Source organism: Phyllostomus discolor, chromosome 14 (genome assembly GCF_004126475.2).
Source record: "Phyllostomus discolor isolate MPI-MPIP mPhyDis1 chromosome 14, mPhyDis1.pri.v3, whole genome shotgun sequence".
In the NCBI taxonomy this organism is placed as follows: Eukaryota; Metazoa; Chordata; class Mammalia; order Chiroptera; family Phyllostomidae; genus Phyllostomus; species Phyllostomus discolor.
In genome coordinates, this window is record NC_040916.2 from 28767530 (window position 1) to 29045089 (window position 277560).

The window sequence follows — 277560 nt, forward strand, 5'->3', positions numbered from 1 at the left end:
TTGTTGCCTTTGACTTTTTTCCTCCTGGAAAGTGCCAGGCAAGTCAAGTTCTGCTGAAACTAATCCGATGAGCACTGTTGCGGGGCGATCAGGGGCACGCAAAGGTCAGCTGGGACCGGCAACCCTGTGACACGGAGCTCCGCAGAGGACGGAATTTGAAATCTGTAATCCACAGAATTAACATGTTGGTTGTTTTTGTATACTGTGAAACTTGGATGTTTATTTATATGGTTCAATTCTATTAAAGCGCTCATGCTAAGATCAAACAGACTATTTTCACATTGTTTAGACGAGGAGACTCCCGTCAGGCCGAACAGGCATTTACGTGTCCTAGCGAAATTCCAGGAGGTGGACCGCGGGAGAAAACCAGGAGGAGAGGACGTGGCTGGGGTTCCCTAGAGGTCGGGAGCGAGAGGGCAGACCTGGGAAGCGTGCGCCGTGGGAAGGAGGTGTGCGGGGACAGCAGGCGGGTGGGCGCCGGAGGGAGACAGACGGCAGAGGTGTGAGCCACCGACGAGGTGCCCCACGCAGGGGAGCAGAGCATCAAAGGCCTGTGTGACAAGGCGGGAGAGAGCCGGTCCCACGCCAGAGGGGGTTCCTTTCCGGGGCAGAAAAAGGTCGTGGGAACCTCCTGTTTTCCCGGGATTTGCGAAGAGGCACCCTGAACCCGGCAGGCGGGAATCCAGGCTCCTGGCGGTCCCCACACCCCGGGGGCTCGGTTCTGCCGCTCGCCACACAGCAAGTCCAGTCCGGTCCAGCCACGGGTGGACCCGGGCTCGCCAAGCAGACGGAGGGGAGAGGCCTGCTGGCCCCATGACTGACGTTCTCTTCCCCGGCCTGTGCTTCCCTCCCTCCGCCTCTGAGGGTTTGGTTTCCGTCAGGAGATTTGGCGCCCAACTGCCACTGCTGCTGGCTCGGCGCGTCCTGGGTCACGGCCCTGCTGCCCCCGGGGAGGATTTCTCAGCATTGGCCACCCTCCTCCTCCTCCTCCTCCTCCTCCTCCTCACACTTCGATCTCACACTGTTGCCGTTTCTCTCCCCGCTCCCTTCCTGCTGGCCTCCCGGGAGTCCCTCCTGTCCCCAGACTTGTAATTCCTCCCTTGCCATCATCCACTCACGGCCCTGGAGACCTGCAGCCTCAACTCCTCAAACCCCTGAACCCTCCAAGAGTCACCACATGCACCCCCACCCAGACCCAGTTCCCAAGCCGGCGGTCTCCCCCATCCCTTCTGCAGGCACAAACACCCCCCACCATCCCCACCCCAGGGAACCTTTAAAAACACGCCCGGGCAGAGCCGGTTGCCCGCCACGGTCCCGGCCCCCATGCGTGAAGCCCTGCACCTTCCCTGCCGCCCCGAACCTCACCCCTAGGTGGTGCTGAAGAGCCGGCACAAATGCGTGTGCGGGGGCGGTACCTCGAACTGTGAGTAACCAATACTTCAGGTTTCCCTGTGCTCTCAAAGTTTTGTGAGAGAGGACAAATAATACATCTTGAAGTACTTGCCTTAAGTCTTATCTGCACCGTGATTTCCCAACAAATAAAATGTGGGGTTAGAGAAAGAACCAACAAGGAAATGAACACACGTGATTGAAACGGTCTGGTGTGTTAGGATGAGGGCTATTGGCAGTGTTTCCCGTTTCTCAAATTCACTTGGAAGCGCAATAAAAAGAAAAATAGGTACAGTAATGTATTTTAAAAGATGTAGCATGCGGTCCTTTTTGTTAAGGAGAAAAATATTTTAAAAGTGTCTCTGGAAGGATGAGAGGAAACATTAATCTGGGTTCTCGCGAGAGGGACGAGAGATGAACGTAAATAAATGTATCTCTCAGAAGAGAGCCTCACCCCACCTCTGGCCACCGAGGGCGCCCTCAGATACATCCCCAGGTGCTATGCGCTCACCTGTGCACTTCCAAAGCCGGAGGGCCAACGGTCCGCCGAGAGTGACCGTCACAAGGCCACAAAGCCTGTCCCCCGTCTGCGGGTAAAAGAACATAAGAAGTCACAGAGACAAAAGTAAGGAACAGCAAACTCTAAAAACCAGGCACTTACGCATAAGAAGTGAATAGATGCCAACTAACTAGTAGTTAGGGGAAAAGCCCTCACACGGGAGGGAAGTAGCAGGTGGGAATTGCTGGATTTGCGGTGGAAAGCCTGGCTGAGACGGTCCAGGGCTGGGCGGTGACTCAGCCGGCGTCCAGCGCTCCCGGCCGCTCCAGCCCACCGGGGCGGTACAGTGTGTGCTCAGGCCTGTTCCCCTCCCCTCCTGCGGGGAAGGCTTACAACCCGTCTCATCAATAACAACGCTGTTCACGTGACTCGCTCCAGCCAGTGCGTTCTGAGCCAGCAGGACAAGTGCCGTTTTTAGCCAGAAACTCTCCAATGTTGTCTGTTTGTCCTCTGCCATCAGACTGGCCGTGTCCTAGACTGAAGCTGATCCACCTTCCTGGGCCCCGGGTGAGGATGACATGGCCCCGAGCAGCTGACCATGGGACATGCAGCACGAAGCAGGTTGCTGCAAGCCATTGAGATTGGGGGGCTATTTGTTACTGCAGGATAACCTAGCCCATACTGACTGATACAAGAATTAGTAGCAGGGGTCAAGTGCAACTGGAAGGGAAGCACACCCCTGCCCTGAAATGTGTAGTGCTCACTTCAGGACTGGTCGTGGAGCAAAGAAAAACCATTTTGGAGGCTGGAAGGATGTGTATTAGTGCAACATTTGGTGTAACTTTTGCCTAGTGCAATTTGGAGAGCAGAAAATATACCTAATGAGTTTCTTGCTTCAGGTCAAGTGGTTGGAACATTGAGTGTCAGTGTCTTTGTTGCTGCATTTGTCCAGAGTCTCCAAAGGTGCATGGGGTCAGGGAACCGTCGGCCGATTTCAGATTGTCTAGACTTACAGGTTTGGAAGAAGAAGGTCTGGTGGCTCATTCGCAGCCTGATGACGACACTGTGGGGATGACGTCGCCAAGGGGGAACCGGGCGCTCGGTCTTCTCCAATAGCTCTCGTCGCCAACACACTGCCATGGAAAAGGCAGCCCTCTCCCAAAGGAAGACATCTACACTTTTTAAGAAGGTGGATGTTACAGTCTAACTCAAGGAAATATTTTGACCTACATTCCAGTGTTTAAAAATTAATTGTACGTGAAGCAAAGTTCAATTTTGTGTCCTCACAGACGCATCTTGAATCCATTTCTACCAAGTAGAATGCAAGAACAAACCATCCAAGAAATTTTAAAGGGAAGTTAAAAATTAAATTGGGAGACCACGTCACATGATCTGACCTGCATAGTAATTCAGGGTTAGAAATACTTCACGTGACATTTGACTTGTGAAGTGGTTGATTATTTATCGCAGGGTCCGGAGTCCTTCAGAAAGGACTCGGGGAGAAGTCTTTAACCCAGAGAGGCGGCACTTACACGCCCTCCCCCTGCGTAATAACGTCTTCGGCAGCCGGACTGCAAGTCCCAAAGTGCCGGTGGAACACACCTCTGCTCCCTTTGTCTTCCCACCTGAGCCAAGTGTCATCCCGTGCACCTGAAGGAGGTGTGGGACTGGCGGGCCGTCCGTGCGTGGCAGGCAGCGGCTCTGAACCCCGCCCCCCACCCGATTCCTCCCAATTCTCGATTCCGGGCAGGGCCCTGCCAAGCTCCGCCCTCCAGGTGCGGCTCCTGGAGGTGTAAGGACCCAACCCAAAGCCAAACCGGGCTCTCCGCAGCGGGGGGGTTGAAAACCCGGCGCAGTGGGAGCTGAAGCCGGGGAGCCCGACAGAACCGGATCTCGTTTTGCCCGGAACGCAGTCTGATGCCCGCGCTCGCAGGGGGAGAGTGTGGCTGCGGGCGGGCGGTGGACCGGCCGCGGGGTCGAGGCCCGGCCTCCGCACGTGGGACACGCGGAGCCGCGCTGCCGCTGCGAGAGCGGGAGGGTGTTTCCAACACTGGAAAACCAGCCAACGCAGAGACACTGTGCGTGGCCCCCACGGTGTCCGCGTGGGGGCTCCAAACTCACGATGTCTCTTTTCCAAACACAGTTACAGAGTGGTCCACACGGCATGGCAGCATGTACAAGGGGGGAGCCAAAAAGAAACCCGAAAAACCAGGAATTTCTTTACGAAAAAACTGTGTATTTATTCTTACGTGTTTGAACTGCAGTCACCTTCAAAGTGTCTCCGTCTGATGCAACACACCCATCAAGACGTTTCATCCACTGCTCAAAAGTTTTTGAACTCAGTCATTTTGACGCCTTTTAGCGCTTCTGGTTTTTGTTTCGCCTCTTCCCCATCAGGAAAACATTTCCCTTTGGGGAGTTTTTTTCATCTAGGGAAACAAACGAAAGCTCCTCAGGGGTGAGATGGAGCGGGTAGGGAGGGTGGGGCACCGGGGTCCTGCGGTCTTGGGTCCAAAACTGCTGGACACTCGGCGTGGGGTGGGCAGGTGTGCTGGGAAACCACCCATCATGAAATGGCCAAACATGTTGAAAGAGTTTTCCAAAAAAAAATTCACTGAAGCCAAACGCAGCCTCTCACAACAGTGCCAGCTGGTCCACTGACACAGATGGGTTTCCGGAACACTCGCCCGGCAGGGGAAGCCTAGACTACAAGGGGCCTGCCCTGCAGAAGACAATTCTGGGTTTTTGGGGTCCCCCCTCATATACAAATCTACAAATAACCCAGAGCATTATTTTATATAGTTTGTGAACACACCTGCACAGTAAACATAGAAAAGCAGGGAGAAATCTCACTAAATTTATGTGAGGTGTTTTAGTCGCCGTTGCTTCTGTGAGAGGGGAAAGGACAAAAGACCAGGGGAAGCTAGAGCACGAAGTTCAAGTTCGCCTGCAACAGCATAGTTCATGCATTTCAAAGATGGACAAATGAACAAAATTTCAAAAGGAAAAACAGAAAAAAACCACACTAGTACTAAACTGCCGTGTTTGATTATAATATTCTCCCTTTTTAAAATCACCTTTTCAAACACCTAAAGTCAGTCAAGACACCACGAAACACAGCAAAAGCCACACACAGATGTCTGAAAGGGAAAGCCAAAAATTAATGAAGGGAAACCTCATTGCAGATGAAGTCCAGCGGCCAGAGGGGCCCCCCACCACACGCACGGAGGATTAGAGTAGGCCATCACCCAGCTGGACAGGCAGAGGCACCTCCCACGCAACAGCCCCTCCTCCCCATCCTGCAGGAGGAGGGGCCTTCCGTCCTCACCCAGCGGCTCAGCTGTGAGCAACCACGACCCTGAGCCCTGCTTTCCTCCAGGGGCCTTTCCTGCAAAACCACGCCCCCTCCACCACGCCCCTCCCCCTCACCTCCCCACCTGGCTGCTGACCAACTTCCTCACCTTTGCTTGTTGGACTTACCTGTAGTTTTTGCTATCACATGCTTGTCCCGAATTGCAATTCACAGCTATTCCCCAAAAACTCGGTGTGCTGGTAAAACTACGGGCTCTCGTGTCGCCCAGGACAACAGGCCGCACCTGAGGAGAACGCCCGAGAGCTCCCATTAGCAGAGAAGTGGGTGCAGCTGCAGAGGGGTTGACTTCACGTTCCCAAGGCACACATTTCTGGAAATTTCCCCCCAGGTCAATGGTTCAAAGATTCGCACTAGTGAGGAGCAATCAAGCCCCGGGCGGCAGAGAATTCCCGGGGTCTGCCGCCTCTAAGGGTCCCTTCTGGGTAGCAGCTGACCCAGGTCCCGCGTTTTCTCGTACTGGCGGAAAACAATGTGTGAAAGTGAAGTATGAGCCCGTGTCTCTAACAAGGTGGACAGGAGATAGCATGAATGTATACACAGAGAGAGAGAGAGACACATATAAAATGTAGAGGACTACCCTTTCACATGACACTTGTCTGCAGCTGGAATTACTACTTTCTCCGGGTTTATTCCTAAGAAATTAAACTTCCAAAGCAAAGGTTGTACATTTCCCATCAGCCGCGATCAAGACCTTGGTTTTTAATCTGAACAAAGCCATGCCACATGGAGGGTTTTGAGGCGAAGGGTGGTCGAATGCACGGCGCAACTGGGGCGCCCCAGGGGCGGTCCCGGCAGCAGGCTGGAGGCTGGGCGTCAGACCGGCGCTGGCACAGAAGGAGGGCAGGCCCAGATGGAAGCTGGAGCCACGTGGAAGGGGGTGTGGCCCAGAGAGAGCCGAGGTCCTAGGGAGAAGTGGCCAGAACAGTGTGCCCAGCTAGACTGGTTGGGGAACGAGAGAGAGAAATTCGGGATAACTGCATCCGAGGAGCTGGGAAAGCATTTGGATGGAGCATGTTCGGGAGGGGAACTCGGTTTGGTTTTGGATAAACAGTTTTTTGGGAATAGCTGTGAATTGGGTTTTACTTACTTACCAGTGGGTCAGTTGACTTCTAGTGGGACAAAGTATAACGATGCGTCTTAAACTCGGCCGCAGCTTCAGTTTGGCAAAATGCTGTTATTACTCTATTATGTCTTGACTTTCTTTAGGTTGAAAATACAAGATGTGGCTTCGACACAATTTTTCCATCCATTGAACCAGCGATCTCCATACACACCATTTATGACACGATTTCATTTTCCTCCATTGATTGCCACAACATTGTTTCCTAACGATTTGATTCTTTTGGGTGTTTTCCCATTGTTCCTTGCATGTTTCTGCCTATTCCGTCTTCAGTACAAGGGTGTCCTCAACAAACTATCGAGGCCACATAATGTAAGTATCTGTCGAGGCCTCCGCTCCCTCCCAAATGAATCCTGGTAGAATTTGTTTACACATTCAGCTGGGGTTTTTTGTTTTTGTTTTTGTTTTTTCACCAGCTGTACTCATTTTCTAGTCCCGCAAACGTACCACTGCAAACCGAATGGCCCGAGACGACACCCTTAGAAGGCGGAGCTGGCGCCCGGTTTCCGAGGGCCGGAGCTCCCGGGTGGCGCGGCGGGCTCGGCCGGTTCCTCTCCTCTGGGCCTCCCAAGGCGGCACCCCGCCGGTCGTCCGGGCTGCATTCTCGTCGGAGGCTGGACTGGGGGAACCCAGCGCGCTGCTGGGCCTTAGCTGGTGTGTTAAACCGAGACCGTGCAGACCTGGACCAGCAGCGGAGTGAGGGGCCCCGGGCCGCCCCCACGGGGTCAGCAGGGCCCTCAAGCTCCCACGTGAATGTGCGAAAGTGAGCGCTCGGGGGTCGTTTTCCTCGAAGCTGGGGTCGCTTTCACTCAGAGGAAGTCAAGTCACAAGAGGTGTTACGTCCAGATCCCAGAGACCCCAGAGACGGGCGGGCGTGGGGGTGGGCCGGGGCAGCGCCCTGTCGCAGGAAGGGGAGAAGGGAAGGGGGAAGGAGGCAGCTGGCGGCGCATGCGCAGGGCCCTTGGCGAGCAGGGGCGTTGCTGATGCCCAGAGCCCCCCTCCAAGGAGCCCCCCTCCCCGGGGGCAGCTGCACCTCCTCGCAGGGAAGGAAGTCGGGGTGCCTGTCACGGTCAGAAATTACTGGCCGTGGGATGGTTTGAAGATGCCCACTCCTCCCCCGAAGATTCAAGGCAAAGGTGAGGGCGAAGTTAAAAACTAAATTTTAACTTGGACTCCGTGAGGTCAGAGACTCGGTGAAGGATTTACAGGGCCCGCGCGGGCAGCGCAGGGAGCCGGCGTTGCCAGAGCTCAGGGGAGAGCGCCCGCGGGCCAGGGAGGAGTCGCTGTCCGTGCGTCCGTCCGTCCGTCCGCTTCAGGTCCGTCCGCCTCCCCGTGCTGCTCGCTGAGTGAGCGGGCCCTCGGGGAGAGCTCTCAGCCAGGGGGGGTAGCAATCTGGGGGCATTTCGCTTAAAAAATCTGCTTTCACAGGTCTTCCACGAGGGAAAAAAAGTGTATGTTTAGGGATGAGAGTGAGAGGGTTGTGCGGGCGCACACGAGGGGGGTGTGTGCTGTCCGGTGCGTGTGAGTCTGGGGGGGGGGGGGGCTGCTGCGCCTGCAGTGTGTGTGTGGGGGGGGGGCACGAACCAGTGTGTGTGTGTGTGTGTGTGTGTGTGTGTGCTGTAAGAGCCAGCGGCCCCAGGACACGTTCCAGTGAGTGACAACAGCAGCGGAAACTGCTCACTGAGACACACCCTGAGTCCAGTCCTCAGAGTTGTGTGTGTCTGCTGAGCATCTGGCGTCCTGCAAGCTGACGTGGTCACGACTCAAGGTGCCCACCGGTGAGCGCGTGGCCAGCGCCAGCAGGCGCCGAGCTCCATGAAAGGACCGAGTCGGCTCCAGCTTCGTTCCTCAGAGTCACTGCTCGGCTGAGCCCCCTGCCCGACCCCACAGCGGCCCCTCTGCCCAGGGCCGGGGCACGGTGGACAGTGCAGTGACCCTCCCCGTGAGGTGAGGTGAGGTGAGGTGAGCAGACCTTGTAGCTCTAGGAGTACACAAGAGAAAAAGGAATTTATTTTACCTTCGTCCTCCCCGATGATCTTCCTTCCTGTTGGCACATCCTTCTGCCTAAAACTGCCTCCGAGACTCCCTGGTGGCCGTGATGTCCTTGTTTTTGGTCTTGAATAAAGTTACTTTTCACTCTTGAGAGCTATTCTCACTGGACGTAGAATCGTGGGTTGGCGGGGTTGGTGTTTGTTGTCTGTACTTTTCAGGTTTTCTGTATACATTTAATCAACAACGAAAAAACTGTGAGTCCAGTGTCAAGGGCAGCCCGTGAAGGAGCCGCGAGGGCCCTGGCCTTGGATGCACCGTCTAAACCAGAGGGGAGGCCGGGGCGGTCCCCGCTGGGGACCTGCTGACGAGGCCCGTTTGCTCCCACACAGGACGGAAGACAGACCTTCCGGGAAGAGGAGCAGGAGCCAGACCGCCGCGGAGCACATGGACCACCCGTCTCCTTCCAGGAAAGGTAGGAGCCTCCCTGCCCCTCATACCGGCTTTCGCCTTCTTAAACACAACACGTCACAGGTCTCAGGCATGCTCAGGAGAGGAGGGGAGGAAACCAGCCCTGCGTGGGTGTCCACTAGAAAGTCTCAAATAAAAAACTCCACGCACGCTGGCTGCCCACACCTCTGCCAGCGACTGCTGCCCACTGTCTGCTCACCAGTGGGCGGAGAACATTGGAGCAGGTGTGCTGGCTTGCCCCGCTGCAGGGGTGCCGAGATGGGACTGGGGCGGGAGGGGGCCCGAGTCTGCATCCTCGGACATCCACAGCTGCACGTTCCCCAAACCTTTTTTCTAGAACCACCTTCCCTCTTGAGCGGGGCAGGGGAGAGCAGTGAGGGGCCAGCACTGGCGGCCTGGAGCCTTGTCCCCGTGGTGAGGCACAGCCTCCCAGAAGCAGAGGAGCTGGGCAACGGGCTGTGGGCCTCTTCATTTCCATACGGGTCAGGGGCCTCGTACATTTGACGTTTCTTCTTGTATCAGCGGTGATGGTTGTAGATCGTCCACTTCACCTGTGTTCCAGCTTCTTTTTTTTCTTTTCTTTTTTTTAAAGATTTTATTTACTTATTTTTAGAGAGGGAAGGGAGGGAGAGAGAGAGAGAGAAACATCCATGTGCGGTTGCTGGGGGCCGTGGCCTGCAACCCAGGCATGTGCCCTGACTGGGAATCGAACCTGTAACACTTTGGTTCACAGCCCGTGCTCAATCCACTGAGCTACGCCAGCCAGGGCTGTGTTCCAGCTTCTGTGTGAACATTAAGACGTGTCGACATCTGAAGCCGACAAACATAAGAAATCACGTTGATGTGTGTCAGTACCATTGACGTCTGCTCTTAGGCCCCACATGCGCCAACTTTTAGGCTCTTGAGGTTTGTTCCTTGTCAGTTTCCCAAGTCTTCACGGGCTCTTCTTTTCTGGTAACACACCGAGGGCTGGTCGCGCCTTTCGCTCCAACTGTCCCTGAGTCCCGAGCACTTAGCAGCTTGCCTCCTGGGCCCCGCCGTAGCTCGGGGTCTACGGAGAAGTCGTTTTCTTGAGATTCGTCCAGACCGTTGGTGAGCCCATCAGTGCCTCCCTCCTTTTCATTTCTGAGTGACACCCATGACGGTGATATGCCCCAGGGCGCTCATTTACGCCAGTCAGCTATTTTGAGTAAAGCTGCTGCAAACATCTCATCACAAGTCCCTTTGCAAACATGTTTTTATTTCCCTTGGTAAATCGCCATTTGTTGAGAAGACGTGACTCCCCTCCCCGAACTGCATTAGTGCGTTTATGCAAAAGCCTTCTTGCTCCTCTGCTTCTGGACCCCCACGTCCTCCCGCCCACGCCTGTGTCGGGCCCTACACCAGCGCCGCCCCGGCTGCGGCCGGGCACTGCCCGCGGTGCGTCCCACCCTGCGGGTGCGGTTCCTCTCTGCCCTGTGCACACACCAGCTCCCCTCCCAAGCTACATACGCGTGGAGGACAAAGCCGTTTACTTGAGTGGAGGTCTTTGTTGTTATTGAAGGCACTTAGTTCCGAGAGCAACCAGGGTATTTTTAAACGGTGTCTTTAACATGTACAGGAGCCAAAGTCCTTGGAGGACTGGCTTACTTTTCCGGGACTTTCTAGATGGGATTATATTTCAGGGGGTGTAGGACTATCACACCAGTCACACGTCTTCCTATCGTACATCATAATTTCTCAAAGGCCGTTAAGGACCATCAGATTTCAAAACGATACCCAGGGTTCCCAATTCCTGAGCCGCCCTTCCTCAGGTTAAAAGTATGGTGGGCTCCGTTGTTCCCCGCGCCGTGGTAACCGCCCGGCTTCCCTCGTGCCCCCCAGGTCTGGGCCTCTGCTCGCTGCGCTGCGGCCTGGCCCTGCTGCTGCACTTCTGCAACGTGGCCTTGCTGTGCCAGCGCTCCTGCCTCAGCCTCACGATGGTCGCCATGGTGAACAGCTCAGCGCTGCAGGCCGTGCCCAACGCCTCGGCCTCGGAGCCCCTGGAGCGCGTAAAGGTAGATCAAAAATGTCACCCTCACCCTTGGGGCATTTACAGTCCCAAGCTGCTAGGTAATCTGGGCGCACAAGCCTGACTGTGGTTGACGGGACCATCACAGGGACCGCGGTCACTGGAGCAGACGCCTGGACACGGGCGCCGGCACGTTCGGGAAGGGCTCTGCTCTGTGAACCCGCCGGGGCGACAAAGGAGAAAAACCTGGAGGCAGGGCCTCTTCAGGTCCGGAGTCTGGACTAGAGAGAAAAGGGAAAGTGTTTTAAACCACACGTGGAGGGTCAAGACACACCTGGACACACGGCACGTTTACACATTTTATCGATTTTACCGCTGGAAGGTGCTGAGTGGTTGGTTACCGGTCAGGAGACACAGCGCAGGGAAAAACGGCAATGATGGGAAAAAATATAAATTTTTGACTCACTCTTCCCATGTTCCTTTACGAATGCACGGGCAAATACGAACATGCTTAGTTCTATCCCTGTTTACACAGAATAACACTTTACGTGCAGGGTATTGTGCGCTGACTTTTTCATGCGTTCACTGGGACCAGGGTCGGGCGCGACACACGCACAGGAAATCCCAGACGAGGAGTTTGAAATGAGTCTGACTGGTATGTGAAGGGCGCCAATGGAGAACATCGGCAACACAGAACACCAGGCAGGGAGTGCCGGCAGAGAGATGAAAAGCGAAAGGAAGAGCAAAAAAGATGGAGTACAAACGAAGGCGACCGTCACCAATGAGCACCACCTTGATGCGCTCCCAGGGAGTCGCAACACAGCCGGGGAAAGGGTCAGTGAGCTCGGGGCCGGTCCACGGGCGTGTCCCGAGCTGAGCTAAAGAGAACAAAACCAAAACGTAACAGAGCATCCCAGAACGCACCAACTTCCACAGCTGCAAACCCACCTCCAGCAAGGTGACCCACAACGCGGGGGGAACTCACCCCTTGGAGGTCCTCTCTGGGGCGTCCCACAGGACACCCCGACTGAAGACCAGCCCCTGAGAGACAAGCCAGCAGAGCGCCAAGCTTTGAGAGCCCACGTGGCTCCTGTACCCGCGCCCCCTGCGGCTGTGGCGAACGGAGGAGCCGTCCTGGAAGGAAGGGCTGTCCCCTGTGGTCCCTGGCCACAGGACCCCGTCCACAAGCAGCCGTTTCGAAAGGGCACACGCTTGCTGTAAAAGATGGTTTGCGTACACCAAAGCAGCCTCGCAAGAAACGTGACAGGGACTCCTTTAGACTGAAAAGAAACAGCCCTTGTTAGTAAAAGAAAAACATACAAAAGTCTAATCCTTACTGGTGAAGGTGAATATATGGCAAACTTCAGAATAATATAGTGTGTAAAGATGATGAATTAATTACTTATAAACCTAGTATGAGAGTTATGAGACAAAAGCAGTCAAAGCGACCAACTGCAGTAATTTGCTGAGGGATACACAAGATAAGGAGAGGTAAACTGTGCCCTGGCTGGGTGGCTCAGTTGGTTAAAGTGTCGTTTTGTACACCAAAAGGTTGCAAGTTCAATCCCTGGTCAGGGTGTGTATGGGAGATAACCAATCCATGTCTCTCTCTCCCTCTTCCTCTCTCTAAAAAAATCAATAAAAACATATCCTCCAGTGAGCATTAAAAGAAAAAAAGATGTAAATTGTTACATCAAAAACATAAAACGGGGGTGACATAAAAAATGTAGTGCCTAAGAATGCATCAGACTTCGCCTGTTATCAACTTCAAATAGATTATTGTAACTGTAAGTTGCTATGTGTAAGGCTCGCGGTCACCACAGAGCCAAAACCTACCGCAGATGTCCGAAAGGCCAAGAGCTAGGAATCTAAGCGCGCCACTAGGAGAAAATGACCAAATCACAAAGGAAGGGAGCAAGAGAAGAAGACACAGAGTGACTACCACACGGGCAGACAGCAAGTAACCAAATGGCAATAAGTGAACCCCTATCGATAATTACTTTAAACACAGTGGACGGAATTCTCCAGTGAAAAGATGGAGAACGGCGGGACGCTCTAGGAACTCAAGCCCCATCTCCGGGCAGCCTGCAGGGGCGCCCTGCAGACGGAAGGACGCACGTGGGGTGCAAGCGAGGGAATGAGAAGATACTGCATGTGCACAGAAGCCTAAAGAAGGTGGAGGAGGTGATACTTATTTCAGACAAAGTAGACTTTAAAACAGGGACTGTAATGGGAAACAAAAAAGCCATTACATAATGACAAAGGGGTCATATCCAACAAGAGGATATGAGTAAATTTTTATGCCCCCAACATAGGAGCACCTAAGTATATAAAGCCAATATTAATAGAACCAAAGACAGTAACAGATAGTGATCCAGTAATACGAAAGGACTTTAATACCCCTTTGTGTCGACGGATAGATCATCCAGACAATTCATAAGGAAACATTGGCCTTAAAATGACATATTAGATCAAATAAACTTAACAGATAGTTACAGAACATTTCATCCAAACAACGGAATTCACAAAAGTACACGGAACATTGTTTGAGACAGGGCATAGGTTAGACCACAAAACAAATCTTAATAAATTTTAAAAAAACTAAAGTCATATCAAGTATCTTTTCCAACCATAATAGTATGAACCTAGAAATCAATTACAAGAAGAAAACTGGAAAATTCACAAATCTGTAGAGATTTAACAGCATACTACTGAACAACCAATGGGTCAAAGGAGAAATCAAAAGACAAGTTAAAAAAAAATATCTTGAGCCAAGTTAAAATGGAAATACAACATATGAAAACTTACTGGATGCGGCCAAAGCAGAGGTTAAGGGGGAAGTTCCTAGACATAAATGGCTTTTTTAAGTAACAAATAAAATCAGATAATCTCGGATGAACAAACTGACTTTGCACACAAGGAGCCGGGAAAGGAAAGCAGAGCGCAGAGGCAGCAGCAGAAAGAAAGTGATGAAGACCGCAGCGGAAGTGGACGAAACAGAGACCACAAAGACAACAGAAGAGATCAATGAAACTGAGCGCTGGTTCTTCAAAAAGATACACAAAATCGACAAACTTTTAGCTACTAAAGGGGTTGAGTCAGGAGTTGAAAACCTCCCAACAAACAAAGCTGAGGACCCGATGGCTTCACTGAGGCATTCTACCAAACACGTGAAGAGTTAACGCAGACCATTCTCAAGCTCTTCTGAAAAGTGAAAGGGGAGCACTTCCAAACTCGGCTTACAAGGCCAGCATTACCCCGACACCAAAGCCTGACACGGAACCACATGAAAACAAAATCACGGGCTAACACGCCTGATAGCAACAGGTGTAAAAATCCCCAATAAAATATCAGCAAACTGAATTCAGCAACACATTAAAAGGATCATACACCATGATTAAGTGGGTTTATTTCAGGGATAGAAGGATGGTTCAACACCCACAAAGCAATCAATGGATATTCCACATCAACAAAAAGAAGGATAAAAAAAATCATATAGTCATCTCAATAGATACAGAAAAATCGTTTCACAAAATTTAACATCCCTTTATAACAGAAACTCTCCAAGTGGGAGTACAGGAGATGTGCCAGCATAATAAAGGCCAGTATCATCCCCACAGCTCACGTAGTGCTAAACGGTAGAAGGCTGAATGTTTTTCTTCTAAGACCAGAAACAAGACGAGGATGTCCACTCTCAGAACCCTTACTCAGCAGAGTACTGGGCACCCTGGCAAGAGCAATTAGGTAAGAAAAAGAAACAAAGGGCACCCAACTTGGAAAGGAAGAAGTAAAACTCGCACTAGTTGCAGACGGCATGGTACACATTAGAAGTAGAAAACTCCAAAGACTCCATCAAAAAAACTGTTAGAACTAATAAGCATTCATTACAGTTACAGAACACAAATCAACACACAAAACTCTGTTGCATTTCTATACACTAGCAATAAACTAGCAAAAAGAGAAATCAAGAAACAATTCCATTTATACTTGCATCAGAAAGAACAAAATACATAGGAATACATTTAACCAGGGTGAAACACAAGAGTACTAAGAACTATAAGATACTGATAAAAGAAATTGAAGAGGACACAAACAAATGGGAAGATATCCCATATTCATGGATTGAAAGAATTAATATTGTCGAAGTGTTCATAGTACCCAAAGCAATCAAAACCTTCAACGCAATCCCTATCAAAATTTCAACGGCATTTTACACAGTCGACCAAGCAAGCCTAAAATCTGCATGGAACCAGAAAAGACCTCAAATAGCCAAATAACCTTGGGGAAAAAAAGGGCTAAGCTGGAGGCATCACACTTCCTGATTTCTAACAATATTACAAAACTATTGTAATCCAAACAGTGTGGTACTGGCATAAAAACAGATCCATAGATCAATGGAACAGAACAGAGGGCCCAGAAATGAACCCACGTACATGTGGACAATTAATTTATGAGAAAGAAGCCAACAATATACAATGATGAAAGGACAGTCTCTTCAGTAAATGGTGCTGGGAAAACTGGACACCCACGTGCAAAAGGAGGCAATCAGACCCCGATCTTGTACCATACGCAGGAACAAAACCACATAGATCAGAGATTTGATATAAGACTGAAACCATAAAACTTTTAGAAGAAGACAAAGGCAGCTCATTGTAATTAGTCTCAGCTATGATTTTTTATAGCTATCGACAGTACTGTATACTGAAAGTTGATAAGAGTAAATGTTTCAAGTTGTCATCACACAGAAAGAAATTTCTGTAGCTACACGTGGTGACAGATGTTAACTAGCCGTGTCGTGGTCGTTTCACAACATATGCAAGTATCAAACCAGTATTCTGTAGACCGGACCCTAATGTAATGGTGCACACCAATTCCGCCCGGGGGAAAAAGGAGAGAAGACCTGTGCTGTGACAGGCGCTGGGGGTCGGACCGCGCCTCTGACCCCAAGCACCTGACGTTCCAGTTGAGCGCACCAGTGACAACACGCAGTTGCGCACAGAAAGCCGCGCTACCGAGGACTGAGGGCGGTCCCCTGAGGGAGCCTCCCTCACACAGGTCGGCTGGCAGACGCGGTGCCCCGCGTCCCGGAACGTGCGGGTGATGAGACGCCTCTGCTTTTCTCTCAGAGTCCCGTGTACGACTGGAGCCCCCGAACCCAGGGCATCATCTTGAGCGCCATCATGTACGGTATGCCCGCCGCCCAAATCCCCATGGGCTACCTCTCCGGGGTGTACCCCATAAAGGTGGTGACTGGCTTGGCGCTGCTCCTGAGCTCCGTCTGCAACCTGCTGGTTCCGCTGGCCGCGGAAGGCGGAGAGTCCTTGGTCATCGCCTGCCGGGTCGTCCAGGGGTTCAGCCAGGTAGGACGGTCGTGCGAAAACTGGCCAGGCTCTCCTCTCGCAGGAAGCGCCAGGGGGCAAAGGTCGTGGTTGTCGTCCTTGCAGGGGACGGTGATAGTGGCTCAGTACACGGTGTGGGTCAGGTGGGCCCCTCCTTTGGAACGAAGCCGCCTTACCTCTGTGAGCCTGTCAGGTAATGACGTCGGGTCTCCACCCCACAGTCGTCTTGTGCGTGGGGTCACGACCTGCCCAGAGCCCTAAGAAATGTGCGTTTTGAGTCATCGGGACCTCAGGAACTTCGACCCCAGGCTCCTTCCTTTTGGTGTGGAAACTGTCCAGAGTGGGGGCGGGGCTTGCTGGTCTCACGCGCCAGAAGAGAAGAGGAGAGGGCACGTACTTCCTTCTCCTCTGATCAGCGTCACACCCAACACCCTCGTTCTACTGGCCGCCGCCGCTGCCTCCAGACGCCCGCCCTCACCCGCCTGCCCTTTGTGCCTCTGACCAGGAAACATGCTGGGCCCCTGCCTCTCCCTGCTGGTCACCGGCTTCATCTCCCAGGCCCTGGGCTGGCCGGCGGTCTTCTACATATTTGGTGAGTCTCGCTCTGTGAAGTCCCATCCTTGTGCAGAATTGAAAAACAAATATTAAAAATAAAAACCACATATAGTGACTCACGTGAAGTCAATGCTGTGTAAACTTATGAAGGTCACGAAGGCAAGAGTCGACACTCATTGACTTCCCACCACAAGCAAAGCACTGCACGCAGAGCGCCCGATGCGCCACTGAGCGGATGGCCGCCGTCCTCCAGCTCGGAGCTGCGGGCTCTCGGCCTCGGCCCTCAGGGCCTGGCTGACCGCACCCCCTCCTCCCCGCACGCATGATTCGCAGTGTCCTCATCCCACACCCGTGTCCCAGCGATCTCCAAGCCAGCCTCCTCCCCGCCCATCTCTCCTCTCCACAGTGCCAGCCCTTCAGGTCTCTGACTTATGTACTGGTTTCACTCTGCGTCTCGTCCATTGGAGAGGACACTCCAAGCCCTGGCTGGCGTAGCTCAGTGGATTGAGCAAGGACTGCGAACCAAAGTGTCGCAGGTTCGGTTCCCAGTCAGGGTACATGCCTGGGTTGCAGGCCATGACCCCCAGCAACCACACATTGATGTTTCTCTCTCTCTCTCTTTCTCCCTCCATTCCCTCTCTATAAATAAATAAATAAAATCTTAAAAAAAAAAAAAAGGACACTCCAGAAGACAGGGTGTCTGTGCTCTAGTCACTGCTGTGTTCCCAGCGCCTAGAACCATGTCCGCTACCTGACGGGCATTTGATCCATAAACTCATTTTGCAAAGACTGACTGATGAACACTACATGCCCCGCCCCCCGCCATCCTAGTGGGGGATGCCTAGAATCAGCTCACTGATGTGAAACAACTCAAAAACAACCAATAATTTGGCGAAGTCTTATAGGACTTGACCCATCCTTAGGCCTGGCCTGCATCTTGGGAGCGTGGCTAAAGCCCAGCTCTGGAAGCCAGGTGATGGGCAAGCCCCGTGTGGGCTCAGCTGCGCCCCCTCGCCGTGGAGCGGTGGCAGTGGGCAGAGACGGGACTTAAGGGCCTGATGGTCATGAGCAGGGGGTACAGGGCGAGGAGGTCAGGGGAGGCCAGAGGGTGTCCCCTCCCCACGCCCCCACCCCCACCTGTAAACATCTTTCTGTGGGGAGAGGCGGCTGTGGATGCAGGAGACCACCCACAGTGTGAGGCCTGCCTCGAAGTTCCAGAAAAGGAGGAGGAAGTCCCGGTTCTCACACGGATCATCGAAAATGCCAGTTTGGGCCCAAGACCCCCACAGAGACAGCAGCTCCAGTTCTCCCTCCTCCCGCTTCCACAGGCGCTGGCGGCTGCGCCCTCAGCCTGCTCTGGTTCCTGCTGTTCTACGACGACCCCGAGCAGCACCCGTGCATCAGCCTCAGCGAGAAGGAGTTCATCGCGTCCTCCGTCGTGCAGGTGACACGCAGGTGCCCCACACCCGGGGTCTGGGCCTCGGGGCGCGGGCTCCGGCTCGTGCTGGTGCCTGAGCGAGAGACGGCTCCTCCCCCAGGTCAGCTCCAGCGGGAAGTCGGTGCCCATCAAGGCCATGCTCAAGTCCCTCCCAGTCTGGGCCATTTCCTTCTGCTGTTTTGCTTTTTCCTGGACAAACAGCATCATGTTCATGTACATGCCAACATTCCTCAGAGCCAGGCTCCGCATTGACATAAGGGAGGTAAGCACCCCTTCCGCGCCCCTCTGCACCCGATGCCTCGCGCATCCCTCCGTCTCCTGTGGCTCTGGCTCCAGCTCTCGCCCACCCGCCGGCTTCGCTGACACGCTTTGCCTGGAGCCTCACTGTTCCCAGCCGTGTTCACCTGTTCCCACGGATCCGCCCCTCCCACTCCTGTGTGATCGCCCTGTGTATTACTTCAGCCTCAACAGCTTGGGTCCCTAAGTGGACTGGGACCCCTCCCTGAATGCCACCCCCCAGCACACACCAGTCCTCCCCCAGGGGGGTACACCCTCCCCTGTGATGTGGAGCCAGGACTCAGGTCCGGCTGTGAAAGCACTGGCAGTCCCAACAACTGTCTGACCTGGAGAGTCACGGAGGCCTAGCACCTTCTGTTGTTGGAGGTCGTAACAGCCAGGACGAAAACTCGGGTAGAAGCGAGTGTGGGCTTGCACTTCGGGGCCTTCTGTAGGGAGCCCGCGCGGCCACCCAGCCTGCGGCCAGCAGCACAGCGAGGTCCCGCTCTCTGTTTTATCTCCCACGAGACCGTGCCATTGTTGCGAGGCTCCACAGGGGCTGGCCCCGAGGCCGCCCCACCTGGTGGTTCCCCACGGTTCTGACCACCCGTCTCAGGTTCCCAGGACCGGCGCCCCCCATCCTGTGCACAGTCTTCCTGTGACGCCGCACCCAGCACTGCCGGGTTCCACGGCACCAGAAATAAAAAAACAGACGGATGGTGACAACGGCTTCTGACCTCGCAACTGTCTTCTCCTCCTCTCGGGGAGCTGGGCCCCAGCAGAACGGTGGGGTGCCTGCTGACGGCCTCGGGCGCGCAGCACACCGTTCAGACGCCAAGCTGCAGGGCAGCGCCGGCCGTGGCGCGCGCATGCTCACACCACTTCCTCCGCAGAATGGACTGCTGTCGGCCCTGCCCTACCTGCTGTCTTGGGTCCTCGGGAACCTGGCGGGGTACTTGGCCGACTTCTTCCTGGCCAGGAAGATTCTCAGCTTGATCGCCATCCGGAAACTCTTCACCACTCTGGGTGAGTCACCAACAGCCACGACCGGCCGAGCCCCATGGGGTGGGGTGGGGTGGGGTGCCCCCGGCTGCGCCTGACCGGTCCCGACGCCCGCAGGGCTCCTCCTGCCCGCCCTCTTCGCAGTGAGCCTGCTCCACCCCGGCGCCAGCCGTGTCACCGTCGTCACCTGCCTGACGCTCACAAGCGCCACAGCCGGCTTCTGCGTGGCCGGCATGATCATCAATCCCTTGGATATCGCTCCCAGGTAGGACGTAAACGTCTCCTTCCTTGCCGTGTCCGAGCTCGCAAGCGTGTTGTTGTAAGATTCCGACGGTCTCGGAGCTGGTGGCGGCCGGCTTGCCATCGCTCAGACTGTGTGTCAGCGTCAGCCACTCCGTTCCTACGGGCACCGCAGGCAGGTGCCCAGGTCCCCGCGCCTCCCAACCGCCCCGCCGTTGGGAGTCTTTATTTCACAGCCGAGGAAGCTGACCCTCAGACACTTAATTGTCAGCCTAAGATCTCACCACTGATTTGGGAACTCATCCAGGATTTTAATCCAGACCTGGTTGGCAAAAACCTTTGGCTCTTTTTTTAAGTTATGCCTTTCTCTTTTTTTAGCTCTAATAAGGGGGACCAGTGGGAGCAGCCTGCTCCCTGCACAGCCGCGGGGAGCATGGCCCACATTGCTCTATGGGACTGTCACGCCTTAGCGAACACAGACCCCATAGCAGCAGAGTTCTCCCCAGCTGTGTGGGGCGGTGGCCCTGGGTAGAGACGCAAAGTCAGCGGAGAATAACCCACGTGGTCCCAACGCTATAATCTCACCCGTCAGATCCACACAAGGCGAGCGCCAGGGTCCCAAGGCCCGGCATCTGTTGGATTTACTCAGTTCCAAGACCCTCCCAAAAAATGCCTGCAGGTGATCTGCTTACTTGGAATTGTATAAAGACATAAAAGGATTATTTGACAGAGAATGTACGAGCCAACAGAGCAATGCACATTGTTAAACACAGGTGCGCTAAGAATGTAGACACCAACAGATAAAGGAAATTATAAGGAGCTACCATTTACGGAGTATTTTTGTGGGCCCGTCACCCCCCACGAGCGAGCAGGGAAATGAACTGACGTAACGTTACCTGGCTAGTAACAAGGGCTCGCCCTGAGACGTGCCTGCCTGCGAAGCTGACCCGCTGTAGACCCAGCCTCCTTGGGTCACTGGCTAGCGGGACATGAACCGTCAGCCAGCAACGGCTCAGGTGGCGCAGGAGCCGGCCGGAGCTGCCTCGTCCCCAGGGCTCAGGATCCACGACAGCCAGGCCGTCGCAGAGCCGGCGAGAACACGTTTGCTCACACGGGTCTGGGAAAAATTCCTCGTCCCTTGAACCAGTCCACCCTCCGTCTCTAAGGCGTGAGTGTGTTACTTACATCACAACGATAGACACCTGTACTGGTTAAGCTATTTTTTACTAATGGGGTGGAGACCAAACTTATTTAAGCAAGAACGCGGCTCTTCATGCACCTCCCCTGGGTATTACAGAGGATGCCCTCAGGGGCGAGTGTCCGAACGGACCGCCTAGGGAACTGGGGCCGCGGTCGGAATGAAGAGGGGGGCGGGGGATGGTCTGTCAGAGCAGGACGGAGAGCACAAGGGAGAAGCCCTGGGGGGGGGGAGAAGCCCTGGGGGGGGGGGGGGGGAGACGGCCGGTGTGGTTTTGTGAGGACACTGCTGGGGAAATGGACCCGGTGCGGGGCCGGGGATGGGGAGGGGGACCTGGGGCAGAGCGGCTGCCACCTCCTGGGGGCGGCAGGAGCAGAAAAGCGCAGCATCCGAGGGGCTTCGTGAGGCTGCCGGAAGCCGCCGTCCTCCCTCTCACAGTCCCACAGGGAGGCCCCCAAAGAGATCTCGGTGACCGTCTATTGTCTTTGGCTCCACCGGACTGAAGGTGGTTCAGGCAGCAGAGCCTTTGTCCGGTTCTGCTGGGCCGGGCCACGCCCAGGTGTCACTTGGGCAAACCTGACGGTCCCCTGCGCTGGCTGGGCACATTCCAGCCCGCTGCTCCCGCGGGCTGATGCAGCCGACAGTGCGCAGCTTTCGGGCCGACTGTCGCCCAGAACATGGTCCTGCATGCGTGCGGGCTGTTCGCATCCCCACATCGAACACCCGCTGCCCGGGGACGGGGGTCCCGAGGAGTCGGGGCAGGAAAGCTCTCACCTGGCCTTTCCCAGGCTTGTGGTTTTCAGAGGAGCCAGCGTGAGCCTCGGGACCCTGGGCACCAGGGCAGGTGCCGGCCTCTCTGACGGGGGAAGGAGAAAGCCGGTCTCTCCGTGCAAACAGGTCGGACCCTGGGCCGCAGCCACAGCAGAGCAGTGACTCGTGATCCGGAGGGAGCACCTCGTCTCTAAAGACGCCCCAGTTACAGAACACACAACAGGGTGGACGCGGAGAGGACCTGCCCTTGACTCTCCCAAGGGAACCGCTGCAAGCGGGGCGAGAGCAGGGGGCGGAGTGCCGCACGCGGAGGCACACGCCGCTCCAGGGGCCACCGCGCGGCCGACCGCTGCCCCCGCGGCACGAACAGGGGGAGCTGGGGGCCATCCGTCCGCTCACACGCACCAGCAAATACATGGATCGCCGATCACCTGCAGGTCTGCAGCCGACGAACTCTCCGTCAGCTGTCTCCCCTCCAGAATTAACGGAACGTGGAAACAGCTGCGGGCAAACCGAGACTCCACTGGCAACCGCTGAGCTGAGCACGGGAAAGGCTGACTGACGGGGACCCTTCCGGGCAGGAGCGAAGTGGCCTCGGGGGAGGGACCCAGGTCGAGGGACAGCTAAACACACGGAGCAGGAAAATCCGGGCCAAAGCAAATGGTTCCCCAATTCCCAAAATGAAAACGGCACCTTTTAGGGTGTACAATACATGTAAGTAAGGGGGCAGCAACATGTCAAAGAGGAGAAGGTATAAATGAACTCAAGTGTTCTCAAGTGCTTTCATTATGGGAGTTCGAAAACATAGTTATGCTAGACTAAGGTAAATCAAAAATGTATGTTTCTGTCTCTATGGTAAACACTGAAAGATGGTAAACTGTAAAGGGAATATTTTTTTAAAAATTAATGAAAAAGAAACCAAGAATGAATTTAAAAAGGAGTACAGACTAGATCAGAAAACTAGAATGATGATCATGTTAAGTCTAAAGGATCAGAAGAACATGAAATACAAGACAGACTAACTCTTCCGAATGTGACGCTGCTCTCTGCTGAACCGAAGGCAAGAGCGCGATGGCGCAGAGGAGCCGGCGAGCACGGGAGCACGGGAACACAGGAGCACGGGAGCACGGGTCAGAGTCCGCAGCCCTGGTGACAGCGCGCTGGCTGGGGCCCCGAGCCAACGGCCACCGATTTCAGATGACTGACATCATTCGGAATGTGTTTGTGTGTTGAAAGATAATTAAGTCTTAAAATCAATAACCATGTTTCTGTTTCAAGAAACTAGGGAAAGAGCAGCAAGTTAACCCCAAAGAAAGTAAAAGGAAAGAAACGATAAAGAATTAAGACAAAAATGACAAGTAAAATCAACAATGCCAGAAGTTGGTTCTTTGCAAATTAATAAAATTAATGAAATGAAGATTTATCAAGAGAAAAATCATCGATATCAGTAAAAAAAGGAGGCGGGGGCATTACTGTTGACCTGCCTGACAGGAGTGTCCAACCCATGGCCCGAGGGCCGCCTGTGGCCCAGGATGGCCATGAATGTAGCCCAAACAAAACTGTGAATTTACTTAAAACCTTTTGTTTTGCTCACCAGTTTTCATTAATGTTTATGTATTTACTGTGTGGCTCAAGACAACTCTTCCTCCAGTGTGGCCCAGAGACCCCAGAAGGTTGGACACCCCCCCCAACCCCCCCGCGCCCATTAGCAGGTAATAAAGAAAACGACACAGCGCCCTCTGTGGGGCGGAGACCCTCTGTCCCCGGGTGAGGCGAGTTCTTGGTCACTCCTTCTGCTCCCAAAGGGCACATCCTGGCGCGGTGTGGCTGGGGGCCGGCCCCTGCGCTATCTGCCCCTCTCCAGGGGCTCCTTGCCAAGGTTGCGGCCTGGCTTCTGGCCTCCCTGGGAGCCACCCTGGGTGCCGTGGCTCTGGGACTGGGAGCAGACCCGCTGAACGGAGTCCCTCAGTTCTATGTCCGCCCAAGGCACTTCCCAAGCCCCGCAGCCCACCGCCTCCTGCACCTCCCAGCGGTGTCTGCGGACTTCCTGTCTGTGCTGACGACAGCTGTCTCTCACGTTCTCAGGGTCACTGCATCGCTTCCCGCTGGAGCCACCCTCCCGGCCTCCGCAGTGCAGCCCCAGTCTTGTCTGAGATGTCAATGGAATGTAACTAGAAATGGGAAATTCAGAAAACCAAGTTATCTCTCTTAAACCTCATCCGAAATCAAATGAGGTTTAAGATTTAAAATACTTCCCATTTGTGTATTGTCCTTCTTTTTTGTACAGGTATTATGGATTTCTTAAAGGAGTCACAATGCTAATTGGAATGACAGGAGGCCTGACCTCTTCCACTCTGACGGGAATAATCCTTAACCAGGTAAGGGGCACCCGGGCGTGGGAACCGCCCGTCCCGGGAGAGCGGCAGCTGTAGCTGCTAACGGCCGGCCAGAAGGTTAGAGAGAACGCCCGAAAACCCCTCGGGCGTGGACCGGGGGTTGCCGTGGACATGCTGGCATCAGCCTGGAGTCCCTGAGGGCCTCACCTCGCACCACCAGCACCACGCAGCTCACGCAGGAACTTGGTTTATTCGGACGAAATCCAAGAGCAGGCACCTCGTCCAGGTGTCCTCCGCCCCCGATGTGGGCCAAGAAGAGAGCCCGAGTTTACCGTGGCCAGTGTCTCACCGAGTGGGCCGGCCAGCGTCAGGGCCCGTGTGCTGATGATGCCGGCGGGGCGGCACGTCACCATGGTGACCGCTGGGCTCCTGCTCCCAGGGGCGGCCTCCCTAGAGGGCGGCCTGAGCCCGTCAGCCTGTCCCCCCTCAGAACTCACTCGGATCTGCTGGGCAGGCTCCCCGGTGTCGTCAGGCGCCCTCACCGGTCTCCACCGGGGGAGCAAACCTGCCTGTCCCACCTGGGCGTCACGGGCACAGGGACACTGAACAGAGGCCTCTCTGAACATCTGACATGACCCAACGTTCACGGGAGCCCAGGTCAGACTCCCTTGGTTCCAGACGCCAAGGACCGAGTGTCACGTAGTGCACAGATGCCCGGGAGAAGCAAACAAAATGTTCCTAGAGAAACGCACCCTACACGTGTGCCCCGCCGTCTCCCTGTGCGTGAAAGCGTCAGTGAACATGAGTTAATCAAAAATCACAAAACAGTCAAAGAAACAGGGTTACTGTGAGAGACCAAAAATATCACAGAATCAGACTGTCGGAGACGCTGGAAATACCTGCATGGGTTAAAGAAGTAAAAGAAAACATTAGAAATATAAATAAGAACCGTAAGACTTGACCAAGAAAAATAAGAAACCTCCGACAATTAAAACACAAAACTGAAACTAAACGTTCAGACGAAACACAGCTGAACGAGAGAATCGGTGTAGTCTCTGCTCCCAGAGCGAAGGAGCAGGTAGCCTGGGCCGCTCCTCTCAGCCCGGAGCATTTAAAGGGCCGGAGAGAAACAGAGAGAGGCTTCTCCGACGGTGCAGACGACGAGAGCCGGTCGGAATGGGCTGGGCCGGGAGCCAGGTGCTGCCGCACACTGAAACGTCCTTGTGCACCGCCTGCCGTGTCCTAAGTTTGTAGATGAAAAACCGCAAGCCTCCACCAGCACGCATGTCATCGTGTCCTTTTCACACATGGAAAATTTTGTGAGCACGCTCGCAGCTCCCCGAGCCGAGAGACGCACCCTGATTGCCTCTTTAGAGGAAAACCCTGACTTTTTTGCTCTTCCTGTGTGTTTTCCCTTTGCTAAGGAACCTGCATTGAAACCTGTTTTAACTGTAACGTTTTAAATGCGGCCACACGACGACAAGCCCAATCCTTCATCATCACCACCTTACGCGCTCTTCCCGCAGGACCCGGAGTCGTCCTGGTTTAAAATCTTCCTGCTGATGGCAGCCATCAACGTGACCAGCCTGATTTTCTACCTCGTGTTCGCTAAGGCGGACGTTCAGGACTGGGCTAAGGAGCGGCAACAAACTCGCCTCTGAAGGTAAGAAGCCACGGGACCCGGGAGACTTTGAAACCAGGTGCCCAGGAGCAACCGGGTGGAGGCTCCGCCCCCGGCTGACGGCGGTGTCGCTGGGTGAGTGCGGAGCAGGGGAGCGTAGGTTTCGGGGAGAAGGGGGACCTACGGAGTCTGAAGGCGTTTCTGATGGAGGTGCACTGCCCCAGAGTGCTGGGGAGATCTCGGGGCTCGCCACAGAAACGTGGGAGCCTCGGCTCCCGCCCACTGGGAAGTGAGAGAGAGCCGGAGAGTGGGCAGGGAGGCGGGAGGGCCTTCGCTGAAGTGGGGGGCCGTTGGAGGACTCGGTGGCTCAGAGAAGTGGAAGGGGCGGGAATGAGGACTCCCAGCAGGTGCTCTCAAGGGGTCGGATTCTAGAAGGTGTGAGGGTTCACCACCCAACCTGGCGAGAGGCGCCCTCGAGTGGACCCCGACTAGAACTGCTTTCACTTGGAGGCCAGACACATGGGGTCCATTCGGGCCCCAGAGGGCTTCGGTCACTGTGCCTTTCTCGCTTCCCTGACTTCGTGGGGGGTAAGCGCGAGGAAAAACGTCTCCATGGAACTATTTCAGCTGATGCGTGAATGAGAACTGAGTGATGTAACTACCCACCTTTCGCAAACCCCAGTGAATTCCAGGACTGGATGCTGGGCCTCAGTGGCTGTTCACATCGCGAAGACTGGAAAGTGATACAAACCATGAATTGAGGCAGAAAGTTTCCCAATTAACCTTGTTTTCCGATGAACCTGTTAACTCAGAAATACCTTTTTCCCCATTAAACAATAACCACTTAGCCAAGGTATGAAAAGAAATCATGCGGCTCATGGCGGGAGGGAGATTTGATAACATCATTAAAAAACGAACCAGCTCAGCACTGCCAGTACTGAGAATTTCCGCAACGGCACACTGAACAATTCGCCGAGATGCCTTTATAATCAAGGTCACAGACTGGAAATGACAAACACCCGCATCTGGAATTAAACAGGTCCTGGTCTTCGTTAATAACCTTTGTGCGAGGGAACAGCACAGCGAGCCGCTGAAACGCCGGGGAGTTTCTCCCCATACTTCCCTGTAGAAGTACCCGCAGCCGACCTGGTCAGCGAGGACAGAAGAGGCTCCAACAAAATCACACCCCCCATTTCCACATACAGAGTGGGGAGCGGCACTGGTGTCCATCACGTTAATTCAGCCAGATCCTCCAAATTGTTTCTCTTTGACGTACTCGGCACTCAGTTATACTCAAGTTCCCTATCGTTATTTTTGTCTACCTGCAGGGAGTTATCATTCTGATGCCATGTTACAATTTTAACAGGGTCTTGACAAGTATATCTTAATTGGAAATTTAATTTTGATTTATGAGATGATCAGTCTTTTCCAGTTTATGAGTTTTCACTCCTGACAGGAGGGGCCCTGCACCTCACGCGACCCACCTGGAGACCGCCTGGTGGAAAGGTCACCTGCCCTCCGTTCTCTGCAGCGTCACTGGGAAGGCGCTTCCCCGGGGCCTCTCAGGAATCCCTGTGCAGCCACACGCGTGGGGACCGGCTCAGAGAGGCAGGCTTCCCACTGAGACAGGACCCGTCCACCTGCACGGCCCAGCACACCTGTCCCCGACCTCCTGCTCTGTGTGGCCAGGAAGGGGAACTGCTGACATCTCCAAGTAGCCTGTCTCCGCCCACACACCGAGCCTGGCCACTGACCACCTCAAAGACTGACCAGTCCCACGCGCAAGCCTTCTACTCCATACCTGTCACAGTGATCTAGTTCCGGGACTATGGGTCATTCTGACAGTGCCACACTGATCACTCCCCTGTGCACTTTAGATCAACTTCTTAAGTCACTAAGTGTTGTCACCTAGAAAACGTGAGGAATTTATACATATACATACTGATACCCTTGCCCAGGCATGAAAGATAATTCCTTAATGAGAATTTTACAGTCCCTTCCGAGTGCTGGAAATCAGACACGTTGTATGAGCAGCCCTAAACCTCGTACCAGCCAGGATTTCAGCGAGTTACTGGGACACCCTACTTCCAACTTGTTTTACATTCCTAACTGTAACTCTCAGCAAGAGTCAAAAACCCCACACCGCTAGCAGCTAGCAGGGGAGCTCCTGTGGCTCCTCCCACCAACCCATGCCCCTGTTCACAGGAACTCGCATCTTCCGTCAAAGCCCCCATTGAAAATTAAGAAGTTTTTCTGGAGCTGATAACTTTACTAACACAGATCCACAACCACAGGGTTGTTCCAGTTTTCATTTTGACCCGTGGCTCGAATGAGTCAGAGTAAAAATTAGCTAACCACTGACTGACCAAAACATTCATGACCTTGCTCGTGCATCTACGAACTTTGTGCAGGAGAAAAACCTCCCCAGGGCCCTCAAGTGTTCAAGATGGATCAGCCGGCGACAATGTTTCTTGGGACATCTAGTCACTCCTCTATGTGCGGTTCACAAGAAGCCCAGTGCTGGGTTCGGTTAGTTCTATTAAACCTCTTTTCCAGAATCAAAACATCCACTTTAGATGTAGACTCTATTTGGCCAAGACCCTCCCAGCACCTGCCTGGAAACCAAAGGGGTGCCACGCGCTCCATCTGTGGAAGGCTCCTCCCACCGCGGGTGCTGCATCTCACGAGACCCATGACCACACACAAGTCTGCTGGCTCCCTAGGGAAAGTTGCTCTAGGCCCTTTATCAACATAACAAGGTGTACGCAGAAACCAGTCCAGAAAACACTTAGAAAGGAAGCCAGTACGCGCCAATGAATCTCTACAAAGAAAATAGAACTACATTAAGCAACGTTTTTAGTCACCAACTCAATGGCAACAATAACTCCTAACTTGACACATAGTGAACAAAACAACACAGTGAAGATGTCCTTACCCACGACCAAACACAGGACGACAACAAAAGATAGCTGTGAGTCAATACTACCCGCTAAACCCTGGCCACACAAACTGTCCTGTACGGGCTTGGCTTGCCCTATACCGCGCATGCGGGATACCTTCCACGTTCCCACTAAACCACACCCACCTAACAAAACCAGCTACACCTGTGAGCCAACAGGGAGCGGACTTATATGGACACAAGTCCCCATCCCTGGCCCCTGATTGGTCTGCCTTCATGCAAATGAGGGTGCCAAATCCTTAAACTTTCATTGGTCCGAAAGGCTGTCCTGATTGGCTGGAACAGAGCCACTCTCATTGGCCAGAGCTGCACGGCTCTGAGAGGGGAAATCCTCAGTCCTATTGGTTGAAATAGGATTCCGGAGATTCCTTTATAAAAGCTGGTTCAGCCAGCAGAAATGTAGACACAATTCAGCCAAGTCTTATTTTTGTGAGAACGTCCTGTGTAGAAATGGCTGCTAGGCTAGTTTGTGGTTTGTTTTTCAGTTTGAACATTGTCACCCATTAAGAGCTCTTCTTAGTAGATCTGTTTTTTCAGGGGTCACTAGAGGGGGGCTAGAACTTGTTCAATTCTCTTTCTGTTTACCTGGTTGCAGTTTCTACTTTTAAATCTGCTTCTCAAACCCCAGGCCAGGTGGCAGGCTGCTCAGGACAGGCCCACACAGGGAGCGTGATGGCTCAGACACGGCTTTCCTCAGCCTTGCTTTTGGTTTGGTGTGGAGTGAATACTGAGTAACACGGAGTCAATTGCTGGATGATGGAACTTTCAAATTAGAAAAACTTCCTAAAGAATTGTTTTGTCAGTACCTATTTTTAAAAAATGGATAGAAAAAAGTATAATGGCCAGCCCTGGCCGTGTGGCTCAGTGGGTTGAGTGCCTGTCTGCAAACCAAAGGGTCACCAGTTCAACTCCCAGTCAGGGCACGTCTGGGGTGCAGGCTGGGTCCCCAGTAGGGGGCGCGCGAGAGGCAAACACACACTGATGTTTCTCTCCTTCCCTCCCTTCCCTTCTCTCTAAAAATAAGTAATCTTTTTAAAAATGACTTTTGTATATCGGCTAGCCCTAGGGACTCCTGAATGAGATGGAGAAACAGGAAAAACTTACCATGAAAGCCCAATAAGAATCCCCTCCTTACAGACCTCACTGTCTCCTCATCACATTCCCAGGCCTCCGCCCAAAAATCAGGATGTGGGTCGGCCAGAGGCCAGTGTGCCAGGCCTCCCAGAGACAACTGCAGAAGCAAGCCAAAGCCATCCCATCACCACAGATCCCCAAACATTGCCCGTAGCTCTCCAAGTGCTTGTAGGTATTATAAAAAGTCAGGGTATGAGAAACGGGGCTGTCCTACACACCTCCATATGCTAAAAGAAGTTACATGTATGTTTTGGGCTTTAAAAATAGGTATAAAAAATGAAGGTGTGTTTTTGTTCAAAAAGAAAGTTATAGAAGCTTTGAGGAAATGGAATCTCTGGAAAGGAATTTTATATATCATCAGGAATGGCTAATATTAAAATCAATTTAATTAAATTAATGAGTTTTAAATATCAGAAGCAAGCTGGTACAAAATTAAAATCTGGTTTTCTCTTTCTTAAAAGGTCAAATTAAATCAAAGTTGGAACGACAGAAGAAAAAAAAGAATTTTACCTAGTGTGGTCAGGTTGGCTAAAATTAAATTGTTATATGCATTTTAAAATTAAGCTTTAATATCAGTATACTTATGTAAAAATGGAACTTAGTTTTTCATTACTGGAAGGACAAAGCTTTCTTGGACTATCAGTGTGCTCTTAATGGAAGATTATAACTTTTTTTATGTTCACGTAACCTGCCCCCCAAAACACACAAAGAATTCTACATTTTGCGAATTTCCTGTGTTTATCAGATCTTTGGTTTTGTTCACAACTATGTCATTTTGTGTTTTTCCCTGCACATTCGTTCTTACTTTGATCACATCTGTGAGCACTGTCTCACCGTGGCCAACAGTCCCACTGGGTAAGTGTTTTATAACCTCTGTGCTGTTCTCCAGCCTCTGAAATATCTCCGAGGAGTTGCTCTTGCTCCACATAAGATAAATGTTACACTAATTAGGCTTATGTAGGTTACATTATATGGGAAGCCTTGGAAAAAAATGAGTAATTCTAAGCTTTCTTTATATTGTGTCTGTATGGGTACATATTATGTGTTTAGAAATTGTGTAACATTCTTAAAATTCTGATATGTCCTGATATAATGTTATCAGTTATAATGCCAACTGCCTCAAAATGTTATGCATCACAGAAATATGCAAATTTCCTTGTCAATGGTAATAAATTGTCATCAGATCTCAATCATGACCGTTTTTAACTTTTGTCATTTATTCGGTTCAAGTGTTGTGTTTAATGTTCCTGCAAAAGTAATTTATCTCCAGATAAATTCATGGAAATGAATCTAACGAGTATTCTAGAATACGAGTTTCTGGTAACTTCCTCCTCACACCGCTGACCTGGGTGAGAATTCACAGAAGCCTCATGGAAAAATGGACACACCCTCAACCTCACAAGAGCTCAAGATCAACGAGAATTAATTCCACAGGATTGAGTCAACTGAGGAAGATGACTATAATATCATGCCTTTGTTCTTTGAAACATCGCTGGTTCTTTCTGTTTTCCAAATATTAAAACAATCTGTCTTCTTTACCTATGACTTAACAGCAATTCGGCCGCGATGCTGGCCGAGACGGGGTGACTCTGTGGGCCATTTTCAGGGTTCCTGCCGTTTGACGAGTGTCAAACCTCCCAGTCCCTGCACACGAGATGCTTTTCCATTCACTTAAATCTTCTTTAATTTAACAGTATTTTGTGCTTTTCAGATTACAAACTTTGCTCACTAGGGAGAGTCCGCCAGCCCCACGACCTCAGGGGTCTCCCACCCGCTCACAGGCGGGTGACCATCTGGTCTTTTGCCCACTCCTGCACGTCTGCTCGGCTGAAGATGAGGAAGATGACCAGCCCGAGGAGGTTGATGGCTGCCGAGAGCAAGAAGGTATTTCTCCAGCCAGATTCTGCATCCTGCAGACAGGAACTACAGGTTACTGATGGCCTTCAAGCCCCTGTCCCTCCTGGCTCAGAAAGGCGGTGGCACCTGTCCTCTGGCCACCTCCCCAGCTCTGTCGCAGGCCATGTGGGCATCCGGGTCGTCCCTGGGACAGGCAGGTACGTCCAGTGTGCTGGCTTTCCCCTCTGCTGGGGTGTCTCACCAAGTCCTTCCCAGACCGCCCGATTTAAAACGGAATCCCACCCCTCTTGTGGGCCTTATTTCCTTCTCCTGCTTTATCCTTCTAACAGTTACCACCCCTCACTGGACCATCCACATTACGAATTTCATTCCTGTCCTATCAGCTTCTTTTCTACAATCCAGGCTTCAAAGGGCAGGAAGTTTTGTTACATTCACTGAGGGCGGCATTGATGCGTATTTGCAAAATGAGTGAATGAATGAATGACCAGGGAGACAAGGTCAGCTTGAGGGTTTCCCTTTTAAACAACCATCCCCTGACCGCCTGCTCCTTCGGAACTGCAGCTTCAAATGACAAAGGACGTGATGTCCAAAGAATACCGTTCCCTGTCAGTCTCCCTCTTCCCGACCTACTGGCGGAAAACCGCAGGGACCTTGAAGAGTGGGAATGTCCTCACGTCTCTCGTCACCCACAGACTCCGAGGAAGTGCTAAGGTGCCTGTTGAATTGGTTCTGACAGCTTGAAACGTGTCTCCCAGGACGGGAGGCTGTTCGAGCGTGAAGGCAGCGTGTAAGCGAGGCCGGTCTGGGGGTCTCTGCAGGGACGCGGTGGCCACACAGAAGGAGGCAGCTGCCCCTTCCCTCCGCCTTCACTCAGCCTCTAGCTCACTGGCTCTGTGTGCATTGGCTGGGCTCCTACACGGGGGACCACCTCTCTCCAGCCTCCTTGGAACCTTCCAGGTGTCAGGAAATCCCCCTCCCGCCCAAGCGAACCACAGCGGCCAGCCACTCTCCACGAGGGATGTGTGCTGTCGCTCCAGAACTCGTAAGACCCAGCGTTCTCCCTCACCCCACACCCCACACCCCAGACGTGAGGGTGCTCGGGCTTCAGAGCCTCAGGCTGAGCCTCCTGGAGGAGGGAACCAAGAGCCCCCTTGCTCTAGTTTCTGCCTGGCACCCTCTGGAGGCCGCCTTAGGGATACTTTCATTGGAGTGTCTGCTCACCTGGCTGATGAAAAATCCACAAACGGTGGGAGCGATGACTGCTGACAGATTAGTAAAGATCTGTGACAACCCCTTGAGAAAGCCAGAGTACCTGAGAGAGAGAGAGAGAGAGAGAGAGAGACACGGGTCCCAGTATAAACACAGGCTCCTCTCAGCTGACCCACTGAAGTCCTCTGCCTGTCTCCAGGGTGGCCTGGACTTGCGCTGACACACTTTATCACACCTGAGCGAGACAGACTAGCAGGTGTTTGCTGTCACCCCATGCAAGAGTCTGGGACCCCCAAGAAGTGAGCTGTTCTAAACAGTCAGTGCTATTTATACAAAGTATGTACACAGACGGTTTAAACTAGGTTGTATGTTCTCTTGGCTTCTGCTATGACATCTGACCTGGCAGCCTTCTTTGAGGGGGTACAAGATCCCTCCCTGGGTGAGATGTCGGCTCCCTGGAGATGAGAGGCCTCCCACACAGCTACTGGGTTCGGTAGTGGAGGATGGAGTGTGCCCGAGGACTGGGAGAGACCCCGAGCCACCCGGGAAGTCGTGGTCACCTCTGACGCTGACCTGCACCAGGGCTGAACGTTGCTCGTGCCACGCGGTGCCCTTCGGCCTACTGAACCCCAGAGGGGCGCGCCCTGCAGAGGGACCCCACCCCGGGGACGGCTGTGTCCCAGCACAGAGGCGTGGCCACGTGGCGCCTGCCGCCTCCTTTGCCTGGAAGGGCTACGTCCTCAACAGCTGACGAGCTTTGGGCCCTTGCAGGAGTCCCCTCGAAGTAAGCTGGTACCAACATGTCCTGTGACCTGACCCACCTGCCGCTGCCCGTGTGACCCGCGGTCAGAGCAGGTTTGGGAACGCCGGACCCGGACTGAGCTTCTACGAGTGACGCCGAGGCAAGGGGGTCCTTACCGAGGGGCAATGTCCATGAAGTTGACAAAGGCTCCTGCGTGGCAGAAGCTGCAGGGGACTAAACTCAGCATCAGGAAGGCGATGGTGACGCCGCGGCTGCCGCTGGCCCAGGACAAGAGCACGGTGAACAGGCTTGAGGCGAGGACCCCTGCGCAGGAAGACAGGCAGAGATGAGGGGCTGCCGAGCTTCCTCCCCGACCCTGGCGCCCGCGCCTGTCCTCACCGACGGCCGTGAACAGCCTCCTGATGACGAGGATGCGGAGGACCTTTCTGGAGAGCAGCGCGTCGGCCAGCACGCCGCCGAGGTTGGAGCAGACGAAGATGGCAGCCATCACCAGGGCCGACAGGAACCCGCTCTGAGGACCAGAGAGGGAGTGAGGCGCGTCCCCTCCCGCGCGCGACACAGACCCGCCGCGGGGGCCCTGGCTACGCCGCGGCCTTGCCTTTCCTCGTCGACACCCGCCTGCGACACAAACTCCCCGCCACCGGACGGGCCGGCATACTTCCCGAAGGAAAACGTGCACGCCGTCCGGTCTGGGAGAAAAACGAGGAATGGCTACCGCCCGTCCGCGCACAAAGTCCCCGGGAACCGGCCGCCCACGGAGGAGCGCCCAGCAGGCGCACACAGGCCACGCGCAGAGGAACAAGAAGGGAAGCAAGCGGCTCCGAAACGGATCGAAGCGCCCTCCGCGCCTGCGAGCGCAAACACCGCGAGACTTCTCTGTCCGCGGGCCGGACGGGCGAGCCCCGGCGTTTCCCCGCGGCCCACGGGGCGCTGGGGGCGCCGGGCGCGTGCGCCGTGCGCGGTGACGTAAACACGAACAGTCGTGCGGCACTGCCCCTCCCCCCCAGGCCCAGACGTGCAGACGGAAATAGTTGCGCCGACGAGGGACAAAGCTCGGAAACCACCCTCGCACGGCCGGTGACCTTTCCGCTGCTCCCTGGCGTGCGAGCACCCCGCGGTGTAGCGTGTCAAGAACAGCTGCGCGTGCACGTCCTCTTTTGTGTAAAGGAACAAAAGTTGGGAAAATAAAAGCACGCCCTTGTGTGGGCTGGCGTTCCCCTCAATGGCTGAAAGCATGAGGATTGAACAGAGAGCGTGCTCTCTCTGAGCAGCGGGCTGGGAGGCTGGGCAGATGGGGGGCGGGCATCGGAGGAAGACTCTTCACTCTTTGCCTTGCTGTGTAGCTGCTTTAAACGCTGAGCTCTGTCTGTCCTTGTCGAGTCAAGCTCTGAATTAAAAGGAAAGGAGACCAGTGGAAGGACCCAACAGTCCCCTGGGCTGAGCCGTTCATTTTACCGAGGAGAAGACCCCATGCCGTCTCGGGCATGGGTCGTCGTGAGGAGGAAGCACACGGAGCTCAAGGGACCTGGGTCTGGGCTTCCTGAGCCGGGGGCGCCGGGTGTCAACTTGTCTCTCTGATCGCTCTCCTGTCACCTCCTCCTTGTGTGGCCTCTGAATTTGGGGAGTCTGCCCAGCCTCCCCCCCACACCCATTCTGATGCCCTGGCCTGCAGCCTGCTCCTGGACCACCCCCCACCCTTGGGAAGGCGCCCGCCCACCTGGCCTTGGGCCTTCCGCCCAGTGCCTGCCGCCTTTGCCTGCATGTGTCTCAGACTCTGACCTCTGCCGAGGTCATTGTCTGAGCCAGCTGATGGGCTGTCACCAGGGGAGGCCAGTTAACATGAGAACACTGCTGTTTGAGTACAAAGGTGAGAATGTGGCAATGATTCGGTGATCAGCGAACTGTCGCTGGTGTTGTCTCTGCCACTTTTAAGACACCCACCTGCTCAGAGCCGAAAGGCGCCCGCCAGCCAGTTGCACAGAGCACGTGATTTGTGTGGAAGCCTCGGCCCGGCGAATCTCTGCACCCCACTCTCTCCACGTCAGACTGGAACCCCGGGGTTTTGAAAGAACACTCCCCATGTGTTTTTGCTATCAGTCCCATAGGGGATGACACACACTCCTTTACAGTGTGTGTCTGTGATTCTGTCACAGCCTGAATGTGTCCTGTTAGGTCTTTGTCCCTTGTGCCACCAGCAGAGTGTCCTATTTGCAAATGCTAATTGGGTTCAACATAGAATGTTTTCATGGGTCCCTCAAAAATCTGTGACATCTTTTGAATGTCCAGCTGACCTGGGACCACCCACCCCAATGCTCAGGAGGCCACACGGACATGAATCGGAATTCAAGCGAACCTAGTTGCCTTTGGTACTTGAAAGTTCGGGCCTAATGCCCTGATTTGGTGACAAGAAGAGAGAGAGGAGCCCTGGCCAGTGTGGGTGCTGCAAAGTGAAAGGTCACCAATTCGGTTCCCAGTCACATGCCTGGGTCGTGGGTTGGGTCCCTGGTCAGGGTGCACATGAGAGGCCAGCTGTCGATGCTTCTCTCCCTCTCCTTCCCCCTCCCTCCCTCCTCTAAAAATGTACATGACAAAGCCTTTGGAGAGAACAGGTGGGCTCTCGCGACTTACGTCCTTGAGGTCGACGGCAAGCACAGAGTGGAGGTAGGTCGGTAAGTACACCCCCATCATACTGAAATACCACCACATGGTGAAGTGACACACCAGAATGCTCCAGAGAGGAAGGGATTTCATCATCGCCTTAATGGGAAGAGACCGATATGGCACACATTCCTAAAAAAAAAACAAAAAACAAAAAAGCAAACCAGACATCAGTGTCCCCGCCAGAGACACTCTCCCTCCCAGACACCCACAGAGACTCGGGGAGGGGGCGCGGAGGGCACCGAGGCACCTGCTGAGCCAGCGAGTGCACGATGTAGTCCCTCTCTCGGGCACTGATGAACGGGTGGTGCTCAGGGTCGTCGTACACCAGAGGGAACCAGAGACACACGCAGGCGCAGCCGATCCCACCTGCAAGAGGTCCCGGTGGCACCAGACTCAGATCGGAGGTGGTCCCCAGGGTTGACAGGAGACTGGCCCCCCGACCCCTCCCTGCGGCTGCACCCTGAGCGGCTGGTCACAGGTGGAGGGCACGTCCCCACCACTTGACTTTGGCCTCGGTCGCATCCCTTGCGTTGGCCAATGACACGGGGGACGTTCAGAGTGTAGTGTGTTTGCCCCGTGTGATCGAAAGTGCCCTCGTGGTCAGAGTGCCAGTCAGCAGCCCCCTGCTGGGCAGGCTTCTGCCAAGTGCCCCCCCCCCCCATGCAGTGGTGTCTGTTTGTCCCACGTCTGTCTCCTGCACCGGAGAGCCAGCCGCAGCCCGATCGCCAGGATGGCATGCGGACATGGAGCGAGGCGCACTCCTTCCCCGGCAGAGGCCGGCCACCCGGGGCCAGGCAGCTTGTCAGGTTGTGAGAACAGCAGAACCCAAGCACCATCTTGCCACCAGGGAACTTAAAATCGCGAGGGAAGGGCCGGGTAGGAAAATGCGCATGGCGGCACCCTCAGTGAGGAAGATGTTCTCGTGGACCCACAGTGTTTAGTGACGCTGCAGCTCGCATGAACTGCTCGCTGCTTCCCAAAAGCACGTGCACGGTGAGTCCGCCCCTCTGCCTGAACCGCCTGCGTGCCCAGCCCTGCGGCCGTTTCCGTGACGGCGCCTCCGAGGGTCAGAGCGCTGCGGTCAGCCATCCGTCCACGTGCGCGGCACGGGGACACTTGATCTACAGGCGTGATCCGGGGATGAAAACCCCCAGCGGACCCAGGCCCCCTGAGATCAGGCACTTTGCGGACGGGCTTTCTGAGACAGTTTCAGAGTCAAGCAGACACAGTCACCAGCCGGAAGCCACTGGGGGGCCCAGTCCACGAGGGGGGGGCGTGGTGCGCGGCCTCCAGAGCCGGTCTCTGCGGGGTGTCCGGCCCTGAGCCTTGGGGGCCGCCCCTTCCTGCAGCCTCCGCTCTCTCTGCTCCACACAGCGCTTTCCCCGCAGTTAGGCCACGCCCCCACAGTTGTCTCCTGGGAGCAATCATAAGAGAAATGCAAAAGACTCTACCAAATAAATAAGCGTATCTAACAAGATGATCGTGCCATGGTAACGTTTTCAACAGCTCAGGAGGGAAATCCCCCCGGCACCCACTGTGGGTTCAGCTTGACACGGGCGGGTGGGTGACCAAGCCCCGAAGTCACCGCTCAGGCCGCGAGCCTGGGCCGTCGTGTTGCAACGTTCACAGCACGCCAGCTCTGCACCTGGTCACCTCCAGCCCCGTCGGGATGCGGTTCATCGCAGGTGGCTCATGGCACCGAAACGCTGTCCGGGCCTTGCTGCCAGAACACCCGGTTCTGAGGTGTGGGAAGCAGACACTCACCCGAGATGTAGAAGACGGAAGGCCACCCGAGGGTCTCACAGAGGAACCCGCCGGCAAGGAGGACAGAGAAGGCCCCCAGCGGTGTGCCTGCACACGGGGTGAGAAGGTCCCGGTCGGGCGTGGGCCCCCGCGTGCTCCCCACCGACTGACCGCGCCACGGTGCCGAGACGGCAGCTCCGGGCTGCGGCCTGCACTCTCCAGGGCCAGTCCTGCCTCTTCCCTCGGTCGCTGGGGACCGCGGGCACCCTGTTAGCCTGTCTGTGTCTCCATTTGCCTTACGGCTTTCAGGTAAATTAGCGCAGGCAGAGCACTCACAACAACCGTGCTGCCCAGTTAGCGGGCAGTTACGGTCGAGAAGGAGAGGTTAGGGCAGTGCTTCCGAGCCGGGACACAGAGGACTGGGGCGTGTGTGCTGCTTCTGGTGACAGGCCACCCCTGGGCACTCGTGGGCGGCACACACATGGGGACGGTAATGGTGTCGATACCTGAGATACTGAAGATGATGAGCTGGTTCCTTTCCAGCGGGGGAGCCCATTTCAGCCAGACCTCGTACTGACTTGTCACAACAATGATCTGAAAAGGAGGCGTTCCGCTCCTGGCTCTCTGACGCATTTCAGGGCCGAACCGCACCGGTACTTAGAGAATGAATACCTCGGTACCTGGGCCATGCCTTGGACAATCCGGAGGACGATGAGCAAGGCCACTCCGGCGTCGGCTGCGCATGGGGTGAGGAGGCTCAGGACGGAGGAGACGCACAGGGCAGTGCCGATCGAGTACTTGGCTGCAACGAGTCCAGCCAGGTAGCCACCGGGGAGCGAAGTCAAGAACGAGCCGTAGTTGAGCGCGCTGAGGATGACCCCCTGGATGTCCGGGTCCCAGTTGTACACGGGCTCCTAGGTGACAGAGAGACCGCCATTGTTAGTCATTGACTAGGGAGTTGAGATTTTTATTGTGAGGACTCGAGAGGCTAAAATAAAAAATAATAATAATAATAAAAAGACCCTTCTCTTCTCTTTTGCTCTCTCGGCAATTCCCCCAACCTCTCAGTTCCTGGTCACACAAGGAGCTGACCGGCTGACACGGAAGAGAGCCCATGGAGAACGAAAGCACCATAGGCAAGGACGTGAGCGAGCGGAGGAGCAAAGGGAAAGTCGACATCGATCCGTTCAACGTGTTGTGCGGCCACGGATGCACGTCTGCTGGCTGTGAGCTCTGTTCCCTCCGCTCTAGCTCAGTCCCGGGTCCCACTCACAGACACGACAGGAGGGGACAATCTCCTTAGCCACTTAGTACGTTCTTGTGACAAGCACTAGGAGCCTTTGTGGCCACACCGCCTGAGTCACAGCAAGGGCCCAGCATCGCGCCACACTCACCGCCGCCCGAGGCCCTGGGAGGGTTCCGTTGCAGGCGTCTCGGGCATCAGACGCGTTGGCCAGGCAGGGCGGGACAGAGCCGTTCACCATCGCGGGCATGGTGATGCTCAAGTTCACGTTTTGGACATACATGGTGAAATTACAAAATTGTATGATGAGGGCGAGCCCGTGTCGGACCGAACAAAAGCCTGAGACGAGAAGAAGACACAAAAGGTCTTAAAATCAGGGAGCTCTTCTCCCCTCCCTGCTTCCTGAGCCCGGGAGAGAGAGGACTAGAGTGCGCCGGTGAGGCTGCAGGGCAGCAAGAACGGACGGAGTGGCGTTCAGCAGGCGCCCGTGTGCCAGGCAGGCGGGGGCCCTTGCCGCCCGCAGAGCCAGTGCCCACGTGGAGACTGAAGTGTGGGAGCCTGGGTGGGGGTGGGGAGCCCCAGACAGGCATTTCCCAGGCAGGGCTGCAGGCTGCGCTGGTGAGTATGGGGACAGGAAGAGGTGGATTGGGAGAGGGTCGCGGCCAGGAGCAGTGGTGCACTGCCCACGGACCGAGCATGGGACAGAGAAGGCATGAAATGCAGCTCCCTCCCACGTGCCCTGCTGGCACGTGGCTTTCAGTGGCATCTACAACCAGGGGACGGTGCGGGTGAGCCTTTTTGGGGGTTGGCCGGAGCGGAGGCTTGAACGGGAGGCGAGGCGGGAGGACAAAAGTTCTTAAACCGCATCTGGACACTGTTGCCTGGGCTCGGACGGCATGTGCCAGTGACCCGTGGGAACTGTGCTGTTGTCCCTGGGGCTGAGCCAAGGGCAGCAGGGTGATGGCCAGAAGTGCACACAATGGTGGCCAGGCAGACCGCCCTGGCCTGAACCCTCGCCACGTGCCCCTGAGCCTGGCTGACTCCAGTGAGTCATCTAATGGCTCTCGGTGCCAGTCCTCGCTCCTGTGACATAGTGACAATGTTAGTGGCACCTTTGCCGAAGGGCTGTTGTGAGCAGGACAGAGGGTGAGAGGTAAGAATGGCAGCTGGCGCCTGCCCGGTGCGCACCACAAGCCAGGCATTGTCCTAAACGGTGTGTACGCCAAGACTGATTTCATCCCCGTGGAAACCATAAGACCTCGGCCCTGGGACTGCCACTTCATTTTCACAAACAGCGAAACTGAGGCCCAGAAAGTGAGTCACTTGCCCAGGGTCACACTGCTCAGAACCGAGTCAAGACCGCGGACTCCGACAGTGCGACGTCTCGTGGGAAACTTGGGCGCAGAACTGCCATTTGGAGAGAGAAGGAGCTAAGACAGGAGAGTCTGGCCAACGGCAGAGCCCGGTAGACTCCTAGACATTTCGCAATGAGTGTGACCCAAAGACACAGGGTCGGGCTTTTCCAGTTTGCAGATAAGACACTGAGGACATTCTCTCCAGCTCAGAAGGTCACCAGCTAACTGCCACGTGAGAGGTGGGATGCATGGGGCCCGGCTCTGCTGTGAGGGGTGGGGGAGGGGAACCCCGTTTCCCTTAAGACCTGCTCACTTCCCGCAGACACACAGGCTAAAATGCTCGCTCTTGCAAAGTGTTCCGTCTTGGTTTGTGTTGTCCTTCCAAAGGGCATTGTCTTATGAAAAGCTGACCTCCTGGAGAAAACTAACGCCTTAGATCAGAGAAAAGTCAAGCTGGATCACACATTTTCTACAGCGTCTGCTCTGACCTTTTTCCTCCAGCTATAGATAAGGTCTTCACACCTGCTTTATGTAACTTGCGGGTTTATTGCAAGAGGCGAAATAATGCTCAGTGAACATTCTCGAAAGCTATATAGAATTCCTGGCAATTGGTGGCCACAAGCAGATGCCGTGGGGTGTCCAGCCTTTTGGCGTCTCTGGGCCACACTGGAAGGAGCAGCGTTGTCTTGGGCCACACGTTAAATGCTTTGTGACATGTCATCACAAAAACAATGTCATGCTGTTTTAAGGACACTTACGATCTTGTGATGGGCCGCATTCACGGCCACCAAGGTCTGCAGGTTAGACACCCCTGTGAGGGTGCCGAGGGGACCGGCACCCAGTTCCACCCACCACCGGGGCGTGCGGGCTTTACCTTTGCTCGAGGCTGACGTCACGTGCCCGTCGGCGTCTCCGGAACGATCGCCCCCAGCGGCCATGGCGTCTGCCCCAGTGGACATCTGGCCCTTCCCTCCGGGGTCCAGACCTTACCTACTGAAAGAAAGAACGTGCAAGCACGTACAGACAAGGAAAGAACCCCGTGGCCTATGGGCCTGGCCCCTGACCTTTCCCCTCGCTGTGTCTCCGCCGGGGCCTCTGCCCGAAGGCGTCCCGCAGGGCCGCCAACAGCGCGCATGCTGCCTCCACCTGATCCCAGCCCCGGGCCTTCCTGCCTGCGAGCGGCTGACCCAGCTCTACACGCAGCCCCAAACCCGTCCTCCGCCCCAGCTCTGGCCGTGCGGCTCGGTCGACTAGGGCTTCGTCCCGCAAACCGGGAGAGTGCAGGTTCGGTCCCCAGTCAGCACACATACCTAGGTTGTGGGTTCGATCCCCGGTCCGAGTGCATACAAGAGGCAACTGATGGATGATTCTCTCTCACATTGATGTTCTCCTTCTCTCTCTCTCTTCTTCTCTCTCTATAACCAATTAAAAAAACACATATCGTCAGGTAAGATTTAAAAACAAAGTCCTCTGCCCCAGACTCTTCACTCGTTAATTACTTCCCAGAGCCATGGAGCGGGAGGGTCAGAGCCGTGCTGACCTTTCAGCCAGGACGGGACTCCTCCTCTGCCAGACCGGCCTTCGCCTTCACCACTCCGCAGGGATGTGATCAGGGTTTAAAAGTCCAGTTACAGATAACGCCTCCTCCCACCAGGCCCGGTCCGCTATGTCCTGTGAGCCTCAAGCTGCAGCTCGTCTAGTCTCGGTCCCACGCTGGGGCGACAGTCACCCTAGAAAGTATAGAAAGCAGGGTGTGAAACGGCTGCTTGGCCCACAGCCGCCTCAGGTAAGCAACTCCGGCCCTCCGCTGCTCCCCTTTCGGGTTATTGTTCCCTGGAGCTCTGGGCTCCTGTTTCCTTTAGGAAAAGGCCGCATCCTCTCTGGCTCTTCAGAAGTATTTCGGGAAAGAGGCGCTCCTTCCCCACCCCCACAGTCTCTGCCCCGAAGCCGCAAATGAGGCCGCTGTCCGTGGGGAAGGGACCCCATCCCAGCGGTGGGCACAGGGTGCAGGGGGCCGGGGGCGGAAGGCTGACCTGAGGGAGACGGAGAGCGGCGTCCTCATTCCTCCCGCAAACACCTCCCTGAGCTTCCTAAATTTTAAATCCCCAGGGGTAAATGATCACCCCAAACCTTTAGCCTCGTTGTTGCAAAATGGGTAGGCTTTATTGGCTCAGTGGTTTAACTTTAACTCCACTTTTTGGTTTCATTAACAGGTAGACCCAGCTCATTGCAACTTCCTCACCCTTCAGGCCCAGAAGAGGTCACTCACCTCCTCCCTGACCTCCCGTCCACGGCATCGGGGTCCCTTCCCGTGGGAGCCTGACGGGGCGCCCGCGCTGCTGACGGCCCTGCCTTCACCCCCTCCTGTGGCGCGGACTGCCCTCTCCACGGGGCGGAGACCTGACCCAGGCCAGTCACCGTGCGGGGCCGCTGAGGCTTTCTGGCTGCAGCTGTTTGTTTGCTCAAAGCCCTGAGTTTCCCGTGAGAACCGACACTTCGTGATTCCAGCCCTTTGTGGCGCGAAGCCTTTCGGAAGGCCCGTGCTTGCTCGCGTCTGCGTCCTCGCCTCTGAGCCCCTGCTGAGCCCGCTCACAGCACACAGAGCACGGCAGAGACGCCCCTGTCCTCTGCGCTGCCACACGCACTTCCCCGTCAGGCAGGTCCTCTGTCCGTGCCTGACAGCTGTCACCACGCACTCCTCAGGGTCCTGAGGGTCCTGCGCACTTGTCACACGCCGTTCAGGCCCGATCGCTCTTGTGCCTCATCAGCGGGTCTTTCTGAACCTCAGCTGCACCCTCATTTTCTCTGTAGCATCTCATGCGGGTGTACCCAGCACTCCATCCTTGAACTCCCTCCCCGCCTAGGCTCACTCCCGAGGCGGACCCATGTGGCTCCCTTTCCTCGCTTGCGCTTCCCCTGGGCTCCAGACTTCGGGTCCTCAGCCGCCCTCACCTGTGGCTGAGGCGGGACATCCAGCAGGTTCTCTGGGTGTAAATGCCGCACGGACTTCTCAGCCCTCCGCACTCACACCCATGTCCCAAACCGGTCTGGAAGGTCTCCACGATCTCCTTCAGTCTCAGGCAGGACCTGTCCCTGCTGCCGGCCCCCTCTTCTATTAAGAGATATTTTCACTCCTTAGTAGCCAGCTCCTCCCGTCTCCAGTTCCTTGAGTTAATAAGTCCTGATATGGAACTCTCCCTGTTCAGGTAACCCTGGTGCGTTGCTCTGGATCTAACTGCCTGGTACAGACGAAAGACTCGTCTCCCTGCGTATTACTGAATATCGGCCATTTGAATCGTAGTTCATCCTTGTGCACTAAGTATGCCACCATCTGCTGAAGTGGACTTCCAATAACTCAGGTAAGAGAGAGGCCACTCACTTGGCACAGTTTTGAGCCAAAGTCTCCTCCATTAGGTTTCATCGTATTATATTTTTATGTGAATAGAAATAAAATGTATTTCTGTGTAATTTATTTGTGGTTCAATTTTCTCTCCACGTTTCCCAGAATTTCTCTACCTGTTTTCTGGCGAGAGAAACCCTGGGCTGCCCTTCAAGAGAGGGAAGAAGAGAGAGCATGTGCTTAATCCAAAGATCACATGACTCCTGTTAACTGGATTACTCTGAAGTATCAAAGTATGTCATTTCCTCTAACCTTATGCTAATTTCCCTAAAGGTCTTTCGAGTTCTCTTTACCACAATAATACACATTTTCTGTGTTTTCCCAGATCTCTGTAGATTTTGTAGATGTGTGAGAAGTAATGGGTAGGTGTACCGATTGCATTGTTTTACCCCTAGCCTTAACAGTAATCTATCTGAAGTTCTGTTTTCAGTTCTTTCTTTAGCTGTGTTTCTGTATACAGGGCAACAAATCACTGCTTGGAGAATTCCTAGACTGACATTGCTGAATGCATCCCGAGATGTCATCAGATAGTGATGGTGAAACAGCTACAGCAAACATGTTTCCGCCTTAGACTGTAGAGTCTACTGGAGATGTCGGTATTGGCTTCGAGGAAATGTGTCCACTGATTCTGCTGTCCCGGCGCGTGCAGCGAAAGACTAAGGGGGCGTGAGAGAGCGCTCGCCCTCTCTGCCTCCCCTCAGCGCGCCTGCTCGGAGCTCCGTCCCGAAGTCTGGGCCACAGTCGCCTCAGAGCGCACTTTCCTGGGCTCCTGGGCCTTCTGTAACTTGTTTCCTTGGCCCATTTCTTCTACGGCTCACTCACTACCTCCGTCACTTTCTAAATAAACTTGCCCTTGTACTGATTTTTTTTTAAGCATGTTAGCCATGTCCTGGAGGCCTGACTGTACCGCAAGTTCCAGGAAAAGTGTTCAGAAGCACACGTTGCTCGAGATCATAGACAAATGCAGCTAGCTGAGCACCACGCAAGGACGGCTTTAACAGTAGCAGAGGTTACCACGTGTTTAGTGTCTGCTTGTCGCTTTAAAGATGCCACTGACTCACAGCCACAAGGAGTTTTGTGGACTCGCAGTTCTTCTTCGCGGGGAGATCGGTTCCGAAGGCTCCGGACGCGGTGACGTCAGGAAGTGCGTGAAGGGGACGACGTAAAATCACTAAGGCCTGCACAAAGAGCCAACCAATCAGCTTTGCGGTGACTCCTGACCCCTAACCCTCCATTTTTGCCTTTAAAAACCCTTGATCAGAAAGCACTGGGGAATTTAGGCTTTCCCCACCAGCTCCGCATTCCCCGGGCCCGGAGCGCGGCTCTGGCTTCCCCAGGGCAAGGCTCTGCCTTCAGCGTTCAGCTCTGCAGCGCACCGGGTGAGTGGACTTTCTGCTTTGAAACAACGGCGATATACAAATGCTTTGCTAAGCAGTTTTAAATTACAAAACAGGTAATAATTATTGTACATATGGCCTTTTAGCAAATTGTAAATATAAAACACAATTTTGGGGGGAGTTGGGTAGGGGGTTAGCACAAATGTTCCATTCAATTGGAAAAGAAACTAAAATAAAACTAGCTACAAAGTTTTCTTTCAAACTAGCTACAAAGTTTCTTTCAGAAAACTAAGGAAATTGGAAAACAGACTGGGTATCAGGGAATTAGTAACTTTCCTAGGTAAGATCATGGTATCACGATTCTTCAAGGGAATATCCCTTTTCAGAGGATGCAGACAGAAGTAAAATTTCACAATGTGTGCCAGATGGATGTTCATCATACTATTCTTTCAAACTTGTTTTAAAGTTTTAACAATAAATGGCTGAAAATTAATGGAATGACAAAACATTAACGGTAAGATTGTGGAGGGGATTTTGTTAATACTGACATTTTTGGGTGAAATATAAATGTATCTACTCTTACTTGACATTTCCATGCAAATTTTGTATGTTGCATAGAACCAATTATGTTTATTGGGGGAAAATAGACCACTACTAAGCCAATACTAAAGTGCCTGGTGTGAAAGACTGCATCAGCTCCCCATGGAATGGAGGACTTCAGGACGTTTTAATGGAAGACGATGAAGGGTGTAAATAAATTACTTATGTGCAGCGGGTGTGTTGTGCTGCCCTGAGCATGCTTCGTTCTTTTAGATTTTGTCACATCTCAAAAATAAAAAACTTGTTTTCAGAATCTGGAATGATTTCATTAGCCACAGATTGATTTTTTCTTTAAATGTCTAAGAGGATAGATTTAGAAACCTGATTTTTGAGTTTTTCCCATTTATCTTAGTCTGCAGTTTTCTAGGTTCAACTTAAGCAATTTGTATTTTTTTCTTAATTCATGTTTCATTAGTATTTTTTAATTTGCTAACATAAGTTATTAAAAATTATGTCCTTGTAATTCTAAAACATCAATTCTTTAGGTTTGGGTACTACTTTATGATCAGACTACTAAGGTAATTTTAAACTGCATGTTTGGGGGATTTTTGTACTTCTAAATGTACACTGTTGTTTTATATCGTACTTGGGGGATTTTGAGGATTTTTGTACAATACCGAAGTTGGCTGCTTTCTCATTTTTAAGCTGAGCCAAAAGCTGCAAACTTGCACACCTCCCCCCTTCTTTGTAATCCACTTTAGTCTAACTCTTCCCTCAGTAAAATCCAAACCCGAGGATGACATTCCACACTTCCATTTTGTGAATTGTCATGAAAACGCTAATGTGAACGTGCTCCTTTCCTCAAGAATGGCACTTCTGGGGCCACGAGGTGCCAGGACAACTGTCTGGTGTTAACACGACAAACCACTCAAACCAGGAACTACGCTCAACTTATTGCACTTTGAAGAGACCAGCTTCAGAAGCCTCACCGTCTGAACTAGATGAGTTTCAAGATTCCAGTTGGTTTAGGACCTGCGGTCAGCTTGCTCCTTTACCTAAGCTCTCTCTCGGAAGCAGTGAGTGGCTCTTAAAAGAGCCTTTGGGTTGATTCTTTCTTCCCGAGACTCAGGTTTTCCCTGGCTTTCACCACCTGGAACAGTGGCTTTTTAGCCTCTCTAGTGGTAGCTCTGGGTGTTCTTGCGCAGCAGCACGGCCTGGATGTTGGGCAGCACGCCGCCCTGCGCGATGGTCACACCTCCGAGCAGCTTGTTGAGCTCCTCGTCGTTGCGGATGGCCAGCTGCAGGTGGTGGGGGACGATGCGCGTCTTCCTGTTGTCGTGCGCCGCATTGCCCGCCAGCTCCAGGATCTCGGCCGTCAGGTACTCCAGCACGGCCGCCAGGTAGACGGGCGCGCCGGCGCCGACCCGCTCGGCGTAGTTGCCGTTGCGGAGCAGGCGGTGGATTCGACCAACCGGGAACTGAAGCTGAGCTCTAATTGAGCGAGAGTTAGTCTTGACTCGGGTCTTGCTTCGCCGCTCCGCGCCAGGCATGTTAGAAGATCCGTCTCCCATGACGGAAAAAGGTATTCTTGGGTAGCTCCAGAGCAGACTTATAGTCTGCCATAGGTTGTGAGTTGCCACTTGATTGGCTGGATGATGTACGGCTACCCAATCAAAAGGTACTTCTGGAATCACCTAATTTACATATACGTCATTACCTACTATCCAATCAAATGTTGGCTATCCAGTTTGACAGTTGAGCTCCTCCTATAAATAGCAGGCTTTTTTTGCCCCCGGCAGTTGTTTGCTGACAGATATATTTAGGTGAGTTCCTGTCATGCCGGAGCTGACTGCGAAGGGCCCCGCTACTTCTAAAAAGGGGTTTAAAAAAGCTGTAACTAAGACGCAGAAGAAGGAAGGGAAAAAACGCAAGAAGTCCCGCAAGGAGAGTTATTCAATTTACATCTATAAGGTGTTGAAGCAGGTGCATCCTGACACGGGCATCTCGGCCAAGGCTATGAGCATCATGAATTCTTTTGTCAACGACATCTTCGAACGCCTTGCAGCCGAGGCGTCGCGCCTGGCGCACTACAACAAGCGCTCGACCATCACGTCCTGGGATATCCAGACGGCCGTGCGCCTGATGCTGCCGGGGGAGCTGGCCAAGCACGCCGTGTCCGAGGGCACCAAGGCCGTTACCAAGTACACCACTTCCAAGTAAATTTATCCATCAGTTGAGCTTTAACCCAAAGGCTCTTTTAAGAGCCACTTAACATTTTTTAGAGGGCTCTAGGTCTTTAATGGGTTAGTCTATGTGGATGTACATTGTCACTCCTGCCAGATTAACCAGTAAGTATATCACTCGTTTTCAAATTCATTTTAACGTTTACATTCAAGCAAAATAGGTGATTTAACCATATTTCAACTCTGAACAAGTAATCCAGTGTGACTCAGTTATAATCATTTACTGTCAAAAGTACTTACAGGAGGTTTTATTTAGTAAGTTTACAAATGAGTTGGGTAAATATTGGAAGCACGGTTGTTGGTACAATGATTAGTGTCTGCCTAGAAGTCTACTGATGTGGCTCCGCCCGTCTGCCTTCCCACTGGCAGTGAGTTCTGTTCCTTTATAGCCTCACCAACATTTGGTCACATTTTGGAACTCAGCATTCCTGAAAGATGCATGAAACTGTTTTACTTTACATTTTCCTAATAAAGTCTTCATATGCTTATTTGCCACAGGTTTCTGCCTAGCAGTAATTTTGGTGCCTTCTTTTTAAGGTTGTTGAGTTCAGTCTTACTACTTTTTTTAATGTCTGCTTTCTGAGACATTAAAAATGTCCAGATGGTCCAGTAACAGGACACACACACCATTTTCAATGATGCATCATCATACAAGTTATACCATGACTCATAAGAAAATTTGAGAGGAGAGCCAGAGTTAGTTTACAACTGGTACATCATTAGCCAGTAGTTAGCCCAGATTGCAGGGTTTCAATGTTAGGGTCCACAACCTGAGCCTAAAGCCCTGAAACATAGAGGACTTCATCAGACCAAAATGCAAGGGCCTGAAATCCTTGCCGTTAAGCACAGCAAGGCTGGTCTACAGAACCAACTTCCATGTACAGCAGCACTGTCCCAGGAGAAGAGCCTGAATGTCCCTAAACCCTGCTTTCCTGAAATGCCAACATCTTTCCACAGCTCCAGGCTTCTTTCCGAGATGTACAAAGAAAAACACGCCTTCAGAGAAACGCGTGCTGCCCCTCATGGACAGTCATCCCCAGCAAACACACCCGTGTACACTGTCCCCAATCTGGGCCAGAGGGCTCCCTTTGGAGTATTGCTCCTGATATACAAGGCCTCTGGGTGCCCAGAAATATGCTGGTGCTCTTTAAGAATCCATTGACATGGAGCTTGGGGACATAAGACAACGTTTTACATACAGCCTGACCAACACAGGGAGCGACTGAGTAACTACACAGCTCTCTCAAGGAAACATAGGTGGCTCTTAAAAGAGCCTTTGCATTCCAAGACTCATCTGGTGGCTGAACTATTTACTTGGAGCTAGTGTACTTGGTGACGGCCTTGGTGCCCTCGGACACGGCGTGCTTGGCCAGCTCCCCGGGCAGCAGCAGGCGCACGGCCGTCTGGATCTCCCGCGACGTGATGGTCGAGCGCTTGTTGTAGTGCGCCAGGCGCGACGCCTCAGCTGCGACACGTTCGAAGATGTCAGTAACGAACGAGTTCATGATGCTCATGGCCTTGGCTGAGATGCCCGTGTCGGGGTGCACCTGCTTCAACACCTTATAAATGTAAATTGAGTAACTCTCCTTGCGAGTCTTCTTGCGCTTCTTCCCTTCTTTCTTCTGCGTCTTCACTACAGCTTTCTTAAAGCCCTTCTTGGAAGTAATAACACCCTTCGAAGTCAGCTCCGGCATGACGAACGCCACACGAAACACTACAACGGACAAAGGCCAGCAAACAGCAGGGGGTGGCAAAAAGCCTACTATTTATAGGATGGCGCTCAACTGCCTAGCTGGGCAGCCAACATCTGATTGGACAATAGGTAATGACGTGTATGTAAATAAGGCTATTTCATAAGTGAGTTTTGATTGGATAGGCATACAGCACCCAGCCAATCAGGTGGCATATCACAACCTACGGCACACTATAAATAGGCCCCCACAGCACATTCTTTGTGAGTTAGTCATTTTTGTAGCGCATTGGCCCTAAGCTATGTCGGGGCGTGGGAAGCAGGGAGGCAAGGCTCGTGCCAAGGCCAGATCGCGGTCGTTTAGAGCCCAGCTTCAGTTCCCAGTTGGTCGAATCCACCGCCTGCTTCGCAAGGGCAACTATGCCGAGCGCATCGGGGCTGGTGCACCTGTGTACCTGGCGGCCGTGCTGGAATACCTGACAGCCGAGATCCTGGAGTTGGCTGGAAACGCATCTCGTGACAACAAGAAGACGCGCATCATCCCGCGCCACCTGCAGCTGGCCATCCGCAACGATGAGGAGCTCAACAGGCTCCTGGGCGGTGTGACCATTGCGCAGGGTGGGGTCCTGCCCAATATCCAGCCTGTGTTGTTGCCCAAAAAGACGGAGAACCACCACAAGAGCAAGGGCAAGTAATAGCTCGCGGTACTGAAGCCAAACGGGAAACCTGAACATTTACACAAGAGAAAAACAAACCAAAGGCTCTTTTCAGAGCCACTCAAATTTGTGAAGGCTGTGTGCACAGTAAAAAGCCGTGTGTGTATGATTTTTTGGTGTAGCTGCTTGAAGAAATCATAGGATTCGGCAAACCTTTGGTGGTTATACCTGGGCCTTGGGGATTACAGTTGGAAGTGCCCCTGTACAAGTTCATGGGCCCTCGAGATGCTTGTGGGATCTGCCTTTGCACCTAGAGCCATGGTAGTAAGTTCATGTAGCCTAAGTTTAGTCCTTGTTGGACTCCTTGAGAGAAGGAACAAACTTTGTATTTATATGAACGGAAGGTCTAATGATCTAAATGGTAGAATTGGAACAGGCAGAAGGGAAACAGGTAGTCATGTAGCTTCCAGTTGAACGTGGCAGTCTACGGGACATCAGCCAGTCTAGCAAGGCTGCATGAATTTCTCAAGTGTCTAAAAAACGTGCAAACATGCTAGTGTAAGTAAGTCAATCTTAACGTTTCATAAATGGTCATTTGTGAAAATTTCATACCTGTGGCTTCACACACATGCTTAAAAAAGAATTTCCTTAAAACTTAAAGATATATTGTCAAGTATGGGTTTCGTACCTACCAGGTAGGATGGACAGATAATGGTATAATTCTCAGAGGCGCAAGGTGGCAGGTGCTTTCATCATAACTTTGAAATTATTAGGGAATTTAGATCATTTTCAGAAGTGGTACCTACAAAAAAAAGATAAAATAGTTTCAGTTCTTGTTTCTACTGCAAATACCAAGAGAAATGAGCAAATGAACATTCAGTTAAGCTGTCAAGTACAAAATTCATGTACAATAATGATTTCAGGTGATGCATGGCAACACACCCATATTTTAAAATATTCAATGCCTGACTCCAGTCAGGGGCACTGATCTTTTTCCCCTTAAATTGTCAAAATGACAACAGCCAACACAATAATAGCTGTCTGGTGTGAATGAATGGAAATTACACCCAATCTTTTTTGTCAGATCAGCAAAAAGTATATATTTTGTGTGCACGGCAGAATTTTAGTGATTAGGTTATGTGTGCCATGAGCATAGAAGGTGGAAAATCGCTTCTGTACAATATTGAACAGTTTACAGTATCTCAAAGAATCTCATTGGTTATCAAAAACAAACATTGCCAGGTATTTAAGATCTACACAGACATGTATAGGAGCAGGTGTGAAGAAAAGTATAAAGTCCTATAAGAAGATAAAGATGAAAATATACCACATAATATGTTCATTAGGGACAGTCGGGTTATGAAAGAGCCAATCACCTCTTGAACATATGTACATAAATATTAAGACCTGCAGTTGGGAAAAGCACAAAAATCTGAAAAAGAAGTTGAACACTGGGCAAAATTACATGTTTAGGCATTGCAACTATTTAAAGACATCACAATCTTTAAAGTGTGAAATTTTAAAATCAGAATAATGACATAAATAATTTTCCTAAACAGAAAAACTTCAAATATTTTATATACATGCTCCCCTGCCGAACAAGTGTAGCTTCCCTCCCCAGACTCACCAAAACACCGAGGAAAGGCAGGAGGAGAGGGAGGGAGTCACAGCAGAGATGCCTGGCAAATAGCCAGATGATCACCATTACCGTTTTCAACCTTCAAAGTTAAGCAACAAAGTTATTGCACAGCAAATGGGTTTATTTGGGGATAGCAGGAGACTTGCAATTCCCGACAACCAAAATACGGCAAAATGCAGGCAAGTCTGGAGAGCAAAGGAGAAGAGCATTCTTTTATACAGGAAAGGAGATGGCAGGGAGGGGCTGTTTGGAGGACAAAATGTCATTGGAGGGAAGCGAGCGTTGGAAGTGGTGGCAACTTTTCATTGGCTGTAGGCGAAGACAGCTTGCTGTCCGCAGGCGGAGAGGAAGTCCTTCTCCTGCTGGACTGTGCGGAGCTGCGGCAGTGCAGGGCTGAGAACTCTTCTTCATGGGCTCTCTACTCCAGGTCGCATGAAGGTTCGCTTATTCATTCCCACAGCAGCATCAAGTGGTGAGCGTTGTTAATGGCCTCTGCCCCTCATGGGCTGTACTGAGAAGGCGTTTTACTTCTCTGGTTGTCCAGCGTCCCGTAATCCCAGTCTCACCCTGAGAGAGTCAACGGGCAGGTCCGCCTGGGGAACACTCTACAAAGTATCTGACTCTGAGTCCTCAAAGCTATCAAAGCCATCAAAACCAAGGCAATTCTGAAAAACTGCTACAGGCCCAAGGTGGCTAAGGCATTAAATATACATCATAAAACACATGACATTATGACTAAATGTCACACCTTTTAAGTTGGATCCCAGAACAGAAAGAGAACATGAGGTAAGGTCCAATGCATTCCAAAGATTAGCATCCGGCTTACAGTAATGGAACAGTGCCGGCTCCTTAGTGGTGACAAGTGTGCAAAGTTGTCAATAAGAGAAACTGGGTAGGGAGTGTATGGGGATTTTTTTCTTCTTTTTGTATTGATGTTTTTTTTAGAAAGAGAGGACGGGAGAGAATAACATCAACTTGCTGTTCCACTTACGGATGCACTCACTGGTTGACTCTTGTACATGCCCTGACTGGGAATCAAACCCACAACTTTGGTGTATCAGGACGACGCTCTAACCAACTGAGCTGCTTGACCAGGGGAGCTCTCCATCTTTAAAACTTTTTTTTAAAGATTTTATTATTTATTTTTAGAGAGGGAAGGGAGGGAGAAAGAGAGAGAGACAGAAACATCAATGTGCAGTTGCTGAGGGTCATGGCCTGCAACCCAGGTATGTGCCCTGACTGGGAATCGAACCTGCGACACTTTGGTTCGCAGCCCGTGCTCAATCCACTGAGCTATGCCAGCCAGGACCATCTTTACAACTTTTGTATAAATCTAAAATTATTCCGAGTTAGAAAGTGTACTGGAACACAAATAAACTTTTTGTTTATATATCACATTAGACACTAAGCGAAAACCATTTTCCTTGGCAAAATAATAATAATAATAATGCTACCGCAACTACCGCAACTACTACTACTACTACTACTACTAATAATAATAAGGATCTGCCAGGAGGCCGGAAGCTTCCAGACTCTGCCCAGTGGCTGCCCTCACTCCTTGCCCCTTCTTCGCCCCCTCATCTGTGGTCTGAACTTCCCCTCTTTCCTTCGTGCAGAACTCCACAAACACGGTGAGTGGGATTTTCCAGGCTCGTCTTATTTTGGGGCTTCAGTTTGCGCTTCAATGTTTTTGCGTTTTTATAAAACTTACTTTTCTGCTGCTCTTCCCTTCCCTTGGGGGCACGAGTCCACTGGCCAGCGCTCCCCCCGCCGCCAGACCGACCTTTGGAAACCTCTGTCCTTTCTTCCTCTTCAGGACCGCTGGCTCTCCAGCTGTGCGACGTGTTCTTGTGCCGGGCGCTCCAGGGGCTCCCGTGAGGGCTGTCAGCCAACAGGGAGCCGTGTGACACGCTTGTGAACCCGAGCGCGTCGGCCAGTCAGGGTCAGGCTCCCACGGAAGCCGGGGCTTCCCCGGCAGGAGGGCAGCGGGCACAGAGAGCAGGAGGGGGAGGGGAGGACCCCGCAGCCCGGGCACATAAGCGGATCGGCCCTGCCTTGAGCAGGTCCCCTGGTCTTCGGATCTTAGGACGATCTCCGGAAGGCCGCCCTACGTGTCCAGATCAGGTAAAAGTATTAGGCAAAACGTGTGGAGAAGTTTTCTTGTCAGGAACAACTAGATACAATCTCATTTGTGTGTGTGCAGGACGGGGCGCACGGGGGTCCCAAGACAATGAAAAGGAAAGTATTAAGACCACGTTCAAGGGACTGGCCGAGTGAGTGATTTGGGTTGAACGGACTCGGGGGTGCCCAAACTGGAAATCAAAGAGGGGGGCTGGGCTGGTTCCTTAGGAGGCCACAGCTTTGGAAGGGTGGAAGATGCTCATCCCAGCCCATTGAAGAGGGAAGACGCTTTGTTCACGCATGCGCTCTGGACCCAAAGGTTTTCCTATTGAGAAGCTCCCACCGGTCACGTTCAACGCCCGCCGCTGAGCATGTGGGCGGGGCCTAATTGCAGGCTGCCCGGTCCTGCAGCCTCATTCGCCAGCGCGCCCTGTCCGTTCCACCGCCTGCGCAATCGGGGCTTTCACAACCGCTGTGGTCCCCGCCGCACAGCGGGGTGGCCCTCGGACCGCCCCTTGGCATCGCAGTGTCACTGTCGCCTTACCACCTGCCTGCCGGTGACCATGACGGTGGCGGGCACCATGCGCGGGGTGGCCAGTGCTGACTCAGAACGACACCGATTTATAACCGAGACCCAGAGAGTGTGTGCCGAGCGAGGATTTACACACACACACACACACACGCGCGCGCGCGCGGTTCCCTCTGCCGCGACCACGTGACCGACAAGGGTCTCTCAGCTCTTCCACCGTCTGCATTCACAGTTGTGTTTCCGTGTCTGGAGACAGTAGTCGCTACATTTTCGCAGACAAAAGAGAGCTGCCTTGTCATTTAATGGGAATGTGTCCGTCTCAAGACAGTGCCACCGAGCACGACAACGGGGAGCTCGAGGGCCTGGGGCTCACAGGCGAGGCCAGCCCTGCCGCAGAGCACAGAAGGACGCCGCTGGTCACTCTGGAGGGCTGGGAAGGCCAGAATTCTCCAGAATTGTTCTTTCAGCCCATCACAGACGTCAGAACACCTTGAACCGGAGACAGAGCTGCTCATATGAGCAGTTAGAGACGAGGCTGTTTCTAAACACGGACTCTGAAAGGTCCCGGCAACGCACACGCTCATTCTTTCCACTGTTCCTGCTTCGCACGCAGTTTGGATACGCTACACCACACAGCTAATGCTGCGGTAGGATAAACCCGGAGAAACACAGTACATCCTGGGGGTGGGGGAGTGCGGCACCGGGGAGCCACGTGTCTCCTGGTTTCATCAGTCGTCGGCCTGGGTAGATTCTCTCCTTTACCACACTCACGGGGCGCCTGAGAACTGGGCAGGGGAGCTGGATTCCAGGGGGCTCGTGCCCTCCCTCTCCTCCCCCCCACCACCCCGAGTTAGAGAGGCCGTTCATCTCTCCAACCATCAGAGAGAACATTTCGAAGGTCACGGCGCAAAAACAGCCACCAGAGCGCCTTTGTTTGAAGCTGCAGGTTTATTTCCAGGTGAAAATCTGCTTGCAGACGACGCGGGACCGCGGCGATGCACACAGCATGCAGACTCAGCAGAGACACACAGAAGCACACAGATCACAGGGCGGCTCCGCTGCCCACCCCTCCCCCCAGTCACTGCGGGAGGGCCAGCGGGTTCTCTGAGGTTTTGGGGGGGGGGGACAGGAAAGCCCGAGGTCGAAGGGGAAAGAGCTCAGACCCTGCATGGGGGCCTCTGGTGAGGCCGGAAAACACCAGGTCATTCGAAAGCGGGGTCCAGGGTCCTTTATAGCAAATGCCACACCACCTGGTAATACAGTTTGCTCGCGTGTCCCCAAGAGCAAAGCACAGACACGATTTCACCAGCGGGAGCACAGAGACATGAGAAGCACAAAGGGCCACGCAGCTGCGGGTCATGGGCCGGGTTTCAGCCCCAGACACAAAGCCAGCTCCGACTTCTGGATCTTCCCATCCCGGTTCACGTCGCAGTGACGCAAGAGCATCTCCCGGAACCTGTCCAGGTCTGCCCCACGGATGCTGGGCTGGGGGCGACAGAGCAACACGTCAGCAGGCAAGACCCCGGCAGCCCTTCAACACACCCCTCCCCCGGTCCCTCCCGCTCACGAGCCCCGGGCGGAGGGGGCACCTGCTCTGAGAGGGCTCCCTGGTGCCGGCCACCCCTGAGCATTGCTGCCTCCTCACCCCACCAAGGCAGCCAGAGGCCAAGTTCATTTCTTAGGTGTCCCTTCGGTCCAAAGAGCATCTCTTTCCACACCACCACTCTGCAGTCCTCCCAGAAAGCCTGACCTTCCAGCAACTGTACTGGCGGTGCTTTGCCTTGGGGCAGAGGGTGGTGGCCACAAGCTCTGTCCTGCTCCACTGATGACAGAAGACACTTTATGATGTCCCCGTGGGAGGCCCCTGGGCCTCCAGTCTCAACGGGGCTGTAATGAGTGACAGCCCAAAACATCACGTCGTTATGTTGTTGAGTGAGGGACACCGGATTTATTCCAAGGGGGTTCTGGGATGAGGTCCATCTCAGTGAGCAGATCCCTAGCAGAGCCGGGACACAAACTTGGGGGGTCAGCCGGCCCCAGAGCGCGTGCCTGCGTCACGACACTGAATCATTGCAGCCTTTCCGTAAAAACACCTGTTTCCTCCTCCACCCCGTGGGACAGCTTGAGGGGGCGTCTGGGATCATGGGCTGAGAAACGCTCACCCACCCCCTCGAGTCCTGGAAACGGGGTGCAGTCTGTCACGCAGGGCCGGCCTGCCTCCGAGACAGACAATGTCATCTCCGTGCTCTTGTCACACCCCCGTCCTGCCCGTCCCAGCTCGCCCACCACAATGACACTGGCATCCGAGCCCGCTCCCCACCGGCACCCCCATGTCCCCTCCCTGCCACGCCGAGGCCCTGCGCCACCTCGGGGCCCGGAGACAGAACTGCAGCTCTGACGGCGGCGAGTGCCTCTGTGGGAGCCTGCCTGGACTAGCTCTGCCCGCCAGAGCGGGTAGTTAACCAGCACCGCATTCTTCGCCGTGCCGACCTAGGGCGCGTTCTCCGTCTCCACGTGGCTAAGTAGTGGCCACATGGTGTCTGAAAGCACCAGGGTGACAGGGAGAGGCCGAGACCTCATGCCTCAGACCTCAGCCAGGTCCCTGCCCGCCAGCCTCCGCCTGTCTGGGAGAGGCAGTGACGCTCAAAGCCACTCCCGGCGCCAGCCTGCTGGAGTCCCCGCCCCCCACACCCGCCCTCGCGTATTGCACAGCACAGGGGAGCCAGGGGCAGGTGGGGCTCTCGCAGGGCCGGTTGTCTACAGCTCCAATCAGACGTCACCGGGACAGAGGCGCACGCAGGTCGCATGCGCGAACGGGAGGAGCTCCAGGAAGAGCCCCGGCCGTCTTCCCACCGTCTTCCTGTCCCCAGGTCCCACGGCGCAACCTGCTTCTGGGACCCGGGTCACTTCACCGCCTCCTGCCACTCACGATTCTTCTTAACAGGTGTTTATCCCCCAGGGGTGGCAGCAGAGGAAGCCACTAACAGCACCGTGAGAACGGATGCGCACACCAGGCTGCTCTTCTTCTTGGACGGACCAGCCGGGGTCAAAGGGAGTGGAGCGCTCTCTGGGGAGGGCGTGGAGGGGCGGGAGGGGCGGGAGGGGCGGGAGGGGCGGGGGAAGGATGCCGAAGGGGGACGCAGGAGCCCCGCTTGGCTCTGTGGTCGCCAGTCCGCCGCCTCCGACAGGGGGCGCCAGGCGCTGAGATGCGGGAGAACCCTCCGCGGGGAAGTCTACGCCGCGCTGAGGCCACCAACGGGAAACTGCGCACAAAGGTGCGCGCGACCGTGTGACGCTGACGCTGCATCGCGGACCTGGGAATCGGTCTAGATGGCTCGCGGGAGGGCGAGTTCCACCACGTTGTGACTGAAAACCACGGGGGAACTGCCACTCGGCCCCTAGAGAGGCGGCTGGCCCGGGGACGCACGTGCAGTGCGATCTCGGGGCCTCGCGGAAGTCACACCGAAAGGAACTCGCTCGGCAGTGGGTCGCTGGGGGGCAGACGTTATGTCCCCTGTTCTTTTTCTCCTCTCCGCTTTTAAAGTCCTCTGTAACGTGTGCGTCGTTTTTACGATTAAAACTAAACGATAACCTGTGTGGTAGGGGCCAGTAGGTCTTTGGAGGGACCCTTTAGGCTGAGAGTTGTCCCCTCCCTCGAGCCATCTGCTTGTCGACGACAGAGGCAAGCCGGTGAGGCACCGAGCGGGGAGAATGACTCCGGGAGCCCAGGGCCGGGCCCTGGTCACCCCCAGGCCGACCACCCGCTCGCCCCTGGCGCCCCCCTTTCTGGGCTTCCAGCACCACTGTGTTCACGTCTCCACTTCTCCTCGGCGGGTGCCGGGCATCGCCTGTCCTCCTTCCACTCCCTGGTTCGGGCTGCACCTGCCGTGTCTGCTTCTCACTGTGCTGCCGCCCACAGGAGCGCACACAACCTCGTGCAGAAACCACTGCGCCTGCGCCCTCAGGGGCTTGCTCCCTGTCTCAGACGGGGGACAGCCCTGGGCACCGCTTTCCCGAGCCGAGGCGAAGGGGTGTCCTGGGGACCTGACAGTCCTGTCACTGCCTGTCCAGCACGGGCCCCTGCGTGGCCGCACCCCAGTGAAAGGCCGTGAAAGCAGCCGGGTCCGGGGTTACGGTCGCCAGCGCCAGGGTCCCGGCCAGGCCCCGTCACCCAGAGCCGGAGCCGGCCCCGGTGGCCCTGGGCTTGCTCCGAGAGCTGCTTTTCAAATAAATCCCAGACACTGGTTTGCTTGTTTGTCCCGCGGCCCTTTCTTATAAGATAAAAAGAAAGGAAAAAGTCACAGGAGATAACGCTCCTTTATGAAGCCAAAAAATGTCAGTTTTACCCCATGGTCGCCCCTTGGCGGCGCGCTGCAAACTGACCTCGCGGGGGGGCGTCCCCGGCAGCTACTGCGCACACGTGTTGTAGCTCGACCAATCAGCGCCTGCGCCGCTCGGCACCCCAACCGCGGTCTCACGGGGCCCCGAATCCGGACGTCTCCAACGGGCTGCACCTGCACTGACAGGTGCCTTCTTTGCTCCAGAATGCCGCCGAGGCGGAGCGGTGGGGACGGCATTAGGTCCGGGAGCTGTGCAGCCCCGGGGCCGGGCACAAGGGCCATGGGCCCCTCCCCCCAACACACGCGCACCGGAGGCCGCGCGGCTCTGGAAAACGGGCGCGGCCTCCCAGGTGTGCTGCCCAAAGCAAATCAGAACTCCGGCGGGGCGCGCCTTCTGCTGCGCCGGCGGCGTCCCACTGACGAGTGCTCACGTCCCCTCAGAGGAGCCGTCCGGGCAGCAAGTGGACGAGGAGTAAGACGGGACTTTCCTCCAGCAAACGGTGCACAGTGCCGCCCATCCCCGTCTGCTCTCCCGCCAGGCAAACAAACTCCCGGGACAGTCCAGCCCGGGGCGGGCGCTGAGCGGAGCCAGGGACCCGTCAGGATGGGAGCAGCAAGAGCGAGATGCCCAAGCAGACACCTCTGTCACCCCCATTAGATGTCAGAAAGTGTCGTGCCCCTGCCTGCTCCACCAAGGCCTGACCTTCCTACAGATTTCTGCAAACATTGGCATCTGGCAAATATTCTGGGGCAAAACCCCGTAGTTGTGCCCAGGTGCTGAGCCGGGCCTGGGACCCGAACACAGCGAATGATTGATTGCTACTCCAACTCCTCGCCACTGGGCCAGTCAGGACAAAACCATCCAGCCTCAAACACCCCTGAGGACGTGAGAGTGCCAAAGGCAGCGGCTCCGCCGTCCCCTGGAAAAGCGGCCGGAGGGGGGACGGTGTGGAAAGTATCGGCCAAACAGGGCGGGCCGACCGGTCCACGCCCCCCGCCGGGCCTCCACGGTGGTGTCCTCCCTGCTCAGCCCAAGGCAGCTGTCGCCCGGGCCCCATCCAAGGGCCACAGCCAAGGCCACGCCCACACCCACGGCCACGCCCAGAGGGGCTCTGCAGACTCTCACCGAGGCTGTTGAAGCAGCTCCTCAGGGAAATAAAAGCAACTGGCATCCCAAGTGTGGGATTTACTACATGGAATTAACAGTTGTGGCGACTTTGATAACGAAGTCCAAGGGAAAGACTCGCTGCACCACACACTAGAGCAGATGTGCGTGCCGTGGCGCGTGCTCCGTGGGTGACACGGGCGGCCTCAGTGGTGGTGGCCAGAAGCCCCCCCCCCACCCGGGGGCTTCACGCACTGACACCACAAACGACCATAAGAGAGAAGGAGGCCATGGGGTTCCCGGGGGCTCAAGGCCGTGAGACAGGCCCCTCCCCAGACTGTCCGTCCAGCACCAAGCCCCAAGCCCCAGAATACACGGCAGAGTGGCCCGAAACGGCAGCCCCAGTGCCTGCGGGTCCGGGGGGCCCGGGGCGTCACCTGCACGAGCTCCATCATGTCCTTCACGAACCCGTCCACCTCGGGGCCTTCCAGGGCTCCGGTCCGGCTCTGGAAGACAGAACCTCCCGTCAGCCACTGGCTGGGGAGGGGGGTGCGCCCCCCTACGTCGAAGAGCCAGCGAGCGAATTAGGCAACTGGACCAAACCAGGATCCTTTGGTGACCACACACAGGCTCAGAATGGCACATTCCCACTTACCTTCCCTGCGTGGGGTGGGAGGGACCCACGCAGCTTAAAAGAGTTCATCGTAAACAGCGGCACCCCCGCCCCCACCCCAGGTCACCAGTGGGAAGCGGCAGCCCCTCGGCTCTTGCAAACCCACTAACACAGCACGTGTAGCCTCAGCCTGCTCCCCAAAGGCTCCGGTGCGCACGCGTGAACCACGCGTCACACTAGTCCTTTGAAAGGGAGGCTGACCGTATTCCAGTTTGCCCCACGGTGTACCAGTGACTCGGCCACTAGGGACATGCGTGTTCTAAACCAAGAGAAACTATGAACAGATTGAGTGAGCACATCAGAGTTATCATTTGGTCTGCATGTAAGACTTTTCTTTTTTCCACCCACTTTATGGGAATGTCTATAAAATATAAGACATGTGAAAATAGTGCAGTGTCTTCTCTAAAGTTCTGTTATGACAACCCATCTGTTCCTTTCAGCGTTTCTTCATCAGAATCTTGAACCCGTATTTAATAATCTGTTCCTTGGAGTGTCTACCAAACACTAACCTGGCACCTGCCACACGCCGGGCACTTCGGGGCCAGCTTTACAAACACGGAGCCCGGCACCCTTGTCACAGGCCGTGAGGCAGGGGTGACGAGCCTCGGGACCCCATTCTACCGCGCAGGGAAACGAGGTGCCGGCAGGCGAGGGGCCTGCCTGGGGTCTCGTGGCCGATAAGCCGTGACCCAAACCCCGGGAACGGCTCCCAGGGGCGACGCACAAACCCTTCGCTGCTCGGCCTCCTCCAGGCGCCTCTCTGCTGCCTCGGAACACGACTCGCAGGCCCCGGCCCGGGCGGTTCCTGGTCGGCCTGTCCTCGACCTTCCCCCCCTTTCTCCTTGTCTCCCTCCCTCCTCGCGTGACCGCGCCTTGTCCCCAAGGCAGTCAACCCTGATGCCATGCTCTGTGCTTTAGAACGATCGTTCCCCCACCTGCAGAAGAGCAAGTAACTCACCCTGTGAGAGAAGCAGTTTTTGCGTCAATAGGCCTGGCTTTGCCTCTCTTTCCTTGGGTTCAATGCAGTTTTTGCTTTGATTGCTTTTGTTTTGGAGCTTCCTAATCTCCACAGGGAGCAAGGAAGAGAAACCTTTCCTGGTTTGGATCCAAGGAGCACACACAAAAAGTGATTTTTTTGCCTTTTCGATGATAAATATTCCTTTGTCCATTTTCCCTTAGTTCTCAGAAGTTACACAGAGAAGCTGAGGGCACCCCGACATCCTGCCCGTGTGGGGTCCATGGGCAGGGTAGTCCCCCCCGCCCCGAGACGGCCGGCAGGCATAAGGGGCGCACTTACAACATCATAGTGAGCAAAGATTTTCTCAAAGTCCCTCCTCCTTTCCTCGGTGGAACTGGCCTGTGTGTGGGGAAGACAGCTGTCAGTCACTCCGGCGTGCGGACCTGCAGCCACACCTTCCCCAGGCGGGACAACGGGGCACACGACAGTCATGACCTTCAACCCCCGGATTCCACCTCCGAGCCTCCAGCCTCCCCGGGGCAGGTAGACTCCCCCCTGGCTTCTCCCCTGGGAGGGGCAGAAGGCAAGACGAACAGGGGCCTTCTTCCCCCTCCCCCCCAGATCTGTGCAGAGACACGCGGCCGTGAACCCGCCCGGGGGGACGCCGCTACTCACGTCCAGCTTAAACTGGAGGAGGAAGTTCTCCTGAAGGGCCAGGATCCTGAACGGAAAAGGACAAGGAAGTCGACACGAGGGCCTGTCAGCTCTCCATGCAGCAGAGCCGTGACGCCCGTGTGAGGGCAGGCAGGGGTTTCCGGGTGATTCCGCAGAACAGGACGGGTGCTTGGAAACTACGCATGTCGTACTATGCAAACAAGTCCAGTAACTAACTGGGAAAGGCTGCCGGAGCCCAGCCGTCATCCTAGGGAGAGGGTTACAACTTTGCCCTGGCGGAAAACGGCACCGAAACGCATTGGGGAAATTCTCTCCTCTGTAGCAGCAACAAGAAAACTGGCAAAAAAAAATGTCAGAATAACTTTTTTTTTAAACTTCAGAAATTGATGAGAGGTCTGAAGAAACCTGAGGAATGTTCCCTTGGGACAAATGGGGACATCTCGGAAGGAAGAGTGGGCTTTGTGGCCTTGCTCACGCCTCCGCCATCCCCCGATTTTTGAAAACCGGGGTCCCTCCCTCCCGGGGGACCCGCAGCTCCGCAGCTGCCGTGGCGGGAAAACAGGGCCAGGCTCTGTCGGGGCCCGAGTCCCAGAGAACTGACCCGGCGTGACCTCGCTCGTGGCCCCCGAGGAGGCCCCACGCCGAGGCACGCACTGAGAACACTCCCCCCACCCCCAGCTCCGTCTGCTTCCGACTCACGGTCCAGCAGACAGTGCCGCCCGGGCTGGCCCTGAGGACCCGGGGTCACAGACGGTCCCCACGAGGGCCTCATGCCCAGGCACCGGACCCCGGGATTTCAGCTCCGCGCATCCGCTCGGAATCCGTTTCCTCTTTGCCGACAAGCACAGGTGGACTGGGGGCCAGGTGGCCTCCACCACACCTGCTGACCCGCCGCCCTCACCCTGTGTCCCGGCACCGGACTCACAGACACGGGTCACCCCCACTGACACCCTCTCCTCCTCCACGTCTGGCCCGGCACTCGGCGGCCACAGCGGCCACGCCGACCAGAGTGCAGCTGGGGTTGGGCCAGGCGTCCCCGGCCGTCACCTGGCTGCCCCGCGCCCCCAGAGCCACCGGTGGGGCTCGGGGCCCTTCGTGCACGTGGGGGGGGGGGGGCTCTGCCCCCCCCCCCACCCCACGCTCCGCCTGTTCTGAGGACATCGGTGAGGCTCGACCTCGGCCTCTCTGCGGGAAGCGGGTGCCATCAGGCCCCCTCGGAGCCGCTTCAGGAGCTGTGACGCCGCCCGGAGCCCCTCACCTGGCCAGGTCGCTGAGATCCAGCCGGCCATCGTGGTTTTTGTCGAAGATCCGCATCTGGAACGCAGGAGTGGGGGGCGGGGGGCGGCTGTGACGGGAGCTCACCTCCGAAGTCCGCGCGGGGCTGTGCTGCCCTGCCATCTCGATCCCGTGTGCGTCTAAACCAACACCCGGGCCCAGTGACACAGGGCCCAGAACCGCTCTCGAAGGTAACGAGAGCAGACGGGGTGACTGCCGGACCAACAGACAGAAGCCCTGCTTGGGAGGAACGCCGCCGTAGCCACGTCTTCCGTCCACGGGTGTCCCTGTCCCCTTCCTGCCTCACAGACACCCTCACCCCCTCCCTCCCCGCCCCCCCTCCCCCCGCATCGGAACGCCGCTCCGGCTCCCGCCGGGACCCATGCGCCCCCATGGCTACTCTCCCTGGTCTCCCTTGGAGGGCCCGTCCCGTTTAGGTTGACACGCCCCAAGTCATGGGCCAAAGTGGCTGTGACTTCAGCCAACATCCTCCGGAACGTTCTCGGGCACGAGGTCCACAGACACACCCCCCCCCCCACCGCCCGAGTCCCTGGGCCCCGCACTGCCTGCCGCTCACCATGGTGTCCGTGTACTCCGCCAGCTTCCCCTCGGAGACGGCCTTCCTCTGGCGGAGCAAGAGGTCATGCAGGAAGTCCTGCAACATCAAGACAAGAGCCCCCGTTTCCCACAGCGAGCCTCGGAACCACAGAGCCCCCGGAGGCCTTAGTGAAGGGCCAGGGCCGGTCTGCTTGCCGGAGGGTTCCGCCAAGGGTCCCCCCATGGATGGGGGCAGGCTCAGGGGGCCCAGGACACAGCGCCGGGCGTGCAAACGGGGTCACACACCCTCAGCTGTGGGTCTTTCCCAGACAGCGATGCTGCCGGCACTTTCTAAACCTTCTACACAGGAACACGTTACAGGTTAGGGACAGGCTCAGACCTCGCTCCGTGGGTGCACGGGAATCGAACTCATAACACCCACGCACGCATCAGGCTCCTCCCGGGAAGCGGGCCCGCCCCTCGCGGTGCCGGGGCTGCGTCACTCACCCGGAGCTCAGCGGCCGAAATGAAGCCACTGCTGTCCGCGTCGTACTGGCGCCAGATCTGAAACGCACGGAAGCCGAGACCCCCCGGCCCCCCATAATTCGGGGTTGACTTTGCTGCCGTCTGCTGCGGCTCAGCCCCGAAAACCGTCCCGAGCTGGGGGCACGTGAGACCCTGCGCAGGGCGCTGGGTTTACTCACGAGAAATGGACCGGTGCCTCCAAGACCAGATAGAACTGGTTGTCAGCAGGCACAAACAAGGAGTTTCAGAGCCTGGCCATTAGCATCCTCCCAAGGCAGCGGCCCCTGGAGCTCCCCGGAGGCCTGGCCGGAGGGGCCCTGTCCACTCCCCGACCCTCACCGTCCTCGGCGTCCCTCCCGGCCTGTCCCAGCGCCCCCTGGTCCAGGCTGGAGCTGTTGGTCAGCCCCAGAGCCCCCCAGGCCAGCACCCCGAGGGAGCACACAGGGGTCCGGGCCGATGTCCCGGCCCCCAACAGGGGCCTCCTTGCCTGGTCCTGCCCCCCGTGGGCAGCGGGGGGACAGGCATCCCCAGCCGAGTGGGCGGCTGGTCCCCGGGCCCCCCCGTCCGTCGTCCTCCACGCTGTCCACTCACCTGCATGAACTCCACGCTGCTGTCCAGGGGGCTTTCCCGGCGGAAGAGCAGAAGGAAGTTCTCCTCCTCCGACAGGAACGCGCCGGCCAGCTAACCGAGCGGGAGGCGCGGGGGTCAGGGACGTGCCCAGGGAGCGGGGCTGGGTCTCAGCACACGCAGCACCCACCCCGCCACCACCCCCCCGCGCCCCGCAGTGCTGCCCAGGACGCTGGGAAAGCACAGCTTGGCTTCCTCGCTGGAGAAGGAGGGGCCGTCTGCACACCGTGCCTGACGGCCACTGCGAGGACCGATGGACCTGCACAGGGAAACCCTCCCAGGAAGGAGGGACAGTCGGGGGTGAGGGACCCGGGGTGACCTCGGGCCCCCGGCTCCGGCAGGAGCTCAGGGATGGGGGTGGGCTGGAGCGGAGACGCAGCTGCTGTCTGTCCGTCTGCTTTCAGGGATCCGCGGGGCGGGTCTTCCCCTCCCCCGCCCGGAGAAGATGCCGAGGTTCGCACTCGGGTATGGTGCGCTCTGCTTTGTGCAGAAGCTAAAACTGGCCGTACGTGTTCCTTACGTCAAGGCTGGCTCTGACCAGGACACGGCAAAGAAACCCACACGGGACCCAGTGGCTGCGAGGCCGCCGCCGCATCACTTCCCCAGTTATACCAGCGGGGCCCGTATCGACCGCCCGGCGGAAGGAGACGGTGGGGGAACCGCACGCTCTCCGGTCCTGAGCCAGTGGAACAGGTCAGGGGTCGGCTTCCGGAGTGTCCTGACCCACTGCCGGGCCAGCGCTCCGACCCCCGTCCGGCGCGAGGGGCCCACTCTCCCGCGAGGGACTGGCGGCCGCAGCCCAGGCCGGGACGCACCTGTTCCATCCGCACTCGGCCGTCTTCGGGGGCCCCGTGGGCAGCCCGGAACCGCTGCTGCGCCTCCTGCACGAGAGCGCCCACCGCCGCGTCCTGCGAGAGGCCGGAGAGAGCCGCGCTCGGCCCCGGGGCTCCCAGCGGCAGCTACGCCGGGCACACGGCCTGGCCACCACGTTCGTCCCCCCAGGACGGGGGTCACTCGGCCGTGGGAGGGGCCCCCCGTGCTGGTGACGGGGGGCTGAGAGGGAGGTCTCTGAGCAAACAGCCTCCAACCGGGGTCCGGGCTCCCTGAGACTCGCAGCGAGAGAGCCCCCGGGCAGCAGCGGGGAGCGGCTCCCAGGCCGGGGGCGGGAACCACAGGTGTGACCGTCGTTACGACCGTCGTTGCCCGTGTTCGGCTGTGACGCGGCTCTGTGGGTGCAGAACACACGGACCCTCCCCCCACCCCAAGCTCGGGGGCCTCCTTCCGCCGCCCAGGGAACAGCCCAGCTCGGTGGCCAGCAGTTCGCAGGGCTCATCCTGTCCCCTCCTGTGCCCGCGCTGAGCAGAGCGCAGTCAGAAGGGGAAGCAGTTCAAGAGGAAGCGGAGTGATGACGCGGCTGCTGAACTACCAGACATGCCGCCTCCCCCGCCTCGTGCAACCACTTGCACACTTCACCTCGTTCGTTGTCGGGGGGCCGCGGGGTCGTCACGGGGCAGGGGACCGCCGATCAATGCGGAGAAGGGGTTCTGAGTAGGGGTGGAGGCAGAGACCCTCCCCACCCAGCAGGGCCGGACCCCAAACCCCGGACTCGGTCAGTCGTGCAAATCCACTCCCCTAATGCGCCCACATGCCCCTGCAGCCGGGCTGCCACGCAGGACCCTGCCCCGAGCACGGAGGGGTGTGTGTGGGGGGGGGGGGGTCATGTATGTGCACCATACAGAACACGCATGATGCAAATCATTCAGCCAGGTGGGTGGGGGGTTGGCATTTTCTTGTTTTCCCCAAATACACCTGTCACGGGTCACCAGAGGGCACCAGCCCCATGCATGGGTCCCGGAACACCGTGGGCCTCGGCATCCACAGCGGTGAGCAGGGAGGCAGGGAGAGAAGGGACAGGAAGGGGAGAGAAACTGAAGAGAGAAACGCAGGTGAAGAGAGGCGAGACGGAGAGATGGGAAGCAGGGGCAACCGGCGGCACAGGAGACGGGGTGAGGACGAGCAGCGGGAGGGCTTGGGGAGACGAGAGGCTGGGGATACAAAGAAAGAAAGAGAAGGAAGGGGCGAGAGAGAGAGGGGGGAGACGGGGAGATGGGGGAGAAGCAGACAGAGGCCAGAGAGAGGCGGGGAGGCATGAGAGACAGAGTCGGCCAGGAAGCCCAGGCGGGGGGACAAGAGGCTGAGCACACGGCGCTGCGGAGCAGCCAGACAGGGGCGGGGAAGCAAGACGCTCACTCGAACAGAGAGACAGAACGTTCGTGAGAGACAGACAGGCCGGCAGGGAGACCCAGGGGTCTGCGCGGCTGTCGTGGGGGGGGGGGGGGGCTGGCCGCTGATTGCATTCTGAGCTGGCTGCCCCCCCACGCCCCCCTCCATACACACACCCAGTCCCCCGAGCTCCTCAGTGGTGGGGAGCCCCCGGTTCCCCTAACCGGGGTCCCACACGGAGTGCCATGCCCTCAGAGTTTTCCATGAAAACAATTACATCTGAGGGTAAGGTGTCCGCACATTTCCTTGTTGAAGTTCTTGTCTCTGGAGCCCTCCCCTTCCTGTGCATCCCCGGTGGGGCGCCACCAGGCACCCGGTGGCTCTGGGTGGTGGAGGGATCTCCAAACCCCGTCTACACCTCCAGGCCAGAGTTACGGCCAGTGAAGGACACGGGTCCCGGTAGGTTGGTTTACGCTCGTGCCTGGGCTCTGGGGAGGCGGCTCGTTTCCTGGTCCGTCATTCCCTGGGAAACCTGTAACCTCCGCCGATTAAGTGAGTAGCAGGAAAAATGATTTCAAACGACTTGTTTGTGGTTTGCCATCAAAGGAGAGCCAAATGCACTGAACACTCAGAACATCCAAGTGCTGAGCACCTGCTCCGCCTCCTGAGCACAGTGGAACACCTTATCGCCAGGTCGCCTCCATCCGCGGAGACAGAGCCAAGGAGACGCTGGTTCGGAGGACAGGCTGGGGGGGGGGGGGGGAGGGTGACAGCTGTTACCCAGAAAGCCAGCGACCGGCGCATCTAACGCTGCAGCTGCACCTCTCGTAAAGCCTGCCCAGGCCCCTCCGAGTTGCTAGGAGATGGAGAAGAACCACGCGAGTGCGAGGGGGGAATGAGGCCGGGGTGGATTAACGGGTGCAGATCGGTGTGAGACTCGGACGCCCCTTGTGCGTCCCCAAGAGACACGTAATCAGTGCTCCGTGGCACCGGTACTCACGCCAGCACCCAGCTCCACCAGCATCTGGTGGAAGAAGGCTTCCAGCTCCTTCTCGTCTAGGTAGCCGCTCTCTAAACACAAGCAGACGCGCACAAGTCGGTCACACACACAGGAAACCGCGGGGCGTCTGACATTTACCGAAGTTTGTTTGCGGTCGCACGGTTCACAAAACCCCCTCAGATTCCGGTGGTTTTGCTCTTCCAGTGACTACGCACCAACATCGACCCCCAGAAGACCTGGATCTGAGCAACAAACACACCTTCTAGAGACAATGCTTTGTGCTAATTCGTCTAAATATGACTGTTTAGAAAGGAAAAGCTTTCCTTTTACATTGAAAAGTCTGTACTTTAGAACTACAATTCCAACCCAGAAATAATCGTGAGTTCTAGAGTATGATCCAGCGCAAGGACCCGGGGAGCTCGGAAACACCCAACACGCGTGAGTTTGGGCTCTAGCTCCCGGGGTAAAAACACACGGCACAGACGTCGGTGGTGGCTAATTATTCATCGAGACGGAGCGGATGTCAGGGAGTTTCCTTTTCTTTTCAGGGGTCTGTTTTGTGGGGTGGGAGCAGCGTCTTGTTGAGAGTTGATCAAGCCCACCCTCCTCTGAGGGGGGGGTTATATGGCAGTCACGGTACAACTGAGCACGTCTAGGGGGGCGTGCGAGCCCCCGCCCTCAAATACACATAATTCTGCCGCTGGTGATGATGCGTGATGATGCGTGTGGTGTGTCACACGCCCGGAGGCCGAGGCCGGGAGATACTGGGGAGGGGCACAGCCCTCCTCCCACCCCCACCCCCACCTTCGGGAGCCTGCGTGAGTGCCCCGCGGCCGCGGCGCAGGGAGCCCGACGGGGGGGGGGGGGGGCGGGGGCTCGCCCCGTGCTACTCACCGCGCGCGTCGAAGCGCCGCCAGACCTGCCAGAAGGCTGCGGCGTCCCAGCCGCGCGGAGCGGGGCCGCGGGCGCCGCTGTCCATGGTGCTGACCCGGGGCGCGGGCGCCGCCGCAGCGCAGAACCGCCCGAGAGTTGCGCGGGAGCCTCCCCGCCGTCTTCCGACCCCGCGCCGGCCTTTCCCTCTCCGACGTGCTCTCAGCGCCCGCCGGTCCGCGGCTGGCGAGCAGGGCGGCGCCCGGTGTCACCCAGCAGTCCCCAGGCCCCGCGGAGCTCCCAGCAGCACGACAGCTGCTCGGCGCCCGCCCGCCCCGCGGTCCGCCCCGCCCCGCCCCCGGCCCGTCCCCCCGGCCCTCGCCCGGGCGGGAGCTCCCATCTGCCTGGGCGCTGGGGGCCGCCGTCTCGGGGGTCCATGGGCCATGCCCTTCACCCTTTAACTTGTCAGACTCACAGAAGACACCCCCTTCCATTTGACTCGCCTTCCAAACTTGTGTCTGAAGGGGGGGCAGGTTTCCAGAGAGAGACCCCCCCATTAAAGGGTTGGAAGTGGTTCAGTCGGGCCCTGTGCACCCGCTGATGCAGAAACGGGGAGTGTGGGAGGTGGGGCTCGGGGTGAGGGGCACCCACCTTCCTGTCCCCGAAGGAGGTAGGTCACGTCAGGGACCGTGCACTCCCTCACACAGAGGTTTCTTTTCTAGAAAGTCACCCACACCCTGACTCGGAGGAGATCCAGCAGGAAGGCGGCCAAAGGCCCCGGGGGGCAGCAGAAGTTATCCCGGTGACGGCCCGTGTCCCTGGAAGGTCCTCCCGCCCGGGACAGGGGCTGGGGGTGGGAGGACCCGAGACCCTCCCTGTCCCCCCACGACCCTCGGGGCACAGCAAACACGAAGCACCCCAGTGCACAGGAGACAGACGTGCAGCGTACGGGGGTGCGGCCCCTTCGCCGAGGCCGTGGCTGAGGCGGTCTGTGCTGCAGCGGCTCTTAAACACCCTCCCGGGGACGAGACCCCCGCCTGCGCCCCGCCTTCCAGCGTCCAGTCCTGCGGCTCGCATTTTGGCCGCTCGACTATTTGGATACGGCTTCTCTGAAGGACAGCCTGGAAAAGAAACAGACTTAGGGAACAAATGTCACTTTTTATTAACGCCTTACCATTTTCAAAAAAGAGGTTGGAACTCGTAGGCTACTCTGGTAAGTCTTGGCAGCTGAGGGCTGAAGCAAAGGGCCGACGTCACCCCCTCCTGCTGCCACCGCACCCGGCTTGCTCATTAGCATGCCTAACTGGTGGTTAGCTGCACCAGAAATGTCAGTGGCCTATAATCTGAGGCCTCGCTAATTAACCCTGATGCATGCATCACCCTCTGAGTCAGTCACAGCATCCACATCTTTTTGCCAAGGGGGGACGGTGTTCATGGCTGGGACGGTACACACGGCTTCCTTTGGCCTCGCCCCCCAGTAGTCGTGGGGCGCTCAAACGTGGGGACCCCCGGCGGACTCTCCGGCAGACCGCAGAACCAAAAGCGGTTGCCTTGCTCGAACGCCTCACTAGCCCCAAAGGGCAAGCAAAGGAACTCAACTAAACGAAACTGGGCAATGTTGATCCTAAGAAAACCCTGGAAACAGAGCTAACTTCTCTCTTTAACATGCATACCTTGTGTTGTTTCTTTAATAATCACACGAATCCTAAAGATCATTTAACTAATACAGATCAGAAGATGAGGAAGAGTGCCCCATAACTTCACCCCCAGGGACAACAAAGGACAGTAACCACTGGCGTGAGTCTGCCGTCACGGTCCCCACGCACGGAGGTGGGCGATGCCGCTCTGTCACTTCGCGTCACGTAGCGCGTGCACGAGCACCTCCTCACTTCACCGAAGTGATTTAACTGCGTCGTTCAAACTGACTCGTCCCTGCTCATCTGCCTTGTCTGCTTGACTCAAAAATCATGGGGAGGCGTGTTAAGATTCTGGCGATGGATTTTGTTTCTTCCTACAGTGATTTAAGTGTCTGTTTTGTGTCTTTTGAGGCTGTTATTAGGTGATTTATCATTGATTTATAACTCTTTTTCTTTGTGAGTGGGCCTTTTCATCACGGAAAAGAGAGACTTCTCTCCTGCAGTGTTTTTACCCGACACCAACGGGCCCGCCGGCATTCGGACGGCAGGGCGTCCCTGCCCCAGCTCGCTCTCCACTCTCATCCGTGACCTTGTTGGCTGCAGGTGCACAGGGTCGCCTCTGCCTGTCACCTGGACGGAGGAAGGAAAGCTGTCTCCTTGCGCCTGACCGGAGCTTGCGGGCCCGGAGCTGAGCCCACCGCACCCCCTCCTCTACAGCCTCCCAAGTGTCCCAGGCAGAACTCATTCCTTCTCATCACACCCACAGGCGCCGATGCCCTGCACCACACTCAGTGGGGTCACGTCCCGTTAGCTTGCGGAGGTCCCTGTAGCCCCTTCTGCTCCTGTGACGGCCATCGGAGGGGGCGGCTCCCACAGACATCCGTGACAGAGGAGCTGCATCTGCAGGATGCAGCCTCGTGTCTGCCACTCTCATGGCCCCTCCACAGAGGCCGCAAGCCACTCGGGCTGCAGTCCATGTCACCTGAGTGTGTGTGCCTGCGTGCAGGTGTGTGCCTGCATGTGTGTGAGCACGTGTGCATATGTCTGTGTGTGCCTGCATGTGTGCATGTGCCCACATAGCAGGTGTGTGCATGCCTGCATGCATGTGTGTGCCTGCATGTGTGTGAGCACGTGTGCATGTGCCGGGTGGGGATAACAGTCCTGTCCATGCCCCCCCCACGATTCCACGCTCCCCAGACGCCCACGCAGCTGGCAGCCCCCATCACCCACCACGGCTCTCGTCACCCCCAGCGTGCGACCCTGGATTCGAGGCCCCCACAGGCGCTGACCACACCCGCAAGGAGCCTCCAGACACGTCCCGCCTTCCTCCCAAGGGCCAGGGCAGGGGACGGAAGGAGCGTCCCGCCCAGGTTCGCTGTGGCTCGGTCTGCTGACCTGGGGACCAGGGTGGGTCTGGGTTTCGGACACAAAGACAGAGTTCTCACCAGAGGCCAAATTTAACAAAAAAAACAATACCGCACAGGTCCAAGTTGCACTTGTAAAATCATTTTATTGGTATAAATATACATATGAATAAAATAGCTTCAGCCTGTCACGTAAGGGAGTATCTGTGAAATGTCTTAAAAAGAGTAGTATTTTGATTTTTTTTACAGGTGTCAAAGTATTCTCTCTTAAAATCACACATTAAAAGCTAATATGCAGACAGAAGTTAAAGAAACCGAAAAACACAAATATCCGTAAACTCTCGTTACAGTCAAGTCTGTACATCAGTCTGGGCGCCGGGGAGACGCGGCCGCAGCCTCCCCCTCTGTCCTCGCCGCGGCGCCCACGGGGCACCCCTGTCCGCCCCGAGGCAGGAGACGCTCCCCGGGGGGAAGGCGGACACCGCACCCGAGACCTCACGTATATAATTTATACAGGCGGTTTATTAGTGTGCTGTTAATATAATTACAATGTGCAACTGCGTACGTCGAGGGTGAACCGCTCCCTCAGGGCCCCCGTGGCGGGACCCCTGTCACGGGGCACCGTCCTCGTGCGGCCCACGTCCTGCCGGGCAGACGGCCGCCCCCGCCCCCCACCCAAGGGAGACACAGTGGTGCCTGGTGACGCCCGTCGAAGGCCCACAAGGAACGCTTGGAAACGAAGCGCCAGGGCTGGGGGAGCCCCGACAGATGTGCTCTGATCACTAACAAACGGATCTCGTTCTGTTTAAAGAGGAGGAGGAGGAGGAGGAGGAGGAGAAAGGAAGGAGAAGGCAAAGAAAAAAGCGCCCAGTCGGAGGCGCCTGGGCGGGGGCGGGGCTGCACCCACGGGCGCGACCCTCACACGAAGATGAACTCCTTCTCGGCCTCCTCCCCGGAGTCGCTGGACTTGCTGCCGGGAAGGCCGTCTTTGCTGGGGGGCCACGGCTTCTGCTCCGGGGGCTCCGGGGGCTGCGGGCCCCAGCTCCTCCTCGAGGCTGAAACAGAGGGAGGGGAGGCGGTCGGCTCGCTGGCGCCCGGGGAGGGGCTGGGACCAGGACCCCGGGGGGGTGGGGGGGGGGGGCGGGAGGGGGTCAGCACGGACGTTCTCAGAGACGACTCAGCAACTACACTCCAGGGAAGACACTCAGAGGCTCCAGACAGAGATGGGAGACAAACCAGCGACAACAGCGGCACACGGAACGGGACGAGAAAACACTGAACACCACCGTCCGGAAGGGGGCGAGCCTCTCGGAGCAGCAGCCGGGACGGGGGCGTGAGGACCCCCGGCGGCGAGGATGGCGGGAAGCCAGGGGGCGCCAGGCAGTGGGTGCGCTCGGAAGCTGCCGGGCCAGGCAGCTGCTGCTGCCCCTGTCACCGCCACACCTGCACAGCAGAGGCACCGGGTGGGCAGCCCAGAGCAGGCCCCGCTGGGCAGCGAGGCCCCCCTGCCAGGCCCTGCAGACCGGCTAGGGCCGGCCCCGTCTGCTCGGGGACACAGCCAGGAGGGGCCCCAGCGGTCTCTGTCACGCTCTTCCGTGTCTCGGAAAACCTGCTTCGCACTCCACGAGGCGAATCGTCTCGTGAAAACGAATGAAACTGCCTACGTGGTCCCCTCGGAAGCAGCCCCAGGCAGGCGCACGGCCCGGGGGGGCCCGCTGTGGTTGCGTGGGGACAGGGAGGGGACTCTGGGACTCCGCCAGGCGCGGAGGCAGCGTCATCGTTGGAGCTGAGCCTCCCGTCCCACTGCTGCCGCTCCCCACGGCTGCCCCGGCGGTGGGGGCTCCTGGAGACCGAGACCGGGGCCGAAACGCCCCTCTCCCCGGGGCCCAGGCTCCTCCCCTGGGTCACAGCCACTAAACCCGGGGTGGCACGGGGGCCTCATCCTCGAGGCCCGCCTGTGCTGCAGTGCTCCTCACCAACCGGCCCCGACAGCGCTTGTGCTGACACTGCACCCGCACCCCCGAGAGCAGCTGCCTCCTCGCCCCCCAGTTCCAATGCCCATCCCCCTGGGACCGCAGACCTGGGGGAGCCGTGGGGCTCAGCCACTGCTCCCAAGCCCTCTGGTTTCCTCGCCCACCGGGCGGCAGCGCTCAGCTCTCCGGGGGGGGCGGGGGGCTGGCATTTAGAAATGCTGAACCCACTAACGAGAGTCCAGGAAGAGGAAGTTCAGGAACCTAATCATCAAAACGCAAACGTAATCAGGAACTTCTCCCGGCAATCTGGTTGGCTCGGCCAGATTCTGATCCCTAGACACCGAAAGTTTAAATGTGTAGGTGATCACATCAAACTGAAATTACCCCAAAAGCTGAAAAGGCCAAAGCTTTAAATCTCAGCATGAGAGTCCTTTTCTTTGACCATGATTTCTTTCTACCCAACACTTCGGGCAAATTCTCAGACAGGGGTACAAAAGGAACGAATAAATATTATTTTAAAGCATGAACGGGGCTAAAAAATTACATGTTTGAAACTTGTTTACAGGCCAGGTTCTGGGGCGAAGGTGAACACCCCTCTGCCGTCTGCCCTCTGCCCCAGAGCCAGGGCCACCTGAGAGCGGAGGGTCCGGGCGCAAACGGGGGGAGGGAGAGGAGGCTTGTGTCTGTTCCTCGGGGACCCTCCGCGGGAACCTGACCTCCCAACAGCACCCCCAGCGAAACCTGCCGCAAGACTGTATCCATTCCCTTTCCAAGGCCCAAGTAAGCTGTTCCTTGAAATCCAGGGACTCAGAAACAGGTGTCCCACATTCCAGTCTCGAGGGAAGGGGCGAGCACGGTCACGCGCGGCTCCTCGTCTTCCGAGCCGACCCACTCGCTCCGACCCTCGGATGGACAGATTCCATCCTTCCCGACAAACGACTCGACTTCCTGGAACTCCCAGGGCCCCTCATGCTGCGGGGCAGGGCACCGGGGCACTCTCTAAAGCAGGAGCAGCTCCTGCCGTCAAAAATGTCACTGTCACGGATAAAGGCCGAGATGGCCCTGGGTGACCTGCAGAGAATCCACCCGGGAACCTCCCTGCCAGAGGCAGGCCGGCCTTCGGTCCCCGCGCACGCGGCCCTGGCTCGGGGCCCTCCGGGGCGGGGACAGGAGGGCACGGCAGACACTAGCAGACAGCTGACTCGCGGCCGGGCCGGCTGCCGGGCCCGCGCCCCAGACCCGGTGCCGGCCCGAGAGCAAGGGGTTTAATTCGCCCAACAGCCACCGAGATGCGTAACGACATGTTCTTTCTAGAGGGCTGTCCGAGCAGGTCGCTGCGCGGTGACCCTCCCTGAAAATTCGTCCTAAACAGGTTCAGCGTCCTTGGTCAAACTCTCCCAGCCGGGAGTGCGACTGATGACGAGACTGGCCCCCTTCCTGGGTGGGGAAACCGAGGCGCGTGAGATCGGGGGCTGAGGTCACATGAATACCGGGTCACGTCTGGGAGCCGCGGCCCCCCATCCCCCAGCCTCCTGCCGTCCCATGAGTCCGGCTCCAGGGATGTCCTTTGTCAAGCCCGTGTCCAGCCCCTCAGCAGTGCGGACAGCCCGGAGGAGGGGTGCCAGCCACTCTCGCGTGGACGTGGGCTCGGCCAGGCTCCCATTTCATGGGCAGTCTAAACAGGTATGTCCACTCGAAACTTCAAAGTCTAGAAACGACTTGAACCATTTTTGAGATTCAGACTTTTTACTAATCCAGAGAAACCTTCCCCCAGGCAGCCTAATGTAATGCTTGACTTTACACAGAGCAAAGAAGAAAAAATCAGATTTTTTTCCCTACTCCACTCAATGCAAGTTAAAGGGCTGGAATGTCGCTGTACCTGTGCCTATAGGTGTATTTATTGCGACTTCACGTACCGTTAAAATTACGTGAGACACGAGCGAGCAGACAAACGATTTATTCTACAGAAAGTTCGTGTCCCCTGTACGGTGGAGATGATCGGCCCAGAGAGAGAGCCTCAGGCAAGGAAACCTGTCATTCCTGCAGGTGATTTAGATTTGCATATATGCAAATGTCTATGCTAATTTTCCAGCTTCTGAAACACACATATACACTCAGAAGTAGACACTCATCTGAAAATCAGAGTTTTTCTCAATTTTAAGCTCCAATGACATCCTTATTTTCCAGGAGAAAAAAAATATTGTGATGACCTTAAAACAATATTCAGTGGTCTGCCCTGAGTTTTAGGTTTCCTGTCCAGCACCAAAAACACCAACCGCCAACCGACTGTTTCTCATGAAGAACTCAGGCAGGAGTAGCAGAGCCCAGATCTGGGGGGAGAGTGGAGCAGAGCCCGGGCTCAGGGACTGCAAGGCAGAGCGAGCCGAGTATCTGTCGGCTGTGGGCTGGAGGACAGAGGCGGCAGGTAAGAAATAAAAGGGACCTCAGAGGGAAATGCCCCCCACCACCCCGCGCCACCAGGGTGCGTCACAGTGCACGAGACCAACGGCTCCCTTCACGACAGCAGGACGCACGCATGAGGACACCACAGCACACAGTCAAGGGGGGACGGGAAGTGACACGGGAGTCGACAGACGCAGTCACAAACACTTGTGGGAAAAGCGAGCACGTCACTCGGCAAGTCCACGTGAAAGGAGCCACACCAGGAAAACAAAACGATCACGAGACGGCAGGCAGCGTGCTTGGAGAGCGGTCGTCTCCGGGGGGGGCGGGGGGTCCCGGGCCCGTGACCGGGGAGAACGAGAACCCGCTTTGGGGGGCTCAAAGGAGAGGACACACACGGTTTAGTGGGGCCGCCCCGCCGCAGGCTACTGGTTAACCACAAACTACTCGGGAAGCAGACCGACCGCGAGGCGGTTCCCGGGGCGGAGGCGGGCGTGGAACTGGCACGAACAAACCCAAGGTAAAACGTTGTACGAAAAATCACGGTCATCGAGGCCCTTGGGAAAAGGACTTTTTTGGTTCCCGGCCACATCTCAAGAAATCAAGGCCAAAAAATAAACATAAAAAAGGCAAATCCAAGATGGTCCTGTGTCATCCCATCGAAACTGGAGGCAGCCCCGCGTGACGAGAAGTGTAACCCGGAGAAATCATGACGAAAACCGGAGACAGACGTAGGGCTTCTCGCCTTTCTGAGATTTGGGCTTCTCCCCGTCTCCCTCCCCGGAGGGCGGTCAGTGTGGGGCGGGTGGTCCCGGGGCAGGTGGTCCCGGGGCCTGTGTGTGGTGGGTGTGAGGTGCGGGCCGGGGCCTGTGAAAGAAGGAGCCCCGCGCTGCGACGAGGGCGCCCGGTCGTGAAGTGACGTGAGTCAACGGTTCAAGTGGACATTCCCAAAACCCAGAACCGTTCACGTGACCTTGGGCGTCCTTGTCACAGAGGGCCAACGCAGAGGCAGACCGTGCACACGATAGGTCTGCACGCGTCTCTGGTCCTCATCGGTCCTTCCTGAAAACAGCGTCAGGCTGGGTGGCGGGCCCACGGTCTCCAGAGGGCTGGGGTGCAACAGGTGTCCCCTCTATGACCGTCTGAGCCGATCCGTCTCGCCCCGGCACTAGAGGGAGGAGCAGGGGGAGCCACGACCTCGGCCACAAAAACCACCCTGCGTGGAGGTCACGATGTGACCACCACATGTCACGACGTGTGAACGGACAAGCCGCCTCGCTCCGAGGTACCTCGATCCTCCTAAGAAACCCTCCTGTGAGAGGTTCAAGTCAACTTTTTGCCCCAGAGGGAAGGACCATCCTGTTGCCATTTAGGAAAAACAAACAACCAGGCTCGGCCCCAGGTCAGGAGCCACCCCAGGGCCGCTGGGGTTTGTTGGTGCCAGTTCGCGGCTCGGGCGGCGGGCGCGGCGCGGCGGGCGGAGGCTCTGACCCTGTGTCGGCTGCGGCTTCCTGCGCCCCGCTGCGTCCAGCTCCTCTTCCGTGAGTGTGAAGGGCAGCTTGGAAGATCGTTTCCCGCGGCTGGAAGGCCGGTCACTGCTGTGATCCGAGTGCCTTTTGTAATACTCTCCTCTTTGCACCACTGAGGAAGAGGGACCCGTTTTACCCTTCACACCGGCGAAGACGCCGCCGTGTGGGCGCGGACGGGAAAAAGCGTGAACGTTACACCGAGAGAGCGGCTCGCCCACCCCCTTGGGTGGCAATCAGGGAGCCCACGGCGCCGGCTCCGAACAGAGGGACGTTGTCTGCGGGATTCGGCAGCCAACGTCTGGAAACAGCATGCACAGTGGGGGGAGCTCGGGGCTGCCCCCCGAGGCGCCGGCGGAAGGCCCCCCCGGGGTGGCGCTCACGACGGCGTGCCCCGAGGAGCGGGATTTACCTGTTTCAGAAATGAGGCGGGCCAGCTGGTCCACAGGGAGGCAGAGGACAGGAAGGAAGGAAGGAAGGAAGGAGGCAGCGTGAATAAAGTACAAGGAGACGGGCACGGCGCGTCAGGGACGCTTTTCAAAGGGAAAGGGAGCCAGGGCGGTCCTCCCTGGGCCAGTGCGGCGGGGAGGCTGCTGGCGGACGAGGGGAGGCCGAGAAGGGCCCAGCACTGTGGACGCGGCGCGCTGTCCCCAGCCTCACGGACCCCTGCGGTCCGACCGCAACCCGAGTGCAACCGGCAGCGCGATTCCATGGCCACTCATCCCGGATCCCGGGGGGGAGGGCGGTCTCCACGGTCTGTCTGCCTGGGGAGGCAGAGGCCCGGACCCCTCCTGATGTCTGCTGTCGGGGGAGCCAGAAGGGGAGCCCGCGTCTACCCCAGACGTGTGAGGGGCCACGCGCTCATTTTAACTTCCCGGGGGAACGACAGGGGACACCGTCTGGCAGCCAAGGGCAGCCGGCAGCACGTCCCCGACTTCCGTCAGCTACAGGGTCCCCACGCAGGCGCTCCCACGCACGAACCAGACGTGTTTTAACTGCACAGGAAACACCACGGTTCAAAAGTCTGAATCACCTTTTACTCAACCTTCCGACCTTCCTTCTGAACCTTCCTCTGAGGTTCCGCTGCTCTGGATGAGACTTCCCTCCTTACCCGCCCCCTTGTCCAGGCCTGGCCCCGTAAGGGAGGGCAGGGAGGGCAGGTGCGGGGGAGGGGCGTGGGGCCCAGCAGGGTCCTCAGGGACAGGCCCCGGCTCAGGTCACGCCGGCCGGCACCACCATCCAACGGCTGTGCGGTGACACCGCGCCCAGAGTGTATTCGCCGAGGGCGACACAAGTCTGAGCGCGGCCAGCCGCCTGCCACGCGACAGGAAGGGCTTTGTCAGCGCTGCTCAGCCCCACCTTCTCCTACTGACGGCCAACAGGCAGGCCCAGGTGCGCCTACCCAGTAAACCTGCGGGGCGGGGCGGGGGAAGCCAGCAGAGTCCTGTTTGTACTCATGGCTCCCGACTGCAAAGACAGTACTTGGGGACACTTCCTGTGGACGGGCCCAGGGCCCCCACCAGGGGAAGGGAACCAGCCGGAGGGAGGGAGGGGGGAGGAGAGGAGGGAGGGAGGAGGGGAGGGAGCAAGGGAGGGAGGGAGCAAGAGAGGGAGGAGGGGAGGGAGGGAGGGAGGAAGGGAGGGGGAAGAGGGAACACTGGCCCGTGGAGAAGACACCGGAGGCAAGGGTCCCAAGAACCCCGAGGAGTCAAACAAGGCTGAAATAGAACAAGGCCGCCCGCCCGCCCGCAGCAGAGCCGCCGCCTGGACCTGCTGGGGACGGAGGCTGCAGAACGTCTCCCTGGGAGGGGCTCGGGGACACGCTCACATGGCCCTTCGTGAGAGACAGAGCCCGAGGGACAACCGTGCACTGGACAGAATGACAGCGAAGAGACAGAGGGAGCTGGGGCCCCCCAGACACGCCTCCAGGGGTCCCCACGCCCGGCCTGTCTCTGGGAGACGTGTGTGACCCGGAGTGGCCTGGCTCCGCCCCCACCCCGCGGCCAAGGGAGCAAACTGGTGAGGTGGGGGCCCGAGAGCGTCCCTGCCGGCACTACACCGCTGAGCACACGCCACGACTGACCTGGTGACCGAGCGACACCACAAGCCACACGGCCACCTGGGCCTGGGCGGCTGCCCCGAGCCACAGCCACGGCCACTGACAACCAGGGGCAGCGTTTCCCGGGAACGGCGGGACCTGGAACCCCGCAGGTGGCACCAGGAACAACTGAGGCCGCCCTGGGCTGCAGGGAGCCAGGCGAGGGCACGGGGTGACGGCTACAGACACCGAGACCTCGGGCCGGGGTCCCCGGGGGTCTCCTGTTCCCTGTGGGCGTCCGGCACCCAGACCCTGTGTCCCCAGCAGCGCAGCCCCCAAGAAACTGCTCCGGCTCCAGCGTGGAGCCCAAGGGGTGCGACCTCAATGCCGAGCTGTTAGTGACCTTCTGGGCTAACCCCTTTGTCCTGAGGTGAGTCCCCCGGGGGGGGGGGGGGGCAGAGACAAACGTTTCCTACCTTCCTGGGAAAAGGTCCTCGGGCTGGGCTGGGGGCTCCCCTGGCCTTCCCGCTCCTTGTCCGAGGGGGCCTTCTTCAGCACGGGTGGCAGCAGAGCCACTTTGGGGGACCCGAGGCTGGGTGGCGAGTCGGGGGCGTCGTCTGCGGGGACAGACACACGAGCTGGTGCCTCGGGCGCGAGCCGCGCGTCTCTCGGCGCCAGGGACTGGCGGTGGTCAAGGGCATCGCAGAATCCTCCGGCCGGACGCCAGGCTCGTGCCCCCCCTTGGCCACTGACGACGAGCACCCGCCGACCGCAGCGGGGCGAGCCGAGCAGAGCCCACCCCGGCGGGTCGTCCTGGGGACACAGAGCCCCCCCAGGGGCCGTGTCTGGCCCCCAGGCGGCGAGGGGCCCGTGGTCCCTCCTGCCTCGGACGCCAAGGCTGTCCGGCTCCCACCACACGCGAGACGTGCAGCCCACTCCCTGCCTTCACCCGTCGTCCAACCCACAACCGTGGTTACGGCACACACCCATGTCTGTGCACACATGTAGACACATGTGCACACGGAGACCACGCAGGGCAACTGCGAAGCATGGACTTCGGCCGCCAGAAGGGCCCTGGGGTCCCCGGACAAGTGAGGCGATGAAGGGGCCCCGGGGCCGGAGGGGAGCCCTGCAGCCGGAACGCGTGTCCTCACCCCCCAGGCTGCGCTGCTCATCCCTGACGGACGGACGGATGGACGGAACTGCCCCGTCCTCTGCTCGGCTACCACACTCGCGTGTGCATGTGTGTGTGAGCATGCGAACACACACATGGCGGTGCATCATGTGTGCATCGAGTGTGCACACCTGTGTGTGTGGTGCGGCACACGGGTGGTGTGTGCATGTTCTCACATGTGTGCATGTGTGTGTGGTTGTGTGCATGTGTTCACGTGTTCCCAGGCATGTGTGTGCACAGCGGATGGCCTCTTCCGGGTGCCCCTCGGCGGGGCGGGCATCTGAGACGCCCGCTGACCTCCGAGCTCCACGGAACATCCCCGTGTTAACACAGCGTCCGCGTGCGAAGCACCGAGAACGCCCAGCACTGCGCACACACCCAGTGGCCCAGGCCTGCCACGCCCTGTCCTGCACCCCAAACCCGTCCCCGAGTACGGGGTGAGCACAGAGCAGCACACGCCCTCCCTCTCTGGGGCCCCACCCTCTGGCCGCTGCCCCCGGGGCTCTGTCCACCGTGGACAGGCCAGGACGCTCCCCAAGTCTCCCCCTGAGGCCGGCAGCCCCGCCTACGGGGATAGTCTGGGTCACCGGCCTAGGCGCCGGATAAACACAACCCCCACCGCCCCCTCCCCCCGTCACTCCCCCTGCCGGCCTCTGCCCTTTCTCAAGACCCCCGCAGGCCCTCCGAGCCCACCCACCCTGGGAAAAGCCCCCGGGGCCAGGGCCGCCCCCCGCACCAGCACGGCCTTACCGGCCCGCGAGACGGTCCTCGGCTTCTGCGGGATGGCCGGCCGGGCGGCCAGGCTGGGCCTGGGTGACTGCAGTGCGGGCTTGGGGTTGGAGGCGCTGCGGGCCCGGAAGCCCGCATCCACTCGGGGGTCCGCCTTGGCGTTCTTCTCTGGGGACCCCAAGCTGAAGCGTGTCTCCGGAAGGGCGGGCTGCAGTTTAGGCCCTGAGGGGACACGGGACACAAACCAGCTTCCCTTCAGGACTCAAAGGGGAGGGACCCGACCCCGGGGGGGGGGGGGGGGGGGAGGCTGGGCCCAGACGCCGTCTGGCCACGGTCAGCTGTCGGCACAGTCACGCTGCAGCAGGCGCGAGGCGGGCAGCCTGTGCTCCCGGCCTCCGACCACCATTCACTGTGCTGGTGACCAGCGCCACGCGGGCCGGCCTGCAGTCCCCGCGGTGTGCCTGGAACACGGTCCCCCCCCCCCCCCGCATGGCGGGGGCTGGGGCCCACCGGGACGGGGCCCAGCTGCAGGGCAACCGTCGGCAAGGGGTCCGCCCACAGGTCCCGGGTCAGGACAGCCCCCCCAAATCACGCCCCCCAGCCCACAGTCTGGGAGTTCTTCTCAATGAGCTCCCTCCCCTGGGGAGGGCTGCCCTGTCCGGGCACAAGGAAGGCCACAGTGGTGGGGGACGGGCCCCCCGAGGCCGGGGCAGGGGGAGGCGGGACAGCCGGACGCTGGGACAGCTGGGACAGCAGAGGCTGGCCCCTGCTCTGCCCACCCCTCTGCCTGCCCGTCAACCCTGTGCGGCCCCGCAGCAGCGGCAGGAGAGGGGTTTCCTGGGCCGGGGGCGCCCGGCCGACTCACCTGCCCCACCGCCGTCCAGCTGCTCCGAGCTCACGGCCAGGCTGGGGGGCTCCTGGGAGGGGGTGTCGTTCCCAAGCTTCTGAAATCCAAGCCCCCCCCCCCAACAAGAGTGCCCATTAACTCCAGGTTTAGAAAAGAAGGAAGCAGACAGCAGGTAACGAGAGCGGGGAAGGGCTCTTTAACTGCACGGCTGTCGGGGTGTCGGGGGCCCTGGGGACCCAGCTCTGAGGGGCACGTTCTGTCCCGTGTCCATGGTCAGGGCGCGCCCCCCCCCCCCGCCAGGATGCGCCCACAGGTGACAGACGCGTGGGACAGGGGAGGCCACTGGCCTCAGCGACATGCCCGTTTCCCTTGCTGAACTCCTGCGTGGGCTCAGCCGCCCCCGCCGCCCCCCGCCCGGGGGCTCTGCTGCTGTGAGTTCGGGGACCCACTCCAAGCTGGGCTCCCAAACTCCAGGCACAGCAGCAGCAAAACCTCGGCAACGCCAGTGCATGGAACCGGTGATGGGGGACCCAGAGCAGGCGGGGGCTCCGGTGCCACAGAGGCAGTGCCAGAGGCCCGGCCGTGGCGTTCCAGCGGCAGATAAACACAGGCAAACCGGCCGGGATTCGGCACACACTACACCTGGGCACGTGGCCCGGGAGGACCCGGGACGGAGAAGCCAGGCCAGCGCTGGGAGCACTCGGCCCGGCCGACGGCCCCAGGCCCGTCCCTGCCCTGTCTCAGCAGGTGGGTGACAGGTGGCACCCGCCCACTCTCAGCTCTGTCCCTCTAGGTGCACCACCCATGCTCACAGTGCTAACTTACAAAAAACACAGTCATGGGATTTTAGGGGACAGCATTACACAGCTAACTTTTGAAAGACTTTTTCTCACTCCTTTATTGTTCTAAGAGAGTGAATGCCCCTGGTTGACTGAAAGTTGAAACTCCTACTCAGGGTCTCGGCCATTGTCGTCGTTTCAAACAGACACCAGGTGGCGCTACGAGGCCGTCAGTGTGGACGGTGAACAGACACTGGACCAGAATCGTGTCACTTGAGTCTATTTCTGCCCCAAACCCAAAGCACCTGGAAAAAGCCCCCCAGCGTGGCTCCTTCTTCCACCCAAAGGCAGCTACTGGCCGGTGGAAACTGCGATTAAACAAACAAGCAGCGCATCGGTGAGCACAGCTCCCTCACTGTCCTGGAGAAAGTCCACGGGACAGATTCAAGTCTAAGCTTCTCCCCTAAGGACTCGGTCCCCCGCTTACTCCGAGTGTGACCAGTGCAGGCCATCACACTCAGAGTGTGCTCTCAGAACAGGGCGGTCAGGGCCCCCCGCCCCACGTCCGCTCTGCCCCTGAGGGAGCAGCGATCGGTGGCCGGACGTGGCCAGACTGTGACAGGGCGGATGGACAGCTGCACCGTCCGGCGGGGAGGCTGGACGTCGTGAGAATGTGCCCGGGTGTCTGGAGGTCTCCTGAACGGCCCTCCCCGCCCGGAAGGGTTCGCCATTTGCTCTCTGAAGACTGAGGGTGTGCTGGGCTGGGGGGCTGCACTCCACTGACCCCCATAAAAGGGGGTGCCAGCTCCCTTTCCCTGGGGAGCCCAGGTCCGCGAACTCAGAGGACCTCAGAGTAAACGGGGGCCGAGCGTGGGCACCCGACGGCCGGTGACCACATGGCCCTCCCAGCAGCCGCAGGGGAAACGAGCAGGAAGGGGGGGAAAGTCCCCCGACACCTTGAAAACGGGGTCAGGGAATAAACAAACAAACAAACAAACAAGTGACGCACTGAGTCAGACTCGGGGAGGCCCGGCGGTTTTTACCCCGCGAGGCGTCTCTTCGCAGGGGCAGACGGCCTGTCGGGGTCAGGGGGTCGGATGAGTTCCCGCGGGAACACCTGGACTGTCCCCTCTTTCGACTTTTAAGTCGGGCACGGAGCCGGGGCTCAGGCTGGGCGGGGGGTGAGCTGGGACGTGAGTAGGAAACGGGCCCACGTGTCTGCAGTCGGAACCCGGTGTCCGTGCTTTACCTCCGGTCGCCCCCAGTCCCCGGGGCGGGACGCTCAGAGCGCCCCCAGGTCTGGGGGTCCCCTGGGGCGGCCGCCCGTCACACGGCCCTGTCACTGGTGCCACCAACAACCAACGTGGGACACTGTGGCTCTCAGGAAGCACGTGGCCCGAATGCCATTTTTTTTTTTTAAGGAAAAACCCCTTGGCTTCTGGGCTTCACTTCACCGAAGTGCTACTTTGTGCGCCCGTCCCCACGGGGGGGGGGGGGGGGGCGCGTCCGAGGGCCTCACCTTGTGCACACAGGCCGCCCGGCGCTCCTGCTTGGCCTTCATCTCCGCCAGCAGCCCGCTGCCCATCACCTGCACCCCGTACCGCCGGCCGCCCTGGGGGCTGCCCCTGCCGTCCCCAGGCTCCGGCCGCCCCGCCTCCTCCGCCGCCGGGCTCTCGTCCGGGGCCTCGGGCGTCCTGGTCTCCTCCGCCCGCTCGGACCCGCCGTTGTGCTCGGCCGGCCGCGAGTCCCTCCGGGGCGTGTCCCCCGCCGGGCCCCGCATGGCGCCCTTGGGCGAGGACGGCTCCTCCGCCATCAGGACGGTCGGCGGCCGCTCGGGCTTGGACCGGGGTTTGATGAGGTTGAGGAAGCCGCTCCTCCGAGACTCCCGCCTCCTCTTCTCGTCGCCCCCCTCCCCGGGCTCCTGGGGCTCGGGGCCCCGCGCGGACGACCTCCTGTGGGCCAAAAGAAGGGACGCTGCGGGCCAGACCGGGACTCCGGTTCCCGCCAGAGTCAGCCCAAAGGTGGAGGCGGGGCTGCTGCTCGAGGGGCGGGCACCCCGAGGCCCCGGGAAGCCGGCGGGAGTCACTGCGCCCAGGAAGCGGAGCAGGAGTGGGGACAGCACCCCCGCCCCCCGGGGGGGGGCACTCAGGACCACGTGGGTGAGGACCAGCAGGGGTGGGTGGGCCGGAGCTCCAGACTCGGGGGCCACCGCCAGGTGGACCCTGGGGCCTGGCGATGCCCCCGCAAGCCCCTGAAGTCCTTCCCCGATGGTCGGGCCGCACCTGAAGTCCCGCCCTTGTCTGAGCGCGACCCAGAGGGCGGGCTGGTCCTGGCCTCTGACCACCCACCAGGAGGGGCAGCCGAGGGGAAAGGCGGGGAGCAGCCACGGGAGGGCCTCAGAGAATAAATGGCACTTCAGTTGGTGCCTAGGACTCTCCCCAGGCCAGTGGGCCACCCTCCCAGGCCAGAGACAAACGGCTGGGTCCCGAAGCTCAGATAGTTCGCTAGGCCCCCGCGCCACCCTGCCGAGGGGAGAAACGGCACCCCGACCCTCGGGGACTGGTGGCTCCTCCCTCCCAGCACCCCCCTGTCCCCCCGAGGCTTGTCGGGCAGTTTCAATGCCTTCCATACGGTGGCGTCGCAAAGGGCAGAAAACCTCAGACACGAACCCGGGTCAGGAGTGTTTGGGGGGTGGATCTGCCTCGACCGAGGGTCCCTCCCAGACCAGCTCCTCGGTCCTCAGCCCTGGCTCCCCCTGCGGACCCTCTCGGCCAGCAGGTGGGGGCCGGGCTGGGACTCGCCTCCCTAACAGGGCCCGGCTGACGGTGAGGCGGCTGGCCGGGAGGCCCCACTTGGCAAACCAGCAGAGCAGCAGGTCCCGTCGCAGACATGTGCCCGCAGGTGAAATACAGGGGCCTCCGGTGGTGACACGGTCTGACTGTCAGGTCCGCCAGCGGGGTGTGAATTGAAGCGCGTCAGGAGGGCCCGCTCCTACTCACATTCTGGTCACCTTCTTGGTGAAGAACTCGTCGACCCCTTCGTCCACTCGGCCCATGAGGCCGTTCTGCTCGCCGTCCGGGGCCGCGGGGGCGGCGGCACAGACCTGCAAACCAGACAGGGTGGCGCTGACGGGGAGGCGGGGACCCCGGGGGCAGCGGGCGCCGGTCCGAGGCACCGCCCTGTGGCACGGGGACCACAGGCTGAGAGACGGGCAGGAGCCGCGAGGTCTCGGGTGACGAGGGTGGAGCGGACCAGGGGCGCGGGAGGGGCGGGGGCCTGGGCGGGGTCTCGGCTGCTGGCGCCTCACAAGCAGCTCGGACCCAACAGGCTGTGAAGTGATGACTGTTTCTTTTCTTTGTTGTTTTAATCCTCCTCCGGGAATACGTTTTTTACGGATTTTAGAAAGAGAGGAAGGGAGAGAGACGGAGAGAAACATCCACTGGTCGGTCACCTCCTGTACACGCCCGACCGGGGATCGAACCTGCAACCTCCCGGTGTGCAGGCCGACACTCCCACCCACGGAGCCACCCGGCCAGGGCCCTGGGCTGTGTGGCCGTCACCGCGGTCGGCTCCGCAGACCTGAAGGTGCACCAGCGCTGCCCTGTGGCAACGAGAGGCCCAGAGATCTTTCTCTGACCCCTGAGACCCGGCAAGGAGGGTGCTTCCCTGCCAGCGCCGTGAAGGGGTGTCACTCTGAAACCCCAACTGGACCGACCGTCTGCACACGAAAAGGAGAAGGAGGACAGGCCCCTCTCACGGATGCACAGAGCTGAGAAAACCCCAAGGAGAACACCGGATGGCTGAAAGCACACGCAGCCCCGGCGTGGCCTGGAGCCCTCGGAGGCTGCGGGCCAAGGGCCAGCTCCGTGCGGGGGGCGGGGGGCCTGGGGGGACTGAGTCTGCTCCACCCTAGCGAATCCACACGTCAGCAGACAGATCACGGGTGACGTCACGTGGTCGCCGCTTCTAAAGAGGAGGGAGGAAGCCGGAGCAGCCGCTGCCTCCTCCTCGTCGGCTGCACAGGGGGCTGAGGGCCCGGGGGGAGCCTCTCGGAGCCACTCTGGGGGGGGGGGGCAGCGCGTTGAGAACCACAAACCCAGCGACATCCTGAGGCGGGGGCTCTCCCTGTGAACCCCGGGGTCCCGCGCCCCGGGCTCGGGAAGAGCTGGGTCTGTGCAGACCCCCGGCTGGACCCGCGCCCGGGACGCAGCCCCACTGGCCGGGAGACCCCCCTGCGCTCCTGCACCGGGCTCCGCCTCCCGCCCCTCCCTGCTCTCCCACTTTGCAAACACACAAAGAAGAGCGCACACCGTCCTCTTCCCCACCTCTGCCCCCTTTCACGTCTGAACAGGACCACGAGTGCCCCTCCACGCGGAACGGGCCACAGGGGAGCTGTGTATTCGGCAACCTTCCAGAACCTTCACCTTCGCCCGCCTGAGACGTGCTCTCCCCCACTCAGAAGGAACAGGGGAACTCCCCCCCCCCCCCCCGCCACACCATGTCTCACAGGCACCGAACTCCCAGGCTGGATGGGGGGTACAGGGCAGGGGGGCGAGCTAAGAGGGGATGCGGGTCTGCAGGGAAAGCTGGTCCCTGTTTGGGGGCTGCTGGCCCGAGGTGCTCGGGGACACACCAGTACAGGGCAGCTGAGTCTGGAGCCCGGCAGAAGGTGGGGGTCATCACCCAGGTGGGGGCTGAGGGTTGGATGGCAGCACCCAGACGCCTCACTGAAGGCCGAGCTGCAGGGGCGGGGGGGGGGGGGGCGGGGGACAAAAGCGTGTCAACTCCGAGGCTGTGGAGTCGCCGCTCAGGAAGGAGGAGCCGTCTCGTCTGGTGATGACTGACACCAGGGGAGATGCCACGTGTCCACGGGACCAGGCCGGGAGGGGCCGGGCCGGGCAGCTCCGGGTGGGCGGCTCAGAATGGAGAGTGCGTTCGGAGCAGGGATGGGGAGGAGACCATGGGCCAAACTGTTTTAAGAAGCCTGGCTACACAAGAGGAGGCTCGTGGACCAGGGACCCGTCCCCGGCTGCCGGGGACCCACAGCTCAGGTCCAGGCCAACGGCAAAGGCGCCAGAGCAGGTCGGCACGCGGGTCAGGGGGGCACAGGCAGCCGCCCCCAAGCCGGCTCACACACAGACTCCTGGCCAGAGAGTTTCGGCACTTTTACTCCCGGACGCTGTCACCCTGCACGGGGGCGGCCTGCTCGTCTCGGCCACGTGACGGGCGTTTTCCTGGGGACCCCCGAGGGCAGCCCGGCTCTGAAGAGGCGGAGACCGCGGTGCCGCCTTTTCCAAAACCCTCGAGCACCACGGGTTTGGGGGGGGGGCTCCTCTGCACGAACCTCGCACACAGGGTGCGCCCCCCTCAGCAGCACCCCCCCCACCCAGCGCAGGGCTCCCTGCCCCCTCAGCAGCCCCCCCACCCAGCGCAGGGCTCCCTGCCCCCCTCAGCAGCCCCCCCACCCAGCGCAGGGCTCCCTGCCCCCCTCAGCAGCCCCCCCACCCAGCGCAGGTCTCCCTGCCCCCTCAGCAGCCCCCCCACCCGGCGCAGGGCTCCCTGCCCCCCTCAGCAGCCCCCCCCACCCGGCGCAGGGCTCCCTGCCCCCCTCAGCAGCCCCCCCCACCCAGCGCAGGGCTCCCTGCCCCCCTCAGCAGCCCCCCCGCCCAGCGCAGGGCTCCCTGCCCCCCTCAGCAGCCCCCCCCACTCGCCCCCCCCGGCCCCCCACCTACCGCCGCCTGGGTGGGCTGCTGCTTCTTGTGACGCCGCGGCCGCAGCTTGGTGAAGTGCTCCAGCTTCCGGCCCTCCTCGGAGGGCAGCTCCGCGATGAAGCCCGAGCCCCGCTTCCCCGGCCGGCCGGGCGGGTCCTCCACGTGGATCGGCACGTCCTCCAGCGCCTTGTCCAGGTCAAACTCCATCTCTGCGAGAGAGCAGAGCCGCGGCCACGCTCACCACGCAGAGACGGGCCGCGGGTCCTGGGGGCGACCGGAGTCCCTCACGGAAGGGCCCGCGGCCCCCCGCTGGCCGCCCGGCGGTCTCAGCGGCGGCAGCAGGCCCAGAGCCCCCAGCAGCTGCGAGGCCCTGGGGTGCGGGGGGATGGGGGACGGCCAGACACTCACCGAAGGCCCTGGAAACCGGCCGCAGCATCCGGCTGTGGATCGTCTTCCTCTTGGACTTGGGGGTCATCTGGGACAGGACACAGGGGGCGCTGAGTCCGGTGTTCACCCGGAACGCGCCCCTCACACTTCGGGGACGTCCGGGACCCGCCGCCCCACCTCCTGGGATGACGGGGGGCACCCGGGGCAGCCTGATGGAGAGGACGGGACCCACGGGTCCTCGACACAGAGTGTTCTCCCCTCCCCCGCCCCCCAGCCGGCCGCCCCCCTGACCCAGGACCCGCTCTGTGCCGCCCGGGAGGGCGTCCAGACGCACACGGGGTCGGAGGCTGCGAGGCTGTGAAATCGGCCCCTGAAAACCGGGAACAACGATTCACTCAGCCTCAGCGGCCGACTCCGGCCTTGGCCGCCGAGGCCGTCTGCCGGGCCTGTTCCCCTTCCGGCGCCCAGACTTTCGCCTGCCCGCTGCGGGCCCAGAGCGTGAGGACTCGGCGGGGGGTGTGTGTGTGTGTGTGTGTGTGTGCGCTCTCGCTCCTCGGAGAGCTGTCCCCGGCCCCGCCAGGCCCTTACGACACGAGACCAGAACCGGAACCACGGCCAAACGGTCAGGAGGGCGCTTGTCCAGCGAGGGCGTCGTGCCCGCTGCTGGGCCCCCGCTCCCCTCCGCAGGGTCTCCCTTGGGTCACAGACCGAGGGGCTGCCGTCGGCAGCCACACAGACCCAAAGGAGGAAACCGAGTCACGGAGACGGTGGCGGTGCCCGGGACAGACGCAGGCAGGAGGGGCCGCGCCCCTCCCACCCCGCCAGCCGCCCGCAGACCCCGGCGGTGGGTCTCACCGACGTCTAGCCGGCCCGACGACACTGGAGACGGGTGTTTGTGTAAATGGGCGCAGCGTGCAAACGCTGGAAGGGCACACGCTAGTGCATGCTCATCGCCGTCCTCCCTGTCACGGGGTCTTCACACACCCGTGGGCCCTGCAGGTGTGCCCGGGGTGAGGTCACAGCCGCGTGGCACGGTTCCCTCATCACCCACTGCCTGCTTCCCGGTCTCCTCCTCCCGTGGGGCTTAAGCACGGCCACGGGGAGAAGAGGATGGACCTTCCTTCTCCCACAGCCTCCCTCCCCTCCCTGAGAACGGGTCCTTCCATGACACGGGCTTGCTCAGCCCCCTGGCTTGTCCCTGGGTCCCTGTGACGTGCAAACCGAATGCGAGGGGAAACGGCGGGTGGGGTGAGCTCGGTCACCCCCTCCCCCTCATGTCCACAGGGAGCCAGGGCCCTGGTTCTCCACAAGCCGGTTTGCAGCCCCCCCCACCCAGCCCGACCCTGCGGGGAGCCGCTGCCATCCAGGAGAACCTCCGGCCGCTCCGTCCTCCGTGGCACCGGAACTCTCTTCCCTTTTTGCACCAAAACGAAAGGGCGAGTTTTCCCAGCCTTGTCTGCATCCTCCTCCACCTTCCCCAACCTCTGGCTGTCCCCGCCTGCGTGTTGTCCGGTCGGGGACATCACGACGGGCCCGTCCCGGGGGGGGGCAGCACTGAAGTGGAGGCGGTCACCCCAGACGCCACCTCACAGGTCGGCCGGGCTCGTCCCCTTGTCCCCGCCCACCACTGCCTCCGGCCCGTGGACCGAGTGGCTTCACCTTCAAAAGTGCTCGCACTCGCAATGAGAAGTGATGTTTCAATTCACGGCTTCCGGGCCCCTGAGGAACAGTGTCACGCCCTTTCGAACGGGACTGTGGAGGGAAGAGCCCTAAACACGGCCCCTGTCTCCGTTCTGACCTCACAGACCACCGTGAGTGTGCGGGCGAGGGCGGGCGCTGGGACTGGAGCCCTCGGCCCTGACCCTCCTGAGCCCCGAGCCCCGAAACCTCACCCTTCCGATCCAGTTTCCCTGGCGGATCTAACACTGCCCCCCCCCCCCGGCTCCTCAGCAACGTGCCCCCCTGACCCCGCGGGAAGGACGAACGAACTCCAGAACCTCACACACAACGCAGCTGAAATTCCCCACCAGACCCACTTCTAACACGCACTTCCCAGACACACTGGTTTTTTAAAAATTGAGAGTTAAATTGTTTCTGTTGCCACAAAAACAGGACGGAGTAGTTTCCTCCTTCATTTACAAGTTCGCCCAGAGAATAATAAACACCGCCCCCCCCCAGCTGCACGCTCCAGAATCCTAATCACTGTTCCCTCCCCCGAGGTTACCCAAACAGGCTGGTTACAAACACCAGAGCCGCTGCAAAGCAGCCTAGTAGCCTTCCCGTAACGCGAGACGGGCTCGCGCTGCCCACGGCCTACGCCCTGGAAAACCAGCAGACCTGAAAGCCGAGGGTCCTCACACTTGTCCCCCCACACAATGGTGCAGGAAGGACCGTCCCCCTCCCAAAGGTTCACGCCCTCCCCAGCGGCCCCGCTTGACTCCAGCGCACGGCTGGGGCCCCGGACACCCACGGCCTGTGTCCTGGCTGACCCATCTCGGGAAGCCCAGTCCCGCGGGCACGTCGCTGCCTGTTGCGTCCAGGGCCTACGGGCGAGGGGCGGGGGCGGCAGGGCAGCGTCCTGGGACACGGCCAGGCGGCGCAGAAGCAAGCGGACAGCAGAGCACAGACCCGGCAGCGGAAACAGCGGAGCCACCGAATACTTACGCTTGAGCAGCAGAGGGTCTCCATGCAGCAAAAAGAAAGGGAGAGAGCGTGAATGCAAGAGGAAACAAGCAACAGCCTTACAAGGACGGGCGGGGGGAAGGGGGGGATGGGGGGGCAGGGGGCGGCATTCACAAGCACACAGAGCAGCCTCAGAGGCCTGGGGAGCCAAGGGAGGAGGCAGGAGCGCGGCCAGAGCGGGGCCAGTGCAGGGCCTTCAGGAGCCGAAGCTCAGCTGGATCGCAGCTCGGAACCGCAGCACCCCCAGACACGGCACCCGGTCGGCTGAACATGTGCACGGCGCCCTCGCCTGACCCAGTGGGGAGGCGGGGACCCCATGTGGGGGGTGGGGACCCCATGTGGGGGGGGGCAGGGACTGCGTGAGCTCCACAGGCGCAGGGCACGCAGAGAGCTTGCCGTGTGGACATCGGCCGACCCCGGGGGGCTCTGGACCCGGCAAGGGCGGGTCCTGGGTGCAAAGCGGGGGCGTCCCTGCCGTCATCTGCGCCCCCGCTGCACTTCCGGGTGCAGCAGCCTCGAACCCGCGCAGGTGCCCAGGCCTCGGGGAAGGACGTAGGGCCAGACCCCGCGCAGCCACCTGTCCGCCTGCTGCGCCTGCACCTTGGCGGGAGCCGGCACCTCACGCCAACCCCCAGGTTTACTAAACGGCCTGGTCGTCCCGAACGCTGTCAGGGCATCTGCTTCGTGTTCGGACACATCGGCTCCCCAGTCTGGGTGCGTTCACAGCACAGGCCCCGCCCCCGCCAGCACCGCGGCCCCCGAGTCTCCATCCCCGAGACCGGCGCCCGGCAGCAACGTCCCGAACGTCTCAGTCCCGGGACGTCCAGCTTCGTACTTTCTTAGGGGCCCTCCCTCAAACAGACCTCGTTCCACCGTCCGTGACACTAACTCGGAAGCAGCCTCGCCGCACGAGGGGAGGGAACGTTGAACCTGCGTCTTCAGACGCTCCTGGACCGTGGGAAACACGGTCTCTGCCCCTTGAAAACCCCCCCGAAAACCTCGCACCCCCCCGAAAACCTCCGCAGGGCGGGGCCCAGGGGCCACCCTGGGCGGCCCCGAGGGTCAGACCAGACCCCCTCCCCTCCCCTCCCCAGAGGCTCACCCGACCACGAGACAGGCCGGCTCCCGGGGGCCCGGCCAGCGCCCGGGCACGGGAAGGCGCGGAACCCTCCCAGCGGCTCAGCTTCTAGAAGGGCCCGTGGAAGCAAAACCACGGCAACCATGGACCCCACTTCCCAGCGGAGGTGAGGCCCCCGGCTGGTTGCTCGGTGCCCGCACAGAGAGCTGACCGACGTCCCCGTCAGGACGGGGGCGGGGACGGACAGAGAGTGAAGGGAGGTCACCCCATCTCCCGAGCTGGTGGCTCGGCTTCCGGGGACGGAATCCTGGACCTGCCGCTTCTGGCAGGGGTGGTCAGGGTGCTGGGGCTCTGGCCGGCGTCCTCGTCCCGTCAGACCTGGCTGGTCCGTGAAACACGTCGTCTGTCATCGAGAGCAAGGTCAGGAGTCCAAGGTGCTCGGCCCAGAGCTGGGGACAGCGCCCCCCGGTGGCCACCCGGCGCGTCACAGGCCAGTGGTGACTGGAGCACAGGTGACACCGTCCCCCTGTGGGTCCCCATCCCGCTGTGGGTCCCCCGTCGTGGGACGAGGCGAGAGCAGCTTCGTGAGGAAAGGGCAGCCGGCTCCGTCTCCTCCTCCTCTGCACCTGGAGCCCGAGCAGGGCCTGACGCGGGCCGGGGCCCAGAACCCGCCGTGAGGGAGGAGGGGCCCGCCCCGGGGTCAGGGTCAGACACCACCGCCCTCCACACGCGTGTTCTGAACGGGAGAAGCTGTCGTCTTCGCCACGCGGGGCGCTCGGGCACCGAGGTCACGTCCAAACACTGTCCTTCGCGTCACACGCGCCTGTTTCCACGAGAGGTTTCCCCGCTGTCCTCACGTCCCACCTCGTGTTGGACGGACAGAGACTTCTTCCCCGAGGGCCCTGGTCGCTCAGGGAGGTGTCCACCCTCTGCCCAGCACGCTCACCAGAAACACCTCACTCTTTCTGCCCCAGCTAGCCATTCTAAGCATCCTCAAGTTTACCAGAAATACAACAAATAAAAGGTGTGAGGACAGTGTAATGCATGCAAGCATGCTCTTCATGTAGACTCGTAATTATTAACGTTTCGTTTGGCAGCGTTACTTTATGGGAAATTCTCCGTTGCCAACTAATTTTGAATGACATCGGGACTTAGCAGTCTGAATTTGGAATTACTATTCAGAGATTAGTTCAGTTAATAACTGTTGGCACTTGAAAATGAGGTGATTGGTTTCAAAACAGCATTTGGTCAAGACGAATGAATGCTTGCTGAATTTTAACCTGTATTTTAAAAAATTTTAAATTTTTACATTGAGCCCTGGCTGGTATGGCTCACTGGGTTGAGCACAGGCCTGCAAACCAAAGGGTCACCAGTTCAATTCCCAGTCAGGGAACGTGCCTGGGTTGTGGGCCAGGTCCCCAGTAGGGGGCGCACGAGAGGCAGCCACACACTGATGTTTCTCTCCCTCTCTTTCTCCCTCCCTTCCCCTTTGTCTAAAAATAAATACATAAAATCTTTTAAAAAACATTTCTTTTACATTGAAATCTGCGTCTGAATTTGTTCAGGGAAAGCCACCGTTATTTTGTCCTCGGAGAAGGGCCTCCCGAGACGTGTCCTGTGAAAACTCGAGCCCCCCTCAATCCCTTCCCAGGAAATAGCAGCGAGTCCACAGCCACTTCCCTGCACGTGATTTCAAACCGCTCAGACGCCCACGACAACGCGGGAACGGCTCACCGCCAGCAGTGAGCCGGCGATGCGTGAGGAGCACACCCGCTGGACCCTGCACTTGTGCCATTTTTCAAACCCCATCCAGTGACAAATGCACCCCTGGGAGGAGCTAATCAGCGGAATGAGACCTGCGGCCTACGGACGGTGCCGGCTCCCGGCACACGCACGTTCCGGCGCGACACGCGGGTGCGTGTGCTGGAGTGATAAGACGCATCTGGGGAGCTGACTAATCACTGTCACCGGCCACACGGCACGCCGGGAGGCCGGGGCGCTCCCGGGAGGCCAGCAGCGGGCAGACTCGTCTCAAACAGCTGGAAACAGCGGAACCTGTCGCATTTCTTACCTGGGGGCTCCCGGCGGCGCTCAAAGACGGCCCAGGCTTGCACTGTGGTAGGACAGCTGCACACCCTTCATGCGAGATTCGTCTCCACACTGCTTTATCGGGTGGCAGCGAGGGGACATTCCACACAGAGCCATGAAGTCCAGTGGAATCCAACTCACAATTTCCCTCGGCTGTAGCAAAGAACACCCCAGGACGACCACATACCGTCCCCGGCAGGCTCAGCTCCCAGCCACCTGCACGCAGGTGACCCGGGCACCCTGGGCGAGCCACTTGAGTTTCCTGGGCCTCAGTTTCCTCCCTTGTGCAACAGAAGCTATTAATACCCCTAATCGCTCCTAGGTCGTTGCTATTCATAGACTCGGAAGAGCACCCGGCAGGTCAGACTCATAGAACGTGGACTGGATGCGTGAGAAGACGTTTAAGTTATTTGGGATGCCCAGGGAAAGGGTCCCGGGAATCTGGGCTGCGAACACACATTTTAGGTTACAATAAAATGACAGCATCTCCCAAAGCAGCACCCCGCTCTGCGTGTGGGGGCTCCTAATTCCACGTGGGAAAAGCAAGTCCGTGTGCACCCAAGTACCCACCTGCGCTTCTGAGCATTTCCTACACACGGAACAGTTAATCTCGTGTCCTCACTTCACACGCCACGTACTGTGTAAATGCTACCAAGGAAAGCTCATTGAGAAACCCAAAGCAAGCCCTGGCTGGTGTGGCTCAGTGGATTGAGCACCAGCCTGCGAACTAAAGGGTCACCTGGTTCGATTCCCAGTCAGGACACATGCCTGGGTTGCTGGCTGGGTCCCCAGTGGGGGGCTGCACGAGAGGCAGCCACACATTGATGTTTCTCACCCTCTCATTCTCCCTCCCTTCCCCTCTCCCTAAAAATAAATAAAATCTTAGAAAATATACATAACATCTTTAAAACAAACCAAAGCAAAGTAAGTATCTCTCCCTGAGAAACAGGCACCCCAAATGTTTTTTTAAGTGGCACCACGTGAGGATCACAGCGTGAAAGACTGGGCGGTGATGCCAGCCAGAAACACGGAGCCCACGCTGCCGAGATTATGACAGGCGGCCACGCGGGTGGTGGCACTATGCCTCTCCAAGTGACCGAGAGTGTGTGCCGCCGGCCGAGGGCCAGGCGCCCAAGGTGAGGACACGGACTCTCCCCAGGAGAGGGGCCCCGGCCATGGGTGGTCGATGCCGTCTCTGGGTGGCCCCGGCATCGACGGTCAGACGGGGAGCCACGGAAAACCACGGCGGCACAGAACCCACAGCCACGCACTTCTTTCTCAGAAACGTGCTTCTTCATTTCACTGACTGCAAACTTAGCTCCGGTCTCCTGCTATGTAACAGTTCGTCAGCCTCGTGGAAACAATGACGAAAGACGAAATTGGTTGGAATGGGGGGGAGCGACTTCATGATAAAAGCTGTGCTCATGGAAGAGTGTGTGTTTTCACGGGGAGCCCTGTCCTGTGTCTCTGTCACCTGCTCAGCCCCCGGGGTGCCGCCTGCCCCAGGGAGCCTCAGGCGCCCCTGGGAGGAGGGCCCCCCCAGCCCTCTCTACTCACAGAGGACGGCCCCAGTCTTCCCCTCACGTAAGACAACCACACGGATCACTCGAGCGAAAACCAGGTTTACACCATTTACAGCCCTTCTGAGCCCACACCCGCCCCCCGAGCCCACGTGAGGAGCAGGCCCAGTGAGACGCGGTCTGTGCCAGCTCCGGTTCGCACGGCGGCTGCTGCTGCTGCTGCTGTGCTCCGACCCGCATGCGACCGGGGCACTCTGCCCGGAGACCCCGAGTTCCTCTGAACCTCTTCCCTCAGATAATTTCCCACGACCTACCGTACTTTGCCGTGTATAATGCACATTTTTTTGGCCCAAACTTCCAAGGGAAAAATACGGATGCGCATTGTCCATGGGTACAATGATTACATGTCACGGAGATAACAACCCGTGTACAGTGCGTGCAAACCAGGGGTGCATGTCATACACGGCGACATACAGGTACTTTCTTCAGGGCTCGCCTCAGCGCTGTCGGAATAACTACTCTCCGACAACACCGAGTCCGACTTCTGAGGCCTCAGGGTGTAAGCACAGCCCTGGCTGGTGCGGCCCGGTGGATTGAGCGCCGGCCTGCGAACCAAGGGGTCGCTGGTTCGAATCCTGGTCAGGGCACATGCCTGGGTTGCGGGCCAGGCTCGGGGCACATTCACTGAAACGTTTAGTTTTCCTCTGGGGTGCGGGGTGCGGGGTGGGGGGTTCTCTTTAAAAAAGTTTCCCGAAATCACAAAGAAACCACTGGGCAGCGGCCTCCATGGGGACCTGAGCCCTCAGGTTCACCGCTGTACCCACGGCCTCAGCAGAGCCACGCCTCCCTGAACACACCGTCCCCGGGGGGGGTGGGGTTCCCTGGGTCCACGCGCACAGGGGGGACCTGGACAGACCGGGCGGCGCCCGGGGGGGAGGGGGCAGGAGGGGGGCCCAGGGCTGGCGGCGCCCGCGCCTCACCATGCAGGTGTCCAGATCCTCCAGCCGCTCCGCCTCCGTGAGCTCCTCGGCCGCGGGCGCCAGGCGCCGGGCGGGCTTCTCGTCGGCCGGCTCCACGTCCAGGGCCTCGGCCGCGGGGAGGGTCCTGCCCCGCCGGGCGAAGTGCTCGGTCTGCAGCAGGCGGGGGGGGGGGACACAGCTCAGATGCACCCTGGACACGGGACCCACAGGTGGCTGCGCTCCCACCTGGGGCGGCGCCCAACGGTGGGCTGGCTCCAGCCCGCGGCAGATCTGGGTCTGAGTGGGGCGCTGGAGGGGTCCCGCCTGCCTTCTAGACTTGAGAGGACTTGAGCCGAGTGTACGTTCCCGAAATGAACTCTTCTCAAAATGCTCACACTGTACGCCTCTCGGGGACGAAGCTGTCACCGTCCCCCCGTGCTGGTGTCCTCCAGCCTCGCCCGACAGCTCAACCCCCATCCGACTTTTTTCCCTGGAGAAACGCCACAACCCCCGTGGGAGATTCCACACCCACTTGCCAGCGTGCGAGACACGCAGCTCTCGCCGGTGTCCGGGGCCTGACCTCCGAGAAGTGTGAGGGCGCTGACCCCCTCCCCCAGCAGACACTGGGGCGCAGCCCCTGCCTCGGGGGAGAACCAGTCCCACTTTTCCTTTGGTCTCCGAACATTTCCCTCCCTGCGTGCCTCCAGGAGCGGTCCACTCTCAGACCACCAGCTGGGGGGGTGGGGGGGGACGGGCCTGGGGCGGGGCACCCAGCACAGCGCACGCAGAGCCTGTGCACCTGAACCCGTGCGATGGTGTTCACTGGTGCCCCCGTCAACTCCATAGAAAACACATAAAATAAAACAGGTGACGGAGACAAAAACATGAAAACAAACAAGTCGTATCCTTAGGTCTCCCCACCATCTCCCCCGCCATGCCGCTGGTCAGCGTCACGGAGGAGGTTTCTGGAAGCCGCCGCATCTGTGTTCCCCGGATCCCCCTGCAGAGCGTGGGAGACGCCCCCTCGAAGGGACGCGGGACGGGGAGGGGAGAGCTGGGGCCCTCACCCCGAAGCTGCCGCAGCGCAGAACGTGGAAGCCAGCCCGCCCGCCGCCCGGCCGGTGGCCCCCGTGTCCCGGCAGGCAGACAGAGACGGGACGCACCGCCCGAGGCGGGCACGGCACTCACCAGCGTGTGGTGGCTGTGCGAGAGCGCGTCCAGAATCTCGTCCACGATCCGGTCGGACAGGAAGGAGGCCACGGTCAGCTTCACCTCACTGTGGAGACACCCCGAGGGCGGGGAGGCGGTTTAGCTGGGGCGGCGGGCGCCCGTGGGTGAGGTCGGCGGGCGGGACGCGGGGACGTGAGAACAGCGATGAGGACCCCCCGAAGCGAGCCTTCGCCGCTGCCGCCATGAACACCCAGGCCGCGGGCTGCCTGTGCCAACGCACCTCTGCCCTCCCCGAGCTCGCGGCTCAGCAGCAGGAGTGGAAACATCTGGAAAAGGGCCGACGTAATGGGAGCCGCATGCCCGTGTGGTCGGGAACAATCCGCCCATTGACAGAAACGAAAACAAGCCAGGCCGCGGCCGGCGAGCGGGTCCCGTCTGGCGGCGAGGCCTCACTCACTGCTCTGGACGCAGATTCCCTGCCGGCGGGAAACCCCCCTGTGGACCCCCCCTTCCCCCCACCCCCGCACCTGAGACGCCGAGGCTGCCCCCACGCAGCACCTCCCCTCGAGCACAGCCACACGCTCACGGCTGTCCACACGCTCACGGCTGTCCACACGCTCACGGCTGTCCTGTCTTCTATGAGCAAACGCCGCCAAAATGCCCAGTTTTAGCGTCTCCTGTCCTGACCTTGAGGAGCTGCCCAGGCAGCCTGGGCAGGTGTCCCAGCTGGTGGGGCATCGCCCCGGGTTCGACCCCCGTCCCCGCTCGGGGCGCATACAGGGGGCGACCGATCGATTCTCTCTCTTCCTCTCTCTCTCTCTCTCTCTCTCTCTTCCTCTCTCTCTTCCTCTCTCTCTCTGTCTCTCTCTCTCTCTCTAAACCCCGCAGCGCGCACCCACCTGATCTTGTTGAGGATGTCCACCCCCGACTGCTCCAGCAGCACGTTCTTCACGAAGGTGCGGGGGATGGAGATCTTCTCGGTGCTGGCCTGCAGCAGGTCCTGCCGCAGGCGGGCCCTCCTCAGCACGTGGGGGCACAGGCTCTCGGCGGCGTCCACCATGGACTCCAGCAGCGCCTGCAACGCAGCCCAGTGAGGGGCGGGGCGGGGAGGGGCGGGGCGGACCGCGGGGGGCCGCCTCCCACGGAGGCGAGGTCACAGAGGACGCGGCCGAGGCCTCGGAGCAGCACCAGGGACCAGTGACAGCGGACGGCCATCGGGCTTTCGGGGCCTCGGCCCCTCGGGGTGGCCCCACGTGCTCGGGGCCGAGGCATCGAGGGGAGACTCAGAAGGACACCGACCAGCCCTGGCCCCCGCGCCCCCCGACACGGTTCTCTGGGGTCCGTGCCTCCCGTTCCCCGGACAGCACGCCAGATCCGGATGCTCATGCGGTTCTGGGAACCACAGGAACCGAGGATCGGGGGACCCCTCCAATCTGTCGAGCCGTCGGAGACAGAAAAGTACGGACGACGGCCGGTTTCCCTCCTTTTAAAGAAGAGCTTCCGAGTCAGGCGCCGGCACCCCTGTCCTGACGGCCGCAAGGACCAGAGTGGCGGACACAACACACAGACAGAGCACGTCTCGGACGAAACGTCAGCAGCAGCGACCAGCACTCACACACGCACGACACCCGAGAGGCCTCCGTGAGGGCGGAGAGACGGCCGTTCTCAGCCGCGGGGGCGAGCCGAGGGGGCGGTGACTGCGGAAGGGACTGCTGCCCGCGCGTCTGACCCAACCCCGAACCCTCGCCCTGTGACTCTGGGCCCGTCCCCGGTCTCGGTTTCCCTCCCCTCGTCTGTCAGGCGGCAAGCCGGGGAGCCCCTGCCTTGGGGGACGGCTGAGGACGGAGTGACGGCCACGGGCAAGGTGCGCGGCACAGGGTCCCGCAGACACAACAGTGGTGTCCGCCACGGACAGGAGCTGCTCCTCCGGCCGGGAGCCCAGGCTGAGCGCCGGGCGCGTCCCGTCACCGTGGCAGCAACATGGGCCGGGTGACGCTGCGGCATCGTGGACAGACAGGTGTGGTGGTCTGTCTGCTCACGCGTTCACAGGCTCAATACAGGATGGGGCCCCACCAGGGCCCCCCTCACACGGTGTAGGAGGATGGGGAGGGAGACGGGGGGACAGGTGGGAGGCAGCCACCAGGTCACGGCCACCTGCCCTGGCGCTGCAGGGACAACCCGAAACAGTCCCCCACACTCCCTAGCACCCCCCATCCCCCACCCCCAGCACTCAGCTGGACCCCGGGCTCGGAGCCCCGGCTGCAGCGTCCACACTGGACACCCCACATCATACAGGCGGACGTCAGGTGCAAAGGGGGCCGCCCCTCAGGACCCAGACGACCGGACCGTCAGCGCCCCCTCCTGGCCACACGGGGCGTCGAGCGCTTCAAACGCGGCCGGAGCAACCGGGAAGCTGAACCTCAGGCCGTGTTGGACCCCGAGTTGACCCTCAGCAAGTGAGTGTCTGGTCACCAGCAGACCAGACGGCCCAGGGCTGGCGCCGACCTTCTCCAGAACCAAACCGGAGGCCGCCGGCTGCCGCTCCCTCCTCCTCGCCGACCTCAGTGACCTCGCCGGGCAGTTAGTTCACTTGCACTTCTTTCCGGTTTTACCGCACAGACTAGGCGTGATTGCCGTTGCTCCGTATGCTGATCAGGAGCACCGGATCAGCACCCCTCGCACGGCAGCCACGCTCACACACTCGCGCAAACCCAACGTCCACACCGAAGCTCTGAAACCGTCCCTCCTCGTGCCCGGGAAACCCAAACGGCAGGACAGGGAGGACTCGGAGGGCCCTTCCGGCCCAGCTAGGTGACCGACGGCCTGCCAAGCCCCAGCCCGCGCCCCTCGGGCCTGGCTCCCCCCGCAGACCAGAAGCTGACCAGGGAGGGAAGCCTTTCACCGCTCCGGCCCCGAGCGAAAGCCCGGCTCCCCAAGGCCAACACAAGCACTCCTAAAATTTAAGTCCAGAGGAAAAAGAATGAATGTTTCCTTTATGTTAAAACGTTCAAATCCCCCTTATTCACCCGATACCCCGGGATAGAGGTGAGCGCCAAGGAAAGGGGAGACTCGGAGAGCTGCCGCTGCTGTTAAACCCCCAGCGCGGGCCGGTCCAGAGAAAACACCTCCTCCTCCCAAGGAAAGCATTTCTCCAAGCCGGCGTGTTCTCCTCGGGAAGTTTGCTCAGAAGGCTGGCTCCCCTGGCCGTTTCTTTTTCTTTCCCAAAATAACATTTTTTTAAAAGATGGCTCCAAGAGCTATTTAAAATTACTCTCATGCAACATTCAAAGTGCCTACTGCTGGCCATCACGCAGGATGACCCCCCAGGAAGGCTGGGAAGACCCCGACCACCTGGAGATCAAGCCCACCCGGCGTGAAGATGCCCGGACCACCAAGTGAGGGTGACTTGCTTGGGGCAGCTGGCAGCGGCGAACCTAGGACCCAAATCTGGGCCTTGGGTCCCAGTTTCTAATTCACTATGATAAGAGCTTATTTTTATAAGAATTAACCTGCCTTGGCTGGTGCGGATCAGAGCACAGACCTGCAACCAAAGGATCGCTGGTTCAATTCCCACTCACGGCACATGCCTGGGTTGCAGGCTGGGTCCCCAGTAGGTGGCGCTCGCACGAGAGGCAACCACACACTGATGTTTCTCTCTTCTTTCCCCCTTCCTCCCCCTCCCTCTAAAAATAAATAAATAAAGCCTTTAAAAAACCCATCCACTTTAGCTTCTGAGAGTATCACATGTTAATTTTAGAGAATTTGGGAAAGAGCAAAAGGACACTTTTAACCAGAAAAATTTGATGATAGTAGTGATATAAATAAGGATCCTAGTAGTTTAATAAGAAACTGATTGTAGTAAAAAATACATGTTTGCTGCATAAGTGGAAGAAAATCAAGGTACTGGGAAGCCATATAAAGATGCAAATTGAAATTTTTGAAAAGCAGGAAAGGGATGAGCACTTACCAGGGAAACGGAAAGGAGAGCTGACTGTCAGCCCGTGAAAGCCGTCTGTCGTGAGCCCAGTTCAGAGAAAACCGGTGAGAGGGGTTTCACTGAGCAGCTGTGACTGAGGATTTGCCACGAAGGGCGAGGACCCTGAACCCCAAAGGGAAGGAGCGTGGAGAAACCAAGCCCGGGGGGAACAGAACAGAACGGTCCCTCCAGGAGCCGGGACGGCGGCGGAGGCGGTGAGAGGAGGGAAAGGTGGGCCCCGCCCGTGAGGACGCCCATGGGTGGGGAGCAGCGGGCACCGGGCTCGGGCCGGGAAGCTGGGCGTCCAAGCCTGTGGGAATGGCTGTTTACAGAGAGATATTTTAGGCCCTGAATACACTCACATTATTTCAGGCTTGTAAAAGTTCAGACCTCCCTTCTGCTGCCTCTCAACGGGGGCTGGCTGGCAAGAGCCCACCCCCAGGGCCCGAGAGGAGGCACAGAGTCTGGGAATTCACACAACAGAACTCAGTGTTGCCACCCAGAGACGGGACGGGGCGCTGCTCGGGGCGCTGCTCTGGGCGCTGCTCTGGGCGCTGCTCTGGGCGCACTCCCGAGGCCGTGCCGGACTTCGAGGCCAGCACCGCGCGGCCACTTTGTGGACACCAGGTCGTGTGCGGACACAGGACGCCGGGAAGCACCGGGTGCTCCGGATGACGCTGCCTCTGGGACTTCAATGGACTTTTACTTTTTTAAATATACTCGGTGGCCCTGGCTGGCATAGCTCAGTGGATTGAGCGTGGGCTGGGAACCAAAGGGTTGCCAGTTCAATTCCCAGTCAGGGCACATGCCTGGGTTGCAGGCCACCGCCCCCAGCAACCGCACACTGATGTTTCTCTCTCTCTCTCTCTTTCTCCCTCCCTTCCCTCTCCGAAAATAAGTAAATAAAATCCTTAAATAAATAAATAAACATACTGGGTAATATCGTTACACTGTTTGACAAAGAACTCCCACTTTTCACAGTCAGAGTAAACGAGGGGCGATGACGACCCTGGGCAAGAAGCGTCCTTCTCACACGTCCCACCCTCACGGGCGACGGCAAACACCTGCCGTCGGCAGACAGGCGATCCGGCGGAACCGGACGGCCAAGCCGTCCTTTCTCTACGGCTCGTGTCTGCTCAGCGGGGGTTCACAACGGCCGTGATTACGTGAGACAAAAATGGCCCACGGGGTCTCTCTGTGACATATACACGGGGAGACGGGGGCCTTAACCCCTAAAGAGCCCACGACCCCTTCCCCCTCGCTGATTTAGTTCGCAGAGCGGCCGGCCGGCTGCGAGGCCACTGCTGAGTCGCACAGCCAGGAGTTCTCAGAGGGTCAGACTGAACGGTGCTGGAACTCACACGGGGCTCTCTGGGGTGCCCTCCAGCAGATAGGCTGGAAATGGGGACGACGGCCCGAGAGTGGAAGGCCCCCGGGGACCTGCAATTGGAGTCACCTTAAGGGAAAGCTGGGCTCAGGCCGCCCCCCAGCCCCCGCCCTTGAATCCAGAGACCGGTCTCAGCAGGAGCCCACAGACACGTACGTCTCGGCCACTCCGGGCGCCTGTGGCCTGGCTCTCGCGCCCCCGGGCTCCCAGCCGCCCCTCGAGAGGACTGTGTGGTCCCGCCCGCCCGCTGCCCACGCCCCGAATCACGACGGCAGGAGACGGGTCTTGCCAAGGCAGCCCTCTCCTCCTCAGGCCTCACGCTGGCAGCCGGCCCTTCCCTGACCGGGGGCGGGGGGGGGGGGCAGGGGGGGCAGCCTGCGCACCTGGAGTCCCTTAGAGACTCACCGTCGGGACTGAAGGGGCACCTGACAGGTGTCCTTGACCTCGTCACAGAGGGAGTTGTTCCAGACTTATCACTGAGGCTGGAAAGGACAGTGCTGCGTTTGGACCGCCCGTGCGGGTGTGTGCGGGTGTGTGCAGGTGTGTGCAGGTGAACACACACACGCGCACACTCACTCACACACATCTAGGGAGCACAGGCAGCTGTGGCGCGAGACGCTGTCACCCACGGGGAAGCCGTGAGGCGTCGTGTCCCGAGGTCACGGAAACCACGCACCTTCAGCTGCTCGTCCACCACCCGCGTCACCTCTCCGGCCATGGACTCCAGCGTCTCCTGGATGGGGCTGGACAGCAGGCCGCCGGCTCCCGCCCAGGACGCGCTGCCGACGTGGTACAAGTTTGGCAACAACTGCGAGGAAGACAGAAGCCGGTCGTAGGTACGGACGTGAGCCCCGACGCCCGCAGCCCCGGCACAAAGGGGAGAAGTGCTATGGGGCACGGCCATCCCCGGTGGAAGGCCCTCTCTCTGCACAGAGCGGGACCCGAGGCCCAGCGTGGGGGCCACGGGGCAGCACGTGTGCTTGCGCCTCGGGTCCCCCGACTGAGCCCCAGGGTCCCGCCTTCTCAGCACAGCCACCAATGAGCGTGCGACTCCAGCAGCTGAGCCAGAACCGGGCGCACCTCGGGGACAAACTCCACCGCGAGAGACAGGCCTCTTTCAGGCGACAGGGGAGAGTGTCCTCCCATCAGCGGCGAGTGGGAGAGGGGAGAGTGGCGAGTTGTTGCCACTTTAAACCACAGCTGCCTCTGGGTGACCCCGCCCCCGAGGGCGGCCTGTGTAACCACGTCCCTCTCTGTGCTGCGAGGGGCATGGAAGGGGTGTCAGGGGGGTCCGCCTCCCTCTGCCCCTCAGGAGCAACCTTGGACGCCGGCAGAGGGGAGGAGCAAGTTGGAAGTGGTTCCCGAAACGGAGGCTCAAAGCGCCTTTTCACCACGGAGGACGCCGCGCCGCGCGGCCCGCAGGAGCACTCACCGTCTTGGAGTTCTTGGCGTCCCGCATGAGCCGCTCCGCGGCCTTCACGTCCTCCTGGACGGCGTCCCCCGCGCAGTTGCGCAGGGAGTTCAGGTGGTCCTGCACCTTCACGCACATCCTGTCGATCATCTGCCCGCACGTAGGGGCGACAGCCGGCGTCCGGGGAGCCCGGCGGGGCGGGGGGGGGGGGGGCGGGGGAGGAAACACAGAACCAGTGAGGGCGGGCGCCTCCTCCCACTGGGGTTTCCGAGAGGGCAGCCCACGGCCCGTCATTAGCGTGTTTGTTCGCAGAAGAGACCCCGGGCAACGCTAACTCCAGGAAAACTGACAGGATTCCCGTCCCCTCTCCGGCTTAGAAAAGGGGGTGTACAGCCCTGGCTGCTGTGGCTCAGAGGACTGGGCACCAGCCTGCGAACCAAAGGGTCGCCGGTTCGACTCCCAGCCAGGGCACATGCCTGGGTGTGGGCCAGGTCCCCAGTAGGGGGCGTGCGAGAAGCAACCACACACTGATGTTTCTCTCTCTTTCTCCCTCCCTTCCCTTCCGGCTAAAATAAATAAATAAATAAATCTTTTAAAAAGACAGAGAGAGAGAGAGAAACAGCTGCCGTCAGTTTCCCCTCTGTGGACGAGGCAGAAGCCCGCTGCCCGCAGAGACGCCTGCTGAGGGACCTGAGGCAGACGGTCGGGGTCCGGCCGCAGCGGTCTCCACGCTGCCCACGTGAAACACGGGGACCGAGGAGTGACAGAAGCCACCGAGCACGCAGCTGAGATCAGCCCCTCGCAGAAAACAAGGCTCTGGTGATGTCAAAACGATGCCATTCTCCCTGTCACTCCACGAGTATCTGTGATTGTTTTTGTCAACGCACATCCCTTTACTTCTATGCAAATAACACCTTCTGGCTGCTGGGACGAGGAAGGGACAAAAGCCACCGAGCCGCCGGCTGACAGAGCCTCCCGTCGAAGGTCTGTGCCCACGATCCCCCGAGGAATGTCACCTCCTGGGAGCGCTCCCCACGAGGGTTTCGTCTCGGGCACCCTTCCTTCATCCTCTCTCAATATGAAGCAGCCACGAAATGTGAAGCAGCCCCAGCACGGGGCAGGGAACGTGCGAGCCACACACACGGATGGTCTCACAGGACGGCCACACACACGGTCTCACGGGACGGCACCGTCCCCGCCCGCCGGTCCCCCTCCGCCCGCTGAGAGCGCGCTCCGAGGCCCTGCTGGTCTTTCAGTGCTTCTGGCTCCCATCTTGAATTTAAACACTAGTCTTATTCTCATATTTTTTGTTTTAAATTATAGAAAATAAAAACTAAGAATTTAGCACATGCGTCTACCCCCACTCAACTTTCTCCCTTTTCGATGCTTGATTTTAATTTCCTGTAACAATAATTCCACTTTCCCTTTTCGTCTAAGTTGGATTTAAAATTTTAAGCCCGCTAAAACGCAGCTACAGAGTTACGACTCTGGGGTCCACAGAGGAAGAAATTTCATTCCATGTCTTCTCATCTTTGCCGATTGTCCCAGAGTGGCCATTGTTAAAAGCTTCCACCAGTTCTTACAACTTTTTATGATTTCCTTTTTCGCTAACACCTTCTCCTCTGTGCCTCGCTGTATGCTCCCCTATTTTCTTGTTGTGCTTGAGAAATCCCTCAGAAGACGTCCCATGGTCAGTGGGGGGACCCTCCGGGGCCCACCTCTGAGGACAGTTTTCCCCTGCCTTCATGCTCACTGGCGGGAGAGCCCCCACAGAATCCTCGGCCCAGAACAGGCCGCCCTCCGCGCGACACTGACGGCCTCGTTTGCTCCCAGCAGCAGCTGGGGCCAGGGCCAAGGCCGCCCGAGCTCCCTGGTACGGTTCCCGTTCGTCCTCTCTGGGACACCTCCAGAGTTTTCCCCGCGTCCCGGCTATTCCGGCCGGGACGGGTCTGGCAGAGGACGAGGGCCTCTGCCCGCTCCTTCCGATCAGTTCCCGTAGGTCGGTTAGTTCGGTCTTGGGGGTCTTCAAGCCGTGGCTCCTGCTTCCTGTTATTGTCACACTTTTTCAATTTTCTCTACTGTTTCTAAATTTTTTTAATGTTCCCGTTCCTGGGAGAGGGCTGTCAGTCACTTGGAGCGGCGTCTCAGCTCTCCAACTCAGTTTCCGTCTGCCTGGTTAGTGCACGTTGAAGGTTTCCTCCACTTTTTCTCCCCCCACCCCCAGAGAAAAAGGCTCCACGTGAGCCCGTCGGGTGCCCGAGGCCCTGCCACAGTCACGTGTCCAGGTGCGGAGCCCACTCCCTGCACCCCGAGGACGCCCTCCCACGGCGGCCGGCTCCAGCCCGCTGCTGTGAGTTCGCTCAGCTCAGCGCTGCGGTCTGTTGGCGCTTCCCCTCACACCCACTGTGAGCTTTCCTCGAATGCCTTATGGCCCTTAAGTTGGACTGGTATTTGCAGGGGAAAATATCTCATAATTCTAAAATTATTCTAAGCCTCTTTTCCCCCCTCACGTTGAGTACAGATAAGAGAAAAGCATCTGAGTTTCTCTTCGGCACTTAAGTCCTAATTAGCATCGACAGACGCTTCGCCACTCAGAAGACTCGGAAGGGGGTTGCTTCGTGCTCAGACGTCCAAGGACCCAGAAACAGACCGTCTGCAAGGCGGCTGCGTGACTATCCTCTGGCTTTACCACCCACCCTCGTGAATTCCCGCCTCCTGTGCATCTGCCCACAACCCACCCTCCTGACCCCCTGCAAGGCACAGCGCCCGCCGCCGCCGCCGATGAACGGTGTGGACCTAGCGCTGGAGTCAGCCCGCAGCTGCCTCCCCAGCCCCGCCTCCCGGAGCCCCGCCCCCGAGCCCCGCCCCCGAGCCCCGCCCCTCCAGCCCCACTGGCGCATGCGTCGCTCCCAGGGCCGCCCCGGCCGCGCCAGTGCAGAAAAGGCTGGGGACGGCGAGCGGCCGCTCACCTGCTGCGTGGTGCTGCTGACGATGCCCTGCTGGAGGCGGTAGGCCTGCTCCTGCAGGTACTTCCTGGTCTCGTGGTTCCGCAGCAGGTAGTTCTCGATCTGCACGGGAAGCCCACGGCGCTCAGGGCCGCTGCTCGGCTCCCAGCCCTCGAGCACCACCACTTCACACCCCACCCCCGTGCCCTGAGCCCCGAAGATGAACGAGGCGGAGCCCGGCCGTGCTGGGAGGCACCGCTGGTGCTTTCAGGGAGAAACGTGGCGTGCAGGCAGCTGCAGTCATTTCCGTGTGACTCGGGCGCTGACGAAGCCGGGCGAGTGTTTAATCGCCTGCAGGGCCCGAGCCCCACCCCCACCCGCCGTGACTGCCCGCCACCCTCCGCCCAGCCTCGGTGCTTTCTGCCGCGTCGACATTTAACCACCACACAGTTCGCTGGCTACACGAACATCCCCAGGGGCACGGACGTGACTCCCTGGAGCTCTGGGGCGGCGACAGAGGCCAGCCACGCTCGGAAAATTCTTTACGGGGAAAGAGGGAGGCAACAGGAGTGACACCTGGAGAACGCAGCCGGTCCCACTCCTACACATGCTGGTGTCATGCATGCACCAGGTTCCCACAGTCTGTCACCAGCAGGGCTGATGTAGCCAAACTGCTGAAAATTAAAACGTCCCCCAGAAAATGAGGAATCTTGGAATCCCTTGACAATTTGCATTTTATACGACGACAACCTTCTATAGAAAGTGCAAGTGAGGCTGAGACAAGGCATTTCAGAACCAGCCCTGGCTGGCGTGGCTCAGTGGATGGAACACTGGACTGTGAAGCAAAGGGTCGCTGGTTCGATCCCCACTCAGGGCACATGCCTGGGTTGCAGGCCAGGTCCCCAGTGCATGAGTGGCAGCCGCGCATCTACATTTTCTCTCCCTCCCTTCTCCTCTCTCTAAAAATAAATAAAGTCGTAAAACAAAAAAGAACCCCACACAACGGCTACAACTGAACAGGAAGGAAGGGTTCACTGCTGGGAACGACAGACACCAGGCAGGTGCACGTTACAGAACGGTTCGGGACGGGCAACTGGGCCCATTTTTTCCGCCGTTCCTCCTTCCGTGCGTCGTCAGCAAGCACCCCTCAACCCCTTGGCTTCGGGTTTGCCGCTGCAGCTCCCTGGTGAGAAACGCCCAGCGCCCGCGAGGCGTTCAGCACGGCCACGCTCCCACCGTCGCCCTCCTTGCGCTGCTGGCACGGCGACGGCTGCGCGCCCGTCAGGGCCAGTTAAAACGCAGGCTGTAGCGGGCACCGCCCTGGAACCCACGGACAGTGAGCGAGCCCAAAGTGTCGCTCCGCACGGGCCCCCGTGACGACCTCACAGAGACGAGAAGGCCCCTGAAACGCAGCACACGGAGGGGACACGTGGCCACGGAGGTCACACTCCCTCCCGCCGCTGCCAGGGAAGCCGCCTCTCTCCCAGGCCACGTCCCCGCCCACGTGCCCGGCTTCTGCCCCTCCCCAGAGGCTCTCCCCCCCCACCCCGGGCGGTGCGGAGCGGCGGGCTCGCCCCCGCCCCCTGGGCCTCCTGCTGTGTCGTCTGCCCTCCTGCCCTCGGCCTTGGGGCGCCCCGGCCGCAGCCAGTGCCGGGAGCAGACTGTGCCCCCGGGAGGTTCACGCACCTCCAGACAGCCCCCAGCTGACCCACCGACAGTGCGGCCCAGACCGAGTCTCGGGGGAGGTTTCTAGAAAACACAACACCCCAAGCTCCTTTCTGAAAGCCGGGGAACGTCTGAGCGTCTGCAGGAGGCTGCTCCCCCACGCAGGCGTCTCCGCTGGGCGTGCTCGCATGTCTGGAACAGTGGGGTACACTCCCTTCCCAGCACCATTCCCGACCCAGCACAGAGACCCCGCGTCCCGGGGGCTGAGCACAGAGGCCTGGAGGGGGCTCTGGGGTCGGGGGGCCATGGCTGTGGAAAACGGAGGCGCCGGGCGTATCTCACAGCCGTCACCTTTCCCCTCCCCTGCCAGAGCCGTGTGGGATGGCCCTGCAGTCTGTGCTGTGAGAACCCAGTGGGGGTGGGGGGGCTCCTGCAGGTGAAACTCGTGGGGGGTCAGGGCCACCCTGAGACGGGCCCTGCGGCGGCCCACTTGCTCCTGGACGGCCCCAGCCCATGCTGAGCTGTGGGACGCCGGGACTGCCCTGGACAGACAGACGCCTGCAGACGGAGGCGGGGACAGAGGGGGAGATCCTGGGGGTGGCCTGGACTTCCTGACCAAGAAGGAGGGGGATGGAGGACACAGGAGTGGTGCCAGCGGACCCTCTGGTCCACGCCTGTCCACAGGGCGACAGGACAGCTGTCCAGTGTGAGCTCTGCAGGTTGACGCCGCAAGGACGCTACTCCACCCACGTAAACCGCACCGCCAGCTCCAGCCTCATCTTCCCTCCCCCATCACGCAGGACCCCTGCAGTGGCCCCAAGAGCACCAGCTGATGTGAAGGGGACAGGACTCGAAGCTCTGTCCGCACGGTCGGACGCAGGGACAGGGACGGTCCAGTGCCGCCCTGAGCTGGCTGCTGCACGCCCCCCCCAGCACCCCCCCACCCCCGAGTGCGGCACCTTCTGCAGGGCCTCCTCCGTCTTCTCGGGGCTCGTCTTCAGGGCCTGGGCGGCGTCGTGCATGGGGATGGGCATGAACCTCAGGGTGTAGTTCCTGCGGAGGAGAGAGGGGGTGTCTGTGTGTAAACACATCTTCCCAGACCTCAACTCCGCACTTCTCTGAAACCCCGACAGGCAGCGGCCGGCCCCCGAGTCTGGGGCTCTAGACCGCAGGCCGGCGTGGGGTCCCCGCGGCAGCCCAGGCAGCCTCGTCCACACAGGACACCCGACAAAATGGCACAACTGTCGGGAGTATGGGTTTTAGTTTCTGGAGCTCAGCCCGCTTCTCACACTGGATGCAAAGCTGTCAAAACAGTCAACAAAGTACCACCAGTGCGAACAGACGGAAATCACAGCGGGAGGGAGGGAGCCGGGCCTCACTTTACGGGGTCTCACACCGGCCCCACTCGGGGGGCAGGGGCTGACTCTGCCCCCCGGCCCCCCGAGTCCCAGCTACGCCGTCACCCCACGGGGCTCCCAGGCCGGGGTGGAGCTTTGCACTTTCCCAGAAAGAAGCCCCGGGAACACTCACTTCTCCATAGCAACGGCTATGTCTTGGAAGCCTTGTGCGGTGACGTTGTTCTTGTCCCAGATCACAGTCCTGCGTGGAAAGGGGATCCCAGGGACGGTCAGACACGGGGGAGGGGGAGGGGCCTCCCGCTGAAGACCCACCTCCCGCGGGCCACACCGCCCCCCGTGTCTCTGCAGGACGGCGAGACGCAGGCAAGGGAAACGTTCAACCCGGTGTCGCCAGCCAGGGCGAGCGCCTCTCCGGGATCACGTCCTCACGGGACCCCGTGTCACGTTCTTAGCGCGTTCTCTGCCCAAACCGTGCCGGGCAGCAAACACGTTAATTTACCAGGCAGGCTCGGCCAGGCCGAGTCCAAAACCACATTCCTGTGGCGTTTCCCCCACGGAGGCCTAGGACTGGCGTCCCAGGCTGCAACTCTGCAGCAGAGACACTCGGAGGCCCACGGCCAGCAGCCGGAGCTCCAGGCGCTGAGGCGCAGACTGACCCGGAGGGGCCCCGGCCCTGGCCCACCGCCGCTCGGAGGAACCGCACCCGCTCCGCGGGGGAGACCCCGGTCTCTCTGACAGGACACCATTACTTCCGAGGCGCACGGTCTGACGCGGAAGGAGAGGGAGGCTGCTGCACCCTCAGACCGTGAAGGAGGAGAGGGAGCTGAGAGCGTCGGCTCACCCGATACCCAATAGGGCTCCTGCCCGTCCGCAGGGTCCCGGGCCCAAGGTCACGACCCCCGGCCTCCAGACTGACCCCGGAGGCCCTGCGGCAGGTATGGCTTTTGGCTCCAGTTGAGACGGAGGCTCCGACTCACGCTGGGGAGCGAGGGGACCTCACGGAGGAGCCCTCCCTCGCAGGAGGCTGCGCGCTAACTCCTCACTCCCCGGGCGCCGGGTCCGTGGTGACCCGGTCTCCCTGAGGGATGGCCACTGCATGGTCACCATGTGGTGACCGTTAAAGAACAGCCCTGCTGTGTGTGGACACTGTGTGTGGACACCGCTGGACAGAGCGGTTAGCACCAGCGTGAACTCGCCCGGAACCAGGGGGCCCTGTGCGCCCCTGATGTTCCATCTCCTCGGGGACAGGACCGGGAGGGGGGACAGGACGCTGGGCTCACACCCTGCGCCAGGAAGGCCCCAAGCGAGTCACACCTGCCACCCTCCCGGCTCTGCTCGCAGGGCCCTGCCACCAGGCGCCACGCTGCTGCCGCCTGTCCCCACCCCCGGGCCGGCGAGAGCAGGCAGCCACGGCCGCTCCGGGCAGGGCTGCCCTCCCAGTCAGGGAAGGAGCCACGGCGCCCGCAGCAGGGACACCGCCCAGGACTCTGGCAGGACTGAACCGGCAGCTCCCGGAGCCCGGCCCCTGCACCACCGTGCACACAGCCGGCGCTCCCTGCCGGGCCCTCCCGCGGCCGCGCCGCCCGCGCACCTGAGCTTGGTGTTGATCTGCAGCGCCTTGGCCAGCATCCTGGCGCCCAGGTCGCCCATGGCGTTCCCGCTGATGTCCACTGCGGTCAGGGACGTGTTGCTGCCCAGCGCGTTGATGAGGATGGTGACCTCGGTCTTGAGCTTGGAGTCGGCCAGGGACAGGGACTGCAGAGGCTGCGGGGGGACAGCACAGGCACGGGCTCACCGCGGAGACACCCCTTGGGGGACCCGCCGGGGGAACCCCGCACCAAGGGCCTGCCCCTCTGTGGGCTTCCGGCTGAACGTGGCCGGTCAGTGAGGCCTGTGGTACTGGCACCGGTGGACCTGACCCCTCCCCCACCCCGGTCCACCCCACCCCGTCCCTGGTGTCCATGGGTGCTGGTTTCCCACGGACGCCACTCGGACGCCGGGCCGGCACAGAACACGCTCTGCCCACTCGGGCCCCAGGGGGAGGCGCAAAGAGATCGGCTTCGTGGGAACCGCAAGCAGCAAACCACGCCCCCCCGCCCAATCCCGCCCGTGATTGGTGGATTTTCCGCATCACAAGACCCAGCTCCTAACCATCTTAAATTGCTCTGCACTCTCCTGCTTCAGACTAGGGGGGAAAAAAGGAAGCCGTTTCTCGAAAGAGCCACCTAGTTTCGGTGACAGGGGCCTCAGAAGTCTTCCCTGGACCTCCCAGGCGCACGGGCTCAGGCGCGCAGTGCGGCCGAGCTCCCGTTGCCAGGGCCAACTCCACCACCTGCAAACGGGCGTCCGGGTGTGTTTCAAACGGTAAGATCACCTCCAAGTGGGAGATAAAAGTCACAGAAACACCGTGTGAAGGCCCCTGCAGCGTAATCAAAGCGTGAAGCTCATAAATGTGTTTTTCATAAAATATAAGTTTTCCTGAAACATGTGCCAGGAGACGCACGTCTCGGGGTGAACGTAACTTCCCCATCACTGTTCCCCAGTCTTTGAACACCGGGCCAGTCCCCGGCCAGGAGAATCCCCCCAAAACAGCGGGGCGGTGTAAGTTCCAACTAAATATGCAAAACCAACAGCCCACATTCTGAAAAGTGTAAGTTACATGCTAATCATGCCCCAATTTTAATAACCCAGGGTAAGATGAACAAAACAGGAGAATAATTGGCACAACGCGGACACAGAGACGGGCCTGCTCGCACTAACCAGGAAGGAGCTGCGCTTGCAGCCCCGACGCGGGACTCGGACGCACCCCCACACAGGGAAGGGGCGGGAGGAGCGGCGTCTCCGCCCTCCAGACCGCAGCCCCCACCCCCACCCCCCACCCCCGGAGGACGGAGCAGGACGAGCGGGGGACGTCCAGCCCCGCCTCCCCGAGCCCCCCCCCCCTTCCTCGGAAAAGGTCGCTCACAGCTTCATAGGATTTGCTAGTGTCCTGTGGGAATTCACAAGGACAATTGGATTTTTTTAAGTTTGTGACGCCTCCCTCCCTCGTGATTCGCGGAGGAAGTCACTGCTGTGCCCCACGAAGCAGGAGTGAGCGGGCGGGGGGCGGGGGCGGGCCCTGGAGGCCGCGCCTGGCGGCCCCGCAGGACAGGACGCGGTGCGGTCCTGGGAGCTGGGAGCGGCGGCGGAGCGCGCGGCGCGGGGCACCGGGCTCCCGGGGGAGCAACGAACAGTCAGCGCCTTCTGCTTCCTCCGCGACGAGTCTTTCTCTTCTCAGTGATGCGCCTTAAAGGGCTGCCACACAGGGTGCTGCGTGGCATTAACCTTCTTCACCCCAAACCAAGTCTTGGCCCCGAGCGGCTAATGGGGGGTTGGGGGCGGGGAATACAAGAAGGGTCGGTAGAGCTTTCAAGAGGAGATGGGGGGTGGGGGCCGCTGTCTTTGTCTAACTCTGAGAAATTCCCGGACGGAATTCAAATTAGCTTCTCCACACGATACAAGGTCACAGAGTCAACTCTACGGTAAACTTCACGCCCGCAGAGGAGCGTATTAGGTGAAGTTAGGAAGTGCAAGGCTTACAAAAGACCGGCTTAGGAGTCCATTTGGGTTTCTTTTAATCTATTAGCTACAATCTTTCTTTAATTAGTCATGACTTGAATCCAATGAAGGTAAGCAAATCTTCAGTACCTTCTACCGCTGGACTAAATCGTAACTCTTCATTCCATTTTTAAAATGACAACAGAAAACGTGTACACAGATAAAACTACCTGAAAGCATGTCACCTTTAACCCTCAGAAACACCCAGGGTGGCAACACACCCAGAACTGGGGGCAGAAGCTTCAACTCACCGACTCCTCGTCTTGAATCATCTGCACCAGGTTGTCCAGGACGGGGGCCAGGTTTCTAGAGAGTTTAAAGGTGTGCACAGAGGAGTGAGACCAAACGTTTTCGGGAGGCTGGTGGTCTTCATCACTGTCCCATTGAAAAAAAATTCAAACCTCTTACTTGGATTTCATGTTATTAAAGTTTTTGCCTAGCGCCAGGTGTTGTATGGACCGGTTTTTACTGAGCCACACGATCAAGGTGGAGAGGTCGGACTCTAAGCCTGGAAAGAATGAGAGGGAGAGAGAATCAGAACGGACACAAATGCTCAGCGGGAACGCAGGTCTCTCCTCCTTCTTTTCTTTTCTTTTCTTTTCTAGGGAGCTGCTCGCTCTCCTCTCCCGCTGTTGCTGCACAGGGATAAACTCTGCACCCTCACCCTCCGCCTCCTCTTGCGCAGTCAGAGGCCTGGGAGTGAGAGTGGTGGAAAGCAACGCCCTCCCGTCCCTCAGTGTGAGACCCTGACACACTGCTCACTAGCAAGTGCGAGGTGTCTCCACTGTGCACACTTGACAAGTCCCCCGGCCCGTGCTGGGACAATCAGCAGAAATGACGCCGGTGGACACGCTTCTGTGTAAGTGAACAAGGGCCCAACCCTCTCACCACCAGGAACGCAAGAGGCTGGACTCGGAGGTCCGTCGATGCACCGAGGACACTGTAACTGGCTTTTATTTGCTGCCTACACCTTGCCTGGCTGGCCCTGGAGTCGACCTAGTAGGACTTTATCCCATAAAGGAAGACGCATTCTGTGAGCAAACTCCTCTTTGGATTTGCAAGTCCTGGCAAACGAGGTGCACGAGACAGCATTTCCCCGAGGGGGCCGTCCACCCTGGGCTGGAGCGGAGGCCGGGGTCCCTTCCCTGACGCGCTCCCGCAGCCCGCGGCACCCCCCCACCCCCCCACCCCCCATCCTGGCGCCCGGCTCACCGTTGTCGGAGATGTCCAGGCTGGTGATGTTGTGGATCTCGGCCACGCAGCCCTCCAGCACCTGCGCGCCTCCCGACCGCAGCTGCGGAGCACAGACCCGGTGGGTGAGGGGCGCCCGCCCGCCTGCCCGCGCCGGGGCCCAGCGTCAGGACCGGTGGCCCCGTGTCTCCGACACGGCTCCGCAGGGAGCTCCTCACTTACAAACGCCCCAAAAGCGGCCACGGGCGAGGAGAGGCAACCCCGGGGGTGGCTGTGGCTCCCACATCATGTGGGCCCGAGAGTCACCAGACAAAGACACCGGAGACGACCCCGGGTCGCCACGGGGAAGGGCCACTCTTACTCGGTGGCACATTTCAGGAATAATAACTGCCCACCAGCATGCGGCACCACACCGGAGGGGGGCGAGAGGGGCTGTTCCAGGAGGGCCGGCCTGCTCATCCCCAGGGGCAGGTGCGGCTCCCGGGGCCTGGCAGCCGGGCAGCAGCCGTGGCCAGTGGTCGCAGAAGGCTCTGTGCCAGCGCATGGGGCCATGCGAGGAATAGATGCTTGTTCCTTAATCTAATGTGATCGTGACGACTGGCTCAGACCAAAACTGAGAGCTGGTTTTTCCAAAATAGCTGACTGATTCCAAACAGAAAGACGAGCTTTATCGCCCATCAGTTTTCGTCTTCTTCCATGAAACCGAGAACACAGTTTCCAGGGGTCAGAATATCTCGTTTTCCTTCAGCAACGGCCTCAGTCCCTCCTGGGGTGAAGCCTCGGGCTGGGCGAAAGCTTCCCGGCCGGCGGCCGCGTTGCTGACCACACTCACCGTCTAGCGGGGAAAGGAACTACCGCTCATCGGGCCTCCCGTGGACCGAGGGTCGTGGCAGCCTCCCCACCCACGTCAGGAAATCGCTGCTCTACCGAATTCATAATACGAGGTGCTATTTTCTGCTTGTCACGTGTTGATGTGAGAATTTAAGGAACCTGTTTCACTCTTTTAGAAGCAGCATTTTTATGGTGCCCTGGACCGAAACCGACCAATTTCTCTGGCTGCTTCGTCTCTGGGGCCAGCGGCCAGCATGGGGTGCTGCGTTCCCGGGTGTGCACTCGGGTCTCCCCAACACTCGGGCTCCCCTCTTACGCTGCCCCCGGAGGCCCGCCCCCGAGCCCTGCACCAAGGGGTCTCGGACAAGGGGAGCACACGAACGGACCGTAAATACTTTAGAAACGTTAGTGATGATCCTTTCAGGTATGCTGCACCTAAAAATACAAGGAAGGGGCTTGGATTCTGTACATCTTCTTAAGTTTTTGCAAAAATATTGATTTATTATCACTTGGAAGTTTTAAAAAACCAAAAAATCAGGCTTTGCGCTGCAAACAGCTTTGTGAGAGGCCCAGCTCCGGGTCACGGCGTGTCAATACTTGACGTGAATGTGCGTGCAGACTCGTCAAAGCTAAAAGGAGGAATAATTAGGCAAACACTTCGAAGAAACATAATTTGATTTTCAAAGCATGAAACTGATGCACTTTTGAGAAGACAAAGGAAAGTGCCTAAGTCGTCACGATTTCCTTACTTGCTGTTGGTGATTTCTCTGTTGAAAATAAGTTTTCTACGAAAACCCTCTCCTTTCTCTTATTGTAAAGCACCCCAAAACACTCCATCCACAAATATGGAAAACACAGGGGCATTAAAGCATTCAACTCTGTTTGTCTTATGGAAACTCCTGACTGATAATGTTTGGAGCACAGATCCCTCAAAGTAATATTTCCAACTGTTAAAAGTGTTCAAATGTATCAATATACACTAATGAACCAGTTCATAAAGTACTTACACAGTGGCCGAGCTAAGGGAAGCCCAAGGAGAAAAAACAAAAATGTTATCGGCAGAAGGAAGAATAAGAATAAAGAAGCTAAAGGCTCTATTCACACACAATGTAAAAAAAGCAAATTGTCAAGGAAAAAAACACAAACTTTCATCTAAAATTGGCTCCCAAAACAAAAAATCAAAAACTTAAGCAAGAAAATAAGCAACCTTCAGTCACCAAGAGCACTGGATTAAATTCACCGGTTACTTGATGCCGGAACTTCCCCAGAGCCCCAAGCTTCCCCCAAACAGTACAGGCTTTTCCCAAGCTGAGAAGGAGCGTCATTTGCATACATTTGCATAACGAGAGGCCAGCGGGCCTGTGCCCAGCTGGTTTCTCAGGCGCCCTCCTTGCCACCCACACACCAGCCTCACTTGAAGGCAGAGGAGACCAGAGGGGAGCGGGCGGATGTCCCTCGCCACCGCACACTCTGAGGAAAGTTAAAAACAAAACCGCATTCTCCGGAGAGAAAAACGTGCCCTCACTGGAGACAGCTGGAGTATCCCGGGGGGTGACCCATAGCTCCCCGTGAACAGTTGTATTTACACGCCAATACCCGTAGTGGGGATCAGAGCAGCGAAGACACTAGAACCACGAGAAAACGTCCAAAAAAATGCATTTTCCGTCCTCGAAATCCCTTGCCTTTTAAAATGATGTTGCAAATATCACAAATTTAAGTATCAAGCAAATCCCTAAATGATCGCTTTTCTTGCACGGAAGTTACAAATTTAATTTAAAAATATTACTTGTTATCCTGGGACATTTTCTCCTACAGGTCTCTCCAGGGACACAAACTGGTCTGAACTGGTCTGACAAGATCTGGCTGAGACCTTGCGGGGAGCTGGAAGCCAGGGGCGGTTTGGAAGCTGAGAAAAGTGTGCACAAACACAGTCGCTTCCAGCGTGCGAACGGGTGGGTGGTCACTCGGTGTCACGGTGCCCCCCCCCCCCGTGCTGAAACGCTGTCCGAGGTGCACTCCCCGAGAGGCCTCCCAGGAGGGACCCCCTTTCCGGCCCCGGAGCCCCCTGAGCACCCGTCACGTGGGCGGAAAACCCGCCTCACACACTCACGGTCCAGTTTCCTCCCTGGCACTGTTCCTGCTGCACACCAGAGCCCCTCGCCAGGAGCCCCTGCCGAGTGCCAAGTCCCGCAGCCAGGCCCAGGCCGGTCCTCAGCCAACATGCTCCCCCCTCCCCCCCGGCCGCGCCCCATCTTCGGCTCCCTCTCTGCCCCTCTCCCGCGGCCGTGAGGCTTTCACAGACGGGCGGGTGCGCACAGGCCCCTGCCTCCCCCCAGGGAGACGCGTCCGTGGGGGAAACACCCCAACACCAACGTGACCGCAGCCCCGTGCCCCGGCCCCGAGACCCTCTCTCTGGAGCCCCCGGGGGCCGCAGTGCGCACCCGCCCCTGGGTGTCCGCACAGGCGCTGAGCCCAGGCCCCCTGAGGGTCACCCGGGGCAGCCACGGGGGGGGGGGGGGGGGCGAGGGCTGCTTTGTGCCCAGAGTCAGCTGTGACAGTACATCTGATGAGAGCACTTTTCCTCTCAGGATTTAAAGCAGCCTGGAGGGCAACGCCCACACAGTGCTCAGGGAAGGACGGGGCATTCTGACACCTGCAGGTGAACGGTTTCAGCAAGGCAGTGTGGACACGAGCTGCAACCCCGGACGCTCAATCACCAATCACGGCTTCTCTATAGTAACCGCCCCCACCCCCACACCCCAGACAACAGCTCCTCCCTGAGCCAGCACCACCCATGGACTGGCGCCCCTGCCTGCCCCCCCACCAGGGCGAGGAGCGCAGGCTGAAGAAGGCCGGTCGCCCTGCAAGCCAGTGGCCGGGCCGCACGCCGAAGGGCCTCTCTGCCTCCAACGTGCCCGCCCTTTGCTGTGACCCCTCCACGCCCCCGGCCCCCGGGCTGCGCTGGTCACAGAAATCACTCCCGTTTGGTCCTGAAAGGCCACGGAGAAGGTGGGGACGCGGCGGCGTGATTGATGGGGAACATCCTGGGAGCACGAGGCTGGTCTCCGAGAACAGCCCCATCACCTGCGCACGAGGGGCTCATGGCGCTGCCGGTCAGTCCGCCCAGCCCCACGGGCGCGAAGGGCACAGCCTGGCGTGTGGGGCTCAGCTGCCCCGGGTCTGACACAGGAGGGGGACGCTGGGCCCGGGCTCGACGTTCGAAGGGGTGGCCCCGGGCAGGGAGGGCGGGACAGCAGCGTCCAGGGCGGGAGGACCGAGGACACGGGGGCCCGGGGACAGCGCAGACGCCCACCCCAGGCGGAGCCGAGGCCGAGTCAGGCCTGGGGGGCGGGGCCTGGCCCTGAGTGACCTCCGGCTGCTTCCCGGGTATTTTCCCACTGGTCCCCACACAGAAAAGAAAAGCTTCCCGAGGCTCGAGTTCCGCGCCCTGCGCACTCGGAGGGGGACCTGCATCTCAGTTCTCCTCTCCCTGTTCTTATCTCGGACAGGCGGTGCCTGGGATCCCGGCGACTTTGAGGGGTGTCTCACGTCCCTGCTCTGAGTCAAGATGCTGCAGAGTCAGCCCTGGGACGAGACGGCCTCCCCCTCCCCGCCCTGCGGGGCCAAGTGCGCCGTGCACACGCGTGTGCCCCGCCGGGGACGCCGCCTCTCCCGGCTCCATCTCCGGGCTTCACCACAAAGCACCCGAGCCCCTGGCCCCGAGAACGGGGGTTTCTTTCTTTCTTTTTTAATCCTTAAAAACACACCTGAATGCTTTCTGAGCGGGGCGCCGTGGCTGTTTGGAGACGAGACCCACGAACTACTGAACATCGGAACCTCCCGCGGCCTCTTTCTCTGCCCCACGGGTGCCCTCTGGGGTCCCGGTCGTCCCGGGAGGAACGTCCCACCCCAGGAGGCCGGTGTCTCTCCCGGCACCGCCCCGCGGTTCTCACCTCGCAGCCGCTGAGGTCCAGGGACACGGCCTTCAGGTTGTGGTTGCTGGCCAGGCTGAGCAGCAGCGCCCTGGGGAGGAGACAGCGGTCACCGCGCCGGCTCGGACGCGCCCCCACTCGCCCGGGGACACGAGCACCTGCCTGCGTCCCCTTTAAGCTGCCGACTGCGTTTCTGCCTCCGGCAGCCGGGGACCTGGCCCTGGCAGCCTCTCCTGCTGGACACGGGGCAGGGCCCCCAGGAAGTGGACCCGACAGGACTGCCACTGGCAGGCAGACAGCCCGGCGGCACCCCGAGACGCGCGCGGGAGCTGTGTGCGGCACAGAAAAGGCCCCCACCCCGGGCCCCGCGTCTGCTGGAGAACAGCACTCGGCCCCTTTAGGAAACCGACTCGCGCGGCTTCGCCGCCGGCCACGCCAACAGCCCGACCCCCGGAGGCTGTCGTTTTTGCAGCGGTTCCATTTGGAAACCTCTAACGTATCGACTCAACAACGTTTCAGAGAGAAGGGCCAGCTACAAGGTCTGACTTTTTTTTTTTTACGCACTTCACTGGACCTACAGTCATTAAAGGCACCAGACTTGCAGCCACACGGGACCACGGGAAACACTGTGATGGGGAACTCCACACGTCCCAGAAAAGGGAGAGGAGAAGGCGGTTCACAGTTTAGGTGAAGACTGGTGTTCTGGTAACGGGAGCAGCAGGCAGGGACTTGAACTCCATGCAAATTACAGGGGAAGTCAGCGCGGACACGCAGGCCGGCCGGGGGCGGGGGGGGGGGGAAGCCGGGTGCGTGCTGGGTGGGAGCCTGTCTGTCCACCCGCCAGATCCACAGTCAACGCGAAAATACATTCTCCAGACTCAGAAAGAGGGGGACTCTGTGGCCCCCTGATTATTTCTGGGAAGGGTGAGCGGACATTTCGAGGAGGATAAGTCGTCCTCAAACCCTCGTTCAGCTGAAAAGCCCACTCCAGCGCCGCCCCCCCGCAGATGGAGGCCCCCCCACAAGCTCGGCCTGCCCAGGGACACGCCACCCCGAGAGACCGAGGACATCCAGACACCAAGGCACCTAAAAACCAACTCTGCTGCCCAGGGGGTGTAGAGTTTGATGATTGTCGTTCGTAGAACTCTTTGGAATACCCATTAAAGACACACACACACGTGCAAGGAAACACCGAAAGTGACCCGAACGAGGGTTCGCTGACAGGCGGCCGCACCGGGGAACACACACACTTACAGCCAGTCGGCGCCTCCAGCCGCCGTCCCCGAGGGGAGGGCTCCCCACCCCCACGAGAGGCCAGAACAGCCACAGTGCGCAGCACACTCCAAAGGAATCAGACTCCCTTCTGCCCCGAGCGCGTGAGGTGAGGAAGACCCCTGGGTCTTACTAGGACGACACGCCGTCCCCCCTTCCCTGGGGCTGCCCACCTCCACGCGCCGACCTCTCCGAGCCCCGGAGGAGAGGGACGGACCACTCACTTCAAGGGCTCGGGGGCCAGCTTCGTGCCGGAGAGGTTGATGTGCGTCAGCGCCAGGGAGCTGCCGAAAAACTGCTTGAAGGACGGGGGCACCTCCTTGCCTTTCCTGAAAGACAAAACCCGGAGTCACCCCGGCCCTCGCTGCCCGGAACCCCACTTCCAAGCGGCCGCACCACCCCACCGCAGGCTCACACGCCGAGACACAAGTGACGTGTGTGGCTCCCAGAGCCAAGGCCACGAGGCTGGCCCACGAGGGACACGTCACAAAGCCACTGTGGCTAAAGCCACGGAAATGGAGTGGGAAGGGCCGTCTGTTCACAGAGCCTGTCCTGCCTGTCTCACCCATGGAGACACCTGTGGACCGGGGCCGGGACAGCAGCCTGGCGGGCGGCCCACAGCTCAGTGCCGGCGCGGCGACCTCGAGGTCATCGCTAAGGGCTCTGTGTGCATGTGTGTGTGTGTGTGTGTGTCCAGTTTAACCACAACCTTCCACGTGGAAGACACTCGATTTGTGAGCACCGTCTTTCCCCACACGTGGACTCGCCCACGCCTGAGGACCGGTCATCACGATGCCACAGGAGAACCGATGGCATGAAACCCTCGTGGCCTGTGACCTGGGCCCTCGGTCCACCCGGCTCCACCCACGCACGGCTGCCCGGCTGCCGTCCAACCCGAGAGCCAGCTGCGTCATCTCAGTCCACGCTCGGACTCGGGGTCCCTCAGACGCTCAGCCCCCCGACCTCGCCCCGCCGAGGCACCTGGGGCACCAGGGCACCGTGGCAAAGGTGCGCATCGCTCGCGGGCGACGCAGCGGACCCACAGGACTCCAGAACACAGAGTGAGTCGCCCGCAAGGCACAGCGGTGGCACAGAGCGTGCGGAGCAACGGCACCCCCCACACGCGTGAGGGTTAATCCCTGTGGATGCAGGAGCTGTGGGAAAGTCGGCTGAGGACCGGGGGGAAGGGGGGGCGGCTCTAACTTTGTAAGCGACTCCCCGCATCACCGAGGGGCCTGCAGTGACCAAAGCAGCGTCCGAGGCTCGGGGTCACGGAGACGGATGCCCGGTGTTGGCCTGCGCCGACCCCTCCGGGGCCCCGGACCCCGCGCTCCCGCACACACGCACTCGTCACGACTCCTCCCTGTCCCCCTCCACCCCACGTGGCTGCTGCTCGGGAACACTCGCTGCTTCCACTTCTCAGCCCTGTCCTGCCAGCGATTCTCAGGCCGCGAGGCAGCAGCGAGGGCCTCAGGGCCCCCCCCCGCCCCGCTTGTACGAATGACCCTGCACGGGTTTGGGGGGACCCCTCCCTCTGCTCCCCAGAGGCTTCTGTTCACCTCCGGGCTCACCACCGGGAACCCCTGCGGCAGCGGCTGAGCGCCCCCACCCCGTGCCGACAGCGCGCCGCGGGCGGAGCAGAGACGCACCACCCTGCAGCCCTCGCGAGAACACCGAACCGTGGCGAGAGAGCAGCAGCAGAAACGTGACCTTTCCAGGCCTCGTGGTCACAGACACGTGTTCGTGGAGGCCACAACAGTCACCCTCTGTCGCTCTGCCGTCACGACCGGCAGGATCCCCCGGGGGGACGGGCAGACACGCCCGCGGGGCAGCGCGGGCCGGGGGACGGCGTACCGGTGCGAGAAGACGGCCCGGGAGAGGTTGAGCACGGCGAGGTACTGGAGGCACCCGCGGAGCAGCGCGCCGCAGACCTGGGGAGACAGGGGCGCCCCGTTCTCACAGCGCTCCGGGCCGGGGAACCCCTCGTGTGGGACACCCCCCACCCCCACCCCCAGATCAGCACAAGACCGTTACCATGTCCAGGGAACATTCCGTGTTGGATAAATCCAGGTGGGCGAGGGCATTCGGCTGGGCCAAAAAACTGTACATGTGCTTGGAATAAAAAACAAAAAGCGAACACATTAGGATCTAGAAACACAGGCCACACGCAAAGCAAGGTAACACCCCGGAATGAGGCCGCCCAGACCCTCCCAGCTCTGCCCTCCAGCCTCCGCACGAGAAGGAGCAGAAGTTCACGGCATCACGCTCTCTCTCCGGAGAGCAAAAACCTCCAAGGGACAGTTAAAATGAAAACTATGTGCAAGGAGAAATAAGGCCAAGTGGAATCTCGGCTACAAACTCTCGTTTTTGGCACACGTCCTACTTTCCCCGATCGGCCCCGTTTTCAGGACCTGGGGGCAGTGACAACGAGAGTCCCCTGCTGCGGCGGACGCGGCCCCTGGAGGGGGTCGCCCCAAGAACACGCCGTCGCTCCCGAAACCCCTCGAGGGGCCACGGGCTTGACCCTGGACCGGAGGGACGGTCTCGGGCTGCCCTCTCTCTGTCCTCGCGACCCTCCTCCTGCCCCGAGCCTCGTCCAAGGCCAGCAGGACGGGCCCCAGGGCGCTGTCCACTTTGTCTGGTTTCCGTCTCCCTCGTGGCTGAGACCCAGCAGGTTTCGGGGGGGGGGGGGGCCCAATGCCGGGACCCTGGCCCCCCACCCCCGCCGTGTGCAAGGCCACTGGCCCAACAAAGCCCGTGGGTCCCTGTCCACCCCCACGGCCCAGTTCTCTGACGTGTGAGCAGCACCTGCGGGTGGGCCAGTGACGCCGGACCAGCTGCTCAGGACAAGTTCTCACTCAGCAGGGGGCATCCCCCACCCCCCCCAACCCCGGCCCTCGCCTGGCACGCGGTTGTACTCCCGGCCACCAGCGGGGGGAGCTCTCATCGCCTCGTGTGCTGGCTCAACCCTGCTGGGGGGACCCTGTGGCTCAGGGCCAGGTGAGGGCTCCCTGCGCCTGCACCGCACCTGGTTGGTGGGGAGCGTGCCCTCGGCCAGGCTCTCGTCTGTCACTGTCAGGTTCTGGGGGCTTTCATCTCGGGGCGGAGCGGGGGGACGAGTCCCCGCTGCCGGGGACAGGGGAACGGGGTGGTGCCCGGGAAGGTGCTGGCCGAGGTTTCGAGAGGAAGGGGCACCGGCCCTGGGGCGACACTCGCCGCCCGGCGGGGGAGGGGCACGCGGACGGGAAGTGACGAGGAGCCTCACGGTGTTTTCACCCCCCAGAGAGTGGGACTAAGTAGGGTCCCTGCTTGTGTGTGGTCCCCAAATTCTGTGACGGGACCAGAGGGGCCACCGACCGCATCGGGCGGGGACATCGCTCCTGGCTCCCAGCACCCCTGGTTTCTGCCAGGCACCTGCAGCGAGCGGTGGTGCGGCTGCACGAGAAACCTCGTGCTCCAGCTGTGGGGGGGGGCATGTCCCATACACTCCCACGCCCGGAGGGCCCCGTCCCCGCTGACCCGCCCCCACTCCCTGCTGTGTCCATGGAGCACGGGACTGGGCTAACCCCAGGTCCCCCGTCAACCGCCCACCACACACAGAAAACACGTGTGTCCCCAACAGAAACATTTACCGGTGACACGGCTCAGTTCCCGTGACCCACCTTCCCTACCGGGCCGCTCTCACGGGGGCAGTAACGTTTTCAAACCGAGAGAAAAACCTCCTCCAGACAAAGGATCTCAGAAAGAACTCACACCTCAGCAACAGTGAACGAGGGGGAGAAAACAAAAATCCATGGGACAGGTGACATTTAGTTACAGAAGGCTCTGGAATTTTTCCCGAAAACATTGCACAGGCTCATCACAAACCACATGGTTCTCAGGGGTCAGGTGCAGGGGTGTCCGACCTCGGGCGTCTCCGGGCCCCCCTGCAAGGAGCAGCGCTCGCTGTCTGGGGCCGCCCCCCCCCCCCCGGAAACACACAGACGCTGGCGAAAACCGATGCGCAGAGAAGGGTTTTGGGTAAACACACGGTTTTGTGCCGGGCCCCTCGTGGCCGTCCTGGGCTGCGCACAGCCCGCAGCCCGCAGCCCGAAGGCGGGGCGCCCCCGGGCGGGGGGGGGGGGGGGGCCGGGCAGGAGGGAGGGGAACCCACCGAGAGGTCGTCTCCGCGGAGCACGTTCCCCGAGAGGTCCAGGTGGCAGAGGGTGGTGGCGGTCAGCGGGTTGGCACTGAGGGACTGGGAAAGGCTGCTCACCCCTGCAACAGCGAGAAGATGCGGGTCAGTCCCCACTCCGGGGGCACGGTGCACGGTGAGTCTCTACACTGTACACGGGGCCCCGCCGCCCGTCCCCCTGCGGGGCTGAGCCCGGGGGAGAGCGCCCCCTGGGGGAGAGCGGGGCGGGCGCAGAGCCGCCAAGCCACGGAGCGGAGGAACCGGGTGCAACAGCGACACGCTGTCCCTTGTCTTCAACGTGGACGCGAAGGGCTTCACTTTGACGGCTGAGAACAAAGCAGATGACCCGACCGTTTCTATCTCCCCCCCCCCCCCGCCCCGCCACAACCCTGCCGGCGGCTCCCGGCTCAGCTCAGCATGAGGTCCTCGGTGATGCGGGTGACGATGCAGGAGCTCAATCTCCCGAAACACACGGGGGTCAGTGTGGGTGCGCTGCCCCGCCTGGCATGGGAGCCCCGGCAGGACAGGGGGGGGGGGCTGGGCCTCACAGAGGGGACGCCCGTGTGCACAGCGGGAAACGCAGCCCAGAGACAACGCCGGTCTTGAACTCTGCCCGCTGTGCCCACCGGTCACTTCCCGGCTCCCTCGGAGTGGACGGAACGAGGCCACAAACGCCACCTCCAGAACCAGGAAGGAACACACGGTGTGGGCCCGGGGGGTTGTGCCCGTGGGTGCCAGGCCTGCGACCACGGCCGGGGCACGGGGGCTTTCTAGCAGGCCACTCCCTGTCAGGGACAGCGCGGGCTCCAGGGGGGTCCCGAGAGGTCGTGCGGGGGGACAGTCACCGATCCCGACACGGCAGGGCCAGGGGCCACCGCCAGTGCTTCCTGTTTGCGCCAAAACTCCGAGGTTCTCACTGCGTGTTTTGGAAACACGGCTGTTCCTAAACTGAGCTCACTTTTAGAAGTTAGTTTGTTTTTCTAATTTTTCAGTGAAGCCCTTGAGGATCTAGGCTGTGCCTGAAGAGAAACAGGACAGGGGTCTCGCCCCCAAGTGGCCAGGACCTCCACAGGGACGAGGGGCCAGGCCAGGCCCGGCCTGCCCACCCGAGGCCTGAGACCCTCTGAGCAAAGAGCGGCGGGAGGTGCAGGGAAGCGGCCCCGGGCGTCTCTGAGCGGGTCCCCAGAGCCGTGGGGGGGGGGGGGGGGGGGGGCGGGGAGCGAGAAATAGTTTACTGAAGTTGGAAGAGGAATTTCTTGGCCACCAACTCAACATTTATTAAGTGTTCGTAACATGTTTGTTCAAGGCCGGGATTTAGGGAACTAAGGCCCGTTCTTTGCCCTCAAAAAAGTTCAAAGGAACCGGACTCCAGGGGGGAGTCGGCACACAGGGAGCAGTGATTCGAGGCTGCGGGTCTTTGAGGGAAGCTGCTGCGTCCCAGCCTGGACCTTGGGGACCCGGGGGCCACCGCCTGGCCCCCCACGTCCGGCCCAGGGTGACGGCGGGGGGGATAGTGCAGGGCGGTCGGGGCGAGCAGAGGCATGAGAAACGAGCCCGAGTGGGCAGCCGTGGGAGCCACAGAGGCCCACGTGGCCTGAGGATGCTGGCCTCCCGAGGGAGGGGGGGGGGAACGTCGGTGGTGGTGTGCGGGGTCCGGCTCCTCCGTCTGCCCGGCCTTGGAGCCACTCACGCCTCCTGTCTCGGGAAACCCGCGTCCCCGGCAGGTGCAGAGTCCACCAGACTCCCACCGGGACGGTCACCTGTAAAGCCGTTTCCTCCTTGAGCTGTAACCGACCTCAGTGGACAACCCCCAGAAGGGACAGGCCGGTCAGTGTGGACAGCACAGACCCTCCAGTGGGCAGCCGGCCAACCCCGTGCCGACTCCGGCGGGAAGAATCCCGTTCTGCACCCGGCCCCACGCTACCGCGCGGAGGGAGGGTCCCCGGCCGCCCTCGTGAGCCCACATGCATGGGACACCTGAGTTCACGGGCGCCTCAGCAGGAAACCCACAAACTCGAGATGGAAAACGTCCGGCCTCGCCCCGCCCACACGGAGCAGACTGCCCGGCCTGCGGGGCTCGGCTGCCTGGCGGCTCTGCGGCTCCCGAGGGTGCCCGGCAGAGGCTTCGCAGCTGGAGCCGGTGGTGGCCGATGGCCTGAGCCGACACAGCCCGGCCGCCAGCAGGCGGGCCCTGGAAACCCAGAGAACCGTCAGGCCGCGAACATCTGCAGAGGGGACGGCGTGTCTGGGGGCAGCGTGCAGGTCGGGGGACATGAAACAAGTCCCTCCTGAATTCCGGGGCCAGGACGCCGAATGCTTCCCGACAACCGACAGCCAAACCAGAGACGCCAGCCGAGGTCCACAGGGGCTCACGGCCGCAGCTGAGGGTGCAGCCCCATCGGCTCCCACGGGTGTCGGCTCGGGCCCCGGACGCTTTAAACTTCAGCGTTCGGGTCACACAGCACCTCGAGGCGCACAGGGAGTTGTGGGAGCTTCCAGGCCGGTGACCTCGGCCACACCAACCGGGTAACCACCCAGACCTCCTCCTGCGTATCTCCTCCTGCGGGGGCTCACTGGGGGGCCTCTAGCGCATCCCCCAGTCAACTGGGGAATGCCAGGAAGGGGGTCTCCCTGAGCTCGCTGGGCCGCTCCTGCAAACCCATCAAATCCGGGCCGGGCCATCAGACCCTCCAGTAACCCGGCCTCGACTGGGCGTCCGCCGCAGGGGGAGGGGTGCAGCCCGGTGGGACTGGGTCCTCCCCCGAGGCCCTGACACCGTCCCCCGCAGCCAGCATCAGAACCAACCCGACTGTGGGACACCCGCCGGCACCGGCAGCGGCCTGGTGCACACACCCCTCTGGGGCCCGGGGGCCGGAGCGCAGCGCTGTGCTAGGAAGGAAGAGGGGCCCACGGGAGGGGCGCACGGGAGGAGAGCGGGGCCTCCCTCTCCGCACGGGACGGAGGGGAGTTTTCAGGCAGACGGCAGGCGTGCACGAAGGCCCAGGGCTCACAGCGAGGTTTCGGGTCTCACCGTGTGCTGCCGACGTGGGAAGTGACAGTGGGCGGGAGCGAGAGTGGGCGGGGCCTGCGGAGCGCAGGGAAGTCTCAGGGAGGGTGGGGAGCAGGAGACCCCCGGAGAGGGCGGAGCCCAGAGCTGAAAAGGGGGGACAGGACGGGCAGCAGGGCCCCGGGTCTGCTGACAGCTGGGGGGGGGCCGGGTGGGGGAGGTATGAGGGGGAAGCAGGGACACAGCCCACGACCCCACGTGTGTTTCACAATTACTCTCGGCTCTGAAAGCGCTTTAGACGATCAAACAGAATTCCCGTCTCCTAACTTCCTCCTGAAACTGCCGGAATGGGGTGACACATGCGTGTTACATGCAGACACGTAACTCAGCGATAATCCCACTCGAGGCCCCACAGCGCAGCGGACACACGGCGGGCGGAAAGGGGGTGCACGAGAGAGAGACACGGTACCTTTCGGGGACAGTGAGGTCTTGGACAGGTTTAAATGCTTCAGTCCCTTCGGGAGTTTGGCAAACTGGACACTCAGCGAGGACACACCTGGGGACAGAAAGGAGACGCCATGAGGGCTTCCGAGGCCCTCTTCCCGCCCCGCCGGGTCGGAGGGGAGGAAGGTCGTTAGGTCAGGGGTGACGGTGTCAGGTCTTGACGGTCAGAGACGGTTCTCTCAGGGCCAGGTCCATGTGCACCTCGAGGTCCTGTCTCAGGACCCCCTCTGGGGGGAGCGGCATCCCCAGCCCCCCTCTCTCCGACCCGCGTCTCCACGCGCCCGTGGGGCCCCTGGGCAGCAGGCGCGCACACCACCCAGTCCTCGCCCAGAGAAGCAGCGCGGTCAGCAGTGCTCAGAGAACAGCTCTGCTTCCTGCGGACGGACTCCAGCACGTCCCTGGGGCCTGGCGAACCACCTCAGGCGACGCTGCAGCAGCGTGCGCTCTAAGTTCTCAGGGGTGGGTTTCGGGGCCTGAAGTAGCTCCCGGGGGATTCACGGGACTGACCGCCAGACAGTCCACGGGTGTGGCAGCCGCGTGACCTGGAGTCACTTCTCATCCAAGGGCGGCAACGAACACTCCGTTTCCCAGGAGGAAAGAGGTAACACGCGTGAGTGAGTGTGAGCGTGAGTGTGAGCGTGAGTGTCTGTGCCCACCTGCTGCTGCAGGAGAGTCACCGGCTCCGGGGACCCCTGGGCTGGGTGTGGCCCGCCAGGGCAACCCCAGTGCCCTGCAAGCTTTCCCGAAGGTCATCAGCAAACACTGAAGGTTGTGCAGCCTGACCGAGGGCCCAGGTGGGTCCCCCGAAGACGGTGGGTGTTCTGGGGGCCCCGGCCTACCTCCCCACGGAGTTTCAGTGTCAAACACACTCAACCACCACTGGATTGAATGATGTTTAACGGGTTTTCTATCTGAATATTTCTAGAGACTCCAATATGTTAACCCACGTTATTTATTGCAAAGAGAGGACAGGCCTGATATTTAGTGGCTACTTTCTTGTAAAGAATGAGTAACTAACAAGTCACTATGGGGGAGGGGGTGGAGATGGGGTGACTTTTAAAGCCTGACCACCCCAAAGGCGAGACCGGGGTAAGAAATGGGTCGTCTCGACTGTCCTCTGTGGAGTCGAGAAAATAAACCCGTTATCACAAACCCCCCCACAAAGACGAGCAAAGGAAACCCAGTGTGGCTGAGGACGCAGCACCTAAACCTGCACCTGTGAAGTTCAGGACCACACCAAGCCGACCCAGCCCCAGGGGACCAGAAGACCGGCTGTGCCCCCCAGGCAGCGGAGGGCAGGGCGGCAGCCGCCGGCCCCCCACACGGGGACACGGCGGGGCCTTGGCGACCTCCCAGCTCTCGGTCTCGGTCCTCTCTGCTCGGTTTAGAAACTCATTACGACGTGAACTTGGGGCCGTGGGCCTCTCTGAGTGCGCACCACACCTCAGTGGGAACCTCGTTTCAGGAAGTCAGCTGGGACAGTCACCGAGCAAACCACAGGTGGCCTTGGGCTCGGCGATGGCTCTCGGATACAACGCCAAGGGCATGGTCCACGAGAGAGATCATCGATCTGCGGAACCCGATCGAAGTCAAGACTTCCCGTTCTCGGAGACACAATGTCAAGGGAAGGAGGAGACAGACCGCCGACGGTAAGACAGTGTTTGCAGACGCCACAGCGGCCCAAGCACTGCGGCCCAGAACACGCCGAGACCTCTCCAGGCTCAACTACCAGAAACCAAACGTCCCCCTGGCTGGCGTAGCTCAGTGCATGGAGCGTGGGCTGTGAATCAAAGTGTCGCAGGTTCGATTCCCAGTCAGGGCACAGGCCTGGGTTGCTGGCCAGGTTCCCCGGTGCGGGGTGTGCGAGAGGCAACCACACACTGACGTTTCTCTCCCTCCCTTCCCCCTCTAAAAGGAGGAAGGAAGGAAGGAAAGGTACTGATGTGCTCCGGAGAAGCCAGCAGCTGTCACACAGCACCGAAGCCCTGGCTTCCACGGGCCACTTGGCCGCGGTCTGAGCCCCGGGCTGACGGATCCGGGGACGACCCTCACAGGGGGTCTGATGCTGGTCTGGGTGGGACCCCCCGGCTCCGTGCACATCACGGGACCAGCAGTTTGATCACCCACGAGAGAGAGGACAACAACGCCCACACTACAGAACTTCACGGGCCGTTTCAGGAGCCAAACAAGGTGGGAAAAGCGACCGTGTCTCAGGCAAGCGCCTTGTGACACCCTGTCTGTCCCCGGACAGGCCACTTTCTCAGTCCACCCCAGGCCCCCTAGCGGACAGGTGCTGTAATTGTCTATTGTAGAGACAGGCAAACTGAGGCCTCAGGTGACTTGTCCCAGGAAACCCCACTGTGAAGGGGCAATGCCCGGAACGGAACCCCCCCATGTTGGCTGCAGACGCCGCCAGCAGACGCCCCGAGGCCAGCAGGAAGGGGTGGGCGGCCGTCCCACAATCAGTTTTTGCGTCTTATTAGGAGGATGAAATCGGAGCCGCAGCAGATGGTCCTGAGAAAACCGTGTGGGCACTTTGGGTCAATATTTGCAAAAGAAAAACACTCTGAGGCAGGGTTCTCGGCCATCTCCAAGCAAAACAATCAAATTTAGAACAAAGGTGGGGGGGGAAGGACAGACATTCCTGAGAAGGCCGAGGTCAGGAAAACAGACCGTGCGTGTGCAGAGTTTGGGGTGGGGCATGTGGAATGGGCAGAGCGGACCCCCCCAAAAAATGCCCCCCTCCGGCCCAAGGAGCCAGGTCAGGGCTCCCCAGGGCCGATACCAGGAGGCAAGCCAGAGCCAAGCCCAGGCAGCCAGGGGCCTCGAGGAAGGACGTGCGGCCACAGCGGGATGTCGGAGCCGCTGCCGCCAGGACCCCGGGACCCCGGGACCACACAGAGCTGCTGTGGGGAGTGGGACACCAAAAACCACAGCGTCCCTGGACGGCACTCCCCGGCGCTTCCCGTCCTTTCGACCGGTCTTCGTGCTCTTCGGGGACTATCAAGTTCACATCGTGACCTCCCAGGACCTGGCTGTGCCCTGTCGGCTGACAGCGACCTTGAGTCCCTCTCGTCACAGAACCAGAGCCCACCCAGCCCTGCTGCCTATGGAGGGCAGCCATGCGGTCCCCACGCCCTCACGGCCTCCTCCCCGTGGCATTTCCCTAGAGGCGGGACTGTGTCCAGGGACACCCCGCCCCAGGGCTGCGCCTCCGTGGCCCCCGGCCGCGGCCCAGCCCAGCAGCTGCCCCCGTGGGGCCGCGTGTCCAGCCCCCTCTCTACAGGAAGCGGGGACGCGACTCGTGAACTTCTGCTCAGACGCCACGTGGGGACCTTGTCAACGAAAGGCCGAGTCCGTCTCGGAAACAGGGAGCAGAGGAGGGTCCCGCCGGCACCGCAGCTCCGAGTAGGAACTGATCCCCGTCACACACGCACCGGTCCAGGGGAGAAGGCCCCCCTCAGCTCTGCTGGGGCAGGACACCTGCATCCGGCGACGGGGACAGAAGGTGCCCGGTGGGGACGCGGCTGTTTGCTCTCGAAGCCGTCCACCCACGCTCACAGATGCCCCCGGGGGGGCACCCTCATTGCGACCCTGTGCCTCACCCCGAGCTCCGGTCCGGCCCCGCCCCCCGAGTCTCACTCCCAGGTCTCATGACACATCAGACGGCACCTTCGGGTGGCAGACAGGTGCGGTGCCCCCCCAGGACTCCTGCCCCCGGCCCAGTACAGGCGCCTGGAGGACGTGCCTGGGGGGGGGGGGGACTGAGGACAGTGAAGGGCTGTCACCAGAGTGACGGGGTCGCCACGTAGCTGGCTGTGAGCTCACCAAAGGGAGCCTGTCCTGGGTGGGCCGACCCGGTCTGCTCCTCTGTCTGAAAAGTGGGGTGAGCGCCGGCCGGCCGGGGAAGCACAGTCAGCCCGCACACTGGGAGGGGACAGGCCCCACGCCGAGGCCCGGGAGGGGCCCCTGGCCCTGCCGGCCACCAGCGAGCAGACGGGGACCTTGGTCCAGGAGCCCCAAGGGGACTCCACCAGCAGTGAGCTGAGGGGGACCCCAGGTCACGAGGAGGTCACAGCCTGGCTGGCAACTGGGCGGCAGCCTCCCGAGACAGAGCAGAGGACCCGCCCACCCGACCCCGCCCTGCCGGCCCGGGGAACGGGGGACCGTGCGCCTGAGTCCCCGCAGGCTGCCGGGCCGGTGGGGACTCGCTCCACAGTGAAAGGGAACTAACACGACAGCGTGAGCACTCTCTCCCCCCCTGTGGGCGCCGCCCCAGACGCGGCTCAGCGACAGAAGGTCGGCACTGTACACACCCTCACAGCTCAGCTGCCCCGCCCACCAGGCCCCCCACCCCGCCCGGCCCCCGCCCGGCCACGGCCCAGCCGCCACAGTACCTCGGTCCTCCAGCGCGTTGCCAGCAAGGTCGATGGTGTGCAGCGCGGAGCCCGGGTTGTGCGCCAGCGCACTGGCCAGCTTCTGTGCAAAGTCTCTGCAAGGGAACGGCCCAGTGAGGGGGGGGCGGGGGGGGGCATGCAGCCTGCACCTGCACCGACAGCGGGAGCCGCTGGCTGGACAGCCGCAGCGACCAGCGCTCCCTTCCCCGCCGCGACCTGGGCGCCCCCGTGGGTTAGCGCCCAGTCCATCCCGCGTGCGTGTGCATCCTTGTGTGAGAAGCCGTGAGCTCTCAGTGGCACTCGGCTCGGTTCCATGGTGGCACCAAAACTGCATTCCGGTGCAAAGAGAAAACGTGCGACTGCCTGGGGAGGACGCACTTGCAGGCGCCATCAGCAGCCCCTGGGCACCCCTGGGCGCAGACCGGCAGCCGCTCTGGCCACAGGGCTTAACACCGGCAGTTTGCTGGCGCCGCACCCCAACAAAAACCAGCGGGGCTGTCAGGTGTGTGTACCCGAGAGGAGCCCCCCGCCCCCCGCCCAGCAGCCCCAGAGCCTTGGTTCCCAGATCCCGGCTCCTCTGCGCCCCCCACCGGCTCGGGCAGCAGCCTCAGAACCACGGGGTACGAGGGGGCGTGAGTGTGGGTGTGCGGACGGCCAGAACCGAGCACGACCAAGGAGTAAAATGACACGCACTGGGCCTGGCTGGGGTGGCTCCGTGGATTGAGCCACCAGTAACCAAAGGGTCCCCAGTTCGATTCCCAGTCAGGGCACAGGCTTGGGTTGCAGGCCTGGTCCCCAGTGGGGGGCGCACGAGAGGCAACCACACACGGATGTTTCTCTTCCTCCCTTCCCCTCTCTAAAAATAAATAAATGAAATCCTTTAAAATTTTTTAAAATATGCAGTAGGTTGTCATGACAACGATCATTGGTGACACGGATAAAAGTTAATGTAGCACCTAGAACAGGAAGGATCCTTTTCTAAGCTCTTCGCGTAAGCTTATTCATTTATTCCTGGAGCTGCCTCTTTATAAGGAAGGTGCTAACGCGATCTCCGTTTCGAAGCTGAGGCTCAGGGAGCAGAAACGCCCTGTCCAAGGCCACGAGGCGTCTGGCCCAAGGCTCCATGCCCTTGACCTCTACACGGTCAAAAGCATCCCGTGACCCAAGAGCAAACGATGCGATAAAACCCGTCCTTTGTGGTCATGACGGGGATTCCGGGAACTCCTTCTTGGAAGGGAAATCATGGTATTTTGTGCGTGAGGATGAGGAGTCCAGCTCCCTTCTAACTGCGTGTTGGCTGGCGTCAGGGGAAGGGGCGGAGAGCCCTGAAGCCACGTCGCCCCCCCACGTGCGGGGAACACTCACGCTCGCAGCCCGGCGTTCTCCAGCACCAGCTCTTCCAGCCGACCGGACCTGCTCACCACCCGCAGCACGTGCTCGCAGACGTCGGCGGACTGCGAGAGAACGCACCGCGTGAGCTCGCCGGGCGTGTGCCTGCAGCCGCGCTCACCCCGCCGCCCGGCCCACGCGGACTCGGGGGTGGGGCTACGCCGACCATCCACACGCTCATGCAGTCACTCAGCAAACCCTGACTCCGAGGCGACCACAACGCACCATCGTGCCGCGGGCTCCGGGGCTGCAGGGACAGGACGGACACGTCCCTGCGGTCAGGAGTGTGCCGCCCGGCCGGGGGGTCAGAGGGGAGAACACCGAGGGGTGACAGGGTGGTGAGGAGGACGTCCGGGCCAGGCTCTGGGCCCACGGAGCTGCGTCCCGCCCGCCCCTGGGAAAGCCAAAGGGAATTCCCAAAGGAAGGGGCTCGCAAACCGGAGAATGAAGGCTGTCAGGAAGCGATGGTGGAGGTGGTGGTGATGGTGGCTGTTAGAATTTCTACACGCTTTCTATGTGGATCTCAGTAACCCGCCAAGTAGTTACACTGCTACGTCCACTCATTCACTCAACAAACGAACTTGACACCCGTTTATTACACCGACTTCCACTGAGCAGCTGTTATGAGCCCCAGGATCTGGTGAGCACTGGGCGGGATGAGTAAGGCATCAGCTCCAACTGGCTCCCAGTGACGGGCACACGGAAGCTGAAGCCTTGAGGGTCAAGCGACTAACCTAAGGTCGCACGGCCTTGGAATAGGAGCCGGCATCGGGACCGGGGTCCCGCTCCCAGGCCCACACCCCTTCTCCCAGCTCACGGGCTGCTCACGGGCCCCGGGCAGCCCAGCCCGTGTCCCTGCTGATGGCGCCTATGGTCACTCGCCCCCAGAGACCCGGGGCCTGTGCACCAGCAAGCGTCAGACCCCCACTGCACTCAGGTGTGCATCTCAACCCCACCCCTGTGCTACGGTCATCTCAGACCACCCGTTTCCAGGACCTCCGCGAGTCAGAGGCCTGAGTGCGAGGGTCTCCAACACGGCGTCTGAGCTCCCTCCCTCCGTCGGGAAGCGGCTCTAACTCTCAGACAAGCGCTGGCCCACATGGCTGCCGGGACTGTGCACAGAGGCCCCAGCAGAGCATCTCATAGTCCCACTAGGAACACAGTGGGGCCGAGGACTGGGCTGCCCACACGCAGGGAAACCCACCGGTTTCACCTCAACCCCATTCTGTGCACACATTCACGGGCCCGGGAACTCACGCGGACACCCAGCGTCACTGCCACCAACCCTGCCCGCTGGCCGCTTCCTGACGCTCAGGGAGGGGAGCCCGGTGGGGGCGGAGGCAGGCAGAAGCCCGGTGTCTGCTCCCGCGGCCGTGCAGGCCCAGCGCCGGCCGTGTCTGCCGACAGACGGGGCGGGCGCGGGAGGCCCCCTCCCTGTGTCTTTGTGGTCATCAGCGGCTCAGCTCCAAGCAGCCGACACACGGGGAAGCACTTCTCTGATGCGCCCCACGGGACTCGCTTCGGGGAAGGCCACGAAGGGCATCTGCAGGGACCGGTCTCCCCCGGCAGTGACACGCACGCAGCTCACCGGTACGGGGGGGCGGGGGGGGGGGGATAACAGACACACACACACACACACACACACACACACGGTTTTTACATCCAATCCAGGCAGGGTCCAAGCAGCCTCGCCCAGCGCCGTCTCCAGGCACTTACCAGCCGCAGGTCCTTGGCGGACAGCTTGGTGAACCACTGGTTGTACTCCAGGGCCGCGATGATGGGGATCAGGTCCCTAGGGGCAGAGGCCACAGCACCCGTGACCGAGCCGCAACGACAGCCATGGCCACGGCCTCCACGCTCGCTCACCCACCCGCCCGCAAACGCCCACTGTTTCCACACGCACTCGGCGGTGGCCAGAGCTGCCTCAGCCGTCACTTGACGGCAGTGGGACCCAGGTCGGTGGGGCAGCACTCCGGGAGCTGAAGCTCGGAGCCCGCAGGGACTCTCCACCCTGACTAAACAGACTGAACAGACCCGTGAGCCGGTCTCGGAGCCTCAGAACCAGATCGTTTCCACGGTGAAAGTCGGCCGTTTTCTAGCCGTGAACTCCGGGGCGCACAGGCGCCCCCCCCACCCAAAGCACTCGCAGCGACAAGCGCCCCCGACACAGCTCACTCACTGACAGGCAGGGCCCAGGGAGGCTGGGGTGCGCCCGGTCCCTGCTATCAAAGGGTCTCTGCAGACGGGGCCCTGGGGGTTAGGGGGGACGGGCGGCCCGGGAGCCTGGCTGCAGGGGGCGGGGGGGCAGGAGGAGAGCGGCCCACCTGTGGTCCAGGTGACTGAAGTCCTGCAGATTCAGCTCCCGGGTGTCCTGTGTCAGGTAGATGGTGTCCACGTCCTGTTGGAAAGGCAACGCAGTCACGTCGACGGTCCAGGTCAATGGCGGGGCAGCAGGGGGCGCAGAGGGAATCAGACGATGACCCCAGTGGATCAGGTGTAACACGAGCCAGGAGGTTGTCAGCAAAAGCACACGGTGGGGACAGAGAGAGAAAGACAGACGAGTATGGAGAGTCTGTGTGCACGTGCTGTTGCCTGCGTGTACACGAGTGTGTGTGACTGTGTGTGTGTGCGTGAGTGTGTGCATGTGAGTGTATATATGTGTGAGTATGTGAGGAGAATGTGAGTGTGTGCGTGTGTGTGTTGAGTGTGCGCATGTGTGTTTGTGAGTGAATATGAGTGTGGGGTGAGCGTGTGTGGGGGTGTGTGAGTGAGTTCGTGTGTGTGAGTGTGGGCATGTGCATGTGAGTATATGTGTGAGTGTGAGTGCATGAGGAGTGTGCGTGTGTGTGTTGAGTCTGTAAGTGTGAGCATGTGTGTTTATGGGTGTGAATGTGTGTGGGGTGTGTGTGGGGGGTGTGAGTGAGTGTGAGTGTGGGCATGTACATGTGTGTGTATATATGAGTGTGAGTGTGTGTGAGTGCGGGCATATGCATGTGAGTATACATGTGAGTGAGTGTGTGAGGAGTGTGTGTTGGGTGTGTAAGTGTGAGCGTGTGCATGTTTGTGAGTGTGAATGTGAGTGTGTGGGGTGAGTGTGTATGGGGTGTGTGAGTGCATGTGTGTGTGTGTGTGTGTGAGTGTGGGGGGAGCACGTGTGTGTGTGAGTGTGTGTGAGTGTCCTGGTCTGTGTGTGTGCGCCCACGCACACAGACACACTCACCCACTGCACCTCCTCCCGGTACGGGAACCCCAGCCAGTCGCACACGTAGGCGTACATCTGGGAAAACCCACCTGCAACGCAAACGGATCTGAGACAGGTTCCGGGGAATGACCTCTGCGTGCAGGGTCAGAAGCCGCCAGCAGGCCGGTGTGACGGGCGCGCCACAGCAGGACGCTGCCGGAGCCTGAGTGCGGGGCTCCCTGTCCCCCGGTCTGGCCGCGCTAACTACACCCCCAAGCTGACTGCACCTCCTCGGGACACGCCAGGAACAGCCCGCACCTCCCGGCCGGCCACCCCGCAGCCACCGATGCTCCGGCTGTAGGTCGCGAGCTCACCGCAGGGGCCCTGCTCGGCCAGGGGCTGGCTGTCCCACCGGGCCTGCAGGCTGGCCAGGCGCTCCGCCGGCTCCACGGACACCCTCTTCATGATTTTCCTGCAAGGCCACAGCAAGAGGGAGCCTCAGCCACCAGCCTCGGCGCCGCATGCAGACATGTGTCTGGTGAGAGGCCTCTCTCAAGCACAAACAAGGGTGCATGTAGCTTCAGAGGGTGTCACACGCCATGACGGGTAAGGCCACGTCCCGGCGAGCAGGCACGCGGGCCCGGCACCCTCTCACGGCCCGCACTGCGCAGCGGACGAGCCAGGCCGACCTTCTGGGCGTTACATCTGCTCCAGGTGCAGGACGCAGCTCAGGAGGCCGGGGGCCGCGACCCAGGTGACGGGCACACAGCCCTCGGCCCGAGCTCAGGCCTAACCGCTGACGTGAAGACCATCTGTGAACCCTTTCAATCCGCTTCAAGTAAGTGATTTGTTTAAAGTCTGCTCCCGAGGCTCCTCCGTGTCATCCGGCCACCGTGCCCAGGACAGCACCTGCCTCGGGCACGCCAGCCAGGGCACGGCGCCGCCCCCGCCCCCCTCCACAGGGAGGGGCTGCCACCACCCGCTTCCCATAAACCCCTTCTCCCACTCGTCTTCGCCACGACCTCGCCGTTTCACGCCCCCACTGGCTTTGCACTTCCGGGCGGGACGCGCAAAGCCATCCCCATCGCAACAGCAGGAAACGCTGTCCTTCCACACCAGCGGCAGGACACCAGTGCGAGACGCTGCCCTTCACACGCGTGCGTGGGGGCAAGAACAATGAAGCCCGGGAAAAAGTCACGTGAGGAGTTGCATTCTGTCCCCTAAAAAGGAGGTTATGATCCCATTTCAAAAAAGCAAACCTAATTACAGAAATGCAATCAACTCGCATGTAAACACACAGCAGTAAAACTACAGCTCCGTTCCCCACGGTCCGTGCTGCTCGTGGGAGGGAACCGGTCCCCTTCCTGGCGGCAGGGACCTGGGGCCCCCGAGAAAGGGAGAGGAAAGGGCGGGGTGACCCACGCCCCCACCCTCGCGAGTGACGGGAACCAACAACATGAAGGCAGTCGGTCACCTGGTCACCCGTGTCCCAGCCGAAGCCGGGCGGTGCTGACCAAGGGCCTGCAGGTCACAGCAGCCCAGGGCCACCTGGACAGGCTCCCCGTGTATGCGCTGGGCAGGAGGACCAAACGAGAGCCGGGAGCGTTCAGGTCTCAGAAACTCTCTGGGAGTCTCCGCTCGCTGGGTGACAGCTGCACCTGGTTCCTCGAGGCCCCTCCCCTCCTCACTGCCGCCGCCTGTGAACCCTCGCCTTCCTCTTGGGGAGCACCCCCCACCCCCACACAGGGCCCCGGCACCTCCCACCCACGCCCACCCCTTCTGCATGGGCACCTGGGTTCAGGGGTCCCTGGGTCAAAGGCAGGGCCGTGGTCTGCTGAGGTCTCCGGTCCCGGGGCCACCTCCCCCCACGGCCTCAGGCACAGAGCAGGGACCAAACCTCCAGGCTCAGGGACTGCCCACGGCCTGCCGCCTGCCGGGGACGAGGGAGCCAGGGTTCCTGGCAGCCCCCCGGCCTTTGCCCAAGCAGCCCCCTGGCCGGAAGAGAGGACCAGCTCGTCCCGGGCTCTGCATCCCTCCTCCGACCCAGGACGCTGCTGACCGGCTGTGCTGTCCCGGCCGCACCCCCTTCTCGCCCCCACACAGCCACGTGCCGCACTGTCTCCCGTCTGATGAGAACAGAAGCCGCCCTAATTCCTCACACACCTCACATCCGGCCTCCCGGGCCCCTCGGGGCCACACTCGTCCACTCGTTTTCTGCACAAGCTGCAGCTGCCTGTCCCTCCCTGACCCGGCACCGCCCCGGTCACGGCCCCCTGTGCCCCCCACAGCACCACCCGCTGGACGGCCTCTGCCCTCGGCATGTCTGACGCCCAGCGTCACTGGGTGGCCCCCCCGCCCCGGGCTCCAGGTTTCCGTGGGAACCCTTACCGACTCGCTCCTGGGCTGCCCTCCTTCACTCGACCCCCAGATCTTGGGCTCAAGTCAAGACCCTCCCCCTGCCAGGTGCACGGCTCCCTCTGTGGCTACATCCCCGACGGGCGTCAGCCCAGCCGACACTGCGGCTGTCACGGGTGCTGCGTCCCCAGACCTGATCCAACCCCCAGCCTCGCCCCCGGACCTGCCACCTGGCATCCCCACCTGGATGTGCCAGGTGCCGGGTTCAGCGTTCCTGACCCACGGTGGCCCTCAAAACCCCGGCTCCCACGGCCCCCCAGGCCCTCTCCACCCCAAGGACACGCGGCACGCCCCCCAAGTACACACCTGAGCCCAGTGACCCTGAGTTTAAACGCTTCACAAAAATAAATAAATGCCACAATTACCAGTATCCCTAAGCCACACTTCAGAAAAATGAGAAGAAAAGGAAAAGGATAATTATTATATTTAAGGTTTTTTTTGCTTTTTTTTTTAGGTTTTCTCTTACTGATCAGAAAGTAAAACACGAAGGAAATGACACTGTGTCCCCATTCACGCTGCAGGTGACGGCCGTGCACCCGGCACTCGGCCCCCGCGGAACGCTGGGCGCGGAGTCTGCGCGGGGCCGGGGGCGGGGAGTGGAGCGGCAACCCCAGAGTGGAAGCCTCAGACCGGAACTCGGGACTCGGGGCGGAGGGAGCGAGGCCGGCCAGCCCCCCGCCTGCCCCCACCGCCCCCCACCCCGGGACTCACAGGGGAGACAGGCCGGCCAGCCCCCCGCTGCCCCTGCACCCCCCTGCACCCCCACCCCCCCCGACCCCCGCCCCAGGACTCACAGGGGAGACAGGCCAGCCCCCCCCGCCGCCCCCCGCCCCGGGACTCACAGGGGAGACAGGCCAGCCCCCCACCCCCCAGCCCCCCGCCCCGGGACTCACAGGGGAGACAGGCCAGCCCCCGCCCCGGGACTCACAGGGGAGACAGGCCAGCCCCCCCCCCACCAGCCCCCCGCCCCCCGCCCCGGGACTCACAGGGGAGACAGGCCAGCCCCCCACCCCCCAGCCCCCCGCCCCGGGACTCACAGGGGAGACAGGCCAGCCCCCGCCCCGGGACTCACAGGGGAGACAGGCCAGCCCCCCCCCACCAGCCCCCCGCCCCCCGCCCCGGGACTCACAGGGGAGACAGGCCAGCCCCCCACCCCCCAGCCCCCCGCCCCGGGACTCACAGGGGAGACAGGCCAGCCCCCCAGCCCCCCGCCCCCCGCCCCGGGACTCACAGGGGAGACAGGCCAGCCCCCCCCCGGCCCCCCGCCCCCCCCGCCCCGGGACTCACAGGGGAGACAGGCCAGCCCCCCCCCCCCCCCCCCCCCCGCCCCGGGACTCACAGGGGAGACAGGCCAGCCCCCCCCGCCAGCCCCCCGCCCCGGGACTCACAGGGGAGACAGGCCAGCCCCCCCCGCCAGCCCCCCCGCCCCGGGACTCACAGGGGAGACAGGCCAGCCCCCCCCACCAGCCCCCCGCCCCGGGACTCACAGGGGAGACAGGCCAGCCCCCCACCCCCCAGCCCCCCCGCCGCCCCCCCGCCCCGGGACTCACAGGGGAGACAGGCCAGCCCCCCCCGCCGCCCCCCGCCCCGGGACTCACAGGGGAGACAGGCCAGCCCCCCCCGCCGCCCCCCGCCCCGGGACTCACAGGGGAGACAGGCCAGCCCCCCCCGCCAGCCCCCCCGCCCCGGGACTCACAGGGGAGACAGGCCAGCCCCCCCGCCGCCCCCCCGCCCCGGGACTCACAGGGGAGACAGGCCAGCCCCCCCGCCGCCCCCCCGCCCCAGGACTCACAGGGAGACAGGCCAGCCCCCCCCGCCGCCCCCCCGCCCCGGGACTCACAGGGGAGACAGGCCAGCCCCCCCCGCCGCCCCCGCCCCGGGACCCACAGGGGAGACAGGCCAGCCCCCCCGCCGCCCCCCGCCCCGGGACTCACAGGGGAGACAGGCCAGCCCCCCCCGCCGCCCCCCGCCCCGGGACTCACAGGGGAGACAGGCCAGCCCCCCCGCCGCCCCCCCGCCCCAGGACTCACAGGGGAGACAGGCCGGGGAAGGCCCTCCGCCCCCCCCCGGGACTCACAGGGGAGACAGGCCAGCCCCCCCCCCCCCCCCCCCGCCCCCCCCCCCCCGGGACTCACAGGGGAGACAGGCCAGCCCCCCCCCCGCCCCCCGCCCCGGGACTCACAGGGGAGACAGGCCAGCCCCCCCCCGCCAGCCCCCCGCCCCGGGACTCACAGGGGAGACAGGCCGGGGAAGGCCCTCCGCAGGCAGGAGCCCACGTGGGCCAGCACGTCGCTCACGTCCTCGGGCGACGCCATCCGCAGGGACAGGCTGTGCTTCTCCGTGTCCACGACCATCTGCAAGAGCCGGCGGGCACCGCGCGGTCAGGGGGCACCTCGCGGTCAGGGGGCGCCGCGCGGTCAGGGCCAAGGGCTCGAACGAGCAAACCACCCTCGCTGGGGCCCGCGAGCACAGTCCCAGCGTGAGGGGCCTTCCTTAAAGCAGCACCCCACCCACAGCTGCAGAGTCGCCGACCTGTCCGGGGCCAGGGTGGACAGGCGGCCACGGGCACCCACAGCTGAGGCGAGTGTCCAGCGGCAGATTCAGAGCCCCCACTGCCGCCGTGTGGCAGAGGCCGAAGGTCCACGTTCACACAGGACCCCACCTTCACCGAGACTCTGTCTGGGGGGGCGCCGGGCAAGGTCCGGCTGTCCAGGGGGAGTGGGAAGCCCCCCCCCACCAGGGCGTGCCTCAGGCAACCGCAGCCGAGAAAAGCCTCCAATGAAAAACCTGCAGCGGTGACCGACCGCACCTCGTGGGAGAAGATCTGGAAATTTCCCTCCAGGGACAGCCGCCATCACCCCCGAGCCCGCCAGGGGCACTCGGCCGGCTCAGGCCGACGCCTGCACACAGTGGGCTGCTCACAGGGAAGGACCCCGGGAGCCTGCGGAGTGTCCCGTCCCCGAGGTCGACAGGCAGCACGGCTGTCACCCCCTGGGCTGCTCCCTGCTCGTGTGGCCCCGAGAACAGCACGGATTCAGACAGACAGACAGACAGGCGGGAGCCGAGAGACCCACGAGGACCGTCTCCCTGCCGCAGCCGGGCGAGGAGAAGGGTGACCCGCATCCACACGGAACAGGAGGCAGCAGCACTGTGCTCCGTACACGGGACACGGGACACGGCCGTCCGTGCAGAACACGGAGCCGGCTACTGACACGCCCCTGGACCTGACCGGTGGGCAGGCACACGTGACCGGGAACGCAGAGCCCCATGAAAATCGACGGTTCCCGAACACGGGTGAGAACCAGCGGGGACCTGAGCGTTAAGAGCAGCAGCATCTGTAACAGCGTCAGACAGCAGGAGACACTTGGGCACGAGCCTGAGGAGGGACGGTGAGACCCGCGCCCTGGGAGCCGCCGCAGAGCAGGGCCGAGCGCCAGGAGAGCACTCGTGTCAGCGGGGACGGGCGCCCGTCTCGGGTCGGGTCGGGAGCCGGCTCTTCCCTGCGGGGGGGGGGGGGGGGGGTCGGAGAGCCGGCACGGCCCACGGCTAGGGCCCACGTGGCATTCCCGGGGGCGGGGTCACAGAGACCGCTCTGCAGGGGGGAGAGCCACGAACCACGACACAGGGCCCACCACGCTGCCTGGTTTCAGGTCCCCCTGCCTGTGACGCTGTCGTCGCCCGGACCGTGTCTCAGGGACAGGAGGACAGACACCTGCCACAAAGACAGGGCTTGGAGGCGGGACACAGGCCGGCGTGGAAGGAGCCACTGATCGTCAGCGAGAAGGAAAGCCAGCCGGGGTGAAACCGCAGCTGTCCACACGCACGGCACGGGACACACGGACAAACCACACACACGCGGTAAGGAACCGAACGCTGACCCGTCCACACGTCGCTGGGTTCACGCACAGAGGCCGTGTCAAACTGGACCGTCGCCCTGAACGTGCGACCTGGAGCTAGAAGATTCTGGGAGACGGAAAACACTCTGTGACCTCGGGGGGAGCGAGGGTTCTCTCAACCCGCCGTCAAAGCAAGCGCCGCCCGTGGAGGGAAATACTGAGACGCTGGACGTGACCAGAATCTCCAACGCCTGCTCCTCCAAAGGCACCGCGAGGAAGGCGAGGAGATGAGCCGGCGAGCGGCGGGAAACACGCGTGCCTCATGCATCCGACGCACCCACGTGCGCGGAATGCCCTGGAGCGACCCCGAAAACTGCACGGGAGCAAGGAACGCAATCTGCAAACGGCCGAAGGGGCAGCCGACGCCGGATCGGAGGAGACCCCGATGACAAACGAGCGACACAAAGACCCCCGGTGTCTTCCACGCTGAGGGGACCGCGGGCTCCAACCACAACCGGGAGCGTGCAGCACACTCGCTGGAACGGGCCAAAGTGAGCAGGCGGCACGCCCGTGCCGGGGTCGGCAGGAAGGAAATCGGCCGGCGGCCTCCTGGGGGTCCGCCTCCTGGGGGTCAGACCTGCATCTGCCGCACGCCCAGGCGTCGCCCATGGGGAACACGAGCCCATGTGCAGTCAGGTTTGCACGTGAGGGTGCACCACAGCGTCCCTCGGAGCCCAGGACCGGGGACAACCGGGCGTCCATCCTCGGGGGACAGAGGAGCAAGCCCTGAGAGAGCACACGGCGCCCCACTCGGCAGGGACGGGGAGCGAGGGACGGGGCGGGCGGCAGGGGACACAGCCTCGTGGCGATGCTGCTGACCAGGGGAGGCGGGCTGTCAGTCCCACTCTCAGAAAGTTCTAGAAAAGGGGGACTCCTCTGGGCCAGCGGGGAGCAGGCACCTGCCGCCGAGGAGGGCAGGAAGGAGGGCGGACAGGTGTCCGGGGGGCTTTGGGGGACGGACAGGCTCAGTAGGTCGGTCCCGGGAACGGTTTCGTGGGGACCCAGCTGTCAAACCTACCCCACCGTACGCTTCATTCAGTTCATCGCGGGGTCCTTACAGCCCCACGAAGCTGGTCGTGAAGACCGAAATATTCACCTCGCCCCCAGAAAGCCCTGGCCCAGTGCTGTGCAACCGCTGCGAAGTGCTGGTGCCACGGCTTGCACATACAACCTCCCGGGAGCAGCACTCTCACGGGGAGAGGCCCCCTGCGAGGAGCTCCCTGGCAGCTGTGGAGAAAGTTTCTTTTCCAGGCCCCTTCCCGCCCCGCCCACACGGCCCCATCAGCCTCCCGCCGCTCCGCACTGTCCGGTCCCTCGTCGGGATGGCCCGCGGGCCCAGCCACCGGTCTCCGCGGGTCACACTCACCTGGGCGGGCTTGCTGCAGGTGACGCCGTGGATGTCCAAGTAGTTGAAGCTCAGCTCCAGCTGCAGTGGGGAGACAGAGACCCGTCACCGGGGTTTCGGAACTCAGCACCCGGTGACGGCCCCGCAGTGGGAGACGCCACAGGGCCACCGGCGGGGCTGGCGGGCCGGCTTGCTGCCCCCACTGCTCCCCTCAGACCGGACCGGACCGACCGGCCCTCGGAAGAAGCGTTATCTGCACCCCTAGCGGGACGGTGGGTCCGTCCGACTGCTTCCATTTCATCCCGGACAGACACGGGGGGGTTCTGCGTTCCTGCTCTGGGGCCTCATCCCTTCAGAAACGCAGGCGTCACACAAGCCACCGGAACAGGCTTCTCTCTTCTCCTTCACAGCTTGGCCTCGGAGCCACCCCTGGGTGACACAGGCGCCCGCCCCTCCCTCCCGACCCCGGCCTCTCTGGTGACACTCGGCAGCTTACTGGAACCCCCACTCCTCCCACCAGCTGCCCTGAAGTTCGTGTTTTCAGTGTGGTTAGAGAAATGCGGTATCCAGGGACTTCAGGCCATGCTTAAATGAAACACACGGTTGGATTAGAGTTTTCTCTCCTTCTTCACACAGATAGGGGCTTTCTTTCCTTTTCATTTCGGCACGAAGGGTCTCCTCCGCCCTTCCCCTGCGATCAGCATCTGTTTTCTTCAAAACACGTCCAGTCTCGCACTCCCTGCCTGGTTTTCCTGGACGGCGGCCACTAATCTCTCTCCCGGCTGCAGCCTTTCAGCCGCAGACCCCGGGGCGGCGGGGGGTCCCTTTGCTTTGCCCTCACCTTCCACCCAGAAATGCAGTGGGGAGAACCCCCCCCCCAGAACCCAGCCCACGGGCCCTCTGCTCTGCCCCCGGGGAGGCGGGGGCCGTCCTGTCACACGTGGGCGCTTGGAGACACACGGGGACGCAGCACGCCCGGCTTCCCTGTCTACCTCTGACCATGGGGGGGCGGGGGAACGGGGGGGGGGGGGCCTGGCTGGGCACTCGGGGCCGGCGGCCTCTCCATGGTCATGTCCCCCGGGCCCCTCAGCCTCGAACTGCCGTGTGGCCTGACGCAGACATTTCATCTGCGAGATGTCCTTGATGAAATAAATGGACCGGCACAATCAGAACGGCTCTGGTTAGGTCTGGGAACACACCTCACTCAGCAGGTGAGAGCCAGAGTGAGCAGGAGCGAACAGGTGCAGACGGGTATGAAAAGGTCTTGTGAGCAGGTGTGAACGGGTGTGAGCAGGTGTGAGTGGGTGCGAACGGGTGTGAACAGGTGTTGTGAGCAGGTGTGAGCAGGTACAAACGGGTGTGAACAGGTGTTGTGAGCAGGTGTTGTGAGCAGGTGTGAGTAGGTGTGAGCAGGTGCAGCCTCACACCCCGGCAGCTGCCAGGGTGCCACTGGCACTGGCACCACCAGCACCGTCTCACGCGGACAGCTCTGGTCCGAGAGTGAGGGGGGGCAGCTGGGGGCAGTTGAGAGGCTTCCGCTGGGCCTGGGGCGGCCGCTGGGGCGAGCAGAGCGCCGGGGAGTGGGGGACACACTGGGACACCCCAGCTGGGCCTCATGGACCCCCAGACGGCCCGGCACCAACAGGGCAGGAAGGAACCCAGGCTGCAGGGAGAGCTCCTCAGGTCTGGGTGTCCAACTGCATGGGGGGGGGGGGGGGGGGGGACACGTGTGACGGTGAGAAGACAAGAGGAAACATTTGACTAGTCGGCCCCCGGAGGGAAAGGGATCCCACATCCTTGCTGGTGCCGGCGGCACGAGGCCGGTCCGGACAGAGTCGTCCCCTCTGGAAACGGGCGTCCCCGCCTGGTGCGCCTCCCGGCCCCGGGGACCCTGGCGCAGGGGGTGGGGCAGGGGCCTGCACGCGTGTTGCTTCATGAGGCTGACGGTGTCAGACACGGGAACCCGTGTCCGACCCCCCAGCCGGGCCGGCTAAACCTCGAACTCGTGACGGGGGAGCGGGGCCTGCACTCGGGGGTGGGGCGGGATCAGCCCGCAGATGGGAGGCAGGTGACTGCCCCAGGGAGGCACGCCCGCCGCTGAGGATGGACACTTTCAATTGAGGCGAACGCCGCTCCCTTCCCTCCGGCCCTCGGGCACTTCAGGGGACCGGGAACCAGTCCAGCGTCACCCACAGCACCCCCGGTTCCCCGGTTCCCCTCACGACACAGCGTGGACACGCAGGACCACCTTACATGACCGAAAGGGGCCAGGCCCCACCCTCGTCCCTCAAAGAGACCCTGTACAAGTTGTCATTTATGCAGGCAGGAATGAAGGACACGGGGCCCCCGGTGGGCCGTCCCTGCCAAACTCAGCAAAGATCCTGCACGTGTGGTGGGGCATGTACGTGTGTGTGCATGTATGTGTGTGGTGTGTCCCTGTGTGTCTGCCCATGTGTGCATGTTGTGTGTGGCACAGCACGTGGGTGCACACGCATGTGGTGCGGTGTGCACATGCATGTGCGTGCGCTGGCAGGAGGGCCGCGTCGGCACTTACCTTGCTGGGCACCCGCGCGGCGAGGAGGAAGGCGCGGCAGGACGTGAGCACCTGCAAGACAGAAGCAGCGGCGTCAGGCGGGCTCTGCCGCCCTCGGGGCCTGATGCGGGCGGGCGGGCAGGCATCCTGAGGACCAGGGCCCGTCCCTGCAGGTCCACCTGTCCGTCTGTCCATCTGTCCCTGCCCCTCCCCCGACCACGTGCTGGCCTCCACGTCTCTCCGTGCTCCCCGACTCTGTGTCCGTCCGTGCCCTCCACCCCACGTCCCCTCCACCCTCCTCTCCGCTGCCACTGCCACGTCCCCGCCAGGCCCCACCGTCCCCCCACCCTGTCCCCTCTGGAGCCCCCACCCGCGCTCAGCCCCCGGGTCCCAGCGTCCTCTGGGCTCATCCCTCGACGGCCTGCACGTCAGCTACACCGACCGCACAGGAGACGCCGACCACAGGGGACGCAGCCTTCCGGAAGGTGTTTCATCTACAATGAGTCCCAGGGATGCTGGGAACGACAGACGCCTTCGGACGTGACTGGGGCACAGCCCAGGGGCAGTCTAGCGACCCCAAGACCCCCGGACACTCCCGCCGACGAGCCCTAACACGGAGCCTGCACACAGGCGCCCAGACCACGGTCCCGGCAGCACACGCAGGCGCAGGCGGCTGGCCCTCTGCCCCCAGGAGGTGCCCTTGGGGAGCAGCACTCGCCCCCCCCAGACCTGCCTGCCCTCGACCGTCACCCTGGGGCCTCCAGGGGCTTCTGACAGGGCCCAACATGGGTCAGGAAGGGAGGACAAGCCCCCGAATGACCACATGAGCCCACCTTCAGGGTGAAGAGCATTTCCTGACCATGCATAGACACGTCACACCCTAACGGTCTCGTCTGCTCGGCCCGGGGGCCTGAGTGGCACCCCCTCCCCGTGGGAGAATCTCAGAGCCAGGAGGAACACACAGCGTCCTTCACCGATTGGACACGGGCCGCGGTGCCGGCCTGGGGAGGAACACCCCGCGAGGGCCCAGGCTTCGGCGGTGGAGCCCCGACTCTGCTGGGCGGCGGGGGTCCCCGGAGGCACCGGGGCTGCTCATGGAAAGGGTGGAAGGGGGTGCGGTGGGCACGTGGGGCCCTCCGGGGCACCCAGCCCCTCCCAGGGCTGCGCCCGCCATGGGCATCGCTGCCCAGCGGCGTCGGGAGCAAGAGTGAAACGCTGCAGACGCCTCGGCCCCCAGGGCTGTGCCTCCTTGTCCGTCAGCGGGAAGCGAGCCGGGGGCCGGCGGGGGCCGGCGCTCGCGCCAGGAATCCTGAAGCACGGTCACACGTTCACGCCCACACTCACGCGTGCACGCGGACTCCCACACGTGCTCATCACGGTGCCCCTGGCAAGGCGGGCACAGCACCCAGGAGGAGCCCCGACTCAGTGCAGGCTCCCAGGTGGGTCTGGCATCGGCACCGAGAACCGTGCACCCGGAACCTGGGGCCCGTGGCTGCGCCCCCTGCTCGGGTCTGGGAGCCGTGAGGACAGAGTCGCATCCGGGCTCTGCCCCTCCCCAGCTGCCCACCCGAGGATGCCTCCTCCACGCCCAGCGCCTCCCCTGTGAGTAACATCGGCCCCCGCCCGCCCCCCGCCCCGCCCGGGGCCAAGGCCGCTGCTGAACTACAGCACCCGAGGGAGCGCGCGGCACCCAGAAGGCCGGGGCCAGACACCGGCTCTCGCGTCGTGAAAGCCGGCGGGGCAGCACCTCCATGTGTTGGGTCCCCAGAGCGGGAGGCAGGGAGGCGGCAGGCGCCCCGACTGGGTGTCTAACGGGCAGCTCTCGTCGACAGGACAGAATGGAGCAGAACGCACGAGGCCCACAGAGACCCGAGGCACCTCCGGGGCTGGAACGGTGGGCTGGTGGGCGTTTCTGGCCCTGACAGAGGAGGATGCTCTTCCGGAGTGAAAACTACGGGGGCATCAGAGGGGCACGCGGGCCCAGCAAGGAGCCCGAGGCTTGAGGGCAGCCGTAGCCCCCCCCTGCCGTAGCCCACCCCCCCCAGCCCCTCCTCCCTCCCACCTCCGCGCCCACAGGCCTCAATCCAGCCCCACTTTCTGATGCTCATTGAGATGCAAGGGGCAGTCTGGTTCCCTCCGAGGCTTCTCGCCTCAGCGTGTGACTTCCCTGGAGACGCGCACACAATCCCTTCCGAGGCGCAGACGTGAGGCCCCACAGAGGGTCGAAGTTTTTGAGGGGCGATGACAGGTACAGAGGCGGCCGCCGGCTCCAGCGCCCTCCCCCACCCCCGGTCACACCCTGAACGGCCCGTTTCACCCCCCTGCCTCCCCCCGGGCAGGTGAGGGAGGGTGAAGCATGTCCAGGCCCCGAGCCGGAGCCCGGCCGTCTCTGCAGAGCTGTGAGGCCGCCACCCTCCCGGGCCAGAGCAGGGACGCTGCTCCGGGGGACAGGAAACAGCACCTCGTTCTCCTGCCGTCTATGGCCCCAAATCCCGTATAAAGCCAGGTCGCCATACTCCTTGGGCACCTGTGTCGAGACCAGTGAGGCCAGCGGGGCACCCACCAGCCCCCACCTGTTCCCACAAACCCACTTCCCCTGGGACGCGGCCCCACAGTGGTTAAAGGGTCGTCACCGGCAGAGCTGGGCAGGCGCAGCAGCGGGGGTCTCCCTGACTCACAGAGCTCACGGGCTTCCCTCTGGCCCTCTCCAGCGGCCCCTCTTCTGCAGGTGGGAGAAACGGGCCGCCACCTCGTGGAGCTGTGGGGGGGGGGTGCGGGGGGGGTGGGGGGGGCACTGAGTTAACACGGGAGCTCAGGAGACGGCGGGCGTGTGGAAGGGCCATGCGGTGTGCTGTTACCAGCACATTTCGGAGCTGGAAGACGGGCGCGACCATCCACAGGAGACGCGAACTACAGAGAGACTTAGAGGGTTCACCCGGGTCTGGCCCCGAGCTCGGTGCCACCTCTGCGACCCCAAGTTCACCGAGGGGACTGCAGGGCGGGGACCGCAGGGTGGGGGCGGGGCCAGGTCTCTCGCCCGCTCCTCCCGGCGGGAACCGGCCCCCCCTCTGCCCCGGGCTCCCCTCCACAGGACAAAGGCAAGCCCGGCCCCTGCTTCCTCCCCAGCGGGACCACCCACAGCGGCCCCTGCGGGGGCAGGTCCTCGCGTCACCGAGGGCGACGCGCACACTGAGGCCGCGCACGGAGCCAGCCAGCACGTAACGCGCGAGGGTCGAGGGTCGGAAGGAGGAGACCGAGCAGCTCGGGTCCTGAGGACGTCCCGTCAAGCGCAACAAGTCAGGCGGGAAAGGACAAGGACCGTGGGATCCCACTTCCGCGTGGCAGAGCAAACAGAAGAGCATTAAATGGGCGGACACACTCATAAACACCGACACCTGCACGGTGGTCACCCGAGGGAGGGGGCGGGGCGAGGGAGGCCGAGGAGGGGGGCGGGGTCGAGTACACGGCGGCGCAGGGAGGCCAGAACGTGGGGGGTGGTCACAGGACACAACACGCAGGTGACGTGTCAGGGAACTGTACGCCCGACCCTCACCCAGCGTGCCAGCCAGGGCGCCCCCCACCCCCCGTAAACCTGATCTTTGCGAAGCCGTAGCCCGTCCGGAGGAGCCGTGAGCCCGGAGCAAGAAGTGCCTGGGTGTCCAGTGGCCCTGGAGGTGTACCGCAGCTGGTCCCTGCGTCTCAGGGTCTGAAACCCTCCAGCCGGCGCCGCATCCGCGCTCACCGGGGTGTCCCGGGGCCCTCGCTCCGCCCCGGGAGTGCGAATTCCCAAAGTGACAGCAAGTCTAAACGCTGGGGACCACGACAGGCAGACTCGGGTCCACACGCTCCGACAGGAGCCACCTGCGTGAGCTCACGCCCCTGTCGTGACTTTAGTTGGCACTGTTTTGTGAAATGTTGGTAAATTTAAACAAAAGAGTTAAAAGATAATAAAGTAACCGATCTCTGATGTGCTTCCCCGAGTTATTTTCCTCTGCTAAGGCAAAGGGAGGTACATCCGTAACCAGTGACACCTTTCCCAATGGGCGGTGCCCCTTGGCGGTATTTCTGTCTTTTTTTTTTACTAGGCCACGCCCACCAGGGAAATCGCGGGAAAGCTGAGCCGCCACCCGTGTCAAGCCGAGCAGGGTGCTCCCGGCGCAGGCCACACCCCGCTGTCTGGTCTCGCAGAGCGGCCTCCCCACGCGCGAGGCTCAGACTCTGCCGCTGCGTCTTAATTCCCGAAGCGCCTGCGGCCGAGTGCGCGCCCCGCCCCCGCCGCCGCCGCGCCCCCATAATTAGCAGGACTCCTGCGCGCCTGGAGCGCTCGGCCCAGCAGCCTCGCCGGGGCCGCCCGCCCGGAGCGAGTGCCTGCTTGCCCTTCCCGAGAAATTGGCTCTGATCACCGGGCACGCACCGGACTGGCCCTGCCCTCCCGCTGACTCAGGGCCCCCGCCCGCCCCTCCCGCCTCCGCCTCCGGGAGGGAAGCCCCAGCTCAGCTCCCTCGGTCCCTCGGCGTCGGGCCAAACGCGACCAACAACTGCTTCCAGCAGCTGGCACTGTGGAAACTCAGGAGTGACTGGGGTTGTGAAAAACACCGACGAGACAGCACCGTGAACTCCGAACACTTCAGGTCGAGGGACAGGCCCCTCTGACCGTGGCCCACAGCCCCGTCTGGGGCTGCCGGGGCTGCCACCACGAGCAGCGCAGCCGAGCGGGTCCTCCGCGGGTCCCGGAGGCCGGCGCGGGCGAGGTCCGGGTGCCGCCGGGCCAGGTCCCGAGAGCAGCCCCTCCTTCCTGCCCAGGCCTCCCCCGGCGGAGCAGGGAGGGACAGCCAGCCCTCTGCCGGCTGCTGAAGGGGCCCCAGCCCCATCGGGAGGGGGGCCCACCCCCAAAGCTCCGCACTGAGACTGGGGCTTCACACAGGAACTTGGGGGACACACACGCTCGGTCCATAGCGGGCAGCACGGGAGACACGGAGGTCCACCCGCGTCCCCTGGATGAGGCCCACGCGCTTCGGCCCGCAGGGCACCCACGGGCGAGAGCAGGGCGGGGCGCACTCCAGGCACTTTGTGGGCGTGGGCGTGGGCATGGGGGGCGCCCCAGCACCAGGGCGGGGCAGGGCGGGGGTGGGAGGGGGGAGCCCCAGCAAGGAGCCGCTGAGTCCTGCCCAGCCTCTTGTTCCGTGCTGTGGGCAGTGCCTGCCCCGAGCGAGCAGAGAAATCCGCCTTCAAAGGTGAAAACTCCTAACGCCCAGTCCGGGCTCGACGCCCTGGAAGGACCCACAGGGTTGGCATCCCTGACGCTTCACCCCCACCCACCGGCGGTTTCCTGGAGGACAGACCCCCCCCCCTGCCCCCGACCCCCCCAACAGAACACGGCCTTCCCATCTCTCCCGCCTTCGCCTCCTGGGCTCCAGACGGCCCGGCCACACGGGGCACTCGGCGGTGTGCGGCTGCTCTCGCCTCTCGCCCTCGAGGCGTGAGGCCACGCCACGGGTGTGGGCAGCTTTCTCAATGAGAAGCCGCCGAAGCCACCAAACGAGTCCCGTTCGGTCCCCCCCCCCCCATCCCTTGGGCAGCCCCGTCTCCGTCTCCGGTGGCTCGCCGACCGGGATGGAGTGCCTGCAAGGACGGTTCTAAACCCGGCGTCTTCAAAGCGCAGGGAGGGCTATAAAAAGCCCGGCTCCGGAAGCTGCTGAACGGCGGAGTGAGGATTGCTATTCAGAGTTCAACACCCTCGTTAAGGAAGCGCACGCCTCTCCGGAAACTCGGAAGGATCTGCAGTGACACCCCGTGCGTCTGCGCGGGGGGGCCCGTGGTCTGTGCCGGCCGCTCTGCCGTGTCTGCCGCCCGAGCTCGCGCCCCTCGGAGCCGGTTTCCAGGGGCTGCTGAGGGGAAAGCACGGCCCAGACGCCGTGGGGGGCCCCCAGATGCAGGCCTGAGGTCACAGCCACTCCCGGCGTCCCTGGAGTCCCCGCACAGCAGCCTCTCCGCTCTGCCCGCCAGGTGCGTGGCCCGTGAGGCCGAAGGGGCCCCGTGTGGGGTCGTCTGGGCTTCTGTGGGGCCTCACGCCACATGGTCTCCTGTTATCACCATTCCCCCTGCCGCTCTGGTGGATGTCATGAAGATTCTGGCCGATTTTCAAAAGCAGATCAATAAAGATGGCCAAATGGCCGATATTTATATCACCTTTACTAGGGGCTGGGGCTGGGGCTTTGCTCCCAGTGACCCCTAACGCCCCCACGGTGACCCTGCCAGGGGAGCACAGTCACTCCCCATGTCCTCGGGCGTCGCCGTTTGTTTTTATCTCACGGTGCCTGAACTATACCAGCAGAGTTGGAGTAAACGAACAATCGCCAGATACACAGTAAGATCAATGGCGTGTCCGAGCACCAGACCCGGGGCCCGCTTTGGCGCTGCGAACGGTCCCTGCGACAGGTGAGATGGTCAGACCTGCTGACCCACAGGCTCAGGGCCCACTGCTCCCTGGGCCCTCCCTCTGTGCGCCCTGCCCCGCCGGATGCTCCTGGCCACGGGCTCCCCTCCCCCCACCGCCGGGAGAACGCGGGAGCCGCAGGCTGCAACACGCCCACAGGCCGTCGGCCGCTGGCACTCTAACCTGGAGCGTTAACCGCACCACCTTCCTTACCTGCTGACACGGCGGCGGCGGGTCGGCCTGGAGTTCCGCTCCCCCGCGTGCCCCCGCTGCAGGGGCTCGCGGGCGGGAGGAGGAGAGTCTGGGGCTCGGAGAGACCCAACACGGAGCCGTCCGTGCGTCCGGGAACCTCAGAGGCCGACTGACCGACACCCGACCCCCGTGCGCCGCGGAGGAGGCCGGTGTTTCGTCAGCACGAGAGTGCGGCTCCCTGGCTCGGGCGGGGCGGGGCTCTCACTGGGTGGCAGAACCCACGGACATTCTCAGAGGGAATTCAGGGGACCGGGTGAAAACTAAAAAGGGCAGGAAAACCCACGGCTTCTTGAAATATCGAGACTGCGAGCCGGGCAGGTCACTAAAACACAGATTTCTGACCCCTTGCACATCTCTGCAGCAGGCTCTCGCCGACCACACACGGGTGAGGAGCAGGAAACCACACAACGTCCCCCCCTCCAGCCCCCCCCGACACACAGGCAGCAGAGGGAAGACGATGAGCAGACCCCAGACCGTCCCGTCCGCATTACAAGCCCCGTGGCACCAGGAGCAGGTGCTGGCGGAGGCCCAGGGCGAGCACAGGGGCCACAGCGGGTGCACAGCACAGCTCCCGAGAGGACAGGTCCTCACCCGACCGTCCCTGGGTCCCCCGGGACCACACGGCGCCCGGGACAGAGATACCACTGGACACGTGGCTGCTGGACAGGACGGGTCTGTGGGAGCCTCGGACGCTGCACTTCAGAACACGACAAAGCAGCAACAAACAAAACGCAGATGAAGATATTCAGGGTTTGTTTCAAACTCCTTATTAATCAATCACAGAACGTACTCCAGACAATCAGCCTTTGGTGCAGTTCATGATCTGGGAGGTGCGGACTCACCTCAGTTTAAGTGCCCGTTTACCTCCTGTTCCAGAGCTTTCTCTTTCAGGGCGGGATTAGCTGACTGCTCCCGAAAGCCAAATGTGGCTCACTGTCTATGTCTGTAATCACGTTTATGGCAAACCAGCCGCGTCCGTCCACTGGCAGGCTGCCCGCCGCGGTGCCCACAGCACGAGGGCGGGCGGGCAGGGGGCCCTCCGCCGGAGAAGCTCGCGGAGCCCGCCCTCGGCACCTCGGACACCGAGGGTCCAGCAAAACGTGTTTCCATAGCCGGCTGGGAAGGTGCACGTAGCTGAAGTTATGCACAGGTGTCGGGGCCCAGGGGGGCCCCCAAAACGGGCCGCTTTGGCGTGTTCTGATCTCTGTGAATTGAAAAGACTTATTGACTGTAGGGGCAGGAACACTGTGACCCCTGTCCGCGTCCCCTGAACGCAGGACATGAGCCCCCGGCGGGAGGTGCCCTCCCTGTCCCTGGAGGGGGGGGGGAGGCAGACGGGGCGCCCTCACCCCCAGAGTGAAGGAATTCGGGCTGCGGTGTGCACACACACCTTGCCGTTTCCCACGGAGTTACTCCCCAAGCCCAAACCGCGCTCAGACCCCCCCCCACCCAGTGAGCCCCCAAACGAAATGTTCTTGGTCACGTGCTCACGCACTTGTCGCTTCTCTGTGCAGAGAGACAGAAACGCTGCCGGCTCTTGGGTCACTTGCTGGGCACCGACTTTATGGTCTCCTGCGCACACAGAATTAAATCGGTTTTTCTCCTGTTAATCTGCCTCTTGTCAGATTTATTATTAGTCTGGCCCCGAGGACTCAGGAGGGGGTTCCCCCTCTTGACACAAGCTAATTGAAGGTGTTGCTCACTTCTGGTTTTACCATCGTGGTTTTATTTACTCCCTCAGAACTGAAATCCACCGAACACGGCCCTCAGAAAAAAAAAAAAAAAGAGAAGAAAAGAGGCAAGAAACCTAACCACAAGGACACGTTTTCCAGCCACCTAATTTGTGTCATGAAACACTTAAAACCTCTGAGCTTTAAGGAGCAGAATGAATCCCATGGATGCACCAAAAAAAAAAAAAAAACAGGAAAGGAGAAAGTGGAAGACGGAACGGAAGGCTGCACAGACTGAGCCGGCACGGGACCCCCCACATCGTCCCTCTCTCGCGGCTCCCACGGCGTGAACGTGCCGCCCGGGAATGGGAGGCCCGAGGAGCGAGACGAAAAGAAAACAAACAGCAGAAGGAGCCGGTGCGGCGTGAGGCCCGCGGAGACACACGAGGGGGTGTCGCAGGGAGAGGGGTGCCCTTCGGGAGCACAGCCGTCCCAGCCTTGGGGGGAGACTCCATGGAGACGCAGCAAAGAGAACCCAGGCTTGACCTTGACCTGCCCCGTCACACCGGCGGCGGGGCCCTCCGCCGGCCCCCGGCCTCCTGCTCCCCGTCAGCAGACAGACCTCTCCCGTCTTTGTCGTCGGCCGCTGAGCTGATCGTCGGGCTACACGCCCTCAGGGGTGCACACGGCGACGGGAAACGCGGCGTGCTCCATCCACGCTCCGACACGCGTGACATCGCGGCTCCTGCGGCGCCTTGCGTGGTGGTGAAGAAGGTCGCTCCCCTGTCCTTGAACGCCTCCCTCCCGCCCCGCAGACACGAAGGCCTCAGTGAACCAGGCCCCCGTTCCGAAAGCGAAGGAGACCCCAGGCCTGGACAAGCACGAAGGGGCCGCCCCCGGAGCTGATGTCACCTTCGGAATCCACGCATGAAGGAATTACATGTGTGCGCACACGCCCAGTCACTGAGTTCTAAGGAGCCCGCCGGGGATGCACGCTTGGCACTGAGTTAGCTGGACGTGCCTGTCAGCCACTCCCCGTCTGGGGGTGCTGCGGGGGCTCTGGGGGGTCTGAGGGGCTGGCAGAGCGGTGGCGGGAGGCAGGCTCCCACGGTGGCCCTGCCTGAGGAAGGCCAGGGCTGCAGACGCCACTGCAAAGTTCACAGTGACCCAAGGCGGGCCGCAGCGTTCCTCCACAGGGCCCTACCTGCGAACCTCTGCCTTCAGGTAAGAGTCTGAGCTTTAAGAATGGAGGGCGCAGCCCTGGCCGGTGGCCCAGTGGGTTGGAGCATCATCCCAGCACACCAGAAGGTTGCAGGTTCGATCCCCGGTCTCGTTGTGTACAGGAGGGAACCGATCGACGTTTCTCTCTCTCTCCTTCTCTCTCCTTTCCCCTCTCTCTCAAGATATCCTTGGGTGAGGATTAAAAACAGCCAGGGGTGCATGAGGTGGGGCGGGGCAGAGGCAGCTGCTCCACCAGGAAGCACCTTTGGGTCGCCCAGTCTCCTCACACATAGAGGGGGAGAGCTGACACCTGCTCTCCGAGAGGCCACCAGGACCCGGACCCAGCCCTGCCAGGGCCGGACGGCAGCAGTGCGTCCGGGAGCTCGCCGCCTCAGCGCACGGCGCGTGGGGGCCACTAGGGCTGGTGGCAGACGGGAAGGGCCGGGGGCTGCCGCTCCCTGACAGCTGTGGCCTCGGGGACACACGGAGCCACGCAGCCTGCAGGCAGGCGCCTGGAGCGTCTGGCTCGCCGGGAAGCAGCTGCAGTGACTCCTGAAATAACTTCCAAAGAAAACGGAAGCACAGGGCCGCAGTCAGCCGGGAAGCGGACGCTAGAAGCATCCACGGGCTGGGATGCAGCCGCGCCAAGGGCGTCCGGGGCGCGGGGCCACACTGCCACAGGGCAGGTCACGGTGAGGCCCCTGTGGGACCTGCCCGGAGCGCCAGACACATCCCTCCCTCCCCGTGGAGACCCAGCCTGCAGCCCAGGCCGGCACAGCCTCCAGAGTCATTGTGCGAGCCCAGGGAGAGACTCCCGCGCCTCCGGGAGACGTGGCTGCTGGGACTCCCAGGACGGCAGCCCCGGAAGGAACAGGTAATGCAGTCACGTCCGTCCAGGCCCCAAAGCCAGCCTCAACGCCCGCAGAGGGGCCGTGCGAAGCTTTCCTGCCGCAGCGGCAAAGGCAAGACGACAAAACCCTGACGGAGCGGCTTCAGTCTGACTCCTGCTCCAGACCCCCCCTCAGCGCCCCGCTCCAGGAGGCACGCCAGTCCCCACGACCTGCTCTGACTGGGTCAACACTACAGCCAGGCGTCCAACGTGCCTGGGACGAGGGGCAGTGACCCCCAGGGGTGACGAAGGGTGGCAGACAGGCACGGTCTCACTGACTCCACTCTCGACATGGCAGCACTCCTGAGGGCCGGCGGGGGACTCGGGGCGGGGGGGGAGGGCCCAGGGAGACGCACAGAGCCCAGAGTCAGCGAGTTCCGGTGTTCCCAGCCACGCCGCGCCACGCCACACTGAGCCACGCCATGCCACGCATTCCTCGAGATGCTCGGCTCGCGCCTCCCCTGCCTTGAACAGACGGCCCGCGCTGGGTGTCACGTGAAACCATCGGCCTGCACTCGGCCAGTGCGTGTCGGAGGGCGTCCACTCTCCGCTCCGTGAGCTCAAGGGAGGACGGCGGGCCGGGGGGCGTCACTGATGACGACTTGATGCTTCTGTCTTCCCAGTCCGGGCAGCCGCCGGCCTCTTCCAGGGCCGGGTAATGGAAACCATCGCGAGAAATGGAAAAGCGTGCTTTCAGGAACTCAGGGAGCCTCCTCCGTGTGGGGAGAGGACAGCTCACTGACCACCGTTTCCAGAAACAGAGTGAGTCTGTCTGCCCCCAGGAGCTGCTCACACTTGGCCACGCCTTTGCCCACAGAGAGCAGGGCCCTCCCTGCGCCCAGCCTCCGGGGGACGGAGCTCCGTCCAGGACCTCGGGCCCCCCTTTTGCGTCCAGCTGACGGAGAAAAGCCCAGTCCAGCGCAGGACAGTGGTTTAGGGGCGTCTCCGGGTGCTCTGGGAAAGCAGGGGTCGTTTGGAAGCCGAGTGCTCACACATGGGGGCGGGGGTGTCTCCAACGTGAGGGGCTTTGAGCTGCAGCCACACCCTCCGGGCCCCACGCCGGGCCCTGCTGGCTCTGAAGTCACGGAGGGACGGTGAGGGGCAGGTCGGCCCGGGCAGCCCCACACGGCTGGGGCCCTGCGGGCACTGGGGGGCCTCCCCCAGGAGCACCCCGTCCCGCGCCTCAGGGGCAGCCACCCTTAGAAGCCTCCCCAAACCACTCCACAGCCCCCCAGGGACCAGACCCCCTCCCCACCACCTTCGTCAAAGGCGACATTGTTCGCTCTCCCCCACAGCGCACACGGGGCCCCTGGAGCAGTATCCTCTTTCCGTTCCCCGCACCAGCAAAGAGCCCCGTGAACGGACACCAGAGCCCCTCCCATCGGGACTCGCCTCCCACCACCGAGGGGGCAGGGCAAGGGCCCGGCCCCCGGCCACCCCCCAACCGACCCGGTGGCCCAGGCTTCCCGGATGCGGGAGCGAAACCAGTTCTCACGGCGGCAGCCGACTCGTGCAAACACTTTCGTCGCTAAGCGGAAGGTGTGGTTCGGCAAACCCGCGCAGGAACGCTCGGCACGCCCCGAGCCCACGCTCCCGTGGGGCCAAAGTCCGAGCGGTCCCGGGACCGTCCGCAGGCCCAGTCCCCGGCCGGCTGGAGCGTTGCCCTCACACCTGAGACAGCCCCCCCAAGGCCGGTCCTTTTCCGGGGACGCGTCCGAGGCTCCCCGTGGGCAGGAAAGGGCAGAGTCCATCTAAACGGGCTCGAAGGAGCGCCTGGCCCACCACGGACCTGTGGGGCGCCGATCCCGGGGTCACGGCTTCACCCCAACACGCCTGTGCTCTGGCGACACCCGTCGGCTCCAGCAACGTCCCGGGAGCCCCACGTGTGCCAGGCTCTGTTCTGAGACGCTGGGCACAGCGGGGGACAGAGCGGACACGGTCCCCCCCCACCCCAGGAACCTCACGCCCCGGCCGGGAGGGAGCCGCCGGCCGCACGAACAGGGCAGCGGGCGCAGGAAAGGCTGCCACAGCGCGTGGGAGGGGAGAAGGAGGCTGCAGTGTGACGTGTCGGGGGGCTGCAGGCGGAGGCCGTGCTGGGTCTGTGTGGAGGTCTGCTGCGGGAGGGGGGTCCGGGGGAGGGGGGCGGCGAGCCAGCCGGGTGGGCACTCAGGAGATCCGGCCAGAAACAGTGAGTTCAAAACCCTGAAAGAGGGGGCTGTCTGGGGAGCCCAAAGACCAACAGCAGTCTCCACTTTGCTAACTGTTTCTTCATCTTATTTCTCTTTCCTTGTTACTGCTGTTCAGGGACAGTTGTCCCATTCTCCCCCCACACGGAGATGTCAGAAGGCCCCACTACTCTCCAGTATCGGGGGTCTTTATAACCCAGGCATCCGACGACGAGGCGGCTCTTAGACGGGATGCATTCTGCTCTCCCAGGGGCTGGCCGGCAGCAGGACAAGCCCCGGGGGCTCGGGGACCTGCTGGGCGTCCCAGCAGCCAGGGCTGGTGGCCGAGTGCAGCCATCCATCGGCTGCAAAGATGCAGCCTGTGGACCAGAGCCGCAGCGGGTGAGGACCCCTGGCCTGAGACCACCCTCAGCCTCCGTGCTGCGAGAGCGTGCCCAGGTGGCGGAAGCTCAGCTCAGCACACTGACCCTGGGAGGGAGCCCGAAATGGAGCTGGCGGGAAAAAATGTCGGGCCTCTGCCCTCCCAGAACAACGTGACCTTGGCTCTGAAGCCCTGCCCCCCACGGCCCTCCTTCTGGGGCCCGGGGAGCCCACACACAGAAGAACAGAGCGGGGTCCCCGCGGCCGGGAGGGAGGTCAGGTCTGAGTCACAGGCCCCAGGGCCGGGAGTCGGGCGCCTCTGGGCTCCTGCCTGGGCCGCTGGCTGGGCCGCTGGCGGTGCAGCTTGGGGGTGGGGGTCCGTGTGCAGCGGCTTCACTCCCTCGTCTGTGGCAGAGCCTTCACAGTCCCCACTGTGCACAGCTCTAGCCAAACTGGAACCGCGGCGTCAAAAGGCCCCGCACGTCAAGGCCGGACCCAAAGGTCACGGCTCAGGATTCCATTTCCAGAGCATCGTGGAGCGACACACTCACAGAGCCGGGGGCAGGTCAGTGGCTGTCGGGGGTGTGGCGGAGCCGGCTGTGCCTCTGGAAGGGACCCTGCAGGGGCGCGGCACGTGCCTGGGCTGCAGGGGTCACGCGGACTTTCACCTGCGACAGAACCACCAGGGAAACACCAGGGCTCTCGGCCACCACGGCCACGTAGAGGCCACCGTCCCGGGAGGTTCCCAGAGCTCAGCAGATGCCTGAGGGGGCCGTGGCCCTCGCTGTGCCCTCGTTTCCCGTGGGCTGCCTCCAGACCGCGCCCGTGGTGCTGTGTGGGAAGGCGGGGCAGACGGGCGGTGGCTGTGACAGGAGCCACCGGGACGACACTCGCCCCAGGGACGCGGCACTGCCCTGAAACCAGAAGCCGACTCTCCCCCCCATCTCGGGGGCCTGGGACGGGCTGGAGGAGCACAGCTGCGTCGACGTGCAACAGGGGACGGGCCCTCGACCAGCCCCCCGACTTCCCCTCCCCGGTCCCTCACCTGGGCTCCCGCCTCCCACCTGTGCTTTACACAGTGCACTGGGGGCCGCCGCCCCCTCGCAGTCCCACCTCTCGAGGTGCAGGACCCGAAGCGCCTGCCCAGACACGGAGCCCACCTTTCACCCCCCACCCCCGCCCCCAGAAAACCGGCACCCACAGGACGCCGTCTGCCACCGCCCCGACCGCGACTCTGAGTCTGGAGCCGGCTGGTCCGTGCGAGACGGGCTCGGAGTTTCTTCTAAGCAGCTTTACTTTTTACCACCAAAGCGTTTTCTGATCACAGGCCAGGCATGTCCGTGGACCCCCTTGGGGGGGGGGGGCGGGGGGGGGGACAAACCCCGAGAACAAGGGAATTTGGCCCAAGTTTGGGGGCTGCAGCCTGACAGCCAGCTCGGCTTAGGTAACACGGGCCACCCTGCCTGGGCCGGTCCCAGGACGGGGCCACAGGACGGGGGTGAGATTCCAGTGCCCGGTGGTCGCGGCTGGACCCCTGCGGCACTCCCGACACCCAGGCACAGCGCCGCACCGGCTGCCCTCATGGCCAAGGGAGCTGCTCGCCCGGAAGGCGCTTCCTCCAGCTCGAGGAAACCACTCCTGCCTCGTCTGGGCTTAGCCCGGGGTCACACGCTGCGCCCCAGCTGGGAAACCCGCCCCTTCTCCGGGGGGCAGGGGGCGCGGCTCCCCCAGGCTCACCGGGCAGCCAGTTCATCGGACACCAGCGCCACGGGGTCCACGTGCCTTTAAGCTGTGCCGGAGATCCCGCGGCGTCTGTCCGGGAGCCGGAGACGTCAGCTGCTTCCTTTCCGAGGCGGGAGAGAGAAACAGAATCTGACAGGCACGGCCCCACCGGGAAGCCCCGATGATACAATGTATCGTCGTTTCTTCTGGGGAAGAGTCCTCCCGGGGAGACTCATCCGCATGTCCAACAGCAACCAGACTGGGGGGCACGCAGGGGCGCGGAGGGGCCGGCACCGGAACGTGGCAGGAACCCGGGCACGCGCCAGCGTCGCCACGGCAGGAGAGGTGACCCGTAGTGGATTTGAGCAGATGTCGCAGCAGAGGCGGGGAGACGCCCTGAGGGGGCGGGGCGACTCAGGGGTGACTCCAAACCTTTGGTCCCCAGTAACTGGGAGACCAGACTGTGCTCCCCGCCGGAGGGGGAGGTGGGGGAGGGGCCGCAGTCAGCAGACACGTGGGGGCAGAGGTTTCCCTTCCGGACACATCGTGTTTGTGTTTGTGTTTGTGGTTTCACAGGCGCGCAGTTGACTCCATCCCCGTATTCCCGAATTCCTAACCAAAGGACGGACCGGGTGCAGTCGCCATCCATTCGGGAACAGCCCCGTCGGCTCTCGGTTCCCTCGCTGACTTAGCTTTTTCAGAGCCCGCCCCCCAAGCCCCCCAAACCATAATGCTTCTCACAAGACCACGCAAGGACCGAGGTAGTTTTGCCCCCAAACAGCTTTCTCCCCTCCCTCTGCCTCTAGAAGCGCCTGGACGAGCACCCGTCCTTGCGCGATGCCCCGGAGGCGATCTGCTGGGAGGAGAGGTCCCCTAGGAGCAACCACAGGGTGAAGCGGCCACATCACACCGTCGGGGGCTCCAGGGACGACAGACAGACACACCAGGCCGCGCTGCCCCGCCGGCGTCCGGGTCAAGGAGCTGAGCTCCAGGCCGCAGACACGGGGTAGCATCCTCACCGGGGTGGTGTCAGAGTGAGTGTGCACACGGGGACAGAGTCTGGGCAGGCGAGCAGTGGGCCGAGGAAGCCGAGCGAGACCGAGGTGGGGGCGGAGGGGGGTGGACTCGGAGGCACGGCAGGACCGCAGCAGCCTTGGGGCCCCTGGGCGTGTGGCCGTTAGCACGGGGGACACGGTCGTGGGGACGTGGGCTTTTGCCCAGCACTGGCGGCTGCTCGGGGACGAGGACGGAGTTGTGGGCAGAGACGACATCCCCGGGATCCAGACGCAGTCGTGAGGGGGCTGTGTGCCACGGCGGGAACTCGGTGGCTGGTCGTGGGCTTCACACTGGGACAGAGGAGGGGTCGGGACACATGGGCTGTGGCACAGTGCAGGGGTGAGGTCAGTGTCGGGAGGCCCTGGGGGCCTGAGGCCTGTGGAGGCTGGAAGCGCAGCCCGCAGTGGGGACAGAGGGTCAGGGAGGGGCGTCCCGTGTATGGGCGGACACAGTGAGGGGTGGCTGGGGAGGAACCAAGAGACCCAGGTGTTGGGAGGATTATCTACGTGAAGGCAAGCCCTGGAGAGGGACAGCCAACCAGAATCAGAATCCTTTTACGACCCAGGGAGTGACAGGGCCACAGACAGACCCAGAGCTGAGACTCGGGGCAGGGACTCCCGGGAGGAGGGGGCTGTGCCCAGCCCTCAACCACAGCTCCCGGGGGTGGGGGGGAATGCAGGCCCTTGAGAGCCGCGCCCAGGGGTGCAGGGGAGACCAGGTCCCCCGTAGAGCGAGAAGGGGGAGGCGTGTTCAGAGAAGAGGTCGGGCACCGGGCCTTGCTAATGGGTGGCCATCAGCACGGACACAGAGCGACGGAGAGGAGAGGGACAGCATCGGGAAAACTGGGTCCCGAGTCGGGCGAGGGCAGCACGCAGGGGAGAGGAACACCTGAGGAGTCGGGCTCCCTACGGTGACCGACTCGGAGGACCCCGAGGTGCGGAGCGGCTGGGGCGGTAGCAGGGTCCCCCCACCCCGGCCCGGGCCCTGCTGGGGAAGGCAGGAGGGTGCTGAGCACTCGCTCCCCGACCCCACGCCCCTGGGCGAGCAGAGGGCTGCGTTATAGAACTGGGCTCCTCAAAACAGTGCAGAAATGGTGACTGGCTCCGACCATCCCATGGGTTGACTGAGATCCTGCATGTCCAAAATAAACGTAAACCCTCTAAAAACCGCAACTCTGCACTTTTTTAAGAAACGACAATTCAAACTACCCCAAATTCCCCCAAGTGCAGGAGGAAAACCACGAGAGCCCGTCAGCCCGACGGGGACGCCCCGGCCGCAGAGCTGCGGGCCCCCCGGCCGGCACAGCCCTCCGAGGCGTCAGGCCAGGAGGCGCAGGGAGGCCCCGGGCGTCGCAGCGAACCCAGGGGGAAGCGGTTTGCTTGTTTCCTGTCGGGAAAATCAGATTCGACAGACAGTCCCATCACACCTCCTGACGGGATCATTGTGGGGAGTTACCACAGTAACGGGGGGCCCCCGCTCAGCTGGAGGAGGGGAATCGGGAAGAATAAATCCCGTAATTTCAGAGCCGAGAGGGTGGCTAAGGGCCTGTCGGTGGATCCTTCACCGACACGCCGCAGAAGATGCAAAGCCAGCTGCTACTGCAGACAGGTGATAAGAAATGCCCTTGCGTCACCCAGAGGGAACATCCGGGTAAAAGTGAAACTCCGTGGTCAGGTGCGGGCAGACGCCGGAACCCTATCAGTAATGACGGGGACAGTGGAGACGGACTCCAGGCCTCGCTCACGGGAGAGGACGCCGCGCCCTGGGCACTTAGTGTCCACGCCCAGCACGTTCTCTCCACCTCTTCCTCACGACAGTCCGGTCCTCCGGGGGGCCGGGGAGGGGCAACCACGGTGACACCTTGACAGGGTGACAGGGCTGGGAACCGAGCCAGGTGAGCCCGGCCCCACACCTGCGCCGCCTCCCAGACCCTCCCAACGAGCTGCGCCTCCAAAGGGCACAGGTGAGAGTCCAGCCTGCCTGCCAGCACGCCGCCCACCGGCCTTGGGGAGGCCGCTCCCTCCTCCCCTCTCAGCTGCCTCATCTGGAAACGCCATTACAGGGCCTTGTCCCAGATGAGACACCCCAAATGCAGAAAACTCCAGACACTAAGCCGCACTCTCAGACACAGGTCAGAGGACGCCTTCCCAGTCTGGCCGAGTCCGTGGATGCGCCCCAGGCCCAAGGGAGGGGCAGCCCTCTCACACCCGAACTCTTCCAGCTCCAGGTAATACTGCCAGAGAGTGAGCGCTGCCCCCACCGGATGCCCTTTCTCCGACTCCAGGTTCCTCCCGTGGGCTCACCCTGAAGGAGCCTGGACGCCCGCGGGCCCGACACAGAACTTCGGGCCATGTCCTTCCCCGCCCCCGGAATCCTGCTGCTCTTGAGGCTTCCCTGGACCACAAACACACAGGACTGCCTCCTGCTAAGATGTGCTCAGGACCCAGGGAAGGAATTCTGTTAGGCCAGGAAGCTGAAATGCACTTAGGAAGCCTCCTTCTTTCTTGCTACTTCCCCCACCTATTTTTAACGCGCTGGGAGCTTTAGGGTGTATGCCAGGGACAGGCGGACAGGCAGGAGCTGCAGGGCTCTGCCCTGTCGCTGCCCACACCTCCATCGGGTCTGTTCGCACGTAGCGGCTGTCTTCTCTTCTGGCGCCGAACACCCCTGTGCACCGCCGTCTTACTGTCCGGAGCACCCCCGACAAGCCTCAGATCTGTCTAGAGTCAGACGGCCCCGATGTATGTCCCCGCTCAGCTGCGCGACCAGCCGCGCGACCCCTGGCCGCAGCGACAGCTCGGTGCCTCCCTTTGCCCCTCTGCGAAATGGTGGTGGTAGCCCCCACCTCGCAAAGTTCAAGTGAGGTCACGTAAGAGAGACTTTGGTGCACTTCCTTTCAAGACCAAAGTTCATCAGACAGCTGTCTCATGCTGGAACTTTCTGTTGGCACTTTCCCCTTATCTTCCTTCTCCAGTGGAACCACTTGCAAATACGTGGTTGGAATGGACACAGCTGAGAGTTTCCTTATGTCCCGGACTTCTGAACTCTGACCTACCCCTTAGCCATTCCTAGCAGCATTTCTTAAAGCTTCCCAGACGGTCTTCGTCAGCATTTGTCTCTTGGGGTTGACTCTGAAGACCCGCCATCCTGCACCCAGGGGGGCATGTGCGTGTCTCCTCCCAGGGAGTGGCCCCCTTGGCCTTCTGCCTGCCCCTCGCTGACCAGTGCGACCGACACCCCTACGGCCAACAGCAGGGGTTTTAGACACGGATGCTGGCGTTTGAGGATAGACCGAAGGTGTGGACAAAGCCGCACTAACTGGCCTATCCGGGAATTAAACCTCTGGTCTTTGGCCCCTTCAGGTAGCAAACCCTGGACGAATGAGGCAATGTCCCTGGCCTCCAGCCAAGAGCAATGCCTTCTGATGGGTCGCTGTCAGTCATCTGCAAAGTCCTACAGGCAGAGGCTTTGGCAGATAATGAGTGTCTACACTCAAAATGCTGCCACAAACACTGGTTCAAAAATAGCAATCATCTCAAAAGACATTAAGCCACACGATGAATGCTGAAGATTTTAATGGAAATTGACTTGAGAAGTAACAGGAAACCTCTGCTTCTTCACCGTGTAGCTTGAAAAGTAAATGACACTCTTAAGGAATCTGCCCACCAGACCTCCCCTAATTGGGGTGAGAGTCAGATTCAGACACTCAAGCAAATTTCCATTTCGGTTCTATTTAGAAATGCTCTCCCACTGGTGAGGCTAACGAAAGCTTCTTAAAATACAAGTAATGCACTTGTGAAGAGGGAAAAGTCGTAAGGGACCGAAGGTAATGCAGCTGACAGTCCCCTTGAGTTTGAGGGCAACCGGGGCAACACAGCCACAAGGCTGGAACCTCGGAAACTGGAAGAGGGCGTCGTTCGCAGCCCACTGTTTCTCACTGAAATCGCCGTTTACTCACCATGTGCCAGTACACGCTGCTCCGTGGTGTGCCTGCCCCTCACTCGTCTGTACGAAAACCCCTGGGGCCAGGGTACTGGGGTGTAAGAACAGCTAAGGGACACCATTCTGGTGGCACGGGGCAGGGTGAGGACCCCAACCCACTCCCTCCACCTGCCCAGCCCGGCACAGACCTGAGCCTAATGAGAATATGAAGTCCCGCTCAGTGGCTTTGCCAGGACTGGACACCAGGCCCCAAAAGCCACGGATCAGCCTACGACCTCACTGGCTGGGAGCCGCTGTCCCGCCACATAGCGGAACCTCCAGCCCCCGGACCACTCAGCACACAGGAGGAAAGCTGGAGCGCGGACACACTGGGCGGCAGGAATCAGGGCTTCCCCAGCAGAGGGTTGGCCAGCCTCCCGGGGGAGGAGGCTGGCAGGTGAAGGCAGGGAAGCCGAACCCTAGCGCCCTAGCGGCCCACGGCGAGCTGGGCACCCACAAGGCCATGACTCACATGCCCAAGGCCTCCCCCGGGGGCGGCGGGCGGGGGGGGGGCTGGCTCCCCCACTGAGGTCGAGGACCTGGTCCCTCCAGCTGAGCCCTGAGTGAGCGCGCGGGGAGGTGCAGACCCGCCGGCAACGCAACAGTATTTGGTGATTCTCACCCAATCAGCTTCTTGTGCAGGCTTTATTGTATTTTATAGTTGTGAAGGAACACATGGGAGCAAGGATGGGGGCAGCGGGGGCATCACAAGACTAGAATTCTGCAGGGTTTGGTTTTGTTTCCATTCAAAGACCATGCAAATTCCATCCAGACTAATACACCCTTGACTTCCTGTTCCCTTCTTGGGTCGACTGGAAATTGTGCGTCCTTTGCTGGTTTCCCACAGCTTCTCCAGCAAGAGGGTGAGTTCCTGGCGCTAGTCCTGCAGTAACGCAACATTTCCTCCCTCAGGAGGTAATCGCCACCGTGGGAATACGGGCACGTCCCCAGGAGCGGGCGAGCGCGAGAGGTCTAGGAACCATGGTGCTCGGGGCACGCGTTTCCGCCCGGCGGAGCCACCGCGGACCGGAAGTGGGCCCTGGCAAGGAAGCGGGCCCCGCCCACGAGGAAAGATGGCGGGCTCTGCAGGGCGCCCGGCAGTGGGGCGCTTAGACTCGAGTTTGGCCTCTCTTGGATGGGGAAACGCAGCTCGCAACCTTGCTGCTGTGGCACTGTTAAACTTCAGGGACGCACACACCTGTGAGTCACCTGACCGACGCCGTGACCGTGCTGTCCTCGTGAGCACCGGGCGCCTGCGCTTTCCCGAAGCCCAGGGGAGCCGAGAGAGGGACGCGCCTCCCGCGCGCATGCGCTACCCAGGTAGACTGACGCGGGCCAAGCTGCCGACTTCGCCAGCAGGACCCGGGGCAGCTGGAAAACAACCGCTGCCCAAAAGCTGCCGCCGAGGAAACTGCAGAGGCGCCTCCGGCCCCAGAGGAGGACAGACGGAAGGCCGGACGAAGAAGCTGGGTGAAGAGCTCCATCCGCCCGGAGAAGTGGCCACAGTCCACAGGAACCCACTCAGGAGGGAGCCCAGGCTTTGGCGAGGGTGGGGTCCCCCCGTGAGGGTTCTCAGCTACAAGAATGGAAACGGCAGAAAATGGCAATGAGGGCAGAAGCCTATTCATGATGAATTTTTCCTACACCACAGGGCAGGCTGAAACAATGGCTGTGTTGTTTGTTCGTTTGTTTGTTTTTTAAGATTTAATGTGTTTCTAGAGAGGGGGTTAGGAAGGGAGAAAGAGAGGGAGAGAGCCATCAATGAGTGGTTCCCTCCCACACGCCCCCTACTGGGGACCTGGCCGGCAACCCAGGCGTGTGCCCAGACTGGGAATCGAACCTGCTACCCTTTGGTTCGCAGGCGGGCGCTCAATCCACTGAGCCACACCAGCCAGGGCATGGCTGCGTTTTGACAAGAAGCTTTTTACGGGTACTGAACTTGTGTGGGGGAAGGTCAGGAGCAAATACTCCTTCAAGAGGACACTGCAATGAAATACATTATTTTATAGAAAAACAAAACCGAATATAGCCTGCAGGGACCCTCTGAGAGAGGGTGAACACTGTGGAATGACCCTTAGACCTTCAGCAGGTAAAGCGGATGTGCTGATTCTTTTCACTTTAAGTAACATTCAAGAGCCAGAAAGAGCACAACCAAACAAGCCAAATTCAAATTTTGTGAAGTCCTTTCCTAACAGAGCACCCCATTCATGAAAGGTGGCTCGACCCCGGTCAGTGGCCCACATGCTGGGAAAGCGCTAAAGAGAAAGGTGTCAGCGGAAGGAAACTCCCTCAGCCTCCAGGCTGACGAGTGTAACCATGTACGTCTGCCCATAAGCAACAACGTGACGGCAAGACCACCACCAAAAACACGCTGTCCTGATAAAACCAGCCAAGGAGTAGAAAAGGGGCCACCTTTTTTTTTTTCCAGGAAAGCTGACACAACCGTGAGGAGCATCGGGGGAGTGAGCCTGCGTGCTGTTCCCGTCGTAGGCCCAGGGACAGGGCCGTGGTCCCACAAGTGCCCGTGCGAGCCGCAGCCTGCCCAGGACGAGGGCTCCGGGGCTCGGCAGTGCCTGGTCACGTTCAGCACGGCTGACCACTGGTGGCCGCAGCATCCTTACACACCACGTGTCTTTTTATGGCTCTATTGAGTCAAAATATTAGTCACTGAATGGAAGTTTTCAAAAGCTCCCCACTCTATCGTGTGCACTCTGACCAAACAGCACTCTTTGTTCCAAGAACAGTTTCCAGTATTTCATCCCACCGTGTGACAAAGAGCCATTCACCGCACTGTCCTCGGCCCGCCGGCCCCATTCAGTGCCCCTGAGGGGCCTCTGGCCGGCCCCACCACGGTCGCCCAACGCCGCCTTCTCAGCAGCACCTTTCAGAGAAGAGCACCACGCGGGACGAGTGGCCATGATGCCGTTACAGACCGGGGATCTCCCGAGGGTGCTGGCTGGTCACACCGCTGTGCAGACCCAGAAATGGAAAAGTAAAGAAATTAAGTCTCTTAGTTCTCACTACATGTTATTTGGCTTTCAAATACTTCCTGAGAAACAATGCCGAGGGCAGATGTGTCGGAGCGAACGCTGGAAGCCGGGCCACTAGCCTCTGAATTCTGAATGGGCGGCTCTGGGGCGAGGCACTCATTAACCCGGGCATGGAAATGGGTAATAAGGAAGTCGGAGTGTATTTGGATAGCTCTCTTTTTTTAAAGCATAAATGATAAGCCTTTCTTTCCTTAAACCCTATGACATCATCCTCAGCCACGGGGCCGCCTTCACTTGGGCAGCACGTTGATTCGTCAGACACGGCGCTTCCGTGTTCAGTCTAGGCCGTGACCTGTGAAAGGCATCTGTCCAGGAACCACAACCCTGTCTGGGGAAGAGCAGAATTGGAAATGAAACTCTAAACGGCTCCTGAGTCGGAGGAAGACACGGACATTAAGGTTTATATCTATACATCGTCCCTAAAAGGACACCCCTAAAAGAGCGATTGAAACAAATTCTTCTCTGAGACAGAGCAGGGCATGACTGCACACACACAGTAGAAAGTGCCCCGTGTCCGTGGGCTGGTGTGACTCACTCGCGGTGGCCACGCACACTGAGTGCCATATGCCACGCACCACAAAAGGGGCTTCAGGGTGTAACAATGGAGGAAGAATAGTTGTGACCCTAATAAAAATGAAAAATAGATAAAAGCATAAATAATACTACACAACACGAGTGGAGGTGCTTTCGTGAGTGACCGGCGTGCATTAACTCTTCGAACCTAACGACAGCCCCTAGAAGATGAACACCATTATTAATCCCCTTCCAGAGGAGGGGGCTGGGGCGCTGAGGGGTCGGTGTGTGGTCCAGTGTCTCACAGCACGGAGCTGACGCCACGCAGGTTCGAACCCCACCGTCCGGGACCACGGTGCGCACTCCTCACCGTCGGGTTCCACTGAGCTGCGCACAGGCTGAAGGGAGGGTGGCGACGGGAAGCTGCGTCTGGAAAGACCTGCTAGAGGAACCAGGAGCTGCGTCCTGGAGGATGGAAAGGATGAACCCGGGGAGGGAGGGGCTCCAGCCGTGGGCGGGGCAACCTTGGAGCGTGGAGGCGTGGCCCCGCCCGCGCTGGCCTCGTTCCAAAGCCGGGACCGGAGGCGGAGGCCACCTCTGCGCTGGGGGGCGGGGCTGGTGGTCCTCCCGGAAGCAGTAACTGAGACGAGCACCCCTTCATACGAAGATGTGCGCGTCTGCCTAGTGAGTGGCTTCACCTGCACGCCTCCTCCCCCAGTCTCGGAACCCTGTCTCCGGTGCAGACGTGTGGGAATCGGTAAGCTGCTTTGTCCCGCTCTCCCCCTTGCTGGTGCACTGTGGGAAACGTTTCACAATCGGGCACGGCTTGGGGAAGGTCAGAAGGACGGAGAACAGCAGCACAGCCGCGCCTGAGAAGAGACAGCCTTTCCACGGGCACTGCGTCCAACGGCAGTTGCGTAAGGAGCCCTGCCGGAGCGCGGAGGTCCGGAGGCCTCACCGCACTTCCATGATCTAACACGCCCGGTCGTGCACGGCCCGGGGCGCAGGGCCGCTGTGGGTCCCTTGTGTTACAGGCGACCGGGTCCACAGACCGGCGCCCCTTCCGGGGTCGCCGTGGACGAACCACGGAGCAGGCGGGGCAGCAGGAGAAGCAGCTCCGAGAAAGGGCGGCACAAAGTCCACACATACACATACACGCGTGTACACGCACGTGCACATGCATGCACACCCACACCCCCCACGGCGTCCGATCCGCAGATGGAGGAGGTCCCCAAGCTTCACAGGAAGAAACCCCTGCGCCCAGCAGGCCGGGGGAACGGCGGCTGAGACACGACGGCCGGCTGCCCTACTGAGCACAGACCCGAGTGCAGCGGCCCGGGCCAGGGGCTGCGTGGAGGCTGCTGCTGTCTTCCTGGGGGTGGGGACGACAGTCCAAGCTACGAGCCGGTCGAACGTGGTCCCCACGTAGCCCGACAGCGGGCAGCCGCATCCGGGGTGCCCTGCAGTGGGGGGGGGGTTGCCGTGGGAACGTGTGGTCTCCCCCACAGTGCCTGTGAGGGGCTCCTCCCCACCCCCAGCCCACAGCACGGGCGTCAGCAGTCGGCATCGTCTCTGTGAGGAACACAGCTGCTCCCACCCCAAGCAGCCCTGGGGGGAACCGAGAACTGACCCCCACTGCTCCTGTCGGCTCCCCGAGTAGGAGCAGGGTGACCCTGGTCCCCAGGGCACCTCCTTCCGGAGACCTTCTTGGTCCAGAGCAATCACTCAGAAACAGTGTAACAATCAAACTTCTGGTACAACTCGCCTTCACAAACACGATACACTCTTGCAAACTTTTATCAAATTTACGTTACAAAGAGTTCCCTCCTCCCTCCCCTCGAAGGAAGAAGAAAACAACTGGAAATATAAGCTATGATTCAGGCGCTCGGCGAGATGATGGAGTGACGCGTCAGTCGGCCTCGTCTCTGTGTCGGCAGCGGAGCGCCTGAGCCCGAGTTCCACGTGCTTCCACGTGCTTCCACGTGGCAGAGCGCCCGCTCCTCCGGCCGCAGGTGAACTGGGGCCCCAGCCGCTCCGCCACCCAACCGCACCGTCTTCCAGAACCAGAAGGATCTCCAAACCAGGCTGCCCCGTTCCTGGTCCCCAGCCTCCGTCCCTGCCTCACCGTCACCCAGTTCCTGCACAGCGGTCAGGAGGCAGAGCTGGCCACGGCCCCTCCCCCCAGGCTCCCCAGGAGCCCCCACAGAGCCCTCCCGGCCGCGGCCCCTCCCGCCTCCGGGGTGCACGGCACCCGCTCAGGCCTTCCCCGCCGTGGCTGCCCGACCCACTCCTGCTCAGCCTCGGGGCCCTGGGGTCGTCCCTCGAGGCCTGACCTGAACTCGGGCCGGCCTGTCGCCCACAGCCTGCAGGCACCACCTGCAGGCGACACTGACGGTGCCCGTTGGCGTCTGCACGGTCCCTGTCCCCCTCACCGTCCTGGGCTGGCGGGCACGGCCTCCAGCTGCCGCTCACTGAGCTCTGCGCAGCGACGACTCTCCCGGCCCCCACCCCCCAGCCCCACCCCCCAGCCCCACCCCCCGGCCCCCACCAGGGCCTCCGTGCGCACGTAACCACGGCTCATGGTGCCGAACAGGGTCACCCGCTCCCTACGAGTTCGCCGAGCACAAGGCACCCGAAGAACGTCTGTGGAGATTACTGCTGACGACGAGCCCAGGCCCAGCCCGGGGCGGGCCCCTCCCGCCTGTGCTCGCACCCTGGACCGTGCGAACTACCGTTGGGGGCAGAGCCCTCGCCCCCCCCCCCGCCCACCCCTCCTCCCTCTGCTTCCTCGACGCGGCTCTCCAGGCACCGGCCTGCAAGGGCGGCAGCCACGGTGCTGCGCGTAGTTGAGGAACTCCCGCCCGACACGAGGAGGGGTCTGCATGGACGTGGGGCCGAAGGAAGAGGTGCCCCACGCCCGCGTTCAGCTGCTCAGATGCCCCCCGGTCCCACGAGGCGCAGCGGCCGGCAGCGCCTGCCAGCACCCGGGGCTCCCTCAGCCCGTGCTGCTGCAAGGCCAGTGCAAGCCCCTGCATGCCTCCCTCCTGCCCGCCCTGGTCACACAGGACAGGGGCCGGAGAGCGCGGATGCCGGCGGCCAAGGTGGTGGCGCTGTGAGATCGAGAAGCAGGCTGGCAGCCTGGGGACAGTGCGAAGGGCGCTCCGCCAGCTTCAGGGCACCCCGGGGACCATGGGGTGCGGAGGGCAGGCCTCAGCTGGGAGGGCTCGGGCCCCAGCTCTCCCCTCCCTCCGGGGGCAAACGCAGCCGATGTCCCTGGTCAAAGGGGCCTCTCCCAGAGCGGCTGGAATCAAGGGTCGGGGCTGAGGTCTCCCCAGTCGCAGACGCTGGGAACCGTCTGAGTTCTGTCTCAACACCGAGTCTTAAAGGGCACTGCACAGGCCACGCGCCACTTGCCTGTGACATCTGCCTGAGGTCTGAGGGACCCATTGTCATTTTAAATGGCCCACTGATTCTCCCCAATTCGTCTTCTCCACCGTGACTGTAGGCCTTTTGTGGCTGGAAACACGCACGACCCTCCTGAGCCTGGCACCGACTGTGGCGCCCACAGCTCGGGGCCCGAGGTCGAGGACGGCTGGACCCGGGCGCCCCTGCCACCAACCGGGTCTGCAGACGGCTCGTCGCTGCAGGAGAGCGTCCCGCCACATTTTGGGTTAATTAACTCAGACTCCACTTCCTCGAGGACACGTGGGGGCAGACGGAGGCCCTGAGGAAGTGCCCCACAGCACAGGGCACTGGGGACAGGTCTGGGAGGAAAGGCGGGAACGACCCCAGGCTCCCAGTGGACCTGAGACAGACGGAGCAGGAGGGCGCGCCCTCTGAGCTGGGGAGCCGCGGCTGCCACGGACCACGGACCAGGGACCAGGGACAGGGCCTCGCGGCTCCGCGGGGAAGGGCAAGTGAACAAACTAGACGTGAGCACAGGAGGGAGAGAAGTGACATGGGGGGGTGGGGGGGAAGCTTTTCGTGAACTGCCCGGAGGCGCTGCGGGTCCCAGCGCTTCACCGCGAGAGGGACTCTCAGCTCCGGCGAGAACACGCCCACGTCCGTCTCCAAGGGCCACTGGCCCCAGGGCCCCTCCAGCTCCGCGCGGAGCTGTCAGCGAGGCTAAATCTGAGTGTCCAGCCGCGGCCCAGTCTCCGCCGTCACAGGGTCTCCCCAGCGCTGCGTCCCTCCCGGCACCGCCGCCCACCCACCAGCCCGGGTCCTCCGCGTGTCAAGTCCCGGCTGGGCCCCTGGCTGCTGCCTCCCACCCCCCACGGCGAGACCCCGCCTACCCCAACGCCATGAAATCCCCCCTGGACTCTGGCCAGACCCAGACGTCCTTCCGGACCTGACCCTTCCCTCGGGGCCACACTCGTCCGCCATCAGCGGCTCCGTGCCATCACCCGGGCGTTTCAAAGCGCCCTGACCCCGTGCGTTCAAAGGTCACGTCTTTCCACAACCACAGTCTCCCTCCCGGCACCGGACAAGGCCCCGTCCTGCCCACGTGCTCGCGCTCACCCCCGAGTCCTCTGTCCTGGACACCCACGAGTGCGTCCCAGCTTTCCTCCGCTCCCGACTCACCCGGAACCCGTCGACCCCCCCCCCCCCGTCCATCCCCCAGCCGTCCCCATGCCACAGGGCTGCACCCCCTCCATGGTCCAGAGGGCTCCTTCAGACACAGGCCTCGGGGCCCAGGGCTCCCGACTCAGTGGGGCCGCGACCAGGCTGAGACGGGGCATCACTAAGCTCCCAGGGGGGTCCGTGGCTGCCGTCCGAGACCAGGGACCGCCTGCACCGGGCCCCGCGGCCACCCACTGCCTGGGCACCGGCCCGTCCCCGCCCATCCCCATGTCCCCCTGCCCTCGGTCCGCCCTCCCCTCGAGGGACCCCGCCATCTGCAGGCTCCATCAGCCCCGTGTGAACACAACCCCAAACCCCAGTCTCCCCGGGGCTGCGGTCCCGCCCGCCCTCTCTGATCTGATCCGCTGCACTCCGGCTTCCTCTCCTTTCACTTCCCGGAGAGCCACAGGCTTCCTCGGGCCTTTGCTCGTTCCACGGGACCCGCCCAGAAGCCTCCTCCTCCTCCTCCGTGGAACTGTTCTCTGTTTTCCTTTGGGGCAACACGCCCCGAACCTCTCCGCAACAGCCCTGCACCTCAAAACCTCTCCTCCACGGCCCAGCAGAGTCCCTGCCCTCAAACCCCCCCCAACACAGCCTGTGGCTCTGCCACGCCAGGGCGCACGTGCGGACTCACGCGTGGCCTCCGTCCCCCTCGCCGCCTGGCGGGCCGGCCGAGCCAGACCTGCTGCATTCGCCGGGCACCCAGCACCAGGCCGGCACGCGGCGCTCCGAGAGCTGCGGCTGCAGACGGGGTGGGCGGGTGCTCGAATACCGAGCGAACCTCACCACGGGAGAACGCCCCGACTTCGAACGTCTAGCCACTGTCATCACTCCAACTCCCCGGACTGGTTACATCGGTCCCTTTAAGAAGTAAATCATCTTCTGAATGAGTCGAAACAACAGCGTATGAGAGCCGGGAGGGGGAAAATGCCACAGAACTCGGATCACCTCCACACACACACACAGGCCCACGGGAGAACCCCGAAATCTGGAGCCTGGCTGTCTTTCCCAGCTCGCGTCTTCATGACCGTCAGCTGTCCGCCTCCACACCAGATGGCGCCGTCGCAAGTGCCGGGGGGCTAAACAGCCCGTGGGCAGGACGGCAGGTCTGCTTGCTGCCGCGGCACGTGCACCCCTGGTTCTCCCAGCCCTTCTCCGGCTCACGGGAGAAGGGGGCCCATCCCGTGCAGGGAGCGGGACTCCAGGGCCCCACGGCGATAACCCAGGTGAAGCACCCCAGAGCTCACGGAGCCCAGCCCCCAGCCCCCGGCCCCCGCAGGAGTGTCTGCCTGTCCGTGACCCCAGGTGGAAGGCCGCTCCCCGCTCCTTCCGCAGACAGTCGCTGAGCGAGGGAGGGAGTGAGGTGATGCTGTGCATCGAGGGCATTTGCAATCGTGTCCTGTGGTCACGCTGCCGGGGGCGTGTCCCGCCCAAAAGGAAAGTCTGTGACCACCTTTGCTGTTCACTGTCTGCCCACCTGGAGCTCCTGAGCCCCGTCCCCCACCCGCCCTGCTCCTCCTCCCCGGGCCCCTGAGACCTGGCCACCTGCCTGACTTCCAGAAGCCTCAGTTCCCACCTCTCCCCTCGTCCGCACCTCCTGGGACTCTGTGACCCGACTGGTGTCCCCTCCGCTCAGGGCTCCCAGCCCTGCAAACCCACCACGGCCACCACCCTAACCTGACTGATTCCAGCTCCCCCCCAAACCCAGCTTGCTGCAGCTACACAGCCAGCCCACACCACATGAGAACCCTGAACACGTGTGCCCTGGCCGAGTGGCTCAGCGGGCTGGAGCGTCGCCCTGGGCACCAAAAGGTCTGGGGTTCGAGTCCCGGTCAGGACACATGCGGGAGGCAGCCGATTCTCGTTTCTCTCTCACTTCGATGTTTCTCTCCCTCCCCCTCTCTCCCTCCCTCCCCCTCCCTCTAAAACCCAGTAAACATATCCTCGGGCGAGGATTAAAGAAGAACAATCAGAACACTCTCGGGGTGGCCGTGCCCGGCGTACGCATTCTGCAAACGTTCGCTGAAACTCCCCGACACCAGGAGCCCAGCTCTTCCTTCTCCCGTCCCCATGGACCCCACCTGGCGGGACGCATCCCCAGCCCTGGTCCCGCGGGTGGACGTTGCCCTGGCAACGGGACCTCAGGAATCAGGGGGGGCGCTTCCTCGTCCCTCCAATAACGCTCCCTCCCTCGTCACTTCCAAAGAAACAAGCAGGTGACGCCAAATAAAATGCAGATTCCAAAAAACACAAGCTGTTTGCACGAGAACTGGAAGACGGGAGGAAAATCCAGAGGCAGGAGGGAACCTCCAGAGCCGAGGAGCCGCGGAGGCCCCGCGGCCGGCGGACCGGGAGACGCGCCGCAGACCTGGCCGCGAGCTCCGTCCGGCTGCCCGGACGCTGCGCCCCCTGGAGGCCCCCTGCGGCGTCGGTCTCCGCCTCGTGCGGTGCACACTGACCCGCCGGCCTCGCGGGGGCCGCGGCGCTCGCACGGGGCCGCGCCAGACGCCGCTAGGGGGCGCCTCACCGGGCGGATGCTGCTCCTGCTCCTGTTCTCGTCCCCGTTCAACACGGCAGCGGCGCGCTCCCTGCCGTGTCGCCCCCATGACAGCCGTGCGCCCCCGTGAGGCCCCTCCACCCCTCCAGCCTTGGCTGTCTCTGACTCTAAACGCGAATCGGTTCCTAGAGCGAAACCGCACATGGGGCCAGACCTAACCGTCCTGAAGCAAGACCACGGGGTGGGGGGGTGGGGCATCGGCACGCGGCGGCGCCCCGTCCCCCCTCCCCCCGCCAGCGTTCCCCACGGAACCCAGCGGACGCCCGACAGCCGGCGGTGCCACCCGACGGGGCCAGGCCAGGGTGGGTCTGCCTCGGGCCGCCGGTGAGGGGTGGGTTCTGGGCATCGTGCAGGGAGGGCGTCACGGCACCGGCGCGGGTGACTTTAATAAACTTATTCCGTTTGTTAAGGTTGGGGACAGCGAGACACGGGAGGGCTCAGCGGGGAAGGAGCGACGGGGCAGGCCAGGCGGGGCCGCTGGCAGCTCGCCGGGTGGTCAGAGGAGAGGGGGCCTCGGGGAGGGGCTCCGGGGTGGGCTGCCGCCGCCCCAGCTCCCCTGGCTGCACGGGTCCCGGGGTCCCTTAGAGTCCAGGAGACTGTGCTGGGGGGAGGGAGCCAGGAGCCGGGAGGGCATGACACAGACGTGCTCCCCGGAGGGACAGCCGGTGCGGGCCCTCTGTCCTGAGGCCTGCGTCTCTCCCTCTCAGGCAGGAGTGTCAGGAGGTCCGGCAGAACGCACCCCGGCTCCCCAGGTGCGCCCTTGCTCTCCTCTGATTGGTCGGCTCCAGGGCAGGTGTCCTCAGCCACTGCAGGTGGTTCTGGCCTCGCCTCCCAGGTTTGGCGGCTTCTCCGGGCCTGGGGTCGAAACCCCGCTGTGGCCCGGGTGGCGTCCCCGGGGAGGTGGCCTTTGTGCTCCCGGCTGCCAGCTGCTCGGCCAGGTGGCTCGGCCGCCGGCCTCAGTCTCCCCGCTCCACCTGCCAAGGAGTCCTCCACTGCCTCGCCGCCCTGTCTCGGTGGACGGGGAGGTTTTGTCGAGGAAAGGGGCGGGCACACCAGGGGCTGCCGGGGAGGGAGCACAGCCTGGGGGACGACGGCGACCCTGTGCCCGCACACTGAGAAAAACCGAGCGCCTGTGGAGATCAGGCAGAAAGACACCTCACAGGTCGGACTCCTGGGCGGGGGGTGGTCCCCACGTCCCATAACCGTGTCACGCTCACATGCCTGACCACTGGGGTGAGAGGAAGACCAGCTGGACAGAAAACAGAGGAGGAGCTGGCACGCAGCTCAGAATCCTGGCGGGCTCAGCGTCCTCGGGCTGCCGCCTCCCCGCTCCCTGGCCGCGGGAGCAAAGTGACCCCGGCGGCCCGCAGCCCGGGTCTCCCGCGGCCCCGAGCAGTGAAAGGGCCGCAGACGGGCCAGGGCTGGCCGGCCGCCAGGAGACGCAGCGACCTGGAAGTTCAAGGCAGCTATTTTTTCTCCTAAACACACTACTTCTGGTTCTTACCAGCAACCTTTTAAAAGAACAACCGTTTCCCAGGGCAGAGCTCGGAAGGTCTCAGAAGCCCTGCCCCGCGGATGCACACAAGCAGGTCTTTGTCCTCACGCAGGGGGGCTGCCACCGAGGGGGACCCTGGGCACAGCCCGCCCCTCGCCCCACAGCCCAGCTGGCCCGACACACCCTCCACCCAGTGCGCTGCGAGGCCAGGTGCCCCTCCCGCCCACCGGACCTGCAGCCCGAGACGCCCAGCTGCACGCTGGCACTAAAAATACAAAGTGCTGGGGGAGGCGACGTGGCCAGGGAAACAAGCCACTCCCCGGGGCCCAGGCCTGTGGGCACCCCTGTCCCCCGGAAGCCCGTCCCCAAGGCCAGGCTGCGAGGGCAGGAAGGGTGGGGGAGGAAGGGCCCTCCCCTCCCCCCCGGGCAAACAGGCAGGCCACCCACTCTGCAAGTCCAAGTGCAGTTTATTTTCTCCTGAACGAACGGGTCCTTCCCACGCCTGGGGAGGCGACTGTGTCCGTGGAGAGAAAAAGGGAAATGATCCGCAAGCTGAAGCCGCGGGAGGCCCTCCTGGCTGGTGGGCGTCTTCTCGGAGTCCCGGCAGGCAGCGCGGCCCCCGCTGCGGCGTGACCCTACGGGGGCTCCCGGACACCGTGGGCAGTGAGCGGGGTTCAGGAAAGCCCTTCCACTGGGGGCGGGGGGGACAGAGGCGTCTTCCTCTCCTGCCCGCTGCCCCCCCCCCGCCAGCTGCTTCCCTGGGCCACACGGGGAAGTCTCGGGCCCTGGCACGGCTCGCCGCCGAGCCGAGGTGGGGCACTGCCGTTTCCTGAAATGCCACAGACCTCCGGACCACGGGGCAGCACTTCAAACGGGGGGGGGGGGGGCGGGGGGGGGGAGCCAGCGATCTGGGGAGGGGGAGGGGCGTTCCCAAAGCTATGCCCTCAGTGAGACCGCATGCCCCCAAGCAAGACATAAACTCTAAAGAGAACGTTTTCCCGTCAGGACGTTAATCACCCAGGCGAGTAAATCTCCATGACGAGCGAGACGACAGATCACACATTCCGGGAAGACAATGTGTTGGGAGTTAAAAGGCACTCGCTCTGGGTGTGGCCTCGGTTTACATTCTTCATTCATGAAGCTCTGTCCTCTTTTCAAGGCGCGTGTTTTGCAATCACCCTGGCTCTCGTCCCGGGAGCGAAAGGGAAATGCTGGTGGAATGAGGGGAAGGACACCTAACGCTGGGAGCCGGCTCCCCGGCCTCTCGCCTGGGCAGACGCCCGAGGCCGGCCGGAAGGTACCCACCGTGGAACGTGGGAAACACATCATCCCCAGGACACGGGCACCTCCGTCCCCTTCACGGTGGGCACCTGGGACCTCACACAGTGCTCCCGATCCCCGTCAGCCGCCCTGTGGTATTTTCCTGAATCTCATCGACGGTCTGAAATCTCTTCCCTTCCAAAGGGGACTTTAGTTTGGGGAAAAGCCAGAAGTCACAGGGCACCAAATCGGGGCTGCAGGGGAACTGAGTCACCCGGGTGATTTGATGTTTCACCAAAACACTCTGCATGAGACGTGATGTGTGAGCAGGCGCATTGCCGTGATGAAGCTGCCAATCACCAGCTGCCCACAGCTGTGGCCTTCTGATTCATCAGAATAATTTCCTTGGAGGCATTTTCAGGCTTAATGCAAATACTGATGCAGATTCGTTGCTCTGCTCACTTATTTTGAATGCAACAGCCACACAGTGCACACGCTCACTCAACAGCGTCTACGGCCCCCACTGACTAGTGCAGTGAAGTCGTCACTGGTCACACATGTGCATTCCAGTCCCCTCTCCTGGGCTGCCAGGTCACATCGATGCCGTGCAAACTGCTCTCGTATCAACAGTGGCTGGACGTTTTCCAGACAGACCTCACGTAGACGCTCGTACTAACGCAGTCAAACAAAACTGTTGCAAACAGGGACCGGCCTTGGATGAGGCTGCTACACTTTCCACCTGTGCGTTGAAGTCCCTTGGGGCACACGGGAATGAGACTGGGCGGCGGGGGGGGGGGACACACAGGGAACATCTTCCACCCTTCACCTGGACAGCACGGCTTCTATCGCTGAAGCATGTGACTCAGAACTCACATCACACATATGACACGGCTAACTGGCTTCCACCCTCTCTGGACACGGGACATGCTCAGTTGTCACTGTCACCAGCTGAGAGACAGCACATGCCCAGCACACAGCACGTGCCGCTGGGATGTCCAAGCGATGCCACTGATGAAGAGGAAGATGAGGCCCCTGTGGTCTGACAGGTGGCTCAGGTCCTGGCCACCAAGCCAGGGGCGGGGAGGGGCCTGTCCCCAACCACCCTGAGAGCTTCCCACGTGGCCGACCTGCCCCTGGGGGATGGGGCCGGCCCACTGGGGTTTGGCTTCCCTCCCTCCCTCCTCCTCCTGCCCAGCTGCTGCCCGGGCCCGAGTGTGCCGTCCGAGTGCCCGCCCGTCCTCTCTCCCGGTGCGTCTGGGGTGGGGCACTAATGGTTTACACAGTGTCGCTGGCTGCCCGGGACCCTCGGTGGCGTCTCCTCCTGAGGGTGAGAGGGGGCAGCAGGCACCCCAATCTCACTGGGGGGGAGGGGGCTGAGGTTTAACAGCCTTCGCCCGCCTCCCTCCAGGGCCCGTCCTGTCGGCTACAGGACCCGAGGCCTGGCCCTTCCACACGGCTCTCCGGCAAGCCGGTCACCCCTCACTGGCCTCCCACGGAGACCCGAGCCCCGATCCTCTCCACCCGGCACCTGGTGACGGCCCCCAGCCGTGGGTCCCCTCCCATCCCCTCCTGTGTTTGTGGGGCCTGCGCCTGTGTCACTCCTTTGCCGTCTCAGGTTGGACGTATTTTGGACGGACAAGGGACACTCGAGTGTTCAATCATCTGCCGTGTTCCAGCAGAAGCCACTGCGGTCACTTCTCCACTCGTAAACCTGCGGCCAGGCAGGGGCCCAAGTCCGGGTGCACAGGCCCCTCACGGGTGCGACTCGTGTTCTGCTGTGTATGGTGTGCACCCGCTTTTCTGGGCCGAACGTTCAGGGAAAAAACCTTTTGTTTTAATTTTTTAATTCAACGTTTTACTTATTTATAATTAGATACTTCTTTATTGCACTATAAAGGAATTTTAGCATTTATTTTTGAACACAGTATGGTAAAAGAAATTTTATGTGACAAATAATCACAAAACACAAGAACAGATACAAAGTATTTCTGGTACTACTTATTATGTATAATGCACACCCTTATTTTTCCCTCAAAAGTGTGGGCAAAAAAGTGTACCTTATACACGGCAAAATACGGTAATTTGCCCCCAGAACCCGGCCCCGCCCAGGCGCTGGGTAGGTATTTCCAGGTTTGCTGGACAATGAGTCACTTAGAAGCTCGAAGACCACAGGACTTCCGGCCCTCCGCGCGTCCTCGGAATTCCGGGTTGTCACCTTCCCCGGCACGGGTCTCCCTGCCCCCGCCCAGGGCCACGCCCACCCCTTCAGGCCAGTGCCTGGGCCCTCCTCAAGAAGCCCCAGAGCCGGGGGTTTCGAGCCCTTCCCCCTTCAGCCCGCAGCAGCGGGCGGCCCTACTAACAAACACGGAGTCACACAACCCCAGGGGGCGCTCTCCCACACCCGCCACTCAGGGACCTGACATGCTGGCCGCGCAGCTCACCCTGCGGCTGAGGGGTCACGACCTACCGCCTGCAGGCCGTCCCCATTCTCCGCCCCATCCTGGCCGGGACAGGAGTGCGCAGGGGGGGCCCGCCCCGCTCCCCCCTCCCCCGGCCCTCGAGGCCCTGGAGGGGGCTCTGGCACCCACACTCGTGGCCGAAACACGGTGTCCCCACGCCCCTGCACAGCGACTGAGGTGACAGACCCCGGGGACTTTCTGTGGGAAGGTCCCGTGTCCTGCCCCAGGTGTGGGCTCAGGGCGGTGGGAGGGACGCCAGGGGAACAAGGGGGCGCGAACAGACCAGACCAGACCGGCCAGGGGCGGCGGTCCAGCCGGGAAGAGGACGTCTCCGGCCGCAGCACGTCTGGGGAGCGAGTCACGGGTGATTTCCGGCCCACACCGGCCGTTCCCACGGTTCCGTCCTCTGCCTCCGCGGAGACGGCGCCCACGGGCCTCCCCGGGGGCCGGCAGAGGAAACGGTGCCGGGGCCAAAGCACCGGGCCCGGGGTGAAGGGCGATCCGGCCCTGCAGTCCCACCTCCAGGGGGTCCGCGGCAAGCCCCCCTCCCGGGCCCCGCCTCCTGCGCGTCCCGCAGTGCGGACTCCTCTGCCCACCAGGGTCCGGGGGGCAGGTTTCCAGGCAGGGGGCGCGCTCCCTCTGGCGACAAGGAGGCAGGGCCTGGCTGAGCACCTGCGCCTCGGGCCGCAGCCCGCACCAAAACCTGCCTCCGGGCACCGGGCCCTTCCCACGGGAGGGCGAGCCTGCCGGGCTGCTCCAGTGACCCGGAAGAGCCGACCGCCTGCAGCCGGTGGGGGGCGGAGGGGGAGGCCAGAGGGAGGGCACCCGGAGGGGGGGGCAAGAGGCCCCCCAGAGCTGCCCCGTGGGCCTCGGAGAAACTGGGGAGCCCTCCCCTGGGCCTGCGACGCCGTCTGACCCGCTCTCCTCCACCTTGAGCGTCCCCCCCACCAGCCAGTCCCCTGTCACCCGTCCCGTGTCCACCCGTCCACGCATCCACCACCACCAGCTGCTGGGGCACAGCCTCTGCCCTCCGTGACCACTGCCACCGGGCTGGCGGCCCATCCGCCTTCCCCCGTTTCCGTGTCTCGGGCGAGAGGAAGAACCTCCGACCCCGAGGGGCAGGGCCAGGAGGCGAGGGGAGGACGTCCCCCGCAGGAGGCTGCGCACACAGGCCCTCGGAGGGGCCCACGTGGCCAGCAGCCGCCCAGCGGGCCCGTGCTGGCACCTCCGAGGTCTGAACACCCAGGAGGAGGCGTGGCCAGCGCTGGGCTGCGCGGGGACGGGACTGAGATGCCACAGAGGGGACGGGTGCGGCCTCGGCTCCAAGGCGACAAGCGAGGGTGAGAGGCGTCCACAGTGTGTGTGTTTTCCCGGGCCTGGAGGAAGGGTCCCACTCTGTCGCTCGCCACACGCCCCTCTCGAGGCCCTGCCCCTGGAAGCCCACTAAAGACCCCAAGACGCCCGCTCCATTCCGGGTAACGGGGTTTTGCCAAACGCCTGTGACCCCCAAACACCTGCAGGTCCACGGGCTCACTCCACCCCAAGGCGATCAGCACAGGGAATCGCCGGAAGGTGGTCCCCCCGGGGGCGAAGCCGCAGGAGGGGGCATCTCGGCCTGGGAAGGGGAGACCCAGGACCCCAGGTACCGGGCTTCCCGTGCCTGGGCCGCACTCCCGGAGCAGCGGGCCGGAGCTGCCCAGGCCGTCCAGCAGGTGCCACGCCGAACGGAGGGTGGAGACCTCACCGCACACGGACTCCAGCCCACACCGGGGAGGGGCCTTCTGAGACCCGCCCTTCCCGGGGCTGGAAACCCGGGGACGTGATGGAAGGAGCGTCTCGTGGCCAACGGGGCTCGGTGGGGGTCCCCGAGAGTCTCCGGGCAGCCAGATCCGAGCAGCTGCCGCAGGGCACTCTGCCCGCACCGGGTCCCCTCCAGAGGACGCGCCTACCGAGAACCCCAGCCAACGCCCAGCCAGGCTGTCCCCTGAGACCCGCCCCGGCCCCCAGTTGGCAGAGAGGGGTGCGCTGGCCTCCCTGGCCTCTCGAGCCCTGGCCACGGGCTGGGGAAACTCCCGGCGCAGCCCGGGGCGTCTGCACATCGTTGCTTCCACCTCCGAGGTGATCGCCGAGCACCTGCCCACATCTGCAGGGACCGAGACACCCCCCACCGCCAAGGGCTCCAGGAGACGGTGCTCCGAAGAAGAAACCCACCCCCCCCCCGCCAAAGACAAGGAGAAGGGCCCAGGGGATGAGAGGGAACCCCGTTCCATTTCCCACTCACATCCCCACCCCCCGCCTTTTTCCCTCCTCCTCCTCCTCCTCCCCCTCCTCGAGGAGCTGGGGACGTGGGGGAGCGAGATGCACAGGGAGACGGGATCCCGCGCAGGAACGAAGACGGAGACAAGGAGCCCCATGTTCGCCCTCCTTTTCCAGCAGCCACTACGAACAGTGTTTCCAGTGAATGGAAACAGAGCGGCAACACAGTAGCCTTTCACCGCCGCCTTTGTCCGGCTTTCTCTCTCACGGCTGTGTCGCCGGGAGGAACCCTCGCTCCACACTTGGGTTACATCGGTTACATCGGTTACATCTCCCGCCGCCTCCTCCGGGCCTCCCTGCCCCTTTCCCAGCACGCCCCCACGGCCCCGCGTCTCCCAGGGCCGCCCCAGCACCGCCCCCCCCCCCCCGCCCCCGGGGACTGAATCCCAGAGGCTGGAAAACAGTATCTTGTCAAGAACAATGAAAAGTTACACCGGGGGCTGGTACACGTTCAACCACTTCTTGCCCAAGGTCATCCGACCCGCCCCTCCTCACTCGGAAGAAACTGGGGCAGTTGGCGGCAGGAGAGGAGGACGTTCGTGCGGCTCAGGTGACACGGTCGCGGTGGCCACGCACACCCAGACCAGAGCGTCCCCGGCCCCTACCCAGTGCCAGAGGGTTCGGACCCCAGGTTTGAGCTGGGGGCGCACCCCCAGGCACTCGAGTGTGGGTGCCGGGCCTGAGTTCCCTAGGCCCCGGCCAGGACCCCGCCAGCGGCGGGCGCTCCTGCGATCGCCTCGAGGTTGTTCTCTTTGCTCGGCTCAACTTTCTGAGCCGTGTAACCTCACCCAGGCGCTCTGGAAATCACCTAAGCACTGAACTGTAAGTGATCCTCAAAGCCGGGCCTCCTCGCCGCGCCACAGAGAGCCCTGTTCCCGTCACCCCGCCCCCACGCTGGGGCAGCAGCCGCCCGCAGGGGGACGGGGACCCAGGCCACACCGTCGTCGGGTGCCGTTGCCATAGCCAGCACCCGGCGAGAACTCCGTCCAGGCGCCAACCGCACCTGCCGCACCTGCCGGAGTCGAGCGCAAACCCGGGGCCTGCCAGGTCGCGCCCCCTGTGATGTGTCGGAGGTCAGCGCAGGAGGTCAGCCTGTGCGAGCATGACCCGCTTCTGCGCAGAACTGAGTCTCACGCTCCCTCTGCGTCTCTGTTTACAGGGACAGCGGCCGGGATGGGAAAACCAGCTGTTTCTGAACCCGTGACTCTCGCACCCCGCCCCTGGCGAGCGGAGCGACTCCACCCGTGCAGCCCACACAGAACCCAGCCTTCCTCCTAGTTCTTTATTTTTTTTAAGATTTTGTTTATTTTTAGAGCGAGGGGAAGGGAGGGAGAAAGAGGGAAAGAAACATCCATATGTGGCTGCCTCTCTTGTGCCCCCTACTGGGGACCTGGCCCGCAACCCAGGCCTGGGCTCTGACTGGGAATCGAACCAGCGACCCTCTGGTCCGCAGGCCCACGCTCAGCCCACCGAGCCGCACCGGCCGGGGCCGACCTTCCTTCCATGTGTAATGCACGTCCAGCCAGACGGCCCCCAGAGTGGCTGACTGGGTTTAGGCCACTTTGGCTTTGACTATGAACTTGCGAAACACACTCCCACTCTGAAACCATCACGACTTCACACGTTCCGTGGGAGACGATGTGTTTGGAAAGGGTCCTACCTACCGGTCTTTCTAACAACTGCCCGGGAACCGCCAGCCCAGGCCACTGTCGCCTGAGAGCAGCTGCAGAAGGGGCTGCCGGGGGGATGCGTGTGAGCGCCGGCCTCGCCACCCAACCTGCTGCTGAGTCGCTCAGCTCGTCCGGGGACGGGAACCAGCGAAAGGTGAAACGGAGCGGCCGTGCGAGCACACAGCGCTCGGAGCAGCAGGGAAACGCGTCCCGGTCAGAGAACCCCTGAGGTTTCAGGAACTCGTCACCGGGGTGGGGGCGGGGGGGCCGGATGCTCACAGAACTTTTATTTCTTGAAGAGACAGGTAGTAGTCGAGTTCATATTTTGAGTTAACGAAAGACAGCGCTGCGCCAAGGTGTTTTAAACACCCAATTACACCCAAAATAACAGCCCTACGCTTTTCAGCGTGTTCAAAGTCAACCTGCAGTATTCCTGATCAAGCTGGATTAGGACACTCCACCGTTACAAATAAATAACCAAACAAAGGAAACACATCACGGAGACGCCAGGTTAGCTTTTCAAAAGGAGGGGCGTGCGCCGCGGCTGCTGTCTGCAGAGGAGCAGGCACCCAGCCCGCGGCGCGGAGTCTGCCCGCCCGCGCCGCCCTGGCCTGCTCACCCCAGCAAGAACGCAGCCCGGCCTCTCCGGCCCGTGTCAGGAGGGGCGTGGAGGAAGGCCGGGCTGGCAAACACGAGATAATCCGAATTCCAAAATGAAACAGAACAAACAACGGGGAGACAGAGAAGGGACCTTCCAGACGCCCCGGGGCCACCACCCTGCAGGGAGGGCGGGGGGGGGGGGGGGGGGGGGGGGACGCCACATTCCTGCCCCCAGGCACGCAGCAGCAGCCGGGAGGGAGGAGGTCACGGGGACCTGGCTTCCTCCTGCCTGACACAGTTTTCTTCCAACCATTAGCCCTTTAAAAAAAAAAAAGGCCCAGAAACAGAAGCGCGGCCAGGAGCTGCAGGCGGGTCCCTCGGGCACCGCCGCTGGTGAGGAATGCGCGGCCTGGCCCTCGGCCTCTCGGGAGAGGGGGGGCGGCTTCCCAGGAAATGACCCGCACCCCCGCGCCTCGGGGGGCGCACGGACCAGGGAGCAAGGGAGACTCCTGTTCACGCACACATCTGCCACCCAGTGTCTCTGCCGAGTTTCATGGCCGACAGCCCCCAACGGCCAACGACCCCCCCAGCCCAGCACAGGCGGGAGGCCGCGGCGTGTGCCATGTGACCCCGCTCCCGGAGCACCGTGAAGTCACCGAATCAGAGACCCAGAGAACGGCCTCGGCCAGGTGGCTCGCTCGGCTGGAGCACCGTCCTGCACCCCAGAAGGCTGTGGGTTCGATTCCTGGTTGGGGTGCGTGCATGATGTTACTCTCTCCCGCTCTATCCCAAATCAACAGACACACCCTTGGGTGAGGGCTGGAAGGAAGGAAGAGATGGAGAACAGGTCAGAAGCACCGGGGGTCAGAGCGGTGATGGGCGCTTGCACGTGGTGGGAGGGGCCTGAGGGGGCCGCGGTGACGGGCGGTGCGGTATCTCACGGTGTCACTCTGGTCGTGGCACTGCACCGTGGCTCCGCAAGACAGGGGGACTGAGTCAGGGGGGCACAGGACCCCTCTGTGCTCCTTCTTGTCACAGCATGTGCCGCGACAATGACAGAAAGATGGAAAGTTCCATCTTAAAAGAAGACATAAATCAAAATACATTTTTCAAAGTCCGGGTACCACAGAAAGAGGGTAAAGACCCATTAGCTGGTGGGAGGCTGGAATCGGGGTCTAAGAAACGCAGACACAGGGCTCAGGGGCCAGGGTGCCTCTCGGTGGGCAGCCCCACCTGTGGGCGCGGGGGTGTCCAGACAAACGCACCTGGGAACACGGCACCCTCACCTCGGCCTCAGCAACGCGCCAGGCACGCGGGCGGGCTGATGGCTCGGAAACACCTCGTAGCCAACACACGGGTCACCTTTCACATCCCAATGGACTCACTCCCGTGACCCCCGGGCCCTGAGCACTTCCGGTCGGATGGACCTGAACACGCCGGAGGGACTCCAACTCTAGTCACATCCGTGCTCGGCCTCCCCGGCCTCCTGGTGCCCCAAGCGCCAGCCCCCCCCCCCCCCCCCCGCGTGAGGGCAGTGGGCCCAGGGGGAGGGAAGCAGGACCCCTGGGTCCCTGCGCGGGACCAGGAGGGCGTCCCTCGTGCGGGAGCCACCGGGCTCCGAACGCTGCCCGGGCATCCCCAGAGCCACCATTCCCGAGGGGACGCCGCGGTGACGGCCGACCGGGAAGGGAACCGGGGTGAACAGGGGCGGCTCCAGGCCCCTCACCGCCGGCCCGGCCTCCTCCCCGGGGAGGCAGCGTGAGGTCCACGCAGATGTCGCTGGGAACAGGTGGCAGGGAGAGCCCTGTCCCCCAACCGGTCCCGGCGTTCGCCTGAGGTTCAGGGCCGCGGCGGGAGTGAGCGCTCGGTGGGAGCCCGGCTTCTGGGCGCGCTCCGTTCCCTCCATCCGGGATGCGTCTCCGCCCTCGGGGAACCGGCCCGTCCACCCAGTGGGGGCTCACCCCCCTTCCTTCCGGACGTCCAACGTCGTCCCTGCCCCTCAGGCCCGGGCAAGGGCCCCTCCGCCACGCCGCCCCCTCCCGGCCACCCTGTTCGGAGCCCACGCCGCTGCTCTGGGTCCCAGGACGGCAGACTCGAGGTGCACCTTGGCCGAACCGCGTGTCTGCCACACCTCGGGCGCTCCGTGGACAGGGACAAGCTCGCACACCCAGCCAGGACGTCATGTCCAGTGAGCCTGGAGCGCTGACCCCTCTCGGGCCCGACTCCCCCGACCGTGGCTGGAGGTGCCCAGCCGAGGGGCGGGCAGCCAGCCCAGCGGCCTTTCTTCCCGCCTGGAGCACACGGGGTAGCAGCCGGGTGCAGCCGGCTCAGACCCTGACTGTGCCACTGACTGGCCACTAACTGGTCACTAACCAGCTGGATGGCCTGCGGCCAGTTCCCTCAGCCTCCGGGAAGCCCAGGCGCCTCCAGCCGCCCCCCAGGCTGCTGCCGGCTGAATGAGGAGGAACACCGCCCGTCAGGGGTTCAGCCCAGGGCCCCGCCTGCAGTCAGTGCTCAGTAAATGCTAGCTGCTGTGGCCCTGGCTGGTGTCGCACAGTGGGTTGCACGCCAGCCTGCAAACCACGGGGTCGCCGGTTCAATTCCCACTCAGGGCACAGGCCTGGGTTGCGGGCCAGGTCCCCAGTAGGGGGCACAGGAGAGGCAACCACACACTGACGTTTCTCTTCCTCCCCTTCTCCCTACCTCCCCCTCTGTCTAAAGATAAGTAAAATCTTTAGCCATGAGAGGAAGGAAGACGAAGAGATGAAGATAAAGCCTGCACAGAAGAGCAGCTGGAAACGGGGTAAAATCTCCCGGGGTAAGAGCAGGAACCGGCAACAGGCAGCCCCACAGTCGGAGGACGACGCGGAGGAGAAGCGCTGAAGGGGCCGCCCGAGCCCCCGCCCCCGCCCCTCGGGGGCCAGCCGCCGCAGGAAGCCCGGAACGCGCGTCCCGCACAGGCTGGGGCCGTCCCCCAAGGCTTTAATCTACAGAACTGGATTTCTCAAAACTCAGAAACCCCAGAACCAACCACCGAAAGAAGGTTAATTTGTAGGCCACCGGCTCAGACTCGGAGCCTGTCAGACGTGAGCGTTCCTATTAATAACTCCCGCCCGTGCGAGGGAGGGACCGCCAGGACCCGTCTGCGCCGGGATGCCACCACGCGCTCAGGCTCCGGACTAGGGGAGAGAATTCCTCCAAGTCCGGTGTTTTTGTAATTAATGGGAGCCGGCGAACGTTAAGATGAGCTGTCCCCCCTCCCCCAAATCTGGGCATTAAGTACTGATCATCACCACGTTTAAACGGCACTCACTCCATTGTATCGAACATTTACATTTGCCTTGGAGAAGTTTAACTTGGTAAAGGGCACTTGGGACGTGGGTCTCTCCCTAGTGCCCGGGATGGCGCCCACGCAGAGCCCCGGCTCCCACCGGCTCAGACCGACAGGGGGCCGACCTCCCACGCGGCAAACAGGAAACAGCAGAAACAAAACTCCCTCCCCCTACACGACCGTCCCCCAGAAGTGCCACAAACCGCCCCCCCCATGGGACGCCCCAAGTAGAACCCGCTCCAAGGAAACTCAGTCTTTACTGAAGCCACGTACAGCAGGCGGACAGGCGGACGGCCACGCTCCCCTCCGCCGTGGACGGTGCCGGTCCCACGGTCGGCGTGCACACGTCCTGTGGCAGATGCCACTCGAGGTCCCCCACGTGCATTTCTCTGTGCACCCCACCCCCCGCCGACTGGTGTGCACAGAACACGGACGGAGAAACCACCGCAGCCACGTCCTCACGGCTGCAGGGAGGCAGGTGGAGAGCTTCAAGGATCCTCAGGACAGACGTTATCACAAAGACACCGAATTCTGGAGCGATTTCGACTGAAGACTCAGAATATTATAAACATTCTCTTTCGATGCCATATGCTTGGGCTTTGTTTTTAAATACTCCGGGGCGGGGGGAACGCCCTCCAGGAAAAACAGGTACACTAGTGTTCGTGGAACACCCACCGAACATGGCCGCAGCGGAACGAAAACAACTCTCGGCTAGTGTGCCAGCCCCTGGCTCCACGCGTGTCTGAGGACCCCCAGCGGGGAAGAGACACACAGGATGTGTCTCCCACACGCACACACGCACACACACGCCACCAGGATGTGTCCACGAGAGTTCACGTACAGCTCTCCCACTAGCTCAGCCACGGAAGCGCCACGTGAACCCACCCACCTCTCCGAGGGTCCCACCGGGCCCCCGGTCCCCTGGATCCTCAGCCCCGCCCCTCCCATCGCAGGCTGGACGGAGCCCCGCGCCCCCTCTCCGCAGGCACTTGCCCCCGAAACACCGAAGCGCAACGAGGAAGGACAGGTGTTTCCTGCACCTTCTCGGGTCGTCCCCCCTCAGGCGGCCCTGGACTCGTGAAAACCCCGTGAAACAGCAACGCTGACGGGGGACGACTTTTCCGGAACCTCTCTAACTCCTGACAAATAAGATCGTCGTAAATCGGCCGCGACAGATGAACTCGGGCTGCACGGAAATGCAGCAACGAAACGAGGGAGGGAAACCCGTTTCGTGTGCAAACGTTTTATGGGAAACGCGGGAGCACCTACCAGCACCTTGTTTTCAAGTTTGTCCCCCTTCACTTCCAGCTTGACTTTCTTCTTCACGCCGATCCTGAGCCTCCTGCCAAGCACGTCCTTCACGCTTTCTGGAAGAAGGGGACAGTGCCGTTACCACCTTTTATGGTTAGGAGAGTCACGGGGTGCAGAGAGCACTTGGAAAAAGGTTTCTGATTGTTTTTTAAATTTCATTTTTATTTATTTAAAGGTTTTCTATTGTTTTTTATTTCATTTTTATTTATTTTTAGACAGAGGGGAAGGGAGGGAGAAAGAGAGAGAAACATCAATGTGTGGTTGCCTCTTGTGTGCCCTACACTGGGGACCTGACCTGCAACCCAGGCCTGTGCCCCGACTGGGAATTGAACCAGCGACCCTTGGGTTCACAGGACAGCACTCAATCCCTGAGCCCCACCAGCCAGGGCTTTTTGATTGTTTTTATTGCTGTTTGTCTTTTATAAATTATTTGCTCGTTTTAACAAGCCTGGTAGTTACCACTTGCCAAATATTTAACGAACACCTACTGTGTGCCGGTCCTGTGTGCTCAAAACTGCGGCAAACAGAAAAGCACGTGACGCAGCGGTGGCCCGTGCAAACAGGGCGCGAGTGCGAGAGAACAAGCAGAGGGCCTGCCGGCAGCGTCTCGGCGCTCAGAACCACACACCCCACGGCGCAGGAGGCCTTCGAGGCCTCGCTGGGCGGGCCGCCCGCAGCCCGGCGCCCTCCGTTCGCCACAGGCCACACAGGCCGGCCACGTCTGGGACCACCACGTCCCGGGACCATCCCGGCAGGAAGGGAGGACACAGGCAAAGAGCTGGGCCGAACCGCGGAGCCGGGGACAGGTGCTCCTGGCCCCTGGCCCATCCACAGTCATCACGGCACAGCACCCCAGGGTGGCCAACAGGTGACAGAACGGGAGAGGGGTGGGAAGGAGAGAAAGAGAGAGAGAGAGAGGGAGACCTGGAAATCCGGACGGTGGCAGGAAGGAGTCCCCGACCCTGGCCAGTCCCACACCGAGCTCATCATCTTCCTCCTCCTCTCCAGCCACTGTCCCCAACTGCTTTCCCTCAGGTGGAGAGGGAGCAGTCACCGCCTCTCCCAAAACTGCCTCCTGGGTGGCTCCTGACCCCTGACCTCGACCCTCACCCAGGCCTCAGACCCTCTGACCTCCGACGGGTCAGTCCCCTCCTTAACCAAAGTGACCGCCCAACACCACAGGTGTGACCTTGCACGCTCAGCCTGCGGGCTGCGTGCACTGGGGGACACGTCCCTCGAGGCCCCCCTTTCACCGTGCGTGCGCGGGGCGTCTCGGCACACACCTGACGGCGCAGCCGCCGGCCACCCTCTGCACCCCAGGACTGTGAGCGGGACTCTCCCCTGGTGCCCCTGGTTCCGGGGGACCCCGACCTCACACGGGAGCACAGGGGGAGAGGCCGGCCCCACGCCACAGGGTGAGCGGCACGGCCACCTCCGGGCGGCCCTACAGGGACACTCTCCTCCCGCTCTTCCCTGCACTTCGCTGTTTCAGTGAGCAGCCGGTCCGACGGTCAGGGGCAGAGAAACACACATCTCACTGACTGGGGGGCACTGCCGCGCATGCGGGTGTTCACGGGTTTGCCGTTGTGAATGGGTCAGACGGGACTCCTGGGAGCGCTGGAAACTGGAGCGGCGACCGGGTACAGCCATCCCCCACCCCCCAGCCCCACGACCAGCAGGCGGAAGGGCCCCGAGAGCCCCGACCAGGCACGTCCCCAAGGCCTGTGTCCCTTGTTTGGAAGGCAGTGACACGGGCGAGGCTGGACCAGCACAAAAATCCCCCTTCCGGGTAAAGGCCAAAGTCAACTCTCACAGCGCGCCCCAGTACTCATTTTGGGAACCATCCATCTACACCGGGCGCCTCGCCTCCACGCCGCCCTCCAGCGCCCTCCCTCCCGGGTCTAAGCAGTGACCTCCGCGCCCACGCCCACGCCCAGGCTCAGGCGGCTAGTCGGACGCTCTGCCCTCCCTGGCTGTCGCGGCCCCCCGGCTGCGCGGCACCCCTCCCTCCCCGGGACCTCGGCAGGCCGCGCGAGCCCAGGGCGCGTTTCCTCTTCCGGGCAAGGTGTGGGGAAGGTCTGCGCTCCAGAACCGGACGGACCACTCACTCCATCCAGCAAAGGCTGCTGATGCTTATCTGGGCGGCCGACGCCGGCGGGCTGGGGAGAGAGAGGGGGCGGGGCGCGGGGCGCGCGGAGGGAGCTACTCCGGACCCGAAATGCGCGAACCCAACTCCGGGTGTTTGCCGTCCCATTCAACAAAAGCAGGACCCCCTTTCCGCCAGGCGTCACCTCCCGAGCTAACCGGCGCTGCCGGGGGAGCTCGCACGAACTCCCGCAAAGTGCCGGGGCTCAAGGAGGAGCGGGGAGCGGGGAGCGGGGGGCGAATTCCGCACACGCAGAGAGAAGGAGCGAGAACTGCCTCCTGGGGCAGCGCTGCCCCGCAGCACCTGCCAGCGCCGTAGGCCGGGCGGGAGCCGAGGACCGGGCCGAGAGGGAATCGGGTCACCGGGGCACACCTTGCCCGCGCGCGAACGCCTTGTTACGATACATCGCGCGCGCGCGCGCGCGCGCGGACTCTCCGGGTTTCCGGGACACCGTCCCCCACCGCGGTCCAGCTCGGCCGTCTCAGCCCTCCGCAAAACTTTCGTGAAACCCCGAGACATGAAATCTAGCCCCCCCCCCACCGCCCCAGAAACAACCCCGGGGACTCAGACAATGGGGCGCTTTGCACCAGGTGCCCCGGACAGGCTCCCTGAGAGATCCGGGGAGGGGAGCGCAGGTAGGTTAATCATTATAGAAGGAAGGCTTCTGTCATTAACCCTCCGTCTCCCGGCCCGAGTTCGCGTCCGTCCGGTAACCCTTTCGCCCTCGGCTCGCCACCGGAGCCACGCCTTCCGGGCTGAGTGCTCGCCCAGACCAGCGCCCCTTCCCCAAGTCTGCTCGTCGGCGGGGACCCCCCCCCCCGTCAGGGATTTGCGGGGGGGCGGGGGGGGGCGCTGCCGGAAACCACCTCCTGAGCGCTCGCCCGCGTCCAGCGCTGGGCTTCCCGGGACTTCCCCAGGGGGGCGCGGGCCGGGCGCTGTTAGGGGGTCTCCTCGCCCGCACAACTCCCGAGACCCGGGCAGGCGCGTCTCCGCCAACCTCCACCCCCTGGTGGCCGCGGAAGGTGGCGCCGGGCTCCCGATGGCCTCACGCCGGCCTCTCCGGACTCGGCTCTCCCGGCGGCCGGCCGGGAGCGAACTTCCCGGCTCCCGGGGCCCCACCCAACCGCGCTCCGACCCGGGACGCGGGGCTCGTCCGGGGAGCGCAGCGCTCGCGGGAAAGGAGCGCGGAGGCGGGGGCCCCCTCTTACCTGTCAGCTCGCGGGGCACCTCGTTGCTCTCCTCGGCCATGGCTTCCACACGCCGGGCCCGCAGGTCCCGCTCCGATCCACCGCCCCGCCCTCTCGAACCCCTCGGTTTTGAGAGGCTGATGCGGCGTGCAAATGGGAGGAGGCGAGAAGGCGGGCCGAAGAGACTGTTTGGCCGCGCCCCTGCCCCCCCCCCAAAAAAACAAACAAATAAATAAATAAATAGTTGCTGATCCGCGAGGGGCTGGGGCTGCGGCTGCGGCCGCTGCTACATGACGCCTCCTAGGAGCTTCGGCGGCCGATGGACGGACGGACGGACAGAGAGCCCGCAGGACCCCGCTTCGGCCCCGCGCCTGACCCGGCTGCGCCCTTGCTTCCGCAGAGGCTCCGGCCGATCCGGGCACCTGCGACCCTAGGTGCGGGCGGGCGGCGTGGGAGGGCGCGGAGAGCGCGCCGGGGACTGGGGTTCCCGGCGCTCCCGAGGCTCGGCTGGGCGGGGGCAGCCGCGGCCCTCCCCCCTCTCCTCCTCCTCCTGCGTCTCCTCCTCCTGCGTCTCCTCCTCCTGCGTCTCCTCCTCCACCTCCTCCCCCTCTCCTCTCCTCCTCCTGCGTCTCCGCCCCGCCTCGCGAGAACGGCCCCGGACGGTCCCCGCGGCCTTGGCGCCTGGGCGCCCGCTCCCCGCGTGGGGCGTACCCCGGGGGACGCCGCCGGGGCCTCAGTGGTGACGTCTCAGCCCCGGATCACCGCCTCGCTCCCCAACCCTGAAACCTCGCGTCCGGAGAGGGCGCGCGCGGGCCCGGGAGCCCTCTGCTGGCTGCGGGAGAGCACAGCCGGGGGCCGGGGCGGGACGCGTCCCCGCGCCCGGCGGTGGGAGTCGGCAGATTCCGTGGATGCGTCGGCAGGGATACCTGCTCTCTCTGGGGCTCTCCCGCCCTCGCCCTGGCGCAGCCCTCCCCGGATCCGAGGTGTCACTTCCCCCCTCTGGTGTGAGCAGGAGCGGGACGAAACCTGGGAACAGCGACCCTGTGTGACAGCCGCCGCGCGGGATCGCGGACGGTCGACTCCGGAGGTCGCGGGGGCAGCCCAGTCACTCGCAGGGTCAGCCCTCCGCTGACCCCGGGCTGTGCGGGAAATGAGCGTTATTCCCAGAAGCCGGGGTGGGCCTGGTCCTACCTGGCCAACTCCCTCCGCCTCCCCCCTGGCTCCACCCCAGAGACGCCTCCGGGGACAGAGCGCCTGTACGCTGCGGCTGGAATGTCGCGACAGGTCGCTCTTTTAAAAGACAGAAAGAGGGGAGGGAGGGAAGGAAAGGGAGCCGGCTTCGGCGCTCTACTTTCAGGCGCCGCCGGCCACCTCGAACATCAAAAACAGCCTTCAGCCTCCCCACGCACCCGCCAGCCCGACCCCCTCCCACTCGCGGGCGCTCTTCCCCGGGGCCTCTCCCAGGCTCGGGGGCTTCCCCTCCCCCCGCAGCTTATCAGAGCCTCCTCTGCGTCTCCACCCCAGCCCGGAGCGCACCGCCTCCCTGAGGGTTTCCCAGGGTCTCCAGCTCGCCAAATCCTCTCCTGGAAACCTCCGGAGAGCGCTGCCTGAGACACTTTCTCGGAGGCCGCGCCCGCACCTGGGGCATTGCCTGCGAGCGTGTCTGGCGTTCCCGGTTAACCACCTCTGGTTCCCTGAGTCAGGTGTGTCTGCCCGTAGGACCAGACTGGAGATGACCTGGGTCGGGGCTTCCCTCCAGAGTCTGAGCTTCCCGGCAGACGCGGCTAGACCAGTACCCAGTGCGGGATAAACCCCGGTGGGCGGGCGTTGGGGCTTCGGACCTCAGGGCCCTTCCCGTGGATCTCAGAGGGTGTCCGTTTCTTTAAGCGAGGCCTGTCCCGTGTGCCTAAAATACCTTCTCATGCAGTAGGTGGAAATTAGCATCTTCCATTCAACCGCAAGTGTTAGGAAAAGGATTTTTCTGGCACATCCCAGTGAAGTCTCAGAAATAGCCCTGAAGGTTTCCAGGCGCGTGGTAACTCCTCAGCATAAAGGCAAAATATCGAAATAGCGTCCCCACCGCCCGGGCCCTGGGCGGTGCAGAGACTAGAGGGAAGGCTGGCTCCACGCCGGCCTGCAGTGCAGGGCTCCCGGCGGGCGCCTTTGCAGGAGGCTGGGGTTTCGGCACAAGAGTCTTGTTTGTTTGTTTGTTTGTTCATTTTCCACTGCCCAGGGCCCCCCCCTCCCCGCTCCTGCACCTCTGAAGGTGCTGGGTGCCCGCGTCTCCCGTCACCGTGCTCACAATGACTGGCTGGTCTGCAGGGCAAAGTCATCACGTCCTGGGTGCAAAGCTCAGATGTTTCCCAGTGGGAGGCAGATAGCTCCAAGGGGCACCGTGTGGACCGCTGTGCAGCGCGGCCAACAGCCCACGCACCCCTGCCCCCACGAGCACACACACACAGGGCACAGCCGTGGGGCCTCAGTGCCCCGCCCCACGCCACGGGCTTTGCTCGGAGGGCCCGCCCTCGGGCGTCCACCCTGGGGAGCCGTCCCTCCTGCACAGTCCGGCCTCTCTGCGGGGAACGGCAGCCACCACCACACGTGAGAGCAGCTGCAGCCTCATCCTGTAAATGCTCCTCTGTGGCCGAGGGGTAAGCCCTGCAACTGGCACGATAAACTGGCCTTCAGAGAATCCCTACCACACCTGACCTTCTAAAGTGTTAAACACGCGGCAATACACAGAACATGGACTGGAGTAGCAAAATTATCTTGGAAAATCATACATGGACTTTAAAATATTTTAGTTTCTAGGCATAGGTTCATATCTATGTAATATCATGCTCTGTGTAACGACCTTTCAGTCCATGACAGATGGTCCCTTAACACCATGATGGAGACCCTGGCCGGTGGCTCGGCTGGTTGGAGCGACGCCGTGCACCTCACAGGGCTGCGGGTTTGATCCCTGGTCTGGGCATGTACCGGAGGCAACCAATCGATACTTCTCACATCAAAGTTTCTCTCTCTCCTTCTCCCTTCCTTCCTCTCTGAAATCAATAAACATATCCTAGAGTGAGGATTTAAAAAACAGTAATAAGTTAGTTAAAAAATTATGCCCTGGCTGGTGTGGCTCAGTAGACTAAGTACTGGCCTGCGAACCAAAGGGTCGCCGGTTTGATTCCCAGCCAGGGCACATGCCAGGGTTGCAGGCTGGGTCCCCAGGAGGGGGTGCATGAGAGGCAAACCACACGTTAATGTGCCTCTCCTTCTCTTTCCCCCTTCCTTTCCCTATCTCTAAAAATAAAAAATAAATAAATAATCTTTTTTAAAAAAGATTATAACGGAGCTAAAAATTCCTACCACCCAGTGTAGTGATTTTCGGCGGCATGCTGCAGGAACGTTTAAAACAGGCCCTACCTGCCCCTGTAGTCAGGGGCACGGACCTCTCTCCCCTTAGACGGTCAAACACAAAAAATGACAACAGCCAACACAACCGTAGCTGTCTGGTGTGAATGAACCGAATTTATACCTAATTTTGTGTCCGATTGGCAAAAGAAAATTCTTGATGTGCCGCAGAGTTTTAGGCGCTAGTTTATGTGCGGGGAGATGAGCAGGGCTGAAGTCACCGGACTGAGGACGGCGGGGCCACGCCCTGCAGCCCGAGGTGTGACTCCCCGGCGCGCGGTGACGCCGGCGGGAACGAGCCAGCTGTGCACCCGCCGTGTGACGAGTCACACACACAGTGGTGCGCGTCCATCGTGCGAGGCAACAAGGGACTGTGTCCCCGGTCCACATAGTTGCCGCGCTGCATGTTCGCCATTACTCCATCACAGAGCCCTCTTCCCACGCACAACATGCACCGCCCTGCCACGTGGGCAGCAGCCGCACACGCCTCGAGTTTTCCTGAGTGTCCCGGTGACACCGTTTCCCCCTGGGTTGGCGTTAGCCTCGGGTTGTTTTGCCCAGCGTCGTGCTGCGCAGGTTTGCAGCCCGGGAGCAGCAGGCTGGGCCGCCGAGGTTCCTGCAAGCACCTCCGGGGCGCCCACAGCGCGGCCAAGTCACCTGAGGACCCGTTCCCTCAGAACCCGTGCTCATCGTTAAGCAGTGCATGGCGCCCGTGTAGGGAGACTCTCCTCCGTACCCTCTGCTCGATTTCCCTGTAAATCCGAAGCTGCTCTCAAAGGGAGTCCGTCACTTTATATTTCAAAAGGCACCAATCCACGAGGACCGAGAAGATGCGGCGGCAGCAGACAAGCAAATTCAACCGTCTGGAAACCAGGAAAGCCGGCGGAGGAAGGGTGACCGACTTCACAGGCCAGAGAGAGACAGCTTCCGAGCCGCAGGGGCGAAAGAAGGACTGAGCAGGCGGCTGGGCCCTCTGCAGAGCCCACGGGCAATCTCGGGAGCTGGAGAGGCAAGTGGCCCCCACGCGGAAGAGCAGAACACGGGGGACAAAGAACAGGAGGTGGGGGTGGGGGGGGACGGAGAGGAAAAGTCGCTCACTTCCTCGCCCTTCCGTACATCCAGCTCCCCAGCCCAGGTCAGCGGCCTGCAGTTGGAGGGTCACTCTTCCGAGAGAGTGACAGAAAGGACTGACCCTTCAAGCCGCAGAGGGTGTGAGCGGGAAGGCCCAGCCTACGGGAACGATGGGAATTCAGGGAAAATCCACCTCCCCACAGAGGGCCCCAGCACGCCCTCCTCTGCCTGGCTCCCCAGAGTCCAGCAGCCAGGGTGACCACTCGGGCACCGGGGTGCAGACTTCCTCTCAAGCCATTAACTGTCGTTGAAAGAAAAACCGGTGGCTACTCAGGTCCCGGGATTTGCCGCTGAAAAGGCCAGGTCCCCTCCCGTCCCCCTGAGGTGAGCGCCACCTGCTGGTCAGACGCTACCGTGCTGGGACACCCTCCCTGGGAAAAGCCAGGGACCCACACAGACCAACCCCGCAGGCAGCAGAGAGGAGCACAGGAATGAAGGAACCTTTTAACAGTCCAGTCCTGCGAGAAGTAACAATAGCTCATTAGTTTGATGATGCTGAGCCCGGGCACCTTTCATCGGCATCGCTTATCCCGACTGCTCTAGTTTTCCCTCGTTCAGTCTCCTCGCGTGGATTTCCGTGCCCGTGGGAAAGCTGCCGCTCAGCTGCTCGGGCCGTGGGGATGCCCAGAAGGGCCCCCTTCCTGAGAAACCTTGCCGTGGGGAGGACAAGCGTGGGGGGTCTGGGCCTGCGCATCTGTCTCTCTCCCCCTGGACTCGTGAGACTGTCCGGGAAACATCTGTGTCCCACGGCACCTCGGCACGCCCACATGGAGGCACTTACTCAGTGGACCCCACAGCTGCCTCTCCAGGTTCCGTCCGGAAAGAGTCGTCCCCGTGTGGGGGGTCCCTCCTGTTCAGGCAGCTCTCGGGGGCCGGGAAAAGGGGCCTAGCCCACTGACCCACCCTGCACCCCGAACCCCCTCCTCTCTACTCCTCAGCCCCGCGGCCCCCTGTATTCCAGAGGTACGGTCAGAGGCTTTCAAATTCTGAAGTCTGCTCGTTCTAAAGAGCCATCCTGGAAGTCCAGACGTCCTGAAATAACTGTCTGCTTTGTTTGTCCAGGAGACAGTCAGCTTCGGCCACACCGTTCACACTCTCACAGCCCTGTGGAGCCTCTGGCTGTCTGACTGGGAACCCCTTAGCAAGCCAGGCACCCCTCTGACGAATCGGAACCCTGCCTGTCACTCGCACGGACCCTGGGTGAAGCTAGGGACCAGCAGACACCCAAGATTCTCAGAAAGTGGCCTGCAGGAAAAGCCGTTTCAAAATCTGCTCAATTTCTGGAGCGCCTCCAGACGATTATTTAAGGTTAGATCGCCTCCTCTGTGACAGGTTCACTGATCTAGGACTTTCGCTCTACTGTTATTGCTCTCTGGAGAAACTCCACCCCATCTTGGTTTAATGCCTCTCTCGGCACGTGGACGTTTGGTCCAAGGGCACCAGAACGCCATCAGCCAGGCTGCACCATAGCATTCACGGGCCTGTCCATCATTGTGTGGAGCTCTTTATGTGTCTCTCCTCATTTCATGCTCAGGACAACGCACGGAGTAGGTGCTTTTATTATCCCCATTATTATGCAGACAGGGGAAACTTCCGCCCAGGGTCACACATCAGCACCACAGAGTAGCTCTGATTACAGGTGGGGTTCATGACCTTGTGGTATTTGCCTTTATCCCCAAATCCAAGATGCTGCTGGAAAAGGCGTCTACTACTGCCCTCTGCTGGCGGCTGGCAGAGCCGACCCGCCCCTGCGGGGGCGGCCCCGGGAGCGCGTCTGCCGCGCTAGTGTCCCCCGCCGCGCCCGCCGCCCAGTGGGCGCTCAGAACCCGTGACGTGGACCGGACGCCGAAGGCGTGCGGAGCCAGGCTCTCGGCGGGCGGCGGAACTGGAAAGGCCCCGGGAAATCCTGGCTGCGCTTCCCAAGCCCCATTTCCAAGCCGCGCCGGGCACACAGCGCCCCTGGTGGCCTCGCCGTGCGCCTGCGCTGCGCTCTGCGCCCCGGACAGACCTCACGGCGGGGGGGGGGCTGTGGCCGGAGCCGGAGAGGAGGCGTCCGGATGAAGAGGGGCCGCTCGGCAGGGAAGTAGGAAAACAGTACGCGTCCGCGCGCGCGATGCCCGAGCGTCAAAATGCGCGAGGACACGGCCCGACAGGACCAAGGGCAGAGATGGGCAAATCCACAATCCCTGTCGGAGATTTAACTTGTAACTCCAATTGCTAATAGAACAGCCGTGCAAAGCAGCAGTAACAGTGAGCAAAACTAAACTGTGTGGGTGTATCAGGGTCTCCAGAAAAACAGAACCAAGAGCATACACACACACACACACACATTCCTATTATATATCTTATTATCTATTAAATACCCTATTCTATGTAGCATATATAGTTTATATGCTGCATACATACATCTATATACACATATATGCACACATATATGCATATGTGTGAGATGGATAGCGGGATTTACTATGGGAATTGGCTCACGCAATCACGGATGCCGAGTGTGAGCTGGAAGACCCGGGACCCGGGTGGTGTCCTTGGGTCTGAGTCCGGAGGTCTGAGAATCAGGGGAGCCAGAGATCCGAGTCCCATCTGCATCCAAAGGGCCCAAGAATTAGGCGGTCGGGGGCCAGTCGGGGCCAATCAGGGGCGTACGCCCTGGCCACGTCTGAAGGTCCTCACCCAGGAGAGCCGATGTCCGAGGGCCGGACGAAACGGACGCCCCATCCCAGCTCACACAAAGAGCAGCCCCCCCGGTCCACCGCCTTGTTCTGTTCCGCCCCCCCAACAAACTGGGGGAGCCCCACCTGCCTGGCCGAGGACAGGGTCTTTATTCAGCCTGCTGGCTCTAACACTAACTCCTCCAGAAACACCGTCGCTGATCAGCCCAAGCAGGGAAAGGACTGGCCAGCCAGGGGGACACCCCGTCCAGGTGTCACATAAACACAGCCACCCCAGGGGGGCTCACTTCTCCCCTCTCCGTACTCCCTGGGCCTCCTCCTTAACCAGTGGGTTCTAGAAGGCTCCGGAGGAAGGCCACAACTGCCTTTGGAATGTGGCTCAGGATGTTTGCAGTCCCACGTGGCAGAGAGCTCGGCTGGAGCAGCCGCGCCCAGCAAGGGAGCTTGCCCCTCCAGGTGTGGGCCGGTCAGGGTTCAGCTCTCCTCGGTGCTCTCTGTTCTCTGTTCTCCATCGGGCTCATTCGAGGCCAGCATCCTGCAGGGCGTCGGAGGCACGGCACAGGTCCGACCCCCCACCCCACACGACACGGAAGGGGGACACGTGTTCCACAAGAGCCCGGAAACGTCCCACACTCCCCGTCGGCTCAGACCGCAGGCCCGGCTCTGGCCCACGCCACGGCCGCTGTGGAGCGAGGCCCTCTCTGGCCCAGCGGGGCGGCTGTAGGTGGGGTAGCAATGGGTCTCCATTGCAGGTGGAGTGGGGGCCATTGGACAATGGGCCCTGGCCAGGTGGCTCAGTGGGTTGGAGCGTGGCCCCATACACCGGAAGGTTATGGGTTCAATCCTCGATCAGAGCACATGCCTCAGTTGTGTGTTCAGTCCCCAGTCGGGGTACCTACGGGAGGCAACTAATCAATGTTTCTCTTTCTCCCTTCCTCTCTCTCCAAAAGTAATAAACATATCCTGGGGTGCGGATTTTTTTAAAAAAGGAAATTGGGGGTCAACCAGCAGGGGACGATATAACACTCAAGTCACATTCACACACACACTCACACATTCACATACTCACTCACATATACACACACTCACACACACACACCCACACACACTCTCACACACACACTCACACATTCACATACACACACTCACACACACTCACACACACTCACACACACACTCTCTCACACACACTCACACTCTCTCACACACACACACCCACACACACTCTCACACACACACTCACACATTCACATACTCACTCACATACACACACTCACACACACTCACACACTCACACACACACTCTCTCTCACACACTCACACTCTCTCACACACACACACACACACACACACACACACCCCCAGCAGCAGAGACCCAAGGCCTAACCAAACAGATGCACGTCAGTCACTGCCGGGGCAGCTGAGAGCACTGGGTTCACACGGAGACAAGAATTCGGTTAAGCCGCAGAACCACGGTCTGGGGACCCGAAGAGGAAGAAAAACACGTGACACCGTGGGGTTCTGCCGCTCGCCTTCCCGCCGAGGGCTCTGAATGAGGAGGAACGCTGACCTCTTTGCACCTTAAGATGTAAGCACTGTGGAGAGTCTGCCTCCCTCTCGCCCGGGGAGTCGTATTAACCGCATTTTGAACCACGCCTGTAACGTGGTTGTCACGGCGCCGAGAAGGGCCCGCGCCGACGGCTGCGGCAGCCCCAGCGCACGCGGCGTTCTGCGGCTCAGCCCGTGCTTCATCCCAGCCGCGTTCGCGGGAAGACATCGCCACGGTTACAGCCGCGGGGGTGGGCAGGCCCCCGCTGAGAGTGTAAAGGAAAATTAAGTTATGAAGAAAGCGCGGGCGGCCAGGAAAGGGCTTGGCTGAGCCGTGGGCGGTAAGTTGCCCGAGCTCACGCCTCCTGGACGCCCGAGAGAACCGCTGCGCTGGCGAGGACGCGCCGCCTCCAGCCGCAGCGCGCACGGGCGCCGCCCAGGGCTGAGAGTGCGTCGTCCTCTGTGTGGTGGGTTTTGTGTTTTTCCATTTTCGCTCTTAAAACATCGATGAAATAGTGGAGAAACGAAAAAGCCCCATGAGCTCTTAATTCAAACCTTATTGTACTTTGCAGTCCTGAAATGTTTTTTTAGGAGTTTTTTAAATTCCAACTCCCTTCCAGACAGGAAGCAGATATTCCAAAACAAATATTTCACTGGCTGTCTGCCAGAAATGTGAGGCAATCGTTTCTCTGTCACCACAGAAGCCACGGCGAGCCCGCGGCCCTGGAATCCATCGGGCAGGCCCACGGCTCCGAGGCTGCTGGGGGGTAGCGTGCCCTTTCCTTTTCCCAGGAATTTTTGGCACGCCATCCTGACAAATTGCTAAAAATATGTAGTAATACCCATAAAGCACTGTCACGTATTTCCGGAAAGCATATTACCCTTTTCTGCAGATCCTTGATTTATACAGAATTAAAATTACGATAGTCGCAAATTTTGCACAACAGTAATTGTGCCGGAAACTCAACTTCCGTTTCTCACGGCTGGCCCGGAAGCGGTAATCACAGGTGGGAGCCAAGGCTTACAGGCAGCCGCTTTTCCAGCGTCCGTCCTCAGCGCCCGCACTGGGGCCCGCGGAAACACCCAGCGATAGAAACTTGGTAGCAAACTCTGATGCACCTACACCGCACGCGATTGTACAGCCATTAAAACTGCCACGCCAGGCTGGTGCGGCTCAGTGGACTGAGCGCCAGCCTGTGAACCAAAGCGTCGCCAGTTCAATTCCCAGTCAGGGCACAGGCCTGGGCTGCTGGCCAGGTCCCCAGTAGGGGGTGCATGAGAGGCAACCACACATTGATGTTTCTCTTCCTCCCTTCCTCCCTCCCCTCCCCTCTCTCTAAAAATAAATAAATAAAACCTTGGGGAAAAAAGTTGTGATGCCAGAGAGTAGTTAAAGTCGTGGGAAAACGTTTGTGACTCTATCGTTGCGAAAAAATTCGAGATCTAAACAATTCTAGTATAGGATCCCGTTCCTAACCAGTGAGTAAATAAAGAACATGCCCAAAGGAAGTACATCGAGACATCAATAAGGTGACCGACCTGAGGAGCGCCTGCAGATACGGTCGTTGCTTGGTGCTTTATGCTCTGTTTTCCACAGTGCGTGTGTGTTGCTTTGGTAGCCAGGAGAAAGGAAACATAACTGTTATGGGAGGGAGAACGAGAGGGAGAGAAACATCGATTTGACAGAGAAACGCTGACTGGCTGCCTCTCACACACGCCCCCGACTGGGGACGGACCCACCGCCCAGGCCCAGGCCCTGACCAGGAATCAAACCGGCCACCTTTCACTTTGTGGGTCGATGGACACCCAACCCACGGAGCCACACCAGTCAGGGCATAACCATTATCTTTGTAATAATACCACATCTTGGTTTCCGTCTGTGCTCAAACTACTGCCCACTCCCGTGCACTCTGGAGCACACACACGCACATGCACACACTTTACCCACATTTCTGGGTCGGTGTCTGCACGCGTGTTCTGGGCAGCCATCGCCACAAATGATGGTGCGCGTCTCCCTGAGGCAGCTCCGTGCACGCCGCCCTCACGCCTGCTCTGCCGTCTAAGGTTTTCCCCGGGTCAGCGCAGCCGCCAAGAGCCTGTCCCGACGCTCCCTGTGGGGTGTGGAGTCGCCTCGCGCCGCCGTTCCCGCTGCCGAAGGGAAGCTTCCCCCCCAAGTGCTCCCCACCGCCAGGGCACGAGCCCCTCGGGACAAGACCCCCCCGTCCTGCTCCAGGTGGCACTCAGAGGTCATCTCCAGAGCCTTCACTGCAGAAAGACTGCCTTTTCCCGAGCACTAAACGCTGCACTGACTTCAGGAAGGAGAAGGCGTCTTAGTCCCGGCCACGTGGCAGTGACAGGGACTGCTCTGCACCCGGGCGCGGGGAGGGGCCTCCTCCTGTGAACTGAAGGTGCGTGCGCCCTTGAATGCGCCGCGCCCCCTCTCCCGGCTCCCCCGACCCTGTCCCAGGTGCTGGGGGGCACAGGGCGGGGCCTGGGGTTGCCCCGTGGGCTGCTTCTGCTCCACACTGTCCCCAAGGCCTTGTAACTGGGTCACGTCTGCCTGTGCGAGCAATTCGGCCCGAAGCCGTCGGGAGCAAGGGCAGAGCGGGGGAGGGCGCTGCGCCCGGCGGGCAGCGGACCAGCCGGAGGTCTGGCCGCTGGAGTGAAGCCGGGAAAGAACCGTGTCCGGGCGTGTGACGTGTGGAGGCCAACCGAGGGTGAGGCGGTCACCCGTGTGGGGGCACGGCCGTGACCTCACACAGGAGGGAGCCAGGTGGGCTCAGGAAGCCGCCCACGGGAGATGGGGGCTGGCGGTGTATGGGGTGAGGAGCCAGTACGCAAATACACTGAGGACAACAGCCACCGGGGCTCCCCATGGCGGGGAAGGGCCTATAAACAGGGAACGGGAGGAGACCCAGTGACCCCGAGCCTCGGGACTGGCCCTGGAGTCGGTGTGAGGGCACGGCTTTCAGACTGTGTTTGGGTGAAGAGACGCAGAAATGATGGTGCTGGGCTGTCGCGTGGACACGTGGACTCCTCAGCCCCGGCGCGGAGCAGGCCTGGGAACAGAGTCACATCCCCGTGGGGCCCGGGTCTGGGCAGCTCAACCCCATTCTTCCCCCAGACGAGCCCGGGCCTCACGGAGAAACAGCCCGCTCCGCCCCTGGGGCAGGGCAGGACACCTGGACCTGGGCATCGTGTGCCAGGAAGTAGGGACATGCCAGGAATGCTGGGGACGTGTCAAAAGGGCCCTAGAGTGAGCTGACACGGGGCTTGTACAGATCAAGTCTGGGTCCACTGGCCCCTCAAACAGCACAACAGTAAAAACCGTGACTGTCGGGTAAATGAGCAATCCATGAGTCCGCGCTGCTTGGATGAACAAAGGAGGAGGAGAAAAGGCTTCCTTGTGGCAGAATCCCAACGGACAGAAGAGACGAGGAACTAGGACGTCACCGTTGCCCTGAGGGGACAGTGAGCTGAGCCGAGAGCCGTCAACCAGTGAGAACGCCGGCCGGCAGAAACGCGGCGGCTGCACAGCCTCAAAGCGCCGCCCCAGGGCGTGTGGGCTGGGCCCGCTGTGTGCCAGGCACTCCCTGCGCGCAGGTCAGCACGGAAAAGGGGGCCAGCCTGGCCCTTGGCTGAGGCCCCAGGGGCTCGGCCTGTCCGTTGCCCACCGAGAGTGGGCTCCTGTGCCCACCACGGCTAATAACAAAAGTGCACGTGAGTTCCTGCAACGGCTGCTTCCCAGGCACCCACGTCCTGGCGGCACCTGACTCGGGGTCACGGTCGCGCCACGAGCCGTGGTGGCCGCCGTGGGCTGGTCCATCTGGGGGCTGGAATGAGAGCGCCGCAATCTGGGGGGTTACAGACAACACCAAACTAGTCCCTGCAGGCAGATTGCACCAGACACCCAGCACGCACCGCAGGCAGGATCCCCGCAGCGCCCTGCATCCCGTCACGTTTTCCAGGCAGGGGGCTGTCCCACCTTCGATTAAACGGTGCAAACGCGGTGTCACCGCTGGGGCGCTATTTCTTCCTATCCCTGCACGCCCACGTCTTCTCCCCCATCACGTGGCCCTCTCTCTTCCCATTGCCACATGTCCCGGGACTTCTCTGTCCCTTGTACTCTTCGGACACAAGTCTCCGTGACATCATCGAGCATGTTACCAACCCCCCCTTTTCCTTACTCACGTCTGAACAGCACCGTCCACTTCATGACTTGGCTGGAGTCAAATTCAACAGATGGCCCCCTCCCCCACGCCCCACTAAGCGACAGGAGCAGAGTCAGGGGTGCAGGATTGCCCCCCGTGGAGGTTTGCAGGTGGGGTGTCCCGGCGAAAACCAGGGAAGGGCCTCCTCCCCACAGCGGAGGGCGGCTGGGAGACCAGCCCCGGGAGCGTCACCTTGGCGGTGACAAGGGAGGACAGGTGCTGCTGCACCCGCTGTACATGTGCGCCTCCACCTTCCCGACGCTTGCTGTGGCTCCTCTCGCCTGCTCTGGCTGGAAATGGTTGATCTTCTAAAACCTTATTTTTCACATTGAGAGAGAGAAGGAAACATCGACTTGTTGTTCCGCTCATCGACGCATTCACTGATTGCTTCTGCATGTGCCCTGGCTGGGGGCCGAACCTGAAACCTTGGCGCATGGGGACGAGGCTCTCACTGACCGAGCTGGCCAGCCAAGGCGGTGGTCGGTCTCTGATGACTGTTACCTGGACCGCCGTCACCCTCCCTCTCGCGATCCCTGGGCTGTCAGGGATTTCCCTCCCACTAGCCTACGAAGTAGCTCAAGGCTGACACCCAGTGGCCGGTTCGTGCAGGGCGGCACAAGGGCTGGGTTTCCTGGGCCGGGGAGACTGTGGCACGTGCCTGCTGGTGCAGGCAGGGCCCCCGGCCCCCGGCCCCCCTTCCCCCCTTCCCCCCCGCCCCGTTCTGTTCCTGCTGCAGAGCGAGGGCGGCCTCCCAGGGTCTCAGAGGACCCCGGAGAGCAAGCACGCTGCGACCCCAGAGGTAGACACGCTTCTGTGAGAGCACAGTGCGTTGAGCCAGAAACTGCTGACCTGGGGATGGGAACAGATCAGGAACTGGAAAAAATAAAGTAAGGGGAGGGGTGAGGCCTTTCAGATTAGGGAGAATCAGGCAAAGGAGATTCGGCTATAAGGCCCTTTGGGAGGAGGTGGGCTTGTGGGTAAACCATTGCCTTGAACAGCCATGGTGCGGAGGACCCGCTGCTCCGTGGGAGGGGTGAGTGTGAGCAAATCTTTTTTTTTCTCGTTGCTCTCAGCCACACGCGGTCAAATACCCCTTTCCCGGCCCTGGATGAAATGCAGATGTAATAACCTTTGGTTACAAAATGTCTGTTTTGTCTAAAACACCAATAATATCCAGTTCAGATCATGCCCCATTCCCACTCCAGGCGCTGGGGCATGAAGAAAACCTTGACTTCAAAGAAGTCATATTTGTAAAAATTGAGATACGGTTGACACATAATATCTTTTAAATTGTGGGCCACAACATAATAATTTGATATACTGTATATATTGAGAAGTAATCACCACAATGTGTTCAGTTAACATCTGTCAACACCCAGGTCACCGGTCTTTTCTCTCGTGATGAGAACTTTTAAGATTCTTCACAACTTTAAGATTCTCTCAACGTCGTTCGAACGCACAACCCAGCGTCGCTAACTACGCTCTGCATGCTGGGCGTGGCGGCCCCAGCATGCACGGCCCTCACAGCCACAAAGCCAACACTTTTCAGAACCTGGAGTCGCACAAACCATAGTGTCTGGCCACGTGGCAACAACCACACCAGACGGAGCGACAGGAGAATAAGAAGCTGGGAAGGTTTCTGGGCGAGTGGAGTGGGGAAGCTGGCCCAAGAAACTTCAACAAGGTCACACAGTTTGAGCAACTGGAGAACCACAAGGCCTTATCGCCCCCAACCAAGGACACTTGAGAGCGAACAGTTCATCCGTCTCCTTCCGGACCAGAGAACAAAGAGCTTCAATCTCGCTGGGCTGGGAGACAGAGAACAGAGACACCCACTAATGCCCTGCGTGCTGGCTCCACTCAAGGACAGATAAAGCCAGGGGGACAAATAAAACCCCACTAAAAGCCAGACAGACCCAGAATGCAAGTAAAACAATGTAGCAGACCAAAGGTTATTCCTGACCCCCTCTGTGTGCTCGTTTTGACACATGAGCATGTTGAAAACACACCTGGAAAGCTGGTAAATGTTCTGCTGAAGCCCTCCCCCAAGATTCCCACCCGCAGGAAGAAGATGAAAAGCGCTCAGGACAAAGATGCAGCGAGGACTCCACCAGGGGCGCCTAACCATCTGGTGTCTCCAGGCCACACTGGAAGAAGAGGACTTGTCTTTGGCCACACATTAAATACACAAACGCTAACGAAACTGAAGAGCAAAAAAAGATGTTGTCAGTAAGGCTACGATTTTCTTTGGGCTGCACTCAGCCACCCTGGGCGGCGGGCAGGACACCCCTGAGTCGGGAGCTCGCCCTTGCCCCTTCCTGGGTGTCAGCCTTTCATTCATTCTCTCCTAAACCCTGAAGGCCCCCGGGAGGCGTGCAGCCAGGGGAGCAGTGGGCAGCGGCAGCTCGTCCTGGGCTCACCCCATCCTGCCCCCAGGGCCCCCCTTTTCTCTGACTTCCCGGTGTCACCCTGACTAACAAAGCCCCATCTGGGCTCACTCCATTCTGGTAACTTTTCTAGGGAGCCCAAGCAGCCCCACCTGGGTTCCCTCCCGTCCCTTCCGATGCTCCAAGTCCTTCCTTCGTGTCCCCGGCCCCAGCTTCCATACATGTCCTCTCGAAATCACCTGGGCTCAAGCTGCAAAATCCTGACCACCCAAAGCCAAGAACCACAAAGTGCAGGCTGGCCCGAGGCAGACCCGTTCCGGGCTGGTCCCTGGCCAGTAACAATATAAGCAACAAAAAGACTTAGAAGAATCTAAATGTTTGGAGACTTCAAGCTGAACTCCCGAGGATGCACCGCTTACAGAGAACCTGTAGGAGAAATGACAGAGCATCTCTCCCTGGGGACTGGAAGGTGTGACAGGCACATCTGAACGAGTGACACTAAGTTACAGGAAAGTGCACAACCTTATACACGTTTATTGAAGGAACAACAAAATCTGGAAATAAATAAAGCTTTCTACTGGCTAACCTATCAAAAGAATGACACGTAAGTGTAAGGAGGAAGAAAGGAAGGAGTTAACACAGCAAAAAAGAATTAGAAAAACAAAATGAGAATCAAATAACTTCTTTGGAAAAATAAGAAGCTAAACCACCTTCTACTGAGGCGAGCAGAAGACACAGGTACGAATAAACATCGTTAGAAATGAGAAGCAGAAATGAGTTTGCTGTAGTAGAGGTTTTTAGAACCATGAGACTATCATAAATAATTTTATGACAATGAATTTGAAAACTTGAACAAAACGCAGTGTCATCTAGAAAGATACAAATGATCAAATGCTGACTGAAGAAAAAAAGCCAAAACGCGGAGAGAGCCCGCCTTGGCATTGACAACGCTCTTCTGCCCAATCACATCTCCCTTTCCCTCAGCCACGCCCTCGGCCACGCCCTCGGCCACGCCCTCGACCTCACGTTGGCCACGCCCCCAGCCGCGGGGGGGCCGGGGCGGGGACACAGCTTTTATTCATCATTTGCCCCTCTGGACTGCAACTTCATAATGGTTGCATTTCCCAGCAAACTTTTTACATATTGCAAACCTTTTAAGTGTACCCAGTATCCCCACGCCATTCAATTATCGTTATAGACATCTTAATAAAGGTGTTACCTTTATAAGTGCTCCCATCTTAATACTTGTGTACACACTAAAGAATAATGAGGAAACACCGGTTTCCTTTTAGAGGTTTGTCACTGTAAAGCACAAAATATTAACATCTAGAAGGCATTAGATTATTCGATCCTTTTTTCCCACGCATTATTGCCCTTCACCTGTGTTACCTGAGCAAAGCAGGTGTGCAGTGTAGTTATCGCATGCCAGGACGGATCGGAACTACAGGGGTCAAGAAGCAACACGTCTGCACACAAAAAACACACTATTAACGAAAGATGTATTGTACACAGTAAACCACAGATCTGTTATAGGTTAAAACAAGTTGTGAGGGGCTCAGATTAACGGAGAAGGCAAAAAGCATTGGGATTTTAAAAAATAAAAAAACCCACACTATTTATTTTGACATCCGAGGGGGAAAAACAGAAGCTAAACACATGGGGCGACAGCTTTAGTCTTCCCACTTCGTGTCTGATTGACTAGTGACGGTCCAGCAGTCCGAACGCCGCGCGCTTCCTATTTATTGACTCAGACACAGGAGCCAGATGGAGAAACCTTTGCCTCGTCCCACCGCATCCGAGGTGCGCCTTCCACCAGATAACGGTTTGCCGCGAAGCGGGGCGCAAAACGGGGTGAGAGGCAGCCCCCGGACGTTTGTAGCAGCGCGGTTTCCGTCTCCACGCTGGTGTGCTCGTGCTTGAGTTTTCAGGTCACCTTCTCGGACCCCAAACCACCACTGAGCCTGGACGGGGCCTCCCCTTGCAGCTGCCGGCACAGAACCCTCAGCGCTGTCTCTGCGGCCTCACCTTCCGCAGCGTCCACAAGCCCCGGGAGGGAGGCACCGGGTGTGGGCGCACGGGTTCCCTGGACATCGCTCTGGGGAGGCTGACGTCACTCTGGGGAGGTTGGCGTCACTCTGGGGAGGCTGGCGTCACTCTGGGGAGGTTGACGTCACTCTGGGGAGGCTGACGTCGCTCTGGGGAGGCTGACGTCACTCTGGGGGGCTGACGTCACTCTGGGGAGGTTGACGTCACTCTGGGGAGGCTGGCGTCACTCTGGGGAGGCTGACGTCGCTCTGGGGAGGCTGACGTCGCTCTGGGGAGGCTGACGTCACTCTGGGGAGGTTGACGTCACTCTGGGGAGGCTGACGTCACTCTGGGGGCTGACGTCACTCTGGGGAGGGTCTGGTTCCTGACGGTGCTGCGGCGCAAAGGCGCGGGCGGTTAACACATGTGACGCCTGCGCGCTCTCGGGGAGGGTCCAGCGACGTTTTTTCTGTTGAATTCGGCTAGACGTGTCCCACGGAGCCCTCCTCCGTCCCAAAACAGGTTCTTAACTCCCTGCTCGGCCCCTGCGCCAGGTGCTCCGTCGATGTCTTCTCGTTTTAATCCTCACCGCAAATGCCGGGTCCACCTGTTACGGACGCAGAGGCTCGGTTTCGCATGCCGGCCTACGGAGCAGACGGCGCGCCGGTCTGGGCCTGGGGCCCGTGGTGTCGCCCGGCACTGCCAGTGCCCCTGGACAAGACTGGCGGAACGGGCCCTGTGACACGGGCCGGCGCTGCCACCTGGCTGGTCTCTACATAACAGACCACCTGGCATGGCTGGGCCTCAGCTGGGAGTAGCAGTTACTGGGAAACAAGAGTTTGTGCCACACTCGCTGCCTGGACAGACACCCTGCCCCTCGCTGAGTGTGACAGCCCTGTCCGTCGCCACGGCTGGAGCGATGGGGCCACTGCAGCTCCTTTCTTCACGGGGTGCCGGCTGGTGACTCTCACCTGGTTGGCGTGGGGTGGCTTTCGCTTCCCTCTTTTTAGGACGTGGAAATCGGGAGGCAGTCGCACTTCTTAAATGCCCAGCGATCTCACAGACCAACACTCCCCTGGCGTGCTTCTCGGGGATTTTCCTGCCGTGGGCATTCTCCCAGGCTCGGGGACACAAAGTGTTAAACAACACAGCCGGTCAGTCAACAACAGAGACGTATTATCAGGCCGTCGATGATTGATTAAAAAAAAAAAAAGGAAGCCAGACACAGCCCTCCCGGTTTCTACGGTTTCCATCCCCCAGTTCGGTGACTCATGGGCAGAAACCCCCGGTTACCTAAGGCAGTTGGCCATCTCTGTGGGTGACTGAATCCAGGCCCAGACATTCAGGACAAAGTGTAAACCGGGGAGAGCACTGAAGGAACACGTGTGTCCAAGCGCTCCCTCTCGGGGCCAACGCCCGAGAGCGCGTGAAGTCGCCCAGTGAGTCTTTTTTTTTTTTTTGCAAAGGTTCTGTGTTGCCCAGAGCTACGCCCTCCAGGGAGGTGCGCGTGGACGTGGGCCTGGGGGATTTCCGAGCCCAGGGCCCACAGGCGGCTCGGAGTGTGGCAGGAAACACCGCCCTCCCGCGTGTGAGCCCCACAGACAGCGCCAGAACCAAGCCGACGTGTAAAGTCTCTACCCAGCCTTTGCTCATGCACCGTCTTCAAATCCCCCCTTTGAGTTTCCCCCAGAGTTTTCAGGAAAAACTGCAGACAGGGCGAGGACGCCACGTGGACCCTGCCAGCTGACCTGGTGCTCTGGATAACCCCGTGCTGACTCTGCCCTTGAACCTGTTGTGACAGACATCAGACGCACATCCTAAATCAAAGCTGTCCGGAAAAGCCCGGGTGTGGGCGTCCGGGTGGGGGAGGGGCGGTCGCTCACATGGAAAAAAAGCACAGGGCAAAAGTTATCACTCCAGGAGTCAGGCTCCAGTTCCCGAGTAGCGCCCAGTCAGTGGGCGGGGGGCGGGGGGGGGGATGGTGTCCCTCGGGGACCAGGCAGTGGGCTGGGGCCTTCCTTCTCCACCCCGGCGTCTGGGCAGTCACTTGGACATGACTGTCAGCAGAGACTTAAGCAGAGAGTTACCTACAGAGGAGTTCCCATAAAACTGTCGGCTGATTTCTCAGAAGAAAGCCTGCAGGCAAGAAGGGGCTGGAAAGAAGTGTTCCCAGTCGTGAGAAGCAAGGACCGACAGCCAGGACTGCTCTGCCCAGCAGAGCCATCACTGGGAATGCAAGGTCAGGCAAAGTGCCTCCCACACAAGGTCAAGTTAAAGGAGTTTATCATCACCAAGCCCTTCTTACAGGAAATGTTAAAGGGACTCATCCAAGAAAAAGAAGATTAAAACCATGAACAGCAAAAAGGCAATAAACTCACAACTATGACCAACTGAATCTAAAAACCAAACTAAGCAAACAGGCAGAACAGGAACGGAGACATAGATAAGAAGATCACATGGAGGGTTATCAGCTGGGAGGGGGAGGGGAGAAGGGGGAAAAGGTACAGGGAATAAGAAGCATAAAGTGGCAGGAACAAATAGACAGGGGGCCTGATGGCCACTCGGTTCTCTCCTGGGAGTCTGGAACTGGGGGTGCGGGCCCAGCAGAGGGTGCCCGTGTCTGCCCCCGTGGACAGCCTGGGGGCTGAGTCTCTGAAAACCTGTCCTGGTTGGCACCGTGTCCCGGGGACGGTCTCAGTGGGCGCTGGGGGCGCTGGGTGTCTCCGTAGAGACAGCACCTGGACGCTGGTGCCCGCAGGCCCCGCCCGGGCCTGGCCCCACGAGCCTTTCCCCGTAGCTGACGTCGCTTTGCCTCCGTTCACTACCATAAATCACGTCCGGGAGGTCACGCGGAGTCCTGCACGTCCTCCCACAAGTCATCCCAGGCGGGTGGTGCTGGGGCTTTCCACACGGGGGCGCCACGGAGCTTGCTCGAACGAAGCCGGAGAGGGGCAGGGCCTTCCTTGGCGTTTGGGGATTGCTGTTTTTACACTGACGTGCCTGGGCGTGAAAATGACCTTGCCTCTCTAAGCTTCAGTTTCCTTGCGTGCAAAACACGGGTAAGGATACAATTATCCCGGGGACTAAAGGAGACACGGCGGCGGCAGCCTAGGGCCGAGTCCCGCACGGACCTCAGTCAGTGCAGGTGAGACTGAAGGCAGGCTCCGGAGTCGCGGCCTCCGAGGTCCTTCCGCCGGAGGAAACAGAGTGTCTGGGGCCGGGACAGCTCCTAGTCATGTCCCGTGGCGAAGGACGATTACAGGGACAAGGGAGACATTCTAAACAGACTGTCTCACATACTTTATAGTTCCTAGTATTTACATTGCTTCAAAATATCTCATACATCATGAATCATATCCATAAGGTATGCGTACAGTATATCCATGATAGTTCAACAGGAAAATACCTAGTTTCTCACATAATAAAGCTAATGTGCACTTACTGTCAAAATCATTTACATGATGCAAAAATGTAAAAAGTAGGAATGAGATCCCTCCGTAATAATCATTCAAGAGTTGGGGCTTATCTTTTCTAATTTCTTTTTTTTTTTTTTCAGTCCTCACGTGATAATGTTTATTGATTTGAGAGAGAGAGAGAGAGAAACATCAACTGGTTGCCTTCTCTTACATGCCCTGACTGGGAATCGAACCCACAACCTTTTGGTGAATGGGATAATGCTCCAACCAGCTGAGCCACCCAGCCAGGGCCTTTCCAGTCTGTTTATGCGTAAACAGAAGTCCACAGTCTTTAGACAGAGAAGGCCCCCGTGACCCTCAGGGTTTCCTGCTCACTCACCAGTGGCTCTGGGTGCTCGGCATGTCCACGCGGCGCGCACACGGCAAGCCAGTTACTTAGGCACGTGGCTGGTTTCCCCTGCTTGAGCAGGGCAAGTCTGTTCAGCCCCTTCTGACAGCTACTGGGTTCGCTGGGAGCTGGAGCTACCCTCAACAACGCTGCCATCACAAGCCAACTACATTTTAGAGAACAGGGGTTGCTTCCTCCACTCCTTTCGAAGAAACAATAAAACCTTTTTTAAAGAGGCCTAATAGCCCTGAACTACTCTGCAAGACAGGCCTCCTGAACCTGCAGGGGTGGGCTGAGGGGCCTCCGTCAGCCCGGACTGCACCCGGTGCCACGGCCCAGACGTGGGGGGCCACCAGCCAATCAGAACCTAACTTCTGAGAGAAAACAGAAATGGCCCTGGCTGGCCGGTAGCTCAGTGGGTCACAGCATTTTCCCGATGCACCAAGCTTGTGGGTTCGATCCCCAGTTGGGGCTCGTGCCTGGGCTGCGGGCCAGGTCCCCAGTAGGGGGCGCTCGAGAGGCAACCACACTCTGACTAAGAAATACTGGCTTTAGACGCTGAAACTACCAGAAATGAGTTTCAGAACTACGAGAACTGGGGGCATTCTTAGGAGAACTCAGTTTGATGTTTCCCTCCCTCCCCCCTCTAAAAATAAATAAATAAAATCTTCAAAAAGAAAAGAACAACGAAGCAGTGATGACTTTTTCTCTGCTGGGTGGAAGGAAGTTTGGCAAGAACTCGGGGGTGGGGAGGAAGAACTTTATCAGGGTTGGCTGATTATATTTAAGGAACTTTTCCCCTCTGGCCTTATTCCAGGGGGAGGCGTCTTACTTTCAAGTTACTGACCCATGGGAGGAGGAGAAACCAAACCAGCACACAAGCTTTTAATTAGAAAAAAATTTCAAAAATAAACAGAAAGCATTAACTTTTAACACTCAGGAATGAAATCCCAAAATTTTCAATCACTACGTAATTGCAATAATAACGAGTGAGAAATACACATGCCCAAATTAATAGGCTGCAAAGCACGATACACACAGGGAGGACAGAGGTGAAATTAGAGGTTAAAGGTGAGAGGAATTAATCCTGAAAGGGGTGTCGGGGAGGCAGCGCCGAAAAGCGTGTTGTGTGAAGTCAGAAGACTGTTCCTGCCATTAGTGTCTGCGCGACCTTGCACGTCAGCCGCCCTGAGCACATTGCAGGGAAAAAGGGTCCCGCCTGACTACAGCCTCGCTGGGGGAAAAAAACCGACATGAATGATGTCCTTCTTAGCACGTTGATTAGAAGTAATATGACAGTGTGTAATACTTATTAACACTCGCTGCATACTTACTTTTTCATTCTTCAAAGAAATGATAACAACTTGATGTCTTTCAGTGGAAAAAAAAATCCTCTTTTGCGGGGGACGGGCTGACCGGCATTCATTTCCTCTCCCTGCGCGGCCGGCAAGCTCCTCCCCTTGTGACCTTGGCAGGCCAGCGCTCCGCGCCGAGTCCGAGCAGGCCCTTCCCGGCAGGAAACCCCTCCCGTGGCCCTCGCCCAAGGCCGGTCCTGGGCGCGCCTGTTCACCCTCGGGCCTCTCCAGGTCCGCACAGGAGCTCCGTTTGGCTGGGGCCAGCCAGGGCCGCGTGCGGACTCTGTTAGCAAGCTCCCACGATTCCTCTTTTCCAAACTACGGCCTGCTCCGGGGCCCCGGGAGAGAGAAGCTGCGGCCAGAAAGAGGAAGGGAAGCGCGCCAAGGGCGGGCTTGCAGGCCCGAGTTCCGCAGAAACTCGGAGGAGGAAGACGGGAGGCAGGGGAAGAAAGGCCCCGGGTTTCCCCCGCTCACCCCCTCGCCCAGCTTCCCACCGGGGCCCCGAGTGCAGATCCCACCCTTCCTTCCAGGGGCCCCCAGCGGCCCAGGGCCCGGCCGCCCCTCCGCGGGCACGTCCGCCCACGTCCCACCGCCAAGTGCGCGTGTCTCTCCCGCAGCCCGCCCCCGCCACGCCCCCACCACGCCCCTGCTCCCCACAGTGGGGGGCGGGGGGGGGGGGGACTGTGCAGCCCTGGCAGCCTGTTGCGTCGGACCCGCATCGCCTCGCCCCGCCCACGTGTGTCTCTCTCTGACGGTGGTCAGGTAGACAGGTCCGGGCATGGCCTGAGGCAGGACAGCTTGTGTCCCTGCTCAGAAGGATGCTGTTTAAACTACGGGCGAGGTCTGTCACGGACGGCGATTGCTCCTCAAGCGACCAGGCACACAGGGAACCGCCCGGCACACGGGACCTCGGGGGCTGCGGAGTTCTCCTGCGGGAGCTGCGGGTCCCCAGGGCTCTGAACTCGTCCTGGGTCGTGCCGGCCTCCGAAGCCTGAATTCTGAGTCAGTGACTGTGCACTGGTGTCTTTGTTTGGTGACCTTTGTCCTCGGCTACGTGACTCCAGCCCGCAGTTCTCCTGCTCATCTGATCTGCGGCGGGGGGGGGGGGGACGGGCAGAGAGGCCGCTGGAGAACAGCGCGGCGTCTCCTTCCCACAAACCTCAGGCCGAGCTTGCACGGCGGAACCCCTGCGTGTGCAGCAGGGACCTGCGGCCAAACATCCACTTTTGCGATGCCCGGATTTTGCCGGGTAGAACGCACACTTTTTTGCCCAGATTTTTGAGGGAAAAATAAGGATGCACATTGCACATGGGTAGGGCTAATTCCGTATCTATGTAAAATGTGTTGAATTCTTTTATTTGTGCTTAATGCGTTCAAAGCGTAACTCTAGAAAGCAATAATGATATCCGTATGTAAAATAATGCCCTGGATGCAATCATCAGTTTTGTTTCCAACTAAAAATTAATAAAAAAATTGAATTAAAAACTGAAAATGGAAGAGGTTTCTCCTGAAAGTTTGGGCCAAAAAAAGTGGGTGCATGTTATGCATTTCCCCGGCAAAATACGGTAACGTCTGTGAGGCGCCTACCATGAGCCAGGCGTTACCGTGAGTACCGCGGAGACAGAGGCGAGAACCGTAAAACTCCTTCTCTTGTGGAGCCGCCCCAGTGGGACAGAGAGACGGGAGCATCGCACAAACACGACGTCACAGCCCGACGGGCAGGAGGAAGGGCGACGAGCGGGGGATACACGCACTCGCAGGGCAGTTACCGACGGTCACTCAGGAGTCCACTGCGTGGCCCCCGCAGGCCCGGAAGCTTAACAGTCCCGTGCAGAGGGGGTGTCTTTCCCCTGTGACAGCTGCGGAGACCGGGACTCGAGACACCACGGCCACTGAGCCAGATGGCGGGGGAGGTGGATTCGAACTGTCTTCTTGCCTCCCTTTGTCTCCTGCCCGCCCCCTCTCCCTTCTTCCCCTCCCCCCCCCACTCCCAAACCTTGGCACCCTGGCGTGGTGAGGGAGGCACAGCAGAAAGACGGGCGTGGCACTGTCGCACAGAGAATGGGCTCATTCTTAGTGACAGGGCCCTGCGACCCGCCCGGTCTGCACCTCGAGCCTCGTCCCTCCAGCAGACAGGAGCCCGGCCACCTGGGGCGGGTCCCAGGGTCACGTGACAGAGCGCGGGTGAGGCGGTGAGCACATCGGGGTGTCCCTGGTCCTCACCACGTGTTCTATCGTCACACAGAACGGACCGGCAGATGCCGAGGGGCTGACAAATACCTGGGACTTGGAGCACCTCATCGGGGGTGCAGGGGCCCCTGGTTCCGTGGGAGAGACTTGGGGGACTCCAAGGCTGAGGGCTCCAGCTTCTCATTTGCCCCTGACTGGCCCTGGGTGCAGGTCTAGCGTGGGAAGAAAGCATCCACTGAACAAAGCCAGAAGGTTCTCCAGCAGTCCTCCGCAGGGAAGTGCGGGTGGTCTTTGACGGGCGAGGTGGCTCCACTTGAGGCTCCCACAGTGGCTGAAACTCAGAAAGCCCTGCAAGACTTTCAGAAAACACAGAGCCCCCAGGTGGAAACTTCCACGGGGGGGCATTTTGAGGACCGCAGCGTAAAGTGAACAAACCCGTCAGTCCACAGCTTCCTCTCCCCACACCTGCCCTGGGCATCCGCTGCACGACATGTCTTTCCTCTCACGTCCTGCTCTCCTTTCTTCCCCAGGGAGGGCCCCCCAAGGCGCTGGGAGCACAGAGACGGGTAAAAAAGTGACTTTGTCCTTTTTTAAATCTTATTTTAATTGTTGTTCAAGTACAGTTTTCTGTCCTTTACTCCCACCCCAGCCCACCCACCCATTCCTCCCCTCCTCCCTCCCATTTCCATCCCCCTAGTTTTTGTCCATGTGTCCTTTATACTTGTTCCTGTAAACCCTTCCCATTCTCCCCCAAAATTCCCTCCCTTCTCCCCTCTGGTCACTGTCAGCCTGTCCTCTATTTCAGTGTCTTGGTTATATTTTCCTTGTATCTTTGTTTTGTTGATTAGGTTCCTGTTAAAGGTGAGATCATGTGGCGTTTGTCTTTCACTGCCTGGCTTGTTTCGCTTAGCATAATGCTCTCCAGCTCCATCCAAGCTGTTGCAAAGGGTCGGAGCTGCTTCTTTCTCTCTGCTGCACAGAATTCCATCGTGTAAATGCACCATAGTTTTTTGATCCAGTTGTTTACTGATGGGCATCTTGGTTGCTTCCAGCACTTGGCTATTGTAAATGGTGCTGCTATGAACATTGGGGTGCACAGGTTCTTTTGAATTGGTGTTTTAGTGTTCTTAGGATAGAGTCCCAGCAGTGGAATCACTGGGTCAAAGGCAGATCCATTTTTAGTTTTCTGAGGAAGTTCCACACTGCTTTCCATAGTGGTTGTACCAGTCTGCAGTCCCACCCACAGTGCGCTAGGGACCCCTTTTCTCCGCATAGGCAGGAAAATCTCAGATATTTCATGCAGCAACATTTTTACTGACATGTCCCCTAGAGCACGGGACATAAACAAATGGGATCTCATCAAAATAAAAAGCTTCTACACAGCTAAAGAAAACAGTATTAAAATAAAAAAGAGAACCAACCGTATGGGAAAACATATTTGCCGATGATACCTCAGCCAAGGGTTTAATCTCCAAAATATATAAAGAACTCACACGACTGCACTCTAAGAAGACAAGCAACCCAATTAAAAAATGGGCAAAGGACTTGAACAGACACCTCTCCAAGGAGTGACTTTCTCCTTGACGGGATGTAAGGGGGCCTGGTGACACCTGCTTGCTCCAAAGTCCTCCTCGCTGCGTCTGCCAGCGGGCGCACCACCGCGAACCTTCCTGTGCTGCCGAGGGCGTCTCTGGAGGCCTCGGCCGCGACGAAGTCACGTCACATCACACCGGAGAGCGAGCGAGTGTACGGAGAAGGGGAGACGGGAGGCAAGAGGGAAGGACAGAGGACGGAGCCGGGACAGCGAGCAGACGCACGGAGGGGTCTCTAGAGCCAGGCGGACACACAGCCAGGTCTGTCTGGGTTCTCGTCCCCATTGGGCGTGTGCGGAGCATACCACACTCTCTCTCCTCGTGTTCTGGCACGTTCTGTGATACTTACAGGTCGGTCCAGTCTGCTGATTGTAACGTCCAAACCCTCTTCATCCTCACTGATTAGAACACATGCTCACCGGCTCACTCTCTCAGTTACCAAGAGGAGTCCTAGAAAGGCTGTGATGATTTTGAACTTGCCTCTTACTCCTCATAGTTTTGTCAATATGGCTGAGGCCATCATCAGCGCGTGTGACTCTAAAAGGACTGCGGTTTGTCATGCATTGAGCCGTTTATCTTTATGGAACAACGGTCTCTGGCAACGTTTGCTGCTTTAAACAGGCTTCCTGTTCGGTTAACTCTCCCCGTACAGACGCCCCCCCCGCCCCCCGCCCCGGCTCTTCCAGATTTCCTTCGTCTGATTTCAGGTGCGTGGTCTTCAGCAAGAGGGTCCACTCCGGCATCGACCCTCTTCCGTCTGGAAACAGAGTCCCCAGGCTCTGTTCGCCTGTTTATTTATCCTTCCTTCCCCCTCAAGGAAGACAACATCGCAGTACACTGCCATTCAGGATATTTGTTTTCTGTGACTAAATACTTGACATTAAACGGGGAGGTGCCAGGCTTTCGTTGACAAGGACAGGCGGGGCAAAAGTGGGTTTACCGTTGTGAGTACGTGTGACAGATTATTCTCGTGTTGTTATTTGTGGATCATTGTATTATTTTCCATACGAACAACTGCAACACTCCTTTGCCCCGTCCTGTGTGTGGCAACGCTGTGGCGACACTTCGGGTCAGTTTCTAAAGAAAGCGTCACTGACCACAGCCACCAACTCGAAACCACCCAGGCCGCTTTACATTTTCCTATTTTTATCTCTCATTTGCCTTCCGTGTTTATTTCTGTTCTGGTGACCTTCTTCCAAAACTAAAATCACACAAATAACCATGGGGGGGTTGACTGGCGGCCCCACCCCCACAGGTACGTCCACCCAGAGCTGCGCATGGCGACCTTGTACGGGAATAAGGTCTGAGCAGAGGTTAAGGGTTTTAAAGAGGAGATCGTTCTGGGTAATCCAGGTGTCCCCAAATCCAACGGCAGGTGTCTTTGTGAGACGAAGAGGAGACAGAGACACGAGAGGACACACACGGAGAAGGTGACGTGAAATAGAGAGACAGAGGTGATGGCCCTACAAGCCGGGGCGCACGCAGGCGGCCGGTGCTGGAGCCAGGACAGAGGCAGAGTCCCCGGAAGGGGCAGCCAGTCTGCTGACACCTCGGTTTCCGACTTCTGCCCTCCAGACCTAGGGGGGGGCGGGGAGAGCACGCAATTTCCTTAATTCCTATGAACCCGTTCTTCCAATTTCCAAACTGGAAGGCACTGGGTCAGACGCTCCCCACCAGAAAAGCGAGACCATAAGGGGCCCTGCTGGAGCGGTCCGGAGCAACACCTGCCTCTCTAGAGTCTGCTTCGGGGGAGTGACAGGCATCGCGGCCGCCCTGGAAATAAACACCCTAAGAAAAGTCACTTCCCTGGTGTTTACGATGAGCTCGAAGCGGCCGCCCCCAAGTCTGGCCGCACACACAGTCAGCATGTTCCTCCGGACACTCCCTTGGTCCCTGAGACGCGCACTGGGCACACGGCAGGCTGTCACCCCGAGGGCGAGCCCGGACACCCCTGGCCACTCGAGCAGGACACCCGCCTTCCCGCAAGCGCCCCTTGTCACACGTCAGTCAGTGCCACACAGACCTCACGGAGTTTAGCTCCGGAAGGATGGACGGATGGGGCGGGGGGACTTGCGTCACAATTCTGCAAGTTGATCCCTGATCCTGGAAATTATATTTACACCTACTCAAATATTTACCCCTGTTCAACGGAAAGCCTTGCCTCTCCACGTTTACCTAAGAAATGAAGTTCCGCAGAGGAAGCTGAAAAAGGCTCGCAGACGCACGGAGAGGACAGGTGGTGGCCCCAGGTGTGTGGGGGTGGGGCCCGGGCCGGCAGTTATAAAACAGTAACCAGAAAGCAAACACCGCGCTTCCCGCGGTCAATAGTACTGTGACAGCTGCGTGTGGAACCCCCGGCTGTGGTCCTGGACGGGTCGGGCGGTCGATATGCCGAGTGAATGATTGTCCGACCCCAAGCTGTATCCCCGAAACGGACAGGAGACAAAATAAAAACAGTGGGTCCTCGCCTTGTGCCTCAGTTCAAGGGCTCAGTCAAGAGACCCTGGTCTTGAACTTGAACGGAAGGAGGAGGGGAACCAAGAGAACCAGCCTCACACTGTTCCCGCTCCTTGGGGCCCCACTCCTGCCACAGAAAGCCTCTGCACCCCGCCACCCCCCCGTCACTCCAGAGCCGGCAGGGCCGGTCTGCGTTGCCAACGTACATCCCTGCTGAACTCTGGCCCCCAGCACAGGGAGACTGGCACCAGCCCCAGGAAGGCCATGGCCACCCCGGGGGGCGTGTGTGGCCGTGCCAGCCAGCACGGCAACCTCCCGCCCCGCAGGAGCCGAGTGTCCCAACGGAGGAGGGAAATGCGAGCCCCTTCCCGTCCAGGCGCGTGTCGGTCCCTGCGACCCGTCGGGAGAGGCCTCTGCCGTGCTGCCGGGAGGGGACTGAGTCAGGTAACGTGCCTTTTCGGGGTTGGCCTGTGTGGAAACTAGTCATGCGAGTCCATTTAGCCGTAAAGGTGGACTTTGTGTATCCACGAGATACAATTTTACAGGATGGCTCACTGTTCACGATCACTAATGACACGGGCGTGAACACAGCCCGGCCCTGCGGTTTGGGTGTGACAAACGCACAGGCGCCTCTGGCCGACCTTTCACCCCATCCGAATGGAGCTCTCACGGACCTTGTGCCGCTGGGTTGGGCTCTGTCCTCCCCTCTGCCAGCTCCGGTCTCTTCCTTGGTGCGTCTAGGTAGCCCGCTGACCCGTGAGGTCAGCGTCCACCCGCCCTGCTCTGCGCTCCCTGGTTGCCTCCTCCTCTGCTCGCTCCCCCGTCTCTCGCTGTGCGCCTTCCCGTGGGTTCCGGGCGCGCGTTTCAGGACCCCGTCTTGGCCGGGGCCAGAGGCTGTGGAGTAGTTCTTTAAAACTACGGTGTACGCAACACAGAACGTACCACCTTCACCCCTTTTAAGTGGAGAGCCCACGACACTTAGTGCAGCTACCAGGCGGTGAAAGCGCCATCGCTATTTCCCGAGCTCGGTCACCCTCCGGACAGAGACCGCAGTGTCCGTTAAGCAAGGACCGCCCCCCACGCCCCCCCACCCCGTCCCCTCTGCCCCCCGACTCCACGCTCGCTCTGTCGCAAGGGGAGGGTTCTAAGTGTCTCCTGTGAGTGGGATTGTATGACAGTCGTGACCTTGGGGTCTGGCGTAGCTCACTTAGCGTGATGTTCCAAGTTCGTCCGTGTCGCAGTATGAATGAGAAGTTTTTCTTTCTATGGCTGGAGAACGCTCCTGCGCATTACTGTGAGATGTGATGGCTCACTTCACACATGCACGCACACGCGTATGTCACGTCCTGTCTGCCCGCTCACCTGTCGGCGGACACCGGCTTGTTCCCGCTCGCGCTGTGAACAGCGCCGCGGCGAACGTGGGCGAGTGTGGGCTCCACGTCGGGACGCGACAGACACGCACCGAGGGTGAACCACGCTGCTGGCCAGGGGTCACGGGCGTTGCCGCGCTCTGGGTCCCACTGTGTTCACATCATGAAACTGCGGAATAGCCACGGGGCTGCGAGGGCCAAAGGGGGGCGGTGCCCCCGAGAGGGGGCAGCTGCCGGCCGTGCTTGGGGGCGGGGCCCGGAGACGTGGCTGACTTGGGGAGAGCCCTGTGGGGGGCGGGGCTGAGGTTCACGGGGCGTGGCTTAAGGGGTCGGTGGAAAGTGAGAAGAAAGGAGACAGACGAACAGACGCCCGGCGGTGCGGCGAAGAGGAGGACCCTCGCTTCTGGGAGGGCGCGGGGAGTGAAGGAGCGTCGGTCTCGAGATGGCAGAGGCCTGCCCGTCTGTGAACTCGCAAGGGAAGGGGCGGGTCCACGGGAACCAGGAGAGACCGAAAGAGTGGCCAGAGGTCCCGGAGACGGTGGCCCGAGGAGGACCCCGGGACCAGGCGGAGGAGCTGGGCCCTGCCCCCGCTTCACCGACATCTCTGGACGAGTGCGCGTCCCCTCCCCTGGGACCTGAGTGTCAGGTGACTGTGCGTCCCCGGCGCCCGGTTCAGGGCCTGACACCCACACGGGCCCTGTGGGGGCGCTTCCCCTTAAGGATGTCAACCACGTGCCTCAGGGACACAGAGGGGTGGGGACCGGCCTGAGAGTGGGCCTGGGATCGCTGCCACCCTGCCTGCGGCTCTGGGAAGGCCCGGCGGCGGGGCCTGATGGGGATGCCTCGCTGGAGCTGGGCGCGGGGGTCGGAGGGCGCCATGCGGAAGCTGCACTGAACCCCTTCCCCCGCAAGGGACGAGTGACGGAAGCTAGCTCTCGCCCTCTGGGCTCCTCCTGGGCCCGGGGCAGCGGTCCGCAGCCCGTGGGCTGCAGGAGATGTGGAAACACGCAGCGCCTGGCTGTGCAGTCCCGGGCGCTGACCTCTCTGCCCTTAGACTGTCAGCAGACTCTGGGCCCTGGCTGGCGTGTGGCCCCGTGGACTGGGTGCCGGCCTGCACACCAAAATGTCGCCAGTTCGATTCCCAGTCAGGGCACACGCCTGGGCGCGTGAGAGGCACCCACGCTTTGATGTCTCTCCCTCTCTAAACATAAATCAATACAGCCTTTTAGAAAATAAATAAAGACAACAGCTAAGATGATAACATTCACGTGGGGTGAATGAATCAAAATTACACCTATGTTTTTGCCAGATCGGCAAAAAATATGATGTGTTTTCTGGTGTCCTAGCCACTAGCGTATGTGCACCCTGAGATGAAAAAGGGCCGAAAACCGCTGGCTGAGGAGAGGCTGAAGGGCCCAGCCTCCTCTGCAGGAGCAGAAGCGGCCCTGGCTCGGGAGGACCCTCTGCTCAGACAGGACGCGGCTGCCCGCCCGGCCAGGGACAGGCCAACCTACGGCTGGCCTCCCACATCCCCCGTCAGCCCCTCCCCCGTCCTGTGCAAGCGTGGAAATCCAATTAACTCAGTAAGACAATCGCATTAGAAGGCTCCCTCTGTCCTGGGAGAGGATGCCATTGCTTTGATGGGCAAATGTCATTTCCTGCTGATCTGCTTTCGCGAAATGCTAAAGTACTTTAGAAACGTAGTAAATGTACACCGGGCCGCGTTCCTCCCAGGAGCGAGAAGAGGAGGCAGAAACGGCCTTTCTGTGCCCGAGGCTTCGGAGGTCGTGTGTCTCGGTGACAGGGACAGGCACGTGTGTGTGTGTGTGTGTGTGTGTGTGAGGAAGGAGCGTGCCGAACCGGTGTGCCCTGCATACTCACTTGGGGCCCCGGGCCCAGCCCGTGGCGAGCAGACAGTGGGCCGTCCGAGGGGGACAGGTCACAGAATGTGTCTGAGTCTCCCTCATACAGCTCCGGGAGAAAGCGCTCCGCTCCGGGCCACCGGGCCGCACCCAGGGAGCCCACGGCCAGAGGGGAGGAGCCCGTGCAGCCTCCTGAGATCAAAGCCGGACAGCAGGACGCGACCAGAGCGGCTCACCTGGAGCCTTCTGTCCCCCGTCCCCCACTTCCGTCTGCGGTCTCACGTGGCTGGGTTTGCAGGACTTTCTGAGTCCAGCCAGGAGCGTAGAAAGAGCCGGGCCCTGTCCCCCTCCCTGCCCACACTGTGCTGTGGCCCTGCCCACTCAGGCACTGGACCCTGAGGAAGCTGGCAACTGGACTAGTCCCCTCCCTCCTCCACGGGCCACACCTGGGGAGGATCCGGCCCTGCAAGGTCCCGACCCTCAGGTTTCCTGGAACACCCTGGGGCCGGCGGCCAGCCCGACCTCTCCCCGAGAAGGTGTGCTGCTCCGGAGACGAGGAAGCGGCACACACAGAGTCTCTGTCCTCACGGCAGTGACCAGGGAGAGGCTGGGACACGGGAGCGCCCAAGGTAAGGCGAGGGGCGCGGACCCCAAACCAGACCCCCCAGGTGGGGTCGCCCTGCCCTCCGACCTCCCGAGAGAAGAGCACCTGCGGCAGCGGAGGGAAGGCCGGGAGGAATAAACTCAGAGAGTGGGGAGGGGGCCTCAGGGAGACAAGGAACCCGGCAGATGGAGGGAAACAGGCCGAGACTGGACCCAGGGGCCCGAGCGGGCCACAGCAGACCAGAGCTTGCTCGGGAAGGCTGGGGCAGGGGCGGCTTTGCCCTCGGAGCCGCCGGTCTGTCAGGACTCCAGTGCCCAGGGGGCGGCCCCTACCGCCCCCCACCCCGGCCTGGACCTCTCTCGTTTCTAAACAGAGGAGCTGGCCGGCCTGGGGGCAGACGTGGGCTCCCTCGGGGACTGTTGTGTTGGCATCTCCCGGTGGTCTCTGCGCTCCTCCCCAAAGGCAGGCGTGCGTGGCGGGGTCTGTGAGATCGTAGGGGGTGCACGGCAGTGAACAGGCGGCGTGGGCAGTGCTGCCCGGCCCCGGCCTCTCCCTGGGCCACGAGTGAACGCCAGACTCCCCACTGCCCGCTCCTGCTGCTGCCTGGATGTGGACAGGCTCTGGGCACCCCCCCCCCCCCCCCCCCCGGCTGGCCGCACTCAGTCCCCGGCCACACCTGCAGGGCCAGCTGGCCCGGGCTGGCCCTGTGCCCGCCCACATCGGGGCATTCTTCTCTCCAGCCAGGGCAGGCGTGCTCTCCCGGGGGGCCCGCCTCGCGGAAGCCCCGTGGGGAGTTCGAGGCCTAGGTGACGCTCCCGGGGCCCCAGAAGCCCAGTCTCACAAACAAGCCTCCCTCCCGCGAGCGTGCCACCGCGGGGAACCCGGCATCACCGCCTCGTTCCCGAGGTGCCCACCTGAGGGACACAATTCTCGGGGAACCCGGGAGGAGGAGAAACCGGGGAGGCAGGGAGTGAGGGCCCCCCACGACGGCGGAGGGTGCGAGCTGAGGCGTCAGACCAGGTGGGCGGACGAACCCCGGAGAGCCCCCTCCGTTGCTGTGCCTCTGAGGCCACCCCGGGGACCGGCCGAAAGACGAGGACCAGCCCCACGGGGGGCGGGGGGGTGGGAAACAGAGAAGACTGAGGCCTTCTCGGGGGACCCGGGCTGGGACCCCGCCCCGAGGCTGCTCGAGGCTCCCGGGACCGGGGAGACGGCGCACCGCGGGAGCCAGGAGGGCCCCGGAAGCAAACCCCACCCCCCGAAGGGAGACGCTCCCCGAGGCCCTCTGCTTTGCGGCCGAGCCGTCACTCCGGGTCCATTACCGGAGACGACGCCCGCCGCCCTCCGCCGCGCTTTCAGGAGCGCACGGAGAGCCCGGGAGTGCGGGGGGGGGGGGGGGGTGTGGGGGGGGGGCGGCGGTAATAACTCCTCCTTAATGGTTTCTAATTTACCGCCACTTATCGGCCTGCAAAACGCACCCCCCCACGCACGCGCACGCACGCCCCCCCCCCCCCCCCCGTGCCAGCCGGGGAGCCGGAGTTTATCTGGACTCCCTGCGCGGCGGGGCGGGGCGGGGCGGGGCCGGGCCGGCGGGCCGAGGTGGGCAGATAGCAGAGGCGCGTCAGACGCCGAGCCGGGCGCCCGGGGCCTGGCCGGCTGCCGCCCGCCCAGCGTCGGCAAAGGCCTCCTGACCTCGCAGAGAGCAAATCAAATTGGCTCCCAGCGCGCCGCCTGCAGCCCGAGGATCCCTTCCCAGAGCGCTTCAGCCTCCCTGTGTTTCTTCTCCCTTCTCCCAGGAGCTGTGTCTGTGCTGCCCCGCCTCTTCCCACCTGGAATGGAGCGAAGGTACGCTTTCCCGTCCCCCCCGCCCCCACCCCTGAACTGAGGGTCCGTGTCTCGGCTGATCCGTCTTCTGGCCGGAGAAAAGGTCCCGGAACCGAGCGCTCCTGGGCGGAGGTGGGGGTTCGGCTGCGTGCCCTGCTGGGACCCTCTGCCAGCCCCCCCCCCCCCAACCCCGCGGCCTCCAGAGACGTCGGTCAGGAGGTCGCGCTCCCTTTCCTCTGGCTTCCAGCGGGACTTCTGGTTCCCCGTCAGTGCCTCACCTGTTGCTTGGCCCAGAGCTCAGAAAGCTTTAGGGTCGAGAGCGATCCGAAAGGCTCAAGGCTGGGGGGTGCGGGGAGGGGGGGGCGGTCAGGGGCCGGAGGACGCAGGGTTTGGAGCTGAGGGCTGCCCTGGACTAGCGGGTGCCCCCAGTTCATGGCTCAAAAGTGCCATCAGCCTCCCAGCCCCCGTCACCAAGACGCTGGCCTGCGCGTGGGGCGCGGGGCCCTGTGAGCTGGGTGGGCGCTTGGGAGCGTCGAGGCTGGTGCCCGCGGCCCTCCAGACAGACCCTTGCTGACTCATGGGGGGGGGGGCGCTGTCTGGGGGACATTTAACTCTTAAAGTGTCCGTGGTGTGACATCCAGGGGAGCACAAGGTCACAGCTCAGCCCGGAGCTGTCCTGGCGACAGTCTCGACGTGGGGGGGGGGGGGGGTCTGAGTCTCAGGTTGGTGACAAAGCTTGTGGGACGTCACCGCCCTGGGCTGCTGACTGTGACGCGCACCGATGCGTTCAGCGAACAGGAACTGGAACCCGCGGGTGCCCTGGCTCCGGGGTGCACGGGCAGACTCACGCAGGCGCGGTTCCTCCCTTCGGGCGGTGTTCAGCTTTTTTAGGGGGCGCAGAGGTGGATGAGCCTCACCGGGACAACGTGGAGTCGGACGAAGGGGCAGTCAGGACCCGGTGCTGCGGGCGTGCGGGCGGGGGGCGGGGCCGTCCCTGGCGCTCCGGGAAGATGCCGCCGCCGCAGCGTGAGTCGGGCCTGGCCCTGGGGGCGGGGGGAGGCGGTGGGCGCCGGGCACAGCCTGGGGCCGGGTGGGTTGGGGGGGGGGACGCAAGGCCAGCTGGTATTCCGAGAGCAAGCGCCATTCAAAGTTCAGACGGGGCTGGAGGGAGAGGCTGGGAGTCACCAGGTGTCAGCCCTGAGGCCATGCCAGAAGCTGTGTTCTTTCTCCTCAGAACGGCGGAGGGACAGGAATGCACTCCTGAGGGGCGGGGGAAGGGCAGCAGGGCAAAACCGTGTTTGAAACCCATCTTAAGTATGTTACCCTGGCCGCCGTGGGCAGAGCAGATGAGAGAGTGGAGGCGGGGTGACCAGGGAGGGGTTGGGCAGTGGTCCAGCAGGGAGGTGGCGGCAGCTCGGGTGGTGCAGGCCGAGGGTCGCAAGGTCCCTGTGAGCGGGGACCCTGAGGGACCGGAGTCGGGGAGTGAGCGAGGGGGAGGGGTCAGAGGTCACGGGGAGTGCCGCAAGGGGCACTGGAGGGACTGGGGACAGGCGAGGCGTGCTGGCTGGAGTTGCTGGCACGCCGGGGACCAGGTGCTCCTCAGACACAGCTCCGCCCTGCTCGGTCATGTGCGCGCCCGAGAGTCCCCTGCATGCAGGGTGAGATCCCGGACCAGGTGCCACCGGCCAGGCACTAGCCCTGGGCAACGACAGCGCGCAGTGGCGGAGGAGGGGAAGGAGGCGGCCACACAGGAAACAGAGGGATGGCCGGAGGCACACCAGGAGACCAGTAAGCTGCCGGGGGGCAAGGCCGGGTCGGGCCGCGGGGCCGGAGGCCGTGTGGGTGCTGGGAGCTGCTGGGAGGGTTTAAAAGCCAGCGGAATGTGGTGCCGTCCCGTGTGTGAGTCACCTGTGAAAGGACAACACCGTAAGGGTGCGGCACAAACCAGCCATTGTACAGAGCTGGTCTCACTTCCCCCTTAAAGGGTGGTAGAGTTCAACCGGAGACCCCCGTGGGCCTGGGCCTTCCGTCTGGGGAGATGGCTGGTCATTTCTCAGCCTGTTTCAGGGGCGCACGCCCATGTGGATTGTCCGTTCCCTCTCGGGGGTTTTCTCTCAACACTTCGGTTGTGCAACTTCACCCTCTTCTCGTGCGTGTGGTTTCTGAGAAGAATTCATGTTTCATTCTCACCTTTGTTCCTTGATAAATAAGAGGTTTTTTTCCCCCTCTGGCTTCTTTCAAGATGTTTTCTTTATCTTTGATTTTCTGAAATTTCAGTGAGCTCAGCCTAGATGTCATTTTGGGGGGCATTGACCATGCTTGGTGTTCTTGGATCTTTTTGGATCTGCGGGTTGGTATCCAACATTCATTTGGGAGGAATTCTGAGCCACTATCACCTCACACATGTCTTCTGTTCTCCTCTCTACTCTCCTGCCGTTCTCATACGCACTACGTTACACCTTCTGGGTCTGAGCCACCCTTCTTGACTACTCTGTTCCGGTTTTCAGGGTGGGGAGCCTGTTTTCTCTTTGCTTTGCTCTTTCTTCCTTTCTTTTCTTTTTTCCCGCAAGAAGCCACAACCTCACTGGTGATAGAAACAGAACCAATCTCAAACCAAGCCACGGTAGCTCTTCTGAAACAGCACGAGAAGGGTCCTCTGGTTCAGACGGGCACCGCGTCAGCTCCGTGGCAGCAGGCACAGTGCCACCGCCGCTGCTCCTCGGGGCTGGCACTGCCCCTGCTCTCGCCACGTTTGCTTGTGACATCGACCGAGCCCGTGTCCTCAACTCCCCTCCCTGTTTCATCAGCCTCTTCCTCTTCTCTTTCCTCTTGTGCAGTTGGAGTCTGTGGGTTTTCCTGAATGCTTGCGACAGCTTCACCTTGAACTCTGAATGTCTCAGTAGCTGCTAGCTGAGCCTGCTGAGATCCACCCTTGACCTTGGTTGCCCCCAGAACTACGTAGGTGCCTGAAGCTGGGCTCCTGCAGGCCCGTGGCTTTGTGGTGACAAAGGGGATATTCTCAGGTGTCCAGAGAGTGTGACCCAGCAGCCCCTGTCACCTGTCCAAGACCCAGTTTGGACACAGCCTTCCTTGTCTTCTGTTCACTCTGGCTCCGTGTGGCTCTGCTGACCGGTTCCTCGTCGCGTTTGGGGGCTGGCTGTGCGGCTGCCCTGCGCGGAGTCTCGCTCCCCCGGTTCCCGTGCTGCCCCATCCCCCAGCCCCCGTCTCAGCCCGCGGCCGCGTCGGGTGCAGCTGCGGAGCCGGGGCGGTCTCCACGGCTTCCCTGGGCACTCTGTGTGGGGCGTGCGGAGACCGAACCTTTCTTCGCTCCAGTTCGGGAAGTTCCTTCGGTCGGACCCTCAGGCTCAGGGGGTCTGTCCTCGGCCACATCACGGGAATTCTTTATCTGTTACAAATACTATTATTATTATTATTATTTCTCTTTCTTCGAGTTTCCCTCTCTCTGCGGTTTCTCATCTGTCCTGGAGGGTTGTCTGCCTTTCCTGTTCGAGCCCTTTGCATTTGGATGGTTTTTTCCATTCCTGACCTGATACTTCCAACCTCCCTTCCAGACCTAAGTCTGATTCTGGGGCTTGTGGGGTCCCTCTAGACCGCGCTTTCCCGCTTTAGGGCGCCTCGCGCCCTGCGGTGGCCAGCGGGACACGAAGAGCTGAGGGACGGGAACCCAGCGTCGGTCCCGCGGAGGGACCTGCTTGTGACTTTCCACTTGGTGCGTGCGGCTCTCTGTGCCCGCCTGCTGTCCCCTGTGCCCGCCTGCTGTCCCTCCAGCCTGGGGTCGGCCGTCTGCCCTGTAACCCCGGCTCTCCAACACATGTAACAAGAGCCGCTGATTTTCAGTGTATCCCGTTTTCCACTTGTTATTAGGGCGGAGTCCCATGCCAGACCAAAAACTGCACATCGAAAGCCCACAGCGCACTTACTCTGCACCAAGTATCACCCCCCCGTGTGCGCCACCCCCTCCCTGAAGGACAGTTTGGCCTCTTCCAGGTGTGGCCAATCACCAGTAGAGCTGCGAGACACATTCCCACGCGGGCTTTCGTGGGGGGCGTGAGTTTTCCGGTCCGTTGGGTGAACGCCTTACCAGTGCTCGCTGGGTCACGTGGTGAGGCCACGCGAAGCTTCGTAAGAAAGCGCGAAGCCGGACTCCCAAGGGTCCGCCGTGCTCCCTCTCACCAGCAGTGAGTCAGTTCCTGGGGCTCCCTCCCCGAGTCACCCTCGGGCACTGCCAGGCTTTCGGGCTTTAGGCATCCTGACCGGTGCGTGGGGGTCTCTCGTTTCGTTACGGTTTTCTGTTCCCTGACGACAAGTGACGTTGAGTATTTTTTGTGCAGCTACTTGCCATCTGCCTACATTCTTTGGCTAATATTTACTTTACATTTTTCTTTAATTAAAAAAGAAACCACCTCCCCAAAGGGGACAAGCCTCCGGTGGCTGTGAGGGAGTTCCGGGGTCTGACACACAGCGCGGGGGCTGCAGTGGGTCGTGCTGCGCCGTGTCCTGAGACGAGGCCGTGGGGAGAGTAGCTCCCGAGCGCAACACCACAGAGAGAGAGAGCACAGGGGCCACCACGTGAGCTGATGAGAGGTCCGTTAGCCTGGACAACCGGTGGTAATCCTCTCCACGGCGCACGCACATCAGAGCATCACACTGTGCACATCAACTGCATACAGTTTTACTTGTCAATTATGTCTCCATAAAGCCAGAGGAAGATATTCTAAATCAGTAAAATCTAAAAAACGGAACTGCCACAGGACCCAGCAATCCCGTTTCTGGGTATTAACACAAGGCATGGAAGGCAGGGGCTTGAACACCTGTACGCGCCCCCACGTGCACAGCCACGCCATCCCCAGTGGCCCAGAGGTGGCAGCCACGAAACCGTGAGCTGGCTGATGGACAGAGACTCAAAACGCCGCCCATTCTCACGGTGGGGTGACGCTCCGCCTTCACAAGGAAGGGACTCCTACCGCCCGCACAACGTGGGCGGGTCCTGAGGACCCTGTGCTTGGTGCCGTGAGCTGGTCGCCCAGGGACAGATGCTGTGCGGTCACACTTACGTGAGGTGTCCAACGTGCTCAGATTCACAGACACAGAGCAGAACGGGGGTTACCCAGGGCTGGGGGAAGCGGGAACCGAGTTACGGTTTAGTAGGCACGGTGTTTCAGTTCTGCAAGAGGGAAGTTTTGGAAATTTGACGCACGACTATGTGAATATACTTAACACGACAAAGGGTGCACTGCAAAACGGTTAACGTGGTAAAATTTTCATTATATGGTTTTTTTTAACCACAGTCTCTTTAAGTTACATCTCTCTATAGCAGACCTGGAAATAAAACTACAACCACACTAATCAGCACCCCAGCAGGAGCTAGGAAAACGCAGAGCATCAGAACCGTAACGAAGGCCAGGGACCACGAGGGGCGGCGCACTGCGTGCCCTCGGCACTGGCTCCGCCCACCGGCGGCCCTCACAGCGGACTCCCCGGGGTCCCGTTGCACCCCGCAGACTGAGGCTTTCCCGACGCGTGTGCTGGGAGGAGGTGTCTTCCAGGCTCGGGTGCTGGTGTTGTAACCGTGTCGGTGCCCTTGCGGACACATCGCTGCGGGTTTGGGGGGCACAACAGGGTCAGAAGGAGACGAGCGGACTGGGGGGGGGGGGGGGGGGGTGACTGGACCCGTGTAGCCCCGCAGGGCAGAGCCCAGCGCACCAGCGGCCGCACGGAGGCTGCGCAGGGTTCTCTGGCTGTGAAACTCGAAGTCTAGGGCCCGGGCTGGTGTGGCTCAGTGGACTGAGCACCGGCCTGCAGACCCAAGGGTCACTGGTTCGATTCCCAGTCAGGGCCCATGTCTGGGCTGCGAGCCAGGTTCCCAGCAGGGGGCACATGACAGACAGCCACACGTGGATGTTTCTCTCCCTCTCCTTCTCCTCTCTGCCTCTCTCTCTAAAAATGAATACATAAAAGTCTTTTGAAAATTAAAAAATCCTAAATAAAAAATTCATGAGGCTTACAGAGGGCTGCTTCTAGTCAGAGGAGTGTGAAGTGTGTTTCTGGAAGCATTTCAAATCTGCTGTCAACAGAGTCGCCAGGGACTCGGGCTGCAAACAAGGGGAATGGGCCTTGAGAAACTCGGCGCCCTCAACACGGAGCGGGCCCCGCCTCCTTATGGCGTAAGGGTGGGGCCAGTGTGCCCGGGTTCTCCACCCCGGGGGGCTCTGGAAACTTGTTTTGAATCCCCTGTGTAAAAAACCTGCACTACTCCTAAAAGTGAAAGTAAAAAGGCCGAAAAGGTACTTGAACTGCCAACCAGCGTTCAGTTAACCCACGAGGACCACTGCTTTCGGTTTGCAGTGCAGAAGTCCCTGCACCAGACTCCACCCCCGAGATATGCAGAAGGACAGTCTGAAACCCCTCGTTGCGAAGGCTACATTGCCCCTGAGGGTCCGGAGGTGCATCAGAGTTTGTGCAGAAACTGGAAGCTGGGACGTGTAACATAGTTAGCTTCCTTGTAAAGAAATATGAAAAAACAAAATGCTCATTCGCAGCTGGAGGTTTTTGTAAACGATTCACATTCAGTGCAGTGGGAGGGTTCATTTGTTAAGTAGCTGCTCTGAAGACACCAGCTGGCAGGCGGCGTGCTAAGTCGTGGGGACAGGAAAGTAGAGAAGACACAGTCTTTAAGAAGCTCCTGCAAGCCCTGGCTGGTATAGCTCAGTGGGTTGAGCGTTGACCTATAAGCCAAAAGGTTTCCAGTTCGATCCCCCTTTCCCCAGTCGGGGCATGTTCCTGGGTTGGGTCCACTTGATTGTTCCTCCTCCTCTCTTTCCTCCTCCCTCCCCGTCTCTCTCTAAAAGTAAACAAAATCTTTAAAGAGGCAGCAGCACAGCAGCAGCTTCTGCCCTCTGTTGAGGGTTCTGCCCCACATCCAGGGACCCGGACGCCCTGACTGCTGCGTTAGCTTCAGCCCCTCTGCCCTGGGCTGGTGTGGTGGAGGGAGGAACTCTGCATCAACCAACGGAAATGACTGTGAACTGGCGTTCACATCCTCTCTCCACTGACTCCGGGAGTCAAAAGACAACAGAAACAAAAAAGCAGCGACCATTCTTTCTAAGTAGCCAGGAGGAGGCAGGAGGGTGCCGGCGATGGGCAGGCAAGTGACAGACAGCACTGTGCTTGCCGGGGACGTGCTTGCCGGGGACCGGGCACAGGGAGAGGGTGCCACCCCACGCCCCAGACCTGGCTGCGGGGGGGAGGGGCTGGAACCGGGTCTTCACTGAAAAAGAGATGGTCAGTCCTCTTCAGACCTTGACAGTCTTCGTCTTTCCCCTCCAAACGTGTGCCCCCTCCCAGCATCGAGCAGAGAGCCGAGACCCTGCTGTGCCTGTCCCCTGAGGAGGTCGCCGGCCTCCAGGAAGGGATCAATTTCTTCCGAAACAAGAGCACCGGCCGGGACTACATCTTCTACAAGGACAAGGGCTGCCTGAGGGCGTGCAAGAACCTGTGCAAGCACCAAGGGGGCCTGTTCATCAGGGACATCGAGGACCTGGACGGCAGGTACCTGGGCGCTCCGCCCCCTCCCCGGGGACTGCGGGCTCCTGCCCTGGAGTCTGGCAGCACAGGCGCTCGTGGGGAACCCGTCAGGGAGCGGGGCAGCAGAGCGTCCCCTGGCAAGTCCAGGGCTCTTACACACGTCTGCTCAGGGAAGCTCACTGATCCCAGACTTTTAGGGCCTTTCCTTTCTTCTTTACACTGGCAGACTTTTGAAAATCCCCATCTGTTTATTGATACGAGACAGAGAGAGAGAAACATGGATACGAGAAGCATCGGTCAGCCGCCTCCCGTACTCGCCCCAATGGCAGGCGAACCCCCAGCCCTTCGGTGCGCACACAGGACAGCGCTCCAGCCAGCTGGGCCACCCAGCCAGGGCTGGGGCCTTTGCTGAACTTTCTGAATTTCCCCCTAAGAATTTAGAGGTGATTCTCAGCTTGATAAGCAGGAGAGGTTCCAGGGCACATGGGTCCCATGTGAGGGTGTGCTGGGGGACTCACTCACTCACCCACCCGCTGCTTAGTCACAAGGTCCGGGGCTCCTTCAGGCTGTTCCCCTCTCTCCTAGAAGGGGGGCCGGGGGCAGGGGCAGCCGCTCTCCCCAACACTGCTGGAGAGCAGGTGGTCTCCCTGGCGGTGCGGCTGTGGCCTGCAGACAACGGCACAGCTGCACCCCCCGGCCCTGAACGCTGGCTCTGACGGCCGCCCCCCTTGCGCCCAGGTCCGTGAAATGCACGAAGCACAACTGGAGGCTGGACGTGAGCACCATGAGGTACATCAACCCGCCGGGCAGCTTCTGCCAGGACGAGCTGGGTAAGGCCCCTCCCGTCCCCCCCACGTCGCCTGTGGCCATGGTTCGGGGCGTCCTCCCTGTCTTCCCGTGTCCAGCCTCACCCGCAGCTTTGGAAACACTGCGCTTGGCCGCTGTGGGGGTCCTGTCCTCTCTCTACCACGAACACTGGGAACTCTAGGCAGAGCTCCCTCCGTGCATCCACCTGTGGGGCAACTGTGAGCTGAGACCCTCCCGTGCGCAAACGTCACGCTGGGTGTTGAGAGCCACCCGGCCGGGTAAGAGGGCGCAGTGTCAGTGAGAGGACAGTGACGTGGCGTGGGGGCCCAGATGGGCCGGAGGCTGTCGGGGGCCAGGGCACCCCGTCAGGCTCCTGAGCCCCGGTGGCCCCGATCACCCAACCGTCAGGGGGCCCATGAGCGGGGTGTCTGTGGGCACGGTCCTCCGGACAGGAAGTCACAGCTCTGGTGCGAGATGACAGGCTCCCAAGGGCAGGGCGCTGTCCGTGCAGATAAGAGACGCCGTTCCTGCCCGCGGTCCTGGGGACTTCCTCCTCTCCTTTCTGCTGCTCTGCACGGGGGACTGGGGCTGCAGTGGCTCTGTCTCTGCCCTGACGGATTCAAGTGGCGCTCTGCCCGCAGGAAACGTTCCTTGGCACAATCCTTACAGCTGCTCAGCGGTGTGTCGGACACGCTTTCAGAGTGGCTGCTACTGGAATAAAAAAGTAGATGAAGTAGATGTGAACCAATCCAGGGGTGCTGGAGACATCATTTCTGGTTTTTTGTAAATCGTTTATGCTATTCTGTTGACCCAAGTTTTCCCCCGTTGCCCCCCTTCACCCGGCCCCACCCCGCTGTCTGTGTCCGTGGGTCCTTTGTCTGCTCCGTTTCCTGTGCTGTGCGTTACACCCCCACGACCACTCTGTAACGACCAACCTGTACTTTTTAATCTCTCCGCCTCTTCGCCCACCCACCTCCGACCCCCCTCCCATCTGGCAACCACCAGCATGCTCTCTGCCTCCACCACGCTTCTGTCTCTGTTCTCCCTGTCTATTTTGTTTTTCACATTCAGTTGCTGATAGGTATGAATTCATTGCCATTTTGTTGTTCATAGTTTTGATCTTCTTCTTCTCACAAAGGGCCCTTTACCGTTTCACGTGATGCTGTTCGGTGGCAACAGACTCCTCTAGCTCCTTCTCGTCGGGAAGCTCCCTCTCCGCGCTCCGGTTTTAAATGACGGCTTCGCTGGGTAGAGCAAGCTAGGTTGTAGGTCCTTGATTTTCCTCATTTTGAACACTTTTTGCCAGTCCCTTCCAGCCTGCAAAGTTTCTTTTGAGAAATTATCTAACAGTCTTATGGGAGCTCCCTTGTAGGTAACTAACTGCTTTTCTTTTTGCTGCTTTTAAGATTCTTTATTTTTATCCTCTGGCATTATCGTTACCATGTGACTTGGAGGGGGCCTCTTCGAGTCCCTCTCGGCTGGGACGCTCTGTGCTTCCTGCACATTCAGATCTAGTTCCTTCACCAAATTAGAGAAGTTTCATTTCATTCTCTTTTTGAATAGGTTCCCAATTCCTTGCTCTTTCTCTTCTCCTTGTGGCACCCCTATGTTACCAACATTGGAACTCTTGAAGTTATCCCAGAGACTGCTTGCACTATCCTCATTTTTTTTTAATTCTTTTCTTCTTCATGCTGTTCTGATTGGTTGGTTTTTTTGTTTCCTTATATTCCAAATTGCTGATTTGATTCTTTGCTTCATCCACTCTACTGTTGTTTCCCTGTAAATTGTTCTTTATTTCAATTAGTACATCCTTCATTTCTGACCGGGTCTTTTTTATGCTCCTGAGGTGCTCACTAAGGTCCTTGAGCACCCTTATAACTAGTGTTTTGAACTCTACATCTGATCAATTACTTTCTCCATTTTGTTTATTCTTTTTCTGGAGTTTTGTTCTGTCCCTCCATGTGGGCCGTGTTTCTTTGTGTCCTCATCTTGGCAGCCTGCCTGTGTCTGATTTCATATACTGGGTGGGGCTGCTACGTGTCCCAGGCTTGTGAGCGCTGCCTGATGGAGAGGGTCCGGGGCCACAGCCTCCCCGCCCGCCCGAGCTGGGTGGGTGCTCAACGTGTAGGCTGTGTGCACCCTCCTCTGGATCGCTGTTGGTGCCGTGGGGTTCAGCCACTGCCTGTGTTCCATCTAGACTGGGGCAGCATGAGCTGCAAAGCGGCCTGCAGGCGGCTGCTGCTCCTGCTGGGCTTGGAAGTGCCCAGCGGGGCCGAGTTGCGAACCAAGGCCAGTGGTCGCTAGCGCCAGGCCCGGGGCAACTCAGCAAGAGGTTCGGGGTTCCCTGAGGCCAGATGCTGCTTGTGAGGGAGAATTCCGGAAAATCTGAAGGTTCAGCCAAGACAGGCCACTCACATGCAAAAGCCACTGGAAACAGCTGGAGCTGGCCCAAAAGTCGGGTGGGGCAGGGCCTCAGGGAATCTTCAGGGCAGGGCAAACAGGGTGGGCCAGTTTGGTGGAGTCCCAGACCTGGCGTCCCTCCGCCGGCTCTGTGGGGGGAGGGCTCAGCAAAGGAACAGGGGCCTCTGCCAGCTCTTCCGTCCAGAAAGCTGCCCCCCTCCCCCCATCAGCTCTCGCCCCGATGCCAGTCAATTCAGCCCTTCCCGTCTGTCTCTGGGGCCTTCCAGTCTGCTGCCCCGGAGCTGGAGCTCACAGTGAGTGAGTGAGTCAGAGTGACTCCCTGCCGGGCCCCTTTAAGAGGAACAGTGTGAGACTTCAGAAGTTTCCATCTCCCACAGCCTTGATCCCCGCTGGTTTTTACAGCTAGAAGCTGTGGGACTCATCTTCCTGGAACTGGAACCGTGGGTGGGGGGGCCTGGTGTGGGGCTGGGGCCCCTCGCTCCTGCGCTGCCCCTCCCGAGGTGTCAGCACCACACACAGGTGCGGGGCCCACCCAAGCCGCGTCTCTGCCCTCCTACCAGACGTGACGTGACTTCCTCTTTCACCCCCTCCTTGTAGGGCTCCCATTCAGCTTGACTTCTGGTGGCTCTGAGTGGCAGCTGTTCTGTAGTTCGGGGGTAATTCCGATGTGGCCGTGCGGGAGCCCCGCCACGTTTAGCCACGCCGCCATCCCGACGGGCAGTTTGCCGGGTGGTGGCGGCTCTGGGCGGAGCTCTGCCGGGCAGAGAGGAGGAAGGAGGGCAGCGTGGAGGAAGTAGCTGGGCGTCCTCGCGGCGTCCGGGCCACACGTGCACTTCCAGCGGCTGGAGCACCGGCCACGTGCACTAACTGACACAGTCGGCTGTCGGGCTGCAGAGGGGCAGCGTAAGGGGGTGAACGTGGGTGTCGGAAGCAGCACCTAACGCGGGTCCTCGAGTGCCCGGCGGGGCACGGGGGGCATTGGGGGACTCACAGGGGCCCGCAGGGGCGCTGGCCCCAGGCTCCAGGCTGGCACGCTCTGCGCCCCCAGCCCCCACCCTCTCACCCCTCTCGAGAACCAGTGGACGCTGTCGGGTGCCACCACGTTTCTGGTTTTTAACGTGGTCTTTTAAAAATGAAGAAGTAATACATTTCATGTTCCGCTTGTGCCGAGGTCATTCTATATTTAAACCCCTCACTTCCGGTGCCACAGCTGGGCAGGGTGGTGCCTCGGCCGAGAGGGGGAACTCTGCAGCCCCGGGGGAGGCTGGGAGACGTGGAATTAAGGCCATTCATCAATCTGTTAGCTCAGAGAGAGTTAGCGAGCGCCCACGGGGAGCCGGGCGGGCAGTGTCCGGGCACACTGCTGATCTAGCGGCACAGATGTCACATGCCCCGCTCCGCTGGCCCCGAGTCTCACAGGGGACACAGACCGAGAGCAGACAGCACGAGACGTGTCTGGTGACGAGAGGGCGGACAACAGCCGCGGCCCAGGGCTGCGGAGCACGACTGCGAGGAGAGTGGTCAGCGTGCCGTCCCCGACGAGGTGCCATCTCAGGCCCCCGGAGGCCGGGGCGCGAGAAGCGCGGGGAGCCGTCCGGGGAGCCCGTTGTCGGGGCGCAGAGGGGCTAGCAGTGCACAGGGGAGGGAGAGAGGGGGAGGCGCGGGGCGTTTGCCTTCTCCTGGTCCCGCGGGGCGACCTTGAAGTTCAGCAGCTTACATACGTCTGTGTTCGCAACCACGGGGGGGATTCCAAGACGCACGGCTTTTCATTTCATGGGGGACGTGTAACCTGTGTCTCTCCCACACGCAGTCGTCTGAAAGGGCGCGACGCGTGCTCATCTGGAAAGTGTGCAGGCGACGACCCGCTTTCTCAATACACTCGGAAGAAAGTCAGAAAATGCACGGCCTTCGGGGTGGGGATTGCCCTGATACGGGGGCTCATTGGATTTCACTTAGCAATGAATAGAACTGCTGGCACTTACTAGGATAAACTGTCAGTGGAGGGAGCGAGAGTTCAAGGCGAAAACACTGAAGAACAGAGACGTGGAGCAACCTGCCCAAGGTCGCCCAGCTATTAAGTGGGAGAGTGTGGCTTGAACGTGGCCACCAGGGCGCTGAGCTCTCTCTCACGGCCCCGCCTCCCCGCAGGGGGTCTGCAGGGTCTCACTATTGTCCAGCTGAGTGGGCTCTGATCTGACTGCCCCCTTGACTCAGCCGTCGGGCACCGCTTTCACGGGGGCGGCGGGAAACCCGAACGGGAGTGGCCTGAGCATGCAGCGGGGGCTTCTCCTGCGTCCCAGCGAGCCGCCAGATGGACAGTCCCGGGCAGCCCGGCCGCTCCGTGGCTACCAAGGAGCCAAGTCCGTTCCCTCTTCCTGCTCCTTCCTCCTTGGGAGCTGACTCTTCCTCAGGACCCCAAGGCGGCTGCTGCCCCTCCAGGCACGGCAGCCAAGTTCTGAGCAAGAGGGGCAGGGGGAAAGGCAAACGGGGCAGGGCCCCCGAGCTGGTCCCTCTTCGTCCGGTAGAAAAGGGTCCCTGAAGGCCCAGCAGTCGCCTCTGCTCATTCCTCTCTGGCCGGAACCATCCGCACTGTGCGTAGGAGCCAGGTCTGCGGCCACGCGGGATCGCAAGAAGGCCTAGGGGACTGTGACTTCCTTTGTTGTTTTAGGTTCTTGCTCTGCGTTTGAACATTACACCTGGCACACGGTATTGTACTGGTTTCAGGCGCACAACCTCGTGAGCCAGCACTGGGGCACCCTGCGATGCGGCCACCACACTCGGTCTAGCGCCCATCGTCACGGTGCGAAGCCACCACGACATTACCCGCCTATTCTCCTTCACCTTTTCCACCCACTGCCTCCCCGTCCCCGCCTCCTGGCCACCATCAGTCTGTGCTTTCTGCGAGCCTCTTTTGGCTGGGTTGGGTGGGTTCAGACTTTTTTTCTATGTTCCACACACACGTGAACCCATGTGACGTTTGCCCTTGCCTGACCTCTCCCAGACCTGCAGACCCGTGTCCCAGCTCGCCTACATGGGGTTGGGATGCCCGTCGTAAGGGAGAAGGAGACTAGACCCTGGGCAGGCCCCTGTGGCGTCGGCGCCAAGTGCCTGACATTCTTTGGTGACCCCCCAGGGCCACAGCAGAGACCCAGCCTTGTCCCCAGTGCGGCACCTGGTCCCATCCAGGGCCCACTCAGACGTCTGCCCCATGGGCCTCAAACGCCACCAACTCCCAGTCCCTCTGTTCCCTCTGTGGCCTCCCGGAGCTCCCAGGCCCCTGCCCCTCACACGCAAAGGAGAGAGAGAGAGAGACATCAATGTGTGGTTGCCTCTCATGCACCTCCTCCTGGGGGCCTGGCCCCACAACCCAGACAAGTGCCCTGACTGGGAATCGAACCAGTGACCCTGTGGTCCACAGGGCGACGCTTAATCCCCTGAGCCACACCAGCCAGGGCGCACGCCCTCCTCTTCTTCCTCTTGCTTCCTGCACATGGCCTCTCACGTTGGCCTGAGCGCCCTGCCTTCCAGTCTGTGCGCCGTCGGCCCCGGACCCCTCGCCTGTCAGTCATGCTGCAGTTGCCGTGAGGGTGTGTCTGTCTGTCTGTCTGCGTCCCGGAGTGCGAGGTGGGGGAGAGACGGCCTGCGCAGCTGTCGCCCGGCTCAGGTGGGCGTCCCTGGGGCTGACGTCCCTCTGCCTGCCGGTGCCGCGCACCTGGGCCGCACACGTCCACTCCCGGGGTGCTTCTCAGGGGCCCTGCTTGCTCCCCACCCAGACCTGCGCCCCTCTCTCTGCTTCTAGTGGTTGAAATGGACGAAGACAACGGCCTCCTGCTGCTCGAGCTGAACCCTCCCAACCCGTGGGACGCGGAGCCCAGGGACCCCGAGGAGCTGGCCTTCGGGGAGGTCCAGGTGAGGAACCACGAAAACCGCCGTCCTCTCAAACACCAAAGCCTAGCATGCGCACTCACATGCATATCTGTGCATGCATATGTTACATGTAAGATAAAACTGAGATGTCCGTGCGCACACGCATGTACACCCTGCATCACTGCGCGTGAGCTCTGAGGGGCTTCGTAGGACGCGCCACCGAGTGTCTCTGAACTCCTGAGCCACCGTCCTTGGGAGCGCCCCGGGACTTGGCGGGGACTGCAGGAAAATACATCCAGGAAAACACCAAACAAAACAGCAACACCATTAAAGGAGAGTCCCAGAGGACGGCTGTGCAGCTGTTGGAGGCGGCTCACAGTCGCCAGCTGCCGGGTCACCAACCGAGGACACACGCAGTCACGTGCCCGGCCCTGCAAGAGGCTCCGCCCCCGCCCCGCCCCGCCCCCTGCGTTCCTGGCTCTGGGAGAGCGGCGTCTCCTCCGGAGGAAGCTCTCGGGCCGCCGGGGAGGCGCCCACAGCCGAGAGTCAGTTTTTCTGCCTTATTTGGGAAGCCTGTGAAAGTGGGCAGGGACTCCTTTTCGGGCGGAAGCCGCCGGGAACCGGCCCAGAAGAGGCCGAGTAACTCGGATCCGGGTCCCTGGCCTCCCTCCCTTCCCTGGTACCTCATCTTTTTTCCTGTGGGTCTGCCAGACCCCGGGCAGGGGGCCGCGGAGCGGATGGGCACCCGCGGGCACACCTGGCCCCAGGTCCCCGTTCACGGCCATTCTCAGGGCACCCTGGCCTCCCCAGGGGGGTGTCGGGGCCACTCGGAAGAGAAAGCCACACGTGCCTGCTCAGTGGGGCTGCTGCCCACTCAGCCAGTCTCACCCCAATCCCTCACCGTCTGGCATTGAACCCCCCGAGGCCCGTCAGGACGCTTCCACCTGCCTCCCCTTGTGCACACGTTTGGGGGGGGGGGGGGGCTGCCACAGAACGCACCCTGCAGTACAGACTCAGCAAGAGCGAGACCAGCTAACGCAGGGGCCTGACACCCAGAACTGCCGCGAGCCTTTCCCTGCTAACACACAGCAGCGCCCCTGACCTCGTGCCTAGGTCAGGTCTCGAGGCTCCTCGAGTCCCGCGCACGCGCGCGCTCAGGAGCGGATTCCTCCCATGGGACTCGTGCGCTCACCAGCCCGGGCCCCTCGGGGCCTTGTGGCCTGCTGGCCGCCTGCTGCCACCCGGCCGCCGCCACGGGCATCTCCCTCTCCCCCCCAGGTGACTTACCTGACGCACGCCTGCATGGACCTCAAGCTGGGAGACAAGCGGATGGTGTTCGACCCCTGGCTGACGGGCCCCGCCTTCGCGCGCGGGTGGTGGCTGCTCCACGAGCCGCCCGCCGACTGGCTGGAGCGGCTGTGCCGGGCCGACCTGGTGTACATCAGCCACATGCACTCGGACCACCTGAGGTAGGGGCGCCCGGCCCTCCGAGCGGGCTCCGGGGTCTCGCGCGATCGCGGCTCGCGCCGAGCTGGGGGCCGCTGCGACTGCGCAGCCGCGGTCTGGAGGCGCCTGCACGGCACATGCGCTGGAGGAGCAGCTGTGCAGAGCGGGGGGCGGGGGTCCGGACCCTCACCGCCGGGGTCCGCTGTCTCCCTCCGCCCGCTCCGTAGGAGCCCGGGGTTAACGGCCATCGCAGGGCGTTGGACCCCCTGCGTCACGTCCTTGTTTACGGGGGATCAGCACGCCGCGCACGTTTTCAGCTCTGCCGGCCGTATGGCCAGTGTCACAGCGAGTCAGCTGCACTGTTCAAGTGCCACAAAATGTCACCGCCCTTTTGTTTTCACGGATTGAAAAGAGAGAGGAAAGTGGGGAGAGAGGCATCGATGTGTTGTTCCACTTACTGATATATTCATTGGTTGAGTCTTGTACGTGCCCTGACCGGGGATCGAACCTGCAGTCTTGGCATGTGGGGAGGACACACCATCCAGCTGAGCGACTCAGCCAGGGCGACATCGACTCCCGTTTGGCTTCCCCTTTGGCCATTCTGAAAAGATGAAAACCCTCCTTTTTGGCCGCAGCAGGGGGCCCTGGTCCGCCAGGTCCTGGTCTGTCCAGCCACGCTCACCCCCACCTCTGAGCCTGGAGCCAGCCTCGTGCACTACACTACCTCGTGGGAACCTGGCCCAGGCGGTCACAAAGGAGAGAGGGGAAGGGCTCCTGTGGCCTTACGTGACACAGGGCGCTCGAGGACATAATTAGGTAAACGGGGTCATGGTCAGGGTTAATACCTTGTTGACAGCTGACTGGCCCCTTGGTTTTCTTCTCTCCCAAAGCACATGGTATCTCTACACCACAGATAGTCCCTCCTTTATCTTTCTAAAGGGAAATGGCTTAAAAACTGAGTTGACTGGTTTAGCAACAAATTGCCTGCCACACACTTGCAAACGGAACACAACCCGTGGGGGAAGTGTGGTGCCACGACTAATTAAAAAGTTGCTTATGGTCCCGGCCAAGCGTTCAGCGGGTTGGAGCATCGTCCCATACACCGAGAGGTTGCAGGTTCAATCCCCAGTCAGGGCGCATACAGGAGGCAACTGATTGGTGGTTCTCCCTCCCTCCCTCTCTCTGAAATCAAAAATATCCTCTGGTGAGGATTTATGAAAAGGAAAGAAAAAAAAAGCTGCTTGTGGACTCTCTCAGCGATGGCTTTGTCCCGCTGACGCTCCTGGAGGTGGCCTTGCACAACCCTGTGTTGCGAAAGCCCTGGGGAGGGACGCGGCCCGTGTGAGGACAGTGCGAGCCCCGGGGACTGGCACAGCGGGCGCAGAGAGCAAGCCCACACTGGTCGGCGGTTGCTCCATCGCGGCTGTTAGGTAACGCGGTCACCTGCAGCCCTGAGGAGAGGCCTTTTATGGGCAGACACTGCCGCTTAGGGAAGGTGCGGACTTCTTCACGTCTCTGAGTCCAGTTGCATCCCCACCCCAGACGTGGAGACCGGTCTGGCTTTAACTCCAGGGGTCTGTGTGGGCCCAGTTCTCAGGCACCGGAACGCCGGCTCTCGCCTGCCGCAGTGTCACTGCAGGGCGATGGTGCCCAGTGTCGCTGACCGTCGGTGACAGAAAAGTCACGGAAGCTCCCAACTTTCACTCCTGTCAGCCGTTTCCTTGATGGGCTCTTGCTTTTCAACTGTGGTCTGGTCGACTCATAAACGTGGGGTCACATGTATCATGTGTCTGGTCTGACCCTCCTTTGCTGAAGAGAAGCCCCTCGATTTACAAAACCAAGGGAAAAGGCCAGTGTACTTTCGAGAACAGTTTTTAGTCAAAGAAACGTGACTGTACTGTGTAAATATAGTGAGCATTTTAATGCATGACATTATTAATAGATGCCTATAAGAATTCTCAACAATTAAAAAACCCGCAGGTCCCCCTCGTGCTGTGGCCCGGGCCTCGTTGCCCGGAGGCAGACAAGGGGAACCCTCTCGCGAGTGACTTGTCTCACTCTGCCCCTCCATGGGAACCACCGCTGCCCAAAGCAGCATCCGTGTGGCGGAGGGAACCTGCCCACCTGGCCGACGTACCAGGTGTATGGTAGCTTCTCACATGGAAAAGGAACCTTCCAGCCAATCCGTCGCCTTGAGAAAGACTCTGGCGAGGGTCCAGTTTTGTGGTCACTTGCTTCGTGGCCAAGCATGTCGAGGCTAAAGGACCCCGTTTTTCACCTGTCGCCCTTTCCACCCTTTGGGTCCCAGCTACCCGACCCTGAGGAAGCTGGCGGAGAGGAGACCCGACATCCCCATCTACGTGGGCAACACGGAGCGGCCGGTGTTTTGGCACCTGCCCCAGAGCGGCGTGCAGCTGACCAACATCAACGTGGTGCCGTTCGGGACCTGGCAGCAGGTCAGACGTCCATGTCCTTCTCGCCCCGTCCAGCCCGCCTTCCAGGCCGCAGTTTAGGCGAGCTCGCTGCTTCTGGTTAAAGAGACAGCGGCCCGTTTTCTCTGTGCGTGGCTCCGTGTACACACAGCCCCTGCCGTAGGGCCCCCGGAGCTAGAATCACAGGTGGGCTCGTGGGCAGGACTCCATCACACAGGAAGGAAATCTGGCCCTGGCTCAAGGAGACTTCTTTCCCGAAGTCGCAACAGCTCCCTCCAGGACTGAACAGATTGCTGGCTGACACCCACTGCCGTTGGGTTCTTGTGACATTGCAGGTAGACAAGAACCTTCGGTTCATGATCCTGATGGACGGCGTCCACCCCGAGATGGACACCTGCATCATCGTGGAGTACAAAGGTACTGCCGGACCCTCATCAACGGTGACGGATGAACAGGGCTCGTGGGGGGGCGGGGGTCATAACGGCCGGTTCACCCTGCGTTCACCTCCTTCGTCCCGAGTGTCCGCAGAGCATACCGTACCTGACCCTTGTCTCAGGAAGACGGGCTATCGTTCGGGCGCTCTTTGCAGAGAACCACCACCAGTCTCGTGTGGGGACAGGTGCAAAGCTTTTCCCACAGGGCAACAGATAACCTATACTTCACGTAGAGCAGTTTCTTCAAAACCGCCTTTGTGGGAAAAGCGTCCTTCCCTGATCTGTAATCGTGCTGGACCCCAGCAGACGCGCGCACTCTGCCTCCCGTGTGGGAAGAGCCTGACTTTCTGGCGGCGAGCGCCGGGCGGCGCCTGCGAGAGGCCCAGGTGTTTGCGCTGCCCCAGCCCGTTTCCTTTGTGGGCCCAGGTGTGGCCACAGGGGGCCAGGGACAGTGGTCCGTCTGTGACCCTGGAGTGGAGTCGAGCTCACAGTCCTCACCGGACGCCACTGGGCAATTCAAAATACGCCAGAGAGGGTTTTAGGTTTGAAGTCTCCCCTTGGACGGGAGCAAGTCCCCCGCGGTCACATGAGTCAGACCACGCGGGCTGTGGCGGAAGACTGCCCGCTGCGGAACTCACAGAGCTCCGGTGTTCCCCTTTCTTTCCCCACAGGGCACAAAATACTCAACACGGTGGACTGCACCAGGCCCAACGGGGGCAGGCTGCCCACGAAGGTCGCTCTGATGATGAGTGATTTCGCTGGAGGAGCGTCGGGCTTTCCGATGACTTTCAGTGGCGGAAAGTTCACTGGTAATCCTTTACGTCAGCGCGGCACCCAGGCGCAGTCAGGGCGCTTTGCCAAAGGCCGGGAGCGTGAACGCAAAGATAATGAGGACGCGGTGCCTCCCCGCTAGAAGCTCAAGATCTTAGCGCCAGCCACAGACCAGTAAACTAGAGTTCCCAGCCCCAAGGGTGCTGGTGGAGCCCGGAGAGGCGCAGAGGTGGGCGGGGCCTCGCAGGAGGAGCCACAAGAAAGGACCACGTGACTCACGGCGGAAACCAGGTCGCAGCGAGATTGGTCTGACGGGTGGCGCGGCTCTGAGCGTGTGGTTCAGAACGGAGCGCAGGCAGGTCCCCTGGGCCCCTCTTCAAAGCGTGGGAGAGGAAGTGGGGAGGGAGGTGGCGGCAAAGAGCACAAACCTACAGTTTTAAGATAAGTAAGTTCCGGCGATGCAAACACACAGCGTGGTGAGCGGAGCTGACACTGCAGAGTCCTGCGCCTCAAGCTGCTCACCACCCACAGACACCGGCGCGCACACCGCGCCCATCGCGCACGGAGTGGCGGGGTATTAACCAACCCCTTGCTGTCCGCAGTCGTTCAGCAGCACACGTGTGTATTAAACCACCACGCTGCACGCCTTAAACTTACACCATGTCCTATGTCAACTGCATCTCAAAGCTAAAACAAAGTGTGGGGTCCACAGCAGGAGCCCCTCTGCCCCCCGCTGGGTGAATGGTCTCTGTTTAACACGGTGGCAGGAAGCAGCCCCCCGCAGCATGAGGAAGCCCCCGCCCCGCCCCTTCCTTTCTTCTCTCGGTCCATCCCCCCTTGTTCCGGGACAACGTGAGCCCCCGTGCATGGTCAAGGGGGAAACCGTGTGACCGGAGAGACGACACGTCCCTGCTGAAGGGTGGTTGCCATGATCCCACTCGAGCGTGTGAACGAGTGTGAGTGTGTAAGTGTGCAACTGCATCTGTGAATGTGTGTGTGCACGTGTGAGTGAGTGCAGGCACCAGTGTACTAATGGTGGTCATGTCAAGGCCAGGGGTCACTTATTTTTCCTGTTCCTCAAATTGTCACAGCAGCAGGAGTGCGAACCGCTCTCTGCCGGGTCCCCTGCCCCTTGGGCCCCGCCCACCGCGCCTCTCCCCAGACTGCGCTGTCGCGGCTGTGTGCTCACACCGCCCACCCACACCGCAGCCCCTCACCCGTGCCCCCTGCCCGCTCTGGGCCTTGGCACCTGCTGTTTCCACTTCCTGAGGTGCCACTGTCATTCCGTGCCTACGGCAGATCACCTCTGTGCCCCTGACTCAAATGTCACCTTCACCAACCACAGTCCCGTAACGGCCCTCCACCCACCCATCTCTCCCAGCCTCCATCCCCCTCCCCCCCCCCACCTGTGACCTCTTTCACTTCCTTCTTCGTCCCTCACTCTTTGAAACGCCTCCTTTAGGGGCTTACTCATGACCACTTTCCCTCACTAGAATGCATGCGCCCTGAGTGGCGGGCCTTGCCCACTACTCCATCCTCCGTGCCTAGGGCCGTGCCTAGGGCCGCGTCAGGCGTACGGTGGGCGCTCGGTACACACCGATCAGGGAGTGAGTAGGCAGATGAACAGCCCACGAGGCAGGCATCTGGATTCCACCTTACCCAGGAGGAAGCGGGCGTGGGCGTTTTCCTGGGGCAGCTGTAATTCTGTCCTGTGCTACCTCACTCACCGCTCATGCTCCTGGCCGCTGTGCCTGGGCCCAGGTGTGACGGCCCCGCTTTGTTGCTCAATCCACCAAAACAATATGTAAAGGCATTCCCATGTCAGCCGAGAGTTCATAACCACAAGAATCAGCGTGCCCTTGAAGTGTGCACGCACAGGGAGACGAGCAACCACACGTGAGTGAGTTCAGCCAGGATCCCAGTGAGCTGCCAGGAACCACGGGGTGGTGGCGGGGGCGGGGGGTTCGGTGTCTTTGGCTGATGTGGTAGGGTTTTCCGAGCAACCAGCGGAACTTCGCAGACCTTAGAGCGATGACGCGGAGGTTTGCTGTATTTCTGCGTGAGTCATCCATCCGCTCCCCCTCCGGGGGGAGCCGGGACCCACTGGAACGGTGGCTGACCTGCGATGGCTGCCCACGTAGACGAGACTAACCCGAGCCCTGTCCTTGCAGAGGAGTGGAAAGCCCAGTTCATCCGCGCGGAGCGGAGGAAGCTGCTGCACTACAAGGCGCGGCTGGTGCGGGAGCTGCAGCCCCGGATTTTCTGCCCCTTTGCCGGGTACTTCGTGGAAGCGCACCCATCGGACAGGTATGGCTGGGTGCTGGCTGCCCCTCGCCTCCGGGGGTCACTACGGTGACCTCAGAAGCCATGACGAGTGGCAGCAAAGGTTGAGAATTCAGACTCCGGGGACATGACGGAGGCCGAGCTGCAAGGACCTGCGGATGAACCGCGTCGTGGGCGCTTGTTCATTCACTGGACCCTTGCGCGCGCCGCGCTGCCTGCGGGTCGAAGCGCCCGCCAGCCACACTTCCGTGCATGCGCAGTCGGCCGGCCAGCGCCCCCCTCGGTACCTGCGCTGCCCCTCGGAGGGCGCCGTCTGGGGTCCATTCTGTTAACGACTGTAGACAGGGAGGCAAAGCAGCATCAGGAGGTTACGCAAGGTTGTGGCCGCCACCGCTGTGTTTTAGGAAGAGCGATCGCAGCAGCCTGGTTTAGAGAGGAGCAGGGCGAAGGCAGGGGGCCAGCTCGCCAGCGTTTGGGGACCAGCGGGAGTCGGGGGCTGAGACCGTGGTGGCGTTGCTCCGGGTGGCAGGACACGAGCCGCGCAGGAGGGAGACGCCGCTGAGGCCACGGGGGCAGGGACAGCTTTACCCCTGTCTGCAAAATTAACTCCGGGGCCGTAAGTAACATAGGCCAGGCCCCCTTGGTGCTGTAGGGACACAAACGCTCGCCTGTGTTTTGTGGCTGGGCGCCTGAATGCAAGTATCCGCGCAGTCCAGGAGACCAGACTGCAACTAACTCAGAGAGTAGACTCCCGGCAGCAGCACCCGCACGTGCGTTGCCCGCAGGGGGGCTGAAACCCCGACGCGCCCTGCCCTGGAGCTGCCTTTCTCGCCTGGGCTGCCACACACCCCATAAGGCAGTGCAATGGGGGGCTGCCACACACCCCATAAGGCATTGCAACGGGGGGCTGCCACACGCCCCATAAGGCATTGCAACGGGGGGTTGCGGCTTTTCCCGAAAGGCCGCGGTTTGGACTTAGGTTTGGAAGCTCCCCAACCGCGAGCAAAGGCGCGGTTAGGCTGCAGACCTCAGGAAGGGCCGTGACTCTCGGCATTGTGTTCTTTGGCAACGGTGGATTTTTAGTGGTTTGCAATGAAAAGATTTTTTTTTTGTTTGGACTTACAAACAACAGAAATTTCTTTGTCTCAGTTCTGGGAAGTCCACGATCCCAAGGTGCTGACAGACTTTGTCATGTAACCTCACATGGCGGAAGGGGTGGGAAGTTGGCAGACCGGACTCCCCACCCTGAGGGAAGGCCCCCACCCCCCGCCCGCAGCCTCCTGGGAAGGCTGGGCCTGCCCAGGCTGGGTGGACACAGCGCCGGTCACCTGGGGCAAGTCACTGGGCCTCCCTAGGCCGGCGTCCTTCTCCATAAAAGGAGAGCAATAATGGCGGCTCCCTCGTTCGAGATTGCGAAGACAAAACCAGGTAGCTCATGTGAAGCGTTTGCTATAAGTCCTGACGAGGTGCCCTTACTTAATTAGCGTTCAGTGCGCGAGCGTGCTGTCCCCACCTACCTGTCAGTGTCCTACAGGTGACTTCTTTCCAATGAGGATTGCGTCCTAGATATTGATTCCACATCTAAATGTAAAACCCTATCATTACACGTAAAACCAAGGCGTACACACAGCCTTACCTGCCTACTAATGCTTCCCTGGGTGGGGACCCTGGCCCAGGTCTCCGCTGTCCCCTGGGCGCGCGGAGGGGCCGGGCAGTGAGAAGGCGGAGATGGCAGAATCAAGTCTGTAAGTTTGTCCTCCTGATCAGCCTGCGCCTCGGGGAATGACCCGCCCACCGGGGCTCGGTCTCCTTCTGCAGGTACATTAAGGACACGAACACCAAAAACGACCCGAGCGAACTCAACGACCTCATCAAGAAAAGCTCCGAAGTGGTGACGTGGACCCCCCGCCCGGGAGCCATGCTCGACCTGGGCCGGATGCTCAAGGACCCTACAGACAGGTTCGGCTCGGACGGTCACAGAGATAAGAAGGGTCTGCGTGCTTTCTCGGGTTTTCTCGGGTTTTCCTGGCTGAGAAAACAGAGGGCTCGCCGTGGCCCCGTGACGGGTGGCTGTGTGGGGACGGTGGGCCTTGTTGCCTGGCACAGCAAGGCTGAGACAGAATAAGAAGGCCACTGTCTGAACAAGATAAGCTATGAGTTGGGCACTTTCAGTCGAGGGGGAAGCCCACGTCTCCGGGAAGTTCTCGTCCTGCAGGAACTGCTCAGCCGCCTTCCCCATCTCAGAGCCTCCGGGGCGGGGGGGAGGGGTCCTCCCGGTGGGGGTCGGCAGTGAGTGGCTGGAGTCAGTGAAGTGGGAGCAGCCTGACAGGTGGTTTCCCACCGGCCTCCGCTCCAGAGCGTACCTGTGACCTGCAGGCCCGCTGCAGGTGGGCAAGGCGCGGACAGCCAACATCGGTGGCACGGACCTAGAGTCTGTGAACACCTGCCTGGAGCCAAGTGGAACCGCGAGTTCCTCGCATAGAAATGAACCAGTGGAGTCGGAGAGGGGCGCAGGCCCCCAAGCTCACCTCCTCCCGGCCTCACCCCACCACAGGCCTGCCCATGGCGGGCAGGCAACCGCCTCTGCCTGTGGCTGAGCCCCCGCATCAAACTCCTTACCCAGCCTGGTCTGTCCTCCTCCAGGCATCCCCACAGACCCACCCGCATCGCCAGCCCTATGCATGGCCGGTGTTCGGCTCTTAGTTTTTCACGTAGATTTGCACAGCAGCCCCTGCTGGTGGCTGATGGTTGTACAATCTCGGCATTGATTGCAATAAGCATAAAGATTTTATTTATTTATTTTTAGAGAGGGAAAGAGAAAGAGGGAGAGAAACATCGATGTGTGGTTGCTTCTCTCGCCCCCTACTGGGCCCTGACTGGGAATCGAACCTGCAACCCCTTGGTTTGCAGACCAGCTCTCAGTCCACTGAGCCACAGCAGCCAGGGCTCAATAAGCATCTTTTCAAATGAAATAACAGGCTCTGTCCCGGTGGCTCAGTTGGTTGGAGCATCATCCCATACATCGAAATGCTGTGGATTTGAGTCCGGATTGGGACATGCACAAGAGGCAACCAATCAATGTTTCACATTGATGTTCCCTCCCTCTCTCTCCCTGCCTTCCTCTCTCTCTCAGATCAATGAACATATGCTCAGGTGAGATAAGAAAGGAAGGAAGAAAGAGAAAGAGGGAGGGAGGGGGGAGAGAGAGAGAGAGGAAGCAAGGAAGGAAGGAAGGAAGGAAGGAAGAGAGAACAGACTAGAACAGACCTGAGTACATTGCATAGGACAAGGGCGAGTGTCGTTTAGGAAGTTACTGTATCCCAGGGACCCTTGACATGGGGCCCCCCAGGGTCCTGGCGTGGAGTGCCATCCTTCCCGGGGTCACAGGAAAGGTCTGGACACCCCCTGCTGCCAGAGTCACCTTTCTAAAACGCAAAGCCGCTGCCGCCCCTCCCGTCTTCAACTTCAAGGTCTCCCCAGTGCCCTCAGGATAAAAGCGGTGTATTTTCTGTAGCTCCAGGGCCAGAGAGGCCTTTGCTCACTTTGAGTACTTCTGGGGGGCCTGGGCCCCCTCTCTGAGCACGGGGGTGGGGGAGCTACTGGGCGGCTTGGTTTTGGATTTGGAACGCTAACATGTGCCTGCCTGCCTTCTCCCACCGCCCTCTCGCCTCGGTCTTGAAGTGAGTGCATCACAGAGCCTCCAGGGGGCGCCAAAGTGTACAAGGACACCTGGGACTTCGGGCCCTACCTGGAGATCCTGAATGCGGCCGTGGGAGACTCCGTGTTCCAGCACCCCGCCTGGATCGAGGAGTACTTCACGTGGGCTGGATTCAAGGATTACAACCTGGTGGTCCGGGTAGGCCACTCTGCTTGTTCTTCTTTGCTGTCGTGGGCTGTGGGAGTGGACGGAAACCCCAGGATCCCGAGCCGTGTCCCAGTAGGCTCTCCCCCTCCCAGCGCTGCCTAACGGATGGGCCGGGCCGGCTGACAACAGCCCCCCCACCCCGCTCCACCTTTAATGGGGTGCACTGGGCCTTCAGTGGGGCGCACTCGGCCTTCAGTGGGGTACACCCCGCCTTTAATGGGGCACACTCGGCCTTCAGTGGGGTGCACTGGGCCTTCAGTGGGGTGCGCTCGGCCTTCAGTGGGGTGCGCGCAGATTTAAAAGTCTCCAGAATAAAATCGGGGTGTCTCTGTCAGCTCCCAGTGCCCTTCAGGGAGCTGTCTTTGCCAACCCCAGACCCGGGAAACCCTGGGATGCGGGGTGCGCTCGGTCGTAGGGGAAAGGGAACATGGTTGGAGACTCGGGTGAGACGATTTATGTTTAGCTGCCGTGTGACGACGGGAAACACCCCACACGGAGTCACTGGGCAACCGTGGGCGGTGCTGGGTGTCCGTTGCCGGTACACTTAGGGTATCGAGAACCTCGGAAAACCTGATGGGAATCGATGAGGGGCAGGAGCTGGGAGAGGGGCAGAGAGTCCTCTTGTCCAAGCCCCAGGTCACCGAGCCCGTGTGGGCGCCCTGGGGCCTTACACAGCCTAGAATTCCCTTAAGGACCCTGACCCAGACTGACGCGTCTGCCCCTCCCCACGCCGTCGTCCCCCAGATGATCGAGACGGACGAGGACTTCAGCCCTCTCCCGGGCGGGTACGACTACTTGGTCGACTTCCTGGACTTGTCCTTTCCCAAAGAGAGACCGAGCCGGGAGCACCCCTACGAGGAGGTGAGTGGGCCGTGCACGTGGGAGTGGCCCTCGTCCCTCCCTGCCCCTTCCTTCCGTCCGCCTGAACCTGTTCCTTGAGGGTCGTTTAGAGTGACCGAGGAGCGGCCAGGCCAGCAGGACTGGTGCTTTCACGCCTGCCCTGACTGTGCTGCACCTGTCACAGCTCACACACCCACAGGGAGACAGTCCCTGCCACCAGGCTGCGTGCTTGCTCTCTGCCAGTGCTCTGCAGGGCCGGTCTCTGCCTGCTCCTCTCTGTCGGAGGAGCAGCTGGGCGCTGCTGCGAGCCCCTCGCCCCACATCCAGGGGCGTCTCCTGCCCACGGGAACCCACGGAGTGGGCCAGAAAGGGGGCTGAGCCAGCATAAAGGAACACAGTTCCTGAGCTCCAGTCTGAGCAAACCCCTCACCCATGGCAGGCGTGAGCCTGGAGCCGTGGGCTCAGGGCAAGTTACTGAGCCGTGCGAGCCTCGCCTTCCCTCCTGCCACGGGGTGCATCACCTTCTTGCCAGTTTCCCATGAGAAATAGCATGAGAAGCCCCAGCTGGTGTAGCTTAGTAGCTTGAGCTCGGGCTGCGAACCAAAGTGTCGCAGGTTCGATTCCCAGTCAGGGTACATGCCTGGATTGCAGGCCATGACCCCCAGCAACCGCACATTGATGTTTCTCTCTCTCTCTCTTTCTCCCTCCCTTCCCTCTCTAAAAATAAATAAATAAAATCTTTTTAAAAAGAGAAAGAAATAGCATGAGATATAGCATACATGTGAGCATGCGCTAGAATTCATGGGAATTCCACACGCATGTGAGAGCCGTTAGCTGAGCTGGCAGGGCACGCGGCCCATCCTGAAGCTTCTGCGGAGTGCCTGGGGGGCGCGAGTGGCCTCCAGGTGCCGCCCTCACTGAATAACGGTGTCTTTCAACCACATTTTAACAGCTGGATTTGTGTTCTCAGCTTCCCAGAGAACTTGGAAATCTGGATTTTCAATGTAAAATACCCAGATTTATACCTGTGGGAAGATAATCCAAGTTTTCACTTTATTTTATTTTTTAAAAATCCCCACCCAAGGCTATGTTTATTGATGGTAGGGAGGGAGGGAGGGAGAGAGAAATACGATGTGAGGCAGAAACACTGATGTGTTGCCTCCTGCACACGCCCCAACTGGGGCTCAACCCCCAGCCTAGCTGTGTGCCCTGACCAGGAGTCAAACCCGCAACCTTTGGTTACGGGAAGATACTCCAACCAACTGAGCCACCCAGCCAGGGCGATAGTTCCGTTTTCTAAAAGGGGCTGTAGGTCAGGCTGCACTGGGCCAGGGGTCACTAGTTGAAGCTTCGAGGGTGAGGAGCCAGCTACGAGGCCGGGCACCCCTAAGTACCAAGGTGCGGAGGCTCTGGTCCTGCGACAGGACCCATACGCTGCCTGCTCTCTCGCTCCCCTCCCCCAACAGGTCCTCCCCTTGTATTCCGAGAGCCGTCCGGAGGTGCTGCTCGGTGGGACCGCGCCCGGACGTGGGGCAGCTGCTTCCTGTGCACCCGCTGTCGCCCCCTGCGCAGCCTCCGCCCCCCGCGCTGAGTTCCCTCGGGCTCTGCCGCCTCTCCCCGCCCTTTGGCTGCCGCTCATCGCAGGAGCTACTTGAAATCGCAGCCCACCTCTGCTTGCCTCCTAAGCCTGTGCGCCCTGGCTGTCCAACACCTTCTGCGTCAGGGGCTGGGGTTCTCGACAGGTAAAGGCCGTGGCGACCTCAGGGAGGAGCCGCGCCCAAGACGCTGCTGGCCCTGCTTAGCCTCTGCAGGCTCCGGCGGGGGACCAGGTGTCCTGCGTCCAGAGGAGCAGCGACGGCGCACGCTGGCCGGGCGCTCCCTGAGTGCCGGCCCTGCTTACGCATTCTGTGTACCTTGGCTGAATTACTCCTCACACAGATCCTGGGAGGAGTGGTCCCGTATCTTCGTTCTATAAACGAGGCGATGGCCCTGGCTGGGGTGGCTCAGTGGATTGAGCACCGGCCTGTGAGCCACAGGGTCACTGGTTCGATTCCGTCAGGGCACATGCCTGGGTTGCAGGCCTGGTCCCCAGTAGGGAGCGTGTGAGAGGCAACCACACACTGACGTTTCTCCCCCTCCCTCTCTTTCTCCTTCCCTTCCCCTCTCTAAAAATAGATAAATAAGATGTTTTTTAAAAAATAAAGAGGAAGCAGGCACGGGATGGTAGCGCCTGGATTTGAACCCACGAATCTGACTGTGCTCTGAGCCATGACGCACCCCAGCTCCCGACCCGTTTCCCGTTCCTCCGTTTCCCCCGCACTCCGGCCCCTTCTCGCCCAGCCTGTGGTGTCCGCTGTAGCGGCCGCCTCTCCGGGACGCCCCAGGCACATCCAGGGGCCGCCGTGCGGGGGGCGCCCTGCTCACTGCCCCGCGTCCGTTTCAGATCCGGAGCCGGGTGGACGTCATGCGGCACGTGGTGAAGAACGGCCTGCTCTGGGACGACCTGTACATCGGGTTTCAGACCCGGCTGCGGAGGGATCCGGACATATACCACCACCTGTGAGTCCGCACCGCCTGTGCTCCCCCACCCCCCCGATGCCGACTCGGTGACCGGCGGTCACGGGGGGCTGCAGCACCAGAGCTGCCTTCCTCTGTTAGCCTGTGGCGAGCAAGTCTGGTTTGCCCTGGCGGAGTGGCTCGGTTGCTTAGAGCGTCCTCCCGTACCCTAAGTTAAGGGTTCGATTCCTGGACAGGGCACATACCTAGGTTGTGGGTTTGATCCCTGGCCAGGGTCCTCTGGGAGGCAGCCAATGAGTGTTTCTCTCTCTCCCTTCCGCTCTTTCTAAAATCAGTAAACATACCCTCGGGTGAGGATTAAAAAAAGAACAAGAAAACCCTTGTGAGTCCCTTGCATTATCAGACTTTAAGGATACAGGGGAAGTGCTTGAGCTGAAATGACAGGAAGGCCCCTGGGCCATCTTCCTGTTGGCAGAGCAGTCACCAGAGGGACGCGCCCCTCCCGTTAGCCCAGACCCTCTGGAACACGCAGGAATTTATTTTCAAGGGGCAAAACCCACCACCTCCCTTCCACCCTTGAGCTCACGAGCTTGCTCGAAATATATTAAAATTTCTTTTTCACTTCTTTGCCTTCAGTGCTTTTAAAGGATAAAAAATGGGAAGGCTGTAGAAGTCTGTAAAACAGACAGTAAAGAACCCGCCCCACACAATCCCGTTTCCTGCCCCTCCCCCCACTGCGCCCCGGGGGCGGCCTTTGGGGGCAGCTGGGTGGGGATCACCCAGGACCAGGCCCCGGGGGCATCGGCACTGCCCTGAACTCTTTGGTTCTCCACGAAACGCCCCCTGTGGTTGCGGCTGGGTACTGTCGCCGATGTAACCTAAGCCCAGGGCCTGCATTCGACAGCTTGCCTTTTTACCCATCCGTGTATCTTTTTTTTTAATCCTCACCCAAGGATGTGTTCGATTTGTGGGTGGAGAAAGGGAGACAGAGACAGACAAAGAGAGAGAGAGAAACACCCATGTGAGAAACACCCATGTGAGAGGAACATCGATTGTTTCCTTGCCAAATGCACCGCAGCTGGGGATCGAACCCGCAAACGTTGGGTGTACAGGACCATGTTCCAACTGACTGACCACCCGGCCGGGGCTCATTGGGGCGCCTTTGGTCCCCCTCCTGGTTGGGACGCACATGTCAACCTCAAATGTGTCAACAGCCATACAACAGTCCCCACTGTGGTCTCTTTCCCCAACGCGCACGCCTGCCTTCCTGTTCTGGGGAAGCGGGGCTGTGTGCGGCACCTCCGGGGGTGGGGGGGTGTCCTGGGGGCTACTTAAGGAAACATCCTCCATCTTGGAAACTTCTAGAATACTGCCGTGTGAGACTGTTGTGTTATCTCGTGTCCCCACGACAAAGGCCCTGAAAGTGAAGGCGGGGGGTTCACAAGGAATCTTGGGAGGCAGCCACAGCCCAGTTTGCCTTCGTTGCTCTTAAAATGCGATGCGTGTGTGTGTGTGCGTGTGTGTGTGGCTATGGAAGCAGTACGTATCTGCTGTAGGAAATGTGGAACGATGTTGCGAACGTAAGAAGCAACTTCAACCACAAGTAACCGCACATCACAGACAGAGCGATTCATACTTTGGTGCCCAGCTAGCCTGTTTCTGTCCAAGAGCTCGGAGGAGTACGTGCACTGTTTACAGAAACAGGGTAACGCTGCGCACACCTTCCTGCCCGCGTGTTCCTGGAACAGTCTGCCCCACCGTGTGTCTCCCTGCAGAGTTCTCGCTTCTCGCTATGGGAACGGTGGTTTGGCGAATAAACGCCGATTCCTCAGGACAAATTCCTAGCGCAGGGGTGGGGCTGCGGGACCCAGTGCCCACACGGCCTTGCCGCCCGCCCAGTCCTGGCTCAGGGAGCCAGCCCCCCTCGCGGCACCGACGCAGGGGGCCGCCCAGGCCCCTGCCCCCCCCAGTCTGGGCCCTGGTGCAGCGGGCTCCGTGCAAACACCTGCGCTTTGCCGCACAAGGATCCCCCACAGCCGGGCCAAAGCGCCCCGATGCTGAGCCGCCTGAGCGGCCGGACCAGCCCCGAAACGGGTTTCTCGGGGAGCGCTGACGGCGGGAACCGACACACCCCGAGACGCAGCAGGCCAAAGGGGGGAGGGAGCCAGACCTCATCTCTGCTCTCTCTCTCTGGCAGGTTCTGGAACCATTTTCAGATAAAACTGCCCCTCACGCCCCCCAACTGGCAGTCCTTCCTGACGCGCTGTGAGGGGCTCGGGCCCGAGCCGTCCCCGGCCAGGCCCCCCGCAGGTCTGGGGAGCACTGCCGCCGGCGCCCCGTCGGACTCCCTGGGGCACCTACACTGAGGAGCAGGGTGCCCGTCGGGAAGCCTGCCCCGGGGGGAGGAGAGGGGCTAACGTGACGTAGATGCCGTGAATAGTGACGACACCCAGCCGCAGTCGGTGGGCCCGCTGGCCTGGGTGAGGCGGGCCCGCAGCCAGTGGAAACCCAGCACAGAAATCAGCACCGGCGGCCGGCGGGTGCGGAACGAGACCCTGACCATGTGAACAGAATCGGCCACGAGACCCGGAGGGCAAGGCAGTGACGACAGAGAGAGACAGAGACACCCCCACCTGCACTTCCACGGGCCACTCCCCCCCCCCCGCCCCCAGGGCGGCCACCCCGCCACCCCGCCGGCGCTGCGGCTTCATGAACCGACCTGCCACCCTGTCGTCCCACACTGGGATCGGGAAGGTCACACAGTGTGACCACAGACGGGGATTCCTCGACTCACACCTTCGTTCCCGTGTTCATCGTCCACTCACTCCCCAGATGGCTGCTGCCCCCTCTGCCCAGCGGACTCTGACCTTCCGGGAAGCGGACGTCCTTGCCCGCGTGTCCCGGGGCACACGCGTGTGCGTCCCCGCTGCCCCCGAGGAAGACAGGACAAGCGGACGCGGTCTCCCGCGGTCAGTGGGACTTGCGTCTGAGCTCGGGTCCACATCCTCACCGGCGGAACTGAGGGCCTAAGTCGGACAGTCTTTTCAGCTGGGAAGCTCCCTGCTGAGCCCAGCATGCGGCGCCGGGCCGGCGCCAGGCCAGAGGGGTGCCGAGGGCGTCCCCACAGGACGCGATGGCAAGGCAGATGTGGGCCGGGGACACCGGGGAGAGAGAGGTTCTGTCAGACCTCTGCGAGGCTCAGGGGGTATTTCAGGGCAGGTGGGGTGCTGAGAGAGTGGCTTGAAGAGTGGGTGAAGTCTGTAATACGCTGGCGTGGAGGGGAGGGGTGGGGGAAAGAATATTTCAGGCAGACAGAGTGGGTGAGGGGACCACAGTCATAGCCCCCGGTGGGTCTCACTGACCTTGCAGCGCCATGGACTATGTAATATGAACTAAAGATTAGAAACACCCCTGGCTGGTGTGGCTCAGTGGACTGAGCACCAGTCTTTGAACCGAAGGGTCACGGGTTTGATCCCTGTCAGGGCACAGGCCTGGATTGTGGGCCAGGTCCCCAGTGGGAGGCACGTGAGAAGCAACCACACACTGATGTCTCTCTCCTTCTCTTTCTCCCTCCTTTCCCCTCTCTCTAAAAATAAATAAATAAAAATTTTGTAAAAAGAATAACGAACATTTGCCCCAAGGCAATCAAAAAATGAAAAGTGCTGAAATGAGACTCATCCTGCTCTTCATTAGTAACATCTCTCACTCACGGGAAGGTTCGGGAAGGTACGGGTCGCGCCTTAGACTCAAGAAGCTCAGAGCAGTGGTTTCCAGCCTGCGGGCTGCCCGAGTGTGCACAACGTGCAGTTCCCGCCTCTCCAGTCAGGGCCACCGACCTCTGCTCCCTGACACTGTCACACACACACACACACACACACAAACAAACAAACAAAAAATGCAGCATCAGCTCTGGCTGGCGTAGCTCAGTGGATTGAGCACGGGCTGCGAACCAAAGTGGTGTGGGTTTGATTCCCAGTCAGGGCACATGCCTGAGTTGCAGGCCACGGCCCCCAGCAACCACACATTGATGTTTCTCTCTCTCTCTCTCTATCTCCCTCCCTTCCCTCTCTAAAAATAAATTTAAAAATAAATAAATAAAATCTTTGAAAAAATGCAGCATCCAATACAACAGCTGCCCAGTGTCGATGAGTAAAAATTCTATTTTTTGTAAGAATGGCAAAAAATATACTTCTGGCGCACCGCAGAATTTTAGCAGCTGGTGTGTGCAGGCCCTGAGGTGACCGAGGCCAGACATCCCCAGCTTAGGCCAAAGCGTCTGATGTCACTCGGATGGTTTCACTCCGTCTGTGGGGTGCTCACACAGTGGACGTTGGGGGATCTCGAAGTAGCCAGGTGATGAGCATTTTACTGATGTCAGCCACCGTTCTCTGTAAAAGAACCAGTTCACTGGGACTGGGGTTGTTTTGATCCAGTGACAAAATCCGTTCCTTAATGCAGCGTATAAACTCTAACAAAGAGACCTTTGATTAATAAAAATAGGAGCACTGTTAATGATGTACAGATGAAAATCAAAATCAATGGAAAACTCAGCAGTAAAGATCTGTATCTTGAAAAAACTAGGAAACCCTTTCATGAACACTTAGAAACACTTCACCGGTTAAGCAGGCAGCCAGTCCCACTGGTGCCGCTGACGCCCGCAGCTGTTCAGGGTGCTCACGGGATCCGGACAAATCCACGCGAATGCACTCCTGGGAGGATGGGGTCGGTGACGAGGTTTCCATTTCACACACTGGCGTTTCCAGTTCTCCCTCTCTCTCTCTCTCTCTCTCTCTCACACACACACACAGAGGTTTTCTGATTCTGTGTATCACCTCCTTGATTCTGAAGCCACAAGAACCCCACAATGAAATGTTTCTCCTTTGATCTCTGATCTCCTGCTCTGTGATCGAAACCTCGACTATTTACTCATTCACACCAATGACGTTTGATTATGGTTCACCTTACACATTATCGCAACAAAATGCGGGATGTTCGAGAGTTGTGGTTTGAGACTGACAGTACATAGTAAAATACTCAACTTTCCTAAAAGAACGAACGTACGTGTGCACTGTTGACTCCTTCCGGAACTCGTGATGAGTGCCGAGACCCACTGGCACCAAAACCAGCCCGCACCCGTTCTCGTCAGGAGTCCCGGGCACGCGCCGAGTGCTGAAACATCTTTTCCTCGCCCAATGCGACCGGCACAGGGCTTGACGAGTTCCGAGGCCCACCAGTACCGAGGTATATGACGTATATGACGTATATGTTACAATGCACGCAAGCAAAAAATAGGTTATTCTTCAATGTGGATGTCTCCTCTCGCCCCCACGCCGATCTCTGTCCCCTCCTTGAGATCCAACAACCCCTCCTCACCCAGACCTGCGGTCCTCTGACCTGCACGGCTCCCCTTCGCCCGCAGGCGGCCCTTCCTGCCTGCGAGCCCCCCACCCCGCACCTGCCCTCTTGCCCTCCCCAACCTCACATCTCATTTCCGCGAGTTAAACCGAAGCCACAACATCATCCTTGGCACAACCCGCTCTAACACCCACCGCGGCTCCAAGTCTTACACCTCGACCTTCAAAACACACCCTGAGCGCCGCCCCCTTCCACGGGCGCCCCGCCACCAAGAGCCACCAAGATCGGGGAGGGGGCGGGGGAGGGAAACGCAGCGGCAAGGTCAGCGTCGGGGGCTGGGCTGGAGGAAGGATCTGCCCGCGCCCCGAAAGCACCGGGAGCTGAGCGCCGTGCAACCTGCCCCCTGGCTACTCACGGGAGCCGCGGGAGCCTCCGCCGGGCGGCGTCCGGAAGCCGGAGGGGCCGGGGCACCGCAGCGGCGGGGCGCCGCCGGCCTCTCGCGTCTCGGGAGCCCCGCTCCGGGCGCGCGAAGAGCCGGAAATCGTCGTTGGAACGCAGCACACGCCCGCCCTGGGCCGCTTTCATCTTCCCGGATGGGTCCTCCTCCCGAAGGACCCCTTCACGGCGCTCGCCACCGGCCTCGGGCCCGTGTCGCCGGCAGGTGGCGCGAGAGGACCGCGTCCACTCGCTCCCCTCCGGCCCCTCCCCCTCCGGCCCAGGCTCCGGAGATGCCCCGCGGCGACCCACCCACCAGCCCGGGCCTCTCTGCAAGGAAAGGAGATGAATTTCCAGCACACACTCACTAGCAACAATAGCCAACGTTCTGTGTGTGTGTGTGTGTGTGTGTGTGTGTGTGTGTGTGTAACCCTACTACCACTAGTGTCAGGCGCCCCGCTAAGCACACAGCGTACACTGTTCCTTGAAGTTACGAGGAAGGTCTCCTTTTCCCTGTTTCACCCGCCAGGACACCGAGGCTCCCAGAGAGTTCACCAGCCTGCCCGGGGTCACACCACCCACCTGGGTCCAGAACTTGAACTCGAGTCTTGCTGCCCAGGACACCCTGGTCCTGGGCCCCTGGTGGGTCCTGTGCCTCCAGCAGAGGGACTCCGAGGGTGGGTCCTGTGCCCTCTGCCTGGGAGACCCCAGGGTTCGGGGGGTTGGGGGCGATTCAGACGTTCTCCTGTGACCCAAGCACCTGCCCGAGGATTGAAGGCGAGCACACAGCGTGCTCCCCGTGTGCCCACAACACGCACCCACGGGGACCCCGAAGGCTTCTCGGACACAGGTGAGCAGCTGGTGGCGGTGCCGCGCCCCAGCTCCCGGCCTCTGTTTTGGAGGACTGGACAACTGTCCGCTCCCCGCCGGCTCTCCACTGAGGACACTTCTGTGGACGACCGCCTGGGTTCCAGAATCCTCGGGGACATGGCCTTTTCCCGGCCGCAGCAGGGCTGCCGGGCGCTCCGTGTCCCAGGGGCTCTCCGACAGGCCAGGTCGGCGGTGCTCGCTCTTCGGACACTGAGGACGATGGAAGGTTTGCCCGAGATGGGTCCTGCTCATCCACAGGGCCTCAAGCCACGAGCCTCCCAACCCCCAGTGTCAGACAGCCGCGCCGGGTGCTGAGTGCTCCTCACGCCCAGCCAGGGGCCTCCGTGTGTCCAGGGCCCTCTGCTGTCTCCCAGGCGATGTGCCAAGTTTTTAACGAGCATCGTGTCATTTAATCAACCTTGTATTTAGGTACTTGTGAGCTGTGGGGCGCTGGGGTCCAGGCCGGGTCTGCCGCTCGGAGGTGATGAGGGCCCCCGCTGCCACGTGAGGCTGTCACGAGCACGGAGCGGAGCAGTTTGCAGCAAGGGCTTGGCCAGCAGCCTGGACACAGCCAAAGCTGTCACAGTGGGGGCTGCCCCTCCCCTCCATCTACTGAGCAGGACTCTGAACCCCCTGGGATCTCGCCCCAGGTCACAGAGCGGAGCCCCAGCCTTGAGGCCAGGCCATGAGACTGCCTTGCTACATTGTTGGCAGAACTGAGTACGTTAATTATTTAAACCGTCTTTTGTCCCGTCTTTGCTGTGTCTGGAAATACGCTTAGCTGGGTGGCACACAGGGCTGAGGGTGGGTCCACGTTAGTCCCTCCCCCCCCCGCCCCCTCCCCGCTGTGGGAGTGAGGCCACACGGGATTGTGGGAAGCTCTAGTGCGGGCGACCCCGTGCCCCATTTGCCCCGGACAGTCTCGACTTGCTGCCGTCCTCCTGCGTCCTTCCTGCGGGCGGCCTCTCCCCGTGGAGCCGGTTCAGACAGTCAGTGCGTGCGCACCTCGCCCACACCGCTGTCCCCTTCAGCAAACAAACAGCGGCACGTTCTCCCAGTCTGGGGGCTGCCGGCCCGGCCCGCAGCGGGTGCGGGGACACCTGGGTTCTCCTGTACGCCTGCACCTTTTTTCTCCCGCAGCCTCCCTCCATCCCCCCAACTCCTCCCGGTTTCAGACTCTCGGCTGCGATGTGAGGTTTACGAATGGTGGGCTCTGGAGTCCCCAGGCTGGGGTCTCTGTCCTGGGACCCCTCTCCCCAGACGGCAGACCGGTCACCTCTCCAAACACAGGTCCCTCCTCGAAGCAGCGCGGAACCCGAGGCTGGACCTCGTTGTAGGACAAAGCGCCGCAACCGCAGCTGCCTGTAGGTGGCGCTGCGACCCTGTCGTGGGAACAGCCTAATGACAAGGTGGGATAGTCCGGCAACTGAAACTCTGGTGTCCCTCCCAGCTGCATCCTGATCCCTGCCAGGCCGCACGTGAGCGTGACAAGGTCTGAGACACGGAAAACTCGAGTAGATTCTTTCTTTCCCGTTAAACCAGGCGGGGGAAGCCAGCCTGCTGGTGGGAGTCATGCACGCCACGCCTCCCCGGCCGAGCACCGGGCAAGCCACCGGAGTTCTAGTCTTGCGGGGCGCTCAGCCACTAAGAGGGTGCTGCCCCCCAGGCCCTCCGGAGCCCTAATGCTGCCCACGCGCACCACGTGTCCCAAGGCAGTGCCCTCGCTCTACAGTCTCTGCTTCATCCCGTAGGGGGCTGCCCCCTGCGGCTTGTCACCGTGGAGGCAGGACGCGCACAGTCCGCGTGGCAGCCGGGTAGGTCTGCCTTCTCATCACCCACTCTCTCCTGTGGGGAAGAGCCCCACCCGTGTTGCCACACCCGCGGAGCGCCTCTAGGCCTCATCAACCAGACTCACCGTGATTGGTTCCTGGAGGCCACGTGACCCAAGTTGAGCCAATGAGAAGCGGTCCTGAGATTCTGGCTGGTCAGAGGGCTGAGCACGCCTTCTTTTGGGGTTGCTAGGAGACTGGGAGTGGCGGGGCGGGCGGGGCGGGCGGGGCGGGCGGGGGGGCAGCCGAGAACCCAGCCGACTCTGCAAAGCAAAGCTGCCGAATGGAAAGCGGATTTCTGATGGCCTCGTGTTGGCCCCTGACCTAGCTGTGCTCGAAGCCAGCCCACCCTAATGACCAAGACAATTAAACCCTGTCTTGCACGTGCCATTTCGAGTTACGTCTCTGGCACCCGCACCCCAGGAAGTCCTGGTTAGTGCACCAGAGAAATGTGTCACTGCTCTTGGGAGGGCAACATCTTAACAACGGGCTTGTTTTCAGCTCAGCGACTTGTGGTACTCCGGTCGCCGGCGCCACACTGGGGTGGCTGGAATATTCCGAAGTGGGGTTAGGGACTAGGGGCACCCAAATGCCATTCATCAGCGACAGTCCCCCACACCCTGTCATTGGGACTGGCCAGGCTCCAAGGACCGGCCCTGACGCCCCACGCAGCTCCCCCGGCGCCAGGTTCGAGGACAGCAGCCCCATGTGGTGCCTCCATGTGGGAACATTCCTTCCCCGGGCTCCGCCTTCTAAAGCTCAGGACCAATGAGAGTGAGGATGACCGGGTGGGAGTCGGCCGTGGTGGCCGCTTGTCCCAGGCAGGCCGCCCGTCGCCGCCTCCATCCAGGGCCCTCCCGCTGGGCCTCCAGGCAGGCGCTGGACTTGGCAGGAAGAGGCTATTTTTCTGAAAGTTAAGACGGCTGTCCCCACTGGCGGGGGAGGGGGCAGCAAAGTCAAGTCACATTCCAGACCAACTTCTTCTCCTGATAAGTGTCCTGCCCTCCTCGTTTCCTTTGAAAGATCGTCTTCCGAGGGCAGAGGAAGGGCTCCCAGCAGCGTCCCCCACCGGGCGGGACGCTCTCAAGAATGCGGGGTGAGGAGCAAATGACCTCTCAGCGGATGAGAGAGCCCCTTCCCGGGGACTTCGGCTGCCTTCGTCAGCGGTTCTCAGAGGAACTCAGAGCCCCTTCCGTCTGTGGGACTGTTTTAAGTGGAGCCCTGGTAACGGGTGTAGGAGCGGGGCTCAGGTGTGCGCTGTTTACTAAGGGGAAGCTCGGGCAGCCAGGAAGGGGGAGCTGGACAGAGCCCAGGGACCTCTGCTGAGGCCCGGGTAGGTGGTGCTGGGGCGCCGGGCTCTCAGGCAGCCTCACAGGCAGGTGGCTGTCCCCAGGGACGAGCCGCCCGGAGGGCAGGAGGACGTAACCCTGGGGCCCTCTGGCCCACGACTCAGGAGATGGAGGGCAGTTGAGCAAATGCACACAGAGGGGTCGGGGACAAGGACCCCAGATGTCAGCATGGGCACGTTGGTGCTGGTCCCACTGGCAGTTGGCTGTTGGCCTGCACAGGGTGATGAGGATGTAGGAACGAGGCGGCCACTGTGGGGTGGCCAGGCATGGACGTAGGCCACGGGAAGCAGGGAAGTCCCTGATCAGAGACTCGCCCCCGGGACTACAGGGTGCAGGGTTCCGGCTCGTGGCTCTGGGAGGATTAGCTGGTGCTTGGAGATAGCTCTTCTGTCTCTGAGAAGTACCCCTGTCACTTCCCCCCGTGTCACCTCCCCCCGTGTCACCTCCACCTGCATCACATCCACCCCATCACGTACAACCCTGTCACCTCCTCCTCTGTCACCTTCTCCTCCATCACCTCCACCCCATCACCTCCTCCCCCAGCACGAGGGAATCAGCCCTCCACAGCTGACTCCATCTGCCTCCAGGGCCTCTGCCCAGCCCAGACTTCCCCTGGGAGTTTGGTTTGGGGGCCGAGAGGACCCATGCAGTTGGCTGTTGGCCTGCACGGGGTGATGAGGATTTAGGAGCGAAGCGGACACTGTGGGGTGGCCAGGCATGGACGTAGGCCCCAGGAAGCAGGGAAACCAGCTCACGCAGAGAAAGAGGAGGTCAAGAGCAGCTCAGTGGCTAATAACCGTGTCCCCCTGGCTGAGTCTCGGGTCCTCCCCCCAACCTACGGGGTGGGAGCTGTAACTGTTGTCTCCCAGGGCAAGGGCACGCAGGCCTCAGGTGGCCGAGCGACCAGCCAGGGTCACCCAGCTGCAAAGGGGGCAGTCCAGAGTCCATCCTCCACCCAACCTGGGAGCCACACTGCCCACCGGCTGCAGGGAAGCTGGGCACTTAGCGGTGGCCACTCGGGGGACAGGCGATTGCAGCTGGGCCAGGCCAATGACTGTGGAGACAGCCGGAGGGAAGGTCTGAGGGGCAACCAGGGCGGGAGTGCACGGGCCTGGCTGCTGGCTGGAGGTGGATGGACAGACAGACGGGTGAGGGGAAGGAGAGAGGCCTCTCTAGGGCTGGAGCCGCCGGTGAAAGGTGGGCGCTCCCGAGGAGGAAGTGCTGTGAGGGGCTGTTTGAGAGGAGGGGCTGGGGGGGGGGGGTGTCTGAGCAGGTGAATGCCTCACTGTCGGTCCTTCGCAGTCCACCTCGAAGTCCTCCATCTCCTCCACAAAATCCACCCCCATCCCTGGCTGGTGTGGCTCCGTGGATTGAGTGCCGGCCTGAGAACCTAAGGGAGGGTCCCGGTTCGATTCCCAGTGCCTGTGCCTGGGTTGCAGACCAGGTCAGGTCTCCAGTAGGGGATGTCTGAGAAAAAAAACACACATTAATTTTCTCTTTCTCCTTCCCTTCCCCTGTCTAAGATAAGTAAATAAAATCTTTTAAAAAGAAAGAAAGAAAAGAATCCTCCTCCAACCGTGTGGACTGCTGCGAAGTCAGGTCTGAGCAGCGGTGGAAGGAAGCCGGTGCTGAGGCTTGGGGGTGGGGAGGGTGGAGCAGGCCCCGCCCACCCGGCTGTGCACACGGGGTCCCACCCCAGGCCTCTCCGAGCCCCTTTCACTTTCTCTAAAGTGAGAGCGTGTCGAACGTGATGTTGCCCAAGATAACGAATGCTCCACCAGTGGCCGAATGTTCTCCGTCTCTGCCGAGGCCACAGGGCACATATTTCAGAAACGGAGGGTCCGGCCAGACTGCAGCCCTGAGCACGTATCGTCCCTGGCAGCGGTTTTCGGTGACCCAGTTTGAAGAGTTAGCGTAGGCTGTGGTTGAACGCAGAGCCGGGCTGCCTGAATCCAGTCGGTCACGTGCTGGGTGTGTGGCCTTGGCAAACTACTCACCTTCTCTGGGCCTCGGCTTTACCCCCTGCAAAATGGGCGCAGGGTTGTCATGAGAATGATTACTGTACGACGACTCAGAGTGATTACCCTTCAGCCTCCACTTTCTGATCTGTGGAATGGGGTTCGTGATGGCCGCTAATCACTGATATTAACACGCAGTAGGGGCAGGAAAACCGAAGTCCCGTATGTACCTACAGCAACGCGAAGCCGCCCTCCTGGGGAGTGCTGGACCGGTGAGGGCAGATGGTGGAATGGACAGACAGACAAACGGAGCTGGCTCCCCAGCCTTTCCCGTTTCCAGGCGGAGAACGGAGCCTCTGCCCTTGTGTCCGTGGGTGTGACGAGTGGCAGGGTCCCCGCTCGGCCGTCACTGGCCCCGAAGTCTGAGAGCCTTCGTTTCAGACCGAGACCAGGTCCTCCCCAACGCCCCTCCCTCACAGCAGCAGAGGCCCGGGCCCCGCCCCTGCCTTCCCCGAGGGGGTCGGAGGCCTCTTCCCCCCAGGACGGCGCTGCCGTGGGGACCGGCCCGCTGTGCTCCTCTCCCCCACACCGTGCACTGAGTGCCACGGATCTATCGCACGTGAGCTGGGAGGAGGGACCCCATGATGACACTTTCTGGGACGCGTTCCCCTGGGCACTTGGGAGCTCGGGGAGGAGGGGACAAGGAGGTCGGAGCCGGGGGTCTGAGCGTCGCCCACCTGACCCAGAGGGACAGGGAGAGAGCACGGTGACACATCCTCTGCCCCTCACCCCACGCCCTGCCCCGAGTCTCTGCATGGCTGTGGCGAGCCCCCTGTCCGGGCTTGTGCTGAGACTCACACAAGAACAGGAAAGGCTCCTTCCTTCCAGCCCTGCAGCCCTTGCCCTGGGCCATCTCCCCCTTTGACGGATGAAGACACTGAGGCACAGTGACGTCCCCGCACCACGGTGCTCAGGAGGCCGCGGAGCGTTTGCACAAAGGCAAGTCGGCTCCGGAGGGCTCGGTCCGCGCCGCCAGCCTCGGAGCTCATGGGAGGAGGAGCCTGAGGAAACCCCTGAGGAAACCCCCTGTGCAAGACCCTACCGGCCCCTACAGAGTCGTGTGCCTCCACCTCCTGACCCCTTGCCAACCCCGTGATGTCCGTAGGCCACGCCCACTCTCAGGAGAGGAGAACCAGGCCCAGAGGACAGCGGTGTGGCCACAGCAGCCGCTGGCCGGCGGTGATCACGACCCGCCCGTCTCACGGCCATTTCCCTGTCCCCTTTCCCGCCTGTGACACCAGAGACACGAGTGACGGATGACAGCGCGTCCGCCGTCAGCAAGCGCATGGGTTATCTTGGGCTAAATGCCATCACTTGAGTGTCCCTTCCTCTGGCTGCAGCCTCGTGGCAGGACGGTCCAGTGACAGCTCAGTCCTGCAGCGGCCTGACGTGGCCGAGGGGGAACGTGGGCCCAGTGAGCGTGGGCCGTCCCCTCCCGGGCGCAGCCCCAGGACCTCGGAACGAGGGGCTTCCGGGCGCCCCCCGCAGGGAGGGCGCAGCCGCTGGGGCCTGTGTCCTCACAGCCGGTAGCAGGGGCTGGTCAGACCACGCATGCACTGGGGGGGGGGGGTGTTGAGGAGGGTCAGCTGGAGACTGGGAGAGGCAGACAACGCTGTCCCAGCCGCTCCCGGACGCTACCCGTGTCCCGTGCACACCCGTGCGTGACGGGGGAGAACACACACTGGGCTCCGGCCACCGAGAAGCTCGCTCACTGCTTGGACGTTAGAACAAACCAGCGCACAGACAGGAGCTGTGACACGTCGGGTCTGGGCAGGCAGCCCCCCGGGACGGCGGAGCACCAGTGGTGGGTGGGGAGCCAGCGTGGGCTGTGGGGCCGGTGACCCGAGCGGGGGCCCTTCCGAGTCCACAAACACGGACCGGCGGCCTCCCGCGCCAGGCGGCGCCCCGCAGCCCCGGACCGACACGGAGAAGGCTCCCGTTTCAGCCGCCCTGCGAGCGGACGCACCTGCCCCACCCCCCGGCCCCGCGCCACGGCTCCTGTGACGTGGGGCGGACGCGGGATACATTACCGCCCCGCCGTCTTCATGCATAAAACATGGCCCCGGGGCCGCCCGCGCGCCCGCAGCTGCCGCCGCCGCCGCCGGGGGAGCCGGGAAGGAAGGCAGGGGAGGGTCACGAGATAAAAGCGGCCGGCGGAAGCCTCAGCCATGAGGAAACGGGAGGGGGGCTCGCGCTCCGCGTGACCCGCGTGCGCCGGCCCCGGCTTCCTGCGCGCGCGGCCGCTCCCCTGCCATGCGGAGGCCGTAGGCGCGTCGGGCCATGGTGCTGCGCTCGCGGCTGCACTGGATCCGCAGCCGGCCATGGCGCGACCGGATCCGGCGGAGGCAGCTGAACCGTGAGTGTCCCGGGCGGCCAGCCCGGTCCCCGCCGCGCTCGGGCTCCTGCGCACCCCCCCACACACACACACAGCGTCCGCCTTCCTGCCCCCCACCCCCAGCGTCCTGCCGGCAGCTCGCTCCGCTCCTGCCGAGGTAACTGAATACGCCGCCGGGTTGCAGGGGCGAGCGGCCGGGGGCCTCTCCCCTCCTCCCCCGCCCGGCCGTGCGCACACCTGTTGAGGGGCCGGGTGGGCTGGAACTTGTTGTGACGGGCGGTGTCGCTGGGACAGGGGAGGCTCTGTGGGCAGCAGCGCACGCTCCCCGGAAAGGACCCCGCTGTGTGCGTTGTGACGCATCCGGCTCCCAGTCTGATTCCCACGGGGGTCCCCGGGGTGTGTGGGGACAGGGACTGGGGAGAGCCTGTAGTGCGGGAGTAACCTGGGGGGGCAGGCAGGTGGAGGCAAGTGTGTGCCCCACCTGTTCCGCACCCACAAGCCACCGGCTGTGTGTGTCTGTGGTCGGGAAGGCCGGTTGATCTCAGGTGTCAGCAGCTCTGGACCGTGAGCAGGGCCGGGGCTGCCGGGGCATGCGTGGGGGGGCCACTGGGGGGGGCGGCATGGGGGCAGCTCACTTCTGACCTCCGTCATGAGAAAACAGGAAGCCACGGCGAGAAGTTGCAGCTGAGCCTTGGCCGCGGCGGCCTGGGAGGCGACAGGGAGTGGCAGAGACTGCGGGGAGGGGACGGCCTTGTCCTGCCACGGGAGGGCACCCACCACCCCCTGCGACCACCCTGTCCTCAGGGGGAAAGGGTCCGACTGGGTGCCAGTTTTCGGCAGGGATGCCTTCCCTCTGCAGAACCGCGACGACCGGCCAGTTGCACGCTCTGCGGAAGGGTCCCTGCTGGGTGTCGGTCTCGCTGGAGGCCGCCCCTCGGGGTCACCGAGGCCAAGCTGGGTGGTGGCGCGCACCCTTGCCTGTTGAGACACACGGTTGGATTAAGGTGGACGAGGGGCAGGACCTCGAGTGACAGCCACTGTCCCCACCTGGGGCTCAGGGGGACGCGCTGGGCCGGGAGGACCCCAAACGCAGCAGGACCTGCCTCCAGCGGGTTCTTCCTGAGCAGAGCCGGGGCGGCCGGGGGCCCTCTGTTTCAGCCGGCCGGCCGCTCCTGCCTGGGTTCAAGCTCCGGTTCCAGACGCCCCCTCCTGGGACGTCCCCTCCTGCGTCCTCGGGGACGCTGCGTGAGGCCCCGGCAGCGAGCCGCCTGCCCTGGAAGAGCAGGGACTCGGGGCGGGAGGGAGGCCTGGCGGCCAGAGGAGTTTTACTCAAGTCGTGCAGCTAGCAGCAGGGCCCTGTGGTGGGCCTTCTGACACAGTGACGACGTGTCGGGCCGGGTCAGCCCAAGCCCGGCCTCCTGGGCAGGACCGTCCGAGGCGGG

General features: G+C 60.9%; 9 protein-coding genes across 14 annotated transcripts; 4 read left to right on the plus strand and 5 right to left on the minus strand.

Moving 5' to 3' along the window:
• The first annotated feature begins 8762 nt into the window (after nt 1-8762).
• Nucleotides 8763-25901, plus strand: LOC114489508 (sodium-dependent phosphate transport protein 1-like). Its single transcript, XM_036015664.1, has 12 exons — nt 8763-8845; nt 10705-10877; nt 15958-16191; nt 16276-16363; nt 16676-16762; nt 18054-18169; nt 18264-18425; nt 19333-19465; nt 19559-19706; nt 23938-24028; nt 25513-25649; nt 25818-25901. Exons 1-11 carry the CDS (start codon nt 8818-8820, stop codon nt 25645-25647), a joined length of 1395 nt encoding a protein of 464 aa, XP_035871557.1. The 5' UTR covers nt 8763-8817; the 3' UTR covers nt 25648-25649; nt 25818-25901.
• Nucleotides 25902-30586: 4685 nt separating this feature from the next.
• On the minus strand, nt 30587-41569 carry SLC17A4 (solute carrier family 17 member 4). The gene is made up of 11 exons (XM_028503430.2): nt 41406-41569; nt 39328-39515; nt 38614-38847; nt 38440-38527; nt 37955-38041; nt 36438-36556; nt 36158-36319; nt 33908-34040; nt 33685-33832; nt 32779-32869; nt 30587-31610 (listed from the first exon to the last, which is right to left on the minus strand). The coding sequence occupies exons 1-11, from the start codon at nt 41488-41490 to the stop codon at nt 31476-31478; spliced, it is 1470 nt and encodes a 489-aa protein (XP_028359231.1). The 5' UTR covers nt 41491-41569; the 3' UTR covers nt 30587-31475.
• Nucleotides 41570-46983: 5414 nt separating this feature from the next.
• On the minus strand, nt 46984-47451 carry LOC114489407 (histone H2A, sperm-like). The gene has a single exon (XM_028503359.2). It carries the CDS (start codon nt 47377-47379, stop codon nt 46984-46986), a length of 396 nt encoding a protein of 131 aa, XP_028359160.2. The 5' UTR covers nt 47380-47451.
• Nucleotides 47452-47644: 193 nt separating this feature from the next.
• Nucleotides 47645-48509, plus strand: LOC114489406 (histone H2B type 1-A-like). The gene has a single exon (XM_028503358.2). It carries the CDS (start codon nt 47645-47647, stop codon nt 48026-48028), a length of 384 nt encoding a protein of 127 aa, XP_028359159.1. The 3' UTR covers nt 48029-48509.
• An 833-nt stretch (nt 48510-49342) lies between these two features.
• On the minus strand, nt 49343-49745 carry LOC114489405 (histone H2B type 1-A). The gene has a single exon (XM_028503357.2). It carries the CDS (start codon nt 49743-49745, stop codon nt 49362-49364), a length of 384 nt encoding a protein of 127 aa, XP_028359158.1. The 3' UTR covers nt 49343-49361.
• Nucleotides 49746-50043: 298 nt separating this feature from the next.
• Nucleotides 50044-50547, plus strand: LOC114489404 (histone H2A type 1-like). Its single transcript, XM_028503356.2, has one exon. It carries the CDS (start codon nt 50044-50046, stop codon nt 50434-50436), a length of 393 nt encoding a protein of 130 aa, XP_028359157.1. The 3' UTR covers nt 50437-50547.
• Nucleotides 50548-55611: 5064 nt separating this feature from the next.
• On the minus strand, nt 55612-69646 carry SCGN (secretagogin, EF-hand calcium binding protein). The gene is made up of 11 exons (XM_028503351.2): nt 69519-69646; nt 68625-68695; nt 66217-66309; nt 65366-65455; nt 64757-64813; nt 64290-64367; nt 63696-63751; nt 62438-62483; nt 62102-62161; nt 60569-60637; nt 55612-56171 (listed from the first exon to the last, which is right to left on the minus strand). Exons 1-11 carry the CDS (start codon nt 69601-69603, stop codon nt 56043-56045), a joined length of 834 nt encoding a protein of 277 aa, XP_028359152.1. The 5' UTR covers nt 69604-69646; the 3' UTR covers nt 55612-56042.
• Nucleotides 69647-73342: 3696 nt separating this feature from the next.
• Nucleotides 73343-198816, minus strand: CARMIL1 (capping protein regulator and myosin 1 linker 1). Of its 4 annotated transcripts, XM_036015005.1 has the most exons (39): nt 198278-198816; nt 194882-194979; nt 149987-150037; nt 147454-147513; nt 144424-144545; nt 140151-140248; nt 139816-139886; nt 138920-138993; nt 138312-138387; nt 136572-136660; nt 135207-135301; nt 130775-130861; nt 127278-127381; nt 125159-125236; nt 124979-125055; nt 123349-123453; nt 121874-121943; nt 118928-118939; nt 117111-117192; nt 116307-116406; nt 116150-116204; nt 113893-114065; nt 112474-112542; nt 111903-111996; nt 109303-109401; nt 106355-106483; nt 105599-105730; nt 100459-100634; nt 99578-99665; nt 98411-98560; nt 90084-90150; nt 89697-89884; nt 86964-87067; nt 85484-85916; nt 83204-83282; nt 82360-82560; nt 80912-81052; nt 78363-78512; nt 73343-73550 (listed from the first exon to the last, which is right to left on the minus strand). In XM_036015005.1, the coding sequence occupies exons 1-39, from the start codon at nt 198315-198317 to the stop codon at nt 73414-73416; spliced, it is 4254 nt and encodes a 1417-aa protein (XP_035870898.1). In that variant the 5' UTR covers nt 198318-198816; the 3' UTR covers nt 73343-73413. The 4 variants fall into 4 exon arrangements, with proteins under 4 accessions (XP_035870898.1, XP_035870899.1, XP_035870900.1 ...); XM_036015006.1 differs by lacking the exon at nt 118928-118939 and having other exon boundaries at nt 198278-198815; XM_036015007.1 differs by lacking the exon at nt 78363-78512 and having other exon boundaries at nt 198278-198814.
• A 33699-nt stretch (nt 198817-232515) lies between these two features.
• On the plus strand, nt 232516-265326 carry LOC114489509 (cytidine monophosphate-N-acetylneuraminic acid hydroxylase). 3 transcript variants are annotated; one of them, XM_036014986.1, is made up of 14 exons: nt 232516-232720; nt 240065-240268; nt 240983-241074; nt 247272-247381; nt 248618-248808; nt 251094-251241; nt 251553-251634; nt 252323-252460; nt 254594-254729; nt 256524-256664; nt 258387-258561; nt 259315-259431; nt 261854-261969; nt 264125-265326. In XM_036014986.1, exons 1-14 carry the CDS (start codon nt 232710-232712, stop codon nt 264291-264293), a joined length of 1830 nt encoding a protein of 609 aa, XP_035870879.1. In that variant the 5' UTR covers nt 232516-232709; the 3' UTR covers nt 264294-265326. The 3 variants fall into 3 exon arrangements, with proteins under 3 accessions (XP_035870879.1, XP_035870878.1, XP_035870880.1); XM_036014985.1 differs by having other exon boundaries at nt 232516-232716; nt 240046-240268; XM_036014987.1 differs by lacking the exon at nt 232516-232720 and adding an exon at nt 239658-239864.
• Nucleotides 265327-277560: the final 12234 nt, after the last annotated feature.

Coding starts and splice junctions, on each gene's coding strand:
- LOC114489405 (XM_028503357.2), bottom strand. CDS start 49,745: ATGCCGGAGCTGACTTCGAAGGGTGTTATTACTTCCAAGAAGGGCTTT.
- LOC114489406 (XM_028503358.2), top strand. CDS start 47,645: ATGCCGGAGCTGACTGCGAAGGGCCCCGCTACTTCTAAAAAGGGGTTT.
- LOC114489508 (XM_036015664.1), top strand. CDS start 8,818: ATGGACCACCCGTCTCCTTCCAGGAAAG. Junction 19,466..19,558: donor GAAACTCTTCACCACTCTGG/GTGAGTCACCAA, acceptor CGACGCCCGCAG/GGCTCCTCCTGCCCGCCCTC. Junction 24,029..25,512: donor CGGGAATAATCCTTAACCAG/GTAAGGGGCACC, acceptor CTCTTCCCGCAG/GACCCGGAGTCGTCCTGGTT.
- SLC17A4 (XM_028503430.2), bottom strand. CDS start 41,490: ATGTCCACTGGGGCAGACGCCATGGCCGCTGGGGGCGATCGTTCCGGA. Junction 38,042..38,439: donor CATCATCTTCAGTATCTCAG/GTATCGACACCA, acceptor CCCCGTGTGCAG/GCACACCGCTGGGGGCCTTC. Junction 34,041..36,157: donor TTGCCGTCGACCTCAAGGAC/GTAAGTCGCGAG, acceptor TCTGGTCCTCAG/AGCGGGTTCCTGTCGGCCCT.
- LOC114489404 (XM_028503356.2), top strand. CDS start 50,044: ATGTCGGGGCGTGGGAAGCAGGGAGGCAAGGCTCGTGCCAAGGCCAGA.
- CARMIL1 (XM_036015005.1), bottom strand. CDS start 198,317: ATGGCCGAGGAGAGCAACGAGGTGCCCCGCGAGCTGACAG. Junction 114,066..116,149: donor TGATTCAAGACGAGGAGTCG/GTGAGTTGAAGC, acceptor GTCCCCCCGCAG/CCTCTGCAGTCCCTGTCCCT. Junction 112,543..113,892: donor CAGATCAACACCAAGCTCAG/GTGCGCGGGCGG, acceptor CTTTCCACGCAG/GACTGTGATCTGGGACAAGA.
- SCGN (XM_028503351.2), bottom strand. CDS start 69,603: ATGGACAGCGGCGCCCGCGGCCCCGCTCCGCGCGGCTGGGACGCCGCA. Junction 64,814..65,365: donor GCAGCGTGGAGTTCATGCAG/GTGAGTGGACAG, acceptor CGTGCGTTTCAG/ATCTGGCGCCAGTACGACGC. Junction 62,484..63,695: donor GATCTCAGCGACCTGGCCAG/GTGAGGGGCTCC, acceptor TTTTCCGTTCAG/GATCCTGGCCCTTCAGGAGA.
- LOC114489509 (XM_036014985.1), top strand. Junction 252,461..254,593: donor CAGTGGCGGAAAGTTCACTG/GTAATCCTTTAC, acceptor CTGTCCTTGCAG/AGGAGTGGAAAGCCCAGTTC. Junction 259,432..261,853: donor GGGAGCACCCCTACGAGGAG/GTGAGTGGGCCG, acceptor CGTCCGTTTCAG/ATCCGGAGCCGGGTGGACGT.
- LOC114489407 (XM_028503359.2), bottom strand. CDS start 47,379: ATGGGAGACGGATCTTCTAACATGCCTGGCGCGGAGCGGCGAAGCAAG.